The sequence below is a fragment of the Camellia sinensis genome, chromosome 7, assembly GCF_055761805.1.
Source record: "Camellia sinensis isolate YWXY chromosome 7, ASM5576180v1, whole genome shotgun sequence".
NCBI classification, from domain to species: Eukaryota; Viridiplantae; Streptophyta; class Magnoliopsida; order Ericales; family Theaceae; genus Camellia; species Camellia sinensis.
Genome location: NC_138967.1, coordinates 73,284,937 through 73,573,294, shown reverse-complemented (window position 1 = coordinate 73,573,294; position 288,358 = coordinate 73,284,937). Strand labels below are relative to the sequence as shown.

General features: G+C 35.7%; 6 protein-coding genes and 1 long non-coding RNA gene across 13 annotated transcripts; 4 read left to right on the top strand and 3 right to left on the bottom strand.

Annotated features, from left to right (window-relative positions):
• Positions 1-24,455: 24,455 nt before the first annotated feature.
• On the top strand, positions 24,456-30,202 carry LOC114258108 (putative aldo-keto reductase 2). Its single transcript, XM_082878211.1, has 5 exons — positions 24,456-24,724; positions 24,822-25,022; positions 28,763-28,935; positions 29,021-29,123; positions 29,663-30,202. The coding sequence occupies exons 1-5, from the start codon at positions 24,512-24,514 to the stop codon at positions 29,996-29,998; spliced, it is 1,026 nt and encodes a 341-aa protein (XP_082734337.1). The 5' UTR covers positions 24,456-24,511; the 3' UTR covers positions 29,999-30,202.
• A 3,513-nt stretch (positions 30,203-33,715) lies between these two features.
• Positions 33,716-35,598, bottom strand: LOC145794688 (uncharacterized). The gene is made up of 3 exons (XR_014334616.1): positions 35,175-35,598; positions 34,668-34,737; positions 33,716-33,988 (listed from the first exon to the last, which is right to left on the bottom strand). It is a non-coding gene; the product is annotated as an uncharacterized LOC145794688 (long non-coding RNA).
• A 3,027-nt stretch (positions 35,599-38,625) lies between these two features.
• LOC114301351 (putative aldo-keto reductase 4) lies at positions 38,626-45,687 on the top strand. Its single transcript, XM_082880822.1, has 5 exons — positions 38,626-38,838; positions 39,209-39,409; positions 44,318-44,476; positions 44,576-44,677; positions 45,209-45,687. Exons 1-5 carry the CDS (start codon positions 38,626-38,628, stop codon positions 45,530-45,532), a joined length of 999 nt encoding a protein of 332 aa, XP_082736948.1. The 3' UTR covers positions 45,533-45,687.
• Positions 45,688-82,503: 36,816 nt separating this feature from the next.
• LOC145795890 (uncharacterized) lies at positions 82,504-83,013 on the bottom strand. Its single transcript, XM_082880821.1, has one exon. The coding sequence runs from the start codon at positions 83,011-83,013 to the stop codon at positions 82,504-82,506; it is 510 nt and encodes a 169-aa protein (XP_082736947.1).
• Positions 83,014-85,116: 2,103 nt separating this feature from the next.
• On the bottom strand, positions 85,117-209,188 carry GCN2 (protein kinase family protein). 6 transcript variants are annotated; one of them, XM_082878210.1, is made up of 32 exons: positions 208,878-209,188; positions 198,285-198,353; positions 198,143-198,202; positions 197,943-198,048; positions 195,897-196,001; positions 194,884-195,309; positions 189,162-189,290; positions 189,007-189,093; positions 188,825-188,911; positions 188,615-188,729; positions 173,267-173,384; positions 169,537-169,591; positions 169,236-169,396; positions 168,495-168,679; positions 140,974-141,119; positions 140,623-140,872; positions 137,995-138,277; positions 137,789-137,882; positions 120,450-120,530; positions 120,262-120,318; positions 115,376-115,507; positions 115,196-115,279; positions 111,974-112,082; positions 111,749-111,885; positions 98,160-98,267; positions 98,014-98,064; positions 87,836-87,921; positions 87,617-87,719; positions 87,402-87,524; positions 85,819-85,958; positions 85,533-85,674; positions 85,117-85,434 (listed from the first exon to the last, which is right to left on the bottom strand). In XM_082878210.1, exons 1-26 carry the CDS (start codon positions 209,015-209,017, stop codon positions 98,020-98,022), a joined length of 3,369 nt encoding a protein of 1,122 aa, XP_082734336.1. In that variant the 5' UTR covers positions 209,018-209,188; the 3' UTR covers positions 85,117-85,434; positions 85,533-85,674; positions 85,819-85,958; positions 87,402-87,524; positions 87,617-87,719; positions 87,836-87,921; positions 98,014-98,019. The 6 variants fall into 6 exon arrangements, with proteins under 6 accessions (XP_082734336.1, XP_028102107.2, XP_028102108.2 ...); XM_028246306.2 differs by lacking the exon at positions 98,014-98,064 and having other exon boundaries at positions 85,533-85,679; XM_028246307.2 differs by lacking the exon at positions 98,014-98,064.
• An 8,938-nt stretch (positions 209,189-218,126) lies between these two features.
• On the top strand, positions 218,127-225,269 carry LOC114301345 (Transducin/WD40 repeat-like superfamily protein). 2 transcript variants are annotated; one of them, XM_028246303.2, is made up of 2 exons: positions 218,127-218,287; positions 223,974-225,269. In XM_028246303.2, exon 2 carries the CDS (start codon positions 224,027-224,029, stop codon positions 225,092-225,094), a length of 1,068 nt encoding a protein of 355 aa, XP_028102104.2. In that variant the 5' UTR covers positions 218,127-218,287; positions 223,974-224,026; the 3' UTR covers positions 225,095-225,269. The 2 variants fall into 2 exon arrangements, with proteins under 2 accessions (XP_028102104.2, XP_028102105.2); XM_028246304.2 differs by having other exon boundaries at positions 218,140-218,287; positions 224,022-225,269.
• An 18,931-nt stretch (positions 225,270-244,200) lies between these two features.
• LOC114301346 (uncharacterized) lies at positions 244,201-245,029 on the top strand. Its single transcript, XM_028246305.2, has one exon. It carries the CDS (start codon positions 244,327-244,329, stop codon positions 244,891-244,893), a length of 567 nt encoding a protein of 188 aa, XP_028102106.2. The 5' UTR covers positions 244,201-244,326; the 3' UTR covers positions 244,894-245,029.
• The last annotated feature ends 43,329 nt before the right edge of the window (positions 245,030-288,358 follow it).

The following is a 288,358-nucleotide window of genomic DNA, read 5'->3' as shown; positions in this document are numbered from 1 at the left end:
GATTACAATACACCTATTAGGACCAAGTATGGGATGACTCCACCAACAAAAATCATAGTTATATAATGGCAAAATAACCCCAAATAAGCACTGAAATGATGCTCGTAAGCAAAGGCATGAATGCATACACAATGGCTCATGTTAAGGCATAAAGGGGGAACCCTCCAACGCATTGATTGAGTGACAAATGCAAGTGCATGGCCATGAAACATGGACTGAAATAGTATAACTAATGATGTCAAATCATTGAAATGAGCCAAGCAATGCATGTTAGTGGACCCGATGCACAAGGCAAACAAGCTAGGTTAAACCAAAGCTATACAAAGCAAGTCATGGATGATCAAGACAACCAAAATCAGACCTTAAATATGGAAAAATATGAACAAAGTCTTCTTGAAGTCAAGCCAAATGCATGCTAAAAAGACATGTGCCAACATGATGCATGTTAGGCTATTTCATGGGATTGCATGGCAAGTGTATGGAGCATGTAAAGGCCAACCAAACCAAACCAAAACAGAGTCATGACATGGTAAAACATCACCAAAAACATGCTTAAATGGGAAGAAAACAAACTAGAATGACATGTCAAGGCATGAAGCATATAAAGCTAGTTTTAGGGATTTACACTACAAGCATGCATGGCAAGCATTTTTCAACCAAGAGGCCTCAAAAAAGAGCTAAGGCAGCCCAAAATATGAACAAAATCAGTTTGGATCAAGGCTAAAATATGCTAGAATGGAGGGCCAAAACATCATGCATTTCAAGTTAGTAAACATGATTTACACTACAAGCATATGAAGCATATGAGAGGCTATTAAACCAGCCAAAAAAAGAATCATGGCATGCCAAAAGATGGCCAAAAACCCACTGAGACATGACCAATACATGCAAGAATGAGGTGCTTCTTTGATAAACCATGAAAGAGATTACTCTACACATGCAAGAGGCAAACACAAGGTGACCAAACCAACCATAGAAAGAGTCTAGGCAGGTCCCAAAAGTCACCAAAAAGGGCCTGAACGAAGCCTTGGAAGTATGAAAGTATGTGCTTGAAAGGCCAAAAATGCAAACAAATAAGGCCAATTTAGGCCCTCAAAATCACATGCCAACCACTGCAAATCCGCTGGATTTCAGTGGCTAAAAGATCATGTAAAGATCAACACAAAGGCCTCATGACATGCCACAAAACAAGGCTAAATAGAGCATGCAAGAGGATAGATGACCCTCAACACCAAAAGAGCCTTAAACAAACATGAAAAACACTTAAATATAAAGCTTTTTTTAGTTGACAACAAAGCCTAAATATGTATACAAGTATGGCTAAGAGAATGATCAAGATAGATCTTAAAAAGAGAAAAAAGGAGTTGCCCTTGAAGCTCAGCAAAACCAGCAAGTTTTGGGACCAAAAATCAACTCTTCAACCTCTGAAAATACCCTCCAAGAAGCTCAGATTAATGGTGGAGGTGTATGGCTATGAGGTGTGGTGCAATAGATCAAGAACAACACACACTTTGAGCCAAAATATAGAGATATAGAGAGAGATATGTATTTTGCCTTAGGAAAATTTTCTGAACCTGTGCAAAGGAGAGGGAGGGCCTCTCTTATAGAAGAAACAAAGGGTTCAAGCTTCTTGGAAAAGCTAAACTTGGATGCAGTCCCTCCATACACGTGTATGGAGGATACAGTCTGTGCCCTCCAGCTGACATAGCTGGCATCCATTTAGTTAGACAAAACAGGAGGAAACCTGCCGACCAGAAAAAGTGGTCGGCCAACCACTTTTAGTGGTCGGCCGACCACCTAAAGTGGTCTCTTAAAAAAAAAGTGGTCTCCAAGGGTAATTGGTGGTCTCCACACTGAAAGAAAGTCAGTGGTGTGGCGGGAGACCAGTAAATGTGGCCTAAAGACCAAGAAAACTAGTTTTCCGACCAGAAAATCGATTGGCGGGGAGAAAAGTGATCTCCAAGGATAAAAACTGGTTTCCAGGGATAATTGGTGGTCTCCACACTGAAAGAAAACCAGTGGTGTGGTGGGAGACCAGTAAATGTGGCCCAAAGACCAAGAAAACCAGTTTTCCGACCAGAAAATCGGCTGGCTGGGAGAAAAGTGGTCTCCAAGGAGAAAAAGTGGTCTCCCACCCTTATACCACCTCCAAAACAAGGAAAACAAGGTTCGTGCCAAAAATGAACCCACACAGATGCAAAACGAGAGTTTGGGGGGCAAAGCGCGCTGCCGGATGCCCCGAAAACTGGTTGTTGAGCACAAAAAATGGCGTACAGCCACAAAAGTGGTCTCCTAGACCACAGTGTCCCTCTAGACAGAGGAAACAAGGTGTGTTCCAAAAATCATGCCAAAGGGAGAATGTTAAGCGGTCCCGGGCCGAGGCGCGCAGCCGACGGCTCCGAAAATAGAAATCAAGTCTCCAAACGGGAACAGTGGCCTATGACCACGAAAAGTAGCCCACGGCCACTGAGAGGTGGTCTACAAGAACTCTCCCTCCCTCTGGGAAGAGAAAACAAGACCTGGTCCGTAGACCGAGTCAAAGCACAAAAAGTTCCGAGGCTCAAAGGCAAAGCACTCAGCCAAGAACTCGGAAACCTTGAAACGAGCACAACATGCACAATCACCGAGTGCTCAATCGATGACGTATGAGTCTTAAGGTCAGTCAAAAATGGGGTGTCTACACACACGTGTTGGATTGGGCCGAGTTACAGGTAGATAAGGGTTCCTTGTACGAGGAGAGACTAGTATGGGTTTTAGATACTCGAGACCAAGTCTTGCATAGCAAGACTATTCCATTGGTTAAAGTGTTGTTGCAACACCATAGGGTTAAGGAGGCGACTTGGGAACATGAGGCAGAAGTCCGTGAGAAGTATCCAGACCTATTTTTTGATGTTTGAGACTTGTATTGGAAATCTTATTCATGTTGCAATATGTAAATATTATATATCTTTTGGAAAGCTGAACTGTAATATTATGTATTGATAGACTTGGTGTTATCATTGTTGCTTGTATAAATGGTTACAAGTTTAATCCAAATCTGATGATTGTTGGTTTAAGTTTAATTTCAGGGGCGAAAGTCTATAAAGGGGTAGATTATAACGGTTCCGGTTTAGGCCCTACCATTTCTTGCTTTTGAATCTAGGAATCCATGTCTTTAACTATTGTTCATTTCATTTTCATCTTATGCTAGTTGAGTTTGACTATTTGGGAGTTATGGTTGTGTTTGAAACAAGTTGTGAGTTAGTTTTTCAAAAGAGTTGTTACCTAAATTTTTGCTTGTTCGTTCAAGCAGTCTTTTACAGTCTACAAAACTACTAGAAGTGAGGTATCTTTGCTCGAATGGTCTTTCTTGCGCTCAAGCGGTCTTTTGCAGGTCTGAATTTCTGGGAGGGGGTCATTATGCCCTCGAGCGGTATTTTGGTTGCTCAAGCAGTGTCACTTATTGTGTCTGACACTTGAGCGGCCTGCGCGTATATTAGTCTGAGAAAAAGATTTTTTAAGTCACTTTTCACTTTCTCTCTCTCTCTAAAAACATTCCAAGCCCTAGTTCTTCACCCTCTCTCTAAAAAGTGTGTAAAATGTATTTTTATTTTCATTTTTCTCCCTTTTTAAATTCTTAGCCAAATCTATAATATGTATCCTATACACAGCCTAAAAACTAGGGACTCAAAAGAGGATATAAGTGTGGAGGAAATTTCAGTGGGTGTATTAAGGAAATGTTTGGGATGTTAGTTTTTTAACTAAAATAGTCAAAAAGTCAAAATATCCAATCACATATTTTACTTTTTTATACATTTTTTTGTAAAAAAATTAAAAACAAACTATATTTACATTCCAAATGAGTTCTAATCCGTTGTGGATAATTGTAGGCCTCTTTTAGCAACTAGGTTAAAAGTTAGTTTATTGTTTTTTTGGTTTTTTTGAATCACATCTAAGGCTGTGCAAAATACCGTCAAATCCACTAAAATTGCACTAATCAATATCAATCTGCACCGTTTTATCCGCTAACTGCAAATTGAATTTCAACTTGTCACAGAGAAATTTTAACTCGTCACAGAAAAATTTCAATTTGTCACAGAGAAATTTCACAAATATCTCTATGCCAAATTTCTCCGTGCTGAAATTTTTCTGTACCGAAATTTCTCTGTAAAAATATTGATGGACCTAAGCTACTATGAAAATGTTGTATGTCATTTATCTTATAAAATTTTAATATTAGGAACCTTAACCTCTTGTTTTTCAAAAATTAATATAGAACTTTATTTGATTTTAAAGTTGGGTTTGGTTATGGTGTGCAACTTACACCTTACACCTTATACCTTACACTTACACCTTACACTTACACCTTTTGTAAAAAATTAAACCTTACACTTACACCTTTTTTGAGGTTGCACACCATGTGCAACCCACTTACACCTTACACCTTACACTTACACCTTACACCTTACACTTACACTTTTTGTGTAAGTGGCACATGGTGTGCACTTGCACACTTAAGAAAACTCCTTTAAAGTTTTCAAAAATAATTTTCAAACTTTTAATATTTTAATTATTTTTTAATTTTTTAAATTCATTTAATCTAGATGTATTTAAAATATATGTAGTTTGTGAAAAAAATCTTTAAAATTACATTAAATACAAAATATATAGTATATGTTTAAATTTTTTTGTATTTATTAATTTTTTTTAAAGATTTCTTTACAAATATTTTATTTTTAAAATACATTTAAATTAAATATATATATACAAAAATTAATTAAAAAAATCAAAATCAAAACTGATGCAGAGCACGTTTGGGAGGTTGGCTATTTTAGTTGACTTTTTATTTTGTTTTTTTTATTTTTTTGTGTGACTATTTTAGTCTGATTAAAAAGTGTGTAAATGTATTTTTATTTTTATTTTTTTCCTTTTTAATTCTTATCCAAATCTATAATGGTGTTGTTTGGTGCAGCTGTGAGCAAGTAACTATAAATTATAACTTAACATATTATAAATTATATATTTAAATAAAGGGTTTGGTTATGGTGTGCAACTTACACCTTACACCTTATACCTTACACTTACACCTTACACTTACACTTTTTGTAAAAAATTAAACCTTACACTTACACCTTTTTTGAGGTTGCACACCATGTGCAACCCACTTACACCTTACACTTGCACCTTATACTTACACCTTACACTTACACCTTACACCTTACACTTATACTTTTTGTGTAAGTGGCACATGGTGTGCATTTGCACACTTAAGAAAACTCCTTAAATAAAAGTTGTTAATCTGTTTAGTACAACTGTGAGATTATGAATTTAAGTAACAGAGTAGTGTTTAGTTGAATAAGTTGTAAAATAGTTTATTGCTGTATAATTGTCCTTTTTGTCCTTATAAGATGTAAAAATTGTAATTTTTTTCCTTTTCTTCAATTTTACTTTTTAGAAAGTTCTTTTATTCAATTTTACTTTTTAAAAAGTTCTTTTATAAATGAAATTTAATAAATAGTACCTATATTGGTACACTTCATTACAATTCCATTTCAACAATTTTTTTTTTTTTTTTTATATAAAGAACAAAAAAAAAAGACAATAAAAGGGACTAGGTCCTAACAAAAGGTGCACCAATTATCAATAACAAGCAGTTTTCCTAATTTGCCCTACAAATTGACATAATAATATTACATTCCGCTACTTCTATCTCGTTGTCATCAGATTGAACATGATTTCTATGGTGTGGCTCTTGTGACATTGGCCCTCCTTTATCAATAGGCACATAATTACCAAACTAATCATAAGATTCAAATGGGATGTCTCGTAACTTATTTTGCCTGATAAAATTGTGAATTGCCATGGTTGCACAAATAAGTTTTACTTGAGTTGGCCATACATAGTTTGGTGGGATATCCTTCATCATCGGCTATCTTGATTTCCAAACCCTAAATGTTCTTTCTATTACACTTCTAAGTGATGAATGTGCTTAGTTGAATATCTCTTGTGTTTTTTGGGGAGGTTGACCAATTTGAAATTCAACTAAATGATATCTTTCTCCTTTGTAAGGTGCAAGATATCCCTTTGTATTAGGATATCCAGAATCCACCAAATAAAACTCATCTACATGATGCCCAAAATAAAATCAATTGAAGCAACTTATAATACATACATATATATATATATATAGATGTGAATGTCATGCATCTACTATAGCAAACAATTATAACATACATTATTACCTCCTTGCGATTTTGGAAAATTACAGCTAGGGTTCCTAATTGTATCCAAGAATATTCGAGTATCGTGTGCACTTTCTTCTCATCTTGACAATTTTACTCATTGCGTAGATGGAACTAATACCTACTTCTAACTCTACTGTCATTAATGTCATATATATATATATTAGAAATTCAATGAACAAAAAAAAGAAAACAAGAGACTGCTGAACTTGTGGAAAATTGATACCAATTTTGATACGAAGAAGATGCAACACAAATAAATTTTAAATTAAGATTTTTGTCTTCTTGCCATTGTACTCCTTTTAGCATATTAACAAAATCGTAAACAGGAAACAAAATTTTTGGTGTCTGTGTGCTTTAATGCATGACCGTACTTGACTGTATGTCTTACTACACATACGACACATAATGAACAGAGTAATTCCCAGAAACAATCCCCAGCAAACAAACAAACATCAATCCTAAACAATTAGTAAGTTTAGGTTTTTCTAAAAAATCAATCGAACAAATAAAGCTCATAAATAAAATAAACCCAAAAAATAGTGATATTTATAAATAAAATAAAAAAACAAAATCTTAAAACTCAAATGGTTTTTCCTAATTTCATAAATCATAACTTAAATTCACAAATTAATAAGTTTAGCTTTTCATTGAAAAAGATAACAAGTAAAAAATCTCTAAACAATTTTTTTTTTTTTCCATAGTGTAAACAAATATATATATATATATATATATATATATATAACTGGTTGTAAATCAAAAAAATAAAATCTTAAAACCCAAATGATTTTTCCTAATTTCATAAATCATAACTTAAATTCACAAATTAGTTCATTGAAAAAGAGAACAAGTAAAAAAACCCTAAACAATTTTTTTTCATGGTGTAAACATATATATATATATATATATATATGACTGGTTGTGCACACAAAAAAAGGGTCAAAACTAACAGTTTGTCAGAGATGGAGTGGAGTTTAGTGATTCTAGATTTTGTCGGAGTTAATGGTGCCTTCGATCGACTTTGGATATTCACAGGTTGAGGTTTGATCCAGGCAAAAACGTGAGAGTTCTTTGAGTTCTCTCTAGAGCTCTCTATTTTCTCAAATGCAAAATGAAGAGAGAGAGAGTAAGAGTAGAATAGGAGTTTATATACATGGTTTAATGGTAATAATTTTTAATAATAGAGGGCATTTAAGTATTTTGACTTCTTTAATTTCACCTACCTGCATAATCTGAATCTAAAAAGCACCCCTTGAGATGCTTTTTAAAATTAACTTTTTTTCTCACATTTAAGTTGTAATAAGTTATAAGTTGCTACCTTGTAAGTTACACCAAATACACAATTTCAACTTAAATTAAGCTAAAAGTTAAAATAAGTTGTTTTTAAGCTACACCAAACACCCACAATGTATCCTACACACAGCCTAAAAACACGGGGACTCAAAAAAGGATACGAGTGTAAAGGAAATTTCAGTGGGTGTATTAAGGAAATTTCTAGGACTGTACAAAATACCATTTAATCCGCTAAAATCGCACTGATCACCATCAATCTGCACCGTTTTATTCGCTAACCGCGGATTAAACTTTAAAATCTATAATCCGCCTTCAAAAGCGTTCCACTCCGCTATAATTAATACACACACACATATATTTTAACATCTAATGAAATATCAAAATAAAAATGAGTATGAGACAAATTTAAAATGTTAAATTTATTACAAATTAGTAGTTATATATATAAAAAATATTATATAAAATTAGTTTGCGTTATATATATAAATTTTTTTATGCAATTTAGTATTATATTATGCAAATACTTGTTAATTGGTTAATATATTTTTTAATTTATCAATCCGCTCAAAACCGTCCAAACGACGATTTGTCAATTTGTCAATTCACTAATTCACTATTTAATTTATAATTTTATAATTAAACCGTTCGAATTGCACTATGCATATCCCTAATCACACCACCTCTCTAATAAAATAAAATAAAAAATTTAATTTTTAACCTCCCCTCAAAATAGGCCCTAGGCAAACAAGATTCGCACCTGATTAATAACGACACTGACGGATCTGGAGCAATGGTTTGAAACTCGGACCGGTCGAACCGGTTGGACCGGGGAACCGGGCCTTGTTCCGGTCCGGTCAACCCCCTAAAACCGGAGTAAAAACAAAACTGGCCTAGAAATGGAAAACCAGAAGACTCGGCGGTTGAACCAGGAAAACCGGTGACCCGGACCGGGTTTTGTGGATTGGACCGTTGATTTTTTCTTTTTTTTTATTATTTTCTTTCTTTCTATTCTTTCTTTCTTTCTTATATATTTATTAAAATTTTAACTAAAAATTCTTACTTCACGAATCTCCTCTCATAAAGAAGAGTCTCGTTAGAAGTTTGAGAAGATTATGAAAGTCTATTCCTATTTATAAGAAAAAAAATTTTCAAAGAGAACCTACAAAATTTTATGTGGGATTCAATCAAATTATTTGAAATATATTGATTGAAGGGAGAGTTAAAAATTTCATTTCCCTTTAAAATTAAACATAACATTCAATCAATTTGTTTAGAGGGAATGTTTAAAAATTTTAATTTCTTTAAAAAAAGTGATTTTTTTTTATCAATTATGACTTTATTAAATATTATTAATAAATATTATACAACAATTTTTATTTTTATTTGAGTATTTATATATATTTTTATTTATTTATAATTTTTAATTATATAATATTAATTATGACGTCATAATTTAACCACTTTGACCCGACGATTGAACCAGTGATTCGCCTCCCATTTTTTTTTTAAGTTCGCTCACCAATCTGCTATTCAAAATATTGATCCGGAGCATAGCCCGAAAACTATTCGCATGCGTAGGCGCTGACATAAGCAATTTTTGTCTGTTTTTTACGCTTCTTTTTGGGTGGGTAGTCTTTTACTACACTAACCAGTCCGGCCTACAGGGGCATTAGGCAATGGAAATTACTTGGGACCCATTTTGGGGGACACGACTTTCAAATAATTGTAATTGATCATTTATATTTTTATGAGTAATGTTTAGAGGTCTCAAATAATCTATCAAATATTTTATCAAATCTTTTATATGGGTGTGGGACTCACACATATGTGGATTTGTGTAGGTCCCACACCCATGTGAGAAGTTTGGTAAAATATTTGATAAATTATTTGAAATCTCTAATATTTTTTTATTTTTATTTTTGTAATTTTTTTCACGTGTGTGTAGGATCATAGGAGTGCGTTGATTGTGGGGTCAGTATCATTCCTAATTGGACTATTGTTGAGTAAATCCACCTAGCGCCCTAATTTTTTATTTAGAAAAATATTTTACAAATAGAATTTCTCACAATTTAATGTATTTAAAATGATATAATAATAATATATTTATAATTATGAGACATAACAATAGATATTTTGGTTAAATAAAATCATAAATTGTACGGAAAAAAAATAAATTTTCTCGTATAATCCTGTTGATCAAATCTGCGCTCCTCTGTATGTCGTCGCTTTATCACCTGAAAACACAAACGTAAGCTAGCCGGCGGGTGTGTGCCGGAAACCTCTCCGATGCCTAAGTCAGTAAGTTTGAAAAATAGACAAAAGCTCTGTGTATTCAGAAAGCAAAGTTGTGTGTTATCTCTCCAAAGGTGATGTTTGTGAGCTTTTATAGGTTTCGTGTGGCACAATCCTAGTAGGACTTCTACTCCTCCATGCAGAGTCCTCCTAGGTTTTAACCTCCTGAAGGATAATCCTTATCCTCCAATACCCCCCTCACTGCTTAAACCAAGTGAGATGGTTATTTCCATGGCCGAACTCCAACATGACCGAAGTAATCATAGCTATGCTGAGCCGCAGAGTAGGCCGAACTATCCTTAGTTCGGTTCTTCCTTTTACTCCTCCTTATCTCGGTGCTCTCATGTACAAACCATGGTGTGTTTAGACCGAGCTACTGAGTAGCAAGGTTCTGACCGTTCTAAACACAATACGCCATGATCGGACTAACTCTGAGACCGGCCTAACTCCAAGTCGCTTCCGGACCGGAGTAACTTTACATTTCTCTCGGGCCGGAGTAATTTTTTACCTCTCTTGGGCCGGAGTAACTTTACGGCCTTTTTACCCAGCCCTTCGTACTTTGGGCCATAATGACCATCTCATATCTCGGACCAATTTTCACAAAAATTACCCTCTCAATTGCCCCTTAATTCCATCTGCACAGCATGATTGGGATTACCTGTCTATCAGCCAAGCTGAAGTTTTTAAGCCTTTCCAGCCGAGCTAAAAAACCCTTTAGCCTTTCCAGCCGAGCTAAAACCCTTAAGCCTTTCAGCCGAGCTAATTTTACACCGGGCTCTGCTTGTCCGGTCAAAACGTCTCTTTAATCACAGCAACTGAATCGTTCCTCCTTCCCAGGACACGTGGCACGCACTGATTGACTGAGGACGGCTGTCACGCCGTCTTCGTATTTCGTGAAATTTGAACAGTCCCGCCCTTTTCCCTTTACCTAAAACGAGCCTCTTCATTTTTGCCATATTTTGTAACTTTTCCTTATCTGAGCCTCCATTGCTTCTTCATTTTGACACTCTTTGCAATTTCTCCCTCTTTGTGCCTCCACTACTTCTTCAATCTTCTGAGCTCGTGTTCTTCATAACTGTTAGTCTCCCTCCAACTCTTGCCTCTTCGTCAGGTAAGCACTGCACTTTTACTTTGTTTTCGTATTTTGCTTTCTGTGTTTTTGCGAAACATATTTTTCCATTTTGCTTTGCTTCTGTACTTTTATGGAAAAAACTTAACCATAGAACACATGAGTATATGAAATATCCTATAGAAAATTGGTTTTTGATCCAAAATCATGATGCTACCGAACTAGGATACTGTTTAAGCCAGGTAAAAGTCTAGTCAGCTTACAACCGGGCTAACACTTCATGTTTACACCAGTAGCTTTGAATAAGTCAAACCACTTCTTGATAAACCTTACCCGAGGTAACCAACCGAACTAGGTTTGCACTTAGCATACTGAGATACCTGAACTCCAACCGATCTAGGCCTTTGGGGCAAAACCAGCTTTCTTAGTTTTTTAGATGGAACTCAGAAAACTGCCCCTAGACGATCAACCGGTCAAACAAAACCGTTTCCACAACCGAGATATCTAGACGCTTGCCAAGCCCGAACTAACAAAGCCCTGCTCAAATCGAGCTACCAATCACCTTGCAGAAACCGAGATAAGACCTGTAGCATCCACATAGCCGAAGTAGGGCTCCTATTTTTTACTTTTATTTTGTAGCACGGTCCAATGATCTGTGCTTAACCCCTTTGTTTTCTACTTTGCAGACTTAGGTTACCCAGGCACTCCTCTGCGCGCTCAACTGAGCTACTGAGCACAATTTTTGGACCGAACTAATTTATTCGTAATTTATACAATAAATGGGGAAGTATAGGTATCTAGCAAACACTCCGGGCGACCTAGCCGAATTCAGAAAAGACTACAATATACCCGATGACGTCCACCTGATTTTAGCCAAAAAAGATGTCATACCTTGGGGCAATGAAGGCTTTGTCCCCTTCACTCTTTTGTCCATAATTGAAACCGGACTACGATTTCCAGTCCAACCCTTGATTTGTGAGTTTCTTAGGCAAACCAGACTATGTCCAACCCAACTATCCATTAATTCATACTGTATAATAATGGGAATAGCCGAACTAAACCGCCAAGCCGGTCTCAACCTCGGTCTGGCCGAAATCTTCCACCAATACTCCATTGGTTCAAAAGAAGATGGGTGGGTCTACTATTTAAGAATACGTCGTCGCCGAGAGAAGATAATAAAATATACACCGGATAAAGACTTAAATGATGACGATTTTTTTTGGGTGTCTGGGAACTTTGAGGATCATCAAGCCCAGATTCCTGGCCGACGTATAAACTGGAAAAAAGGAGAACCCGGTATATTTACTTCGGTTTTCTTGCGTGCTTTACTATATTTCGATTTTTCAATCTTTCAGCCGAACTAACAGTTGTCTTCTTTCGCAGATTCTGCCCACCTCCATTCTCTATACAGCTACCCAAATCTAGCGACCTTGCGCGCCGTACTACGGTATCCAGAACGTAGTTGGGCCAAGCTACTAAAGTTCGAGCCGACCTATAGATACAGCGGCCGCCGAAAAGCGAGGGTGACCGACTTTCTGCTAGAGGAGGCCCCAGAACCGGACCCAACCTTGCCAGAAATCAGATTAATCCCACTGACCGCTGAAGAAGAAATGGCTAAAAGGAACAGAGTAAGGGCGCTTCTAACCGAAACTAACAGACCCGAGGTACCACAAATCGGTCAGACGACTGAGACCGTGGTAGCCCTTCCATCCCAGCAGCCATCCTCATCTCGGGCGAACAAGCGTGCCCGGACTAGCCAATCCGAGCAACGACTTGTTGACGAGGATGAGACCGTTCTTCCGCCCAGCCCTCAACCAAGCCCTCAACCGGAGTACTTTGACCGGGCTGACTCCTCCAAATGGGCTCCAAGTCTTACCTTTCAAAATCGAAATATTCAGGAAACTGACTCGGTTGTTGCCGGGAAGGATCACTTGATGGCTTTCAATCTAGCCAAGAGTGTTTGCCTTCCAAAAGACATGGAGCACCACAACAAACAACTAAATACCGAGCTGAAGGTCATCCGGTCATCAACAAAATCAATGATCCTGGTAAGTGGCTCTTCCTTTTCTTTGTCTAACTTTTCCGTACTATCAGTCCGGCTAAAGAGAGTCACTACTCTTTTTTGCAGGCCATTCAGAAGAACAATATTACGCATAAGAAAGTGCTGGAGCTCCGCAAGACTACCAGGCAGGCCATGGCAGATGCCGAGGCAAAGGCAGCCGAGCTTGAGCGAGCCAAGAAGCTGATAGCCGAGCTACAGTTCGAGAACGGTCGCTTGACCGGACTTGTTAGCTCGGCTGAAGCAGAAAAACAAAAAATTACAACAACGGTGAAAGACAAATACTTGCGCGAGTTGGCCAAACTTGAAGGCAAAAAAGACGCCAAAATAGCCGATCTGAAGAAAAAGGTCGGTGATGCCAACGCCAAAAGTTTCAAAGAGGCGGAGGGCCTCTACATTCCATAGTGTGAGGGGGCGAAGGACTTATTCTTTAAGTGTGGCTGGAGGAGTGCTGTGGAACAGCTCGGCTGTGGGCCCGAAACCGAGGTCTACAATGCTCCGCAGTACTTCATTCCGGCCTCACTAGCGGAATATGCTGCTTCGATCCAAGAACAATTTTTACAGGATTCAGATGATGAAGATGATGAAAATGAACAAACTGTTACTCTAGTAGTCAACGAGCAAGTCAACGATCAATCAGCTCGGTTGGGGGCAACGGTTGAAGACCTGACTGTTGAGCCATCGACTGATATCGTTCTGCCAGTTGCTACTGAGACTGATCTTTCATCTGCAACCGGTGTTCAAGTTGATATTGACACCGAAATTGAAGACCTTTTCACTTGATTTTGTATTTTTCTTTTTTGTTACTTTTTGCTCTTGTAACCGGGCTATGGCCCCTCCTTTGTATTTGCATTTTGATGAATGAAAATTTTCTTGAACTCTTACTTCGGTTGATATGTATGTTTGTACTTGTAATGACTTTTCCATGATCTTTTTACTTCCAACTGTTATCTCGATTTTAGCTGGTCAATCTAACTACGCTTACTAGCCAACCACTCTTTAGCCGACATAATTACTTCGGCTGAGGAGTACAAAAAGTTGGTTTAATCCAGCCAACCACTCTTCAGCCATACCCTTACTTCGGCTGAAGAGTACAAAGAGTTGGTTTAATCCAGCCAACCACTCTTCAGCCATATCCGTACTTCGGCTGAAGAGTGCAAAGAGTTGGTTTAATCCAGCCAACCACTCTCTTAGCTGATGTCCTTACTTCGACTAAAGAGTACTAAGAGTTGGTTTAATCCAGCCAACCACTCTTTTAGCTGATGTCCTTACTTCGGCTAAAGAGTACTTAAGAGTTGGTTTTTTCAGCCAATTTAGAAAAGAATGTTTGGTTATTTTGACCAAATATCCTGAAGCCTGGATCCTTATCCTGGGCTTAGGAAGGGTGTTGGTTTGATCCAGCCAACCTCTAAGTTAGTTTTTCCAGCCAACTTAGAATAATGTTTGGTTATTTCGACCAAACATCCTGCAGCCTGGATCTTTATCCTGGGCTTAGGAAGGGTGTTGGTTTAATCCGGCCAACCTCTAAGTTAGTTTTTTCAGCCAACTTAGAATAATGTTTGGTTATTCCGACCAAACGTCCTGCAGCCTGGATCCTTATCCTGGGCTTAGGAGGGGTGTTGGTTTAATCTAGCCAACCTCTAAGTTAGCTTTTCTAGCCAACTTAGAATAATGTTTGCAATATTCCTAACTTTACTAAAGCTAATTTTTACAGAGAACAACTTATGCTGAAAAGAATCGATTTTTTTTATTGAGGAAAGAAAAAATTACACGTGTTTGAAAGAGGAAAGCTAAAAATAAAATAACTTGAGATTGGCGGTGTTCCATGGTCTAGGGATTGCTTTGCCGTCCTTGTCTTCTAGGTGGTATGCCCCTTTGCCTGCTAACCCAACCACTTTGTAAGGACCTTCCCAATTAGGCCCTAGCTTGCCATCTCCTGGTATCAAGGTGTTTCCCATCACTTTGCATAGTACCCAATCTCCGATCTTGAATTGTCTTAGATGCACCGTTTTGTTGTATTTCCTGGATAACTCTTGTTGGTATGAGGCAATGTGAACTAGTGCTCTTTCTCTTCTTTCTTCCCCAAGGTCGAGCTCCAATGTTATGGCTTCTCCATTCATGTCGGGATCAAAATTTTCGCTTCGAATTGTGGGGAGGCCAACTTTCAGTGGGATTACTGCTTCCATTCCGTAGGCTAAGGAGAATAGTGTTTCTCCTGTTGATCATCGAGGTGTGGTGCAGTAAGCCCATAAAACATGAGGAAGTTCTTCCGCCCACTTGCCTTTTGCCTTCTCTAACCTTTTCTTCAGTCCATCCAAGACAACTTTATTTGATGCTTCTGCTTGGCCATTTGCTTGAGGATACGCTGGTGTAGAATTGTAGAACTCTATCTTGTACTCTTCACAAAAGCCTCTGAAGATTTTGCCGTCGAACTGAGTGCCGTTGTCTGAGATTAGGGCTTTTGGTATTCCAAACCGAGTGATGATATTTTGCCAGACAAACTTCTTCACATCTCTTTCTTTGATTGATGCCAATGCTTCTACTTACACCCACTTTGTGAAGTAGTCTGTTGCTGCGAGAAATAACTTCCTGTTGCCGGGTGCTATTGGAAGTGGTCCTACTATGTCCAAGCCCCACATTGCGAAAGGCCATGGGGTAGTTAATGGTAGGAGTTCTCTAGCTGGTTGATGTATTTGGTGTGCGAATTTTTGGCATTTCTCGCACTTCTTCACATATTTCTCTGAGTCTGCCTGCATGTATGGCCACCAGTATCCTTGTGAAATGGCCCTGTAAGCTAGCGATCTTCCTCCTTGATGGCTTCCGCACACCCCTTCGTGTATCTCGTACAAGAATGCTTCTACTTTGCTGGGGTGGACACACTTTAGATAGGGTCCTGAGAATGACTTTTTATATAATGCCAAAGATGGGGAGAACCAAAATCGCTGTGACTTTGCTCTAATTTTGTTGGCTTCTTTCTTTTCTTTCGGTAGGACGCCGTCTTTCAAGAATAGTATGATGGGATCCATCCATGAAGGGCCTAGTTCTGCGCAACATACCTCTTCTGCTTCGGGGTCCTCAATGCTTGGTCTAGGTAGGTAGTCGATCAGTAGTGGATGAGGGATAGAGGTGTCTGCCATTGAGGCGAAGCCTGCTAGTTCGTCTGCTCTGCTGTTTTCCTCCCTGCCTATCTGTTCTATCCTCACTACTTCAAATTTCTTGATTTCTGTTCTGACCAATTCTTGGTACTTGGCCATCCTATCATCATTTGCTTCATAGTCGCCAGAAATTTGCTTTACCACCAACTGTGAGTCGCTGTAGACCATCAATTCGGTGGCCTTCATGCGGTATGCTGATTTGAGTCCTGCAAGCAGTGCTTCGTATTCCGCTTCGTTGTTTGATGTTGGGAAGCCAAGGTTGATTGCTTGCTCTATGACCAGGCCGTCTGGTGAGAAGAGGACTATGCTAAGTCCTGCACCATGCCGGTTGGATGCTCTATCCACAAAGAGCTTCCACATCTCACCAACGAACAATTTCTAGCAAATGGAGGGGTCGAATGATGTCGTGGGGTCAAGAATGTTGCTGGTGTTTTCTTTAAGGTCTATGCTTGCTGTTTGCCCCTCGCCATCTGATTGAACCAAGTCTTTATTTGTTGGTGAGTCTTGGTTTGTTGAAGCTTGGTTTGTTTCTTCCTTGTTGTCTTTAGTCTGGTCTGCCTTGGAGTCTGATTGAGTACTTTCTGCTAGGGATTGCGTTATTCTGGCGTCATCTTCCGTCCCTAGTTCGGTTGTGTTAGTTAGGTCGACTGGGCAGATATGATGACTTCCAGGAGTAAACTCTACGACGAAGTCTGCCAAAGATTGGGCTTTTACTGCGGTTCTAGGTTGGACCTTGACGTCGAATTGTCCCAGCTCTACTGCCCACTTCAAAATTCGCCCAGAAAAGTTCGCCCTCTCAAACAAAGCTTTTAGTGGGAAAGCTGTGAGGACGACTATGGTGTGGGCGTGAAAGTAGTGTGCCAATTTCTTGGAGGCCATCATCAAGGCTAATGCCAGTTTTTCCACTGGCAAATACCTTGTTTCGGCTCCCAGCAATGTCTTGCTGACATAATAGATAGGCAGATGTTGAATTCCTTCTGCACGGACCAACACTGCGCTAATTGCGTACTGAGAGACTGCAAGGTATAGGAAGAGTTTTTCTCCTGGTATTGGGGTGACCAGCAATGGTGGAGAGGACATGTATTCTTTTAGGCTTTCCAATGCTTGGTGGCATTCTTCGTCCCATTCGAACTTGGCTTTTAAAGCTTGAAAGAATGGTCGTAGCCTGTCTGACGATCGGCTTATGAACCGATTGAGTGCAGCCGCCATGCCGGTGAGATGCTGCACTTCTTTTACTGAGTTTGGTCTCTTCAAATCCTGGATTGCTTTGATCTGGGAGGGGTCTGCTTCTATACCCCGGTTGGTCACAAGGAACCCTAGGAATTTTCCAAATCCTACTCCGAATGCACACTTGGATGCATTGAGGCGCAACTTGTGCTTTTTTAGGATTTCAAACATCTCTCCTAGGTCCTTGAGATGATTATTTTCATCCTTGCTTTTGACCACCATGTCGTCGATGTAAGCCTCCATCGTTTTTCCTAACAATGGTTCAAACATCTTGGTGACCATTCGTTGGAATGTTGCCCCTACGTTTTTCAGGCCAAAAGGCATGACCTTGTAACAGTATAGTCCTCTCGGAGTTGTAAAGGATGTGACCTCCTGGTCTGGTTCATGCATGGCGATTTGGTGGTAGCCTCTGTATGCATCCAGAAAGCTAAGTCGGTTGTGCCCCGCCGTTAGGTCTACCAGTTGATCTATCCGTGGTAGAGGAAAGCTGTCTTTTGGGCACGCCTTGTTGACTGTTTTGTAGTCGACGCAGACACGCCATTTGCCATTCTTCTTTGGCACTATGACCATGTTGGAGATCCATTTTGGGTAGTGCACCTCTCTAATTGCTCCTGCCTCCAGCAGGTTACCTACTTCTTCCGCCACTATTTCGGCATGGTGAAGTACCGATCTGCGAGTGCACTGAATGACTGGTCTGGCGGATGGGTGGACATTGAGGTGGTGACAGATGAAGTTTGGATCAATGCCTGGCATGTCGTAGGGTGTCCAGGCGAACACTTCGATGTTAGAGGTTAAGAATTCCAAGACCTCTAATCTCTCAGTGCTGGACAACGACGATCCGAGCAAAAAGAACTTATCCGAGTTCTTTTCATCTATTTTTACCTCTACCAAGTCCTCCACTGCTTTCTGATCCGCCGCTTTGCCGACATCTGGGAATAGCTCATTACTCTCAGGTTCTTCCACCGAATGAACGTATCCTTTGGCAGCACGGCTGCCATTCACCGTGACGAAGCATTGATTCGACATGATCTGATCTCCATAGACTTCTTCAATTACACCGGTGTCGTTGGGGAACCGCATTACTTGGTGGTAGGATGACGCCACTGATCGCATGGCATGCAGCCATGTTCTGCCCAAGATGATGTTATAAGTGGAGGGGACCTTCAATACCCAGAACTCCACTTGTTTCGTCATGCTTCCTGCTCTAACTAGAAGAATTATTTTGCCGACGGGCCATTCTGGCATAGAGTTGAATCCAATTAGGGGTGATACAGCAGGCGCCAAGTCTTTGTCTTGTAGCTTTAGTTGTTTAAATGTTTCGTAGTACATGATTTCACATGAACTACCCTGGTCAATCAGAATCCGCTTGACGTCAAAATCCTTGACTCGGAGAGTGACGACCAGGGCATCATTGTGAGGGCAATATATCCGTTCTAAGTCTTTATCCGAAAAAGACATGACGTTTGTTGCCTCTGTCTTCCCCTTCTTGGTGGCAGGTTGGGCACTTAGCACCTCTCTTAAGTGTTCAGCCTTTTTGATTGATCCTCTGAGCTCGCATACACGCTCAAGTTCAAAGACTCCATGTATCACATTGATAACGCCTTGAGGTGGGGCATTGACTGGCATCCCGTTGGGGTTATTGTGATCCTGGGGGGCTGGTTGCGTCCCTCCTTCAATGTACTTATCCAAGTGTCCTGCTGCCACCAACTCCTCCAGGTGTTGTCTCAATGGCGTGCAATTCTCAGTGCGGTGTCCCTTTTCTTTATGGAAAGTGCACCGTGATCTTTCGTCATAGTCCTTCTGCGCTTCCCCTAGTTTGGCTGGCCATCTGACGAAAGGCTCATCTCTTATTTCGCTTAGAATTCGGTAGATCGGTTTCTTGAATACCGTGGTTATGGCTGTGCGGACCCTCAACCATCTTTTATCTGGGTCCTCTCCGTTGTCTCGCCTGCCACGTCCGTTTCTGTTCTGTCGGTCTACTACATTGACCTTCGCTGAGGTCTTCTTTTCTGGTACTGTGGTCGCCCCAAATCTTGCTTTGGCACGTGCGCCATCCTCTTTTACCCTGATGTGCTGATGCACTCTTTCCATTAAGGCTTCCATGGTGAGGGGCGGCGTCATGGTGATTGAGTCCCTTAGTCTGTTCCCGACTGGAAGGCCTCTTTTATACTGTGCAATGGCGAGATTGGTGGGGCAGTCCCCAATCTGATTGAATGTCTCCCAGTAGCGACTATTGTAGGATCTTAGGGTTTCTTTATCGCCCATGTCGATGGAGAGCAATTGGTCAATCTCTACCGGGGTTTTAGTGTTCGTTCGGAACCTTGTTATGAAGGCCTCTGCCAATTGCGCCCAAGAGGCTATGCTGCCCTCTGGAAGTTTTTCGAACCAAGTCAAGCCTAGGTCGCCAAGGCTAGATGGGAAGAGTATGCACATTAAGGCCTCGTTTCGCCTGTATACAACCATGACCTGGAGAAAGTGGCTCAAGTGTGAGTAGGGGTCCGTCTTCCCTTCATATGTAGTGAATTTGGGCTGAAGGAAGCCTGATGATAGGGGCGCGTTTTCAATCGCCGGAACAAACGGCGAAGTCTGCAGCCTTGATAATGCTTTGTCCGTTGGTTCGTAGGCAGGGCGCGGTATTGGCATTCCAACCTTGACGCTTCCATGCGTCCGAGGAGCCAACAGCTGTAAGGTAGAAACTCTGTGTGGATCCCGTGCCCTGGCATTCTCCTTGCATTGTGTTTTTTCTTCGAGCACGGTTCGTAAGTCGGATGATCTGGGTAACTCCGTCTGTCTAGATCTAGTTTGGTGCGTATGCGAGGGCCAATACGTGCTTCCTTCAGTGTATGATCTTTCAGATCTCGTCCTCTCAGACCTGGAGTGACGAGTTCTGGAAGACCTGGATTGAGTATCGCCTGTCCTGAGGCTTCTACTCTCTCCTTGCGAGGGTGTGGTATTTCTACTACGATTTTCTGAGTGGCGAGGGGGTGTCTTATTTTTGCGCCCCTCTCCTGTCGCCACTTCTTTTCCCTTTATCTGGCGCTTCAAGGCTTCCATGTCCGCCGCCATCCTTCTTATTAATTCATCTTGCTCCTTCACGCGGTCTTCCAGAGCTTGAGGATCAATCCTCCGCCTTTGCCTGTCAGGACTTTGCGAACGAGAGTGACGGGGGCTGTTAGTCCGCTTCCCCCTTGTATCCCTCCTGGTGTTATGTCGTTGGGGCTCCAAATCTGTCATGGGAGGGATAGAAGGCAGTCCTTCACGCCTTGTGCCCCCATCTGGAGTTTTCCCGTCGATGGCGGACTGTGGCAATTCTTCAATATGTGTCATTGTTCCAAGAGGTAAAGCTTGATCAAGAGGTTTTGTCCTGTCTGTTTTTCCCACAGACGACGCCAATTAAAGCTACCAGTCCCCGTGCCTTGCACATATTGTCCGCTTTGGCATTCCGACCGCACGGTTTTGTTCTTCCCCCACTGGAGGAAAAGGCCTATGCAAGGTAAGAGGAGCCAGCTTGCTTATAAGGTGGGACAGTAGTCCCTCACAGACCGATGTGGGATTTCCCGCACATTAGCCCCCAGCCGCGCTGGCTCCGGTCATCCCGGAGGAAGTTCCCACAGACGGCGCCAATTGTATGGGAAAGAAATAAACTTTCTCGTATAATCCTGTTGATCAAATCTGCGCTCCTCTGTATGTCGTCGCTTTATCACCTGAAAACACAAACGTGAGCTAGCCAGTGGGTGTGTGCCGGAAACCTCTCCGATGCCTAAGTCAGTAAGCTTGACAAATAGACAAAAGCTCTGTGTATTCAGAAAGCAAAGTTGTGTGTTACCTCTCCAAAGGTGATGTTTGTGAGCTTTTATAGGTTTCGTGTGGCACAATCCTAGTAGGACTTCTACTCCTCCGCGCAGAGTCCTCCTAGGATTTAACCTCCTGAAGGATAATCCTTATCCTCCAATACCCCCCTCACTGCTTAAACCAAGTGAGATGGTTATTACCATGGCCGAACTCCAACATGACCGAAGTAATCATAGCTATGCTGAGCCGCAGAGTAGGCTGAACTATCCTTAGTTCGGTTCTTCCTTTTACTCCTCCTTATCTCAGTGCTCTCATGTACAAACCATGGTGTGTTTAGACCGAGCTACCGAGTAGCAAGGTTCTGACTGTTCTAAACACAATACGCCATGACCGGACTAACTCTGAGACCGGCCTAACTCCAAGTCGCTTCCGGACCGGAGTAACTTTACATTTCTCTCAGGCCGGAGTAATTTTTTACCTCTCTTGGGCCGGAGTAACTTTACGGCCTTTTTACCCAGTCCTTCGTACTTTGGGCCATAATGACCATCTCATAGCTCGGCCCAATTTTCACAAAAATTACCCTCTTATAAATAATTTTGTCATTTGGTATGAAACTTTTGTATAAAAATTATGTTTATATAACATTACCCTTTTCGTATTGATTATTTGGTATTATTGGATTGATACTCCTTGATCCACTATTTTAATGTTGGTTATTAGGCAATCTTGTAATAATACTCCACATCATTCACATTGTATTACTTAACGAGAAAATTAGTGAAATATTCCTCTCTAATTTTTTATAGTAGAAGAGGTTCAAAATATTTTTTTTCTTTTTAGTTAAGGTCCCTTAATAATATTATTAGAGAAATTTTAACTTATCACAGATAAATTTTAATTTGTCACAGAAAAATTTCACAAATTTCTCTATGCCAAATTTCTCTATGTTGAAATTTCTACGTAAAAATATTTATGGACCTAAACTATTATAAAAATGTTGCATATCTTTTATCTTATAAAATTTAAATTTTAGGAACCTTAAACTAAAACCACTTACTTAACCTCTTGTTTTTCAAAAATTAATATAGAACTTTATTTGATTTTAAAGTTTCAAAAATAATTTTCAAATTTTTAATATTTTAATTATTTTTTAATTTTTAATTTGTTTAATCTAGATATATTTAAAATATGTATAGTTTGTGAAAAAATCTTTAAAAATTACACTAAATATAAAATATATAGTATATGTTTAATTTTATTTTATTTTTTTGTATTTATTAATTTTTTAAAAAATTTCTTTACAAATATTTTATTTTTAAAATAATTTAATTAAGGATGAATTACACTAACAGTTCCTATAGTTTGGGACTCGTATCACTTTGGTTCCTGACTTTTCAATTGTGACATATTTGACCTTGCATTTTGAATCTTGTTCCAAATAAGGACAATTGAAGATAACATTGGTTAATTTCAAAGGCAAAATCGTCAATTTGATAAAAATATAAACTAATTTGATAAAAATAAATATCAAAAAAATATTTTTAAATTTTTAAAAATTATTTCTACCCACCAAAGATAAAATTATGTTAAATTGATAAATCTTTCAGACATTTATTTATTTTACCAAATTAATTTTTATTATATATTTGGATGATGATCATGTGTGGTTGTTAAGATTTTAATGTGTAATCGATATCTTTAATATATGAAATATTTTTAGTTTTAGATTTTTGATTTAATGGATTAGTATAATAATGATATCAAAATTGTCGCTGTGTTTGACTTTTAAAAAAAGTAGAATCTAATTTAATGAAAATAAAAACAACCATCCATTACATGATCACATCCAAATACATAATAAAAATTAATTTGGTAAAAAAAATTAAATGTGTAAAAGATTTATAAATTTTACATAATTTTATCTTTAGTAGGTAGAAATAATTTTTTAAAATTTAAAAATATTTTTTTGACATTTATTTTTGTCAAATTAATTTATATTTTTGTTAAATTGACGATTTTGCCCTTAAAATTAAACAATGGTATCTTCAATTGTCCTTATTTAAAACAAGATTCAAAATGTAGGGTCAAATGTGTCACAATTGAAAAGTCAGGGACTAAAGTGATACAAGCTCCAAACTATATGTAATGTTAATGTAATTTGTCCTTTAATTGAATATATATATACAAAAATTAATTAAAATATAAAAAATAACAAAATTAAAAAAACAATGTTTTTAAAAGAACAAAACCAAAATAGATAGTCCCTTTCATAAAAAAAAATAAAAATAATAATAAAAATAATAATAATAATAACAAAAAATTAAAAAATTAAAAATGTTTGGAAGGTTAACTATTTTGGCTGACTTTTGCATTATTTTTTTATGACTATTTTAATTTGATTAAAAAAAACTGTATTTGAAAAAGTTAATTTTTTATAATTGATTTTATAATTAAAAAAAATTATAATTTAAAAATTACATTTATTTTATTAATAATTTTAACCTATTTTATTTTCAACAATTCTACATACCACTAAAAGTAATATTCTAAAACACCACTAATGAATTAGCACATACTTAAAAAAATAAATAAATAAATAATGATTGAGACTCCTATTTTTTGAAAGAGAAATGTTAGGGATCGTGAAAAATTTTTCATGAAAATGATCATGAAAAATTTGTGACCTTTAGATTACCTTGATTAGTGTGTGGTGCTTTATTGTAAGTGTAATCCAAATGTCACAAATTTTTCATGATCATTTTCATGAACGACTTTTCATGATACCTAGCATTGCTGTTTTTGAAAACCCCCACAACTTTCTTTGATCTTCATCATTGATGTATGTGTAGAACCCATTCATACACTATCAATGGTGAAAATCTAAAAGGGTGTGGAGGTTTCCAAAAAACAGAATCTCAAGCATTTTTTTTTTAAAAAAAAGACATGGAAATATTGTAGCAATAAATGAGATCCACTACTACTACTAATAAGTAGTCTCAACCATTTTTCCTTTATTTTTACAAATTTTTTGCAAAGCCATAGTCTCTTTCATAAAAAAATATATATTAAAAAAAAAATACTGATTGGGACAGACATCCATGTATTTGTCCGGGAGCAGCATATCCTCCTGTCCTCTCTTTATAAGTTGAGTGCTCATCACACACCATCTCCATACTACTACACTTGTCTCGGTTCAAAAATGCTTCCTACACCCACTTGGGGTCGACCCCAGTGAGGTGTCGTCGCGGGATTGGTCTAAAAAAAAAGTTTTTTTTTTTTTTTTTTTTTTAAATTTTCAGCCAGTGGGGGCGCACCACGTCACTGGGGCGCGACCCCCACTGGGGGTATGCAGCGGGGCTGGACAAATATATCTATAGAGAGAAAACAAGCGAGAGGGAGAGAAATGGCGAAAGTAGGGAGAATGAAGCTGGGATCACAAGGTCTGGAGGTGTCGAGACAGGGACTGGGGTGCATGGGGATGTCAGCCTTCTACGGGCCTCCAAAGCCGGAAGAAGACATGATCAAACTCATCCACCACTCCATCAACTCCGGCGTCACTTTCCTTGACACCTCCGACGTCTACGGCCCTCACACCAACGAAATCCTCCTCGGCAAGGTCGCCCCTATTATTAATTCAATTTCCTACTCTTTGATTTCTATTCATAAGAAATGGTGGAATTGATCTTGATTTTGATTTTGATTTTGATGAGCAGGCACTCAAGGGAGGGATGAGAGACAAAGTTGAATTGGCTTCGAAATTCGGGATCATCTATACTGACGAAAAGGCAGAGATTCGAGGTGATCCGGGATACGTACGGGCAGCTTGTGAGTCGAGCTTGAAGAGGCTGGACATGGATTGCATCGATCTCTATTACCAGCAACGGATTGACACCCGCGTCCCCATTGAAATCACGGTTCACCCCCCCTCGCTCTCTTTGTCTTTCTCTCTTTAATTTGAACATTTTGTCCCCCCCTCGCTCTCTGTCTTTCTCTCTTTAATTTGAACATTTTGTCTGTACTTAAAAATTATTTAATGTGTTTGATTTTAATTTTTTTAAATTAATATTTTATTTTTTTATTATTTTTATTTTTAATGAATGGTTTTAAAATTTTAAGTAATTTTTTTTAATGCACCTTAGATATATTAAAAAATAAAATATTTATAAAAAAATAATAAAAATATAAAAAATGTATTGAATCTTTTTTTTTTTTTTTGTATTTTTGATATTTAGTGTATTTTTTTAAAAAAATTCTCACAAATATTATATTTTTAAATATATTTATGTTAAGTATATCTAAAAATTAAAAAACTTGCTTAGAATATTAAAAAAAAAATAGTGAAAACAAAAGAACACAAAATAAAAAATAAAAATTAATTTTTTGAAAAGTAAATTTTAAAAATCTAAACCAAACACACTAATAATTTTATATTAAGTGGGTGTTTGGAAAGTTGGTTTGTTTTAGTTTTTTCAGTTGTAGGATATTATTAGAGAAAAAATTTTGTGTTTGAAAAGATAGTTAGATTTTTTTGTAGTTGGATGTGATGTTTGTGAGAAAAAAAGTAAAATGATTATGAGATTTGATGTGATATTTTGTTTGGATTTTTTTTTTTGGTTTTATAACTACTTTGTCTTTTAGTGAAAAAAAACAAAAAAACACAAAAAAATCTTTCCCAAACACCGCCTAAGTGTCAGGGCTGAAAAAAAAAAAAAAAAAAAAAAATCAAATACAAGTCCGATGCAAACATTAGGTTTTCTCGATTCGGTCCTCATTTTTAAAATAAACAAAATTGACGGTTTTATATTTATGGATCCGATTGGAACCGAACTAAATCATTTAAATATATATATATATATATATAAATTTTGTTCAAGTAACTCATTATTATCAAATATATATATAGGTAATTTGAGAGTAAAATTATAAACCGAATGGCGGATTGGCAAATTGGGATTTTAACAGTTTTGGATGGATTGGCGGATTGAAGAATATTCTAACCAATTATTAAGCATTTGCATAATATATAACATTACTTTGCATAATTTTTTTTTTTTATATATATAACCCAAACTAATTTTACATAATATTTTTCATGTATATAACTACTAATTTGTAATAAATTACACATATTAAATTTCTTTCACACTCATTTTTACTTTGATATTTCATTATAGGTTAAAAAATATATATGTATTAATTATAACAGAGTGTAGCGGTTTCGAAGACAGTTTATAAATTTTAAAATTTAAAGATACTGATTAATGCGATGTGATTTTAGCGAATTGGACAAATTTTAAAATTTCTTTATAAATATTTTATTTTTAAAATAATTTAATTAAGGATGAATTACACTAACAGTTCCTATAGTTTGGGACTCGTATCACTTTGGTTCCTGACTTTTCAATTGTGACACATTTGACCCTGCATTTTGAATCTTGTTCCAAATAAGGACAATTGAAGATAGCATTGGTTAATTTCAAAGGCAAAATTGTCAATTTGATAAAAATATAAACTAATTTGATAAAAATAAATATCAAAAAAATATTTTTAAATTTTTAAAAATTATTTCTACCCACCAAAGATAAAATTATGTTAAATTGATAAATCTTTTAGACATTTATTTAGTTATTTATTTATTTATTTATTTTACCAAATTAATTTTTATTATATATTTGGATGATGATCATGTGTGGTTGTTAAGATTTCTCTCTCTCTCTCTCTCTCTATATATATATATATATACATAATTTGTAATCTTTTACTTTTGCAATCATGTTTTTTATAGCGGTATAACTAGTTTTATAAGTCACAAGTTATGAATAATATTTTGTGAAGGGAAACACTCCGGTACATTTGGTGTATCATATGCATAACTTTAAACTTTATGAGTCATAACTAAAAAAAATGTCATAATTAACATAATATAGAGCATAACTAAAAATATCGTGAATTATAATTATAGTAATATTATAATTAAAGAAGAAAATTGCATAACTAGTGTGCATATGATACACTTCTTTTAAAGGTGTGTATATTACAATTTTCCTTTTGTGAATGATGATAAAGTTTTTAAAAATCGTAGTTTTAAATCAAACCAAACCAAACCACGGTTTATTGCTCGGTCTCTTTTGTTTGTAAGATTTTCATAATTTAGTTTGGTTTCAAATTTCATGAAATTGGGTGTTTGGCATATGATTTTTTTTGGGCTAAAATAGCTAAGAAATCGAAATACCCAATCACATCTCTCTAAGTTTTATACGTTTTTTAAAAACAACTAAAATAGTCAATTTCTAAACAAGCTCTAAGTAATAGTTCATTTTGGTTTACTCCTAAACTGAACCAATCCAAATTATGCTCATCCCTAGTGTCTCTCATGAAGTGTGTATGTAGAGACAATCAAAAATACTTTGGACAGAAGAACCAAATTGAAACTAAATTAAATCAAAGTAAAATTTGAGTCAAACTATAGCAGTAAAAAGTGTAATTTACCCAAGTTAATAATATATATTGATACACTTTTGTTTGTGTTTGTTTCAGTATTATGTTATAGTTTACATTTCCAATTGAGAGCTAGCTATTCTCTCAGTCAATGTTGTCTAGTTTGCCTTTCTGCTGTGATATGGTATTTTGCCTGCCTTTTGGTGACGATGATGATGTTAAATTTGCAAATATATGACATTCTTCCCCATTTTTTATTGTCGGGCGTTCCTACTCCAGCTCTTCACTTTTAGTTACTAGCGTTTGTGTTTCTTCAATGAATTCTATGCCCAATTGCCATCCATAGTCATCCATGGGTATAAATTGCTTCAATTAACATGACAAGATTTGCAGTTCCACTTGCATGACAAAGCTTATATCGTACCTTCGGTTGTGCCAAATTTGCCTCATGAATTGATCCATCTTAAATTAATTAATTCCATTTTGTTTTTTCTATTTGTAAATGAGATAGTTCAAATTTGTGTAGCTGTTCAACGAAATGACATTGAATCTTTCAAACCTAGTTTACAATTATTATATATTCTAATAGAAATGACTGAATTTAAATACTCATAAAGAGAATAGGGCTTTGTCAACATGTGTTGTTACATGTTTTCAGCCAAACAAATCTAATTATCTAACTTTTGTAGATATTCAAATTATATTCTGGGGCCAAATTCACATTATTGGGATGACCAAACAGGCCCTTGCTGGTTTATCTAGTTTTGTTAAAACCCATTTGGGTTTTGTTCTATATTTTACTTGGGGAGATGACATCAAATAAAATCTATTGGAGAACTGGATTTATGTAGCTGATCCCAAGTAATTAGGACAGGCTTGAGTTGAGTTCTGGCTCAACTCACCACCGTGCTGCAATTTTTTGAAACAGTTGGAATCAATTAAGCCAATAAAAAAGTAAAAACGCCCGTGTTTGGAGATCAATTACCCATGAAGGCAAACCATACTCTTTGGATTACAATCAATGTGCACTCTTTCTTGAGTTAAGCATGCATCCAAATTGTTTGATCATATAACAACATTATGCTGTGGTAGAGTAGGACGATAATCTTGTTTCTACTTCTCTTCCACTTTACATATACATGTTTCTGCGCGTCTCCAAAATGATTTACTTGTTTTTTTCTTTGATTCTTCTTTTTGTAACCCATCTTTTCACCAGATGGGAGAACTCAAGAAACTGGTTGAAGAGGGTAAAATAAAGTACATTGGTCTATCCGAGGCCTCTCCTTCAACAATCAGAAGAGCTCATGCTGTTCATCCAATTACAGCAATACAATTGGAATGGTCTTTATGGACAAGAGATGTGGAGGAAGAAATAGTTCCTACTTGCAGGTGAGGCATCTATTCTGCTAATTGACATTTCAGGGAATAACAAGAAATCCAAATTGCTAATTTGATATCCGTTGTGATTATTCAGAGAACTTGGCATTGGGATTGTCGCATACAGTCCTTTAGGAAGAGGATTTTTATCATCAGGTCCCAAGGTTGTTGAGAATCTTGCAAATGAAGACTCCCGAAAGGTTTGTGCAATGTTAATGTCATCATAACATTGTTGTGAATAGTCTTGATTGACTTCTCTCTGTGTAAACTGTAGAAAAGTAATCGATGTTATAAGTTGATAAAATACACCATGTTTTCTAAAAATGAGGAGCGCTTGTTGGTGAGAGTTTCGTATATAAAACTTATTAAAGTCCTTTCATACTGGAATTGTAATTTTATAGCCAGTCAATTGTATGTTTTCTTCTTCTTTGGGCATAAATTACTTTTGTGCTTCTTGGATTTTGTATTAAACTACATTCCAGTGAAATTTGTCAACAAGTGTAACTATTCAATGAAAAACTTTTCTCTATTATCTTTTGGCATGAATTTTTTATTGTGAAAGTAGTTACGTTTATTTCATCCTTCAAACTCTCTTAATCCATTGGGAAAACAGGCATTGTGTTGGGGTGTGATGCAATTTCAGAGCTTGTTTTACGTGATCAATCTCTGTATGGCGGATTCACCGTTCTGATGCTGAATCATGTATTTCATTTATTTTTTATTTTTTATTTTTTTGCAGCATCTACCAAGGTTCCAGCCGGAGAATATGGAGCATAACAAAAACATGTTTGAGCGAGTAAACGAAATAGCAGAGAAGAAGGGGTGCACCCCAGGGCAGCTAGCATTGGCATGGGTTCATCACCAAGGGAGTGATGTGTGTCCTATTCCCGGCACCACCAAGATTGCAAACTTGGATCAGAACATTGGAGCTTTGTTGGTAAAACTAACACCGGAAGAAATGTCTGAGCTTGAATCCATTGCATCAGCTGATGAAGTTAAGGGAGATAGGTATATGGAGGGCCTGACTACTTGGAAGAATTCAGACACCCCACCCTTGTCCTCATGGACATCTTAAGAAATACATCTTTCACTTGTGTTGGTTGTTCCTTTGGAGTTGTAAAAGAACTTGGTTTTGTGATCCTCTGCTTTTGGAGTGTGTAATCTGTATTTGGTTTTTATGTGAGACCATGTTAAGGGTGATGTGAGCAGGGAAGGGACCTTCATTTTGTCCATCACCATTGGAGCTATAAATAAAAGGAGTTAAAATTTCTGTGGTTAATTTTATGGTTGGTTAAATTACACTAACTTCTATCAACGTTTAGAGAAAATATATGAAGTCCACAAATTTTATGCTTCATGAAAATTTCAATTAATAACACATTTGTTCTATTTATTAGTTAATTGTTAGTTGTATAGTTTGAGAAATGACCAAATGAATTATGGAAAAAATGAAATAAATTAAATGTAGATTGTTGCGTGAAAAGTCTGTAGACAATAAAATCATGTCAAAATAGTTGATGGTTTTGAATATGGAATAGAAGAACTATGTAAATTATGTAAATTCATGAGAGAAACAATTTTAAGATATCAAGATTTCCGTAGTTTAACCTTAGTCTACATTCACACATGAAGAGAAGAATTCAGTATCAAGCGAGAATAGTTGCTCATGAGAGTTACAAGGTGACAAAATAATCTCTCACAAAACTTATCATTCAAATACTTTCTTACCAAACCCAAAATCCTCTCTAGTTCGAAGACGAGTTCTCACAAGGAGACATATATAATAGATTTGGTTAAACATAATTATAGATCCCAAAGCAAAGAAGAAAGAGAGACATATAATAGATTTAGTTAAACATAATTATAGATCCCAAAGCAAAGAAGAAAGAGAGACGAGAACAAAATTTGAACTCTCTAAAACAAGATAAAATCTCACTAAATCAAGACTTCAAAAAAAGACACCAAACTAAACAAGTCATTTTTGACAAACTCCAAACAAACTATGGTGAACATATATGGATCTTCCAAGACCAACAAATATAGATTTTTCAAAACTAACGAATACAGATATATGAAGGATCACCAAAGCAAGGAGAAAACCTCCAAAAAGATACCTTAAGGAACTTCAAAAGCTCTACCAAAAACCCAGAGGCCTTCCAAAATCCCCCCAACACGGGGGGTCTTGCAAGGAACTAAAAAAATCTAATTGAACGAGTAGTCTTCACATATTTATAACCAAATAATCATTCTTAAAACTAATCCTAAACAAAATAGCTTTCCTATCAATCTAATTCACAATAATTAAGAAACTCTAAATTGAAAGTGTTAGAAAATCCAAATCAAGTCAAATAGATCTCTAACAAATTCAAACCAATATTGAGTGAAAAATAAGTCCAAATTTGACTCAATAACTCTTCGTACAATTCTTATTCCAATTACAAAATTAAATACCAAACTAAATCAAATTGAAAATACACATTAAACTATAATCCAACACATATTGGAAACTCCAAAAATACCATGTATGTAATGGAAGATTTTCATTACATATTTAAGGGATATGAAATAGGAATATAAATTTATAATTATTTTAAATTAAAAAGATCATTGATTAAATGATATAATAAAACCTCTCCATTATAAATATTAAATATGCAATGGAGAGGAATACAATTCTATAAACTAGGGAGGTTATTGTTTCCCTTCAAAATCATTACAAATTATTTTGTTTTTGCAAAATTTAGCAAAACATATAAATATGCTTTCCTGATGATAATAATAAAATAAAAAAATAAAAAAAAAAACACACCAAAACCAAAATTGATGTCGAGCTCGTTTGGGAGGTTGACTATTTTAGTTGATTTTTTTTTTTGACTATTTTAGCCCAATAAAAGGTTGTAAAATGTATTTTTATTTATTTATTTATTTATTTTTAAATTCTTATCCAAATCTTTAAAATGTATCCTACACACAGCCTAAAAACCCAGGACTCAAAAAAGGATATAGGTGTGGAGGAAATTTCAATGGGTGTATTAAGGAAATGTTTGGGATGTTGGTTTTTTAGTCAAAAAGTTCAATATATCTAATCACGCCACTTATTTTACTTTTTTATACAATACTATATCCACATTCCAAACAAGTTCTAAGCCGCTGTGGATAATTGTAGGCCTTATTAGTTCTAGGTTAAAAGTCAATTTATTAGCTTTTTAGCTTTTTTGAATCACATCTAAGGCTGTATAAAATACTATCCAATGTGTTAAAACTGCATCGATCAATATCAATCTGCACCATTCTATCCGCTAACCGCGGATTAAACTTTAAAATCTATAATTCGCCTTCGAAACCACTCCGTTCCTCTATATTTAACACACACACACACACACACACACACATATATATATATACCTCTAATAAAATATCAAAATAAAAATGAATAAAAGAGAGATTTGAGATATTAAATTTATTACAAATTAATAGTTATATATATGAAAAATATAATATAAAATTAGTTTGTGTTATATATATGAAATTTTTTATATAAATTGGTATTATATATTATGCAAATACTTGATAATTAGTTAGAATATTTTTCAATCTATCAATCCACTCAAAACCGTCCAAACGATGATTTGCCAATCCGCTAATCTACTAATCTACCATTCAGTTTATAATTTTATTTTCAAACTGTTTGAATCGCATCACGCATACCCCTAATCACATAGCCTCTCCAATGTAAAAATAAATAAATAAATAAATAATTTTGTAACCTCCCCTCAAAATAGGCCGTAGGCAGACAAGGATTCGGACCTGATTAATAGCGACACTTACAGATTTAGACCTGATTAATAGCGACACTGACAGATCCGGACCATAGCCCGGAAACTATTCACATGTAGGGATAGCAATGGATAACCTACCCTGTGAGTATTCACAGAGACCCAACACAAATACGTGGGTTTTCCCCCTTTTTTCTTGTCCGTCGGGTAGGGTAAATAATGTTCTTTAAATCTCCATTGGGAATGGGGGCAAGGATGGGTACCCACTAATTTCTCCACATGTATTTTTTTTTTTTTTGGTACATTGGAAAATAATTTCTCCATATGTTTTCACTAGAGATGGCAATGAGGGTTAATGAGGTGGATATTAATTCTCGTCCCCATTCCCTTATAATTATTTTTTTCCCATTCCCCATTGCCCATAGGTACTACCCTTCCCATCTCCTAATGGGTTTGGATTTTCCCCAACTTGACTTAACCTTTTTCAAAAAAAAAAAAAAAAAAAATCACAACCAATGCTAAATATACATTCAATCTTATTTTATTTTATTTGACTCAACAACAAAAATCAAATACACATTAATTAACATTATCACATTATTCTTGTCAAATTTTATGTATATTTTGAATTTTTTTAATTTATTTAGAAAAATTCTATTTCTAAAAAAAAAATTCATCTTCTTTTTTAATTTTTAATTTTTTTTTTAATTTTATATATCCCTTCTTCTCTCTATTAATTGATATTCGATAATCTGAAGATGAGTTGTTTCTCTTATTTCCATCTTCTTCTTTTTTTTTTTTTAATTTTTATTTGCATTTATAGAATGAATTTTCTTGTTTCAATATCTTCTGCAATTGTTTTATTGGATTTCTCTCTGATTTGATGGTAACTTTAGATTGAGTTTCCTAATTTTTATCTTAACTAGTGATCACCTTAATTGAAATTTTATATATTTTTGTCTTCAATTTCCATGTTTTGGTTATGATTAATTGCACGTTTTTGATCATGTCACGCCCCAAGCTCTGTGACAACGCCGCACACTCATATAAGTGAGCATGCAAGGCTAAGAATCCAATCACATAACCCATAAAATAAAATACTCAAATTAAATCCTTAATTGTCATAATGCCAGAATCCATAAAAATAAATAGTTCTCATATGAAAATGCCCACCAAATCCACTAATTTAATCCACTAACAAAACAATAATCCAAGTACTTAAATCATGGTCCTACTCTCGGCACTCCCACATGTAAAAAAAAATCCCGCGCAGCTCTACTCTTCAGAATCTGAAAAAAAAATAAGGGTAAGCTAGATAGCCCAGTAAATAACCAACCATCACTGCTAGCTGGATCAAGTATACAAATATAAATAAATAAATCGATAACCAATAAATATAATTTTTTTTTCTATAGTTCAATAAATGAACAATTATTTGTAAGGTGGTTTTATAGCTAAAAATAAACAATGTACAATACATTTTAAATGAAAAGCCAACAAGATAATTCAAAGTAATTCGTTGTTCAAATCAATGGTTCGATATTCAGATGGTTCGATGATTTGATTCACAAAACCCAAGTCTTATTGACTACGGTCACATAGCCCGTGACAAGGCCCAGAACCACACATAGGCCGGTGGTAAAGCCCCAAAAGAAACTAGTTTCTGTGCCAATAAATAACCCTCATTGGCTAGGGTCCAAATCATAGTCAGACTAGAGTGATGTTCAAAATTCAAACAATACACAACTTTTAAATAAAACATTCGATATTTTTAGAATAAACGTTTAGTACAATTTTCATAATAGTTTCACCAAATATTCAAATAATTTTCATAATAATATTCGATGTTGTTTTATACTTGACCCATATTTTATTTTAAGAGAACACGAAGGCTATAAATAAATATTTATAATTTTAAACGATTCGATAGGAATAAAAATGAACCAACAGTGATAGAGGGTTACTTACCTTCAAACAGCTAAAATAATATTTTCCAAGCTAATCTCAATTTACCAAGATCCACCTCAATCTCACAAACCTAATAAAATATTACACCGCATAAACAATTATTATGTGCATCCATCCATCTCTTCTTGTAACAACAATAGAATAAATTAACCCAATAGTCTATTAGGAACTCCCACAATTTAGCATCAAAACAAAGCCATTACGGTTTCGGAAATTCTCAACCCATATTATTCTATTGTTGTTTATATACACGTAACAATTTGTAATTGCTTGTAGTCAATCGTGTATCCCACAAATACACTACCATTAAACTTAACCCATCACATATCAATCTCAAAATATGAACCACCTAAATGGGATGCAAAATACACTCTAAAATTGAGCAAAATTGAGACCCCCAACATAGACTATATCAATATATCTATTTAATCATATATGCCCATAAAATCATCTATCGATATATTAACACTAAAATCATAGATAGGAATACAATAAAATAAATCTTACCTAAGTGATGAATAAAGCAAAACCACCACTCTTATGAATCCTCCCTCTTCCTTGGTTTGGGTTTCTTTTCTTTAATTTTAAACTTTTCCAAACCCTTGCTTGCTGCCTTCACCTTCAACTCTTCCAAACCCTTTCTGCAGCACAAGCCTCTCTTCTCTTTTTCTTTTCTTTTTTCTTTTACCTTCTCAAACCCTAGCCGCCTATGGAGCAATTCACAGCCTCTGTTTTGTTTGTTCTCCAAGACTTAAAGCCACAATAGGTGGGCTTATTAACCTAATTTCGCAAAGTTACAAAATTACCCATCTAAGTAATAGGAAATATAATGCCATCTCATAACTAATTCTTTGATATTAATAAATGACCCATATAAATTAATTTAATTACTAATCTATCCAATAAAATAATCATATTTAAAACTTGGGTATTACAGATCAATAGTCACAATCTTGTCGTTGCTACATTGTCGACATCGCAAATCACCGTTGTTGTAGTGAGAGGATGAGAGAGAGTGAGAATTAGAACTCCAATTGTAAATAGAGTAGTGAACCATCAAAAAAAATAAAAATGGTTGTGAACCTTTAAAAAAAAAAAAAGTTCAAGTTGGGTTGAAGAAAATCCAAACACATTAGGAGATGGAGAAAGTAATACCCATGAGGAATGGGGAAAAATAATTATAAGAGAATGATGATATAAAATTAATATCCACCCTATTAACCCATTGCTATCCCTATTCACATGCGTAGGCGCTGACATAAGCAATTTTTGTCTTTTTTACACTTCACCAACTACTAGTCCGACGTACAGGGGCAATTAGACTATTATTGGGGCAAATCCATCTAGTGCCATAGTTTTTTTATTTGGAAAAATAATTTACAAATAGAATTTCTCAGAATTATATATATATATATAAAAAATGTATTTAGAATGATGTAACAACAACATATTTATAATTATGAGACATAATAATAGATATTTGATTAAAGAAAATCATAAATAATTCTGTCATTTGATATGAAACTTTTGATAAAAATTAAGCTTATATAACGTTACCTTTTTCATATTGATTGTATGGTAGTATTGGATTGATGCTCTTTGATCCACTGTTTTAATGTTGGTTATTATACAATCTTGTAATAATACTCCACAACATTCATATTGTATTACTTAACGAAAAAGAGCAATGCTAAGTACTTCGAATTTAAACTTGCCTCGAATGGCTCAAATTTCACTTTGTTGGTTGTTCGACCGGTCGTCTGGCAAAAAGGCTGATAGCCGCAGTTGATCAGGTGACAACTACAATGATCGTCCAGAGAATAGAAATTCAATGCAGCTCCATTCGAGGCACCAAGGATTTCCCCATGAGAAAATTGGTAAAACATTTCTTTTCAATTTTTCGTAATAGAAGAGGCCCAAAATATTTTTTTTATTAGTTAAGGTCTCTTAATAATATTATTAGAAAAATTTTAACTCGTCACAGAGAAATTTCAATCGTCATATTTTATGCCGAATTTCTCCGTACTGAAATTTCTCTGTAAAAATATTGATGGATCTAAACTATTATGAAAATATTGCATGTCTTTTATTTTATAAAATTTTAGGGCTCATTTGGGAAGCTAATTAAAAGCAAGTTTTTAATTTTTAACCCATTTTAAGTCACATCAGCTCTAATATTTTTTACCCACAAAAAGATAAAAAAATTAAAAAAAGTAAAAAAAACTAACTTTTAACCAACTCTCTAAAACACCCCTAAGGGCACCTTAAACTAAAACCTCTTAACCTCTTGTTTTTCAAAAATTAATATAGAACTTTATTTGATTTTAAAGTTTTCAAAAATAATTTTTAAACTTTTAATTTTTTAATTATTTTTTATTTTTTTAAATTCGTTTAATGTAGATGTATTTAAAATATATATAGTTTGCGAAAAAATCTTTAAAAATTACACTAAATACAAAATATACAGTATATGTTTAATTTTTTTTTGTATTTATTAATTTTTTAACGATTTCTTTACAAATATTTTATTTTTAAAATACATTTAATTAAATATATATATATATACAAAAATTAATTAAAATATAAAAAATAACAAAATTTAAAAAAATGTTTTTAAAAGACCAAAACCAAAACAGATAGTCTCTTTCATCCAAAAAAAAAATAACAAGATTTAAAAAAAAAAATTAGTTATTTTAATTGACTTATTATTATTTTTATGACTATTTTAACTTAATTAAAAAATTTGTATAAAAAATAAATTAATTTTTTAATTGATTTAATAATTACAAAAAAGAAATAAAATATTATAATTTAAATATGACATTTTATTTTATTAATTATTTTAATTTATTTTATCTTTACTACTTGTTTTGCTACGCTATAGTGTGATGTTTTGGGAAGTTGATAAAAAATTAATTATTTTGGCTTTTTTATGATTTTTTTTTTATTTTTTTGTGCTCAAAAAATAAAGAAGTAATGTGATTTAAAAAAAAAAAAAAAAAATCTAGCTTTGTATTTGGTTGTCAAAGAAGCACCCCAGTCTCTTTCATAACAAAATAAAAAATAAAAAAATAAGGGAGACTTATTTATAAGTCATTTTTCAAACATTTATGTTAGGTTAAGTCCTGTGTAATTTCTTATAGAGTCTCAAATCCTATTTAGATAGGAATGTATTCCACAAGATCCTACATAAACGCAACGTGACGTGACACTTACATAAACGTAACGTAACGTGACACCTACATATATGTAACGTAACGTGACACCTACATAAACGTAATGTAACGTGTGACGTTACGTTTCGCAAACTTATTAAGTTTTTATGTTTTTAAATTGCATGTGAAAATGTTGTTGGCTTATGTTGGTGTCACGTTACGTTTCATATAAATATGATCTATTGTAATATTCAATTTCCTATATAGGAAATTGAATGTTGCCATAGATCATAAGTGTCACGTTACGTTACGTTTATGTAGATATGATCTATGGTAACATTCAATTTTCTATATAAGAAATTGAATGTTGCCATAGATCATAGGTGTCACATTACGTTACGTTTATGTAAATATGTCACGTTACGTTTATGTAGGTGTCACGTTACGTTTATGTAAGTGCCACGTTACGTTACGTTTATATAGATATGATCTATGGTAACATTCAATTTCCTATATATGATTTTACTATTATTTATGATATTAACAACTAATATTGAGGATAAATGTGTCAATAAACTTTCCACAGGACTTATGGAAACATAAGTTTTTTAATAAGACCATATGTAAAATAAGTCTCCCTAATAAGACTTATAAATAATTTTTTCAAAAAATAATTAGGACGCAGGAGCAGCATATCCTCATTTCCTCTCATTATAATAAGTTGAGTGCTCATCACACCATCTCCATACTACTACACTTGTCTTTGACTAATACATCTAGAGAGAGAAGCAAGAGGGAGAGAAATGGCGAAGGTAGGGAGAATGAAGCTAGGATCACAAGGTCTAGAGGTGTCCAAACAGGGACTGGGATGCATGGGGATGTCAGCCTTCTACGGGCCTCCAAAGCCGGAAGAAGACATGATCAAACTCATCCACCGCTCCATCAACTCCGGCGTCACTTTCCTTGACACCTCCGACGTCTACGGCCCTCACACCAACGAAATCCTCCTTGGCAAGGTCGCCCATATTATTAATTCATGTTAGAATTATAGAGAGGAAGGAAATAATATGCATTGTATTGAATGAATGTTTTATATAATAGAAGGTCTGTATATATAGGCTGAGAAAGAGTATTCTATTAAAAATCTAACTTTGAGAAATAATATCTTATAAGAGACTTAAATATAACAATACTTATATCTAGGAAATAGAGATATGATGTGACTTAAATGAGATGATGTGATTTAAATAAGATAGTGATTTTTTGACCTTTTTAAATTATGACAAACAAGACCTAACAATTCAATTTCCTACTCTTTGATTTCTATTCATAAGAAATGGTGGAATTGTTCTTGATCTTGATTTTGATTTTGATTTTGATGAGCAGGCACTCAAGGGAGGGATGAGAGACAAAGTTGAATTGGCTTTGAAATTCGGGGGCCACTTTGCTGACAGAAAGACAAAGATTCAATGTGATCCGGGATACGTACGGGCAACATGCGAGGCGAGCTTGAAGAGGCTGGACATGGATTGTATCGATCTCTATTATCAGCATCGGATTGACACCCGCGTCTCCATTGAAATCACGGTTCAACCCTGCTTCTCTCTCTCTCTCTCTCTCTCTCTCTCTTTAATTTGAACATTTTGTTTGTACTGGTTTTAATTTTTTTAAAATTAATTTTTTATGATTTTTTTATTTTTAGTAAATATTTTTAAAATTTTAAATATTTTTTTACTTTTTTATGGACTTTAGATATATTTGAAAGATAAAATATTTATAAAACATTAATAAATATATAAAAATATAAAAAATATATTGAATTTTCATATACATATATATATATTTTATATTTTAAATATTTAGTGAATTTTTTAATTTTTTATAAATATTATATTTTTAAATGTATAAATGTAAAGTGTATTTAAAAATTAAAAAAAAAATTGTATAAAATAATAAAATTACTTGCTTTGAAATGAGATGGTGGGTAAGCATGCTTCAAAATATATATGTATAGGATGGGGCTTCCCTTTAGTCCAATGAAGGACTGGAGGGTACTGTTGGACTCGTGGGGATCGATCACAGGTTCCGTTTTAATAATCTGAATTGTTAATGTGTAGAACTTGTCGAGTACTATATGCCTGTAAAAAATCACGTTGATTAGATATCAATACCTACGTGATCAAATCAGTTTGTATAACAAAAAAATGGACAGTGAAAAATAAACGGCTGACGAAAATCTAATTTGATCACATAGCTATCGATATCCGATCAATGTGATTTTTTACAGGCAAATAGTACTCGATGACTTCTACACATTGAACGGTTCAGATTATCGAAACGAAACATGTGATGGCCCCCACGGGCCCAATAGTACCTTCTAGTCCGATGAAGGACCGGAGGGAAGGCTTATCTAATTTTTACTTTTTTGTTTTTTTAACATGTTCCTGTGCACACGTCAACTTGTACTGTCACTTCAATACAAATTTGGCTTGTGTACTCTTTTTTTTTTTTGGTACTTTTTTGATGAATAGTAATAACTTTTTGACTTTTTTAGTAACTATTTGGCTTTTTGTCTTTTATAGACTATCCCAAACAAGCACTAAGTCATAGGTTGTGAATGATATTTTGTAAAGAGAAACGCTATGGTACATCCTGTGTTGTATCATATACATAACTTTAAATTTTATGAGTCATAACTAAACATAATATAAAACATAATTAAAGATCTCTTGAGTTATAATTAAAATAATATCATAACTAAAGAAGGAAATTGATCATAACTAAAGAAGAAGAAAATGACATAACTAGTGTGCATATGATACACTTTTTTCAAAGGTGTATACATGACAATTTTCCTTTTGTGAATGATGATAAAGTTTTTAAAAATCATAGTTTTAAATTGAACCAAACCAAACCACGTTTTAATTGCTCGGTCTCATTTGTTTGTAAGATTTTCATAATTTAGTTTGGTTCCAAATTTCATGAAATTGGGTGTTTGGCATATGGTTTTTTTTGGTTAAAAAAGCCAAAAAGCCAAAATACACAATCACATCTATCTAAGTTTTTATACATTTTTTCGTAAAAAGTAAAAAAACAACTAAAATAGTCAATTTCTAAACAAGCTCTAAGTAACAATTCAGTTTGGTTAACCCGTAAACTGAACCAATCCAAATTATGCTCATCCCTAGTGTCTCTCATGAAGTGTGTATGTAGAAACAATCGACGGTAATTTGGACAGAAGAACCAAATTGAAACTAAACAAAATCAAAGTAAAATTTGAGTCAGGCTATAGCAATAAGAAGTGTAATTTACCCAAGTTAATAATATATATTGATACACTTTTGTTTGTGTTTGTCTCAGTATTATGTTATAGTTTACATTTCCAATTGAGAGCTAGCTATTCTCTCAGTCAATGTTGTCTAGGTTGCCTTTTTACTGTGATATGGTATTTTACCTGCCTTTTGGTAATGATGATGATATCAAATTTGCAAATATATGACATTCATCCCCATTTTTTGTTGTCGGGTGTTCCTACTTCAGCTCTTCACTTTTAGTTACTAGCATTTGTGTTTCTTTAATGAATTCTGTGCCCAATTGCCATCCATAGTCATCTATGGCCATGTTTGTTTGGGTGGACATGAGCTTGGGATTGGACTAATAGTCCAATAAAATTATTAATCCGATGTTTGGTTAAACAATTGAAGTACGGACTAATTATTTTAAACTTGACTTTTAGTTAATCCAACGAATTCGTTGGATACATAATCCAACGAATTCGTAATCCCAGGATTATTAGTCATGGGAATACTAATCCAGTCCGCCCAAACAAACATGGCCTATGAGTATAAATTGCTTCAATTAACATGACAAGATTTGCAGTTCCACTTGCATGATAAAGCTTATATGGTACCTTTGGTTCTGCCAAATTTGCCTCATGAATTGATCCATCTTAAATCAATTAATTCCATTTTGTTTTTTCAATTTGTAAATGAGATAGTTCAAATTTGTGTAGCTGTTCAACGGAATAACATTGAATCTTTCAAATCTATTTTAAAATTATTATATATTCTAATAGAAATGACTGAATTTAAATACTCACAAAGAAAGTAGGGCTTTTTTTTCAGCCAAACAAATCTAATTATCTAACTTCTGTAGATATTCAAATTATATTCTGGGGCCAAATTTACATTATTGGGATGACCAAACAGGCCCTTGCTGATTTATCTAATTTTCTTAAAGCCGTTTGGGTTTTGTTCTATTTTTTACTTGGGGAGATGACATCAAATAAAATCCATTGGAGAACTGGATTTACATAGCTGATCCCAAGTAATTAGGACAGGCTTGAGGGGGCATTTTGCTAAATAAGTCAAAATACTAATTCAATTCCCAAACTAAGCCTAGTTTTGAAAGAATTCCCAAAATAAGCTAAAACGTGGTTCACAACCACGATTTCAACGTCTGTGTGCCTGTCTCGCGTGAAATTTGGGAAATCTTAAAATCGTGGTTACAAAACGCGCTTTTGATTAAGAAATCGCAGTTACAAACTGCGCTTTTAGTTATATATATATATATTTTCTGAAAGTGTGGTTGTGAACCACGATTTTAACTTAATTTTTTTTTTCTTTTGAAAACGAGGTTGTGAACCACGTTTTTTATCAATTTTTTTTTCCTTCTGAAAGCGTGGTTGTGAACCACGCTTTCAATACACAAATGATATTGCTGCTTGGCGTGCTATTGGACCAACTGATACATCAAGTAAGTCAACACTCATCAACAGTTGGTCTAATAAATTTATTTCATAAAATATAAAATAAATTTCTAAAAAATAAATTTCTAAAAATAAAAATAAATTTCTAAAAATTTACGTTACCTTAGTGTTTAGGGATAAAATTTATTTCTTTTATTTTACTAAAATAAAAATAAATAAATTTTAAGAATTAAACCCTAAACTCTAAAATAAAATAAAAAAATTTATCCCTAAATACTAAAGTAGCGTTTGGTAACGTTTACGTTTTTGGTTTATATTTATGAAAATTTTATAAAATGGTTTTTATTTATTTTTAGAAAAACATAAATTACAAACGCGTTTGGTTTGAACAATAAAATAATTAAAAAAATAATTGAAAAAAATTAATTTTAAAAAAAAATAATTGAAAAAATAATTATTTGAAAAAAAATTTAATTGGGAAAAAAATATTTGAAAAAAATTTAATTGAAATAAAAGATTAATTTAAAAAAAATTAATTGAAAAAAATTATTTGATCTTAATTTCAATTATTTGGTCTTATTTTTTTCAATTATTTGAAATTAAGACCAAATATTTTTTGTTTCAATTATTTTTTTTCAATTAATTTTTTTTTCTATTAATGTTTTTTCAATTAAATTTTTTTTCCCAATTAATTTTTTTTCCCCCCATTTTGTTCAAACCAAACGCGTTTGTAATTTATGTTTTTCTAAAAATAAATAAAAATCAGTTTATAAAATTTTCATAAATATAAACAAAAAACGTAAACGTTACCAAACGCTACCTTAATATTTAGGGATACATTTTATTTTTTTATTTTAGGGTTTAGGGTTTAATTCTTAAAATTTATTTATTTTTATTTTAGTAAAATAAAAAAAAAAAAATTTTATCCCTAAACACTAAGGTAGCGTAAATTTTTAGAAATTTATTTTTATTTTTAGAAATTTATTTTATTTTTTATGAAATAAATTTATTGGACCAACTGTTGATGAGTGTTGACTTACTTGATGTATCAATTGGTCCAATAGCACGCCAAGCAGCAATATCATTTGTGTATTGAAAGCGTGGTTCACAACCACGCTTTCAGAAGAAAAAAAAAATGATAAAAAACGTGGTTCACAACCACGTTTTCAAAAGAAAAAAAAATTAAGTTAAAATCGTGGTTCACAACCACGCTTTCAGAAGAAAAAAATATAATTAAAAGCGCAGTTTGTAACCACGATTTCTTAATCAAAGCGCGTTTTGTAACCACGATTTTAAGACTTCCCAAATTTTACACGAGACAGGCGCACAGACGTTGAAATCGTGGTTGTGAACCACGTTTTAGCCTATTTTGGGAATTCTTTCAAAACTAGGCTTAGTTTGGGAATTGAATTAGTATTTTGGCTTATTTAGGGAAATGCCCCCAGGCTTGAGTTGTGTTCTGGCCCAACTCACCACCGTGCTGCAATTTTTTAAAACAGTTGGAATGAATTAAGCCAATAAAAAAGTAAAAACGCCTGTGTTTGGAGATCAATTACCAATGAAGGCAAACCATACTTTTTGGATTACAATCAATGTGCACTCTTTCTTAAGTTAAGCATGCATCCAAATTGTTTGATCATATACCAATATTATGCTGTGGTAGAGTAGCATGAAAATCTTGTTTCTACTTCCCTTCCTCTTTACATATACATGTTTCTGCACGTCTCCAAAATGATTTACTTGTTTTTTTCTTTGATTCTTTTTTTTGTAACCCATCTTTTCACCAGTTGGGAGAACTCAAGAAACTGGTTGAAGAGGGTAAAATAATGTACATTGGTCTATCCGAGGCCTCTCCTTCAACAATCAGAAGAGCTCACGCAGTTCATACAATTATAGCAATACAATTGGAATGGTCTTTATGGACAATAGATGTGGAGGAAGAAATAGTTCCTACTTGCAGGTGAGGCATCTATTCTGCTAAATGACATTTTAGGGAATAACAAGAAATCCAAATTGCTAATTTGATATCCGTTGTGATTATTCAGAGAACTTGGCATTGGGATGTCACATACAGTCCTTTAGGAAGAGGATTTTTATCATCAGGTCCCAAGCTTGTTGAGAATTTTGCAAATGAAGACTTCCAAAAGGTTTGTGCAATGTTAATGTCATCATAACATTGTTGTGAATAGTCTTGACTTCTCTCTTTGTGCAAACTGTAGAAAAGTAATCGATGTTATAAGCTGATAAAATACACCATGTTTTCTAAAAATGAGGAGCGCTTGTTAGTGAAAGTTTTGTATATAAAACTTGTTAAAGTCCTTTTATACTGAAATTGTAATTTTATAGCCAGTCAGTTGTATGTTTTCTGCTTCATTGGGCATAAATTACTTTTGTGCTTCTAGGATTTTGTATTAAACCACATTCCAGTGAACTTTGTCAACAAGTGTAACTATTCAATGAAAAACTTTTTGCTTTTTATCTTTTGGCACGAATTTTTTATTGTGGATGTAGTTACGTTTGTTTCATCCTTCAAACTCTCTTATTCCATTGGGAAAACAATCATTGTGTTGGGTTGTGATGCAACTTCAGAGCTTGTTTTACGTGATCAATCTATGTATGGCGGATTCGCAATTCTGATGCTGAATCATGTATTTAATTTATTTTTATTTTTTTTGTAGCATCTACCAAGGTTCCAGCCGGAGAATATGGAGCATAACAAAAACATGTTTGAGCGAGTTAATGAAATAGCAGAGAAGAAGGGGTGCACCCCAGGGCAGCTAGCATTGGCATGGGTTCATCACCAAGGGAGTGACGTGTGTCCTATTCCCGGCACCACCAAGATTGAAAACTTGGATCAGAACATTGGAGCTTTGTCAGTAAAACTGACACCGGAAGAAATGGCTGAACTTGAATCCATTGCATCAGCTGATGTAGTTAAGGGAGATAGGTATGGGGGCCTGAGCTCTACTTGGAAGAATTCAGACACCCCACCCTTGTCCTAATGGACATCTTAAGAAATACATCCTTCACTTGTGTTGGTTGTTCCTTTGGAGTTGTAAGAGAACTTGGTTTTTTGATCATCTGTTTTTGGAGTGTGTGTAATCTGTGTTGGACAATCTTCACTGTATTTAAAAAGATTAAATTCTGTTGTGTACAAAACAATAACAAGAATATAAAGAAATAAATAAAAGGAGAGAATTTGTTTGATTACAAAAATCAAACTCGAAATAAAAATAAATAAATAAAAATAGATTTTATTTTGTTACAAAAACAAAATTTAAATCTGATTTTAATAAATAAAAACAACACTGAAAATAAATTAAATAACTTACTTGATTAATATATGTGAATAACTTTTCTGATCAAGTCCAGTGTTTAACACTGTGTCCTTAAGACAGATTCGTCCTCTCCACGGTGCTTTCAGAATTTGGACATCTATCTCCCAGGATGAAATGATCTTACCACAAACAATAGCAGCACTACAAATTGTTTGCCTTACGAACACACTAAGTGTTTACACTCTTTCTTTCAGAAATAAAATGCAGCAAGATGAAGAATATAATTAGCAGAGGTGAAATACGAAATTTCTGAATGAAATAACATCAAATGAGGGTGGTCCTATTTATAGATGTAAAGGTGGCTCTTGGTTTTAAATTGAACAGGTATGATACTTGTTGGTTTTGAATTCAAACAGATTTGAATCTGTTAACAATTCAAACAGATAGCAAAAACGGGAAGGGCCCTGTTTGGGTGTGCACTAATTCCAAACTAGTTTATTTCTGTTTGAAAATGGGAAGGGCCCTGTTTGGATGTACAGAAAATCCAAATCAGTTTAATTTGAATTATGGATTTTATTTTACCAAAAAATAAAATTAAATTCAAATGTTTTTGGCCCAAAAAGAATAGAAGCCCAACCCAACCACACACCACGCACCCAAGCCCAGCCCAGCCCAGCCCAGCCCGACCGGACGGATGACGGCGGCGCGCGCGCGCGCGTGTGTGGTGATTTTTGGGTCCAATGGGTCTAGCCCATTTTGCCCATAACCTCTCCCTTTAAAACACTTGGGTACCCCTTGGGGCACACCTCAAGTATCTCACCCAAGCCTTATAAACCCTTTCAAAACTTCCCACCAAATCAATGTGGGACAAGCCAATTTACAACCTTAAGGAATTTCCACCAAAACTCCATTTCCATGGAGCACACTTTGGCTTCAATTTCCCATTCACTCGGTAATGGTTTTGAGCAACCAAATATACCACGTGAATCACAACGCGGCATAGAACGCGTTACCACTTTGACCCGAGTAAATTGACACTTGGGGCCCACCTAAAAAATAGACTAAACTTGAGAAAAAATTCTGGTTTTACCCAGAATTTTTCTACCATTTCCAACTATCCCCCACATGAATGGAATTTGATAACAACGGAAATGCAACAATATGCAGACTTTAACGAAAGAGTATAAGTCGAAAATATCTTGCATCAGGATAGGTAATTTTCGGCCTTGAACCTTCCCTAGTGATAACCTATCGGACTTACTGGCTAACCAATGGACGTGATGCCTTGAATTGTTCAGCCGTTTGTGTAAGCCAAGACAATAGATTTCACACAAAATATCTTCTAACACATCGTGGTTCTCACTGTTGTGTTCATTTTAGCTTTGAACGCGCCTAGTTTTCATAAGTGTTTCTAGAGAATTTAGCCTTTTCATTCTCATAGAACCGGCCCCAGTTCAACACTCATATAGGTGATTCTTATTGTGAGTATCTCCTTATACTCGTCTTGATTTTATGCCTTAATCAAGATATAAGTAATCATTAAAAGCAAAGCTTATCCTTATACCCCTGCATACAACATATGTTGCAGATATCACTCTCACCATAGGAATGGGTAGGGAATTTTTAATCCCTTGGTGATTTCTGGTGAGCCATACATAACTTAGTTGTCCCTTTGAACTTAGTTCTTGGGATCTCCAGTCATATAAGTAGGGTTACCATTATGACGACTCTTATGTAATAGGCTTTAATCCCATCCCCTTCGATGAACTATACACTAGCTCTTTTGTCAAACCTTTTGTTAACGGATCCGCAATATTCTCTTTAAATTTTATATAATCTATTGAGATTATTCCGTTTGACAACAATTGCCTTACGGTATTATGTCGACGACGAATATGTCGTGACTTATAGCGATCCCGGTTTCCCTTTTCTTTACTTGTTATATACAGACTTAGGTTCCGTGGAGCTGGTTGTTGAGAGTATGTTGTTTGCGCCCTTTAATCTTTTTTTTGAGTCTTGGGTTGTGTTGGGAAGATTTGGAGCAGGTTGGTTGAGCTTAGGAACCAAGTCTAGTTGCCCAGATTTTGGCTTGTCCGCTCGAGCGGGGGTTTGGACGCTCGAGCGGGGAATACACCCATCCAGTATGTCCTGTGTATTGTTGGCCGCTCGAGCGGGGGATTGGACGCTCGAGCGGGAAGTCGTGAGTGACGCTCGAGCGGGGAGTTGGGAGCTCGAGCGGGGACCTGTCTGCAAAAACTTCTGGGAGTGTGCATTCGCCGCTCGAGCGGGAGTTTGGCCGCTCGAGCGGGAGTCTGTGCGTGGCGCTCGAGCGGGGGTTTCCACGCTCGAGCGGGGCGACTGGTATAAAAATCCGAGATCCGACTTTCTGGATCATTTTTCATCTCCTTTTTTATTTTAAAACCCTAGAACCGTCTTCTCCCTCTCCCTACACACCTTCTCTCTTAGGTTTGATCTACTTAGAGTGTATTTCTACCCTAAGTCTTTTGTTAAAAAGATAGAGTGGGTCGAGGGCTTCCGTTTAATCTGAACAATCTTGGGTTTGGAGCACTTTGGTTTTTGTCATCTTCTCTATTCGAGTTCTTCGCTTCAAGGTAGGGATTTCCTACTCCATCCTATAAGTTTTGTCCTAAGTTTTGGTATTTTGATATGTTGGGAGTACTTTGGTAATTTTGGGAAAAACCCTAGTTGTATTAATAAATTAATTTGTATAATTAATTTAAGAATATTGGGGAAATTGGTTAAATGCATGAAATTGAGGAATTCATTGATTAAATGGTGTAGTTGGATAATTTAAATCACTCACCTATTGAATTGTTGATGTATTTATTTCCAAGTCTAGAAATAACTGTTTTGGGCTATCGGTGGAGGATAGTCGTGATTGTTGTAGACACTGTATGTGGATTAGGGATAACTGAAACTAATCATTGAATAAGTCATCAATTCTGACTGTTGAATTAATACAGACATTATATGTATTGATTGTGTGTTGTATATGTTATGTGTTTACATACATTATTTTGTGTGGGAGGAGATAGGGGATGTACTCCACGGTTTAGGGGAAGATAGGGGATGGACCTCTAAACCGGATTTTGTTTGGGAGGAGATAGGGGATGGACTCCATTAGCATCACTTTTATGTGTGCTTATTTATATTGAAGTGTTTTATTGATACAGCACTAAAATGTGTATCAAACTGGAAGTATGAAGTGTTTTGATTTGAGCCTAAGTCTCAATTGTTTGTTGACATTGGAAGAATGTGAATATGATAAATGTACAGTTCACTGCTGTAAGTTTGGCCAGGTTCTGAGCCATATTGATAATGTTGGAAAGTAAAACGTATTTTAGATGTTAGTGTCATGAGACTGAATTAAGTTATAATTGATTATCTTGGTCAACCATCTATTGAATGCTGTAGCTTTATTCAATGCTTATATTTGGTTTAGTATTTTTCTACTGGGCTGTGGCTCACCCTTTATGGGAACATCATTTTCAGGTTCAGGTGATAAGCTACCTCCAAGGACTTAGCTTGGGAGGATTTGGCTTGTGGATTTTGAAGACTATCTTTAGTTAATTGTTTTTATTTGTTAGTACATGTAAACGTTCAAGCCTCGGGCTTTATTTGTATTTGAGTTAGAACTCATATTTTGTGTCCAAGTGTTGGCTTGGAAAGATGTAAGCCCATAGGGCATTTAAATTTGGTATTACATGTAATGTTTTTATTTAGTAATACTCTGATGAATGAATTAATAAATTGTTTTCTTTAATTAATGCATGTCAATGATATACATATAATGGGTTATTTTGAGGGCGTTACATGACTTACCATTATACATATGATTCTGTGCCCTGCCTATTGCAGATTGACTATCACAATGAATGCAAATAGCTGGCACAGGTTTTGGCCACATTGGAATGTCTTCTAAGAAGTGACGATGCCATTCTGCTTCTTCTCCTGCTTTGTCCAAAGCAATGAACACGGATTCCATTATGGATCGTGTGATGCAAGTTTGTTTCGTGGATTTCCAAGAAACGGCAGCGCCTCCTAGAGTAAAGATATATCCACTTGTGGATTTTGAATCTTTAGTATCCGATATCCAATTTGCATTACAATAACCTTCAAGTACTGCTGGATATCGAGTAAAGTTCAAACCATGATCACGGGTGAATCTTAGATATCTAAGAACCCGAATGATCGCTTTCCAATGGTCTTCTCCGGGGTTACTAGTGTACCTACTCAATTTACTGATAGCATAAGCTATATCAGGACGAGTACAATTCATTAGGTACATTAGGCTTCCAATGATTTGGGAGTATTTTAACTGAGACACTGCATCACCTTAATTTTTCGATAAATAAAGACTGATGTCTACAGGTGTTTTAGCTAAATTCAAATCATCTTTGATAAATTTATCAAGAATTTTCTCAATATAATGAGATTGAGATAATGCATATCCGTCAGATGTTTTAGTAATTTTCATTCCTAATATAACATCTGCGACCCCCATATCTTTCATATCAAATCTTTTGTTAAGCATTTGCTTAGTTGATTTGATCATGTTTTGACTGCTTCCAATGATAAGCATGTCATCCACATAAAGACAAACTATGACTTATCCTTGGTCAGTGTTTTTAACATAGACGCATTTGTCACATTCATTTATTTTAAACCCATTAGTAAGCATTGCATGATCAAATTTTTCATACCATTGCTTAGGTGCTTGTTTTAATCCATAAAGGGATTTTACAAGTCGACAAACTTTCTTTTCTTGCCCTGATACTACAAACCCTTCGGGTTGTTCCATATAGATCTCTTCATTTAGATCGCCGTTTAAGAAAGCTGTCTTAACATCCATTTGATGCATTTCTAAATTAAACAGCGTTGCTATAGCAATAAGCATGCGAATGGATGTTATTCTTGTCACAGCGGAATATGTGTCAAAATAATTCAGACCTTCTTTTTGTCTGTAACCTTTAACTACAAGTCTTGCTTTATACTTGTCAATTGAACCATCTGCTTTCATTTTTCTCTTGAATATCCATTTATATCCAAGAGGTTTAGAACCTGGTGGAAGATCCACCAATTCCCAAGTATGATTTTGCATAATGGATTCAATTTCATTATTAACAGTCTATTTCCACAAAGGTGCTTCAGGACCTGTCATTGCTACCTTAAAGCTTTGAGGTTCATTTTCTAACAAGTATGTCAGAAAATTTGGACCAAAGGATTTTGATGTTCTTGCTCTCTTACTTCGTCTAGGTTCATCATTAGTTAAATCCTATTGGTCGAGACTATTACTAGTCTCTTGTGTTTGATTGTCATTAGTCTCTTGACTTTGTGTACAATCATAAGTTCTTTTCTGTGAACTTAATTCCTGTCCTTTCTTGTAAGGAAAGACATGTTCAAAAAACACAGCATTCCTTGACTCTATAATAGTGTTCACATTTACATCAGGTATTTCTGATTTATAAGTCAGAAACCGATATGTACTACTATTCTGAGCATAACCAATAAACACACAATCTACTGTTTTTGGTCTAATCTTAGTCTTTTTAGGAACAGGAACTTCAACTTTTGCCAAACACCCCCACACTTTTAAGTATTTGTAGGAAGGCGGTCGACCTTTCCACAATTCATAAGGAGTGCTATTGGTTTTCTTGTGGGGTATTCTATTAAGAACATAATTAGCAGACAATATTGCTTCCCCCCACAAGTTCTGTGGTAAACCTGAACTTAGTAACATGGCATTCATCATTTCTTTGAGGGTTCTATTCTTCCTTTCAGCAATTCCATTTTGCTGTGGAGAATAAGGGGCTGTAGTTTGGTGAATAATGCCATGTTGTGCACAAAATTCATTTAATGGTGCATCATATTCACCACCCCTATCACTTCTAACCATTTTAATGGTTTTACCAAGTTGATTTTCAACTTCTGTTTTGTAGAGTTTAAACATTTCTAAGGCTTCATCTTTACTTATAAGTAAATAAACAGAACAATATCTTGTGCAATCATCGATAAATGTTATGAAATACTTTTTGCCTCCTCTAGTTTGAATAAATTTTAAATCACATACATCAGTATGAATTAATTCTAAAGGTTCGGTTTTTCTTTCAACCGATTTAAATAGAGCCTTAGTTAGTTTCGCTTCTACACAAATTTCATATTTATGATTAGGGTTAATTTCAAACTTTGGTATATGATCTAAACCAATTAATCTACGCAAAGCATCAAAATTCACATGTCCTAATCTGCCATGCCATAAATTTGACTCAAGAATATAAACAAAAGATGTGTTATTCTTATTCATAGCAACTTTCGGTATAACTGTCATTACATTCAACTTAAAGAGACCATCACTCATGTATCCCTTACCAACATACATACCACTCTTTGTTAATACAAATTTATCAGACTCAAATACAAGCCTAAAACCATTTTTACTTAACAAAGACCCAGAAACTAAATTCTTCTGGATGTCAGGTACATGCAGTACGTTGTTGAGGGTTAGTTCTTTCCCTAATGTCATCTTCAAGATCACTTTCCCTTGTCCAGCCACAGTAGAAGTAGAAGAATTTCCCATAAAAAGTTGTTCATTTGCAGCCTCATTGTAGGTAGTGAACATCTTCTTGTCCGCACAAATGTGACGAGTTGCTCCAGTGTCAACCTACCACTCTTTGGGATTTCCAACCAAGTTAGCCTCAGACACTACAGTAGAGAGGTTGATGTCATTCACTCCGTTAGAGATGTAATCCAATTCTATTACATTGGCCTGATTGGTAGTCTTCTTACTTGTACTTCCATGATCTTTCTTAGGGCGGCGGCAGTCAGAAGCTCGATGTCCAGTTTTGCCACAGTTATAGCATTTTCCTTTGAAATTCTTGCTACTATCGCCTTGTTTAGGACCATCTCCAGTAAACTTCCTCTTTTTGTTATGTGGTTTATGAACTTGTTCAACCACATTAGCCTTGGACTCAATGGGATTTTTCCCATTCCTCTTTTCAGCCTTTCGGTTATCTTCCTCAATTCTTAATCTTACAATCAATTCATCCATAGTCATCTCTTTGCGTTTGTGTTTTAAATAATTTTTGAAATCTTTCCAAGCCGGTGGTAACTTTTCCACTAAAGCAGCGACTTGGAATGACTCGCTAAGAGACATACCTTCTGAATGAATATCATGCAAAATTATTTGAAAACTTTGAACTTGAGATATTACCGTTTGGGAGTCTACCATAACAAAGTCCAGAAATTTACCGACGACAAATTTCTTCGTGCCGGCAACTTCTGTCTTGTATTTCTTCTCCAAAGAATCCCACAATTCTTTTGCTGTTTTCAGAGGACTGTATACATTATACAGCATATTGTCAAGGCCATTTAGGATGTAGTTTCTGCACAGAAAATCTGAATGTTTCCAAGCATCTACAGTGGCAACAACTTGCCGATCACTTTCACCCTCTTTAAGTGCTGGAGCCTTTTCATGGAGAAACCGGGCCAAATTAAGAGTTGTAAGATAGAACAGCATCTTCTGCTGCCATCTCTTAAACTCGGTACCGTTAAATTTTTCCGATTTTTCTCCATAATTGATTGGTACATGAACATGGTTCTAGATAGGGACCGATGTAGGTGTAACAATAGGAGTACCACTGCCAGATACAGTTTCAGTTGTAGTAGCCATAATCTCTGATTACAAAAATCAGAAAAAATTAAAACACAAATTAATTTTCTAGTTACTAAAACCAGAAAATAAATTATAACAACAAAATAATTTTATTTTCCTTGTTACTAAAACTAGAAAAATAAAATATCACAATATTTTCTGTAATACCAAATAATATTCTGCAATTGTTAATGACACCAGTATATTACTACTAGTTGTCAAAGAAAAGAGACAGTATATTACTACTATCTGTCAAATAGCATAAATCACTATTTGTTTTTCCAATCAGAATATTACTTTGAAAACACAGAAAATTAAATACAATGAAGATACCAAAAAAAGAATATGTCTTAAGATTGTTGGACAATCTTCACTGTATTTAAAAAGATTAAATTCTGTTGTGTACAAAACAACAACAAGAATATAAAGAAATAAATAAAAGGAGAGAATTTGTTTGATTACAAAAATCAAACTCGAAATAAAAAAAATAAATAAAAACAGATTTTATTTTGTTACAAAAACAAAATTTAAATCTGATTTTAATAAATAAAAACAACACTGAAAATAAATTAAATAACTTACTTGATTAATTTATTGGAATAACTTTTCTGATCAAGTCCAGTGTTTAACACTGTGTCCTTAAGACAGATTCGTCCTCTCCACGGTGCTTTCAGAATTTGGACGTCTATCTCCCAGAATGAAATGATCTTACCACAAACAATAGCAGCACTACAAATTGTTTGCCTTACGAACACACTAAGTGTTTACACTCTTTCTTTCAGAAATAAAATGCAGCAAGATGAAGAATATAATTAGCAGAGGTGAAATACGAAATTTCTGAATGAAATAACATCAAATGAGGGTGGTCCTATTTATAGATGTAAAGGTGGCTCTTGGTTTTAAATTGAACAGGTATGATACCTGTTGGTTTTGAATTCAAACAGATTTGAATCTGTTAACAATTCAAACAGATAGCAAAAATGGGAAGGGCCCTGTTTGGGTGTGCACTAATTCCAAACTAGTTTATTTCTGTTTGAAAACGGGAAGGGCCCTGTTTGGATGTACAGAAAATCCAAATCAGTTTAATTTGAATTATGGATTTTATTTTACCAAAAAATAAAATTAAATTTAAATGTTTTTGGCCCAAAAAGATTAGAGGCCCAACCGGAAGGACGGCGGCGGCGCGCGCGTGTGTGGTGATTTTTGGGTCCAATGGGTCTAGCCCATTTTGCCCATAACCTCTCCCTCTAAAACACTTGGGTACCCCTTGGTGCACACCCCAAGTATCTCACCCAAGCCTTATAAACCCTTTCAAAACTTCCCACCAAATCAATGTGGGACAAACCAATTTACAACCTTAAGGAATTTCTACCAAAACTCTATTTCCATGGAGCACACTTTGGCTTCAATTTCCCATTCACTCGGTAATGGTTTTGAGCAACCAAATATACCATGTGAATCACAACACGGCATAGAACGCATTACCACTTTGACCCGAGTAAATTGACACTCGGGGCCCACCTAAAAAAATAGACCAAACTTGAGAAAAAATTCTGGTTTTACCCAGAATTTTTCTACCATTTCCAACAATCTGTACTTGGTTTTTATGTGAGATCATGTTAAGGGTGATGTGAGCAGGGAAGGGACCTTCATTTTGTCCATCACCATTGGAGCTACAAATAAAAGGAGTTAAAATATTTTGGTTAATTTTATGGTTGGTTAAATTACACTTACTTCTATTAACATTTGAAGAAAATATATCAAGTCCACAAATTTTATGCTTCCTGAAAGTTTTAATTCAAGTAACACATTTGTTCTATTTATTAGTTATTTGTTAGTTAGTTGGATAGTTCGAGAAATGACCAAATGAATTATGGAAACAAATCAAATAAATTAAATGTAGATTGTTGTGCAAAAATTCTACCGACAATAAAATCAAATCAAAATAGTTGATTATTTTGAATATGGTATAGAAGAACTATGTAAACTATGTAAATTCACGAGAGAAACAATTGTAAGATATCAAGATTTACATGGTTTAACCTTAGTCTACATTCACACGTGGAAAGAAAAATTCACTATCGAGAAAGAATAGTTGCTCTTGAGAGTTACAAGGTGACAAAACATTCTCTCACAACACTTATGACTCAAATACTTTCTTACCATTCTGAGAGACAAGTTCTCACAAGGAGACAAATAATAGATTTAGTTGAACATAATTATAGATCCCAAAGCAAAGAACAAAGAGAGACAAGAACAAAATTTGAACCCTCTAAAACAAGATAAAATCTCACTAAACCAAGACTTCAAGAAAGACACCAAACTAAACAAGTCATTTTTGTCACCAAACTAAACAAGTCATTTTTGACAACTCCAAACAAACTATGGTGAACATATACGGATCTTCCAAGACCAACAAATGTAGATTTTTCAAAACTAACGATTACAAATTTATGAAGGATCACCAAGCAAGGAGAAAACCTCCAAAAAGAGACCTCAAGGAACTTCAAAAGCTCTACCAAAACTACTCGTTCAACTAAAAAATCTAATTGAACGAGTAGTCTTCACATATTTATAACCAAAAAATCATTCTTAAAACTAATCCTAAACAAAATAGGTTTCCTATCAATCTGATTCATAATAATTAAGAAACTCTAAATTCAAAGTTTTAGAAGATCCAAATCAAGTCAAATAGATCTCTTACAAATTCAAACCAATATTGAGTGAAAAACAAGTCCAAATTTGACTCAATAACTCTTCGCACAATTCTAATTCCAATTACAAAATTAAATACCAAACTAAATCAAATTGAAAATACACATTAAACTAATAATCCAACACAAAAATGCTATGCATGTAATGGAAGATTTTCATTACATATTTAATGGATATGAAATAGGAATATAAATTTATAATTATTTTAAATTAAAAAAGATCATTAATTAAACGATATAATAAAACCTCTCCATTACAAATACTAAATATGCAATGGAGAGGAATACAATTCCATAAACTAGAGAGGTTATTGTTTCCCTTCAAAATCATTACAAATTATTTGTTTTTGCAACTTTTAGCAAAACATATAAATATGCTTTCCTGATGATGATGATAATAATAATAATAATAATAATAATAATAATAATAATAATAATAATAATAATAATAATAATAAAAAAAATAAAAAAAATAAAAAACACACCAAAACCAAAACTGATGTAGAGCTCATTTGGGAGGTTGGCTATTTTAGTTGACTTTTTTTTTTATGACTATTTTAGCCTGATTAAAAAGGGTGTAAAATATATTTTTATTTATTTATTTATTTATTTTTTAAATTCTTATCCAAATCTATAAAATGTATGCTACTCACAGCCTAAAAACACGGGACTCAAAAAAGGATACGGGTGTGGTGGAAATTTCAGTGGGTGTATTAAGGAAATGTTTGGGATGTTGGTTTTTTAACTAAAATAGTATAAAAAGTTCAAAATATCTAATCACATCACTTATTTTACTTTTTTATACATCTTTCAGTAAAAAAATTAAAAACAAACTATATCCACATTCCAAACAAGTACTAAGCCGCTGTGAATAATTGTAGGCCTCATTAGCATCTAGGTTAAAAGTCAGTTTATTAGCTTTTTGACTTTTTTAAATCACATCTAGGGCTGTATAAAATACTATCCAATATGCTCAAACCGCACCGATCAATATCAATCTGCACCGTTCTATCCGCTAACCGCAGATTAAACTTTAAAATCAATAATTTGCCTTCGAAAGCACTCCACTCCGCTATATTTAATACACACACACACACACACTTATATATATATATATATATATAAACCTCTAATGAAATATCAAAATAAAAATGAGTATAAGAGAGATTTAAGATATTAAATTTATTACAAATTAGTGGTTATATATATGAAAAATATTATATAATATTAGTTTGTGTTATATATATGAAAATTTTTATACAAATTAGTATTATATATTATGCAAATACTTGATAATTGGTTAGAATATTTTTCAATATATCCATCCACTCAAAACCGTCCAAATGACGATTTGCCAATCCGTCAATCCACTAATCTACTGTTCAGTTTATAATTTTATTCTCAAATTGTTTGAATCGCACCATGCATACCCCTAATCACATTGCCTCTCCAATGTAAAAATAAAAAATAAAAAATTTTGTAACCTCCCCTCAAAATAGGCCGTAGGCAGACAAGGATCAGGACCTGATTAATAGCGACACTGATGGATTCAGACCTAATTAATAGGGACACTGACGGATCCGGACCATAGCCCGAAAACTATTCACATGTAGGAATGGCAATGGATAACCTACCTTGTGGGTATCCATGGAGACCCAACCCAAATATATGGGTTTTCCCCTTTTTTCTTGTCCATCGAGTAGCGTAAGTGATATTCTTTAAATCTTCACTGGAGATGGGGCGGGGATGGGTACTCACTAATTTCCCCATATGTTTTTTTTTTTAGTTACATTGGAAAATAATTTTCCATATGTTTTCATTAGGGGTGGCAATGAGGATTAATGGAGTGGATATTAATTCCCGTCCCCATTCCCTTATAATTATTTTTTCCCATTCCCTATTCCCTGTAGGTACTACCCTCCCCATCTCCTAATGGGTTTGGATTTTCCCCAACCTAACTTAACTTTTTTTTTTAATTATTATTTAAAATTCACAACCAAACCTAAATATACATTCAATCTTATTTTATTTTATTTGGCTCAACAACAAAATCAAATACACATTAATTAACATTATCACATTATTCTTGTCAAATTTTATGTATATTTAGAATTTTTTAAATTTATTTAGAAAAATTCTATTCCTAAAAAAAAATTCCATCTTCTTTTTTAATTTTTAATTTTTTTTTTTTTTTAAAAATTTTATGTATCTCATTCTTCTTTCTATTAATTGATCTTCGATAATCTGAAAGACAGTTGTTGCTCTCGTTTCTATCTTTTTTAATTAAAAAAAAATTATTTGCATTTATAGAATAAATTTTCTTGTTTCAATATCTCCTGCAATTGTTTTATTGGATTTCTCTCTGATTTGATGGTAACCTTAGATTGAATTTCCCATTTTTCATCTTAACTAGTGATCACCTTAATTGAAATTTTGTACATTTTTGTCTTCAATTTCCATGTTTTGGTTATGATTAATTGTACGTTTTTGATCGATAGTCAAAATCTTATCGTCGCTAGATTGTCGCCATCGCAAATTGACGTTGCTGTAGTGAGAGGATAAGAGAGAGTGAGAATTAAAACTCTAATTGTAAATAGAGTAGTGAAAACATATGGAGAATATTATTTTCCGATTTACCTAAAAAAAAAAAAGGGAAATTAGTGGGTACCCATCCCCGGTATAGATTTAAAGAACATCATTTACCCTACCCGACAAACAAGAAAAAAGGGGAAAATCAATGTATTTGGGTTGGGTCTCCATAAATACCCACAGGGTAGGTTATCCATTGTCATCCCTAGTTTTCACTACACTGTTTACTATTAGAGTTCTAATTCTCACTCTCTTTCATCCTCCCACTACATCAACGGTGATTTGCAATGGCGACAATCTAGCGGCAACAAGATTGTGACTATCGATAAAAAATGCGCAATTAATCATAACCAAATTATGGAAATTGAAGACAAAAATGTACAAAATCTCAATTAAGGTGATCACTAGTTAAGATGAAAATTGGGAAATTCAATCTAAAGTTACCATCAAATCAGAGAGAAATCCAATAAGATAATTGTATGAGATATTGAAATAAGAAAATTCATTCTATAAATGCAAATAAAAATTAAAAAAAAGAAGAAGAAGAAGAAGAAGAAAAAGATGGAAATGAGAGTAACAACTCACATCAGATTATCGAAGATCAATTAACAGAAAGAAGAAGGATATACATAAAATTTAAAAAATCAAAAAAGAAGATAAATTTTTTTGTAGGAATAGAATTTTTCTAAATAAATTAAAAAAATTCTAAATATATATAAAATTTGACAAGAATAATGTGACGATGTTAATTAATGTGTATTTGATTTTGTTATTGAGCCAAATAAAATAAAATAAAATAAGATTGAATGTATATTTAGCTTTGGTTGTAAATCTTAAAAAAATAAAAATAAAATAAATGTTTGGTTGTGAACCTTTAAAAAAAATAATTAAAAAAAAAGGTCATGTTGGGTTAGGGAAAATCCAAACTCGTTAGGAGATGAAGAGTGTAATACCCATGAGGAATGGGGAATGGGAAATGGGGAAAAATAATTATAGGGGTCTTTTGGGAAGAAGTTAAAAGTAGGCTGCCAGAGAGACCGCCGGTTAAAAGCCACAAAAAATAAAAAAATTAACTTTTTACCAACTTTTCAAAACACTCCATTGAGGAATGAAGATGGGAAATTAATATCAATCCTATTAACTCCCATTGCCATCCCTATTCACATGCATAGGCATTGACATAAGCAATTTTTGTCTTTTTCTACACTTCACCAACTACTACTCTGGCCTACAGGGGCAATTAGACTATTGTTCGGGCAAATCCATCTAGTGCCCTAGTTTTTTATTTGGAAAAATAATTTACAAATAGAATTTCTCAGAATTTATATATAAAAAATGTATTTAAAATGATGTAATAACAACATATTTATAATTATGAGACATAATAATAAATATTTTGATTAAAAAAATCATAAAAAATTATGTCATTTGATATGAAACTTTTGTATAAAAATTAAGCTTATTATAACATTACCTTTTTCATATTGATTGTATGGCAATATTGGATTGATGTTCCTTGATCCACTGTTTTAATGTTGGTTGTTAGATAATCTTGTGATAATACTCCACATCATTCACATTGTATTACTTAATGAGAAAGAGCAATGTTACGTATCTCGAATTTAAACTTGTCTCGAATAACTCAAATTTCACTTTACTGGTTGTCCGATCGGTTGTCCGACAGACAAGTGTTTCACTTGGTCGTCCGATCGGTCGACTGGTGAACAAAAATTCGAGCCATTCGAGGCAGCTCCGTTCGAGGCACCAAGGATTTCCCAATGAGAAAATTGGTAAAACATTTCTTTTCAATTTTTGGTGGTAGAAGGTATCCAAAATATTTTTTTTATTAGTTAAGGTCTCTTAATAATATTATTAGAGAAATTTTAACTCATCACAAAGAAATTTCAATCATCATAAAGAAATTTCATAAATTTCTCTATGCCGAATTTCTCCGTACTGAAATTTCTCTGTAAAAATATTGATGGACTAAAACTATTATGAAAATGTTGCATGTCTTTTGTTTTATAAAATTTTAGGGCTCATTTGGGAAGCTGGTTAAAAGCCAGCTTTTAGCTTTTAACTCATTTTAAATCACATCGGCTCTAACATTTTTTACTCACAAAAAGATAAAAAAACATTAAAAAAAAAAATTCAAAAAAACTAACTTTTAACCAACTCTCTAAAACACCCCTAAGGGAACCTTAAACTAAAACCTCTTACTTAACCTCTTGTTTTTCAAAAATTAATATAGAACTTTATTTTATTTTAAAGTTTTCAAAAATAATTTTCAAACTTTTAATATTTTAATTATTTTTTAATTTTTAAAATTCGTTTAATCTAGATGTATTTAAAATATATATAGTTTGCGGAAAAATCTTTAAAAATTACACTAAATACAAAATATATAGTATATGTTTAATTTTTTTTTGTATTTTTTTATTTTTTTTAAAGATTTCTTTACAAATATTTTATTTTTAAAATACATTTAATTAAATATATATAAAAAAATTAATTCAAATATAAAAAATTAAAAAAAATAAAAAAAAATGTTTTTAAAATATCAAAACCAAAATAGATATTCTCTTTCATCAAAAAATAAATTAAGAAAAAAACATAACAAAATTAAAAAATTTTAAAAAAATCAAAACCAAAATTGATGTAGAGCTCGTTTGGGAGGTTAGTTATTTTAATCGACTTATTATTATTTTTATGACTATTTTAACTTAATTAAAAAAATTATATTTAAAAAATAAATTAATTTTTTTAATTTATTTAACAATTACAAAAAAGAAACAAAATATTATAATTTAAATATGAAATTTTATTTTATTAATTATTTTAATTTATTTTATCTTTACTACTTGTTTTGCCATGCTATAGTATGATGTTTTGGAAAGTTGACAAAAAAATTAATTTTTTTTGCCTTTTTTATGTTTTTTTAAAAACTTTTTTATATTGAAAAAATAAAGAAGTAATGCGATTTTAAAAAATAAAAAAAAACTCGCTTTGTATTTGGTTGCCAAAGAAGCACCCGTCTCTTTCATAAAAAAATAAAATAAAAAAATATTTAGGACAGACACCCATGTATTTGTCTGGGAGCGGGAGCAGGAGCAGCATATCCTCTTTTCCTCTCATTATAATAAGTTGAGTGCTCATCACACCATCTCCATACTACTACACTTGTCTTTGACTAACACATCTAGAGAGAGAAGCAAGAGAGAGGGAGAGAAATGACGAAAGTATAGCGATTCCGGTTTTCCCCTTCATGTATTGAATTCCGAACCTGGGTTCCATGGTTGGTTGTTGTTGTTTATATCTTGTTTCCGTCCTTGAATTCCTCGTATATGAGTTTTAGGATGTGTTGGGTGAGTTTGGAACAGGTTGGTTGTGAGTTGGAATAAATGGTTGTTGCCCAGGATTTTGCTTCTTCGCTTGAGCGAGGCTTTTTGTACTCGAGCGAGCCTCGGGTATTTTCTTCTTCGCTCGAGCAAAGGTTCTTGCGCTCGAGTGAGAATGGAGGGTCCTCAGGTTTCTTTTTTAGACGCAGCTTCTGCTCGAGCGAGCTTGGTCTAGTGTGTCTCTTCGCTCGAGCGAGAACTCTTGCGCTCAAGTATGTGTCTGCGTTTCTTTTGGACCTAAAGGTTGGTAATCTTTGCTCGAGCGACGCTTCTTGCGCTCGAGCGACGCTTCTTGCGCTCGAGCGAGCTCGCTCTATGTTTTGTGTTTCTTCGCTCGAGCGAGGACTCCTGCGCTCGAGCATGCGTCTGGGTTGTAGACCTGAAGTTTCGCATTGTTCGCTCGAGCGATGCTTCTTGCGCTCGAGCAAGGTTCCTTTGTGTCTTGTCGCTTGAGCGACCACTTCTTCGCTCGAACGAGCCTCGAGTATATCAGATTGCAGCAGCGTGATTCTTCATCACTTTTGCATCATCTTCTTCCTCCAAACCCTAAAATCGGCACTCCCTCTCTCTAAAACACCCATTCTCTCTACAAATACTCTTGATCTATAGCTCTTCTATCTTAGTTCCTTTGTAAAAAGGGTAGAGCTTTGCGGGGACTTCACTTTGATCCAAGATTTGGAGCATTTTGGATTTCACTCTTCTTCTCCTTCGAGCTCCTAAATTTGAGGTAAGGATAATCTACTCCTTCTTATGAGTTTTAACATAAATTTTAGTCATTTTGTATAAATTGTGGGATTTGTGAAGTTTAGGTAAAGTTAGTGTTTGAAAGGGGTAATTGTGAAAGAGGGGTTTTCCATTTTTTGAGTTTAATATATATAAGACTTGAAATTGGGGTTGTGTGGAATATGAGTGAAATTTGGCCTTAGGGGCAATATTTGAGAATAAGGGAAAAATGCCTTAAGTGAACTTAAATAATTAATTTGTACAATTAATTTGGTAATTTGCGGAAATATGAAATTGGTTTGGGAATATTGAAATTTGAGAATATTGTGGTTGAATGGTGTAGTTGGATTGATTACTTATGAAAATGTTGATAATTTATTTGTTTGGTAAATTTATTATCTGTCTAGAAATAACTGTTTTGGGCTATCGGTAGAGAATAGTCTTGATTGTTGTAGACACTGCATGTTGATTAGGGAAATTGAAACTAATCAATTGGAATATGTCATTGAGTATGACGGTTGGGTGAAAACATTGTATATGTGAATGGATTAGTCATTGTACATGACAACTTGTTAAATACATTGTATATGCATATTGTTTGGGATGAGATAGGGGATGTATTCCATTGTGTGGGAGGAGATAGGGGATGGACTCCATTGATAACTAAGTTGGCCGGAGTGTCCTAGGTGAAAGTCCCGAAACCTTATTTATGTATGGGTGCCGGTTCCCTCGGACGCAGTTCCGTAAAATGACAAAGTTATGGTTGAAGTGTTGATATATGAGTTGCAGTCTCATTTTTGAATGTTTGGATAATATTGAACTATGACAATGAATTGACTTGAGTAATAAACGAATGTGAATGGATATATGGGAACCAATGTTGATTGATTATGGAAAAGGGTTGGGATAGTTTTGAATTGTTAAACATTTATCGAATGCTAATGTTTTAGTTAATTCTCATATTATGTTTAGCATATCTCTATTGGGCTTTGGCTCACCCTATATGGGACACCATTTTCAGGTATAGGTGATATGCTGCCTCCAAGGTCATAGCTTGGAAGGTTTTGGGAGTTGAAGACCCTTTTGGCTATTTTGTTTTTATTTTGATGTTAAATGTAAATTCAAGCCAAGGGCTTAATATGTTAAGAGTTAGAACTCTCTTTTGTTGTAACCAAGTGTTGACTTGGAAAGTTGTGAGCCCGTAGGGTGTTTACTTGTGTTGTCAACATGTAATATTTTTGTAAAGTCACTTTGATGAATGAAAATGTAATGTTTCTTATATGACTATGGGCATTATGAATGAATGATTTATGGTTTTATTTTGACGGCGTTACAACTTGGTATCAGAGCGTACCGGGTTTGAATACTTTGGGTGTGTGGGAAGTGGTTAGTACCACAATGGGTTTGTCTCGCTTGTTAGAGACTTATGCATGATGTTATGTGCTTATGTGATAACATGTTTACATGACTATATGGGTAATTGGAACTCTAGCAACGCCATGGGACGACCATCATCCAGGAATGAAATTTGTATATGTTTATGTGATTATGTGCTTAAATGGAGTGAATTACAATTGTCCATTGTATTAGGACGCGAGTGAAATAGCTTCAGCACATTTGTGAATGTGCTAATGTCCTTGTTACCTTTATTAGGATGTCAGGACAAAGTCGTGGTGGTAGGTGTGGTAGGCCTAGGGTGCAGGAGGTGCCTTTACATGATGAGATTCCGACGCAGGAAGAAAGGGTTAGTCAGGCCAATGTGGTCGAGCCAGTAGGTGTGACAACCCTCGCTACTGATTACTGCTAAACTGTGACTGTACATGATAAGTAACTGGTTAGACTAAAATTCTGAACTGATTGTGTGTGTATGTTGTTTTAGTGCGTTTCTATCTGTTTGCCATTGATTTATCTGTCCATGTTTTAAGTTTCGAATTGTAAATTGAAGGCCTTATCGACGGCCGAATCAGAAATTGACTGGTATTCCATGCTAATTAGAATTTATGTGATTTTATGGTAGGTTTAATTTAAATTTGATTTGGAACGATTAAATTAGATTAAATAATGTTAAACTACATTAGTTCAAGTTTATTATAATTTTGCCATTGAGTGGCCATTTCCTATACACTTGTTTGGGACTTAATTAGTACATTCCATACATCATTGCATCATCCTTCTTGAGACCAAAACCGTGAGCAAGAGAGGAAGAGTAGGAGAGCTTTGGTTTCAACAAGAATTGCTTGGAAAATTAGAAGAATTGAAGAGTAGATTGCAAAATTGAGCTTCTAGACTTGGAATTGAGGACCTAAGGTAGGATATTTATCCTTTAGTTTATGAATTCAAGTTGGTTCTTGCATGGTTCATGAGTCATTAGTGATCTAAGTCAAGAATCGGTTTAAAGAGTTGATTTGAGTAGCTAAATCATGCATGCATGTATACATTGTTGAGTTTTGGGGTTGATTTCATGGAAATCCTCACATGCATGTCTATATTCTAGCTATGGTCCATGAATTCATCATGTTTTTGAGTAAATTGACTCATTTGATCAAGTATTTGAAGCTTTGATTTCAATTGAACACTTGCATGTTACATATACATTATGTTCATGAAGTTTTGTTTGGATTTGTGTTTAATTGAACTACCTTTGGGCTTTGATTTTGCAAATTGATCTTTGAAACATGTCATATTATGAGTTTTAAAGTGTTTTCCAGAAAATTGGCCCAAAAGAATCGAATTTGATGCTTTAAATGTTGAATTTGAGCTTGGAGGTTCAATCTGGAAATTCCAGATTTTGGACCCACGCTCGAGCGTACACTCTAAGTACATGTATCCCACTCGAGCGGGGAATATAACGCTTGAGCGTGAAATGCGTGTATCCAGTACTTTTCATATGTTTATAGTCCGCTCGAGCGAGGGAATGCACGCTCGAGCGAGGACTTGTGTCTCACGCTCGAGCGGAGGTCGAGCGCCCATCGAGCGTGAATTGCATGTATCCAGTACTTTTGCTTGAGTTTACAGTCCGCTCGAGCGAAGGAAGTCACGCTTGTGCAGAGATCCCTTGTCTGCATGTCCGCTCGAGGGTAGAAAGCCACGCTCGAGCGAGACCCCTATTTTCTGAAAATTTTGAAAAGTGTTTTAAGTACATCCTTGCATCCTCTTTCCATCCTAGGCATTCCTAGGCCATGTTTAAGGCATCTTAATGAGGATATTGATGTAGAACCACACCGAGTCAAGATAGGGACTAAGTCATTGATTCCCAAGTGTGTAACTTAGTGTGTGTTCATTCTGTAACTATGTAGGATTGACATCCGAGGACGCTCATTAGCCGCTTATAGCCCAGTGCTCTGTGAGTAACAATGTTGTAAAGATATGTTCAATCATGAATATTTTCTGAATGATCTACTGTACTGCTTTCTGAAATGATATTTCTTACTGAATGAATATTTGTCCTATTTGTAAACTGAATTCGTGGCATCCATAGCAATCTACTGTTACTGCTACTGTTACTGAGATCTCTGTCGGTTCCCATGTTGGAACAACTATTGTTTACTGTTATGATGGCCATCAACTAACTGTTCGGTCTGTTAAGATCTACTGTATTGTTTGCTATTGGATGTACCACATATAACTGCTATGGTTTCTAAATGACTGATATGACTGCTTAATGACTGAAAGGACATTCATTCTTAACTTCTTTACGCAGTTGTTATTCACTGGGCTTTAGCTTACTATTTATATTTATATATAGGTGTTCAGGCACCGGATCGATGCTAGGAGCGTCGGGTTAACTCCTTTTTTGGTCAAGCCAACCATTGTGCCTCATTGCGAGGTTCTAAGTGCGGCCAAGCCAAAGCTGTTTTGGGGTGTTTTAGATTTCCCCTTTTGCCTCTGTTCTATAATAAATGTTTAGACTGGCACTGTACTATTATGGTAGGGATTTGGTCCCTAACCTGAATATCTGTATATGATGTTTGTATCTATTGTTATGGTTTTGAATGTGAATATGTGCAGAAAAGTCTTTTTGCATTCAGATTGTCACAGCTCATTGGACATCTTTTTTTTACTATTTTGGCTTCCGCCAGCCTTTGTACTTTGTATTACTGTCTTTACTGTCAAGCAGGCCTTCGGTAATCATGGATTACTGGCTGGTTACGGTGCTGAACCCATAAGGGCGGGTTTGGGTCGTGACAGTAGGACAGCAGGCCATGGGTGCCTTAGCCCGTGAAATGGCAGGAGCATTGAGGGAATCAATGGGCATTCTCAGAGTTGAGAATCAAGCCCAGGCCTGTGTAGCCAAAGCAGGGCCTTCTTTCATGAAGATGAAGTTCTTCCGATCGAATCCGGACGAGTTTTTGGGTGATCCTAAGGAGCCACTGAAGGCTGATGAGTGGTTGGAGCATATGATGAAGACGTTTGAGATGCCTGGCATCAAAGACGGAGGCTTGAAGGTGACCTTGACATCTTCCCAGTTGAAGGGAGATGCGGGTCAGTGGTGGATGTTTACGTGAGGGCGTATTAAAAGGACTTGGGAGGCATTTGTTGACGCCTTCCAGGAGAAGTTTTTGCCTCCCACTGTTAGGGAGAAGTTGCGGGATCAATTCTGTCAACTTAAGCAGCTGAATACACCAGTGGTAGAGTTTGAAGCCGCTTTTACTAGTTTATCGAGGTTTTCACCAAAGTTGGCGGCATCCGAGGAACGCCGTTGTCTCGAGTTCGAGAAGAAGTTGAGGACCGGACTCATGTTCCGAGTAGCCGAGTCCATGATTAGGGATTATGGGAGCCTTGTGGAGGTTGTAGCCCATCTTAAGACAATTATGCATGCTGAGGAAGAGAGGATGAAGGGCTCCAGGAGGAGTCAGGATGGCCAGGGGGACAGTAAGAGGCAGAGGGTTCTAACCCTCAGCAGTCCCATGGAGCACATTCTAGATCTACCTTTCCAATATCGAGCTCAAGTTCTGGGAGAGGCGGTTAGGGAGACATCACTTGCTTTAAATGTGGTCAGCTGGGCCACAAGTCTCCAGTTTGCTCGCAGAGAGGAGGAGGGTAGCGAGCAGCATCATCTTCGGCCTGTTCTCAAGGCTAGAGTCAGGACAGAGGCTAGCTGCTCACTTGTTATCAGTGTGGGCAGGCGGGGCACTTGAAGAGGTTTTGCCCACAGTTAGGTGGCACACCTGGTGCGTTTGGTTTGAGGCAGACACAGAGTCACTAGTCAGTTCAGGCCTCGAGGGCCAATCAGGGAGCCTCTTCAACTTAGTCTGTGCAGCAGTCTTTTGCTTCGAGAGGTGAGCAGGTGGATCAGAGGCCTACGGGATGCATGTATGCTGTTACAGTGCCGGATCTTGTACCGGCTCGATCTGTTGTGAGAGGTACCTTTTTGTTTTGCAACTCGGTTGCTAATGTGTTGATTGATACGGGTGCATCCCATTCTTTTATATCTTTTGCTTTTGCATCTGTTTTGGGACTGGAGTTGGCATAGTTAGCTTTTCTTATTTGTGTAGTATCACCTATTGGGGATGAGTTGGTTTTGAAATAGGGGTGTCGGGGTTGTGATATAGAGGTCGCTAATCGTCGGCTTCCTTTTTCTTTTGTATTGATGGATATGTCTGATTTTGATGTGATTTTGGGTATGGACTGGTTATCGTCATACCGGGCTGTTATTGATTGCTACCGTCAGAGGGTTACTGTATGTACCTTGAGCGGGGATTGTTTTCATTTCTTGGGAGATCGGTTGGTAGAGTCTTGCCACCATTGTATGATCCGCGAGGGCGGAGTGAGCTTAGTTGTCTTCTCGCTAGCTGTATGAGTAGTGAGTGTAGTGAGACCTGGACTGAGTTACTGATAGTGGTTTGTGAGTACTCGGACGTCTTTCCCGAGGATCTTGTTAGTTTACCACCTCACCGAGAGATCAAGTTCTCTATTGACTTAGTGCTTGGCACGACACCGATATCCATGGCACCGTATCGTTTTGCCCCAGCCGAGTTGAGTAAGTTGAAGAGTCAACTCCAAGAGTTACTGTATAAGGGTTTTATTCGCCCTAGTACATCACCTTGGGGAGCACCGGCCCTCTTTGCTAAGAAGAAAGATGGGGCCTTGAGACTTTGCATCGATTACTAGAAATTGAACCGGGTTACGGTTAAGAACAAGAACGATTTGTTTGACCAGTTGAAAGGGTCCCGTTGTTTCTCTAAGATAGACTTGAGATCGGGCTACCATCAGTTGATGGTCAGGGAGGAGGATATCCCGAGGATGACATTCTGTACGCGGTATGGCCATTACGAGTTTCTGGTGATGCCTTTTGGGCTCACCAATGCACTAGCAGTGTTTATGGACTTGATGAATCAGATCTTCCAGGAGTTCCTAGATCGCTTTGTGGTCATCTTCGTGGACGACATTTTGATTTATTCACCTTCTGAAGAGGAGCACGAGGAACACTTGCGAGTGGTGCTCGGATTACTTAGAGCCGATAAGCTGTATGCTAAGTCTGGGAAGTGTGAGTTCTGGCTAAGAGAGGTTAAGTTTTTAGGCCATGTGGTTTTTGGGAAAAGGGTGACCGTAGATGCATTCAAGATAGAGGCAGTGCAAGATTGGGCACAACCTAAGAATGTTTTCGAAATCCATAGTTTCTTGAGGTTGGCCGGGTATTACCGTCGGTTTGTAAAAGATTTCTCCAAGCTAGCTTCACATTTGACTAGATTGACGCGGAAAGGGATCAAGTTTGTGAGGAGTGAGACTTGAGAAAAGTCGTTCCACGAGCTTAAAGTTAGACTTACCACCGCTCCAGTCTTGATTATTCCGGAGAGGGGTTTGGGTTATGCAGTGTATTGTGATGCCTCACGAGAGGGTTTGGGCTATGTATTAATGCAAGAGGGAAAAGTAGTGGCCTATGGCTTGCGGCAATTGAAAACACACGAGAGGAACTACCCTACTCATGACCTAAAATTAGCAGTTGTGATTTTTGCCTTGAAGATTTGGAGGCACTATTTGTACGATGAGAGGTTCGAGGTGTTCTCGGATCATAAGAGCCTGAAGTATCTGTTTACACAGAAAGACTTTATGGATTTAACTGTAACCTCTAAAAATTATTTCAATATGATGTTATGACTATCATTACGTATAAGCCTGATTTTTATTGGTGGTTTGATGAATTACAAAAATGTGTATTTTTATGTGAAATAAGATATGAGTTGTGTTAATATTTGTTATGTCATAATACCATTCTTATAATTTAGTAATATGTCTTATGATGTGCATGATGATGAATAATTGTGAATAAATTATTATTTATTCAATAATATCTATGAAAAGGTTTTTATTTGATTTGAAATCTAAATTATAATACGATTGGTAGTTGTCAAAGTGACCCAATTGGAATGACACATTGATATCAAATCAAATATTATTGAAATTTAATATCTTTCCTAATTATTAAAAAAAATGACTTTCAAATTGCAATTCTTTAATTACAAAGATATTAGTTTGGCCCAAAGGTGCACCACTTTTAAATAATTAATATCCAATTGTTGATGGATATTCATAATTCTATTGGAATGAATATTCAAAGGTAACAGACCTACTTAATTATGAATATTTTATTAATTAGTCCTATTGGTGAAAGGAAATCACCATAATTGTTAGTATGCCATTAGATTTTTCAAAATGTAGATCACGGTAATACTATTTGTAATTGTTTAAACATGTGTTCAACTTGACTAATTATCAATTATTGATTAGTCTTAGCATTAATGTAGTGAGCATGAATTATTAATTAAAGTTTTATTTTGTTGTATTTGTATACTTTATTTGTTTCAATTTTAAATGAATTTTTTTTTTCTCAAAATAAATAGAACAAGTTCAGTTTTATCTCGATATTCTGAATTTTGACTTAGCGTTACTATTTGAGAAATTTACTGCAATTATGATTCATTTCATAAAGTATGAAGTGATCCAACAAATCAAGTTTTATTTATTTATTTATTTTATTTTATTGCAAATGATATAACAAATACTAAGTTTTAACTTCCTTAAACTAATAATGCTAAATAATGTGAAAGAACATTTCTAAATTGCTAATAAGTTTTTTGCTCGGACACTTATAGTTAAACTTACTATCATAAAATTCGATTATATGCATGAGATGTATGAGTATATAATTGAATTGTCTAACTTGACCGCTCAATTAAAGAATTTAAGAATTTTTATGTATGAATTTATTTTCGTGTAATTTATTTGGAACAATTTGTCTATTTAGTATGGGTCATTCATATTACTATAATTCTATGAATAATAAGTAAAAAGTTAATAAATTGATTAGTATGTTTATTTAAGAAGAGACAAAACTTAACTAATTGAGATATCATTTATTGATCTCATAATTCAAGGAGTCAAAAAGAAAGGGAGAAAGCTTAGAAAATGACATAAAGAAATAGCCATCTAAAGAAAATGAGTCTACTGAAGATTTTCAATCTCATAAGAAAAAAAAATGGTCACTCATATTTTTAATAAGATGCAAGATTATTTTCAAATCAATTATGTTAAAATCTCAATTGAAATTATTGGGACTTATTATTTATTTTTGGACATTGATCATTATTTAGACTTTATTTCAAAATTTTATATTCATTCTAATTTTGAAAATTATTTATTGATTTGTCCAAACTTAATTAACCTCGATGATTATTTTAAAAATTTAGAATAAAAGTTTAATTTATTGAAAATACCTCTTTTGTTAATTTTGATATTATTTATGATGGTTTGTATAAATTAAAATTTAATGTTTTCTAAAAAATTTAATTTTTTTTGCATCATTATGTTGGTCCTAAATATAACTTGATAAATAAAAACTCTTCAAACTTGTAGCATAAAAGATTGCACTACTTTTTTTTCCTGAGAAAAGTTATAAAAACTAGTAAAGATGAAATTATTTTGAATTTAAATTTTATTACTTTTAGTGGGAATATGGGTTGCATTAAAGTTGTAAAGTGCACCAAATCTGAAAATTTACTTTTCTTGATGAATTTGTGTTTTTAACTTTATAAATGTGCTTATGATCACTGGTTCATATCTTGACATGATATTTGCATGTATTATGGTTATGTTCTTTTTCATAGTCCTTTGGTGATACTTTTATGTTTTTTCTTTCTTTTCTTTTTTTTTTTTTAAAGTGAATTAGTCATAAATTAAAACAAGGAAAAATACAAAATCCAAGGGGTATTCCCAGGCCCTAACTTGCTAGCATGCTAACTAAGCAAAGCAAAAGGATATCACAAAATCCAAAGAAACCAAACAAGAAAGCAAAAAAAAAGAAAAAAAAAAGAAAGAAAAAGGATTGACCTATTTCAAATAAAACACCTGTAAAACCCATAAGGAGAAGCAACGAAATACCAAGCAACAAACAAAAGAAGGGACTACCACTAGTTGGACTAGATGGACTACCACCAGCAACCAAAGCACAGCCAGCAGCAGAATCTAAAGCCCACCAGCAGCAGCCCCATCAGCAGAAGCACCACAGCAGACCAGGCACTTGAATTTTGGAGGAATTATGGAGCGCAAGAAATTGACTGCAATGCTCTAGTGTGAATGGAAAAGAACTGGATGGAGCAATGGATAGACACTTCGTTGGCTCATGCTTGTTTTGGGACAATAATAGGGAAATATGACTTCAAGGGATCTTTGTGAAACGAATGGCTAGGTGGATAGCCATTGAGTAACATTTCTTTTTTATATGCCCAAACCATCAACAATGCTCACAAATGGCTCTCTTGGAGCGACTTTCTTTGTTAAAATCAACTCTCCCTTTCCACAGCAAAGGCTGCAACATCAGACAATGGTGGTGGAGCCACAATGGAGTGTTTGCTTTCTTCTGGCAAAATAAGGGCAAAGGCCATGTTAACATTGGGAATGGGATCCATGAGAAGGGAATGTTGGAATATTCATGAAGGTAGAATCTTACATTGAATGAAGAGAAAGAAATATGTCTTAATATACATTAGATGTACTCTTCACTTACAGCATCCACAGTGGAGCTGCTAAGGGTAGTGTTAGTGTCAATTGTTAATTTTTGGCTAACAACGTTTGTTGTTTGGTGCTGCAGAAGAGCTGTTAAGGGCAGCGTTAGTGCACTTTGTTAGTGCCAGGTGTTAAATTTTTTGTTAACTGCAGCGAGCGTTTTAGGAAGCGAAGAAGAGAGTGTGTGCTTGGGGAAAGTCCTCCCAGATATGCGGCCGGAAGTCCACCCTGGACGTCCGAACCCTTCAAGAAAAAAAAAAAGAAAGGGTCAGACCGGTTGATCAGCCGGACGTTCAACCAGTCAACCGACAGTCAACTGAATTAAATTTTTATTTTTATTTTTATTTTTTTATTTTTTAACTTGGGATTTTTTTTAGGCTTGAAATTTAATTTTGAACTTGAAATTTTTGATTAAATTAAATTATTTATTTATTTTGTTTATTATATATATACATGTACGAGCTTGAAATAATCTTCTCGTATAATTCTTTTAATCAAGTTTGCACTCCTCCAAACGTCGTCGCTTTGCCACCTGAAAACACAAACGTGGGCTAGCCGGCGGGTGTGTGCCGGAAACCTCTCCGATGCCTAGTCAGTAGATAGACCATAGACACAAAAACTCTATGTTTTTTAGAGTAAAGATTGCAATACCTGTACATAGATTCTATCATGAGCTTTTATAGATTTCACCTGACACAATCCTCATAGGACTTTAGTAGAGTCCTCCTAGGAATCACAAAGATACTGTCTATCTTTTCACACCCTTCTCACTGCTTAACAAAGTCAAATGGTCCTACCACGGCCTGGTAACAAAACAACCGAGCTAACACCACCACGATTTACAACAGATTTCACTGAGCTCACCTAGCTCAGTTCTGCCTTGTTCTCTTACAACTCGGCTCTCTTCTCTCTATACCTCGGTTCAGAACACTAAGACCATTGTATTGCAAAACAGCTTTGACCAAATTGACGGAAAAAAGGACCGGGCTGAGCAAGCCATCACCACGGCCCATAGCTCGGTCCATTTCCCATCTAGTCCCAGCTCGGCCCACGTTCAAACATAAATTACCCTCTCAATTGCCCCTTAATTCCATCTACAATGCGTGATTTGGGATTATTCTTCTCCAGCGGAGCTAAAACGTCCCAGCCGATCGAACTAAAGTAAATAATACCACCGTGATTAAAATATTCAACCTTACCTAACTGGATAAGATCGGTCTTCAGTACTGTACCTGCCACAACCCGTCGCTTCACGTACCTAACACTATGTCCTGTCTGTGACACGTGGCACATGTCTATTGACTCTTCAAACCGCGACAATCGTCCCACATTTATCAAAAAACATTTGAAAAGTCCCGCCGTTTTTATGCCTATTCAAAACCCATTTTCTGAATCTCACCCCTACTATTCATCTTCTTCCCTTCTTGTGCTTCTGAGACCTACTCCCTCTGTGCTCCAGTACCTTGTGCTCCAGCTCCTTGCGCTATACTTGCTCCATTGTTGTTTGGATTTTTCATTCACCCTTAAACTCGTAATTTCATGAAAAACCTTTTTTCTTATGCTCCTTTGTATTCATTTCTGTACTTACATCTTTAGTATTTAATCTCCATATACGTGTGTGAAAAATACTAGAACTTAAAAGCCTTACTCCCAAACATAAAGGCTCACCAACTAGTTTTCAAAAAATATGCTTTGATCCAAAATCGCTCTGAGACCGAACTAGGTACTTGTTTGTGAATCCAAAGTCGCTTTGAGACCGAACTAGGTACTTGCTTGTGACTTCTAGGTTTATTCCTGATCGTGTCACGAACCTTGGGTCAGTCCTGCATTACGACCGAACTAAAAACTGACCGTAACCCAGATGTAGCCGAGCTAGGTTTATTTTATTTGTGCCTGTTTTCTTAGCCCGATCCAATTATCTGGGCATAACACTTTATTGTCACTTTGCAGACTCAACTAGGTTGGCTAGGCACACCTTTGCACCTTGCTCCTAGACGGCTTTGCTCAACCGAGCCAACCAAAGCCTCAGATATGCCGAGCTAGGCTACTGTGAACAATTTTGACAATTAATAAGTTATCATGGGTAAATATCGATTTCTCGTGGACTCCCCTGGGGCCATAACTGAATTCCGAAGGGACTACCAAATTCCTGACGACGTTCACCTCTCCTTAGCCAAACTAGAAACAACACCTTGGGGCAAACTGGGCTTCGTCCCGTTTACCGTGATATTGATCGTTGAAGCCGGCCTTCGGTTTCCCGTTCAGCCTCTGATATGTGAATTCCATAGGCAAACAAGACTCTGCCTGACCCAACTCTCTACGAACACTTATAGGATAATAAATGGCATCGCCGAGCTAAACTGTCGGCTCAGCTTCAAACTCGGATTGGCCGAGCTATTCCACTAATACTCACTCGGCCAAAATGACGACGGTTGGGTGTATTATTTAAGGGTAAGAAGAGGCCGAGAGAAAATAATAAAAAACACACCGGACAAAGATGTAAATGACGACGACTTTTTCTGGGTTTCTGGCAATTTTGAAGATCAGGAAGCCCAGATACCGGGCTACAACATTAACTAGAATAAATGGATTGTTGGTAAGAATACCTCGGTTTAATTCTTTGTTTTTTCTTTGTTGTTTCAGGTTATAAATTTTCGATGTGCTAACTGTTGCCTTTCTCTTTGTGCTGACTTAAACCAGCTAAAATCACAATACCAATACGCCAACCAAGACACTCTTCGTGCCGCACTCCGATACCGTCAACGTGGTTGGGCCGAGCTGCTTAACTTCGAACCGACCTACTGGTTAGGAGGAAGACGAGGGTGACTGACTTTCTCCTAGAACCATCACCAGAACCGGACCCAAACTTGTCCCAAATCAACCTTATTTCCCTCACTAAAGAACAAGAAATGGCCAAGCGCAGTGCTATTCGAGCCCTGATCACCGAACAAACACCAACTCCAACTAGCGGGGTTCAAATCGAGGTACCACAAGCTGATCAAACACGCGAGGCTGTGGTGGCCCTTCGAACAACCCAAGCCTCGTCATCTCGGCCGAACAAGCGTGTGCGCACTACTTCAACCGAGCCGCAACGATTGATTAATGAGGAGGACCGCATGCTTCCTAAAACAACACCGCCGAACCCTGAGCCGATGTACTCCGACCAAGCTCGCCCTTCAGAATGGGCTCCAAAAATAACTTACAAGAACCGAGCTATAACCACCACAGACTCAGTGGTGGCTGAGAAGGACCACACGCTGGCCTTCAAACTAGCCAAAAGCGTGTTTCTGCCACAAGACATGGAGCACCACGACCATTTAACCGAGCTCAAGGCCATCCGTTCGGCTACTAAGTCAATGGTGCTGGTAAGTGGTCCCTCTATTTGTTTTCCATTTTACACAGTCTGTTTGCTTGGTTTTAGTCATAATCACTACCTCTGCCTCTGCAGGCCATGCAGAAGAACCATATTGTTCATAAGCTCGTGCTGGAGCTCTGCAAGACTGCGCGGCTGGCCGTGACAGACACTAACACTAAGACAGTCGAGTTGAACGAGGCCAAACAAAAAATGACAGAGCTCGAAACTCAAAACGCACGACTCACGAGTTGGTCAACGTGGCGGAAGCAGACAAACAGAAGGCGCTGGCCGAAAGGAAAGACCGCTATCTATGCAAACTGGCCAAGCTCAAAAAGAAAAAAGTTGCTGAGATAACGAGCTAAAAAAGAGCGTAGAAGACACTAAAGACCGTGGCTACAAAGAGGGAGAGGCCACGTATGTCTTGCAGTGTGAAGTTGCAAAAGATATCTTCTTCAAATGTAGATAAAAGGCAGCTGTCATCAAGCTCGGTCATGGGCAAGAGACCGAGGTCTTTCAAAACCCCCCCTCACTTCATCCCAAGTTACATGACAGGCTACACCAACGCCATTCAACAAAAGCTTCTCCAAGAGGGGGAGGAGGAAGAAGAATCCCTTGTCCCAAACAATGCCCCTCTTACAATTAGTGATCACGGTCTCCAGACCAGTTAGACAGCTCGGGTGGAGCCACCGGTGGCAAGTACGGTTGAGGGTGCTCCTGTGATCGACCTACCCACTGAAACCAGCCTACCGAGTGGCTCAGCTCGGGTTGACCTAGATGCCGACTTGGACAATCTCTTTGCTTGATTTTGTTTTTTCTTTTGGTATTGTAACCGGGCTCAAGCCCCTCCCTTTGTAATGAACGTATTGAAATGGAATGAAATCTGCTATTTTTCCAAGTGTTTGTTCGATTATTGTATTTCAATATTTTCAATGTTTTGTACCATTCCGACTGCATATCTAGCTAAACTAATTAGCTTGGCCTTACCTGATCCTGCCAACCTTTTTTCGCTAAGATACGCATCTCGGCTGAAGAATCCAAAAACCCTGTTGGTCAAACCTGCCAACCTACTTTGGCCGAGATAGTTATCTCGGTCCAAGAGCTTGGTATAACGTTGGTCATACCTGCCAACTGTCTTCAACCTAGATCTTTATCTCGGCTGAAAATAACTAAATGTTGGTCAAACCTGCCAACCTTCTTCAGTCTGGATCCTTATCTCGGCTGCAAAAGAGAAAATGTTGGTCATACCTGCCAACTGTTTCAGCCTAGATCTTTATCTCGGCTGGAGAGAGCTAAATATTGGCCATACCTGCCAACCTTCTTCAACCTAGATCATTATCTCGACTGAAGAAGAGAAAATGTTGGTCATACCTGCCAACATTCTTCAGCCTAGATCCTTATCTCGGCTGAAGAAGAGAAAATGTTGGTCATACCTGCCAGCCTTCTCCAGCCTAGATCCTTATCTCGGCTGAAGAGAGCTAAATGTTGGCCAATCCTGCCAAACTTCTTGATTGCCCCTTGCTAGCAATGACTAAGCACAACTTATACAGTAGAAAGAATTATGCTGAAAAAACTACTTGTTTTATTTGAAAAAGAAAAAATTACAAGTAATTTAAGGAAAAGCTAAAAATAAAATAGTTTGAGATTGACAGTGTTTCACGGCCTAGGAATAGCCTTGCTGTCTCCATCTTCCAAGTGATATGCCCATTTTCTTGCTAAACCGACCACTTTGTATGGTCTTTCCCAGTTAGGTCCTAACTTGCCATCTCCAGGTACTAAAGTATTGCCCATTACTTTGCGCAGTACCCAATCTCCAATCTTGAACTGCCTCAGATACACTATTTTGTTATATTTTCTGGATAACTCTTGCTGGTATGAGACAATGTGAACTAGTGCTCCTTTCCTTCTCTCTTCTACAAGGTTAAGTTCCAAGGTTATGGCTTCTTCATTCAGATTTGGGTCAAAATTTTCACTTCCAATAGTGGGGAGACCTACTTACAGTGGGATTACTGCCTTCATGCCATAGGCTAAGGAAAAAGGCATTTCCCCAGTTGACCGCCGAGGTGTAATACGGTAAGCCCATAAAACATGAGGAAGTTCATCTGCCCACTTGCCTTTTGCTCGTTCCAACCTTTTTTTCAAACCATGTAAGACGACTTTGTTCGAAGCTTCTGCCTGGCCATTCGCTTGAGGGTATGCTGGTGTAGAGTTGTAGAATTTTATCTTGTATTCCTCGCAAAAGCCCCTGAAAATTTTGCCATCGAACTGAGTACCATTGTCAGATATTAGAGCCTTGGATATGCCGAATCGAGTTATGATGTTCTGTCAGACGAACTTTTTAACATCTTTCTCCTTTATTGATGCAAGTGTTTCTGCCTCCACCCACTTTGTGAAGTAGTCTGTTGTTGCAAGAAAGAACTTTTTGTTGCCAGGTGCAGTTGGAAATGGTCCTACTATGTCCAGGCCCCATATTGCGAAGGGCCACGGGCTAGTTAATGGTAGAAGCTCTCTAGCTGGTTGATGTATTTGGTGTGCGAACTTTTGACATTTCTCGCACCTTTTGACATATTTTTCTGAATCTGCTTGCATGCATGACTACCAATATCCTTGTGAAATTGTTCTGTAAGCCAATGATCTTCCCCCTTGGTGGCTTCCGGATACGCTTTCGTGTATTTTGAACAAAAATGCCTCGACCTTGCTGGGATAGACACATTTCAGGTAAGGTCCTGTGAAGGATTTTTTGTACAATGCTAGTGATGGAGAGAGCCAAAATCGTTGTAATTTTGCTCTAATTTTGTTGGCCTCTTTCTTTTCTTCAGGCAAGATGCCATCTTTTAAAAATACTATAATGAGATCCATCCAGGATGGGCCTAGTTCGGTACAACATGTCTTGGCTGCTTCGGGTTCCTCAATACTTGGCCTAGGTAGGAAGTCGATCAATAATGGGTATGAGATAGATGTATCTGCCATTGAAACAAAACCTGCCAGCTCGTCTGCTCTACTATTTTCTTATCGGTCGATTTGCTCTATCCGGACTACTTTGAACTTCATGATCTCTTTTCTGACTAACTCTTGGTACCTAGCCACCCTCTCATCTTTTGCTTCGTAGTCGTCTGAAATCTGGTTTACTACCAGTTGGGAGTCACTGTAAACCATCAGCTCGGTGGCCTTCATGAAAAGTGCTGATTTTAAGCATGCTAACAGTGCTTCATACTCCGCCTCATTGTTGGATGCTAGGAAGTCAAGGTTGACTGCCTGTTCAATTGTTAGGCCATCTGGTGAGATGAGGACTATGCCTGCACCGTGCCGATTGGATGCTCTATCCACGAAGAGTTTCCACATTTCTCCGACGAATAGCTTCCAGCAAGTAGAGGGATCAGATGATGTCTTGGGATCATGGGTGTTGCTGGTGTTTTCTTCCAAGTCCATGCCTGCTGCTGGGATTTGATCTTCACTGTCTAATTGCCTCAAGTCTTTACTTAGCATGGTCTGTTCCTTCCTTATGGTCCTCAAGCCTTTACGACTTGCCATGTACCTAGGCATCCTGTATTGGGGGCTGCGCAGTTCCCGCGGCACTTTCCCCCCTCACTTCGGTTGTGTTGGTCAAATCGATCGGGCAAATGTAGTAACTCCCTGGTGTGAACTCAGCCACAGAGTGTTAAAGCTTGGGCTTTTATTGCAGTTTTGGATTGAAACTTGATATCAAACTGCCCCAACTTTACTGCCCATTTCAAGATTCGTCTAGAAAAATCCGCTCTCTTGAACAAGGCCTTTAATGGAAAAGCCATTAGGACGATCACGGTGTGGGCATGAAAATAGTGTGACAACTTTCTTGAGGCCATCATCAAAGCTAATGCCAGCTTTTCCAATGGTAGGTACCTTGTTTCGGCGCCCAGCAAGGTCTTGCTAACATAAAAGATAGGCAGGTGTTAGATTCCTTCCGCTCTGACCAACACTGCGCTGACTGCATGCTGTGAAACTGCCAAGTACAAAAAGAGCTCTTCTCTTGGCACAGGGGTTACTAACAATGGAGGAGAGGTCATGTAGTCTATCAAGCTTTCTAGAGCGCGGTCGCATTCCTCATCCCACTCAAATTTGGCCTTCAATGCTTGGAAGAATGGTCGACATCTGTCTGACGACCGACTTATGAACCGGTAAGTGCGGCTACTAGGCCAGTGAGATGCTGTACCACTTTGATTGTGTTGGGCCTCTCAAGATCTTGGATTGCTTTGATCTGAAAGGGATCAGCTTCTATACCCCAGTTAGTCACTAGAAAACCTAGGAATTTGCCTAATCCTACGCTGAATGCGCACTTAGATGCGTTTAGACGCAACTTATGGGACTTCAAAATCTGAAACATTTCATCTAGGTCTCTAAGATGGTCCTTCTCATCCTTGCTTTAGACCACCATGTCATCTATGTAAGTCTCCATTGTTCTGCTTAACAATGGTTCAAACATTTTAGTGACCATCCGTTAGAATGTAGCCCCTGCATTCTTTAGGCCAAAGGGCATGACCTTGTAGTAGTACAATCCTCTGGGCGTTGTAAATGAAGTGACCTCCTGATCTAGTTCATACATAGCGATCTGATAGTAACCTCGATACGCATCAAGGAAGCTAAGTCGTTTATGCCCTGCCGTCAGGTCCACCAGTTGGTCTATTCGTGGTAGGGGAAAACTGTCTTTTGGACATGCTTTGTTGACTGTTTTGTAGTTCACACAAACGCGACACTTGTCGTTCTTCTTTGGCACTACTATAGTGTTGGAGATCCACTTGGGATAGTATACTTCTCTGATGGCTCCAGCCTCCAACAGGTTTCCTACTTCTTCTGCCACTATCTCTACGTGGTGGAGTGCCGATCGGCGCGTTCGCTGAATAATTGGCCTGGTAATTGGGTGGACATTAAGTTGATGGCAAATGATTTTTGAGTCAATGCCAAGCATGTCGTATGGTGTTCAGGCAAACACTTTGATGTTAGAGGTTAAGAATTTCATGACCTCTACTCTCTCACTGCTGAATAACGACGAGCCGAGTAAAAAGAACTTTTCTGGATTCTTTTCATCTATCCTCACCTCAACCAAGTCTTCCACTGCTTTCTGTTATGCTGCTTTGCCGACATCTGCAAACAGTTCGTTGCTTTCTGGCTCCTCCACCATCTGAACAAACCCTTTTGCAGCACGGCTGTCGTTTACCGTAACGAAACACTGTTTCGACATGATTTGGTCTCCTAAGACTTCTTCAATCATGCCGATTTCGTTAGGGAACCGTAATGCCTGATGGTAGATTGACGCCACTAAGCGCATGGCGTGCAACCATACTCTTCCCAAGATTATGTTATAAGTGGAAGAGACCTTCAATACCCAAAATTTCACCTGTTTTGTCATTGTTCCGGCCTTGACTGGTAGGATTATCTTGCCCACTGGCCATTCTGGTATTGAGTTGAAACCGACGAGGGAAGATGTCGCAGGTGCCAAGTCCCTGTTCTCCAATTTCGACTGTTTGAAGGTCTCATAGTACATTATCTCGCATGAGCTTCCTTGGTCAATCAGAATCCGTTTGATGTCGAAATTCTTGACGCACAAAGTGACCACCAGTGCGTCATTGTGAGGGCAATGTAGCCTTGCTAGATCCCTGTCTAAAAAGGATATGACATTCGTAGTGTCCGTTCTGCCTTTTTTTACGGCAGGTTATGCACTTAATACCTCTCTCAAGTGCTCAGCCTTTTTGATCATCCCTCTAAGCTGACATACCCGCTCAGGTTCTATGATCCCATGTATAACATTGATTATACCTTGGGGTGGACCGTTGACCGGCATCCCGCTTGGTTTGTTGATGTCCTGGAGGGCTGGCTGTGTTCCCCCTTCTATATACTAGTCTAGGTGTCCATCGGCCACTAACTCTTCCAGATATTGCCTCAATGGTGTGCAATTTTTAATACGGTGCCCCTTCTCATCATGGAAGATGCAACGGCACCTCTCATCATAGTCCCTTTGTGCTTCTCCCAACTTGGCTACCCGCCGAATGAAGGGTTCATTGCATATCTCGCTAAGAATCCGGTAGATAGGTTTATTGAATACTGTGATAATGGAAGTGTGGACTCTTAACTTCCTTGTTTGGGGGTCCTCTCTGTTGACTCGCCTGCCTCGCCCATTCTTGCTTGGTTGTTCTACTGTGTTGATTTTTGCTGCAGTCTTTTTATCTAGCATCGCTGTTGTGCCAAATTTTGCTTCTGTTGGCTAGCCTGCCTCACCCATTCTTGCTTGGTTGTTCTACTGTGTTGATTTTTGCTGCAATCTTTTTATCTAGCATCGCTGTTGTGCCAGATTTTGCTTTAGCACGGGCGATATCTTCCTCTACTCGGATATGTTGATGCACTCTCTCTATTAGGGCCTCCATCGTGAGGGGTGACGTCATTGTCATTGAGTCCCTTAACTTATTACCGACTGATAAACCCCGTTTATATTGTGCGATGGCGAGATTTGTAGGGCAATCCCCAATCTGGTTGAAAATCCCCCAATATCGACTGTTGTAAGATCTCAATGTCTCATTTTCGCCCATGTCAATGGAGAGTAGCTGGTCAACCTCCACTGGCGTCTTGGTATTTGTTCTGAATCTAGTCACAAATGCTTCTGCCAACTGTGCCCATGAGGCTATGTTGCTTTCTAGCAGCCTTTTGAACCAGGTTAGACCTAGGTCGCCAAGGTTGGATAGAAACAGGATACACATTAGAGCCTCGTTTCGCCGGTATACAGTCATTAACTAGCAAAAGTGGCTAAAGTGCATGTAAGGGACATCCCTTCATAAGTGGTGAATTTGGGTTGGTGGAAGCCTAAGGGTAGCGGTGCGTTCTCAATTGTCAGAACGAACGACGAACTCTATAACCTTGCTAATACTTTATCTACTGGTTCGTAAACAAGGCGCGGTATTGGCATCCCCACCTCGACACTCCCATGTGTCCTAGGGGCCAATCGTTGTAGGACTGAAACTCTGTGAGGGTCGCGAGCCCTGGTGTCCTCCTTCCATCAGGCCCTCTCCTCGAGCACTGTTCGCAGGTTCGCTGACATAGGTAACTCCGTGTGCCTAGATGTCGTTTGGTGCGTGTGCGAGGGTCGATAACTACTTCCCTCTGTACACGACCTTTTAGTCCTCGTTCTCTCAAACCTGAAGTAATGAGTCCTCGAAGTCCTTGATTAAGTGTCGCTTGTTCTAAGGCTCCTACTTTCTGCTTGTGATGGCGTGACATGTCTGTCACAATCTTTCGAGTGGTAAGAGGGTGTGTTGTCTTTTCGGCCCTCTTCCATCGCCATCCATTTTTCCTTTATCTGACGCTTTATTGTCTCCATGTCTGCCGCCATCTTCCCTATTAACTCGTCTTGCTCTCTCACGCGATCCTCCAGAACTTGAGGATCCAACCTCCGCCTCTGTCTTTCAGGACTTTGAAAGGGACGGGGATTGGTGCCCTGTCTCTCCCGTGTGTCCCTCTGGGAGTTCCGTTGCTGGGGTTCTAATTCTGCCATGGGTGGGATAAAAGGTAAACTTTCATGCCTCCCGCCCCCCTCCGGTGTTTGCCCATCAATAGCAGATTGCGACAAATCTTCATTGTGTGCTATTGATTTCAACTAGAGAGGAAAACTTGATTAAAAGGTTTTGTTCTTTGTGCCCTTCCCACAAACAGCGCCAATTGTACGAACGCGAAATAATCTTCTCGTATAATCCTGTTAATCAAGTTTGCACTTCTCCAAACGTCGTCGCTTTGCCACCTAAAAATACAAACGTGAGCTAGTAAGCGAATGTGTCCCGGAAACCTCTCCAGTCAGCAGATAGACCATAGACACAAAAGCTCTGTGTTTTTTAGAGTAAAGATTGCAATACTTGTACATAGGTCCTATCATGAGCTTTTATAAATTCCACCCAACACAATCCTAATAGGACTTCAACTCTCTTTAGTAGAGTCCTCCTAAGAATCACAAAGATAATGCCTATCTTTTTACACCCTTCTCACTGCTTAACCAAGTGAGATGGTCCTACCATAGTCTGGTAGCAAAACAACCGAGCTAACACCACCACGCTTTACGATAGATTTCACCGAGCTCACCTAGCTCGGCTCTGCCTTGTCCTCTTACAGCTCAGCTCTCTCCTCTCTATACCTCGTTTCGGAACACTAAGGCCATTCTACTGGAAAACAGCTTTGACCAAATTGACAGGATAAAGGACCGAGCTGAGCAAGCCATCACCACGGCCCATAGCTCGGTCCATTTCCCATCTGGTCCCAGCTCCACCCACGTTCAAACATAAATTACCCTCTCAATACAAATATATATTCTTAACACACACCTTAACACACCCTTTAACACATCTATTGCACCACCACTCACTCTCTAAAATTAACACATCTTAACACAGATTTTTGGGCCCCACTTTTATTACTTTTTGTCATATAATACACCTTAACACACATTTTTAGCCATTCAATTGTGGATACTCTTATCGGCTTAAGCTTGCAAGCAGGTATGAATTCCAATAATGTCTGTTGGGCCCTAGTGTTAAGCTTGTGGACTATGAAGTTTCTACAAAAAAAGATTGGGCCGGTGATTGCTGTGTTGGTAAAGTTTCTACAAAAAAAGATTGGGCCGGTGATTGCTGTGTTGGTAGGCTCCTTGATTCCCAGCAAGTGAGCTCAATTTAACAGAGGAAAATAAATGTATGGAATGGAACAATGTCCAATCCGCACTTCGAAAAGGGACGTGGTAAAAAATTACAAGGTAATATTTCAACATCTAAAAGAGTAGTCTGAATTGTCTCAACAAATTATCCTGAAATATTTTGCCATCTCCACTTAATCTTCATATGCCCTGCTGATTACAACAAAAACGACTAACATTAAAATGCAAATTCTTACATTTTTGGTCGAACAAATTGTTATATACAAGTACAGTACTAAAATGGAAGCAAAAATAATAACCCTCCAATTGACAAAGTACTGGCCATTTTTGTACTCCACAGGAAGATTTAACTATTCTGATGCATATTTACACCGTATGAAGTAAAAAGGCAAAACTATACAGAAATTAAGGCCCAAAAATTGTTGTCCGATTTTCTTCACCTATCTAAAAAATGCATGCCCATATCTTGAGTGTTGCAGGCTTGGAAAAGAGAGCCATTTGAAGGGACCATAATCTGCAAATAGTTGTAAGTAGAACCAAAGATTGAAGATTGAGAAATATAATTGCACAAAAGCAAATGACAGAAAGCATTAACATCGACAGCAGTCATACCAGTCAACCCAATGGATCGATTATCAAAATATCAACAGAGTACATGCCGATACAGGTTTAAAGTTGACTGAAAAGGCTTTGCGAAGGCTAGGGATGTGCGTAAGGGTTGGAATGTGGTCCAAAGTGAATCAAAAGGCCTTCCCTGCACTGAAATATAAATAAATTTTGGAACCAAAGAATTATGGTTACATTATTTTTGAATCTTAAAGACCTCTCCATCAAATTCAATAAATACATGTTCATAAAGTTCTTCAAATTTATAGACCATGCAGTGGCTAGAGCAAACCTGAGAAACAATGCTTCAAAGTAACTGGCCTAGTTCCAAATCGCTGGATTTCTAAATTGTGTCTCTATCGCCTCTAATAGAAACTTAACAAGGTTTTCTGTGTCAACTTCCTTCTCCTTCTTCAGCTCAAGATGACGAACCTGCACAAAGAAACAATCAATTTTGTAATATATCTCCACAGGATCAGCTCTGAAGCACACAGGGAAATTGAACTGGAAAAGGCAAAGCAACGAAGACCAGTATTTGCTTCCAAGTGAATCCAATTTGGAAGTGGGTTTGTGGAAGCTTTTATCAGGGCTTTAAAACTTCCCTATTAAGGGTGCATCTAAAAGATTGAGTAGCAAAACCAGGATTAATTGCAGAATCTTAATAAGCTTGAAATATGGATGAAGATCTCCAGCACCTCTTTTTCTCGTCTCATATTTCAAAGCCTCACCGGCCTTGGATGCAAGAAGTTAATTGGCTTGTTGGCAAATGAAGTGGGAAGAATTTTAGTAACAGTGCTACAAAAATTGCTTGGGAAGCCATTATTTATTACTTATGGAAAGCATGAAACAATAAGACTTTTTGTAGGCTCCAAAGAACTCCAAGTTTGTTGCTTGATCAAATTAGGAATGATATGTGTTAAAACTTCTCAATTCAGATCTATAAATCCTACAAATGCTAATGTTTTTCCATTTGAAATAGTTGCTCTATCTATGCTTTCATGTTTTAGTAATGTTTAGGGTCATAGATTTATTGTGTTCGGTATTTTTTCCATGTATCAGGGTATGTCTTGTAATTTTATTTTTTTTCCCTTCATAAAATTTCTCACCATTTAGAAAAATAAATAAATAAACTTTTTAAAGCTTGTTCATCACTTCTGATGTGTGACTTTGGAGTTTACTCCCTAAAAACATAATATTTCAAAATAACAAAGTAATGCCATGAATATAACATGGCTCCAGTTAATGTTGAATGAACGAAAAGTATTCTTGCAGCCACCCAACAAACCAAACTGATAAAGGTTTGTTGTATGATATGCAATATATATATATATTTTTTTCTTTTCTAATCAATATAGTTTTCCTTCAATTTTTATGATTTTATTATTTAGGAAAGCTCAAAAACTTGTAATGTGCGAACCAAAACCCACTGAAGGATGAAATGCTACATGCTCATCTCTCATTTCATTTTCAATGACTGTGTTACAATTTTATTTTATTTTTATAATTTTAAGCACGAACGGTAGATTGTTCTTAAAATTAAAATTAGTAACGAGAATAAGAGGATGTATTCTGTATTCATTTCCTCCTCTGAATTCTTTATATCAAGGTGGATCTCCTTTGGCATGATATAAATCAGTTGGAATAAGCCAGAAAAAAGAAAAAGACAGCGTCATAAAGTAGAATTATTGAACTTTAAGTAATAAACAATGAAGTACACGGAGTTTGAAACACAATAGATAAAGATGATATTGGCATTTCCGTTCGAAACTCATAGGCACCCTGTTAGTATCATCTTAGTAAAGTTAAATAGACAATGCATTAATAACATATATCGTTTAAAAAGCAACACAAATGAACTTAGATTAGTAGTACTACCTTGACTGAACCTTTCTGAGAGACACCGGTGTCTGTTATGATGACAAGACATTTAATATCATGCTCATTTGCATATTCGTACTGTTCTGTTAGGCTTGGATCAGGCATGGGGACAAACTCAGCCTGATAGAAATATTCACTTAGCATGTAAGAAATTCACATTGTGACTCATTCGAAGATTGCAGAACAAGATAGTTAGAAATTCAACCACCAACCTTGATATTCTCCCCCCACAGCTCAGCAACTAGTTCCATGCGCTCTTTCAGTAAACCACCACCTCCCCTAGAACAAATTAGTACACTAATGCTGACATCATATCTGCACTAGTCAGTACACTAACATCAGGGAAATTGCTTATAAGGAAATATTATGGCCATAGAATTTTCAGCGTCATGAAAAAAAAAATAATGCAAAATATGCAAATAAGTTTGCACCTAAAAGGTCTGATATCTACAGAAGAATGCTGAATTATTGTCTCTAGAGCAATGCTAACCCCTACTGCACCGGGAAGATTTGAATTCTGGTAACAGCAAAGCAGAAATAGTCATCAGAAACATGGTAATGTCAGCGAAAAAGATAATGCCGAAATTCATAATGAATGCTGCAAATGATAGGAGTTCACGGATTTTTTTTATTATATAAAATACAAACCAGAACATATTGGTTTCATATAATAGTTATTAAATTCAAACAGACACAGAAGGAAAGTACCAGTAACCCCTGAAAATTATTCTTCAATCAGGACAACCCAAAAAAGAAATGTTCCATAAAACACAAGAAAAAATACAGAAAAGAAAAGTACTTTGTTTTAAGGACCTATATAGTCATCTGTTAAGCCATTGTAAGTATCAATTGGAGAAAACAAATTTCTGGACAATTAGAGTAAGCATTCTTCCTTTGTCAAAAACAAAAGAAGGTCCTGCATTCGAATATAAGCATCATGCCTCCTAGGAATAATTTTATTCATTCAAATATTGGCATCATGTATTCAAATAACAAACATGAAATGCCCATTGGAATGTGGCATCGGCTGCAGTTACAACCTCAGCTGCTGAAGTAGAGCCTCAGTGGTTGCAAAAAAGTAACATAATTAAATTCACGTGTTGATAATGAAGTAGAACCCAGTAGGAAAAGAGAGAGAAAACACACAAAGTGGCCACACAGCCTAATTCTTACCGTATCATTAAAACCAAATCCAAATAATAAATGGCAAACCCAATATTTATAGGCCAAAAAACCTAACTAAAATATGAAACTAACCTTAATATTATTTGGAAACATAATAAAAAATATCCTAACTAATAATTATTTAAATCCTAACTAAATAATAATAATAATAACAAGACATGGGTTTTACCCTGTGAAGCGAAGTCCCACATCGCCTGAGTAGTAAAGTAATAGTAAGCATATAAGTCTGAGGGCAACCTCACCTTAACAACTAACTTTTGGGGTGAGTTCTATCCAAGACCACATAACATGGAAACAGGGTGTGTGTTCCTCGCTTGCATGCCGCAGGTGTTGCCTAGTGAGCATGCTGCCTGAGTACTAAAGTGTTAAAACCTACCATCACCTACTCCACCTACTACACCTACCACCACCTACTACCACCTATTACACACCTACCACTACCACCTACTACCACCTACTCCACTACATCTCCTATATAAGGAGCCCCTCGCCATTTGTAATTAACAATCAATCAATCAATAAAACATTAATTTTTACATGGTATCAGAGTAAGATTAAGAAGCTAGTAATTCTGCTTCACCGGCGGGCGGCAGCCTCGCCTTGGCCGCCCGCTGGACCTCCACACATTCCTTCACTCCGCTGCCACAAATTCCACATCTCTCTCTCAATTTCTTTTACACTCTCCTGGCATCAAACCAAGGAGACCCACGGCTCTCTCTCCCTCTCTCTAGATTTAGTATATACAGAGAGCTATGGAGTCTAAGCCAAGCTTACTGAGGAACATTCTGGTTCGACTCTTTGTCTTCGGTGTTCTCATCATCGCCGTCCGATTCGCCTACGTCGTCACCATCAGAGGCGAATCCTGCGATCTCGGAAGCTTCTGCTTCTTTTCCTCGCCGGAAAATCTCAACCTCGTGATCGGCGTCCAAAATCGCAGGTCATCGGCGATCATTTCAAACGACGCCGCCCTGATTGCATCGTCAGCGACATGTTCCATCCCTGGACTGCCGACCTTGGTGCTCGCCTCGGCATTCCCAGGTTCTTGTTCTATGCTACAGAGACATTTGCTTTGCCGGGTCTCCCCGATGATAACATCATATTTACCAAGAGAAAAATCCCATACTGGTTTAAGGAGAAAGGAACTGGTTATGGACAAATAATTGACGAGGTCATGTTACTTTCCAACCCATGTGCACTTTTGTTTTTATTCTACTTTTTGACATACCAACTCATGTGCACCTTTTTTTTTTTTCTCTTTTATTCTACTTTTTGACCGATCATTCCACCACCTTCCTCTTTTTTTCTAAATCATATTTTTATCACCGCCCACTCCATGATACCTATTTATTTTTATTATTATTATTATTATTATTATTATTATTATTATTCTTATTAAAACATAAAAAAAAATAAAAAAATAAAAAAATACCAAACACCATTGCAAACCATTTACAAATTTGCACAACCAATCATATTTTATTTATCTCAGGGAACAACCCCGATCACACTTTTACACACACAAAAAAAAAAAAAAAAAAAAAAAACAACCAAACAAACAAAACAACCACATCCACCGACGAGATTTTTTTTTTTCTTCTCTACTCTGCCGCTGGTCTCTTTTTCTTGCCTCCGTCCTGGACGGCCCTTGACGGTGTTGCCTCCGTGCTTCCTAGACCACCAAGCAAGTTGCCTCCTCTCTGCTCCTCCACTGCAGCATATGGCGGATCTCCAAATCGGAACATCACGGTGGCCTTCCGCTTCAGCTCCTTGTTTTCCGTTTTCAGCATACATATCTCTGCTCGCGCATCCTTATACATGCGCTGGAGCAAAGCCAGTTGGGCGTTTAACTGCTGCACTTCATTTGTCCTACTCTGCAGCCGGTGCGACAAGTTTGTGACCGCCGTCATGGTCTCCACACATGACTTCAAAGTATACTGATTGGCCTCAATATCAGTTTGCACCGCCATTTTTTGCTCCACCGACCGCATCGAAAAGTTCAACGGAGCAAAACCAGAGGCGCTTGGTTGAGGTTCACTGGCCACCGCACCAGTTATCTCTCTTGTTGACTCGTTGAGGTCGGGAAAGAGAGTGAGCAGACCACGGGACGAAGAGGCCATATTCTGGGTAGCTGAACGGGAAGAAGAGGCCATTGTTCAGATGTTTCAGAATGCAAATATTCAGATATTTCAGAATGAAAATGTTCAGCGGTTTCAGACTGGTTTGCACAGCCTCCGCCTCAACCTTGGTTTAAATAGCCAGGGCCGATCCGCGCATCGCGCGCCACTTGACGCCAGACGACAAAACGGGCGCGCAAGCCAATGTGGTGACGCGCCTCGCCATCATGTCCGGCACATCTTTTTATGACTTGGGCTCGCCTTTTGATGGCACGCCTTTTTATGGATTGGGCACGCCTTTTGATGGCACGCCTTTTGATAGATTGGGCACACCTTTTGAGGGTGCGACTTTTAAGGGTCCGACAAGACTCTGTAAACTGTCCCGACATTGATTCCGGTTAGCTCCTTCATGGGTCCGACAAGACTCTGTAAACTGTCCCGACATTGATTCCGGTTAGCTTTTACATGGGTCCGGCAAGACTCTGTAAACTGTCCCGACATTGATTCCGGTTAGCTCCTTCATGGGTCCGACAAGACTTTGTAAACTGTCCCAACATTGATTCCGGTTAGTTTCTACAAGGGTCCAGCAAGACTCCGTAAACTGTCACAACAACTGTCACAACATTGTCTGCTACAACGGTCCGACATGACCCATAAACTGTCTTCTACATCAGTCCAACACGAGCCAGTGTCTTCTACATCAGTCTGCCATAAACATACAGTCTTCTACAACGGTCTGACACGACCATACAGTGTCTCCTATCCATTTTTTATTTTTCAGATTATTTTCTTGTTTTGTTACTCTCTCCAAACTCAAGTAGGTTAGTTCCTATCCCCCTTGAGTTTGCGGGGGGCTGTTAAAACCTACCATCACCTACTCCACCTACTACACCTACCACCACCTACTACCACCTATTACACACCTACCACTACCACCTACTACCACCTACTCCACTACATCTCCTATATAAGGAGCCCCTCGCCATTTGTAATTAACAATCAATCAATCAATAAAACATACCTACCACCACCTACTACCACCTATTACACACCTACCACTACCACCTACTCCACTACATCTCCTATATAAGGAGCCCCTCGCCATTTGTAATTAACAATCAATCAATCAATAAAACATTAATTTTTACATAAAGTAATATTAAGCATATAAGAATGAGGGCACCCTCACCTTGACAGCTAGCTTTTGGGGTGAGTTCTACTCAAAAATATGTGACACACCCTAGGCTTCCAAAGCGTGTAATGGGTCTCCAACCAATTAAAGGTTGCACCGTCGATTCTCCTCAGCTGAAAGAACTTGACTCTGTTGAGTTAGGAGCATGTCCAAGAATCCCATCTGATGGAGAAACACGCTGAATCAACAATGAATCCTTTTTCAATTTAAAGGCTTTCGAATCGGTGTTACGAGTAAGAGCATATTTCGTCGAGCTAATAAAAGAATAAAGGGTTAATTACACTTTTAACCCCATAACTTTCACACGTATTCTACTTTAGTCCTAAACTTTCAATTGCAACAAGTTAACCCTCAAACTTTGGGGTGAGTGTCAAGTTACATTTTTTTATAAAAGTCCTCACAAGCTCTTCATGTGAGGTTCTCTGAGGGTCATTCTTTGGAAAATAAAATCTTTGTGCCACCAAATTTTGTGGACTAAGGTATTGAGGGTGAAAACATGAAAGGAATACAAGGAAAAGTAAAACAAAAAGAGAGAACGAGACTCAAAAAGAGGTCCATCAGTGATGGAAGACATGTTGCGACTGTTGGACTCTCTCTCTCTCTCTCTCTCTCTCTCTCTCTCTCTCTCTCTCTCTCTCTCTCTCTCATTTTTCATCTTGAAAACAATGATTTTGTGTTGGGTTTTCAATTGGTTGTGACAATTATGATGATTTGGAGCAAACTTTCCCATATTTGTAAATTTCGATGGTACCTCTTGAGATTGGCCATGAGAATTACATACGTGTGTGTACCTATTTTATGTACTTGTTATAATTCTACTTTCTAGATATTGGGTCTTGCTAACAACTGTCCCTAAGGAAAACGAAAATACAAAAAACATAAAGAATAATACACTTCTTATTGAAATCTAAACACTTTCATTGAATTCAAAATATTTTTAACTTCTTCACCTATTTTACAAGATACTTTTCACCTCAATCCCGACCCTAAACATTGCCCAATAGGCACTAGTCATCAATTGTCCTAGATTTTATGGTTATTTTTAAAATTCACCACAAAGCACAAATATTGCGCATTCTTTGATTACTTACATTCAATGTTTATTTACAATTCTTTTTTGTGTATCTATTTTTAATCTTTTGGTGAATTTTTTACGGGAAGATGTGTAGAATAGGAGCTAGTCTCAAGCTGAAGCCCCACCGTCGAAGGCAAAGGTGGGTTAATAAGGCATATAAAAAATCCCATATTGGCAAAGAATGGAAGAAGACATTTGTTGGGTTCTCCCATGCAAAGGGCTTCTTGAGAAATGTGAACCACGAAATGAAATGAGAGAAGCCATTGTTCTTGAGAGATTCCCTTTAGAGCATGTGAGGGACTTCTGCCAAAAATATAACAACTTGAGGGGAAGGCTACATTCACACTTGGCACAAAGTCTGAGGATTAAATTGTTGCAATTAAAAGTTTAAGAATTAAAGTGGAATCCAGTTGAAAGTTTAGGGGTAAAAGTTTAATTAACCCAAGAATAAGTGTTGGCACATCCAACTTGTCTGACATTAGGATCCAAAATCCATGTATGGAGCTTAAAGGGAAGAACATCACACATTACTGGTTCTTTGAGCTTGCCAATATTGAATGTCACATCATGCATTTGTTGTCGACCTTAAGTTTGGTATTGGTGATCCATACCACGTGATAAGGGTCAACAAGTGGTTCAACTTTCAACATTAGTGCAACTCGCATTATCAATCACTAAAAAGCACACTTGTTCACCGCAATTCACCCTCATATGAAGAATATTATCTTTGTAGCTTTTCGGGTGCCTGTATGCCTTGTTCATTAAAAGCCCAATCAAACCATTAAAGAGATCATCATCGGACTCAGGTTCAACATGATCAACAACTTACCTCCGTAGTGCTTTCTTTCTCAACCACATCAACTGACTTAATAGTCACATTATTTTTGGTGAGAAGCAGTACTGAGAAAGACGTGTAAAATATTGACAATTAAAAACACTGGGTCTAGTATTACTCTGTATGAAGATTGAGAATGACTACAAATAGTACAAGGTGACATGTCAAGAAGTATGCCACTATTGGGATCCACAATCTTTTCACTATGTGTAAATGTGTCCTTTGGAGTGTGCACATGGGTCTTTTTCTTTATTTCTTCCTCCATTTGAAGAGGTACTAGCACCACATCTACCACAAGGTGGAGCTACACCCGCTGTTCTACATCAATTTTGGTATCAAAGTCTAATTTTGACCCACTGTTTTGTTCAATTGGATGATTACCTTCTTAATATGCCCACACCGATGCAAACCATCTTCACCATTAACGATATCATCACATTGCTTTCTTTGACATCACTGCCTTTCATCGCCAGTCCATCATCGCTACAACTTCACCCATCATCACTTTGTAGCATCATTATCAACGATAACTCATCCCTCTCTCAATCGAGTCACAACCGTCCTCTTGCAGCACCACTGGAGGCACCAAACATCTCTGTCACATTGCAACACATCTTGAAAAAAAGAAGCAAAACAGTGACATAGCCAAAATGTTCACACCTTTGTCAGTGTTGATCGTTTTGCTTGCCATCTAGTTGTACCCTCTTCATCGGTGTATGTTGACAATGTTCCCTTGTGTTTACTCTCATTGCTTGAGCCAAGGGCTTCTGTCATTGTGTCCAGCAGTAAGGACAACAATAAGGCCGTGCATCAAAAAGAAAAAAAAATGGTTATATTAACCCCAGACTTAACCCAGTTTCCTAACCAACATACCTAAACCATAACCCATCAACTTAGGCCAGTCCAGCCCACTAAAATATCCAGAGTCCGGTTACCTCACAACCTGTCCCAAAAATCTAAGCCAGAACCCATTAAGCCCCACTCAAATAGAATATTAAGTTTTTTTTTTTTTTTTTTTTAATTGGCACCGGGGTGTCTAGATCAAAGCCCCGACTAATCACAGGCCCTCGGTAAGGAGTTTCTTGCAAGTACACCATGGTTAATTAGGCCCCAAGGAATTGTTAGCACCTATGAGGTTTCAATCCCCAAACCTTGGAGGAAACACACCCCCGAGACCAAAGGTCTTGCTACCAGGCCAACCCCTTGGTGTTAGAATATAAAGTTTTCAATCAGTTAGAACTAACGTTCAACTTCAATCAAACTCAAACCTCCACAGACCAAATAGGAATATAGTTAAACCAAATAATTCAGCAGATAATTTGAACACATTCGGTAACCAAGTCTAATCCGGCAACACTTAAGCACAAGCAGTACCAAACCGGCCCAATTTGCGAACCATCCAAAAAGAAAAAAGACACAGTTTGAATTCTATTTATTCCCTTTGTTTTATATTTATTATCATCATCATGACCTATTCGGAGTTAATTCAGAGTTTGCAATCTTTTCTCAATAACAAAAAAAAAAAACACACACACACACACAAAAATATCAGGATTAAGTACTAGAACAGATGATTCAGATCAAAGCAACTTTGAACAAATTGTTAGCTTATGTTTTAGGAGATGCTTCAAAAATTCCTCAAAGAGATTATGAAGATCAAGTGAAAATTGTTGATCAAACAGTTTCGAAGTGTAAGGAAAGTGATATAATTTTGCAAAAAAACAAAAATAAAATAAAATTATAAGTTCAAGAAGCTGTTTAACGCAAGCAAATCCTCCACACAACGTGGTTCCTACTAACAAGACATCCATCAGCTGACTTTTTGATCGAGTTAGGCAAGATTGATTTATTGGTATTGAAAATTTCATTCACGTATTCAATGTCACAATATCTAAGAGAGAAAGAAATTTGTATTATACTGAATGTTGTGTTGAATAATTATGTAACAATATATACAAGGCTCTTTTATATAGAAGGAGAGAAACCTAAGTACGGAATCCTAAATATGGTAATGAATATAGTATGATATGTATAATAGACAGAATATATAGTTACTATATTTAACACACCCCTCCCCCCCCCCCCCCAAAAAAAAAAAAAAAAAAAAAAAAAAAACCTCAAGTAGGGATAACAACTTGAATTTGGAGAGAGAAATTAAAACATGGAATGAAATTAAAATAAAACAAAATAAAAGCCAAATAGATTGCAAAGTCCGAATGGGAGCGCAAAGACACTTGAGATAGATCAGAGGTCGGAGCAAATGCCAAAAGACCATTTATGGTCATGTTGGACCATTGTTAGAACTAGTCGGAATTAATGCCAGGACAACTTAAGGTCATGCCAGACCGTTGTAAGAACTGACCGGAATCAATGTCGAGACAGTTCACGGGTTCATGCCAGACCGTTGTAGAGATTGGATGTTAAACCAACAAGCGTGGCACACACAGAACTTATGACGTGGTGTTGAATGATGATGGCAACAGATAACTAAGTGCGTCAGGGGGCGACTTATTAGAAGGTGTGCCAAGGGACGATTTAGATGGTGCGCCAGAGGGGGCGGCTTGGATTGTGCATCAGAGGGGGTAGCTTAGGCAGTACGCCAAGGGGTGACTTGGATGGTGCGCTAGAGGGGGCGACTTGGGTTGTGCGCCAGACGGGGCGGGTTTGGTGGTTTACATGTTATATCACCGTGCTCACCATGATATAAGTATTATAAACCCCCCAAAACTCAAATAGGTTTGAAGATAGAAATTTATTTGAAGTTGAAACAGAGGGAAAGATAAAGTGGAGCAGAAACACAAAATATATATATATATATATATATATTACGAGTAAAAAACAAATATGATAAAGATATCTAGGATAGGAATAAACTAGCGGACAAAGGAAAAGATCACTACGAAATGATACTGATAGAAAAATATGGCAATGGAAGGGGTTAAGGTCCGGTGGGTTGCTAAGCCAAGGTTGTCGCCCGCCGATAAGGCGAAGAACACCAAGAGCTTAACCTATAGCTCTGATACCATGTTACAATATCTAAGAGAGAAAGAAATTTGTATTATATTGAATGTTGTGTTGAATAATTATGTAACAATATATAAAAGATTCCTTTATATAGAAGGAGAGAAACCTAAGTATGGTAATCCTAAATATGATAATGAATATAATATGATATGTATAATAAACAGAATATATAGTTACTATATTTAACATTCAATTCATGTTTGGTGAACCTCGTCAATTGCCTAACCATAGAGATTAGCTAGAAAGAGAAGAAGATCAAGCAACTAGAATTTTCGATGTATTTGATTCATTGGCATGGATGAGTTCTTTTTCTTAGTCACGGAGAATGAAGAGAAATATGTATGCACTAATTTTGGCATGGAGATTTTAATAACAATTTTATAAATTTATGAGTAATGTACATACAGAAATTTTGTATAAAAAATCCATATAGAATGACATGGCAGATTTGTATCCATTCATTTCAAATCAAAAAGCCCATTAAAGTGATTTACTATTTCCAAAATGCCACTATCACATCATTCTTGTGGGAATTTTTGTCTGAATTTTTTGTTTCACTTTCCTCATTTTATATCTTGAGTATTTAGTATTTTATTTATTTTAGTATTTCATTTTTAATTATAGTTTAATTAGGAGTGTATCATATTTGGTTTCTTATTTCATTAGGGACTCTAGTTTCTTTTTTAGGATTTACTGTTATATATTATTTAGGGTTCATGTTCTATAAATATTAAGATTTTTCATTGTATTATTCAGATTTTAGATTAACAAAGCCTTGTGATTAGGGTTGTGGCCCTTGTGTTTTTTCTCCTTTCACTTTCTTCCTTCTCCCTCTCCATGAAAGAGGGAGCAAAAGAGAGAGGGGATCAGAACTTGAGCTTTGATACCAAATTGATGTAGACCATAGTAGGAAAAGAGAAAGAAAAACACACAGTGGCCACAACCTAATTCTCACAATATTATCATAACCATATCTGAATAATAGGTAGCAAAACCCAACATATTTAGGCCAAAAAATCATAATTAAATAGGAAACTAACCTTAATATTAATTGGAAATGTAATAAAAAAATCTCCTAACTAGTAATCATTTAACTAAATAATAATATGCCAATTAAATTAATTGGACCAAAATGTCTTCAGTCCGCTCAATGAACCCATGGGCTTCCAAAGCAAGAAATGGACCTTCAGTTAATTAAGGGTTGTGCCATCAGATAGTGCTATGAGTTTGTACATCTACAAAAATATCACCATAAATGAACAACAGAAATTAAAGAATACACGTGCACGAAGGTTGTGTCTCTGCAACCAAGCTATGAAATTTAACTTACATAGTCACAAGCCGACATTTGATGAAGCAGATAGTCATACCGACCACCAACAGCAAGCAATGTTCCTTCCATGAGTGAGGCAGGATTGTTCTCCTTCCTTAAATATATCTGCAGCAAGAAAAAATCATCTTGATCATGAACCATTTTTAACAATTTCATTTTTATTTTGATAAATATCCGTTATGAAAATCTTATTTGATGAAAAAAGGGAAATTATTTAGCAATTTACAGGTTGTGATGTAGGATATCAAGTGCATAGGATGTGATAGTTAGTGGAGGGAAATTGTAGCCTATATCTAGAAGAGGCATTACCACTTTGTAACCAACTTTTAGATATTGAACATTGATTGATTGAGATATTTCTCTCTGTAAATTCTCTATGATGTTCTTGATTGGGCCCATCATCATTTGGTATCAGAGCTTCAACAATTAGGTCCTATTATTTGAATTATCACAGATCATCACCTTTTAAAGAAAAGAAAAAGAAACTGACCTGATCATAGATTTCCTTCATGAGTCAACATCTGGAGTCTTCAATGGAGATCGACAATTTTGAAGCCCTAATCGAAGACCTCAGTGGATATCGACAGTTTCGAAACCCTAAAATGTCAATTTTGGATGCAATTTCGAAGCACTAGAAGCCATTTTGGTTCATAATCTCATTCGAAGCAAACTCAAGCTCTAAGGTTGAAGATCTATCGCGATTTGAAGACCATTGCGAGTTCGAAGTTCATGTGACAATTGTGATTGCGATTTAAATCCTGATTCGAGTTCGCAGGATGAATCTTTGTCTGAGTATTGACCTACGACTAGGAGTTCTTCATTGTTTGAGTCCGATTGATTGACTTGTCAATTTTGGTGAGAATCAAACGTATGAAGTAATGAGACCATCACTCCCTTATTTATTAATAATACGAAATGTACAATAAAACCTCAAGGCACAAATAAGGAAACTACAACTAATGACAGCTAAACAGAATAATCAAACACAATAACAAAGATATTATTCTAACACTCCCCCTCAAGCTGCTGTAAAGATATCTCTCAGCTCAGCTTGCTAAGAATATCATGGAATGGTTTACTCGCAACTCCCTCAGTGAGAATATTTGCCAGCTATTCTCCAGACTTCAGAAGAGGAGTACATATAGTGTCACTAGTGAGTTTCTAGTGAGTTTCTCCTTGATGAAGTGACAATCAATCTCAACATGTTTTGTCAGATCATGTTGAACTGGATTGTGAGTTATGTTGATTGCAGCCTAATTGTCATAATATAGCCGCATGGAGTCTGTCTGATCAATTCCCAGATCACTCAATAGTAACTTGATCTACAATAGTTCACACACACCTTGTGCCATGGCTCTAAACTCCCTCTACACTAGATCTGACTACCATATTCTGTTTTTTACTTCTCCAAGTAACTAAATTTCCCCCAACAAAGGTACAATACCCCAACATGTACCTTTTATCAGTTATTAATCTTGCCCAATCAACATCTGTATAAGCTTCTGTATTAAGATGATCATGTTTGGAGAAATAGAGACGCTTTCTAGGTGAAGATTTTAAGTATCTAAGAATCTGCATAACTATAACCAGGTGTATCTCATGAGCAACATGCATGAACTGATTAGCCACACTAACCGCAACAACAATGTTATGACGTGAATGGGATAGGTAAGTGAGCTTACCCACTAGTCTCTAATAACTCCCCCTAGTCAACAAGAGCTTCTCCACTATCATCACTAAGTTTATGGTTTGGCTCTAGCAGTGTGTCACAAGATTTGCTTCCAAGTATCTCAGTTTCCTTTAACAAATCAAGCACATATTTCCTTTGACAGATGAAGATCCCATCCTTAGACCAGGCAACCTCAATCCCTAGGGAATACTTTAAGCTCCCCAAGCCTTTGATTTCAAACTCGCTTGCCAAATACTCCTTCAACTGAGGAATTTCTTCAACATCATCTCCTGTAAGTACTATGTCATCTACATATACAATGAGAGTTGTAGTCTTACCATGTAAGGAATGTTTAACAAACAAAGTGTGATCAGCTTGGCTTTGTTTGCATCTATATCTAAGCATTGTTTGAGTAAGCCTCTCAAACCAAGCCCTTGGGGATTGTTTGAGATCATACAATGATTCCAGAAGGCTGCACACCTTACCTTTTGTTTTAAGGTCTTCAAAGCCAGGAGGAATGTCCATATACACCTCTTCTTCTAGATCACCATGTAGGAAAACATTCTTCACATCAAATTGGTAAAGTAGCCAATCCAGATTAGCAGCAAAAGAGAAAAGTACCCTGACTAAATTCATCTTAGCAACTGGCACAAATGTCTCTTGATAGTCTATTGCATAAGTCTTAAGTAAATCCCTTTGCCACAAGTAAAGCCTTGTAATGCTTAATTGAACCATTCACTTTGTGCTTCACAGTATACACCCAATTACATCCCACATGTCGTTTGCCCTTAGATAACTCAACCAATGCCCAAGTGCCATTCTTACAAAGTGCTCTCATCTCTTCTATCATGACATGTTTCCACTCAGGAGTAACAAGGGCTTCTTGAAAATTATTGGGTATACTAACAGAAGAAACTTCGGATGCAAAGAGACTATAAAAGTTGCTAATTAGAGTAGAAGACAAAGTCAAAGACAGGATGTTAGTATAAGACCTCACACCCTTCCGTTTAGCAATAGGAATATCAAGATCAGAATACTCAGAAAGAACAAGGGTTTCAAAGTTACATGGACACTCATCAAGAGGAGATAACAGTGGAGGACTAGAAGTGGTTTCTTGTATCCAGGAATATCCAAGAGTATCTAGGATTAGAATTGGATTCTGTATTTTCAACAATAGCTGGTTCACATTCTACGTCCTCAACCACAGGTAATGATCCAAGAACTGATAAAGATCCAGGAATCTCTTCACACCAAGGCTCTCTCTGAAGGGATGACTGGGACATTGGTGAGTACAAGAAATAGGATTGGGACTCAAAGAAGGTAATATCTATAGACACAAACTACTTATGAAATGGAGGATGATAACATTTATAGCCTTTTGAGTAAGCAGTAACCTAGAACGACACATTTAATACAACGAGGATCCAATTTACCATGAGTAGGAGAATGATTATGGACAAAGCAAACACCCAAAAATTTTACGAGGAATGGAAAACACAGGCTTGGATCCTCAGAACACCTAAAGGGGAGCTTGTTTGTGCAACACTTGGGTAGGAAAGCGATTGATGAGATAAGCAGCAGTGAAAACTACTTCTCCCCAATACGACTGAGGCACCTGCACAGAAAAGATCATGCAATGAGCCATATCAAGAAGATGGTTATTCTTGCGCTCCGTAACCCCATTTTGCTGAGGGGCGTTGGTGCAAGAAGTCTGATGAATAATACCGTGGGTGGAGAAATAGCTCGCTTAACCAGAATCAATGTACTCACCCCCATTATCAAATCACAATCACTGTGTTTGGTTTGAGTTTTCTAGATTAAGTTTTTTAAAAACTGAGTTTTTTTATTTTCGTGTTTTTTTGTTTTTAGTGAATATTTTTAAAATTTTAAACATTTTTTTTTTATTTTTTTAGATGCACCTTACTTAGATGTGTCTAAAAAGTAAAAAATGTGAAAAAATATTTTAAAAAATTAAGAAATACATAAAAATACAAAAAATGTACTAAATTCTTGTATTTTTTTTTGTATTTTTGGTATTTAGTGAATTTTTAAAAGATTTTTTTTACAATTTTTTTACTTTTTAGGTGTATTTATGTTAGGTGTGTCTAAAAAGTAAAAAAATTGCATAAAATATTTAAAAAATTCAGTAAAAACAAAAAAACACGGAAAATAAGAGTGTAAAATTTTCTGAAAACTGTTTTTAAAAAATGGGAACCAAGCACTGTGAATATTTTTAACACTGCACCAAACTGAGTACAGATCATAAGGTGGAAATTGTGAAACACAAAAAAAAACTTCACTTTTGTTTTTCATAAGATACACCCAAGTAGTACGAGAAAAATCATTTATAAAGTGACAAACCATCCATGACCTTTCAAAGGCATAACACGAGATGGGCCCCAAACATCAGAATAAACTAACGAAAAAGGTACCAAACTTTTATTAAAACTTGGAGCAAAAGAAGTTCTGTGTTGTTTACCAAGTTAACAAGACTCACAATTAAACTTAAAGACATTATTGTTTGTAAAAACAGAAGGAAACAAATGCTTAAGTAATAAAAAGATGGATGTTCAAGACGCCAATGCCACAACCACAAGTTGATGGAATGATGTGCCACTTTGTCTGCCTGATCTAGGATATAGAGACCATGTTTCACAGTACCACTGCCAATCGTCCTCTTCGTGATAAGGTCTTGAAAAAGACAATGATCAGGGAAAAAGGTCACACTACAATTCAAGTCACGAGTAGACTGACTCAATGATAAAAGATTAACAGAGAAATTTGGAACATGTAAAACAAAAGATAATGGTAGAAAAGGAGTGGCATGGATTAAACCTTTCCCAGAAACAAAAAAAATAGTACCATTAGCAATCTTAACTTTGTCTTGACCTGAAGAAGGCTTATAATCCAAGAAAAGATCAGAAGACCCAAACATGTGATTAGACGCACCAGAATCAATAATCCAAGATAAAGACTTGTGAGACAGAAAAACACTTGTAGAAGAGGCTAAGTCACCTGAGTGAGCAAATGAAGAGGAGGAAGTACCGATAGAAGTAGTAGAAGAACAACGATCTAGCAAATGCTGCAAAGCCTCCTCAAACTCAGAAAATGACATACTAGAGACATCACCACTAGGCTAAACAACAGAAGAGGAATCCTGTGAATCAATTATACTAGTATGATGGTTACATAGATGAAACCCATGCCCTCGAGACCGTCATAAGCAGCCCCCATGACTACTAGAGTGATCACCACGACCACCAGAAGGAACCCCATGGAGCTTTCAACATGTCTCACGAGTATATCTTGGCTGGCGGCAATAATCACAGAATAGGTTATCCTTCTTAGAAGGATTGAAAGAACTACGAGATAGATTGTTTCCATCTTTTAGAGGATCAAAAACTAAGGCAAAGCATTCTCTAGAAGCAGGTGGAAGCATAGCAGAACGACAACTTTATTCATTCTGCACATAAGCAAAGGCCTCCTGAAGAGTGGGGTGAACATCGACGACTCTGAACCGGATCGAACTCTAAGTTGAGACCCTTAAAAAACTTAGAAACCCTTTCCTATTCAATGAATTTTCGGTGGCCAACAGAATCAGTGGTGCAAACGAGTTTATAATCCTGGAGATGATCAAGACACTTCCAGCCATTAGTGAGAAAAGTGAAATACTGAAGTACCGTCATCTCTCCCTACACTGAATGCTCAATGGAGCGGCATAACTCAAATGTCTGAGAGAAATTCCCTTAGCGGGAATTTGTAGTGGCCACTGCTTCCTACATATCTTGAGCAGTATCCATGGACACGTATCCCTCACCAATATCAAGGACTATGGAATGAATAAGCCACTCCAAAATCAGGGAATTTGAAATCTCCCATTGGTCATAACTATGGTCAGTGGTGCTAGGTGCTTGGATTCTCCCATCAGTATAACCCATCTTCCCTCGACTTTTCAAAAAAGACATCAGACACTTCAACCATGCAAGATAGTTCTGACCATTAAATAAAGAAGTAGTGATTTTTAGGCTAGGATTGAGGTTTTCTAAAGTAGTAGTCATAATGGGACTCTCCCCTTTAGGTGGCTGGAAACTAGTGGTGGATTCATTAGTGATGTTTGCCATCTTAATGTGCTACTATCTAAATAACAACCTGCAACAATCACTACTACTAGACGAGGGAAGAACAACCAAAATCAAGGCACATATAATCAACCACAAACCATTAAGGAGCAATCCTATCAGCCAAGGCTGAAAAATAGGGTCATATGTAGACCCAAGAGAAAAAAGCAAAAAACTAGAAAAATGTATCGTCAATCATAACAAAGACCAGAATATACTTAGTAATGTATGGAAAAAAACTTGCAACACGGAGAATGATGAACCAGATGGGCCAATCAGCACATACATAGGCTTGATCGAAAGGCTAAAGACTGAGAGAAGAGGTTGTCACAAACTGGTCTGAGGTTGCCAAGCCCTAGTTGATCATCAAGAGTGAGCCGAAACTGCCTCATGTTGTTTGTAAGCCCTAGGCGAGGCCGGAGGAGATTTGAAATAGCCTCTAGGGCTGTCAAACAAGCCGAAACCATCTCAATGGTTGTTGCCTGGGCTTGGGTAGCCTTCGGCTGTACCTGGGTGCCGTCGGGTTGATGATGCTGAGGAGAAACATGGTGGTCCATGGTGGTCCATGGTGGTTGGGTAAGAGTCAACTCTGATACCATGTCAATTTTGGTGAGAATCAAACGTAGGGAGCAATGAGACCATCACTCCCTTACATATTAATAATATGAAAAGTACAATAGAAGCCTCAAGGCACAAATAAGGAAACTACAACTAATGACAACTAAACAGAATAAGAAAACACAATAACAAAGATATTATTCTAACACGACTTGGGTGTCTAAGTTGAAGCCATCATTTGTGAACAACTAATTGTGGTTTCCAGTTCTGGGACTTGCGATTACGAACTAGATTTGCGATTCTTTAAGTCTTGTCCAAGAAATTATGGGTTTCAATTGACTTTTGAATCTGCTCTTCGAATCTAGACTTAGCTACTTCAATGCCCAAAAAATACTTCAAATTACCTAAGTCTTTGATTTCAAATTCCTTGGCTAAGTATTCCTTCAACCAAGGAATCTCCTCAACATCATCTCCTGTTAGAACAATATCATCAAAATAGACAATAAGAGCTGTAGTCTTACTAAGTGAGGAGTATTTTACAAATAAGGTGTGATCAGCTTGACTTTGCTTCAACCCATATCTCAGCACAGATTGAGCAAGCCTTTCAAACCAAGCCCTAGGGAATTGCTTTAGCCCATAAAGTGACTTCCAGAGCCTGCACACTTTACCTTTGGACTTAGCATCCTCAAAATCAAGGGGAATATCCATATAGACCTCTTCTTCTAGGTCTCCATGAAGGAAGGAATTCTTCACATCAAACTGATGAAGTGGCCAATCCAAATTTGTTGCAAGAGAGAGTAGTATTCTCACAGAGTTCATCTTAGCAACCGGTGCAAATGTCTCCTGGTAATCTACCCCATAAGTCTGAGTAAAACCCTTAGCAACCAGTCTTACTTTGTATCATTCTATGGAACCGTCTGCTCTAATACCATATTAGTTTAGAGAAGAGAAAAAGATGGGGAATGAATTAGACCTCATCCCCTTTTATATTGATAATCACGAGTAATTATAGGAGTGCCATAAGGCATAAATTATGGGTCAGCCCATTACATCAATCAAGGGAAAAACAAAATCAAATAAGAATTAAGTATTATTTCATATTCTAACAGTCTTTCCCCAAGAGCTTCCTCCCGATTTGCCTCCCATGTGTGACATCCAACATCATATTGATTTGGTACCCGGGTCAGCACTTCCAAATAAACCAGCATAGTGCATGTCTCTTAAGGAGAAAGAGGAGTTGCAACGGTAAGTAGAAGACCTTTTGGATAGAGGGTACATCCGGCCGAGCCTTAGTCCTTGTGTTTCGGCTCTTTTGACACCTAAGATGGATGGATTCATGGCGCATGTGTGGATAGCCGTGCAATCAACAAAATTACCATCAAGTATCGCTTTCCAATTTCAAGATTGGATGATATATTGGATTGCCTTGCCGAGTCAAAGGTGTTTTCCAAGATTGATCCTAGAAGCGGTTATCATCAAATACTCATTAAGTCAGGTGATGAGTTAAAACACCTCATGGACTATTTGAGTGACTTGTGATGCCATTTGGGCTCTCCAATGCTCCAAGCACTTTTATGAGGGTGATGACACAAATGTTGCAACCACTTTTGGGTGTTTGTGTTGTGGTTTACTTTGATGACATCTTAATCTATAGTCAAAGCTTGGAAGAGCATTTGTGCCACCTTCAGCAAGTCTTTGAGCTTTTGCGGCAAGAAAATTTCTATGGCAACACTAAGAAGTGTACCGCTGCCGTCGATCAAGTCATCTTCTTGGGTTATGTTGTGTCTTCTCGTGGAATGCTTATGGACATGGAGAAGGTCAAGGCGATTGTGGATTAGCCTACTCCTTCTAGTATCCATGAAGTGCGGAGTTTTCATGGGTTGGCTACCTCCTATAGGTGGTTTATCAAGACTTTAGTAGCCTCGTTGTTCCTTTAACTAAAATTCTCAAGCTTAAGACTTTTGAATGGAACAAAGAGGCCGCCGATAGCTTCCCACTTTTGAAGAAGGTGCTCACCGAAGCTCCAATTTTCGCACTACTGGACTTTGACAAAACCTTTGAACTTGATTGTGATGCTTCGGGATTGAGCATTGATGGTGTCCTTAGCCAAGAAGGGCGGCCCATTGCCTTCTTCAGTGAAAAGTTGAACGCGGCTAAGCTCAAGTATTCTACTTATGACTTGGAGTTTTATGCTATCATCCAAGCCATCAAACATTGGAGTTACAACCTTGCTTATAAGGAGTTCGTGCACAACACGGACCATGAGGCCCTCAAGTACAACAATATAGCCAATCCCATCTCAACAAGAGACATGCCAAATCGGTGGTTTACTTGTAACAATTTACATTCTCTTTACAACATAAATCGGGGGTTCTTAATAAAGTGGCCGACGGTTTGAGTAGACGAACGACTCTTTTGATTGAAATGAAGAATGAAGTTGTGGGTTTCGATGAGTTTTGTACATTCTATGCATGTGACCCTTCTCCAAGATTTTTGATGCTTTGCAAAAGGGGGATAGGGCTACTTAACCAAGCTTCATGATTAGGGATTGCTTTCTCTTCCATGGCTTTAAGTTGTGTGTGCCTAGTTGCTCCTTGAGGACGCATTTGTTGATTGAGCATCACAAATTGGTTGATCGTGCAGGACCAAGGATGTGGGCAACCATGTGATGCAGCGTCAAATTTGTCAAAGAAGCAAAGGGACTACAAATAATTTGGGATTATATATGCCTTTACCAGTGCTGGATGGTCCTTGGCAAAGTATTAGCATGGACTTAGTGTTGGGTTTACCTCCTACACAAAGGAGGAGTGATTACCTCGCAAGATCATGGATGCTACAAATATTGCTAACTTCTTTTTCAAGGAAGTCTATAAGTTGCATGGGGTGCCTACCTCTATTGTGACCGATAAAGATACTATCCTTGCTTACTTTTGGAGAACTTTGTGGAAGAAAATTGGCACCGACTTGAACTTTAGCACTACATTTCATACTCAAATTGATTGCCAAACGGAGGTAGTGTATCAAAGTTTTGGCAACTTGTTGAGGTGTCTTGCGGGAGATCATTCTAAGAGTTGGGATGGTATTATTCCTTTGACGGAGTTTGCTTACAATTCATTGATCAACCGCACCATAAACAATTCTCCCTTTGAAGTAGTTTATGGAATGAAACCCTCAAGTGTTATGGGCTGGGTTCCTTTGCCTATCTTAAGGAAGGGAAACATTAAAGCGGAGGACATGGCTACATTCATGAAGAATGTTCATGCCCAAGTTAGGGCCCAAATTGGAAAGTCCAATATCAAATACAAATCGGCCGTTGATGTGTATAAACGGAAAGTGTTGTTTGAGGTGAGGGATCTTGTGTGGGTTGTGTTGAGCAAAGAAAGGTATCCTCATGGTGTTTACACCATGTTAAGTGATAGGAAGGTGGGTCCTTGTGACATGTTGCACAAAGTCAATGACAATGCTTATCAAGTCAAATTGCCTCCTCATTTGGGAATCTCCAACACCTTTAATGTGCAACACCTTTTGCCTTATTTGCCGGATGATTCTTGTATCAACACCGGTTCTATCATTGTAGATTAGTCTCCTTCGTAGAATTTGTTTGTATTGTGGTTTCTGTTAGATATATGTTAGGATCATCCTATTATTTGTTTCCTCATTTAGATTATATTTTGATTCCCTAATTAGTGCCTTGGGACTTTCTTATTCTATTAGCAGTTATTTCCTTATTTGTGCCTCCAAGGTTTCCATTGTAAGCTACCTACCTATTATCAATATAAAAGGGGGTGATTGTCTAATCATTCTCTAAGTTAGTTTCATCTCAAATAAATGGTTTCTAGTTTTGATTTCAGTTGTGGTGCATTAGTTGTATCTTGTTTATCTTCACTTGAGGACAAGTTCTTTCGAGTGGGAGAGTATAATGTAGGCTATCATTTGCATAGCATGTGATAGTTAGTGGAGAGAAATTGTAGCCTATATCTAGACGAGGCATTACCACTTTGTAACTAACTTTTAGATATTGAACATTGATTGATTGAGATATTTCTCTCTCTAAATTCTCTCTCATGTTCTTGATTGGGCCCATCATTAGTATGCCAAAGAAACACAAAAAAACAAAATAAAAAAGCATCATGGAACATGTAATAAAAACCGACATAGATATCAGTATACTCTTGAATTTTCTGTGCATCTTGCTACGTCCATATAGAGAATACAACACCTTTATCTGCATCATTACCTCATAACATACTGAAAAACCTCTTCTTTGGATAAAAAAGAGTCTGATTGTGATAGTTTTTAGAACAAGACCATCAAACTTTACGCAGAATGGATCAATTATCATTACGAAGAGGAAGCTGAGGGTGCTCCCAACAAACTTCAAGCAGAATGGATGAAATAGAAGTGTGTTAATGACTGTTGTTTAATTGTAAAATTCCAGCTAAACTTAAGGGGTATATAACAGTAATAAGGCTCATTGTGTTGTACAGTACAAAATATTTACAGTTTAGAAACAAAATGCCCAAAAACAGATTGTATATTCAATGAGAATGTAGAGATGGATGAATGTTCTACAAGAAAAAAAAGAATAAGATGTAGGAAAAAGGACAGTTTTAGTCCCTAAAGTATGTGTTATTTGTCATTTTATTCCCTTAAGTTTCAATTTTGTCATTTTAGTCATCAAAATTGTCAAATTTGAGTCAATTTGGTCCTATCTCTGACGTCCATCTAAATTGATAACAGAAACGTAGATGAATGACAGTTTTAATCCTTAAAGTATGCGTTCCTTGTCATTTTGGTCCTCAAAATTGTCAATTTGAGTTAATTTCGTCTTATCTCTAACGTTCGTCTACATTACGAGTGCTACACGGGCGGGGTCAACCCGAGCAACCTGACTTTTTTTAGGGCATGGACAAAATATTTTTGAATTTAATGAGGGCTTGGACAAAAATTCAGAAGTCTGAATTAAATTTAAGCAGCTTTGGGCAAAGATATTGAACAACCCGAAACTCAAATTATATATATAAATATATCAAAATATTAAATATATCTACTCCCTCCGTCTCAAAATATTAGTCCCTTATTCCATTTTTCATTGTCCAAAAATATTAGTCCCTTTTCAAAAATCAAGTACAAAAATAATATAAATTTTCTATTTTGCCCTTCTTTTAAATTCATTAACATAAAAAGTACAATTATGAAATTGATATTCCCCAAAAAATGTACTATCAAAGGGTAATTTTGAAAAATTAATTTTTTTTAAAGTGCAATAATTATACTACCAAAAAAATTTAGATTCCCCAAAAGGGACCATTATTTTGGGACGGAGAGAATATAAATTATTAGCCATTAGTTGATGTTAAAGTAATTTAGATTGTTAGATGATATTGAATATATATATTATATACAAGTAACATAAAACAAAATCTTACATTTTTTGTTTTTGACTCCAAAATTATAAAGACTACTATAGACTGTAGTCACACTCGCACATCAGTTCTTCAATTCTTATCTCTCTCACATTATATAAATTATTTGTTTTGACATTATTAATGATTTTATATAAAAAAATGTAAATACAAATTAATTTTAACAAATTAATTAACTTAATTGCACAACATAAAAAATCAAATTTATATGCAATGCGGGCCTAGCTCGAGTCGGGTTTGGACATACACACCAATCTATTTTTTTGAAATATCATTGTCACCCCCTTTAATCCTTAAAATTACACTAACACCCCCTGTTAGCTAATTCCATTAAATGTAATGTTAAAAGACTATAATACCCTTCTAGATTATTCAAATTTTACCTATCAGCCACTCCCTCAACTTTATTTAGGGTTGGTTTGGGAAGTGATCTTTTTAGCTTTTTGGCTAAAATGTGAGGTGAAAAAAACTATAGTGTTGAGAAATTTGAATTTTTGACTTTTTTAATAAATTTTTGACATTTAACTATATTAGCCTCATCTCAAACGACCCTTTAATCTCTTACACCCTATGATGGTCGTGATTTGAGGTTTGAGTTACTACCCAGGAAGAAGAGAAAAAAAAAAAGAAATGAGAAAGATGTTAGTGTATGGTGATAAAGTACAAAAGGGTATATATTCAAGGTAAATATACATGTGGCATAATATGATTGGAGCTGCGACTAAATTGACTTAAATTGATAACTTTGAGGGCCAAAATGACAATTAAGGGACTAAAATGACAATGAATGCATACTTTAGGGGCTAAAACTGTCTTTTACCCATACGGTTCCCGTTATCAATGTAGATAGGCGTTAGAGTTAGGACCAAATTGACAACTTTGAGGACTAAAATGACAAAATTGAAACTTAAAAAAACTAAAATGAAAAAGAATACAAGCTTTAGGGACTAGAACTATCTTTTATACCAAGATGTATTAAAAGGAAGCCACTAGTGACAGTAGCAGAAGTTAATATGAGGGAAAAACAATTGAGGTGACTTGGCCATATGGAACGTAACAGTTCAAGACATCAGCACAAAGGAGTGATTTCATGCAAGTTAAAGGTGCTAAAAGGAAAAGATGGACATCAGAAATGACTTTGATTGACACTGTGAATAAGCAAAAGGTGGCTTAGACTCAACTAAGGAGATTTGTTAAGAGGATATTAAAGAAGATGGGCTCAGGTAGCCAACCCACGTAATTTGGAATTAAAGCTTGTTGAATTAATTTGATGACTTTCCCCAAATACAAGAAGTTACTAGATGGAGAGTATAAGGTCTTTGATTTAAAGTTTAAAATTTCCATGAACCTTTATTACTATTTATTATTATTATTTTTTTTTTTTAAAGCTTGAACCTTTATTATTGATATACATGAAAAACAATGTCAATTGTTCGAAAACATAATGCCAAAGTAAATTATTTCTTTTATTCACAATTGCTCATCAGTGCCATCTGTTCACTGTTGTACAGAATAATATTGATGTCAGGATATTCAATGCTACTTGATACCATGGTATGCCCCTGCGCTGCACAAGAGTCTTGAGACTCCCAACATTATGAACCTCTTTTTATGGGTAAGTACTGACATTAAGAACCATTCACAAGATCGGTATATCTTATGATTATTTAACAATATTATGGAATAAATTGTTCAGCTGGAACATGGATTCTCACTGACGTATCCGCAATGATGATTAATTGCTTTTCAGAGTGATAATATTTAGAAGTACATTATGTATCTAAGATTATATAAGAAACAGAGAAGCTGTAATACCTGAAAAAACAAATCTCTGTGGTAACTCTCAGTTGGTGGCATAAGGGCATCTATGAACACATGTTTCTCAATCCTCCAAACTCTTAAATAGCTGAAGAGCTCTGACAATTCATCAAGTGCCTTGTGTGCAAGTTTGTCTGCAGGGATAGGGAACTACCAGATATAACATCTTCATATGCATCACTTAAATGTCTTATCCAACATAAAACGTTAAAGATAGCATACCAGCAAGAAGGGCACCTCGCAATCTAGGAAGGGCCTCATCTGCAACTCCACAGAATCTCAATCCTACCGTCTGCAACCTATTTACAGCTGCTTCCGCAAGATTGATTTCCTGAAAGATAGCAAAGTTAGAGGAAGTAAAGACGTCCAACTAGAACATAATAGTGGCAAACTGATAACTGATTTACATGCCAGCACATCCACAGTGATAAATACTTAACAGCACACAATGTTTTGTACTACGGTAACTTAGACACAAAATATCAGCACGACTAGAAGCTTAATGCTTTTTTTTTTTAATATTGAATTTTGTTTTTTATTAATTTGCAGCATAAAAGAGATGTCCTTTCCTGTTCTCTAGAGACACATCTCTGTGAGCAAAATCATTTTCTTGAATCTTATCCCATGCTAGTGCAACGATCATGAACATAATTTAAACAGCATGGTGTGGTTACCAACCACCCTCAAAACATCACATCACGTGCCAGATGCAAGTGACGTTCTTGTGTTGGTCAAGATCATGTGATTTTAAAACAACATGAAGCAAAAATAATATGCAACGGAAAAACGGATTCAAGCATACTTTCGGTGCTCAAACCGAATCCATAGATTATATGGGTGAATCACATGCCTCCATGATGAACTCAAATAATTCCCAACAGTAGGGTAAAACTACTAGAAAACTACCCATACTATTCACAGTACAAAGACATGGTTGTTCTTCAATGCAGAGTTAGAGAGTTTTTGCAGAAATCTTTTCGGTTGAAACCCACACTATATAATACTTAATACATATCTGTAATATAGAGACAAGAGATATAACCACCCACAACTCTTATCTCCTCATAAGATGAGATGGTGGGTTATTCACACTTATCCCCCGAATACGGTGGTTTGAGATTCAAATTAATAGGACTTCTAAATGGATCATTGGTCATGCCACCATGGGCATCCAAATCCAAGTTTGAAGCCTGACCCGATTTCCAACATCTCCCAATCGCACATGCGTTGGCATGACAGTGCCTCATCTCTATCTCAATCTCAATTTGTCCAAAGATCGAACAAACTCATGCTTGCCAATGGACTGTGCGACTGCTAAGAACACTCGGATGAGCCACAAAAATCGGCCTTGTTTGCAACAACTGGAAAAACCGGTGGTCCAACCGATGAACCGGTCGCGGTTCTTTATCAACCCGCTAGTTGAAAATTTTTGATTTTTCTTTTCTTTTCTTTTCTTTCTTTTATATACATATATATATATATATATATCAAAATTTTGACTAAAAACTTTTACTTCAAGAGTCTCCTCTCATGGGAAAATCCTCATGGGAAAATCCTTATTGGAAGTTTGAAGAAATTATGAAAGTCTATTCCTATTTATAGGAAAAAATTGTTCAAAGAGAACCTAAAAATTCTATGTGAGATTCAATCAAATTGTTTGAATCATATTTGATTGGAGGGAGAGTTGAAAATTTCATTTCCCCTCAAAATTAAATCTAGCTTTCAATCAATTTGTTTGGAGGGAATGTTAAAATTTTTTAATTTCTTTAAAACTAGTGACTTTTTTTTTTTTTTAATCAATTATGACTTTAATAAATGTTATTAGTAAATACTAAGCAACCAATTTTATTTTTATTTCGTTACTTATATTTATTTATATTTATAATTACATATTATTAATTATGATGTCACAGTTCGACCGCTTCGACCCGACGGTTGAACTAGTAACCCATCTACCCAGTCCCTTTTCCAGTTCTCTCACCAGTCCAGAATGATTTCAATACAAAATGCTTTAAATCTGAATATAAGTGTAACAAGGCCAAGGAGCCATAAGATTCTTCAATTGAGAAAAGGAAAGATGGTATAGGACATGAGAAAAATCAAGGTACTATGGTTAACCAATGTTTCCGGGAAAATAAGCTACAGATGTTACAACTTAAATAAAATGAATATTTTGAATACCAGGGAATGAGAAAAAGAAAAATAAGCATCCACAAGAAAACCAGACAATTCACTAGGAAAAGAAAATGAACATCACTCATGGTGAAAGAAGGATCAGACATGTCAGTAAACAACAGATTCCAGAACATATCATGTGTGGCCATGATCAACCCACCCATGTGAACACCAATGAACCAAACAGTTCATTATACATATGTTATACAACTGAGTACTTCAAGCACAATGATATAAAGATATGTAACCATTTTATATGATCATAATGCCCATGCCAAAAATTCCACACATGTTAACCATTAAAAAAAGTTACGATAATAATCTTAAATCAAATTGTAAAAAAACCGATGAAACCGGTAAACTGGTCTGGACCAGTCCAATTGTACTGTTTCATTAGGTTTCTGTGGAGAAGGTTGGGTTTGGTTCAAGTAATTAATAACCGTTGTTTACAATTCAGTTCACAGATTAGGTTTAAAAGAAATGGACGAACCAAACCGAAACATTCTATATTCTTTTATTAACTTTAATATGTTTAAGGGTGTTCTACGAGGTTCTTGACACTTTCTCATTGGCTTCCTCGAACTCCAATCTCATTTCAACTTTCTAATAGAAGGAACTTTCCCAATGCATAAAGATGTGTTCATATACATAATAAAATAAAAAATTCACTATTTATCTAATTTTTTCATCTCTTATATTATTGAGATTTGCATTTTTACAATAATTGGTATATATGAAAATTTTGTGGCATCTTTACACATATAATTAAAGTTAGTTTGGATTATATTATGAAATTTGAAGTATACTTGTAGATTTTTCTTGGAATAATTCTATAGATTAAATCAATCTATGCCGTTCAAAAAAAAAAAAAAAAAAAAAAAAAAACTGGCACTCTGATATGGTGATGAATTTTTTAGCTTGGAACCAAACTGCCTATTGGAACCGTACTGGAAATTTTCTAGCTTCGCTTTTCATTCACCTTAAAACTGAACCAACCCAATTCATGAACATCACTAATTCTGGGTGAATGCTTTAGATGGTCACATTATTTCAAGAGTAATCAATTCAAATTAATATCCATGCACAATTAACTAAATGAAAAGAAGCCCAACTCCAAATGATGTTGTGAGTGATACACATGCAAAAATAAATAAAAACCAAGAAAAAAACCAGGGTGTGCAAATCATACTGTTACAGCTCAGCAAGATTGATAAGGCTAAAAATAAATTTAAACTAGTTTTCTAATTTTTTTTTTTTTTTTTTCCAAACCTGTTGAAGTTGCCGTCTTATTAGCACCCATTTGGACTTTCTTTCAGAAGACTGAGGACGCAAAGATCCCAACAGAAAAAGAAGCTTCATGTAAAACCAAATGCAATTTTCAGGTCATACATCAGGAACTAAATAATAAACACCTCAAAAGGTCATTTAATAGCTATGAAGTAGATATACCTCCGCTACTTTCTGCCTATGCTCCACCTTTATTCCTATCCAATTCCAAATTGCATCCAATAAATCTCCATGATTTAGATGTATGTCACATGATTCTGAATTAAAAAAGTGATTCATGATGTCCATCGTTGACTGCAAATTGACCAAAAAATACATTGAATATTTCACAACAGAGATTAAACTACTACATTAATTATGGCATGCACTTAAAACACATCATGCATAAATAATTAAACAGAGTATGCATACATAATATCCTGAAAAATAATAATGGGTGGGTAAATTAAGGTGGATGCGATTATGCAATGTGCTAGTTACTGAAGAAAGACTACGCGGCATATTTTGATGAAGAATTTAAATCTAATCTAAGAAGCACAAGACATCCAACAAACATAAGAATTAATTAACACGAGATATCCAACAAACGCTGAAATTTTAATATCTAGAAACAAAAAAAAAAAATGCAAAAAAATCGATTGACTGCGGAGCAAATAATTGTGTCTTCGATAGTCAGCAAAATTTCATACCCAGTAGTGGCCAAGATATCAGCTGCTTACCCAAGGTGAAGAAAAAAAGTTATTAAATTCATCAAAAGCAAAAACAAATAAATGAATAAAAAAAGATGCAGCCCCTCGTCATAAGCCACGATCTAGTGTGCATGCAACATCATATTATTATTAGAACTTAATAAATAGATGATTCAGATCAAATCATACAAAAACTAAAAAAGGTACACCTAGTTTAGTGCCCATTAAATTATAAAATAATAATAAGCCATTGCCTGAAGCACCTCCTGTTTGAGCTTGAATCGAGCACCCCACTTCACTTAAGTTGCCTTGTTTCAGGCCTCTTGCGGCGCTAATGCTTTGCCTTGCCATGCTTCTACCTTAAGCCCTCACTTAGGCATGCTTTTCAAAACACTCAATGAAAGAATGTTCACAAATAAAGAGCTATCTCTTCTTTTCTTTTCTTTTTTGAGAGAGAGAGATAACAAAAGATCTAAGAACAATTAAGGATAACAGTACAATAGTAGGAGAACCAGTGGTTCGCCAAAAAGATGCAAATAAAAAAAGAAAAAACAACATTATAAATTGCACACAACTCTCAAAGCTCTACAAATCGAAAACAATGGAAACTCCTTAACAGGAGGCAAAACTGACACCCAAAATGAAGAAAGGTAATAAACCCTAGCCCATAAACCTCCTAATTCATCAAATTTATCAACAGAGGTATGCGCTTTTATTTCCGACAAAAACATCCAAAAAAATGCACAAAGAACACAAATTCATAGAGTTATAGTGATGCAGGACAATGCCGGATTTTGAAAACAGAGGTTATTTGGCAGCTAAATAATGAGTACTTTAGGGTTTTCAAGATTAAATTAAAGGCTAATAGGTAAGAGAAATGATTAGGGTTGATTTAGGAGTGATTGGATAGGGTTTTGAGGTTGAAAAGTGCACTTTTAGAGGGCCATGAATAGTAACCCGAAAATAGTAACTAGAGCATGTGTGCCTAGAAGAAAAAAGAGAAGGAGATAGTTCGAGGAATCAGTCCTAAAATCCCTTAGCTATCACACCTAGGGTTTGATTGCATCACACAATTCATAAGAAAACTTTAAAGCTCTAGAAATTCCCTAAAATATCAACTCTATTAAATCATAATCATTATATGGCTCTTTACATAGAACTAGGAGACTTCCTAAATGAATTAGAACCAAAAAAAGAAACTACCAAAACTATTTAGACTTCCTAAATGAAATGTTTGAGGGCCCGAAATCAGGGGCTCGAAATCCAAAACGGCGTCGTTTTGGGTTTCATTTTTTTTTTTTTTTTCTTTTTCTTCCTTTTCTTTCTTTTCTTCTTCTTCTTCTTCTTCTTCTTCTTCTTCTTCTTCGTTTTGAACACAGGAGAAGAGAAACAGGGGCGAGAGAGAGAAACAGAGGCGAGAGGCGAGAGAGAGTCGTTGCAGCTCGTCGCTCGTTGGCCAATCGTCGCAACTCGTTGCTCGTCGCAGCTCGTCGGCCGATCGTCGCATCGCAGCCCCGCCTCCGCCTCTGCCTCCGCCCACCTCCACCTCCGCCTCCAGCCCGATTTTGAAGGCCCCTCCAGTTCTGCTTCTCCTTCTTCTTCTTCTTCCTCCTTCTTCCTTCTCAAATTCGAGCCAAATTCGAGCCGGGCCTTTCGGGCTCTGTAGCATGATTCAATAAAAATGACCTACAAGACAATCCATGGGTGACCTCTACAACCCATTTCCGCAAATATGAAAGTTACCAAAATACCCTTAACAAAAAAATACTAGAAAGCATAAAAATTATCCTAAAATAAGACTCTAATAATACTATAAATATGATTTTGTATGATTCCTATCGGTTTCTCTTCGAAATCGTGCAAATTTTCAAATATGGCTGCTTCTTTGAATTTGCTCATTCTTGAACTAGTTATATTCTGCATCATGTTGAGCCTTAGAGGAGCAAACCATCTAAAATCAATCTCTCGAGAGAGGGGGAACCACCCAATCCATGCCAGCAATAGAAAACAGTTAATGCCAAGGTTTTAAAAAGCGGCCACAACCATTACGTAACGCCGTTACGTAACGGTTTTGGCGGTTACCGCCACCCGTTACGGCCGCTTTTGCAGTGTGATTGAGATTCACAGATGTGTCGACCGTAGCAGTCGTAACGGCGCCATAACAGCCGTAACGGCTTGTTATGCACCGTTACGTAACGGTTTCAAACTGTTTCTTTCGAAAAAACACACAAAAAAAACTGAAAATGGGGGAAGAGGGATAGAAAGAAGAGGGAAGATAAAGAGAGAAAATGGAGGAGTAAGAGATAGAGAGAGAAAAGAGGGAAGATGAATGTTATTGATTTGTTGAAACTGTAAGGCCTATGCTATTCTATTCAGCTGCTATCACTCAACCATTTTGTTTGTGTGTGTCTATTTATATATTATTTGAAAATAAAAATAACAATAAGTGTGGTCATTATCTATTTGGCTTGGTTAAAATATGTATATATATATATACTTAGGCTCTTATTTATTCTCTTGCTTTTATCATTGTTTATCTTATATATATAATAGTTAGTGATTGATTTTTTGTATAATATAAAGTTATTAATTATTAAAATAAAATGTAAAAAACTCAGTATATAGTGATTTAAAAATATGAAATATATTGGATCATACTTAAAAATTTATAAAAATTGATCAATATTTATTTTTAACCTAATAAATATGATCATGGAGAAAAAATATGCGTATCGGTAAGTTTTTTTCAAATTGTGCGAAAAATAAAAAAATTCACGGTTCCGGTTACTGCAACCGTTACACTACGGCCTTTACACCCCGCAACCGCCACCGCCACCGCCACCGCCACCATTACGGCGACCGCAACCGCTTTTCAGAACCTTGGTTGATGCACGAACAACAAAGCCATTGAACAATGGAGAAAAAGACGATCAATCGTCTCTCCTCATCCCTCCTAGACTTGATACACCATTGCAGCAACAAGATGCACCTAGGTCTCTTTTTTTTGGATCAAATCATTGGTATGGAGATTTTTATACACTATCCAAGTTATTTTGTAAGAATCAAATGATGGAACATCTAGATTATCAATAAATTTATCAAAGAAAAATTTGCAAGAAAACACTTTTGAAGAATAAGTAGTCTAGATCCTTCTATCCCTTACACCCTTTCACAAAAACTACATAAACAATGGATAGCAAAGATGCCAAATCATTAGCCTCACGATCATTTAGACTTGTAAAGAAATTGATCCACCACAAAATTGAAGCAATAAAGGAAGAAACCATGGACGCAATAGAGATGCTATGGTTGATACAACCAAGGGAAAACATTTCTATGGAGCCCTAGAACTTTCCCTTACAATCACCCGGGAATCCCAACTGTTAGGCTGCAACCTGTACTTGCTCTTGATGACAGAGGGACTTGTGAGGAGTTATCTCATTTAAGGAGTTATCCCAATCGTCACTTGCTATCAAATGAGAAGTTATCGCTTACAAGATCAATATAAATTTTCCTTCTTTATCTCTTCATTTGGAGTTCTTCATTTTCTTTCTTAGGTTCTCATGTTTAAACCTTTTGTTTATGAGGTTTTAATTTCATAAACCTCAACATGTCCAATTCCGGTTCAAAAAATATATATATATATATTTGTCCAATTATTTAGTTATTGAGAATGCATTAAGTACTTTGTGGTAGCATTATGAAGAAAACATCAAGAAAATTGAAATACCTCCAAGTCAAATTACTTAAGTAAATAATTAATTTGGAGCAATATTTTTCCTTTAAACTTCTGAAGTCACAATAACTTCTTATAAATTAGAAAAAAATAACAAATACGGTACCCTATTGATAAGAATATAAGTACCCTAAGATATCTATGATATTGCCTATTTTTGGAAAACAAATATAAAACATTAAATGCTAAGAATGTAGATCGCTTGAGATATTAAAGCTCTTTGATGTTAATAATATACCTTATCACAGACTTCATCACATAAAGCAATATGACGAATAACTAGACAACCTTTTAATAAGGCACCACTAAAGAAATTCATGTCAAAGATGACACTATGTCATATGAAAAGGGTGGGGGAGGGGGGGGTGGGGGGGGGGGGGGGGGGGTGGGTGGGAAAGAACTAAAAAAAATAAAATAAAATTATGAGGTAGGTATGGAATTGATTGCAGATCCATTAAGCAAAAATACTAAAGTCACTATCTCACTATCAAAATGTTTGGCAGTTGGAGTAGCAAATGAAGTACAACCAATAATGTGACAAATTATGGCCTTAGTCCAGTATTACATTCAAATTACTTTGGGTCTAGTTCATTACTGTGAATATGGCTGATAAAACTGAATACCTTGATGACTTCTGCCTCTGTCAACGCTGATGCACCTCCAATAATATCAAAATCTCCCTATACACAGGAACTGTTGTCATACAGGTGACTCTTATCTAAACCAAGTATTGCCATCAAGCTCACACAACTGAGCACATTGACTCACAGATTATATAAAGAACTTTTACCAAGTAAAATGCAATGCAAACCTGAAGATAACGATTTGGTGGTGAATGACCAATTGCTCTTCGATAAACATATGATATTTCATATCGTTTGAAAGACGATTTCTGCAATACCAATGAGTAAGACATTGTCAAGGAATAGAAAAGAAAAAAGAATCCAAACAGTCCAAATATCTAACAAAGGATAACTAGCTGTGGACTTGAGGATACCAATGACAGAAATATTGCTGGATAGTTTACACCAATTTAAAGTCAATTAACTGTCAGAATTTTAAGCAAATGGTCGTCAGAAAAAACAATCTAGACACTGTACTTGTATGTGATAAGGAATATCATAATTAAATTGGCAGGTAGAATAACAAAATACTAATATTTTTCACTAAACTTAGGCAAAAGTTATGATAAATTACATCGCATAAAACTCTCCTATAGTTAAGTGACTTAAACCAGTGCTTATCCTAGTTGGCAAAATAATCAAATAAAAAGTAAGAAGCAATAAAACTAATAATGACAATTCAAGAAAATCCGTGTTAAAGAAATGAGAATTTTATTGCCATATATTAGAAAAAGGATTCATGACTTAAGGCTTGGTTTAGTTTGGTTTGGTTTGGTTTATATTAGAAGAAAAAGTCACTATCTACTTGGAAGAATGAAATTTCCCCTACTCTACCATTTCATCACCATCATTGGCTCAATCCAAATGTCAAGTCCTACCATAGCCATAAAGCTAACAATCAGTCGATACGCTTATATTTCTGTTGTTACCATCAATGACTTCGACAATCAGTAAATATTTTATATCAGCATTAATATCAATAGCTCCATTTGTATGTCCACATCATTGATCAAAATTTCATTTCGGCATGTCATTTGGTCAGCTCGAAACTGGAAATGTATTGAAAATATTTTAGTAACACAAGGAAAAGAACAAAAACATTAAAAATACAGAAATATTAAGAGAGAAAAACAAAAAACTGTTTATATTTATTAATAATCCCAATATTTTTAATTAACTCAACAAGTTTGAAGCTTTGAATTCATTCAAACTAAGGGCACAATTAAATGAGTGTACCATCTGAAAGTAAACATCAAAGTGAACCAAAAGTTGTAAAGTAGTTGTCATGTACAATCTAGAAGTAAATTTCATTGTGAACCAATGAAATTATAGTAATAAAAAATAAATCAAATGTTATCAAACACAAGTGTAGATGCATAACCGCACAAATTTAAAAGGGATTATTTCACTTTCTACCCTTGAACTATTGTCAAATTATCTACTTTCCCTAAACTATCAATTGAGTCTACTAAGTCCCTAAAGTATATAGATCATAGTGTATTTAGTCCCTAAACTAAAGATTGAATCTATTAAGTCGCTAAAATATTTAATTCAGATCCATCTAGTCTCGCAAAAAAAATTAGAAAAAAATATATATAAACTCATAATTATTATAAATTAATAAAATACACAACCTAGTTAATATCTTATTTCAAAAAAAAACATAATTCTCTTGATGTCTTTAAAAATTGGGTGCCAGTTCCTTTGGTGAAGTTCTTTTGTAAAGGTAAGGATAATTATCTATAGTATTTTGTTGCTTATCTTCTACAATAGCTTTGCTTACATTTATCTAGCATTATATGTTGAATTTCATTTATAATTTCCTTTATAATTAGGCTAAGAAATGAAACTTTGATTCTAATTACAATACAAAAAAACAATTTCTAAAGATAAAATAGAAATTGAAGGTTTTTTAAAAATAAAATCTTCACTAGGTAAGGTCTTTTATTATTATTATTTTTTTTTTAAATTTCTAAATAAAGTCTTTTACTAATTTATGATACATATAGGCTTATATTTTATTTTTGTAATCATTTCAAAGACTAAATATATTTGAATTAAATATTTTAGAGACTAAATACACTTTGATTTATATAATTTACAGACTTAGTAGACTCAATCGATAGTTTAGGGATTAAATAGACGTTTGACAATAGTTTAGGGGTAAAAAATGAAATTAACCCAAATTAAATTACAGAGCTGCTATTAGCACCTACCTTAATTCTTTGGACCCCCATTTCTTTGAACCTCCACCTTAAACCCTAAATTTCAATAAGATTTCTTTTAACACCCCAGTTAATACCAAATTTACTCCTATTCAAAATGGCCTTGTTTGGGAAGTTGGCTATTTGGCTTTTTGGCTATTTTAGCCTAGCTAAAATAGTTATATTTGGGAAGTTGGGAAGTTGTTTGGGAAGTGAAATGATTATGAGTTGGATGTGACATTTTGTCTTATTGACTATTTTAGCCCAACCCTCTTCCCAAACAAGACCAATATCATCACACCTAAGCGCACACCCTCTCCATCATGGTTGAAGACGGTCTTTCTCCTTCCCTCTCCTGTAGCAGAATGATGACGACGACAACGACGACGACGATCCCTATCTTTGATTTATTCAAAATCAGTGAACACCATCAATGAACGATGGCGTCCATTTTATACACAGCACGATTGCATCATTTCATCAACTCATCAGAAATCTCAGTGAAATCAATGCACCATTGCATTGACTCGTCAGAAATCCCTTCTCAGGTAACCTCCAACTCCCCATCTTATCAACACCATTGTATCTCTTCTTCCCATTACATTTTCTTTTTTGGTTTATTCCGGAGGTAAAACCCTCAATAAAGGGGGTTTTAGAGGGAAACACCATCACAAAACACAAAAGTTTGGGAAAAACCCTACAAAATGAAACCATTCAGCATATCAGTGTTGAACAAAATATTATTGTTCAGAACCCATCAACCTAACTAAATGTATCTGTTCAACACAGTGTTATCGAACAAAACCTTAAAAGTCAATAAACTAGTACTGAACAAGCTTAAACAAAACAGCAACCATCGAAAAAAACGAAGAATCATTAATACAAGATAATGCAACGCCAATCTCATCAAAGTTGTTGTCATCGTCCTCCATTGTTCTATAAATATCACCAAATAGTGAAATAACCTATATGTGGTATGAATAATGCAACGATTCGAAATGACTGGAACGTTGGACTTCAGCCGTTGATGTCTGGTTCAAGGTTTATGCTGGTGATGAAGAGGAACAATACAAAGCTTAGGTGATGATTATGATATTATCACCTTTTATATTAATCAATCAACTGTTACAAAAGGAAGCCCTAAGGCACTAATTAAGGAATCACAATCAATCAATCACAATCTAATTTAAGTAGGGAAATAAGAAAACATTCTAACACTCCCTTCAAACTGGTACGAAGATATCTCGCATGCTCAGCTTGCCTAGAGTGTCATAAAACGGTTTACTCCCAACTCCCTTAGTGAGGATGTCTGCAAGTTGTTCACCTAACTTCACAAAAAAAATACATATCATGCCGCTGGTGAGTTTCTCCTTGATGAAGTGGTGATCAATCTCAACATGCGTTATCCTGTCAAGTTGAACAGGATTGTGAGCTATGTTGATGGCAGCCTTATTATCACAATATAGTTGTATAGAGTTTGTCTGGCCCACATCCAGATCACTCAACAACAGTCTGATCCACAAGAGTTCACACACCTTGTATCATAGCTCTAAACTCAGCTTCTGCACTCGATCAAGCCACCACATTCTGTTTCTTACCCCTTCAAGTAACAAGATTGCCGCCCACAAAGGTACAATTTCCTGATGTAGATCTCCTATCAGTTGTTGACCTCGCCCAATCAGCATTTGTATAGGCTTCCACTCTGACGTGATCATGATTGGAAAAGTAAAGGCCCTTTCCAAGAGAAGATTTCAAGTACCTCAGAGTTCTCATAACAACCTTTAAGTGAATTTGATAAGGAGCATGCATAAACTGGCTAACCATATTGACAGCAATAGCAATATCAAGATGAGAGTGAGATAAGTAAATGAGCTTACCCACTAGTCGCTGATAACTCCCCTTATCAACAGCTACTCCCCCTTTATCATTACGAAGTTTCTGATTAGGTTCCAGTGGAGTATCACAAGCCTTACATCTAAGCATCCATGTTTCCTTCAAAAAGTCAATAACATATTTCTTTTGTGAGATGAAAATCCAATCCTTAGAGTGAGCAACTTTGATTCCCAGAAAATACTTCAAATTCCCCAAGTCTTTGATTTCAAACTCAATAGCTAAATAATTCTTCAACAGGAATATTTCCTCACTATCATCACCTGTAAGCACTATGTCGTCCATATAAACAATCAGAGTTGTAGTCTTACCACGTGAGGAATGTTTCATAAATAAAGTGTGATCTGCCTGACTCTGTTTAAAACCATATTTAAGCATATCCTGAGTAAATCTCTCAAACCAAGCCCTTGGAGACTGTTTGAGTCCATATAACGCCTTGCAAAGCCTGCATACTTTACCCTCTGTCGGATGATCCTCAAAATCAGGAGGAATGTCCATATATACTTCTTCTTCTAGATCACCATGTAAGAAAGCATTTTTTACATCAAACTGATAAAGTGGCCAATCTAAATTAGCTGCTAGAGAGAGAAATATTCTGACTGAATTCATCTTAGCCAGTGGTGCAAAAGTCTCCTGATAGTTTACTCTATAAATCTGAGTGAAGCCTTTTGCCACAAGTCGAGCCTTGTAACGCTCAATGAAACCATCTCCTTTGTGCTTCATAGTATACACCCATTTGCATCCTACCAGTCGTTTGCCCTGAGGTAACTCAATTAATTCCCAAGTGTCATTCTTACGAAGTGCTTTCATTTCCTCAACCATGGCAAGTTTTTAATCAGAGTTGGTTAGGAATACTAACAGAGCAAATGTTCGACATAAAGGCTCTATATGAGGAAGACAAATGAGAGTAGGACACAGTTTGAGACAAGATGTTGAGGACAAGATCTCACACCTTTTTGTTTGGCAATAGGAATATCAAGATCAGTAGTGTCAGGAATAGCAATATCAGTAGATTCAAGAGGAACAAGAGATTTAAAGTTACCTGGACTCCTATCAGAGGCAGGAGACGACAATGGGTGAGCAGAAGTGGTTTCTTGTATCCGAGTAACTTTCTGTCTGTCTTTATCCCTGATATAAACTTGTCCTTCCCTGTCCTTGGTGGCATTGGATTCTATAGTCTCAGTAATATGTGGTGTAGGAACAACTGGTTCCACCATAGAAGCAACAAGGACAATAGGAATCTCTTCACACCAAGGCTCTCCCTAAAGGGATGACTATGACAACGGAGAAGACAAGAAGTATGACTGGGACTCAAAGAATGTGACATTTATGGACACAAACTACTTACGAGAAGGAGGGTCATAACACTTATATCCCTTTTGAGTAGGCGAGTATCCGAGAAAAACACACTTGAGAGAGTTGGGTCCAACTTACCACGAGTAGGAGAATGATTATGGACAAAACAGACACAGCCAAATATTTTACGGAGAATGGAGAACAAAGACTCTGAACCGAGAAGGACTTGAAGTGCAGCTTGTTTTTGCAAAACCTGGGTAGGAAGGCGATTAATGAGATAAGTTGTGGTGAGAACAGCCTCGCCCCAGTAGAACCGAGGCACACTCATAGAAAAACACATGCAACGAGCCATATCAAGGAGATGACGATTCTTACACTCTACAACTCCATTTTGTTGAGGGGTATTGGTGCAAGATGTCTGATGTATAATGCCATGAGTGGAAAAATAGCTCTCTAACCCCGAATAGATGTATTCAACCCCATTATCAGAACACGAGATTTTGACAATTACCCCAAACTAAGTACAAATCATTTTACGAAAATTTTGAAACACAAAGGAAACCTCACTTTTTTCTTTTATGAGATACACCCAAGTAGTACAAGAAAAATCATCGATAAGGGTAATAAACCATCTATGGCCTTTTAAAGACACAACACGAAATAGACCCTACACGTCAGAATGTATTAAAGAAAAAGGAGCTAAACTTTTATTAAGACATGGAGCAAAGGAAGCTCGGTGTTGTTTGCCAAGTTGACAAAACTCACAAAAAAACTCAAACACATTATTGTTTGTAAAAACAGACGGAAATAAATACCTAAATAAATGAAAAGAAGGATGCCCAAGACGCCGATGCCACAGCCATGAATCTTCCTTGGTGGTTGGGAAGTGGATGTAATGATGAGCAAGCTTGTTCGGTTGATCCAAGAAATAGAGACCATTTTCTGCACTACCACTGCCAATCACCCTCCTCGTGACAAGGTCCTGAAAAAGACAATGATCAGGAAAAAAATGTCACACTACAGTTCAAATCCTTAGTAATACGACTCAAGGATAGAAGATTAATAGAAAAATTAGGAACGTGGAGCACTAAAGACAGAGGTAAGATAGGGGTGACATGAATTAAACCTTTCCCAGAGATAGAAGAAATAGTACCATCTGCAATCCTAACTTTGTCTTGACCTGAATAGGGCTTATATGCTAAGAAAAGGTCAAAAGACCAGACATATGATATGAGACACCAAAATCAATAATCTATGACAAAGACTTATGGGAAAGAAAAGCACTAGGAAAAGAGACTTAAGTTACCTGAGTAGGCAAACGACGAGGAAGATGCACTGGGAGTAGTAGAAGACTGGTGGGCCAGTAAATGACTTAGAACAGCATCAAGCTCAGGAGAAGTCATGCTAGATAAACTATCAGAAGTCGGACCAACTGAAGCGAAAGTACTAGACTGATGGGCCCGTGGATTAGAGCTACGTCCTCTAGACTGGCCTAATCGACCGCCCCTAGTATCAAACCGATCACCCCAACTCCTTGATGGAGCCCCATGAAGCTTCTAACACGTCTTACGAGTATGTCGTGGCTTGCTATAGTAATCACAAAACACAGTATCCTTCCTTGAAGGATAGGAAAGAGGTAGTGACAAACTAACTCCATCTCAAGAAGCAGAAAGTAATGCTAAGCAGTATCCAGCAACCAGTGGTAACATAGCAAAACATCAACTCTCCTCATTCTATACATATGCAAAGGCCTCTTGAAGAGATGAAAGAACATCCATGCCAAGGACACGACTCTGGAGTGGATCAAACTCCACATTGAGGTCTTCCAGAAACTTGAAGACCTTCTCCGGCGCAAGAAACTTCTGGTAACTAACCGAGTCAACTGTACAAACAGGCTTGTAATCCAAAAGATGATCTAAGTGTTTCCGACCATTAGTCAAAAAGGTGTAATACTTGAGAACTGTCTGCTCCCCCTATACTGAGCCCTTAATAGATCGGCGCAACTCAAAAGACTGAGAAAAATTTCCTTTTCGAGAATATGTAGGAGCGACTGCTTCTCAAATATCCTGGGCAGTATCCATGAATAAGTAGCTTCCACCAATCTCAGGAACCATGGAATGAATGACCCACCCCATGATTGAAGAGTTGGTAATCTCCCATTGGTCATAACTAGGATCCGTAATACCTGGTGCTTGAACTCTACCATTAACATATCTCATCTTCCCCCTACTCTTCAGAAAAAGCGTCTAACACTGAGACCATGAAAGGTAATTCTGACCATTAAACAGAGCGGTGGTAATTTTGAGGCTAGAGTTCAGGTTCTATGTAGTAGTCATAGCTAGACTGGAGCTCTCCCCTTTAGATGGGTGAGAAGTAGCGGTGGATTCACTAGTTAGGTCAGCCATAAGAACTCTACAATTTCAACCTAAAAAACCTTGCACGAATCACAAGAATGGAAAGAGGAATGGAATGGGTTAGAACAAGCAAAATCACATACAGACCACTATGGGAGCATAACAATCAGATTAATAGGTCATCTATACACCCAAAAAATAAATCAAATACGGGAAAATCAACCTCCAATCAAAACAAGTATTGAACTATGTTCAAGAAAGTAGAGGGAAAGAAACTTAGGGCAATAGAAGATGGGGAAGCCCTCAAACACTCATCCATAGGAGCCAAAATACAAAGAGAGGCTAGGATAGCCCTCACAAGGGTCGACCAAGCCAAAATGGCCTTCGGCTAAAGCCGAAACAACTCTGTGGGACCTTGGCTGGTTCCGACAGAGACTCAGGGACCAGCAGTGGAGTATGGGTGGTGATAGGTGATGGCTGGTTGGTGGCAACGTCTTTGTGGGTGACAATTTTTAGGATTTTGGCTCTGATACCTTGTAATTTAAGAAAATACAAAGCGTGGGTGATGAATATGATATCATCACCTTTTATATTAAACAATCAACTGTTACAAAAATGAAGCCTTAAGGAACTAATTAAGGAATTACCTTTTGTATTGATTGATTGATTGATTGACTGATTAAGGAATCACAATCAATCAATCACAATCTGATCTAAATAAGGAAATAAGAAAATATTCTAACAAATACATATAGGGTTTAGGACGGTGATGAAGGCGAATACATATAGGGTTTAGGTTGGTGAGGAATATGTATAGGTGGGGGTGGAGGTGGGTGTATAATATTGTAGAGTGTCATTTTCATTGTTTTTATTTGGCGGTTGTATGTTCCATTAAAGATTGTCCTTTAATATAATTTTACGTCAGGGTATAATTATAATTAAAAAAAAAAATGGAAATTGGAGGGTCCAAAGAAATTGAGTTAGTGTTAATAGCAGCCCTCTTAAATTATGAAAGTTAATGTCAAAATGAACAACAAGTGATTAAATTATCCTACGTCCCCCAAGGCTATGGCATCTAATGTAACCAACAAAAAAAAAAAAAAAAAAAAAAAAAAGGTAAATGCCAATAAGAACCAAAGTTATGATATTAATAAAAATTAAATCAATTTTACCAAACACAGGAATATATTATTCTAAAGGCATAAAAGGTGTTAAGTTGTTAAGGAAAAATGACCTAAAAATTTATCAAAAATAATCACAAAGGTCCAACATCCTAATGTGTGTAGACATCCTCGTAAAAAAATCTTAAACCAAAAATAAATAAACAAAAAATAATGACGTAGTGATAAGAAGCTCAATAAAGGTTAAATTCAATCTCTTTTGACAATCTCTTTTGAGCTCCACAAAGGCGTCAAGCGGATCTGGGTTGATTTGAGCAGGTGGGAGAACAACATCAAGATCGAGTTTCTCGATTTTCATAGGCCTCTTAATCCCAGTGAGTTCATAGATTAGCTTAGTACTATTGAGCGTATCTTTGCCTATGGAGAGGTTTCCAATGAGAAGAAAGTCAAGCTAGTTGCAATCCGACTAAAAGGAAGGGCGGCTTCCACTTGGTAGGAGCAACTTCAACTAAGTCGTCGGCATCGTGGGACAAAGGAAATCCATGATTGGGAGAATATGAAAAAGACGTTGAAAGAGCATTTCTTACCATTTAACTATCTTCCAAGCATATACCAAAACCTTAATGTCCTCAACCAAGTTGGAATGGTAAGCGAATACACGGAGTCTTTCTATCGACTCATTGCTAGGGTTGATTTAAATAAGAGTAAAGAACAACGGTTGGCTCGTTATGTGAGTGGCTTGAAGCCTTCTATTCAAGATGTTCTTATATTGCATATATTGTGGAATGTTTTTGAGGCCTATAACTGGGCCTCAGCAGTGGAGAAGCAACAAAGTTGTAGTGCTTCCTGAATGGGACAATACTCCCACAGAGAGTTTCAAGGTGGTTTTAGGACAAGTCCTCCTCTTAGCTTTGCCAAAGCTAGTCCTCCTTTCTAGTTTATGGATAAGGGTGCTTCTTCTCATGCTCCTCGTTCTAATGGTACTTTTGGAAACCAAAATCCACCTTAAGATGGAACCTTCAAATGTTTCAAGCATGGTGAACCAAGACACAGATCTTCTTATTGCCGCAAGAACATGGGCACTAATCGGAACAAGGCACTTCTCATTGAAGAAGTTGACAAACACGGTGACTATGAAGATGCTCCAATTTTTGACAATTGGGTCAATGTTGAAATTGGTGGTGATAGTGATGAGGAAGGTCTTGCTCTTATGTTGAAGAAGACGCTTCCATCACCAAAACAAGAGAACCAAGAAGATTGGATGAGCACCAATATCTTCTATACCACTTGCAATATTGGTGGACGTGTTTGTAACATAATCATTGACAGTGGAAGTTGCGAGAACGTGGTTTCCCAAGAAGTGATGACTAAGCTCAACCTTTCGGTGGAGGACCATCCACATCCTTATCCTTTATCTTGGTTCAAGAAAGGCAATGAGATTAAGGTAACCAAACGGTTTCATTTTCTATTCGGAACAAGTATTTCGATGAAGCATGGTATGATGTAGTACTTATGGGTGCTTGCCATATTCTACCTGGGCATCATTGGAAATATGACCAGCAATCTTTGCATGATGGCAAACGGACCACTTACACTGTTATCAAGAATGATAGCCACTTTACATTGCTTACTATGAAAGAGGAGGTTCCTTCCAAGCCATCTTCTAGTTCCAACACATTCATTGCTTCCAAGGAGTTTTGGTAGAGAGTCTGGATTTCAAGATTGTCTTGGTTTTGGTTCTGGTTGTGCACATAGTTGCTACTAAGGAAGAGGTTGATGTGGCTACTCTTTTGGAAAAGTATGCAAATGTCTTTCCCCAAGAACGAACTTCTGATTTGCCTCCTATGCTGGACATCCAACATCGTATTGATTTGGTACCTAGGTCGGCGCTTCCAAATAAACCGACCTATGCAAGTAGAAGAGCTTTTGGCTAAAGGGTATATTCGGCTAAGCCTTAGTTCTTGTGGTGTGCTGGCTCTTTTGACACCTAAGAAGGATGTGTCATGGACTGTGTGCAGATAGCTAGACAATCAACAAGATTACAATCAAGTATCACTTTTCAATTGCAAGATTGGGTGATATGTTGAGTTGCCTTGCTGGTTCAAAGGTGTTTTCTAAGATTGATTTTTTTTTGGGTGAATATCTAAGATTGATCTTAGATGCGGTAATTATCAAATACACATTAGGTTAGATGATTAGCAGACAACGGCTTTTAAAACACATAATGATCTCTTTGAATGACTTGTGATGCCATTGGGGCTTACCAATGCTCCGAGTACCATTATGAGAGTGATGACACAAATGTTGCAACCACCTTTGGGTTTTTGTGTAATGGTCTATTTCGATGATGTATTGATCTATAGTCAAACTTTGGAAGAGCATTTGTGCCACCTCTAGCAAGTTTTTGAGCTTTTAAGGTGAGAAGTTCTATGGCAACAATAAGAAGTGTACGGCTGTGTTTGATAAAAGTTGAAAACTAAAAATTAAGTAACGAAAATTGAACACTGAATCTTTTAAACTGAAAAGCTATTTGACAAAAATTTAAGTGTTGAACTCAAAATAATTTGTTTGATATGTATAAGATCAAATTTGAATTTTTTTATCTCCAAATTGTATATTTTAATTTTTATATTGTGATGGTGGTGATAGTGCGATGGCGATGGCGATGGCGATGGCGGAAGTGGTAGTGGTAATGTTGATGGTGACAATGGTGGCACGGTAGCTTTGATGGTGGTGGCAATAGCGATAGTGATAGCGATAGTGATGGTAGTGGTAGTAAAATGATTGTTTGATAGTGTTGATAGTGGCAGTGGCGGTGGCGGTGGCGGTGGCGGTGGCGGTGGCATGGTAGTGGTGGTAAAAGTAGCGATGTTTGTGGTGATGGGAGCAATAGTGGTGGTGGGAGCAATAGTGGTGGTCGTGGCTGGGACATGATGGTGGTTGTGGTTGTGGTTGTGGTTGTGGTTGTGGTTGTGGTTGTGGTTATGGTGGTAGTTGTGGCGATGGTGGTGGTAGTGAGTTTATATTAGTGCATCTCGATTCTTAAGTTTAATATTTATAAATTCAGTCAGAATTAAATAAGTTTCATATGATTTAAAATTTTCTTAAGTTTTAGCTTAATTTCAAGAGACATTTAAATTTTTAAGTGATATCAATTGTGGTTATCAGACGGACTTAATTAATTATCACTTAATACATTTAGTTCCAAGTGTTGAATCCAGTTATCAAACGCCCCCTACCTTTGCAGTGGATCAAGTCATTTTCATGAGTTATGTCGTCTTGTCTCGTGGGTTGCTTATGGACGTGGAGAAGGTCAAGGCGATTGTGGAATGGCATATTCCCTCCAACATCTATGAAGTGAGGAGTTTTCATGGGTTGGCTACCTTCTATAGATGGTTTATCTGTAACTTTAATAGCCTCGCTGCCCCTTTAACCAACATTCACAAGCTTAAGACTTTTGACCGGAGCAAGGAAGCCGCCAATAGGTTGCGTATAATGAAGAGGGTGCTTACCGAAGCTCCAATTCTGGCACTAACGAACTTTGACAAAACCTTTAACCTTGATTGTCACGCCTCAAGGATGGGCATTGGAGGTGTCCTTAGCCAAGAAGGGAAGCCAATCGCCTTCTGTAATGAAAAGTTAAATGGGGCTAAGATCGAGTATTCTGCTAAGGTCTTAGCCCCAAGAGAGAGGTCATTGGTTCAACTCTCCCTAAGGGGGAGTTGAATTAGGTAGCAACTAATGACTTGGAGTTTTATGCCCTCAAGCATTGGAGCTGCTACCTTGCTTACAAAAAGTTCGTGCTCAACACCAATCATGAGGCCCTCAATCACATTAATAGCCAACCTCATCTTAACAATAGGCATGCTAAATGGGTGGCTTACATGCAACAATTTAAATTTTCCTTGAGACATAAATCGGAGTCCTTAATAAGGTGGCCAACGGGTTGAGTAGGCGAATAACTCGCTTGGCTGAGATGAAGAATGAAGATGTGGGTTTTAATAAGTTTCGTACATTCTATGCGAGTGATCCTTACTTCCACAAGATTCTTGATGCTTTGCAAAGAGAGGATAGAGCTACTTATCCAAGTTACAAGTTATGGGATGGATTCCTTTTTCATGGCCTTAAGTTGTGTGTTCTAGTTGTTCTTTAAGGACACATTTGTTGATCGAACATCATAAGTTGGGCCACTTTGGTAAGGACAAGACCCTTGGGTTACTTCAAGATGCATATTATTGGCCAAGCACGACTAAGGACGTGGGCAACTACGTGAAGCGGTGTCAAATTTGCCAATAAAGCAAATAGACTGCAACTAATGGAGGATCATATATGCCTTTACCGGTGCTGGATGGTCCTTGGCAATGCATTAGCAGGGATTTCGTGTGGGGTTTACCTCCTACACAAAGGCAAAGTGATTCCATTATGGTGGGTCGACTGCTTCACCAAGATGGCACATTTTATCCCTTACAAGAAGACCATGGATGCTACCAACATCACTAACCTCTTCTTCAAGGAAATCTATAAGTTGCATGGGGTGCCTACCTCTATGTTGTCTAATTGAGATGCGGAGTTCCTTGCTCACTTTTGGAAAACCTTGTGGAAGAAAATTTGCACCGATTTGAATTTTAGCACTACCTTTCATCCTTAAACCGATGGCCAAACGGAGATGGCAAATCTAAGTCTTGGAAACTTGTTGAGGTGTCTAGTGGGTGATCATCCCAAGAGTTGGGATGGCATTCTTCCCTTAGCCAAGTTTGCTTACAACTCGTCTTTCAATTGCACTATTAACACTTCTCCCTTTGAAGTGGTTTATAGGATGAAACCTTCAAGCGTTATAGATTTGGTTCCTTTGCCCGTTTCAAGGAAATGAAGCATCAAAGCAGAGGAGATGGTTGCATTCATGAAAAATGTCCATTCAGAGGAGATGGTTGCATTCATGAAAAATGTCCATGCTAAATCAAGTCCCAAATTGAAAAGTCCAATGCCAAATACAAAGCGGCAATTGATGCACATAAAAGAAAGGTGTCATTCGAAGTAAGGGATCTTGTTTGAGTTGTGTTGAGCAAGGAAATGTATCATCAAGGTTCTTATACAAAGTTGAGTGACCGGAAAGTGGGTCCATGTGAAGTCTTGAACAAATGACCATGCTTATCAAGTCCAATTACCTCATTTGGGAATTTCCAACACATTCAATGTGCAACATCTTGTGCCTTATTTGTCGGACTCTTCTTGCACCGACACCACTTCCCTTATTGTAGACTAGTTTCTTTATGGGATTTGTTTGTATTGTGCTTGTCTACTACTGTGTTTCATTTCTTATGCATTGGTTGTTACTTTGTTTTCGTTTTCACATGAGGACAAGTTCTTTCGAGTGGGCGAGTATGATGCAGGATATGTGCCTACCAAGTGAGTTAGTAGATAGTTAATTAATAGCCTATATGTAGAGAAGTAGACATCATTTCATAACTAACTTTATATGATAATTGAATGATATTGAGATATTCACTCTCTAGAACCCTTAGGGTTCCTCTCTCTCTAACTTCTCTCTCTTATTCTTGGATCCCATCAAGAAATTCATCGAAGTGAGCTTCAAAATGAGTTTATTGATCAATTGTATTCTCAAGAGCAAGGTGATGTGTGTGATTTATCAAGTCTGAAGTGGTAGAAAGTGAACGAATGACTATTGCTCGTTTTAAAATTGATTGAGATATAGAATTAAAGAGATGTCTCATGCATATTTCAAAGATCTCAAAGATGATATTGCAACGACTATACAATTTGAATTTTTTTGTAAAATTTAAGGAGAAATCTACAATTTTGAAGACTACAAGAGGAGGATTGCTGCAACAACCACAAAATTGTGTGAGACATGCATCACAAGTAGCACTAAAACCAAAGAATGTTGTCAAAGATGCGCAAGTAAAGTCACAAGTGAAAGAAAACAATCAGATTTCGCCCAAAAGAAAAGAAGACCAAAATATTAATGATAAAAAGGCTCTCCCATTCATAAGGTAAAAGCGCTACCAGCGGATTCCCAAATTATTCAAAAAGAGGCTAGACATCAAATTGATGATTTGGATACCATACAAACTGTAGAGGCTGAAGAATTAAAGCAACCAAAGGCTAATTCTGAGCAAAATATGCCTTTAAAGGTCGCCAATGTGTCACCTAAATTTTCTGATGTGGTGCCAACGAAGTTATCTAAGGATCCTCTACCCACGAATGATGTCCAACATATGCAAGAATCACAAAAGGATTGCAAAATTGAATTGCATGATGACATTTTGGTTGAGAAAAAGGCTAAGAATAATGGAATTCATGCTTGTTTGTTGCAAGGAGCATTCAAATTGATTGTAAAATATATTGCAAAGCGAAAAGAGAATGCAATGGATGATGGGGCTGGCAACTCAACACTTAGATCAATTCAAGGGTCCATCTTCTACTTCAATTGATTTCATGATTCTAGAAAAATTCAGCTGTAGATCTAAAAATATCTTGTTGCTTCCATTGTCACCTTTGATGACGAAAAAACAATGCTGCCAACTTGAAGATTCCAATGTGAAGCCATTAATGTAATTTCAAAGTTCGTGGATTTTGATACTGTACAAAACTCGAAGTCGAATTTTTTTCAGCTAGGGGAGAATGATACCGAGTATAAGAAACTCAAGAAAAGTTAAATTCAAAGAAGCGGTGATATTTGGACATTGGAATGATTTCAAAGTGAAACCAATAGGAACCATACATAATCATGTTTCTACTATTATTAGAGTCTTACTTTATAGTTATTTTATGTTTTCTAGAGTTTTTAGGTCATGGGTATTTTGGTAATTTTCAAATTTGTTAACATGGACTATACGAGTCACCCATGGGTCATCTTGTGTTATGGGTCAAGTTATTTAATTGATTTTTATTTGTTTCTTATTTGTTATTAATTGGTTTTTGAAATCAAAATTTTAGTTGTTTCTTATTTTGGAATCCTAAATGGTAAAGAAAGTCTCTAGAATCTATATGAAGTCATGTAATGCATATAATTTAATAGACTCAATATTTTAAAGAATTTTCAGAGCTTTTGAAACTTCTTTTATAGATTGTGTGATGCAATCAAACCCTAAGTATGACGCCTGAGGCCTCCAGGAGTGATTCCTGCACTTTAACAGCCCAAACACTGTTCACAGCCTTGAAATAGCTCCAAAACAGTGCCAAGATCTCATCTTTTAATATTTAAACTTTTACCTCCTTTATTATTAATACAAACCCTTAGACCCCTATAATCTTGTTGCAGTTTCAGCCATAAAACCGAATTAAAATCAGCCTGAAAAGCACATGCTGGTTACTCTCTGTAATCATCCTCCATCACTATCACAACTCACCACTACCACCACCACCACCACCACCACCACCACACCAACACCATCACCTCCACCACAGCTATCGCAACTCCACCGCTACCTCCACCAAACCACCAGCACCAATGTGGTTTACTAATACATCACCACTACCAATGCGGTTACTAATACATCTATTCAGTTTATGTATAATTATTACATACAAAATCCAATCATGTAAATCATATCCAAACATTAATAATATTTGTTTGGTTTCATTTTCAGAATCTATTTTTTGGATTTTTTTTTAAGAATAGAAATTAGTTTAACAAAAATAAACACCAAAAAGATATTTTCAAAATTTGATTTCACCTCCAAAAATAAAATAATGTGAAAATGATGACTGGTTTTTTTTTTTTTTTTTTTTCTAATTGTTTACACCAAATGTATTTTAAATTTTTTAAAAAATTTTAAAAATTTAGAAACTGATTCAAAAACTAAATCAAACAGTTCTATCTTCACAATTTTCCTACCCAAGCCAACTAGGAAGACCACAGCTCTCAAAAATTACAAAAAGTATACTACGTTTAGAATAAATTAGGTTTCAAAAAGTAAAGTTTTTTAAATTGTGTTAAAAAAAAAATCACTTCAAATCCAGTCTAAAAAAATCTAAAGAGTAAAATTTTTCAAAAAAAAAAAACCAATAAAAATTAAAAAACAAAACAACTTTTTTTGGTTTTTTTTTTTTTCTTTAGTGGATTTTCATTCAAATTTGTGACTTAATTTTTAAATTTTTAGTGTTTTCTAGTCTTGTAGAACCCAAAAAGTAAAAAAAAAATTTAGAAAAATAGCTCAATAAACCAAACAGGTTAATCGTGTTGATTTGTCTAACACCTACCCCATCTAACACAACCAACTTAAACCCATATTAAATTGGCAGATTTCAGTTGAGCTGTGTCAATGCACCACCCATTTTGACCCACCAGAGCCCGCCCATTTTGCCACTTAATTAACCCTAGTAAACAAATAATGCAGAAAATTCAATTTGAGCATGGAAAGAGAGAAATTTTGGGAAGTGAATATCAAAACACAATCAAATTATTATCTTGAGAACATCCCACTGGCCAAATGTATGACCATGGAAATAGCAACTAACCAAAAAGAAAAGGGTAGACAAGCTGGAAAGTACAAGCCAATGGAAACAAATTTAAAAGGATTTCACTAATTTCATCACCGTAAAGCAAGACATGCACTCAGCTAGCCAAAACTGAAATAGAAATTGCCATTAAATTTGATCAACAATTTTCAAAAATGAACAGAATTCCGTGGATTGTCACCTGATTTGCAATAACCCAATTCACAAAGGGCAACCGCAGCTCATGGCAAAGCTCAATCTTGTCTCCCCCATGGGTCAAAAGTTTAACAGCTCTCCTTCACATCATAAATCAAAAAAAGCATCCAGCTCAAGCATGCATGAAGAAAATGATATTGGGTTTCACATATGTTTGCTGATGACCACAAAAAGTTTAATTTAGAGAAAAACCTATTAAGCTGCTGACAATTTCCCAATAACTTCATGGGTAGTAATTCCAAATGCTTTGCACAATGCTGCCTGAACACTTCCATTGCAATCTCAGCAACCTGGTCCCGGACTTCAGTGTCTAAATCTGTGTAAAGGATTGATGATGTATCATTTCTAGCCAAACCTAACCCTCCAACATCCTCAAGGTGGCCTTTAGTGCTTAACATTTCCTCATCAAATATAGCATTCACAACTTTATCATAAACACTAGTGTCTTCTGACGTATGCATTGTTCGTAAAATATCTGGATAGAAAGAAGCAACATAAATCAAGCTAAGGCATAAATGAACAGAATTGGAACATCGAATTTTTCTTTCTAGAAAAATAAATAAATAAACATGCCAAATAACGTAGACCACGAGAATTAAAGAAAGTGCATATATAGCATCCAACCAAAAATTCTGTACACAGTGAGCATGTGTAAAACATTCTGAAAAGTCAAATTCTAGCTTTACAAAAGCAACAAAATGAAAACTGTATATGACAAATTAGGGTCGCTGATACAAAAATAAATAAATAAATGAGGCAAACTTAATATTACAATGCCTGCCAAATGAATTAAGGGAAAAAGTTCTAAACCATCCGGCCTGACGAAAAAGACCACATCAACTAGAGTAACTTGCACTAGTAGATGAATTAAGGGAAAAAGTTCTAAACCATCCGGCCTGACGAAAAAGACCACATCAACCAGAGTAACTTGCACTAGTAGCAAAGCTTTGCACTCCTACACAAAACCAATGGTTCAGCATTGACGAAATTTGAGCCAGTAGACACACTTTATACTCCTACACAAAGCCTTCAGTCCTGCTACTTCAAACACACCCCAACTATATTATAAGATCCACTCTAAAAATTTTCCAAAAATATGTTTGTCTTGAACGAGAGCATACAAAATTGACTCGTCGGATTAACCAACTTTAGCACCGAATGAAGATCCCTTCCACTCACCACTTTCATCGAAGGATAGAACAAAGCATCTGATCTCCTATCATTTTCCCATGAGAAGGAATTGGCCAATGAGCAACCAACCTACCTTATCCAAGGGGCAAGTGGATAATCTCTCACTTCCATAACACCCAAGCATGACATACCCCTCACCTTCTCATACTCCAACTCGCATAAACTGCTGAAAATTTTCCAAAAACATTTTTGTCTAGAATGAGACCACACACAACACCACAAGGCATAAAAACACAAGGTTGTATGTATAGTGTAACAAACAACTGTTTGTGAATCACAAATGAAAACAGGAAAATCATGAAAAAGGTAGTGAAATAGAAAGATATAAAAGCAGATCAAATATTACCTCAGACTATCTAGCTACAAGCAGAAAGTGCTTGCCTATGTGCTTAATTCTTCACATGCAAAAACTAAAATATTATTCAATTATATTGGGGATGGGGAATGAGAAGGAAATGGTTGAAGATTAAGCCTTTTAAGTTAATGTTATTTTCATACTTATAGTTTTTATTTTTTATAACTTTTAATTAGTTTTCTTGGATGGGCATTAATAGGATTATATGTAATGGTTTAGAAAACGATGATATTGAGCTGAATTTTGCATATTGAGATAGAAGAATTAGGGTTTACTTTCTTTTGTGCGGCCTTTCTTTTTCTTTTTCTTTTTCTTTCACTTTTATTTTCTTTTGCCAGCCGGACGGCATTTGGCAGGCATCCAGTAATGATGGGGAACGAGAAGGAATTGGATGAAGATTGAGGGTTTATTCTAGTGTTATTTTCTTATTTATAATTTAATATGCTTTATTGTTTTGTTAGCATTAATTACTGTAGGTTCTTTTTTTTTTTTTTTGGTTAGTAACTTTAATTAGAGTTTTCTTTGATGCCTATGAATAGGCCTTTTATGTAATGATTTAGCAGACGATGAGCATGACAGCCCTGCGAATAGCAACCTAAATATCCAACTTATATGTTTAGGAATGTAAATACGCCAATTAACCAGTTTTAATTCATTACCTTTATCTTATAAATTGAACTTGACCATTTTTTTCCCTTAGAATCATAACATTTCAAGCAAGTAAATGCTGGTCAATAAAGATTGCTATAACACATGCTGAGGTGTACAACTGGACCAGGAACCATACCATTCATATCATCCCTCTTTCAAAAGGAAACACTAAGGAGTTAGAATTATAATAATGCTGAAAGAGTGATATAACTCTTCTTGTCTTCAAAAATGAACATAAAAGACGAGGGAAAACTCCCCACTATACAACAACGAGAATATTATGCAGAGGCGCATCTTATAATCAAAGTGACCACAAGTACAAATGACTAAAAGCAACTGAAAAAAAACGTTAAGTTTAAATGACATTCCCAACTGAACTAGTTATAATAAGACACTGGTAGATGCTTCCACAATTAGTGCATACACACAATGACATTTAAGACCATCTAGACAAGGATTGATACTATAAAACACCGTCCAGTATTTCCATAACCCAAAAACCTTTTTAGTATCCCTTTTACTCTTTCAACTTTTATCTTAAAAAAGTCATCATTCCAATCTTTTCACCAAGTAATAGGAAAACATATGTAGTTAGCATACATACAAACATCTTCATAACTTACTGTCTAACAACTCATATTCCATTCGTGGAGGAAAAGAATGTTGGAGTAGTTCTGTTGCCGATGGACGATCTGAAGGACTTGGGGACATCAACCGCCTTAACAAGGACGCCTGATCTGGAAATTCAGCAACCCAAGCAGCAGGAAGTTCTCCCTTCTGTTTAAGATCAGACAGAACAACATGCCTCTCCATAGCAGTTCCAAAAGGGTGCCAAAGCTCAAAGAAAACAACCCCTAAGCTGTACATGTCAGCCTGTGAACCAAGATTACAGAAAATGTAGTAGATTGGTCATAATAAATTATCTGGCATACAGAGCAACAGAAACAAGATACTCAAATTGGCCAAAGATTCACCTTTTCATCAATCTTTGGCCACCCTTGCTCAATTTCAGGTGCAGTATAAAAATATGTACCAACTAGGCCAGTACCATCCGCAGACACTCCAGTTGTTTCTGTAGGATCTGGATCCTGGTCCAGCTGCTCTCGCTTCAAAAACTTGGCTGAAACAGAATAAAAGAAACAGAATACTCAATACAAACAATGTTGTGTGTGTTTTTAATTGCTTTATTTATTCAGCCACAATTCATCTAATTCACAAGTGGTTACATTAAATGATTACAACTTACAAGCAATTCAAAAAGCCTAAAAAGAACAAATAGTTGAAGTAACTTAAAGAACATATGTAGTTTGTTTCTTAACAAACCCAAAAAAATAAATTTGAACATTACATATGTCAAATAATTTTAACTTGAAATATACGGCTATGTAAGATTGAGACTGAACACTTTTATGGCTCACCAACTAATCCTACAGAGCACTCAACTTTCTTAAAATTGAGAGTGCTTCTCAACAGAATTTAATCAACAATTAAATTCTAAGTAGACGGGTGACAAAGCTAGGGAAATTGAGGATACCGGTTTTAAACTGTATTATAGTGGTAAGGATAGACGCAGAAATGGGGTAAGAATCTTAATTGTCAAGGGTCTTGTGGAGAATGTAGTGGCAGTCATTAGGAAATGAGATAGGATTATGTTAGTTAAACTAGCTATTGGAGGAAATATAGTAAACGTTATTTGTGCATACGCCCCGCAAATAGGATTAGATGATCAGACTAAGAGGGATTTTTGGAAGCAATTGGATGAGATCTTACAGGAGATACCCGTAGGAGAGAACCTGGTTATAGGTGGAGATTTTAATGGCCATGTAGGCATAGATAAACTAGGCTATGAAAGGGTGCATGGTGGATACGATTTTGGTGACAGAAATGAGGCTGGAGAGAGTATCATAGATTTTGCGTTGGCTTCTGACCTGGTGGTGGCCAATACTATGTATAAGAAGAGGGAGAAACATTTGATAACCTTTAAGAGTGGGTCAGTTAAGATCCAAATAGATTACTTCTTAGTGAGAAAAGTGGACTGCCTAAAATGCAATGATTGTAAGGTGATTCCTGGAGAGAGCCTGACCTCTCAACATAGGATTTTGGTACTAGATTTATGTTTTAGAGGGTAATACGAAGCCAGGAAGGATGGTGGGCATCGTAGGACGACATGGCGGGACCTAAAAAGGGATAAATTAGAAATATTTAAGAATAGAATGGATAATGAAGGTACTTGGGACTTGGAAGATCATGCTAACACTATGTGGAACTCGATGGCCAATTGTATGAGGAGAATCTCAAGGGAAGTGCTTGGAGAGTCGAAAAGAACAGGACCCAGCTCTAGGAAAACTTGGTGGTGGAGGGAAGAGGTTCAAGCGGTAGTTAAGGCAAAAAAAGAGTGCTTTAAAAAGTGACAAAATGATAGAACTGAGAAAAACCTTAAGAGCTATAGATTGGCTAATAAGGAGGTCAAGAAAGTAGTGAAAGAAGCTAAGTTGAAAACTTATGATGACCTATACAGTAGACTAGATAGTAAGGAGGGAGAGAAGATGGTATACAAACTTGATAAGATACGGGAGAGGAAAATAAGAGATTTTAATCAAGTTAAGTGCATCAAGAGTGAAGATTCTAAGGTATTAGTGAGGGATGAAGAGATTAAGGAAAGATGAAAGAACTATTTTGAGAAACTATTAAATGAAGAACATGGATGTACGGCAATAGGGGAAGAAATAGCCAGTAATACGATAAACCAAGACTATAGGTTCTATCGCAGGATTAGGAACTTTGAAGTGGAGATTACACTTAAGAAGATGAAATTAAATAAGACTTTAGGACCAGATGATATCCCTATTGAAGCTTGGAAGTATTTAGGTAAAAAGGGGATTGCTTGGTTGAATAGGTTGTTTAGCAAAATTTTGTTGACTAGGAACATGTCAAATGAGTGGAGGAAGAGTATTTTAGTGTCAATCTATAAGAATAAAGGAGATGTCCAGAATTGCAACAACTATAGAAGAATCAATCTAATGTATCATATAATGAAAGTGTGGGAGAGGGTGATAGAACGCGGATTACGAGATATAACAGAGGTGTCAAAGAATCAATCTGGGTTTATGCCTAGCAGGTCAACAATGGAAGCGATCTATCTTTTGAGGAGAGTAATAGAAAAGTATAGAGAAAAGAAAAGAGACATTCATATGGTGTTTATCGACCTTGAAAAAGCATATGATAAAGTGCCCCGGGATATAATATGGTGGGTGTTAGCGAAGAAAAGGGTGACAAAATGTTACATTGATGTGATTAGGGACATGTATGAAGGGGTGGTGACCACTATTAGATCGCCTGCTGGAGAGACAAATGAATTTTCTATTACTGTAGGGTTACATCAAGGATCTACCTTAAGTCCTTATCTTTTTGCTTTAGTTATCGATGAGTTGACGAGAAATATCCATGACGACATGCCATGGTGTATGCTTTTTGCAGACGATATAGTGCTAGTGGATAAGACTAGTATAGGAGTTAATACAAAGTTAGAGATTTGGAGAAAAGCTCTTAAATCTAAAGTATTCCGGATAAGCAGAACTAAGACGGAGTACATGGAGTGTAAATTTAGTAACAGTAGTAATGAAAGCAAAGGAAAAGTGAAGATTGAGAACCAAGAACTACCTAAGAGCGAACATTTTCGTTATTTAGGGTCGATTATCACAACAGCGGGGAAGATTGATGCGGATGTGGCCCATAGGATTAAGGCGGAATGGTATAAGTGGAAAAGTGCATCTGGAATACTGTGCGATAAACGAATACCTACTAGACTTAAAGATAAGTTCTATAGAACGGCTATTAGACCAGCAATGTTATATGGAACGGAGTGTTGGGCAACCAAGAAACAACATGTAAATAAGATAAGTGTTGCTGAGATAGGAATGCTAAGGTGAATGTGTGGCAAGATTAGACAAGACAGAATTAGGAATGAGTGTATTCGGGAATGGTTAGGAGTAGCACCGATAAAAGATAAGTTGAGAGAGAATCGATTGAGATAGTTTGGTCATATTCAACGGAGACCAACAAAGGCAGTAGTAAAGAAATGTGATGCTGTAACGATAGATGGAAATATTAGGGGACAAAGTAGGCCTAGATTAACGTTGGTTAGCGTTGTAAATAGAGATATGGATCTACTTAATTTGACTAACGAAATGGCTTTTGATAGGGCCGCGTGGAGAAGAAGGATTTATGTAGCCGACCCCATTTGATGGGACTTAAGGCTTGGCTTGGTTTGGTTTGGTTTGGTTTATTATACATTCCAAATAACACCTTCACCTTAAAATCTGAAACGAAAAAATAAAATTGCCAATGGTTAATTCACATATCAACAGAGTATTTCACTCATCATTGAAATGATTAATTCCACAAGGTAGTAAAAGTTATGGCTGTATTACACATTTATGATTAACATAGCAATATATGATTACAATTTTTGAGTTCTAAGAGTACCTCTAAACTGTTAGAATTTACCATCACCTACCACACACTCACCTACTACACTCACCTACTCCTCACCTACCACCACCTAACCTACATCTATATCCTCACCTACCACCACCTAACCTACATCTATATAATCAATCAATTGTAACAGAATCAAAGATCAATCAACAATTCATCAATCAATAATACATCAGTTTTTTTACATGGTATCAGAGCAATAGGTTAAAGATCTTGGTGTTCTCGGTGTTCTCCGCCTTCCGGCGGGTGGCAACCTTGCCTTGACCGCCCGCCGGATCCTCTGCATCAGACATGATCCCTCTCCCTCATGGCCATGGCAGCTACATTTACACACAGCAGCAGCTCCTATCACACAACTCACAGTAAAAAAAAGGAAATGGCATCATCTTGCACTGCCAAAGGAATCCTTTACCCATCAGTCCGCAACCTTCTTCCGGCAAGTCGTTCGCCGGACAGACCATCGCCGCCGTACACTCCGGCCTCACCAACATCGATCAGCTGGCGGACACCCCCACCCGCTGCTCCCACCACCGTCGCGCCCAGTTAGCGCCCTTCTTCCGGTTCCCCGACGACATCCTCCTTGCCGACGGCGACTTCCACCTCGCCTCCCTCGACTTCCCTTATGTTGCCAAACACCGTTCTCTGCCTTCTCATGGCTGCTGTGAGATGGAGGGTGAGAGAGAGTACACTGCTTTTATCTTTTATCTATTTTTTTTTTTTTTTATTTTATCACCCTTCCACCACTTTTATCTTTTATCTATTTTTTATTTTATTTTATTCTTCTCCAACACAACTATACCAAACTCCCACCACCGTCCCATTTCCACACGCTGAAACCATGTGCACTTTTTTTTTATTCTCCTTTTTTTTTTTTTCTCTTTTCTTCTACTTTTTCACCCATGATTCCCCTTACTTTAAATAAACAAATAAAAACATAAAAAAAAAAAAAAAAAAACCAAAAACGGACTCTTTATCTCTCCCTTTCGGCAGAACTGCACATGGGCACACACTCAACTTTCTTTCTTTTATTTTATTTTATTTCTTTATTTCTTTTATTTAAACAAAAAAAAAAAAAAACAAAACAAAACCATTGCAGGTTTTCTTTCTTTTTTTTTTATTTCTCTTTCACTTTCTTTTTCATCTTTTTTTTCTTCTTATTTCTTTGCACAAACACACCCAAAACAAACCCCAAAACAACAACAAAAAAAAAAAAAACAACACAAAAAAAACAACACAAAAAAAAAAAAAAAAAAAACAAACAAACAAACAAACACACAGAAGACGTAGACGACGCCGATGAACTGCACACCAAACTCTTTTTATTCATATCCGGGGCTCAACCCCGATCACAATTTTACACCAAAAAAAAAAAAAAAAAAAAAACAACAACAACAAAACAGCCACATCCACAGGCAGGATTTTCTTCTCTACTCTGCTGCGGGTCTCTTTTTCTTGCCTCCGTCTTGGACAGTCCTTGACGGTGCTGCATCTGAGTTTTCCACACCGCCCAGCACGTTCACTCCCCCATACTCTTCCACTGCAGCATATGGCGGCCCTCCAAATCGGAACATCACGGTGGCCTTCCGCTTCAGCTCCTTGTTTTCCGCCTTTAGCACACTTATCTCTGCTCGCGCATCCTTATACATGCGTTGGAGCAGAGCCAGTTGGGCGTTTACATGCTGCACCTCATTTGTCCTACTCTGCAGCCGGTTCGACAAATTTGTGACCGCCGTCATGCTTTCCACACATGCCTTCAAAGTATACTGATTGGCCTCTACATCTGACTGCACTGCCATTCTTTGCTCCACCGACCGCATCGGAAAGTTCAACGGCGCAAACTCCGGGGCGCTTGGTTGAGTTTCCAGTGCCACCGCACCAGTTCTCTCTCTCGTTGACTCGTTGAGGTCGGGAAAGAGGGTGAGCAGCCCGCGGGAAGACGATGAAGCCATTTTCTAGGCACCAGAGTGTTACACAGTATCTCTCTCAGAAAACAGAGTGTTACAGAATCTCTCTCAGAACTCTCTCTCAGAATATCTCTCGCAGGTTTTTTGCCTCAGCCTCAGCCTCTGTCTTATAGCCGAGGCAGCCACGCGCATCGCGCGCCTCTTCCCACCAGCCGACAAACGGGCACGCAAGCCAAGGCGCCCACGTACCTCGCCATCATGTCCGGCACACCTTTTGATGAATTGGGCACGCCTTTTGATGGCACGCCTTTTTATGGATTGGGCACGCCTTTTGATGGCACGCCTTTTTGAAAAATTGGGCGCACCTTTTGAGGATGCGATTTTTTAAGGGGTCCGACAAGACTCTGTAAACTGTCCCGACATTGATTCCGGTTAGCTCCTTTATGGGTCCGACAAGACTCTGTAAACTGTACCGACATTGATTCCGGTTAGCTCCTTTATGGGTCCGACAAGACTCTGTAAACTGTCCCGACATAGATTCCGGTTAGTTTCTATAAGGGTCCAGCAAGACTCCGTAAACTGTCACAACAACTGTCACAACATTGTCTGCTACAACGGTCCGACATGACCCCATAAACTGTCTTCTACATCGGTCTGACACCGCCATCCAGTGTCCTCTACACCGTTATGACACCACCATACAGTGTCCTCTACATGGTTATGACACCACCATACAGTGTCCTCTACAACGTTATGACACCACCATCCAGTGTCCTCTACCACGTTATGGCACCACCTTTCAATGTCTTCACCAACGGTCTGACACGACCATACAGTGTCTCCTATCTTTATTTTATTTTTTATGTATTTTCTTGTTTTGTTCCTCTCTCCAAACTCAAGTTGGTTAGTTTCTATCCTCCTTGAGTTTGCGGGGGGCTGTTAGAATTTACCATCACCTACCACACACTCACCTACTACACTCACCTACTCCTCACCTACCACCACCTAACCTACATCTATATCCTCACCTACCACCACCTAACCTACATCTATATAATCAATCAATTGTAACAGAATCAAAGATCAATCAACAATTCATCAATCAATAATACATCAGTTTTTTTACATAAACAACATGTCGCATCCGATAAATTTTGAACAGAGCCAAATACTTCCTAAAAATGTTTCTAGTATGACACTGAATTTCATATGGAGAAAAGTATGAAACACCTTATGTAGGGTGTTACCATATGCATAGCATGCACACATCAACTATTTCCTTGCATGAACATCAATAATTATGCTTCCATTCTTATCACAAGAATGTTTAAGAATATGCCATGCAATTCATTATGAGAAACATGACCCAGTATGCCATGCTTCTTGTTTTGAGTTCCTCGTGTTTTTTAATATGAAATGTACTAGGACATATATATATACATATATATGAATTAGGGAGACTTTATTTCGTGCATAACATGGTTATACATGTCTCTAATTTCTTAATCAAGGTGCTTACATGTCTCAAGCTAATGTGTGCTACATTTTAATGCATTATTTAAGGTTAAGTGCATTTAGTGAACTTAATCACAATTAACTGAAATTAATCATAATTAACTAAGGTAAGTGTGATTAGTGACCTAAGCTCACTTAATTATTGCTAAACTTGATTCATTTATCCAAAAAAAAAATTATTCCTAAACTTGATTAGGTTATGCTAATTATGTGACTAGTAGAGTGTGTGAACCATAGACCTCACTCTTTGTCTTCACACTTACTTGGAGGATAACTTTGAGAGAGAGAGAGAGAGAGAGAGAGAGAAACACAAATCTCATAATGCAAAAATCAAACAAATATGGAGGGGGGGGGCGGAGCGAGAGAGAGAGAGAAAGAGAACTCATAATTCAGGTTCCTAAGTGTTTAGGCTTAGAGAAAACAAGGGAAACGGAAGAGGAAAGAAGAAAAAGAGGGAAGGCTTGAATCTTGTCATAGACTTGCATCTAACTAGAAATTGAGGAAATACAATCCTTAATTGGTAAATAACATGACTATAATGAACCTAGGATGACTAATTCAAGCAATTAGAGTAAGACACCATGTTTGATTTGAATCCATTTCACTCTTTTCAATTGGAGGAAATCTCTAATTTGGAGAGATTGTGATGCAGAATATAAGAAGCTCAAGGAAGGCTAAATTCAAAGAAGCGATGATATTTGAACACTGGTATGATTTCAAAGAGAAACTTATAGAAATCTTATATAATTATGTTTATAGTATTAGTAGTGTCATGACCCCATCGCGTCCCAAACAAGACAATGTAGTGATTGGCCAGTAGTCATAGACTACCAAAGGCCTAACTAAACAAAACAAGTTGGACTATTGTGATAACTGGGGCAAATTTTTCATTTTCAGTACTGGAAGCCATTAATTTCTTTAATTGAATCCATTTGAAACATCCATTCAGAGTAGTGATTGATATATGTTATGTTTACAATGATTCCTATATATAGGAGAGGGTGAGTGTGTAGTAGGTGAGGAGTAGGTGAGGAGTAGGTGTAGTGGTAGGTTTTGGTACATTTTAACAGCCCCCCGCAAACTCAAGGGGGATAGGAACTAACCAACTTGAGTTTGGAGAGACTAACAAAACAAGAAAATAGACGAATACATAAAATAAAAAAAGGATACGAGACACTGTATGGTCGTGTCAGACCGTTGTAGAAGACTGTATGGGTATGGCAGACCGATGTAGAAGACAGTTTATGGGGTCATGTCGGACCGTTGTAGCAGACAATGTTGTGACAGTGACAGTTTACGGAGTCTTGCTGGACCCTTGTAGAAACTAACCGGAATCAATGTCGGGACAGTTTACAGAGTCTTGTCGGACCCTTGGAAAATCTAACCGGAATCAATGTCGGGACAGTTTACAGAGTCTTGTCGGACCCTTGGAAAAGCTAACCGGAATCAAATGTTGGGACAGTTTACAGAGTCTTGTCGGACCCTTAAAAAGTCGCACCCTCAAAAGGTGTGCCCAATCTATCAAAAGGCGTGCCATCAAAAGGCGTGCCCAATCTATAAAAAGGCGTGCCAGATATGATGGCGAGGCACGTGAGTGCCTTGGCTGGCGCGCCCGTTTGTCGTCTGGCGTCAAGTGGCGCGCGATACGCATGGCTGCCTCGGCTATTTAACCAAGACGAAGGCTGAGGCTGAGGCAGAAGCTGAGACAGAAAAACTGAGAGAAACCTCTGAAAAATTCTTCATTTTGCTGAGAAAGATACTCTGTAACACTCTGTTGCCCAGAAAAATGGCTTCGTCTTCCCGCGGTCTGCTCACTCTCTTTCCCGACCTCAACGAGTCAACAAGAGAGATAACTGGTGCGGTGGCACTGGAACCTCAACCAAGCGCCCCGGAGTTTGCTCCGTTGAACTTTCCTATGCGGTCTGTGGAGCAAAGAATGGCAGTGCAGTCGGATGTGGAGGCCAATCAGTATACATTGAAGTCATGTGTGGAAACCATGACTGCGGTTACAAATTTGTCGAACCGGCTGCAGAGTAGAACAAATGAGGTGCAGCAGTTAAACGCCCAACTGGCTCTGCTCCAACGCATGTATAAGGATGCGCGAGCAGAGATAAGTGTGCTAAAAGCGGAAAATAAGGAGCTGAAGCGGAAGGCCACCGTGATGTTCCGATTTGGAGGTCCGCCATATGCTGCAGTGGAGGAGTATGGGGGAGTGAACGTGCTCGGTGGCGTGGGAAACACGGAGGCAACACCGTCAAGGGCCGCCCAGGACGGAGGCAAGAAGAAGAGAACGGCTGCAGAGTAGAGAAGAAAAATCCCGCCGGTGGAAATGGTTGTTTTGTTTTTTTTTTTTTTTTTTTTTTTTTTTTTTCTTGTATGTGTAAAAGTGTGATCGGGGTTGTTTCCTGAGATGAATAAAATATGGTTGGTTGTGCAAATTTGTAAATTGTTTGCAATGGTGTTTGGTATTTATTTTATTTTATTATTTATTTTATTTTTAAGAAGAATAATAGTAATAATAATAAGAATAACAAAAAATGGATATCATGGAGTGGGCGGTGGTACAAAAATATGGTTTAGAAAAAAAAAAAAGAGAGAGGTGGTGGAATGATGGGTCAAAAAGTAGAATAAAAGAAAAAAAGTGCACATGAATTGTGGATTCTGAGTGTGTGCATAATAATAATAAAATGAATGAGTGGAGAGAAGGTTTTATGTGTAAATACTGATGATGAAAAGTGAGAACCAACCCATGTGGGTGGAGGTGGTGTGTAGGGTATTTAAACACTTAATTAATATATAATGGAGAGATATGATATAGATATGTATAGATATATGTTAGTGGTGTCCAAACCCAATTCTGTGAGAGCTCCTCTTCCGATTCTGGCGGTGGCCACCGAAGAGAGAGAGCCCAAGGGCTTCGACAACAACTTGGTGGACCGTCTCCGCCTTGGGAGCTTGACCGACGACGGCCTCTCCATGAGAAAATTGCATCTTATATGGGTGCTGTGCGACGGCGGTGGTGATGCCGATCGAGGGAAAACGAGAGGCGGTGGAAGAGGATCAGTTTTCCGGCGATCTTCTTGTTCGAGATGGAATTGTTGAGCTCGAATTTGAGATTGGACTTGTGCTTGAGCTGCGATTAGGGCAAAGAGTCGTTCCGGGAGACAAGAACCGCAGACACCGATGCTGCTACTGAGATCGATCATGGTGAATTTCTTGGCTCAGTTCCAGAGTATAAAGAATTCTTGTGATCACCTCGTAATTGCTGTTGAAGATGTGAGCGACTTGTGGCCGATTGTCAAAAATGGATTTGAAGAGCGTTTGCCATTCAAAAGAGCTTGTTTAAATAACAAGACACGAAATCCGGTGTTTCTGGAGAAACTGCCCGCGGAGTTTATATTGACAACGGATGCAAGACTTCGTAGTAGGTTTCCTCAGGAGCAATCATTATTTTGGTTCCGAGAACCATATCCAGGTTCTGTTGTTCCTTCCATATTCGCCCTTCCTGTGACTATCCCTCAGCCTCAAGGCTATAACTGTAGCTTCGAGCGTCTGTCTCATCTCCCATGAACCGCAGAAACGCCATATAAACAGGAGCCATCCCAAGCTGAAAAGCTTCAAAAAATGGAGACAGAAATACTGACCAAAACAATTGAAGACCTGGTGTACAGGAGGGTTCATTGAATTGGTACAAACAGGGCATGCGAGAAGCTCCTTGACGCTCGTGGTGGGATGAATCGCAGAAGATACAACATTGTTGTGAGGCTTCGAAGAAGGAAACTGAGAGTGATGAAGATGAGGAAACAAAGAAAGAAGAGTTTCTGGTATGTGTTTGTGGTATGTGTTGAAAAACTCCAGCGGGCAGCGAAGGCAAGGTTGCCGGCCGGCTGCCCGCCGGAAAGAAAGGAGTATAGGCCTAAATCTTATTGCTCTGATACCATGTAAGAAATAGATGTATTATTGATTGATATATGTTATGTTTACAATGATTCCTATATATAGGAGAGGGTGAGTGTGTAGTAGGTGAGGAGTAGGTGAGGAGTAGGTGGAGAGTAGGTGAAGTGGGTGGAGTAGGTGTAGTGGTAGGTTTTGGTACATTTTAATAGCATAACTATATGAAATGAAACATACATCATTCTTGATTATATCAATTAGTTCTTTTACGAGGGATACAACATTTTGAAGTGATACTTCTTCTAAAGCTAAGTACAACTTTCTTTTCCCTACTATATACACATTGACTTCAAGAAGCCAAACTCTCCATGATATGTCTCTTTTACCTATATATGAGCCAAAGCCCAGTGAAAAACATTACAATAAAGTGGTAATGGATGAATATTGATGAGTTCACAAAACGTAGATCAATAAATTCCAAGTCATTTCATCATGACTATCTCATTTCAAAATATAGCATTTCAAGAGCTTGTTTCAAGAGTAATGTGTTTCGAAAACAAGATATCCAAAACATAATAGCAATGTACATCCAGTAGAACGAAACAAGGGAATATCTGGTCCGTACACCAATTAGACAAACCACTCATAGGTAGTAAGGGAGATCTCAAACATTTGACAAAGGTATGTTTATTGTCCCCCAATGGCTAGGACTTATCTAAGGATGCTATCTAATACATTGATACAAAGAATATAGGACATTCATTCATTCAGAAATAAAATAGAGTTTTCACAAAGCATGATACATCACTAAGTTTCCAAATAACCTTTTTAAACATAACTTTACAGTAACATTACTCACCAATGGCTCTTAGGAAAGGGAATGACATTACTGAGTTTCCAAATAACCTTTTCAAACATAACTTTACAACAATATTACTCTCCAATTGCTCTTAGGAAAGGGAATGACTTCCAAAGATGTAACCTACACAAGTACAATTCAAGCATTCAATGAAATACAATTCAAGACGATGTAATACTACTATTTTCAGTTCTAATTTGAATGCCTTAGTTTAGTTCCAATGTTTCTTCCTTAGATCATACACTTCTTCATCAATTTTCAAGTCTTATTGAAGTTCATTTCAAGTTTCAATTAGGAGAAACGAGGCCCGATGAGTGAAGAAGGCGAAAAAGCGACAAAATTGGGTTGGTGCTGTCAATGGGCAGCACCTGTGGATTACTGCAGTCCCCTTGGAGGTCTGGCTGCATGTGCGGGCTGCACCTGCAGAGGTCTGTGACTGGTTTTCCGATCCAACTTCAAATGGGCATATCCCCCTCATCCGAACTCGGTTTCGGGAGATTCTTGATTCTAAATTCAATCCCTTGAAGCCTAGTTTCTAATGGTGGTGGTCTCACATCCAAATTCCAAATATACAAGGAGATATGGTTGAATTAGTGACAGCTGCTCACTTTCTCTTAACCATTTCAAGTCCATTTCTTCCCTAACTAGGTCTTTTTCTGTCTTTCTTTCATTCCTTATTTTCTTCAATTCAAGGCATCTAAACATGATGTAAAACATACAAAAATATTGTTGGATACTTAGTTGAAAGATTCTACACAACCTTTTGATTTGTTCAAGCAAATGATTGAATTCTTATAATTCTTCTCTACCCTAGCTTCTATTCAACTCTTTTCCATTCATTTCCATTTGTTCTTTCAAAAACCTATCCTAAATTGTTTTCTTGTTGGTTAATATTTATATCATGTGAAAGAGGATAGAAATCCTTACCTTGTGGTGATTGTTACTCAATTTTTGGTCCAAGGATTGAAGCTAGGTTCTTCTTCCTCTTCTTTTTTTCTATCTCATCTCTCTCCTCTCAAGAATTTCCAGCAGAATTTTCTCTCTTTTCTATCAATGTCTTTGTTATTTTATTTGGGAGAGACACTTGTCTCTCAAAGACTTATGGTCATCCATTTGAGGTGTTAGCTTCACCTACTTGCTTCATCAAATCCTTAATATCCATCACTAGTTAATTAATCAATCTTAGTTCTTTTGTTTGCTTGTTTGTTTGTTTGTTTTTTTTTTTTTTTTTTTGTGATAAATAAGGACAAATGTTATAAATGAAGCATCAAGATGATGCAAAGCAACCAAAAACTACATTCGATGAAGAAATAAAGAGACTATGAAATCCAAAAAATGCAAAGACATCCAGATCCACAGTTCCTGACACCCATCGATGTAAAACAACCAACAGCTTGCTTTTCAAACAAGGAACCGAAACCGCTAAACCCTCAAATGTCCAACAATTCCGCTCCAACCACATTAAGCATAAAGGACCAACAACCAAGCCTTCCGACATCTCCTCCCAAGTCTACCCCCTCTCTAACTCATCGTCCCTTGGCTACACCCAAACCAAGCTAAACACACCAAAAACCAACCCCCATAACTAAGACTGCACAGGACAATAAAAAATAGATGTGGCACAGACTCTGCATCCTGACAACACAAATAGCACCAGTTAACCAAAACATGTCCACGACACATCAAATTATCCAAAATTAGAATCCGATCTTGCACAACCGACCGAACCAAAAAAGCCACTTTAGATGGCACCCCAGAAACCCAAACCCCCCGTCAAGGAAAAGAAATGTCCACGGCCCTTAATTGCGCCTGATGAAACAAAAATATAAAAAACACCCCTTTAGCCCCGTTACACCTCCACCTCAATCCATCCTCCCCCATCCAACACCTCTCAAATCATACAACTCAGCCAACAAGTCCACCATCAATCTTACTTCTAATTAATCAAAAGTAGTCTCTAATCATCATTAGCTTAATTAATCTCAATTAATTCTAATTAATCTTGCTTAATTATCTCTAGCCCGATTAAGTTATGGCACAGTACTTAAGAAAGCTATATTCATTAGACCTAAGTGATTAAGCACCTTGATTAAGCTCTAGGATTTCTTATGGTATATCAAATTCAAGTTCAGAACCATTTCCCTAACTCCTAGTGTTCTTCAAGTATTTCTATTCTTAAGTTCTTTATCAAAACAAATTCTTTGCTTCTAAATTCTCTATTCTTAACACAAACACTTGTTAAGTTCTCTAACTATTGTATTAATCCTCTAAGTTGGTATCCTAATAAATTATATCTCTATTTCTAATGCATTGTAAGGTAATTAAATTAGAGTAAGTATTCGATCATGTCACGTAAAAATACTTGCAGTGTGGTACATACTTGTTTTCTAAATTCAAGAAGTTACTACCTCCGAAGTCTTAACAATTGACAAGGAAATTCAAATGTTCAAAACTTTCTACCTATTTGTTTCTAAGCTTTACTATTTTATGTAATAAGTAGTTAATTTGACTTGGGTCATTCAAAGTTGGATAATAATAGAGTTATGGCACGTAGTATTATTCGGGGTGTTACAATTAAAGTCTTATTTTATGATTATTTTTATGTTTTCTACGATTTTTAGGTCCGGGGTATTTTGGTAATTTTGATATTTACTCACATGGTCTATAGGGGTCGCCCATGGGTTGTCTTGTGGATGAAGTTATTTAATTAATTTCTATTTGTGTTATTTATTTGGTCTTAAATTGATTTTAGAAGTCAAACCAGTTTTTAGCAGTTTCCTTTTTGATTCTAGTTAGTTTAGGAAGTTTTCTAGTTCTATACAAAGTCATGTAATGCATATAATTCAATAATGGATAATTTATAGAATTTCAAGAGTTTGAAGCTTTCTTATGTATTGTGTGATGTAATCAAATTCAAGAGCTTAAAGTTTTATTACGTATTGTGTGATGCAATCAAACCCTAGGTGTGATGCTAAGAGATTCTAGGAGTGATTTTTAGACCTATCTTCTTCTCCTTCTTTCCGTCTTTGACTTTCTGCAGTTTTAACAGCCATAATACTGTTCACCGGTACTGTTCACCGCACCCAAACAAGTTTGAAATTCAACCTTCATGCTTATTACATTAAACCTTAACCCTAATTCTTCCATATACTAGTAAAAGCCCTAACTTTTACTTTTCAGCTTGCAATCACAATAAAAACACACAAAATCCAGCTTTACAGGTCTCACCATTGTTACATGGACTTGAGCACGTACGGGTATGTATCTGGAAATCAAATTCATCAAACCATAAATTTAAGGATACACGACTCAACAAAAAAATGTCATATTTTTATATTTTTAATTATGTGAGATAAAATGGTGATATATGTAACTTACAGTGTCAAAAAGATATTTATAACAATTATACAACAATCTATACATATGATAATAGTGTTATATACAATTATATAAGAAGTGTCCGTTGAAAAGTATTCGACACATATCCATGTGTCGGGTGTCTGACTCAGGTATTTGATTTATTTTGAAAATTCCGTGTAACATAGGTTCTCACAACGCTATCCCTAATCGTCCTAGATGAGATTGGATGGGAACCATAGGGTTCACTTCACTCTTTAATTTACATTGCATTCCATGTTCTTGGAGACCTTGGAGGACCCCAGTATGAACTTTCAGAGCTTGAATGACGGTTTAAAGTGACTCTTGTCCAAGATTGACCAAAATCTCAAAAATTTGGACACGGTAATCAGACTCCTCTACTCTCATCTTCTATACTTGGGATTTTGATGTAAGACCACCACTATTATAAATTTAACTTTTCGGGCTTCAATTTGAGTACAAATTTTGTCCAAATCTGAACCTGGGAAAAATACACCCATTCGAAGTTTGATGCACAGACTCAGTCCTAAGACAACAAATTTACCGCCCAAGCAGTCTATACCATGGCTTGAGTGGTCCAAGGCAGATTTTTGTACTTATTGACCAACTTTGACCTCTTAAACCCACCTAAGACCTTTTGAACATGAACTAAGTCATTTAAAAATCCCTAAGCAATATTTTTGGACCTTGACTGACCTTAGATGACTTAGTTTCGAAACAAGGATTCTTTAACAAAGTGTATTTCTCTAATTTTTGTTATGTTCGAGCTATTTGTACCAAACCAAGCCAAGCCTTTAGTCCCATCAATTGGGGTCGACTACATGAATCCTTCTTCTCCACTCAACTCTATCTAAGGCCATTTCGTTAGTCAAATTAAAGAGATTCATATCTCTATTTACTACATTAGTTCACGTCAATCTAGGTCTACCCCTTCCCTTAACACTACCATCTACCGTGACTATATCGCATATCTTCACTACTGCCTCCGTTGATTTCCGTTGTATATGACCAAAACATCTCAACCTATTCTCTCTCAACTTATCTTCTATCGGTACTACTCCTACCCATTCTCAAATATGCTCATTCCTAACTCTGTCTTTTCTAGTCTTGCCATACATCCACATTAGCATCCTCATCTCAGCAACACTCGTCTTATCTACATGTTGTTTCTTAGTTGCCCAACATTTCGTCCCATACAACATCACTAGTTTGATAGCCGTTCTATAGAACTTCCCTTTTAGTCAAATGGGCACTCGTTTATCGCACAGTACTCCAGATACACTCGGCCACTTAAGTCACCCCACCCTAATTCTGTGGATCACATCTGCTCCAATATCCCCAGTCATTGTGATAATCAATCCTAAATAACGAAAATGTTCACTCTTAAGTAGTTCTTAGTTCTTAATTTTCACTTCTCCTCTGCTTCCATTACTAAATTACACTCCATATACTCTGTCTTAGTTCTACTTATCCTAAATCCTTTAGATTCAAGTGCTTTTCTCTAAATCTCCAACTTAGTGTTAACTCCTTCATTAGCCTCATCCACTAACACAATATCATCTGCAAAAAGTATACACCACGGCACATCATCCAGAATATTGCGCATCAACTCATCTATAATTAAAACAAAAAGATAAGGACTTAGGCCTAATTTGGGAACAGGCTAATTTAATAACTTTTTGACTATTTGGCTAAAATATGAGCTTAAAAAAACTAGTATATTTGGGATGACTTTTTTGGCTTTTTACGAAAACATGTGCAAAAAGTAGAGAGAAAAGAGAATCTTTGACTTTTTGATATAAGTTGTTGGCTTTTTGATTTTTTTATTAACTTGTTGGCTTTTTGGCTAAATCGGCCGCTTCCCAAACGCGGTGGTGTAACCTTACAATAATTGAAAATTCACTCGTCTCTCCAGCAGACAATCTAATAGTGGTCACCACACCTTCATACATATCCCTTTTATCACCCCTTTCTTCTCTAACACCGACCAGATTATATCCCGAAGTACTCTATCATATGTTTTCTCAAGATCGATAAAACCATATGAATGTCTCTTTTCTTTACTCTATACTTTTCTATTACTCTCCTCAAAAGATAAATCGCTTCCATTGTTAACCTACCAAGAATAAACCCAAAATGATTCTCTGACACCTCTGTTATATCTCGCAATCGACGTTCTATTACTCTCTCCCACACTTTCATCGTGTGACACATTAACTTGATTCCTATGTAGTTGTTGCAATACTGGACATCTCCTTTATTCTTATATATTGGCACTAAAATACTCTTCCTCCACTCCTCGGACATTTCTTAATCAACAAAATCTTGCTAAATAACCTAGTCTACCAAACAACCCCCTTCTTACCCAAACATTTCAACGCTTCAATAGGTATATCATCAGGTCCTAAAGCCTTATTCAATTTCATCTCCTTAAGTGCAAACTTCATTTCTACATTAACAGACTTTTCTTTCTTTTTTTCTTTTTTTTCTTTTTTTTTGCCAAAGTGGGGTTAGAAGTGAGTGGTGATATATCTTGGTTTTAATTTTAGTACAACTATTTTGGAACTTCTGTTATGTAAACACAATAACAAAATGTTCTATGACTCGTGGATATCTTATGTTCCATTATGCCTCAAACTATATAAATGTCATCCACATTTTGATGGCACAGCCCTTGGCTAGTTAGAGGCCAATTATCGTGTTTGAAAGCCTACGGTGAAGCCTATAGGCCCAAAGGCTTTTTGATATCATAAATGTAATTGGTAGTTATTATTATTATTATTTAGTTAGGCTTAATTACCTAATATTTTATATTTTATATTTTGTATTTTGTATTTTGTTTCCCAAATAATATTTGGAAAAGCATCCAAATTAGATTAGGTTTTTGGTCCTATATATATTAGGGTTTTGACATTGTAATGATCAGTTTGGAATTAAAATTATTGATTGTAAGGCCATGGCCGTGTGTGTCTTCCTCCTCTCTCTTCTTCCATAGCATTCCCCATCAATTTCGTATCAAGGCAAAAGCCCCCATAGTCAACAACATCAACAATCGCCGTTGTTCACATCTTCATCGTCGACTAGTCAAGTCAACTTCCTGTCGACCATCGTAGCTAGTAGTTGTCGTCTAAGAAACCCAAAGGCTTGTCGTTGCTTTCTCTCATGCAAGATAGGACTGAGAAGATGTAACACCTAACCCGCCGAATATCCTTATAACCCTAAACCCAAGTAATTCCAATCCGTTTGTTAACCTTAGACCCAACCTGTAACAACCGAAAATGTCATATTCCATGACCACATCCATATCCATCTCTGAATGCCCCCAAGTCAAATTAGCAATCTCATTACACAAAACAAAATACTTAAAGTAAAGCTTAGAAATGAATAATTACAAAGTTTTAAGACACCTAGATTTCATGGTTATTGTCAAGAGTAGCCCCTCCTGGACTAAGAAAACTAATGTGTGTAATGCTCAAGGCCTTCTTGCACTACAAAATCATACCTTGTCCTTGTTTAGTTGTCTTGTATTCAATGAGAAATAGCGACATGAATTGCTTAGATGCCAACTTTGAAAACACAAGGTACAATTAGAAAACTTCGAGACTGCTAATTCCTTAGATTGTGTTGAGAATTAGGGAGTAAGCTTCTTTTGAACTTAAGAGGATAAGTACATACACCACACCGGGAGCATTCTTACGTGATATGACCAAACACTTAACCTTGTTCAATTACCTTAGATTGCATTTGAGATAGGAATATGAATCGCTAGGATAACAACTTAGAAGATAAATGCAATAGTCAGAGAACTTAAGAGGTGTAAGTGATAGGAATAGAGAAAATAGAAGTGAAGGGCTGGCCTCGACAAAAAACATAGAAGTAGAAATACTTGAACACTAGGAGTTAGGGGAATGGTTTCGAAATTGAATATGAAGTACCATAAAAATCCGAAAGCCTAGTCAAGGTGCTAAATGACTTAGGTTTAATGAATAGAGCTTTCCTACACATTGTACCAAAACTTAATCAGGATTAGCGCTAATTAAGTAGGCCTAATTAGGCCTAAGCGTGATTAATTAAGTTAATGATGATTTGATACTAAACTTGATTAGCTAAGCTAATGAGAGATTATGAAAGCTAGTAGGTGAAGCTACCACCTCTTTTGGATGATGATAAGCCAAATTGAGACAAGTGTTTCTCTCTAATATAAAATACAAAAATGAGAGAGAAGAAAGAGAATTTTCTCTTGGACCAAGAGAAGAAGAGAGAAGAAAATAAGATAGAAAGAAGAAGAAGAAGCAACAACAAAAAAGAGGGCTCAAATCCTAGCTCAAAAATCAACTAAAAATCATCAAAAGGTAAGATTCTCCATCCTCTTTCACATGATAATCATCTTAACCAACAAAAAATAAAGCTAAGCTAGGTTTAATTGAAGATTTAATGAAAGGAATGAAAGAAAGACCGAAAAAGAGTAAATTAGGAAAGAAATTGACTAGAAATTATTAAGAGAAAGTGAGCAGCTATCACTAATTCAACCATGTCACCCTTTATATTTGGAATTTGGATGTAATACCACCACTATTAGAAACTAGACTTTTGGGGCTTCAGTTTAGAGATAAGATTTGCCGAAAACTGACTTCAAATGAAAAAGATATGCCCATTTGAAATTAGACCAAAAAATCTGTTGCACCTGTGGCCAAACCTCCGCACGTGCAGCCAGACCTCTAAGGGGACTGCTTGAATAATCCGCACATGTAGCACACAATTTTGCTCCTTTTTCACCCTATTGGTTCGTCGGGCCTCGTTTTGCCTAATTGGAACTTGAAATGAACTGGAATAAGACTTTAAAATTGACCTAGAAGTGTATAGCTAAAGAAAGTAATGTAAACCTAAGCTAGAACACTAGAATTGGACGCCAAAAAGAGTAGTAACGCATCAATTTGAGTCGTGTTTCACAAATGCTTGCATTTTCATTTGTGTAGGTCAAAGCCTTGCAGACTATCCCCATTCCTAAGAGTCATTTGATGTGGAACAAGTGGCTGCAGATTTCTTGAGGGAAATGATAAATTTGGATAATTTTTACTTGGCCACCAAGAATTTTTATTATAGAATCTAATTTCCTTGGTGACCAAGGAATACCCTAACTAGTTACTCTTTTATATATATATATATATATAATTATTTGGTCTCCAATTATACTTGGTGACCAAGACTAGTACTATCCAAGTTAATTAGTTTTTATTTATTTATATTACTTGGTCTCTAATTATGCTTGGTGACCAAGACTTTATCTAGTATAAATAGTTATGTAAGCCTAGAGGCAAAGGCATTCTCTATCAATATAATTTTTAAGTTACTCTGTTTTCCTTGTGGATTCAACAGTCTTCGTCTACTAGAACGATATCTAGTTTTGTGGATATTCCACTGTGTCATCATTAGTGAGTAATATTATTGTAAAGTTATGTTTAAAAATTAAAAGCTTGTTTTGAAACTCAAGAATGTATCATACTTTGAGAAAACTTAGTTTTGTTTCAGAATGAATGAATATCCTATGCTTTCATATCAATGTATTAGATGGCATCCTCGGAATGGTCCTGGTTACTAGGGGACCTTAATATGCTAGTAGCATGATTTTCGAGATCTAGTTTGCCACCTGAGGGTGGGTTCGTCTAATCGGTGTAAGGACCATTATATGCTTGTCTTGTCTTGCACCTATGGATTGTACATTGCTATTATGTTTTGATTATCTTACTTTGAAATGCATAGCTCTTGAATTCTCTCGAACTAAGATAGATAATTATGCTTTGTAAAACTTGTTGATGAGATTCACTTACCACTTTACTATAATATTATTCGCTAGGCTTTGACTCACCCCTCTCCCGTATATGTATGTAGCTGAAGAAGAAAGCCGGGATTGAAGAGATCATAGTTTGAGTAATGTAATCTATCTGCAGGTCATGCTTGTGAAAGGTCTTGTAATATGCTAGCTCAAGAAGGAGAATAGATTCTGTTGTAGTAGGTTGTACTTTGTAAGCTTTGTATACTTGTGTAACGTTGACATAAGTTAGTGAAACCATTGCGTGCTTCATTTCATATACTAATGCATTGCTCTGAATAGATGTTTCAAATGGACTAATTCAAATAAACAAATGACTTCCGCTACTTAAAACAAATTTCATCCCAATTATCACAAGAGTCCAACTTGCTATGTTTAGTTAGGCATTCGTCAGTCTATGACTACCGGCTGGTCACCACAGTATCTCATTCGGGGACAGGATGGAGTCGTGACACCAAACTCTATTACCCACTTTAAAAGCTGAAAACCCTAAAACCCAGAAATCAGCCTATTCCCCAAGACATTACAGTGCCTCACAAGCCCTATACCATTTATAAAACACGCCCCTGTTAGAATATTATGTTATGATTTGATCTAGCTGTAATTTCCTTATTATGAACTTTCCTTATTTGTGCATTAAGACTTCCATTGTAAGCTACGTGTTATCAATATAAAGAGGATGATTGTCACATCATTCCCTAAGTTTATTCTTCTCTCAAACAAACATGGTATCAAAGCCAAAACCCCTAGCCCACCCCTCCTTTCGTCTTCTCCTCCTGTCGGCATCACCCATCTGTCCAGCAACACTGCCGGCAGTCCCTTTTTCACCCAGGAGCACTCACAGCAGCCCCCTTTTACATCTAGAAGCCCTGTCGGCACTTGTAGGCTGTCCCCCAGCCATGGCACAGGCCATTCCACGCCTAGGTCTTGCCCGATAGCCATTCTCTGTCGGCTGCTTCAGGGCTTGGTCCAGCCACTGACCAGTCCATCTTGTTTGTTCGAGACTCTCTCTTAATCAGATAAGTGCATCGAATCCAGCCCATGCATTGATTGAACCCTCAGGCCTTCATTCTCTTCCTTGCTACAGTTTTTCTTTTGATTGGGATTCGTAGCCTGCTGTTTTGATTGAATTTTTTTTAATTCTCCCGTACTTCCGTTATTTTTGGGTCACTTTATGGCCCCATTGCTCAGCTTTGACTGATTGTATTGCTCCCTCCATGGTCTGTGGATGATTTTCTGTGCTTTGATTCCGTTTTTTCCTCTTCCAGTAGTAGTGATTATTGCAGGCTGTTGTTTGGATAGTAGTATATTGAGATGGCTGAAAATAGTGAATCCACCATTAGTTCTCAGGCACCTAAAGCGGAAAGTCCTATTATAACCACTACTTTTGAGAACATCAATCCTAGCCTTAAAATCACCAGCTCTCCTTTTAATGGCCAGAATTATCTTACTTGGTCACAGTTGACACTTTTTCTAAAGAGTAGGGAGAAGATGGGATATGTTGATGGGAGAGTTCAAGCACCAAATATTACTGATCCTAGCTATGATCAATGGGAGATTACCAACTCTTTGATCATGGGGTGACTCACTCATTCCATAGTCCCTGAGATTGATGAAGATTACTTATCCATAGAGACTGCCCAAGATGTTTGGGAGGCATATTTGCAACATGTTCCCAAAAGGGAAATTTTTCTCAACCATTTGAGTTGTGCCGGTCTATTGAACGCTCAATACAGGGGGAGCAGACAATTTTTCAGTACTACACCTTTCTGACTAATGGTTCGAAACGCCTAGATCATCCCCTGAATTACAAGCCCATCTGCAAAGTTGACTCAATTGGTTCGTGAAAGTTACTTGCACAAGAAAGGGTTTTCAAGTTCCTGGAAGGCCTCAATGTGAAGTTTGATCCAGTCCAAAGTCATGTCCTTAGCATGGTTGTTCTTCCATCACTTTAGGAAGCCTTTGCTTATGCCCAAAATGAGGAGAGTTATCGTTCTTCTATCTTACCACCATCTTGTACAGACCGTTCAACATTACTTTCTGCTCCTTTTCGAGATGGGGCAGATTTGTCACTTCCTTCTTCTCATCCTTCAGGGAAGGATAATTTGTTCTGTGATTACTATCACCGACCAAGGCATACTCGTGAAAATTGTTGGAAGCTTCATGGTAATCCATCAGCGGGTTGAGAGGATCGCTCTGGTCATAGAAGCGGCCGTTCTAGTCAGTCGAGAGGACATGGGTCTCACTCTCACGCTCATCAGTCTAGTGCTATAGAGAAACATGAACCAGCTCCAGTTATGCAAAATTTTAATTTGGCCAATCTGCTTGATCGCCGGTCTTTGCACCATCTGCTTGATCGCCGGTCTCCTGTTCCTCCAGGTGCTTCTTCTTCTTCTTCTTCGTATGCCCGTTCGGGTAACTCAGCCTCATCTTCTAGTATTTTTCTATCCCATAAGGCCTTGTCATGGATTACTGATTCTAGTACCTCAGATCATATATTTGGGTCTTCTGATCTCTTCTCAGACTATACACCAGCCTTTGATCAAGATAAAGTTAGGATTAGTGATGATACTATTTCTTCTATCTCTGCAAAAGGTTTAATCAGTGCCACCCCTTCTCTATCTTTGTCTTATGGTTTACATATTCCTAATTTTTCTGTTAACCTATTGTCATTGAGACGTCTTACTTGGTATTTGAGTTATAGTGTAACCTTTTCCCCTGATTCTTGTCTATTTTAGGACCATATCACAAAGAAGACGATTGGCAATAGTAGAGCAGAAAATGGTCTCTATTTACTGGATTAGACTAACAAGCTGACTCATAATTCCATCCAGTCTCCATCCACCAAGGAAGATTTATTGTTGTGACATCAAAGTCTAGGACATCCATCTTTTTTATTACTTAGACATTTATTTCCTTCTGTTTTTATCAAGAATAAAGTTTCTGAATTTCATTGTGAATCTTGCCGACTTGGCAAACAACACCAAGCTTCTTTTGCTCCTAGTAATAATAAAAGCTCAATTCCTTTTTCTTTAGTTCATTCTGATTTTGGAGTCCCTCTTGTGTGATGTCAATGAAGGGTCATTGCTGGTTTGTTACTGTTATAGATAACTGCTCTCGTGCTACTTGGGTGTACCTCATCAAAGAAAAAAGTGAGGTTTTCTCTATATTTCAAAACTTCCATAAGACGATTAGTACCCAATTTGGGGCGGTTGTTAAAGTATTGCATTCTGATAAAAGGGATGAGTACATTGATTCTAGGTTGGCGAGATATTTTTCCAATCATGACCATCATCCATCAAAGATCTTGCACTAACAACCCTCAACAGAATAGGATTGCAGAGCGCAAGAATCGTCATCTCCTTGATATGGCTCACTGTATGTGTTTCTATGGGCATACCTCAGGCCTACTGGGGCGAGGCCGTTCTCAATACTACCTATTTCATTAACCGTCTTCCTACACAAGTGTTACAAAAAAGGGTACCTCTTCAAGTTCTCTTAGGTTCTGAGTCTCAACTTTCCATTCCTCCATAAATCTTTGGTTGTGTATGTTTTGTTCATAATCATTTCCCTTCTCAAGGTAAGTTGGATCCTCGTTCTCTCAAGTGTGTGTTCTTGGGTTACTCACCTACTCAAAAGGGGTACAAGTGTTATCATCCTCCCTCTAGTAAATGGTTTGTGTCCATGGATGTCACCTTCTTTGAGTCTCAATCCTACTTTATGTCTGGTCCAGCGTCCAAGTCACCTCTTCAAGGGGAGTCTTAGTGTGAAGAGAGTCCCGTTGCTCCTATTGTTCTTGGCCCAGTACCACCACCAGCGGGTACCTATTACTAGCAATACATAATCGAATGTAGCCAAGAACCAAGAAGTACAAGTCTATGTCAGGGATAAAGAAAGGCAGAAAGTTACTTAGATATAAGAGACCATTTATGATCAATCACTGTCATCTTCTTCTCTTGATAAAGGTCCAGGTAATCCTGAAACTCCTGATATTGCTACCTTTGAGTTTGAGCCTACCGATCTTGATATACCCATTGCCAAGAGAAAGGGTGTAAGATTTTGTACTCATCATCCTATATCTAACTTTGTGCTTTATTCTCATTTGTCCTCTTCATATAAAGCTTTTGTGTCAAAAATTCTCTGAGTATACCTAATCATTTTTAGGATGCTCTTACTATTCCTAAGTAGAAATTGGCCATGGTAAAGGAAATAAAAGCACTTCATAAGAATGGCACTTAGGATTTGACTGAGTTACCTAGGGGCAAACGAACAGTGGGATACCAATGGATATACACAGTGAAACACAAGGCGGATGGTTCAATTGAATGGTATAAAGCCAGACTTATGACAAAGGGCTTTACTCAGACCTATAAAGTGGACTACTAAGAGACATTTGCTCCAATTGCAAAAATAAATTCAGTCAGAGTGCTTCTTTCTCTTGTAGCTAATCTAGATTGGTCACTTCACCAATTTGATGTGAAGAATACTTTTCTTCATGGTGATATAGAAGAAGAGGTGTATATGGATATTCCCCCTAGTTTCAAAGCTCCTCAAACAAAGGGTAAGGTGTGCCAACTGCAAGAATACTTATATGGTCTCAAACAGTCACCTAAAGCCTAGTTTGAGAGATTCACTCAAGCAACGCCGAAATATGGCTTCAAAAGAGTCAGGTTGATCATACTCTGTTTGTTAAGCATTCCCCTCATGGTAAGACCATTGCTCTTATTGTATATGTGGATGGCATAGTACTGACTGGAGATGATGAAGAGGAAATTTCTCCGCTGAAAAGGTATTTGGCAAGTGAGTTTGAAATCAAATACTTGAAGAACTTGAATTACTTTCTGGGAATCAAAATTGCTCGCTCCAATGATGGAATTTTCATCTCACAAAGAAAATATGTGCTTGACCTATTGAAGAAAACAAGAATGCTTGGATGTAAGGCCTGTGATACTGCACTGGAACGTAATCAAAAACTTGGTGATGATGAAAGGGGAGCAGTCGTTGATAGGGGGAAGTATCAGGGACTGGTAGGTAAGCTCATTTACTTATCTCACTCTCACCCCGATATTGTTATGGTTGTAAGTGTGGTTAGCCAGTTTATGCGTGCTCCTCATGAAATTCACTTGACCGCAACTGTGAAAATTCTGAAGTACTTGAAATCTTCACCTAGAAAGGGTCTTCTTTTTTTTTCAAACATGATCACCTCCGTGTAGAAGCTTATACAGAAGTTAATTGGGCAGGGTCAATAACTGATAGGAGATCTACATCACGATATTGCACCTTTATGGAAGGCAATCTTGTTACATGGAGAAGTAAGAAACAGAATGTGGTGGCTAGAACGAGTGCAGAGGCTGAGTGTAGAGCTATGACTCAAGGTGTGTGTGAACTCTTGGGGATCAAGCTATTGTTGAGTGATTTAGGGATTGGCCAGGCAGAACCCATGCGGCTATATTGTGATAATAAAGCTGCCATCAACATAGCTCACAATTCTGTTCAATGGGACCAAACAAAATATGTTGAGATTGATCGCCACTTCATCAAGGAGAAACTCCTTGACGGTATGATATGTACGCCTTTTGAAGTTCAGCGAACAACTTGCAGACATCCTCACAAAGGGGGTGGGAAGTAAAATATTTCATGATATTCTTGGCAAACTAGGCATGAGAGACATCTACACACCAGCTTGAGGAGGAGTGTTAGAATATTACTACCCCGTTTGGAAGTTGGCTATTTTAGTAGGCTATTTTAGTTTTTGACGATTTTAGTAGGCTAAAATAGTTGTGTTTGGAAAGAGAGTTAGATTTTTTTACAGTTGGATGTAATGTTTGTGAGAGAAAAAGTGAAATGATTATGGGTTTGATGTGACATTTTGTCTCATTTGTTATTTTAGTCTCTTTTGTCTCGGTGCTATTTTAGCCCAAAAGGCCAAAAAAACTAGGATTTGGTGGACAAAATATCAGCGGGAATATTATCGCACTGTGTGTAACTAGGAAGACATAAAAATTGCAATGAACCATTCCTTTGTTCCACCGAGCTATAAGCAACGATCTCACTAGCAATTCACTCAGTTAACACAAGGAAGCAAGTTTGTAGATGAATACACTCGATTATTCTACAATTTGGCTACAACATCCGAGTTTCCATGGAATGGGGGATGTGATGATTTCCATGTACCGTCATCAGGCACCAAATCAGCAAATCTCTTGTGGATTGGCTGCTAGCGGGCTTTACCATATGGCAGACACTGTCCAAGTGGCACTTAAGATGGAAGAAGAGGGAAAAGAAGAAGGCTCCTCTGCAGCCTCCATCTAGCTTTCAACCATTTCAAGATATTCTACAAGCCACTGAAAGTAACTGAAAATTAAAATGAAAGTTTATACAAGTTGTACCACATCTATCATTTTTAAAATGGTTTTGTAGGTCCCCAGCCATTTAAGTGACTTTGGTTCCTGAATGAAATTCCATGCATCTCCTCCTAAGTATCCTACAATTCAGATACAAACAGCATTCTGAAACATTGGCAAAATATGAATTTGCAACAGATGCAGCAATGAACACTACGCAGCTCAAAGACATAATTAGAAAAGCATCGTTATCAAAATAGAAAGCGCATCGTACCAAGACCAAAATCCCCAATTTTAATATCATTGCGAGCATCAAAGAAGATATTATTAGGAGTCAAGTCACGATGGATGATTCCCTGTCCATGTATGTTTGCCAGGCCTTCTACAATTTGGCGAAACAAATGCCATGCATTGTCCTTATCGAAATGATTATATGATTCAAACTTCTGCCTCAGTGTCCTGGAAACAAGTGAAAAAACCAAATTAATTAGAAAACATAAAAATAAATGCAGAGAGAAATATGAATTACTGCATGAGAAAGTATTTGAACAAAAAGGGGAACAAAGGAAATTAACTTTGGATCATTTTTGTGCCCAAGCATCAAAGGTTAGAAAGTTCATGTCATGGTTATCATTGGGACCTGTAACTGTTTTGTGTGGTTCATTGTAAACCTTTTCTACATGGATTATTAACTGACATTTGTTTATCTTATTCTAGTTGCAACAAACAAGAAAGAAAGCGAAAAAGAAGGGGAGGAATAAAAGCAATTCAAAAGGCAGCTAAAAACAAGCTGTAATCATCCAAAAATTTAGCATTTAGTCTACTACTAGAGCGCATTCACATTAAGAGTTTATCACCCCAAGAATTGTATTAAATTTTCATTAATTCAACTTATGCAGTGAACTCCAAACAGCAAAAGGAGTCTGAAAATTATAGAAGAGAGATGCCAAAGGCCATATACAGAAAGATAGTTCCAAATTAATTTAACATGGAGTAGGAAGACGAGAAAATTTACCTTGGGCAATATTCCATTTGAATATAAAGGTACTTCGATTCAAGCTTATTCTCATTATCTGCAGAACTTGCAGCCTTGTCACTAAAACTGGAGCTCAATGGAGCACTTGAGCCCCATGTGGCATCAGCATAGCAACCAGCAAATCCTGTTTCATACCATGCCTGACATTGTTTACCAAATATTGAATTTGGGTTAGCCCAAACAATAAAAATTTTCAAACAAAAACATGAAAGAAACGCTATATTGAATTTATAGAAATAGAACACGCAGAGAAGAGACAAAACTATTTACAAGTGCATACCTGATAGTAACGCACAACATGCTGATGCTGCAACCGGGAAAGCGTGGCAACCTCTCTAAGTACCTCATAATAGTACATGGGGTAAAAGAAAATAAAAATGATATCCAGAAAAAAAAAAATAGTAAGACATGGAACTAATAACAACAGCTACAGCAACCACCACCACCACCACAACAACAACAATAAGCACGTATGGCAGACATCAAGAAGTAAAGCAACAAATAGATAAACTCTCGGTAGGGATGTTCAAAAATCAAGCCAACCTGGTCAAACCAACCGAACTGAATCAACCAACACATGAACAGTCAGCTTCATGGAAAGCAGCGATCGGCATCAGGCTAAAACACTTGTAACCCAAGCAACACAAAAAAATATACACTCCACCCACACCGACTGATTATATCCACTTTTAAGATGTAAAATATACTAGCTGTGAAGAGATTCTTCAGCTTACACTCATCATTTTGTACACATGGCATTGTATAATTGAATAGGTAGGATTGCACCTTATCTTCACAAATGTCTCTACCTTATCTTTACATCAGCAATATCTTTCTCTATATTGACCATTGACTTCAACTTCTTTCTCCATTGTGTTTTGTAATGATCTCTCTCCTCTCTCTCATATCTCTGAGTCTCATACCTCATCTCTCTCTTATTCCCTCTAAACGCCTTTTACTCTCAGATTAGCTATTACTCCCCGACGTCCCCCATCTCAACCACGTTGATTACGAAGATTATTCACCCAAAAACAAAGACGAAGACGAAGACGAAGACGAAGGGAGTTTTGGTCAGAATGATGAGTTTTTTTAAGGGTGAAAATTTTTGACACGACACGATAGCACGACTTAAACCGTACATAGAGTTAGCAAGTCAGGGTTGACCATTTCCGACACGAATGCACATATGACACGACCCAATAACACGAACATCAAACAGGACGGGTTAATGTCGAACCTACATCACACGAAGTTGACATGGATAACCAGTTTAATAAAAAATTAGTTACACATTTTAATATTATTTCTACTATAGATGACATGACATTTTAATCTTTTATGCAACTCCATCCAACTTATTAAAAAGTATATAAAGTACGATTTTAAGCCTAATATACGTTTTATTTCTGTTTTTAATTTAAGATAATATATTTTGTGTGTACTATTTGAGTTAATCAAGTTAAAAGTATAATAATAGGATATAGTTTTTGTAAATTAAGAAAATAAAAGGGACACTTACCAATTAGTCCTATTAACTAGATTTATTTACCTACAGGTCTTAACTAATAAATTTATCACTGTAAATTTGTTCATAAAAACAAAAGAGACTAATAAATTTATCATTTAACAAATTTATCAATAGGACTTAATGCGTAATAAGCCCCAAAAGCAGGACCTATTGGTAATTTACTCGAAATAAAATTCAGTTGAAATCAAATATTCTTGGGAATAATTTCGTTCAATAGAGATTTTATTAAATTTAACTTGTGAAAAAAAAATTCATTTTTTTCGTACACTTGATAATTTTAGCTAATTGTGAAATTTTTTGACATGATACGTTAACACAACACGAAATGGTCATGGATCGAAATGTTATGCCCAAGACCCAAAAACAAACACCAATACACACAATAAAGACAACAACATTTGCATAGTTCAGCAACCCAACTACATCCACGTGCAGCGGATTTCACTATATGGAAAGAAATTACAAAGTGTTTCTCACTCACCTCACCCCTCGTTAGCTTACACGTACTTTGATTTCTACTACACTTTTATATTCTAAACTTTTGCTTTTGCACTTTGAACCCATCCCATATACTCCCTATTTATACATGCATGGGAAGAAGGCCAAAGTGAGCACCGCCATCAACAAAAAATAAGGACATTAACTATAGCCACTCTACAAAAATCTAGCTCAGCTGAAAACTGTGTGCAAAATCTCTAGTCACTTTTGTGTCCTTTGTTTTTCTTCATGTGCAGCCATATTTGACTTCCTTGGCTTCATAAATTAGACCAAACAAGCAACAAATCTCCACCTAAGAGATGTTGACTACGTCCAACAATTCTCCATCCAACATAGTGATCGATCAACGCTGCCATGCAACCAAAGTTGCTCAATTCTTAGAGATGTTGACCAAGTCCAAACAATGTTGGAAATTGATCCCAAATAACATTTTAGTGAGCATATCCACAGAATTATATGTCATACTAACTTCTGAAGTAGAATATCCCCTTCATTCACAATTTTTCAAACAAAATGGAAACAGAGGCAATGATGAACTTGGTTCTTTGTTAAACAAATGGCACTTTGACTATCACAGTAGACCTCAACATGCTTTGGACATTTCGGACATTTTTGCCCATAAGCCTCTTATACAATTCTTTCAATTCTCTCAAAATATCAGATCTCTCTCTTTCTACCATCTCACTGTCTGCCACCGCCACTCACCCCATCTATGGTTTGACACCGATCACTAATATCTCTCTCTCACCGGTCCACCATCTCAGATCTACCACCATCTTCACCCCATCCACCATCTCAGATTTCACCAGTGACCTCAAATCTCTCTCTCTCTCTCTCTCTCTCTCTCTCTCTCTCTCTCTCTCTCCCCCCCCCCCCCCGATTCAGTTTTGGTACCTTGTTTGTTTAAAGATCAACTTAAAAATGATTTCTATGTGGTTTGAATGCATGGAAAACCGTTCAATATTTTGGACAGTGAAATTTGACTTTGGTTCGAAACAAATTTGAAATCTTAGATTTGAGATCGATGACCATTACTCACTCTCTCTCTCTCTCTCTCTCTATTTATATCTTGTTTTTTTCATTTTTTTAATACCCTATTTGTTTTAATCTAAACTTAAAGACAACTTCTATGTGATTTGATACATGGATTTTTATTTGTTCGTTGTTTAGACAATAAAACTTTACTCAGTATGACAGTGAAATTTTACTGTATTTTCATATAGAAATTTTATAAATGACATGTAAATATTTTAAATTGAAGGACAACAATTTCAATTTTCAATGTTAAAAATCTCAAATTGAGGGGTATAAATGTATGTGTCAAACAATAAAACTTTACTGTCTTTTTAAATATAAATCTATAACTGAAATAGTGTGATGATACGAAGAGTTTCCAGAGGTAGTGGCAAGCTGAAGCAAGTTAAGAGATGAGTCATTGGAGAAGAGTCTAAAGAGTTGTAGGGAAATGGTCAACGAAGATTCTTCCCAGAAAATGGTTGTCGAAGAGTCATCGGTTGCTCCGGGTGGTCGCCGAAGACTTATCGTTGCTGGAAGTTACCGTCGGTGGGTGGTGGCCTTCAATAGCCCACAGTAGTTGTGATAGTGTGAGGAGGTGGGAGAAGAAGCTAGTGAATTTTACTTGAGGGTATTATTGTCATATTGTCATATTTTAAACTTGGTCTATCAAGAAATTATTTTGACCTATCCTTTACAATAAAGCTAGAGATTGAGGGACTACTAACCAAAAACCCCTTTAAAATATTGATAGGACCCTAAATTTTTGGACTAGCGATGCATAATTTGTCTTCCAACTTGAATTAAACTACTAATCTGCAATATAAAACTAGATAATAAATTAGTAAAACAAATAAATCAAGAGAAGCACATATTACCACAATTAGAGCATCAAAAGGATAACATATCTTTTTTCTTTCAAGGTAAGTGTATGTTTGATGTTTTGTATAATATGATGGCATATAATTACCGTAGTATGCGGTCATCCACCGGTGGGCTTTTGTCCTTCAAGAGAATCTTCTTAACAGCATATTGCCTTCCATCTAGCTTATTTTTGCACAATACAACATGACCAAATCCACCACGGCCTGCCACAATGAATTGAAGTTACATAGACTACAAGGAAAAATCTAAAAAAGCCAAACTGCCAAGTTTAATCAGCAAAACAAGTTGTTGCTCATATGCTCTAGAGTATAAGTCATAATACATAGGCAAAGCCCCTATTGGCTTCCTTTTCAATCATCTAAGACATTCATGTGGTTCACTAAACAGCACTTAACTAATAAAGAAACCTCTTACTCACCTTGTCTTTTAACTTGGTATAAGCTTTTATTAGAGAGAGTAAATACTAATCAATTCAAATGTAAAATAATTAGAAAGAGAAAGTGGCACACGAAGCCATTGGTTCAGTAGTTAAATCTCAATCGACTAATCTTGAGGTTTTGAGTTCAAATCAAAGCGTAGCCACTTTGTGCAAATTATGCCAAAGATCAAGTTTTTAACAAATTTATCCCCCCAAACCCCTTTCCAATGGGTACTAAATTAGCTTTACTTTTTAGTAAAGTACAATCATAATCGAAAATAATAAAAAAAATGCTGCAGGAAAATATATGTATATATAGTTAAGTTTAACTACCGTAGCAGCCCTTTCTCAAAGCAATTGCTTCCACAGCAATCAAGAAGCTTTTGAAAATGTTCCCTTAACAATGAGAGTAAACTACACCGAAGGTAGAACATTCTAACTCCTTTCTTATTATACATCTTCCAACATTTAGTACTCACAATTAAATTAGGCTTGAGCTCCAAATTTGTTGGTTACAAACAACCACCATAGTTGCCAAATCTTAGTAGCAAGAAACTCCCAGATGGGTGAGATTTCTTACCCTAAAATGCGATTCTGCACTCCTAAAATTAGCCAAAAAGCCAACAACCCATACCAAAAAGTCAAAGATTCTCTTTTCTCTCTCCTTTTTGCACATCTTTTCGTAAAAAGTCAAAAAGTCATCCCAAACATACTAGTTTTTTTTAGCTCATATTTTAGCCAAATAGCCAAAAAGTTACTAAATTAGCCTGTTCTCAAACGGGGCCTAAGGCCTCGTTTGGGAACAGGCTATTTTAGTAATTTTTTGGCTTTTTATGAAAAGATGTGTAGAAAAATAGAGAGGAGAGGTGATGTGACAACTTTTAGTAACTTTTTGGCTTTTTGGCTAAAATAGCCACTCCCCAAACGAGGCCTAAGTAAGAACCTATAAGAAACTCACTCTCGTGAAGGAAGAAACTTGCTCCAACTGAGATAAAACCTCTCAAATATACAAATCTCAAAGAAACCAAAGAGAAAAAGTCAAATTCATTCTAGTACTTCCTATTTACATAGTATTTATTTATACTTTAAAAAGATACTTTGTAGTTTACATCAATTTCAAATAATAAGTCATATTTTAACGCATATATTACAACTACGATGGAAAAAAAAAATTGTTAGAATATATTTATATGTTTAATATATAAAATATATACACTCTCCCATAGTGCTCCCAATTTTAGATACTTCTATATGCCCTCGCTTCCGCTCCCCCTCCACCTCCCCCACCCCCGCTTTGTGCTACTAAGTGCCAAATATTTTGTTAACTCTAGTTGACGGTGGAAAATGGCACCCATCTGCTTCAACCAAGCAAACCACCAAGACCATAGGCTTATTATCTCAAAGTCCATGCCAATAATTGCAACTGTCCTAAACCCTCAAGCCTCACAAACCTATCATTAATGGTCCAAAATACTTTGGGGCTGTTTGTTACAGATTCTAAGAGGTGATTATTATAGCTTATTTTAATTTGGGAGTCTTTGTCAAACTGTTTGGTGCAACTTCTGTTAATAGCTTATTAAGCAGAAATAGCTTAAATAAGCTGAAAAACGATGATTTTCCAAAAGCTAGGGGAGAGGTGCTTTTAGCTTCTGCTTTTTTATTATCAACTTTTAGCTTAAAATAATTTCCACCAAACACCCCTCCTTTAGCACACCAAGTTCAATGGAAGACGTAGCACTCTCATCCAAAAAGTATTATTAGATCCTAACCCTAGTTTGTAACATCCTCTAGCAAACCCCTAGGAGTCTATGTGGGTGTTTGGAAAGTGGCTATTTTAGAGGCTTTTTGGCTTTTTGGCTTTTTGGCTATTTTAGTAGGTTATTTTAATTTTTATGTTTGGGAAGATAAGATGGATTTTTATTTGAGTTGTGTATTAAAAAATGTGTTTGAAATGATGTTTGAAGTTGAAATGACAAATTTGTCCCTAACTTTATTTTTTCAAAATAGGTTTAAAGGGGCAAAATTGTCATTTACTTCTAAAAGATGGGACTATCATTACTTGTCCCCTACACTGTCACGTTGACAGTGTAGGCTGGGCTATAAATTTATTTTTTTTTTATTTTTTTTTTAAATCAATGGATTAGTGTGGCTTTTTGGCTTTTTTTGTATTTAAGGCTATTTTAGCCTCAACTTTTGCTTCCCAAACACCCCCTATATAGAATGGCTCAGCTGACAGCCCATTATTTCTCTTCCAAGACCCTTTTGGCCTCCCCAACGAAGGGAATTTCAAATAAAAGTACCCATTTAGGTCCCCTCCACTCTAATCCTTGGATAACCCAAATTTTGATTCACTCATTTATGTAATTGTCATCCTTGTTGACACCCGATATTTCATAACCCCCATACTACCTATCTAAGAATAGCACAAAAAGCTGGAAATCAACACCTAAGTCAACATCCTCCAAGACTGTACCCTACTCAAGTCTACCAACACCCTCCAAAAAATAAAAAAGGCATACGATCCAGCATCCCAGAAGCATGAATTGCTGACATTACTTCCGACTCCATCCGACCTTATGGATCAACACATAATTCATACTCCAACCACTTCAATTTTGAGAAATTCGAATCTTCCAAATGTCTCCCTTCCACAAGTAAGACCTTCACTACAAACCTCCTCTAAAACAAAGCCTACAAGGCTACAATGCAGTTTACTACAAAAGTTGTCACAAAGAAACACTAATCTTCTCAGAGCTACGTTACACGGACTAGTCACTTTTGGCGAAGTACCGTGTCGATACAACACGACATGGGTATGAGTATAGATCTGAGGATATGGATCTGAGACGAGAAAAAAGAACATGATTTTTTTTGAAATTAGATATGGGATAGAGGAAGAAGAAGAAGAGAAGGTAGTAGTAGTAGTAGTAGAAGAAGAAGAAGAAGAAAGGTGCATACCTTTCAAAAGAGGATGAAGCAAACAAACGAAGAGAGAAGAGAAAGTTGAAGCAGTCGAAGGACCAGACGAAGAGAGCAGTCGAAGGACTCAAGCCAGTCTTCAAAGAGAGAGAGAAACGTCACAACTGCCCCATTTATTTGTTGTGTTTATCTTTCTTTTCTTTATATATATATATATATTTTTTTTTTTGACCTAGCTTTAGGGTGATGGGCTTCAGTTAAAATGTTCAATGGGCTTCATTGGGCCTATAGTTGGTCTTAGTTTATAGATTCCAAAAATATTGGATACTAATTATATTACAATCAAAGCCCATTAAAAAAAGGCATATTATATAAAAATGTAAAAATAAATAAAATAAATAACTTTAATATATTTGAATAAAGCCCAAAAAAATATATGTTATATATTTCAATTATAAATAAATAAAATAAAGAACTTTCATTATTGGAGTGATGTTTAGTGGGATGCCAATTCAAGTATGGGTGATCAGTGGCTGTAGTGTGGTGAAGAGAAATTATTGGGTGTGTTACTTTTGGTTTAAGAAGAAATTATAATAGAACCACCATGTCATCAGAAAAATACATAATGAAAGAATTTATGTATTATTGATTGATTTGTATTAATTTCTATTACAATGATTCATGATTCCTATATATAGAAGAGGGTGAGTGTGTAGTAGGTAAGGAGTAGGTGAAGTGGAGGTGGTAGTGGTGTAGTGGGTTAGGTTTAGTGGAGTAGGTGAGGTGGTAGTGGTGTAGTGGGTTAGGTTTAGTGGAGTAGGTTTAAGTGGGTGAAGTAGGTGGAGAGTAGGTGGATTTTAACAGCCCCCCGCAAACTCAAGGGGGATAGGAACTAACCAACTTGAGTTTGGAGAGAGTAACAAAACAAGAAAATACATAAAAATAAAAGAGGATAAGAGACACTGTATGGTCGTGTCAGACCATTGGTGAAGACACTGGATGGTGGTGTCATAACGTTGTAGAGGACACTGTATGGGGGTGTCATAACCATGTAGAGGACACTGTATGGTGGTGTCATAACGGTGTAGAGGACACTGGATGGCTGTGTCAGACTGATGTAGAAGACAGTTTATGGGGTCATGTCGGACCGTTGTAGAAGACAGTTTATGAGGTCATGTCGGACCGATGTAGCAGACAATGTTGTGACAGTTGTTGTGACAGTTTACAGAGTCTTGCTGGAAACTTGTAGAAACTAACCGGAATCAATGTCGGGACAGTTTACAGAGTCTTGTCGGACCCTTAAAAAGTCGCACCCTCAAAAGGTGTGCCCAATCTATCAAAAGGCGTGCCATCAAAAGGCGTGCCCAATTCATAAAAAGGCATGCCATCAAAAGACGTGCCATCAAAAGGCGCGCCCAAGTTGTCGGCGAGCACCGAGAGGCGCATGATGCGCGTGTCTGCCTCTTCATCATGGTCTTTATAAACCGAAGCGGAGGCTGAGGCTTGGAAGCATAACAAACCAGTTGAAACCTCTTCGTTCTCTGAGAGCTTGTCGCTAAGAGCTGCAAATCTTGAAACACTCTGTAAACACTTAACCAACCTTTCTCTGAAACACTCAGCAACCCATAACATGGCCTCGTCTTCCCGTTCAGCTACCCAGAATATGGCCTCTTCGTCCCGTGGTCTGCTCACTCTCTTTCCCGACCTCAACGAGTCAACAAGAGAGATAACCAGTGCGGTGGCCAGTGAACCTCAACCAAACACCTCTGGTTTTGCTCCGTTGAACTTTCCGATGCGGTCTGTGGAGCAAAAAATGGCGGTGCAAACTGATATTGAGGCCAATCAGTATACTTTGAAGTCATGCGTGGAAACCATGACTGCGGTCACAAACTTGTCGCACCGGCTGCAGAGTAGGACAAATGAGGTGCAGCAGTTAAACGCCCAACTGGCTCTGCTCCAGCGCATGTATAAGGATGCGCGAGCAGAGATAAGTGTGCTAAAGGCGGAAAATAAGGAGCTGAAGCGGAAGGCCACCGTGATGTTCCGATTTGGAGGGCCGCCATATGCTGTAGTGGAGGAGCAGGGAGTAGTGATCATGCCCAGTGGAGTGGGAAACACGGAGGCAACACCGGCAAGGGCCGCCCAGGACGGAGGCAAGAAGAAAAGACCGGCGGCAGAGTAGAGAAGAAAAATCCCGCCTGTGGATGTGGGTTGTTTGTTTGTTTTTTTTTTTTTTTTTTTTGTGTTTGTGTGTAAAATTGTGATCGGGGTTGATCCCTGAGATGAATAAGGTAAGGTTTGGTGTGCCATTTTGTTTTTTTTTTTTTTTTTTACTCATACCCATGTTCTTCGGATGGAAGACTAAAAAAAAAATAAATAAATAAAAATAAAGTATAAAAGAAAAGAAAATTGAAGAGAAGTGGATGAATGTGAAAGTAATAAAAAAATAAAAAAGAAATGGGAGATTTAAAGTTTTGAAATTTCAAAGTTTTGTAATTTCAAAGTTTTGATTGAAATTTCAAAGTGTTGTAATTTCAAGTGGGTCCTGTTTGAAATTTCAAAGTTTTGTATCTGCGTGCCATGCTACAAACTGTGGTAGAAAAAAAAAGGTGGTGACGTGTACTAGTCTGTTTATAAGCTGTATGGCTGACTCTGTGTACCGTTTTTTTTTTTTTTTTTTGAGAGAGAAAAGGGAATAACAGGGTGTTTGTTAAGGGAAAAAAAAAAATTTGAGTGTGGAACATGAGTGTGTGGAAAGAATGAAAAAGAAAAAGGATGGTGCATAATAATAATAATAAAGTGAATGGGTGGAGAGAGGGTGTTATGTTTAAAGAAAAGAAGAGTGGGTGGAGAATATTAAATTAAAAAGAAACGAAAAGAGGGGGACAAAAGTTCATCATTATCAGGGGCTTTTCCCAATATAAGCCATTTTTTCATTGTATTTCCAAAACTAGGCCAACTTCTGACGGAATTCCAAAACTAAGTTAAAGCGCCATTACTATTCGCGTTTTTACTGTTAGGACCGTAAAAGTAGATGAACAGGAAAGTCGCTATTACAAATAGCGACTTTGATTAAGAAGTCGCTATTGCAAATAGCGCTTCTAGCTTTACTTTTTGTCCGGATAAAAACGCTTTTCTCAACAGCGATTTTCACACAAAATTTTCTTGCAAAAAAACGCTATTCATAATAGCGATTTTAAGAAAATTTTTTTACAAAAAAACGCTATTTAAAATAGCGATTTTACTGTGCATATAATAATTTTTTTTTTTTTTTTTTTTTTTAAAAACGCCATTTGAAATGGCGTTTCTACTTCATTCACCCAAAGCCAACCCACACAGTGACACACACACACACCAATGGGCACACCCATCAAGCATTAAAATAATATAATTTATATATATAATAATAATTTACAATAATTAATTATATAATTTTTATAATTTTCGTAAATATAAATCATTTTTAGGTTATGAATGGTTTGATTTATAATACGTATGTAAGGATAAAAATTTTTATAATCAAAAATAATTTTTATAATTTTTATAATCAAAAACAATTTATAATACGTATGTATTATAAAAAAATTTATAATAATTTATAATACGTATGTATTATTTGAATCTTTACATTTTTTATTTAAAATTTTTCACAGTAAACCCATCTTCACATTTTATAATACGTATGTATTATTCAAAAATAATTTATAAAAATTTATAATTAATACGTATGTAAATAATTTAATACGTATCTTCACATTTACATTTACAGTAAACCCATCTTCACATTTACATACGTATGGTTTAAGGGTAAATTTTTTTATAAATGACTTAAATGATAAATCAAACCATTCATAACCTAAAATTTTTTACCCTTACATACGTATGGTTTAAATAATTTATAAAAATTATTGCCATACGTATGTAAAAATTGATTATAAAAATTGCAAAAATTGATTATAAATTTTTTTATATATAATAATAATTTATAATAATCAATTATATAATTTTTATAATTTTTTAAATTTTTTTAATTTTTACAATTTTTACAATTTTTTTACACTTTATTTTATAAATAAAGGGTAAAAAAATGATTTATATTTACGAAAATTATATTTTGCAATTTTAAAAATTATAAATAATCTAAATGTGAAGATGGATTTACTGTAATAATTTTTGAATAATTTTTGCAATTTTTATAATCGATTTTTACATACGTATGACAATAATTTTTATAAATTATTTAAACCATACGTATGTAAGGGTAAAAAAATTTAGGTTATGGATGGTTTGATTTATCATTTAAGTCATTTATCAAAAAATTTACCCTTAAACCATACATATGTAAATGTGAAGATGGGTTTACTGTAAATGTAAATGTGAAGATACGTATTAAATTATTTACATACGTATTAATTATAAATTTTTATAAATTATTTTTGAATAATACATACGTATTATAAAATGTGAAGATGGGTTTACTGTGAAAAATTTTAAATAAAAAATGTAAAGATTCAAATAATACATACGTATTATAAATTATTATAAATTTTTTTATAATACATACGTATTATAATTGTTTTCGATTATAAAAATTATAAAAATTATTTTTGATTATAAAAAATTTTATCCTTACAGACGTATTATAAATCAAACCATTCATAACCTAAAAATGGTTTATATTTACGAAAATTATAAAAATTATATAATTAATTATTATAAATTATTATTATATATATAAATTATATTATTTCAATGCTTGATGGGTGTGCCCATTGGTGTGTGTGTGTGTCAGTGTGTGGGTTGGCTTTGGGTGAATGAAGTAGAAACGCCATTTCAAATGGCGTTTTTAAAAAAAAAAAAAAAAAAAATTATTATATACACAGTAAAATCGCTATTTTAAATAGCGTTTTTTTGCAAAAAAAATTTCTTAAAATCGCTATTATGAATAGCGTTTTTTTGCAAGAAAATTTTGTGTGAAAATCGCTGTTGAGAAAAGCGTTTTTATCCGGACAAAAAGTAAAGCTAGAAGCGCTATTTGCAATAGCGACTTCTTAATCAAAGTCGCTATTTGTAATAGCGACTTTCCTGTTCATCTACTTTTACGGTCCTAACAGTAAAAGCGCGAATAGTAATGGCGCTTTAACTTAGTTTTGGAATTCCGTCAGAAGTTGGCCTAGTTTTGGAAATACAATGAAAAAATGGCTTATATTGGGAAAAGCCCCTCATTATCATACCCATTTTCATTTTCAATATGCAAGGGCTCATCCTTTGTACGACTGGCTGAACTAATATTGGTTGCTGCAGCCATTTGCCAAATCGAGACACCAATTGTATCTAGCACAATCTTCTGTTTCAAATCAAAAAGATCCCATTCTGAAACCGACCCATCAATGCTAGACGAAAACAACCGACCAGAAGGCAAACCAGTCGAACCGGAGCGACACCAAACAAGAGAAGAAACCCTAGAATTGCTGTTTCCATGTATTGTCAGTTGGCAGTGCCAAGCCGACGGAGCCGGGAGAGACGAGCCAAATCTCGAGAGAGCCGTCGTCGCGAGCGGCGGCGACTTGAGAGTCGTCGGCGCTGGTGGCTAGGGCTACGACGGGAGACGGCTTCCAGTCAATGGAGCTGGTCCGGTAAACCTCGAGCATTTCTTCTACGGCTCGATCGATCAGAGGCCGTAGAAAGAGATGAGTTTCAAGAGAGATAGAGAGAGAGTTGCGTCGCTTCGCTTGGAGAAGGGTTTGAAAGCAGTGTAGCAAAGGGGAGACCGTAGTTCCGGTGGATGCTACTGCCGAGGGAGTTGCGGTGGTCGGAAGAAGAGCAGAGAGCATTTTGTGAGGTAGTGGTCGACGCTGCGGGTGGCGGCGATGTGGTGGACACCGGAGCCGGAGATGAGGACATTCTCTCTTTATATATAGATGTGTATGTATTTACAGAGAGAGAGAGAGCGAGAGAGAGAGAGGAGAGCTGAGGCTCCGACAATAACCCTTGTCTTTTGTTTCTCTGTCTAGATCTGTAGACACAGAGAGAGAGATCAGAGACAGCTTTGAACAGCTGCTGCCTCTGTGTGTGTGGTAAATGCTCTGTATCCCCCCATGCATGTGTTTGTGTGTATGTATCGAGTGATGGCAACAGTGAGGTGCCGAGAGGGAGAGGGAGGTTTGAATTGGTTGAGATCCGGCGGGCGGTCAAGGCAGGGTTGCCGCCCGCCGGAAGGCGAAGAACACCAAGATCTTTAACCTATTGCTCTGATACCATGAAAGAATTTATGTATTATTGATTGATTTGTATTAATTTCTATTACAATGATTCATGATTCCTATATATAGAAGAGGGTAAGTGTGTAGTAGGTAAGGAGTAGGTGAAGTGGAGGTGGTAGTGGTGTAGTGGGTTAGGTTTAGTGGAGTAGGTGAGGTGGTAGTGGTGTAGTGGGTTAGGTTTAGTGGAGTAGGTTTAAGTGGGTGAAGTAGGTGGAGAGTAGGTGGATTTTAACACATAATATTTTTTTGATACATCCATGTTTAGCCGTATCTGTGTACCTGTGTCTAATTTTTGGATATTTTTTAGACGTACCCGTGTATCCCTCATTTAGAGGTTTGCCAAGTCCAATCTCTAGATACATACCCGTACCTGACACTCCTAACCAAGTCCATGTAACGTCGTCTCAGAGTCCATTTTCTCCTTTCTACCAATTTGTAGTGAGAGGCCAAAAGAAAGAATCAAAAAATAATAAGGTTTCTAACTAACTAGGAAATTAACTACTACTATTGTGGTTATCTTAGCTAAAAGTTTGATTCAATGGGAGTGGGGTAGTGCTATTATACTCATTAATCCTCACACACCCTAAACTTTATAAACTAAATAAAACTAAACTAATTCTAACCAAGAACAAGACTAACAAAATCCAAAACTAAATAGAGAATCCAAGACCAAATGGAGATACACTACACAGTACGCCATTAAACTTTGTACAATTACAAATACTTCCAATAATAATAAAATATTCAACTGAAATCTTGAAATTTGTTTTTCCACTTTTTCCTCAAAACACATACTACTGGAAATAGTTATAAAATGGCTGCCAAAATTCGTAAATGTCATGGTATTGATGTCCGAACCTTGAAACACTCTTCTTTTGTTGCTTTTCAACCAACAAAGGTTGTATGTTATGAAAAGGCAAGAATTTCTCGTTGAGCTGCTTCTTTATTTTCTCCCAATCTCTATTCTTTACTTTGCCACTTCTTTCCCCACAAATTTGCACTTCTTTCCACCAAATCAGAGGCTTGACCTTTTGAGGTTTTGAGACATCAACTTCACTTTCCTTCCCTCCAGCACATCATAATACTCCAAAAGACTAGTAGTGTTCAACCATTTCACAAACACATCCAGAATATAGCTCACATGGAATTCGAAAGCTCATCATCCTTCATGTATGCTCTACATCAATGTGGAGCACAAGTAAACTATTAAATTGAATTTGATGATCCTTGGAACCATCACTACCGTTGGTTAGAAGTTACAAACATTGCACTCTTCCAATCAAGGTAGTGATTTGTTTACTCCAGTGTTGTAAAAGGCACGCCTAGGCAAAAGGCACAGCTTCTGCAACTTGTACAAGCCCAGGCGCAGCGCATTCAAAGAAGTGCAGCAAGGAACGCGCATCATGCACTTAAGGCACAAGAAAAGCGTGCTTTATTCATTTTTTTGTTTTTTGGCTTTTGTTAACCATTGATTTTACTTTCTTTTTTTTTTCATTTTTTGTCTATGACGCAAATTTGTGTGCTATCATAGTAGATTAAAGTTCTCAAATATAATTACGTGCCGCCACACTGGATTAAAACACTCTAAATATATATACATATATATATCATTGATACATCAAATAGAGAAAAACCCTAACAGAAAAGTCCTAAAGTCGACTTCTTCTCCGGTGGCAACTTCTTCTCCAGATTCTGTAGTATGTTTTCCTTTTCTTCTTGTCTTCCTCTTTTTCTTCTTTTTCTTCTCCTCCTTTTTTTTTTTCTTCTTGTCCTCTTTTTTCATCTTTCAAGTTGCTGGGTCTGATTTTTCTTTCCCCTGTTTCTTTGTTTCTCCTTCCAAGTTCAGTGCTTATGTTTATTTTTCTCCTCCTTACAGCTTCACTTTACTTCTCTTCCTCTCCTCTTCTTTTGTTTCTTCTTCTTCTTCCAGCTCATTGTTTCAGATTTTTTTTTTTTTTTGTTAGGCCATTTTTTTTGTTCATTTTCTTTTCTTCTGCTTCCAGGTTCCAGTTTTCTTCTCTTCTCCTTCATCTTCTCTGATTTTCTACTCTGTTTTGCTGGTTTCTCCTTCCTTCTTCTGGTTTGCTGCTGTCTTGCAAAGATGTTCGAAAGATAAAGTTTTGATTAATGCCTCATTCACACTGTTATGAGCATTGTTTTATATACTCACTGGTATCCACTGGTGCTTTTGAATAGTTTTTTTTTTTTTTTTTGTGCTCTTACGTGTGTTGAATGTTGGTTATTTTGTATTTGGAATGATATGTACTTTTATGGTTTTGAAAAATTCTTCTACAATTTGCTCTAGCTCTCTAGCTCTTTAATTTTTTATTTTTAAATTCTGTCTTAGTGGTTATAAGCTTTGAATTATTTATTTTGCTTATGTTGATGTCTAAATTTATTAGTCTAGGTTAATTTATCTATTTTTTACTAAAACGGTGTGCCTCGCTTCAATGAAGTGTGCCCCTCACCTTACACTTTGCGCCTAAGCCCCAAGAGACCTTTGACGCCTTGGTGAGCCTTGAGCCTTTAAAAACACTGGTTCACTCAACTGTTCAATCTAATTCCTTTGAGTTTGATTGCCATTGTTCTTCCCAATTTGATGATTCATTTCTTCTTCTTCAGCAAAAGCCCTACCGCTTCCTCCTTCACCGCGTTCAGCCCAATGTTTTTAAAGGCGTTCTTGGGGCACACCAAAACGCACCTGTGCATTGATTTTTAGGCAAAGCACCAGCTATGCGTAAGCCTCAACCTCAGAGGCGTTCGCATCAAACACAATTTTTGCGCTTTTCACGCATTTACAGTGAGGCCATGAGGCATACAACTTTGAATGAGAAGGTATAAATACCATAGATGCAGAGCTGCAAACGATTGATCTTCTTCATCCAAACAACTTCGGCTCAACTTCAGGTCTTTTTCAGCAACAAATTAGGGCTTTTAATGTTTGATCTATGCGCCGTCATTCTCTCTCTCCCTCGTTTTCTCTCTCGATCACACTCTCTCTCTCCTATCGTTTTCTTTCTCGCTCTCAATCTGGCTCTCTCTCTCTCTCTCTCTCTCTCACAATCATTCCATCTCTTTTCTATATTGGGCCTGTTTGGGAAGCACAAAATAAGGCTATTATAGCCTATTTTGACAAAGTAGCCCAAAAGCAACACTATTGCAACCTTTTTCAAAAAAAAAAAAAAAAAAATTCTGCACAGCCGGCAGTGTAGGCTGTGCCTACACTGTCAGCTACAACCTTTGTCCCATCAATAAGTAAATTACCATTTTACCCCTTGATATCAATTTAAAAAAATATATTTTTAGGGATAAATTTGTCATTTTAAATTTAAACATCATTTCAACACACTTTTCAATACAATAACTCAACTAAAAAATCATCTCATCTTCCCAAACACAAAAACTAAAATAGCCACTAAAATAGCCAAAAAGCCAAATAGCCTACTAAAATAGCCACTTCCCAAACGAGGCCATTGATTGAATGACTTTTGGGTTGGACTCTATTATTTATTGTAAAAAAAATCTTCTCCTTTTTTTTTTTTTAAAGTGTTGTGGTTGAATGACTGATGGTTGGACTCTTGTATTATTGCATAATAAATTCTTCTTTTTTTGTTCTCTTTTTCTTTTTAAGAGTATTATGGCTCAATGATTTTTAGTCGGACTCTTTGTATTTATTGCAAAATAATTGTTTTATATTTTTAAGAGTGTCATTTTCTTGCTTATTGGTTAATATATTAATTCAATTATTTTTAGGCATAAATGGTCTTTATGAATTTATTTCCTATTTCTTATTTTTATACTCTTTTATGCTATATTTATTTTATTTTATATTTTATAAAAATAAAAATAAAAATTCAAAAGGCTTACACCTTGTCTCATCAAGGATAAAATTCGCCTTGAGTTTTCGGCTTTAAAACATTGGTTCAGCCATAGCTAACAACAATTACAGTCATGAATTCAGCTATCTAGAGATAATACACAGCCAAGTAACAAATTTTCGATGTGTCAAAACAACCTAATCTGGAATGCTTTGAAGCTCCAAATTAGATTGCAAGTGATATTCAAATTGAATCTAGGAGATCGAAGATGGACTTGCAGAGTAATTTTAAGAGATCACAACTTGATCAGACTAGAAACTCAACTGCACATAGCCTGTAACTCGAATCAGAAACCATTCCAATTGAATTCTAGTATTCCGAAGGAAGCCAAACCAATCTCCAGCATTTGAAAGTAATTGTTAACTGATTCAAAACAATTGATCAACAAATTGAAGCTTCAGAAAACTCAAAATTGAGTCTGCAATGATTTTGGAACCGAGTCAAATATCAATATTGACAATCAAACCAGAAAGGGAAGCCCAAGTTGAAGCAGACTAAGAACAAACTCTAACAATCAAAAGCAGCAACAATAGATTCTGAGTCACGACAACAATGCAAGGACTAAATCAAAGCTTCGAATTAGAAACACAGTAGTCTGCAAGGCTTCAAGGCTTTTACAGCAACACTAGTGAATCAAATCACGGCACCACAGATAATTCCAAATGCGATCTAGGGATGGCAAGCACAGATTCTAATGCGATCGAGGCTAACGACCATCACAAGACATGTTGAAGTGGTTAGCAAGCAATTTCTCAACTTGATTCCAAGGTCGACGTGCGTAGGGGTCCTTGTCAAAGCATGACTATAAATCAGCCCGAAATCGAAATCTGTTGTTATTGGATATCAAAGTCACGATCTGATCTGTCAACTGAATTCCAAAGTCGCAACAAAGCTTGGATCCATGTGGGAGTCGCACAAGTTCCGAACTCAAGCTCAAATGTTACTCCAGTTCAAATCACTAGATGCAAACACAGTGACTTCCAAGGTACGAACTACTTTGCTGATTTCACGATCAGTTCACACATTCAGAATTAAATCTTGCAGCCTAGGGTTTGAATCTGTCCTGCGATTGAACACACATGGTCCATGCCATCACCAATTCCACTCCAACTGATAGAATCGAGGCACAGTAGAGAGAAGTAGGTACAGAATCTAGGTCTCTGATACCAAATGGACCTAAGATGTAAACCGAGAATGAATAAAAAAACAACGCCCAAAGAGTACGCATTAATGTGTGTTTGGGAGGGAAAAGATTGGGTACACACCTAACCTTTGGCATAACGCACAAAGTGGTTGTCCTAAGACTTGAACCCATAACCTCAAGGTTATTAGGCCAAGGTTTTACCATTAACCGAGAATGAATCTAGAAAGAAAATTCCCAATGGGAAATACAAGAGCAAAGCTCTGAAAATACAACCTCAAATGATCCAAAGTTCCCTTATTAGGCGCCCAAACACCTATTTATAGGCATAGGACAGACCACACACACAACCATCACGTATTAGCTAACTAATATTACAAAATGAACTACATCAAAAGTCTTAATAGTAATTAAAAATATAGAGATGAGTTGCTTTCTTTAATACAAACAAAGTTTTCAACCACGGTAATAATCTTTTGCTCCCATCTCAGGTAACAAAAAAGAGACAACTATCAGCTTAATATGGAGTGCAAGGGTAAAAAGAGAGGGACCAAGTGAATAGTCTTGAGTCATCAATGTAAATACAATTGAATTGCAATTAGGCATATGCGAAACAATCAAGGTTATAAGTACTCCAGGAAATTTCAAATGCATCAAAAGAAATATTGAAGGTAAACCTAATCCAATAAAAACCACAACACCAGCCTAAGACAAACTGTAAGAAACTAATTACACTGCCTTCTATATTTTTCAAGAAACAAAGGTCTACAGAGAAAAAGATACAAAGTAAACTACAGAGATCAAATCCACTAACCAAGGGACTGGAGCTCCTCAAAGTCGTTGAGATAGCGAGAAGTTGGAATAGATGAAGTATTCTGGCCTCCATAATCAGAAGTAAATTTCCAGAACAGAGAGATTTTGGATGAAATCTATTAAAGAGAATTGGTTAAAGATAGCATTGTCAAATAAAAGATGAGGCCAAATTCTAGATGATCAAAAAATATCGGGAAAAAAAGTGACCAACCATTTGCCGTTTGAAAACATGATCAAAAGTTTGGTCAAAGAGTGAAGATGGTTTAGTAGCTAAATCCTGCACCCGTTTGGAAATGATCTGAAACAAATCACCATTAAGTAGTGTAGACTTTTAGCATGCTAAAGTAAACAGAAATATGAGCTAATTTAAACAGAAAAACATTAATTACATACTCCCATATTGTATAGCTCAGTTGTTATTTCTGGCAAAGCATCAGCTATTTGTCCCTTAGAAGAGCAAGCAAGGCGAAGGAGGTGAGCCTAAAGGAAGCAAAGCCGCGTTTAGAATGGGAAAATAAAAATAAATAAATAATAGTGAGAAAAATTACCATAATCAAATCTCTCTCCTTAGTGTGAGATAACTGATCAGTAATCATAGAACCAGAAGATACAGATTCTGAAGGCTCGCTATCTGAATCACCATCATCAGTTTCTTCATAATGCTTTACAAAAAAATCCTGCAAAATCTTGTGAATGATCAATAGATGGTATAGAAAACATCCATTTTCCAGAAGTCAGAAACTAACCAACTAGATTGTGCAACAACATGACCACTAAATAACTTGAATATTTTAGGGTTGGCTCCATTTACCAGCCTTCAAAGCAAACGATCAATTTTTGTTAGTTTTTAAGTATGATCCAATACATTTCATATTTTTAAATCACCATTAAAGGAGCTTTTTACATTTTATTGCAATAGTTAATGACTTTAAGAATAATTTATTATAAATGTCTACAAAATTATTTTTGATCAATACCTGAACTAACTAAATAAAAATATTTACAATTATTAAATGAAATGATTATAAAAACAAAAATTGTGCCATAAAAAAAATTTATTTTTGAGCTAATGATTTTTTATTTTAAAAGACATTTTTTTAAACAACACTTTACAACTAACTAAATAAAATTATTTACAATTAAGTATTCAATGAAATAATTATAAAAATAAAATTGTGCCATAAGCAAAAATTATTTTTGAGCAACTGATTTTTTTTTTAAATACATTTTTTTGACAATCTATTACAGTAACAAAATAAAAAATATTTACAGTTAAATATTATATGAAATTATTATAAAAATAAATACAACCACGGTTTATATATTTTTTATTTTACATGCTAATGTAATGAAATAAAAATTAAAAAATAAATTATAAAGACAAAAAAAAAGCATGCAAAGTTTTTTCTTTGGGTTTGGATCACTTGAGGATTCGTTCTTTTTTTGTAAACTTTTTTTTTTCTTTTGAAAGAAAGCTATTTAGAATATTGTAAAGGTGCGTTACGGCTGTTACGTAACACCGAAATAGCCGTTACGCATATGAATTTTAGTCACACCGCAAAAGCAGGTGTAACGGGTTGTGCCTACCACCGCAACCGCTACGTAGCACTGCTTTTTAAAACCTTGCCTTTAGCTTAAAATAGTATTTTTCCCTTTTTTTATCAACAACAGTAAAATATTATGAAAAAAGTGGCAAAAGTACAAGGTGCAATAAGAAGAACGAGATCCACCAACAGAAGAAAAGAGGAATAAAAGGAAACAAAAGTGCACATGGAATGGAGCCTTCCAATACCTATAAATCAAAACCAAAGGCTTACGACACAGCACAACAAGGACACGTCAACACGGTAATTTCCAAAAAAGTAGGATATGGACACAATTCTGATACGACACAAATAATTAAATCTTCATATTATATTATCTAGGAATAATTAATATTTACATAATTAAATAATCACTTTATACGAAGTAAATCTTGTATCTAGGGATTGTTTGGGATGTCCTAAATAAGTGCAATTTTTGACTTTTTAGACTAAAAAGTTGAGGGGAAAAGGAGAGTTATTTGGGATAAATTTTTATCTTTTATGAAAAGATGTGTAATATAATATTATTACAAATGGTAAAATGACTGTTTTACACTTCCCAACTGACAACGTAGCAGGAAGACTGTTACGCGTTGTTGGGTACCGTGCCTGTCAATGAGTGTTCCACCTAATTGGGGAATTCAATCACTGTTCAACGGTAATATTTGTTCTATAACAATATTTTTTATTTTTTATTCATTTCCCAATTCGAAACACTGTGCAACGGCTATGCACAATGCTTGGACATTATTTATTTTATTTTTTTTCTTTTCCTTTTCTATTCATTATTTTTTGTTTTCATTCTTTTCCTTTTAACATTATTTTTTTTTTATTCTTTTCCTTGTACTCATTTTTTTTATTCTTTTCCTTTTAACATTTTTGTTTTTATTATTTTCCTTTTTGAAGTAACTTTTTTTTTCTTTTCCTTTTAACATTATTATTTTTTTTATTCTTTCCTTTTTTATTCATTTATTTTTGTTTTCATTCTTTTCCTTTTAACATTATTTTTTTATTATTATTTTCCTTTTTTAGTCATTATTTTTTTTGTTATTCTTTTCCTTTTTTATTCTTTTCTTTTAACATTATTATTTTTTTAATTCTTTTCCTTTTAACATTATTATTTTTTTATTCTTTTCCTTTTAACATTTTAATTGTTTTCATTTTTTTATTCATTTTTTTTTTTTTGTTTTCATTCTTTTTCTTTTGACATTTTTGTTTTATTCTTTTCCTTTTTTAGTCATTATTTTTTTTTTATTGTTATCCTTTGTTATTCTTTTCCTTTTAACATTTTTATTTTTTTTCTTCTCCTTTTAACATTATTATTTTTTTTTATTCTTTTCCTTTTAACAATATTTTTTTTATTGTTTTCCTTTTTTGATCATTGTTTTTTTATTCTTTTCCTCTTTTGTTCAATTTTTTTTTCAGATTGTTTTCCTTTTTTATTCTTTTCCTTTTAACAATTTTTTTTAATTATTTTCCTTTTTTGTATTGTTTTCTTTTTAACAAATCTTTTTTTTCTTTTGGTTTTCCTTTTTTTTCAGCTGGTCATGCACAGTACTGTTGTAAGTTGTTAAACAATTTTTTTTAATAAAATTCTTTTCCTTCTCTTTTGAACATTGTTTTTGGGTCATATGAACATAAAAATGGATAGGAAAGTATATAAAGTTCCTAAATTCAAACAAGCTAAACAAATTATTGCGTATGTGTTCTTTCAAATTTCTTTGAGACTGATTTTTGTTTATAAAAGGTGCATCTAAAATCTTTTTTCAAAAAGAATCACAAAATTATTGGACATACGTCCTTCATGTATTTTATATGTTAATGATTGGACATACTTCCTGTTAAAATAAAATTCGTTCACAATGTAATTTACCGAAGACATCATAATATTAAAACCAAACGTTTTTTAAGAAGATATGATAATATAAATTTGAATCTGAGTTACGCACATTACAAATTTAACCAACATTAATGTTTCAAATATTCGTGTTCAGTTGGCATCTGAGTTGGGTATGTAATGTTCGCTCGTACAGTAGCCATTGCGGGGTCGGAGTCCCCTTTCTCAATCACATCGGCAACCCGTGTGTATTCGTCGTGGTCGGGCATTTCCGGGGACACATATTCGGTGCTGTCTAGGATAGCCAGCGTGACCTCATGAATTTGACTATGTCAACGTATGAAGTTATGTAACACCATCGACGCACATACAAAGGTCACTTGATTAGAGAAACACAACTTCTGAATATTCCGCAATGCCCCCCACCTCGACTTCCACGCACCAAATGTCCGCTCGATACAACTACGCAATGACGAATGTGCCTTATTAAACAGTTCGAACTCATTCTATGGTGTTCGATTCCGATGGGCATTTTGGTGATACCTATACCCCTTGTATGGGGCTAGGTAGGGGACTCCGACCACGACAAATACACACGGGTTGCCGATGTGATTGAAGAAGGGGACTCCGACCCCGCAATGGCTACTGTACGAGTGAACATTACGTACCAACTCAAACGCCAACTGAACACGAATATTTGAAACATTAATGTTCGTTAAATTTATAATGTGTGTAACTGAGATTCAAATTTATATTATCATATCTTCTTAAAAAACGTTTGGTTTTAATATTCTGATGTCTTCGGTAAATTACATTGTGAACAAATTTTATTTTAACAGGAAGTATGTCCAATCATTAACATATAAAATACATGGACGTATGTCCAATAATTTTGTGATTCTTTTTGGAAAAAAAAATTAGATGCACCTTCTATAAACAAAAATCAGTCTCGAAGAAATTTGAAAAAACACATAAGAAAAAAATTACGCAATAATTTGTTTAGCTTATCTGAATTTTTAATACTTCTCAGCAGGAACTTTATATACTTTCCTATCCATTTTTATGTTCATATGACCCAAAAACAATGTTCAAAAGAAAAGGAAAAGAATTTTATTAAAAAAAATTGTTTAACAACTTACAATAGTACTGTGCATGACCAGCTGAAAAAAAAAGGAAAACCAAAAGAAAAAAAAAGATTTGTTAAAAAGAAAACAATACAAAAAAAGGAAAATAATTAAAAAAAAATTGTTAAAAGGAAAAGAATAAAAAAGGAAAACAATCTGAAAAAAAATTGAACAAAAAAGGAAAAGAATAAAAAAACAATGATCAAAAAAGGAAAACAATAAAAAAAAATAATGTTAAAAGGAAAAGAATAAAAAAAATAATAATGTTAAAAGGAAAAGAAAAAAACATAAAAATGTTAAAAGGAAAAGAATAACAACGGAAAACAATAAAAAAAAATAATGACTAAAAAAGGAAAAGAATAAAACAAAAATGTCAAAAGAAAAAGAATGAAAACAAAAATAAATAAATAAAAAAACGAAAACAATAAAAATGTTAAAAGGAAAAGAATAAAAACATAATAATGTTAAAAGGAAAAGAATTAAAAAAATAATAACATTAAAAGGAAAAGAATAAAAAAGGAAAAGAATAACAAAAAAAAATAATGACTAAAAAAGGAAAATAATAAAAAAAAGAATGTTAAAAGGAAAAGAATGAAAACAAAAATAAATGAAGAAAAAAGGAAAAGAATAAAAAAAATTATAATGTTAAAAGGAAAAGAAAAAAAAAATTATTTCAAAAAGGAAAATAATAAAAACAAAAATATTAAAAGGAAAAGAATAAAAAAATGAGTAAAAGGAAAAGAATAGAAAAAAATAATGTTAAAAGGAAAAGAATGAAAACAAAAAATAATGAATAGAAAAGGAAAAGAAAAAAAATAAATAAATAATAATGTCCAAGCACTGTGCATAACCGTTGCACAATGTTTCGAATTAAGAAATGAATAAAAAATCAAAAATACTGTTATAGAACAAATATTACCGTTGAACAGTGTTTGAATTCTCCAATTAGGTGGACCACTCATTGACAGGCACGGTACCCAACAACACGTCACAAGTCTTCCTACTGCGTTGTCAATTGGGAAGGGTAAAACAATCATTTTACCATTTGTAATAATATTATATTACACATCTTTTCATAAAAAGACAAAAATTTATCCCAAACAATTATCTTTTTCCCCTCAACTTTTTAGTCTAAAAAGTCAAAAAGTATACTTATTTAGAACACCCCAAACAACCCCCTAATTATCTTACATGAATTTTTTACTATAACAAACATAAATAATTGTGACATTTGCCTCATCCTTAACCATCTACAAATACATTTACGTAACTTTTTTAACCCCAAGGCGTTGGCCTAGTGGTGCCAAGGCCTTGGGTCTTGGGGGTGTGCTCCCTCCAAGATTCAGGGATCGAAACCTCTTAGTGCTAACAATTCCTTGGGACCATCAAACTGAGGGAAAACCCTTGAATTAACCGTGGTGCACTTGCGGAAAACTCCTTGCCGAGAGCCTGTGCACTCCTGGATTAGTCAAACTTTGATCCAGACATCCCGTGCCAATCAAAAATAAATAAATAAATTTACCTAACTTTTTTGTTTTTCATTTAATTTTATGTGAACTTCTATAGGGTTATTCTTAATAATTATACATTTTTTAAAGATAATTATACATTTTGTTTTTCATTTAATATAAGTTCACTTGGATAGTATAGTCTATAGACAACAATTTACTTATTAATTCATAAGCATTCAAAACTCAAGCTTGAACAAAAGAAAGTTCAACATTACCTTTGCCTCATCAATGGTAGCATTTCCAACCGATTCCCCTGATAGCGATCTACTCAAATCACTAGCAGATAAGTTCTTACAATCATCTTCACCCTCTTCATCAAGAGTATCCAATTTTACAGAGGAAGCGCGTAAAGAAATTTGTTTCGTCTCCTGAATCACAGATGGCTTCACATTCTGGTCAATTTTCTTCTCTAGCGCCTTGTATCCATGTTTAGATCGATCTAGTTTATGGGAATGTACTGAAGAATTTATCCCATGGTTCTCCTCCATTTCAAGACCCCAATGCCATGACTCACCAGAGCCACTGAAAAGATCTATGAAACCATAAACAAAAGGTCCCCTCGGAGAACAAGTCTTGTTACATGAAACTGTTGCATCCTTCACAGAAAATCGACTGCTATTATTTGTTTCCTGGCATGTAACCTTCCAAAAAGAAATGACAACAGATCATTGATCATTTACTTATCCACTAACAAGCAGAAAGGAAATTTTTGTATTCCTTGAGAGGAAAATAACAAACTTAAGATTTCTACACACTTGGCATGTGAAACAATCAAAACTAAAATGACATGTACTCAAGAAAAGCCCTAGAAACATCAAGAACAAAATGACAAATAAGCCATAATAAAATCACTAGCAGGCAGATAGATGCACTAGTACCGATTCGTTACAAAAACAATGTTATTTTTCATATAATCACATACAACCAATTCAGATCAGTATTTTTTTGGCACACACTAACATTTTACCATCCAATACCATCTTTGTGTTCTCTAGTGTTTTTTATTTTACAGCGCCAAACTTGTTCAATTACTATTAGCCTTAGAAATACACATTGACGAATTTTAGTTCATGATCCCCAATGTTTCTTTATGTTTCTAAATTCTCTTTGTTTCCATTACGTATCCATTTCCAAGCAAACCAAAATAAAATTGAAACAAAACTTTGATCCTTGTATATCTTATATTAATGGATTATTGAAACACCAATCTGATGGTTGTAGAGCTTACAGATTCATGTTGCCGTCCCACTGGAACAATTTCAGACAAGAACTCTTGAGCAGCCTCCACCAAATTGTAAATCATAACACGTCCTTCACGAGCATTAGAATTAGCCTGGAACATTTATTAGTAAATCAAAAAAAAGAAAGGGAAAAAGAAAGAAGAAGAAGCAAGGTTTGAAGTATGCATGCATAGCATAACAATTATTAAAATTATGCTCAAAACAACAAAAGAAGTGCTCCAAGCAACTTGTGTACGAAAAGTCTATAATTAAACAAAAATACTAATAAAATGTGTGCTCCAAGTGTTGCACTTTTTGCTCATAAGATGATTTGGAATGATGCATATAAGCAACAATCTTTGCATGGTTCATGGCCTATGAAGTACAAATACTTCAAAACAAGTGTCGTATCCGTGTTGGACACAAGGACACTTCAGGGACACGTATGGGACACACCACATGGCGTATCCCCTTAATTAATTTATTTTTAGGAAGTATGCTGGGGACACTTGGGAGACATACTAAGGACATGTCAAGTTGTCTTTTTTCCCATTTTATTTAATGTTTTGGATGAATGTTGAATGTTCAATCTTGAATGTTTATTATTTTTTTTCTTAGATTTAAATGCTTAATAGATCATCCATAAAAAAATATATAAACTGTAAGTGTTAATTTAAAAGTGTTTTTTTTAATTTTTAAAAAAAATAGAATTATAGTTAGTTTTTTTAATATTGATTGTTTGTGGATGTAATATTAAATAGCAAATAAAAATATATAAAAACATATTTTATTGTCGTGTCCCCTCTGTGTCCATGTCTCTATTTTTTTGAAATCATCGTGTCCGTGTCCGTGTCCGTGTCCGTGTCCGTGTTCGTGTCCGTGTTCGCATCCGTATCCGTATCCGTGCTTCTTAGTGGCTCATTTGAAGCTCAATACTAAAAACATATTTCAGAAAAGGAGATCCAATTACTATGAACTTCCACAATGGTGCATAATTGTGGATTATGCGTAAGAAGTATGAGGAGAGCATTGATCATCTATTTTTACACTGCCCTGTAATTATGGAATTATGGCATTGTTTGTTTCAAATGAAAAAAGTTGATTCGGTTGTTTAAGTTTCTTATGTACAAATACTCGTCATTGGAGGTTTTGGCACAAATGAGAAGCCCAAGTTCTTTGGAGTTGTGTTGTATGTGCAGTGCTTTGAGTTATTTGGTTGGAGAGGAACACAAAATATTTGAAGATAAATTTCATGATGTTGAAGGATTATGGTATAGAAGTTGTTATTTGTCATCTTTTTGGGCTTCAGTTTCATCCCCTTTTAAAGGATTCCTTTGTTTTTTCGTTTCTAGGGATTTGAGAGCTATATGTGAATTGTAATTTTATTTTTCTTTTATTCTCTCTTTGAAGGATCGCTTTCCCTCCTCGATCATCTTGGCATTTTTCTTTTTTCTAATTTTTAATAATATTCTCGTTGCCAATTAAATATTTTTTTAAAAAAGGCTGTGTAAAGACGGCAAGATTGGGATGTTACCGATGGACCTTCTAGAACAGCATTTCAGTTTCATACTTGAGAATACAAAAAAATAGAAAGTTGGGCTCTCAGCTTGTACCCCACAGATTCAGTACGGCTTTCTCCAATTTGTTTAAGAGTTGCATTTTATAGGTAGCTGTCAACTAAAGATGAAATCATGGATAGTTTGACATCCAACACAGGAAAAGTCCCAAACAATTCCTGATTAATTGTTCATTTTCGCCACCTCATGGAAGAGAATATTTACCAGCTTATTACAGCAGAATATGAAAACAGAATTAAAAACCAGATTGAGAGACCAAATAATAGCTGGATAGGGATAAATGTTAAAACAAGATCCAAAGCCTTTTGTTTTTTTTTTTTATCCAAAGCCATATATTTAGGACAAGGTTTTGAAGAGTTGAACCAAGTAGAGCTGGTTTCTTAATTGCGAATGTTGGAGAACATCCACAGCATGGTAATAAAATACTTACTATTGTCACACATTTAATCGTGTTAATGAATAAACAGTCACTCGTACCTGGTAATTTAGCAAAGATAGAAGGTTATCAGCATCAGCTTTTGACAAACCTTTCTCCGGAGCTATCTGCAGCTTAGGGCACTTGTATGGATAGCCAGGTAAAAACCTAACAAAGCGAGAAATGGGAAATCACAAAGAGGCATGATAACAGTGAACATATTAACCCAAAAGAAAAGTGAAACTAAGGAAGAACCACTAACCTCACAGAAAGAAGGGCAGAAACATCTAAATCCTCATAGCCTGCATCCTTTGAGTATGGCCTGTTATTCATGCATAGAGAACTCAGTTTATATAATATGGGATGCAATTCTATGATTTTAACAATTAATCAGTTTCTGAAACCTGAGCTTGATGTTAATTAGAGGTGGTGAGTCTGAAACAACTTTGCAATCATCTTGAAATATCGCACACCTAAACATCACCATCAAAATACTGTTTAAAACAGGCTTGTGATATCAAAATAGCAAAAAAAAAATTATGTTAAATTCATGGATAATTGAGAGAATCTGCAAAAAATTAGCCTAAGCAGTAACAGTAGACAACAAATTAATCTTCCATCAGAGCCTGACTAGCACTAGAGTAATAGATGCATAGCAAAAGCATAATGAGCCACTATGCTCCATTATGACTTAACAAGATTTACTCTAAAAGCTGTTACGTCCGTTATAGAAGAAGACCATAAACAATCATCCTGCTGGAACATTGTTATGCAAGAACCACTATTTAGAACCATAGAACAAACTGGTCTCTCTTTCTATCTTAAAAAACAAGACATTCCACTCCCCAACTTTCTGTTAGAAGAAAAAATCAAAGCATCTATTGTATGTTATCCTTTTTAAAAACACAGATGGGTGATAGATCCTTTCCAGGTCCACAGAATTTACTCACAAACTCAAAACAACCCATATCAGACACTAAAGAGTTGAAGCTTTCCTTTATTTGGAGGGAACCTTTTCATGGGGCAGGACATGTCAAAAAGTTTTGGATAATTTAAAAAAAGGATAACAATGACATACAACCTAAACCAATCATAAAATCAATCATGAGCAGCATTATTTTAGTTACAATGTGTAAACCAAAATCACAAATACATTATTTAGAAGCAAAATAATTTAATCTGACAATCATATCAATTAGTGTTCGTTGTTGAAGAAACCAAAACACTTATATCATCCTTTCATAGAAATGTACCATGAGATATTTCAATAGTCACCAACCACAACAACAGGCTAAATGATTACATAGAAATTATCTTGTCTTCTGGGAGTTCCATGTTGGCTGTGCCCAATAGCAAGGGGCTAAATCATTACATGGGCCGAAATTATCAAGGAACATGGCAAACAAATGATGTAGGATATCATGTGTTGGGCATGTGATAGTTATTGGTGGGAAATTGTAGCTATATCTAAAGGAGTCATAACCACTTTGTAACCAATTTTTAGATATTGAACATTGATTGATTAAGAAATTCTCTCTATAACCTCCGGTTCTCTCTCTTGTTCTTGAATGGACCCATCATTTTGGTATCAGAGCATCAGAATTGGGTCCTAATATCTCAGATTCTAACTAATTCATCACCTAATGCTATTCTATGACCTAGGCACGTGATTAGAACCATTTGTTGTGTTGAGATACAGCAAATTCGATCTAGATTCAAAGCTGCAAATTGGTTCTATTCTTGCAATTGATTTCGCGAGTTGAAATTCAACTTCGCAAGTCAAGTCCTACTCTCAGTTGCGATTTGTGTTCGGCTTTCGAGTGATGCTGGAATTCGAAGCTCTCTCTCCTTGATTCAAGTTCGCAGGACCAGTTTACATCTAGATTCTGATTTGCAACTGAAATCCTTCGCTGTCTTGGTTTCATTCATCGACTTCACATAACTTTAATCTGGCCTGTGATTTGATTTCGTAAATCGAATCAAACTTGGGGTTTGTTCTTGTGAAAAGAAGTTCTGATCTGGGTGGGATTTGAGATTCCAGTTCGTGACTCTGAAATTCCATCGTGATTGAAGACCTAGTTTTGATTCTTCACTAGTCTTGATCGAAGGAGACCTTCGTACTACTTGGGTCTTTGTTCTTCGACTCCCTTGTCCAGACTTGGGTTTGTCCATGAGAATCGAAATTAGGCTTGGCTACTCTTGGGTCGCACGATTTCCAATCCTCTAGCCGATTCTTGAAATCTGGGTTGACCAAAGCCTGGCTTCCACAGTCGACTTCAACATTTGGTATCGACTTCAACACCTTCTTCAATATTTGACTTCAAATCTGGGCTTCTTCCTGGGTTATTTGAACCATCTGGGTAAGTGCCTCCACTTCTCTGTTTCAATTCTTGACTTCAAATCAATTTCGGTAACTTGATTCTTGAATTGGACATTGGGTGGTTCTTGAATATCTAGGTTTTGATTTGCTGGATCATTTCCTATTGTTCACTATGCTATGATTGGTAACTTGTTGTGCTATTTGTTGTTGACCAATTGGGTTTGTGATTATTGTGCCTTTGAACATTCACGGATTTTAATGGCTCAATGGGGTCGAGGTCGTCAGGGTGCTCGTGGTAGGGCTTATGTCCTAGATTTGGGTGATGATGCCGAGGATAATGGGGTCCCATATCAAAGAGATGAAATGGTTGAGATGAGACGGCAAATTGCCACTTTAATCAAGACAGTGCAACGTCTCCTACCTCCTATTGAAGTGGTAGTAATGGTTCCAAGGATCGTCAATTTGATGATTCCTTCAATGCTCTACATAAGCATAAAGCACATTCACATGAGTTGATTCTAAATGGAATGACACCATAAACGATTTTAGAGTCTTCCGAATTCTGTGGAAGCTACAATCCGGATGTGTTCAAGGAATGGTTGAAGACAATTGAGAATCATTTGGAGTGTTATGATGTGCCAAAAGCAAGGAAGGTGAAATTAGTGTACCTCTGATTGGTGGAAACAATTACAAGTTGGTAGGCAAAGAAAAGGCCAAGAAAGGGTTGGAGAGTAAAGGAAGATGAAGAAGAAGCTGAAGGAGCACTTCTTGCCTTCTAATTGCATGCCACCTTTGTTGGGCATTTCAAGTTCCGGACATCAATACCAAAACGGCTTTGCAATCAAACCACCATCCTATGACTATGTCCAAGTCAGTTATTCAACTAACTTTGATTAGACTTTTGATGAGGGATGTCATCATAAGATGGTGATGAAGAACATGAGGAAGTTGATGCCTGTGAGTACAAAGAAGAAGTTGATGCTTGTGAGTACGAAGGAGTTTCAATTTTTGACAACAATGATGATGAAGATGATGACCTTCTTGTAGAAATTGAAGGCGTACATGAGGATAAAGAAATATCGCTTCCCATGAAGGAAGTGGTTTCAATCCCACCTAACCCTTTTCTATATTCTGTGAAAATTATGGTGAAAAGTCGTGACATTGAAGTTACATGATTGTTGAATGAGCTTTGCTTCCAAGAAATGCCTCTTATGCTATCTTAAAAGCCATTTGTTCCACTTTGTGTTCGTGTAGATGAGTTTATTCTTGGGCCATGCGAGAAGCATTATTTTGATGACATCTTGCTTCCAAAGCAACATGCTATATAGGTGGACGATTCACACCTCAACATGACTTCGGTTGATGTGCATAAACGAGAACTCGTTTTCATGGAAGGATATTTGCCAGGGTAATCTTGAATAAGGACTTGCAACTACTTAGTCACTTCCCTTGTTACCGGGTTCTTCTTGCACAAACACCATTTCCTTTATTGTAGATTAGTTTCCTTTGTAGAATTTGTTTGTATGGTACTTTCTAGTTTTGTGTTTCATTTCTTGCACATTAGTTGCACTTTGTTTGTCTTCACTTGAGGACAAGTTCTTTCGAGTGGGAGAGTGTGATATAGAATATCCTGTGTGTTTGGCACGGGATAGGTAGTGGTGGGTGATTGTAGTCTATATCTAGAGGACTCATAACCACTTTGTAACCAATTTTTAGATATTGAACATTGATTGATTGAGAAATTCTCTCTCTAGAACCTAGGGTTCTTCTCTTTCTTATTTCTCTCTCTTGTTCATGAAAGGGCCCATCAACAAATTACAAAATATTATTGGATAGGTATGCGACCATGTGGTGTTCCAAGAAGACTAGACAACTCCACCCCCCCCCCCTCCCCCCCCCCCCCAAACAAAAAAAAAATGCCTATTCCTAGGAGGTTGTTCCACAACAAATTGATGGACAAAAAAGGTGGCTCTTAGCATTGTTTGCTACAGCAAATAATCACACATCAAATTGTGAATGGACAGATACTACAAGATGTTGAGAACATATGCTGTAGAAATTTAATGTATAAAGAGAAATAGAGAATTGTATTATTGATTGATACATAATGTTATATTAATTACAATGATTCATGATTCCTATATATAGAAGATGGTGAGTGTGTAGTAGGTAAGGAGTAGGTGAAGTGGAGGTGGTAGTGGTGTAGTGGGTTAGGTTTAGTGGAGTAGGTGAGGTGGTAGTGGTGTAGTGGGTTAGGTTTAGTGGAGTAGGTTTAAGTGGGTGAAGTAGGTGGAGAGTAGGTGGATTTTAACAGCCCCCGCAAACTCAAGGGGGATAGGAACTAACCAACTTGAGTTTGGAGAGAGTAACAAAAACAAGAAAATACATAAAAATAAAAGAGGATAAGAGACACTGTATGGTCGTGTCAGACTATTGGTGAAGACACTGGATGGTGGTGTCATAACGTTGTAGAGGACACTGTATGGTGGTGTCATAACGTTGTAGAGGACACTGTATGGGGGTGTCATAACGGTGTAGAGGATGGTGGTGTCAGACCGATGTAGAAAACAGTTTATGGGGTCATGTCGGACCGTTGTAGCAGACAATGTTGTGACAGTTTATGGAGTCTTGCTGGACCCTTGTAGAAACTAACCGGAATCAGTGTCGGGACAGTTTACAGAGTCTTGTCGGACCTATGAAGGAGCTAACCGGAATCAATGTCGGGACAATTTACAGAGTCTTGTCGGACCCTTGTAGAAACTAACCGGAATCAATGTCGGGACAGTTTACAGAGTCTTGTCGGACCCCTAAAAAGTCGCACCCTCAAAAGGTGTGCCCAATCTTTCAAAAGGCGTGCCATCAAAAGGCGTGCCCAATCCATAAAAAGACATGCCATCAAAAGGCGAGCCCAAGTCATAAAAAGATGTGCCGGACATGATGGCGAGGCACGTGAGTGCCTTGGCTGGCGCGCCCGTTTGTCGTCTGGCGTCAAGTGGCGCGCGATACGCGTGGCTGCCCGTCTATTTAACCAAGGTTGATGCTGAGGCTGAGGCAGACAAAAAACTTCTGAAAATCCTCTGAAAAAACTCTTCCTTTACTGAGAGAGAAACTCTGTAATACTCTGTAACCAACCCGTCTCTGAAACACTCAGCAACATGGCCTCTTCTTCCCGTCCAGCTACCCAGAACATGGCCTCCTCTTCCCGTGGTCTGCTCACGCTCTTTCCAGAATTGAACGAGTCCACAAGAGAAATAACTGGTGCGGTGGCCAGTGAACCTCAACCAAACACCTCTGGTTTTGCTCCGTTGAACTTTCCGATGCGGTCGGTGGAGCAAAAAATGGCGGTGCAAACTGATATTGAGGCCAATCAGTATACTCTGAAGTCATGTGTGGAAACCATGACTGCGGTCACAAACCTGTCGCACCGGCTGCAGAGCAGGACAAATGAGGTGCAACAGTTAAACTCCCAGCTGGCTCTGCTCCAACGCATGTATAAGGATGCGCGAGCAGAGATAAGTGTGCTAAAGACAGAAAACAAGGAGCTGAAGCGGAAGGCCACCGTGATGTTCCGATTTGGAGGTCCACCATATGCTGTAGTGGAGGAGCAGGGAGGAGGCAACTTGCTTGGTGGTCTAGGAAGCACGGAGGCAACACCGGCAAGGACCACCCAGGACGGAGGCAAGAAGAAAAGACCGGCAGAATAGGCGAAGAAGTAAGGGCAGTGGGTGGCCGTCTGCAGAAAAGGAAAACAAAGCTTTTGGTGTTGTGTTTTTTTTTTTTTTTTTTTTTTTTTTTTTTGGTTGTAAAATTGTGATCGGGGTTGATCCCTGAGAGGAATAAAATATGGTGTGCAAATCTTTATCACACGGATTTGTGAAAAACAGCAATGGTGTTTGGAATTTTTTTTTTTTTTTTTTTTTTTTTTTTTGTGTGAAAAGTAAGGGAATCAAATAACAAAAAATATGATGATGGTGATGAAATGATAAGCATGGTGATGATGAATATATAATGATGAATAAAAATAATAAAGGATGGAGTGGGGAACAGGGCGAGAGCACCAATTAAGTTTTATAATAAAAAAATAAAGTATAGGCGGTGGAGACAGATTGCTTAAGATATTATCTAGAAAAGTGATAGGAGATAGGAGGAGAGAGAGTGGGAACAAGCCCTAGAACACCCCCACTATTGCAGAAGAGTTGAATAGCTCAAATTCAAGAATGCCAGACTCGCACAAGCTGGGTAAAGAACAGGAAGATAAAGGGCCGTAGCTTCCCATAAACCTGATAGGGTGTGCAGATTTTTTGCAGTGGCTGAATGCACGTTCAAGCGCTACATACTGGCACGGTGCAAGGTCTTGTTGAAAGTTTCCAGTACCAAGCTCCATCAACTGAGGAGCCCGTACAAGTAGCCTCTGTACTTGTTTCAAGTTGACATTCTTATTGACCTTCAAAACACTTAATGACTTGCACCTAGTAACAAGTCTCTCAAGGGCATCAAAACTGACATCACTCTGCAGGCTGGAGAAGTTCAGTACTTCTAATAGGTGAAAGGAGAGAGATCTGCCATGGAAGAAGCTATATGTATTGATAGAGATGACAGCGGAATAGGTTGAGGTCCGGCGGGCGGCTAAGGTGAGGTTGCCGCCCGCCGGTGAAGCGAAAATACTAGGTTCTAAACCTGCTCTGATACCATGTAGAAATTTAATGTATAAAGAGAAATAGAGAATTGTATTATTGATTGATACATAATGTTATATTAATTACAATGATTCATGATTCCTATATATAGAAGATGGTGAGTGTGTAGTAGGTAAGGAGTAGGTGAAGTGGAGGTGGTAGTGGTGTAGGTGGTTAGGTTTAGTGGAGTAGGTGAGGTGGTAGTGGTGTAGTGGGTTAGGTTTAGTGAAGTAGGTTTAAGTGGGTGAAGTAGGTGGAGAGTAGGTGGATTTTAACATATGCTATCAATGAAATACACATGCACTAGGAAAAAAGTGACAGCTAATGACTTGGCGAAATCAAGAAAAAAAAAAATGCAAAAGCATTAGTTGTATAGACATTTAAATGAAAGCAGTAGTTGTATGGACATTTAATGAAAACATTTGTTGTATGGGCATTTAAATGAGAAAATTAAATTAGACCAATTAAAAACCTAAAAATTGATCAATAAAGGCCATAGGGTAAAGGAATCTTAATCCAATCTTGTACACCTGTTTAGCACAACTGTGCCCCAACCTTCATGCATGCACAGCATCTGTTTTTTAAATGTTTTTCCTTTCTTTTTTTTCTTTTTCCCTTATTTTTTTTTTCTTTTTTGATCTGATTCATGTGGTGGTTAAAAAATGTAAATACTAGTAGTGCTATTGAAGGGGTCTTTGAAAAATAGAGCATATCTACTTGGGGATTTTCGAATGTGTGGTAGAATTCTGTAGAAAGAACACTCATTATCATTAGAGAATTCAAATTTCAATACGGTTTTCAATCATAAAATGCTTGTTCATAATCCAACTGATAAAAGATCAAGCTAGCTCACATAAACATCAACACAGTAGTAAAGCAAGTGAAAAACTTTTTGTAGAATAAGTCATATCTACCAGGATTTTTCCACAGTTCGCCTGGCCACCAACAGTGATGTAATATGGAAGTGCACACTGCGGTTAGTGAAAGAGGCAAGCAGAAGCACATAATGTGGGCCCCACAAGTCCATGGTAGCAAGGAACTAGCAAGAAATGCCGTAAAGGCGCATACTAATGTGAACAGTGCACAAGAAGCATTTGTAGGTGTTTGTACCAGAAAGTAAAATGATTATTATTGTAATTATTTTGTATTTATGCAAGACATTGCCAATGTAGAAGGAGTGAAAATGAACACGTTATATTGCCAAACACATGGCATATATTTGTTCACTTAGAAGTTAAGAGAATAGAAGAATATGGTAGAACACATGGAGAATCCAGATGAGTTGGTTTTGCATGGAAAGTGATGTAGGACAGCTTAGTGGATTTTTAAAACAGAGGCTATTTGATGGCCTAAACAATGAGTCATTTAAGATTTTAATGCATAAATTGAAGGCTAGTAGATATAGGAAAAAATTAGGGTTAATTTGGGGGCAGTTGGATAGGATTTTAGCGTTGACAATTGGACATTTAGAGGGCTGTAAAAAGTAACCAGAGAATAATAACTACAGTATGCGCGCAAAGACGAAGAAAACGAAGAAGCAGAGAGAGAGAGAGGTGTTTCACCCTCGCACAGATAAGGCCAATCACACAAAACACAATCTCAAATTCTCATAATATCAACTCTTCATTGAATCGTTGAGATAACACATATTTATATGCTAAAGACTCTCCTGGGACTATGACTCAAATTTGAAAACGAAGAATATTTGGTTACTACTACTCTAGTCCAAATAGGATTCCAAATAAAATCCATATAACATTACTTGACGCGCAAGACACCCATGGACTGTGACTACAAATCATGTCCAGCAATTATTGAACTTGCCATAATACCCCTAAGTACTGAAACCTACTGTAATAATATAAATTTGTCAAACTTAGTAAATTATAATAAATACAAATCAAGACTCAAAATTAATCCAAAACTTCAATCCTTGACGCCCTAAACATGACAAGAATGAAGATGCATAAAGCAGGCAGTTACCTGAGAAGTTCTGGTTGTAATTTTTTCTCTATAAATATAAGTAATGGCTACATTGCAAGGGATCTCTCCCAACACAAAATGACTTGATCAATCCTCTAGGATTTTTTTTCTATCATAGGAGCATACGTAACTATAGCAAAGATCTCCCCTTTTCAAAAAAAAAAAAATTTCTTCTTACTAAAGAAGAAAATAGCGAGATTAAATTCTACTTTTTTAGATTTTATCAAATTAATGTATCCACTAGAAAGAAGGAAAAAAAAAAAAAAAAAGGGCAAACTAACTATTAACTCTTAAACTAATATCCAATTTCTAAAAAATGATTTCTCACTACTGTTTGAGCTCATGTATAAATATAATACTAAAAATTACAAATAAATCAATGTATCATGATCGTACCCATATCCTATTATTTTAAATTTTATCATATCCCTGTTACAGCATCTTGTAAGGCTACAAAGTTTGCAAGGTATTTACCTTGTTTCAATCTCATTTCAATTTCTTAGGCCATCTTGAGTAAAAATAGAGTACTCCAATGGCCATACTCAAATTCTAGTATAATTTTGAGTAGAAGTTTGATAAATGGCACAATTGTAAATTGAGGCCTCGTTTGGCAAGAGGCTATTTTAGCCAATTAGCCAAAAAATTACTAAATTAGCCAAAAAGCCAACAACCCATACCAAAAAGTCAAAGATTCTCTTTTCTCTCTACTTTTTGCACTTCTTTTCGTAATTAGCCAAAAAGTCATCCCAAACATACAAGTTTTTTTTACCTACCTTTTTAGCCAAATAGCCAAAAAGTTACTAAATTAGCCTGTTCCCAAACGAGGCCTGAGAAGCTATTATATGACCCCAAATTGTCTTTAAAATTTTGGGTATAAAAAATGTCTCCCTTGATTTGCATTAAAATTTGAGAAAAAGTCATTTGGTATGAGTTTGAGTAAAAAAGAGAGACATTTTGAGCATTTTTACTCATTTAAATTTGATATGACCCTTACCTCCTCTTTCATTTTTTGTTTATTTCCTTTACACAAAGAATTTAAAAATCCTTTTGATTGAGGCAAAAAAAAAAAAAAAAAAAAAAAAAATACCTTCAACACATTCATTTAGTTTATTTATTTGGCCAATCATGTGAATTTTCATCTTTTTCGGCATGCCTTTTCTTTGGGAAAATAATTTATACCAAACATGAGTAAATTTAAAAGCTAGGATTTTAGAATTCTTGTAGAATGAAGTATGGGTACCTAGCTTCTTTGCTTTTTGTTTTTCGTTTTTCAAGTATAAATATAAATAAATGTGGCCTTCATATTCAGTAGAATTACAAGAGCACGAGACAAGTATTAGCGGTAATGTCCCCCACAACACAACTAGGATTCACAGAGCATCTACAATCAACAATCCTAAACAAACATGTGAGAGTGTAGAATCTTTGTAATATCAAAACATCTACAAATACTTTATACCTAGCAAATAACTAATCAATGTATCACCAACAAAGCGTAATACTAATCAAAAACTAATCAAGTTCTAAGGCAATGAAAGGACACCCGGAAGGCAATCCATGAGCTCTCCACCATAATTCAACTGAGACTACAACATACACAAATTTCATGTTGCATATTGTTTGGTTCCAATTTTCTAAAAATTGAGTTTTTTTTTGGTTTTTCGCGTTTTTTCTTTTTTAGTGAATTTTTTTAATATTTTAACAATCTTTTTACCCTTTAAGATACACTTAATATAAATACAAATAAAAAGGTATAATATTTGTGAATAAAAGTTTTAAAAAAATTCATTAAATACCAAAAATACGAAAATTGAGTACATCGTCATAGTCTTTGAACCAAACAAGGTGGTTTGATTTTTTTTTTTTTTTTTTTTTTTATAGGTGAATCAGAATCATAAACTGAAACCAAACAGCAAGCCAAAGACACCCTTCAAATGATGTAATTGACTGATTAGAATATGGTTTATCTGAAACCAAGTGTAGAACACCAACTAAAGAAAAGAAAAAAAAAAACTCACAATGCGGTCATTTCCTCAGACAGAATATTGTCATCGCCACCGCTGCCGCCGTAAAAACTGTGATCCTTCAACGGAGCCCTGCCCTTGTTCCGCCGCCCACTACCACCGCCTCGCTTCTTCTTCTTCGAACTGTGCCCCATTCTTTATATTAGCAAGCTCTTATTGATCAAACTAACAATTCGGATGAATCAGGACTTTTGATGAACCCTAGAAGTAGACGGATTAATTGAAGAAGAAGCGTGAAATCTAGGTTCATCTCCGATTTTTGACTTGTTGAAACACCCAAAAATGGAATAAATAAATGAATAAATAATTAAGGGAATTTAATATTTGATTTTATGGGTCAATAACTCCCTCTCTCACTTTTTAAAAATTATATTGCTTTCACAGATTACAGATTTTTTTTCAGTAGTTTAATTTTTTTAAATATTAATTTTGTCCTCCCTAGATAAATTACATTGATACTTCTTACATTTTAGAAATTACAATCTAACATTACCAATTGTTCCTCGGTTAGTTTTAGTTGAGAAAAAAATTTATTGAAAAAAAAATTTAATTAGAAATAAAATTATTTGAAAAAAAAAATAATTGAAAACAAATTTTGTCAATAAAATTTTTAAATTTCTGTTTAAAAACTAACGTAAACTCATTTTTTGAATTTACGTTTTTTCCTTAAATTTACAAACTGAGACAATAATTTATAAATCAAAAAAATTATCAAACAAGTTTTTATGACAGTTTTTTTAATTTTTGTAAATATAAATTGAAAACTGAAAACGAAATGGATACCAAAATAGGTCTCAGATGGTAAAAATATCGTAAAATTAACAAATAGCTAAATAAGTTACCAACGTAATAAATAACTTATCAAAAGATTCGTACGCTATGTATAGTTTGATTTTTAGAAAAAAAATTTAACAATTAAAAATTAATTTGGTTAAGAAATAAAAAATAAAAAATAATTATCATTTTAACTTTTGGGCAGGTTATATACATACGTATGGTTGTTTCAATTTAATTTGTAAAAATTTATTTCTAATCACTCGAAAGATAATAATTTTTTCTTTTTTATTTCTTAACCAAATTAATTTTTAATTTTTAAAAAAAAATCTAAAAATCAAACCATATATAGCCTAAGAATCTTTTGATAAGTCATTTTTTACATTGGTAACTTATTTAATTATTTATTAATTTTACAACATTTTTACCATCTGAAACATGTTTGGTAACCATTTTGTTTTCAGTTTTTAATTTATATTTACAAAAATTTTAAAAACTGTCATAAAAACTTATTTGATAATTTTTTTGGTTTATAAATGGTTGTCTTAGTTTGTAAATTTGAGGAAAAAAAGTAAATTCAAAAAATGAGTTTACGTTGGTTTTTAAACAGAAATTTAAAATTTTGACTAACAAATTTTTTTCAATGAATTTTTTTCAACTAATACTAACCGATGGAGTAATTAGTAATGCTACTTTAAACCTTGAGGAGTGGATTGTAATTTCTAAAATGTGAGGGGTGTCAATGTAATTTACTCAGTGAGGGTAATATTGGTATTTAGAAAAATTAAATTGCTGGAGGGAGTAATTTTTAATGAAACTTTAAACCTTAGGAAAGGGATGTAATTTCTAAAAGGTGATGAGGAGAACTGTAATAATGTAATTTACCCAAAAATAAATAAATAGATAAATTGATTTTATGGGTCAATAACCAAAAATTTAAAAAAAAAAAATTTACCACACGGTGAATAGGAAAAAAATTTACAAGAATATGTAGGGCAGAAGTTTTTATGGGGGCATTTCCCTAAATAAGTCAAAATAGTAAATCAATTTCCAAACTAAGCCTAGTTTTGAAAGAATTCTCAAAATAGGCTAAATCGCGGTTGTGAACCAAGATTTCAACACATATACGCCTCTCTCGCGTGGGAGTTGGGAAATATTAAAATCGTGGTTACAAAACGCGCTTTTGATTAAGAAATCGCGGTTACAAAACGCACTTTTAGTTAATTTTTTTTTTCTTTTGAACTCGCTGTTCCAAACCACGATTTTAACCAAAAAAAAAAAATTCCTAAACTCGCTATTTCTAACCACGATTTTATAAAAAAACATTTTTCTTCTGAACTCGCTTTTCCTAACCACAATTTTATCAAAAAACATTTTTCTTCTGAACTCGCTCTGTCGAACCACGTTTTTTGGGCAAAATTTTTTTCTTCTGAAATCGTGGTTATGAACCACGCTTTTAGCGTAAATTTTTTTTTTGGTTTTTTTTTTTTTGTTTCTGTTGTCATTGTTTTGGGGATAAATGTATTTCAGAATAATTTTTTTGGTTACAATTGTTTTACTAAAACCGTTCTCATGTTAATTTTTTTTTCTTTTCTTTTGTCTTTATTTTGGGTTAGAATGTGTAATTCAGCATTTTTTTTGGCTTGACTAAAGTAAATTTATTTTGTTTTTTCTTGTGTTTGTTTTGGGTTAGAAGGTAATAACGTAATTCATAAATTTTTTGAGCTTTAGTAAAGCCGTTTTGATGTATTTTTTTTTAAAATTTTTTTTTTCTTTGTTTTGGGTTAGAATGTGTTATTCAGTAATTTGTTTGGGCTTTAATAAAACCGTTTTCATTTAAATATATATATTTTTTCTTTTATCTTTGTTTTGGGTTAGAAGGTGATAAGGTAATTCATAAATTTCTTTTCGCTTTACTAAAGTCATTTTCATGTGAAGTTTTTTATTTTTTATTTTTTTCTCTTATCTTTGTTTTGGGTTAGAATGTGTTATTCAGAAATTTGTTTTGGCTTTACTAAAGTCGTTTTCATGTAAATAATTTTTTGTTTCTGTTGTCTTTGTTTTGGGTTAGAAGGTGATAATGTAATTCATAAATTTCTTTTCGCTTTACTAAAGTCGTTTTTATGTAAAGTTTTTTATTTTTTATTTTTTTCTCTTGTCTTTGTTTTGGGTTAGAATGTGTTATTCAGAAATTTGTTTTGGCTTTACTAAAGCCGTTTTCATTTAAATAAAAAAAATTTATGCTGTCTTTGTTTTGGGTTAAAAGGTGATAATGTAATTCATAAAACCTTGAGAAAAAAACACATAAGTCTCCCACAAAAATACGTAGGTAGTACAGACATAAGTCTCGAACAACAATACATTGTGGACACCATAAACTGAACACACAATATATAGATAAACATAACAGTTAGACAGATAAATATTAGCCAGACAATCTGACAAACTCATTACGGAAACACTTACTCTAACACAGACATTACATATTAATGCATGACCTAATATTGCCGAAGTGTAGACATTAACACCTAATTCGCGCTTAAATCGGTAGGTGGCTCAGAGTCTGCATAATCCGAAAGCTCAGCGTCAGAGACAAGCTCAGGATCCTCCATGATACCCTTGATAGCCGCATCATTTGGTTCTGTTTTGTTCTTTCGGGCATCCTTCTTAACTATGTATAGCTGCATATCGCGGGCTAACCTACGGCGCATTTGAGAAATCTCACGTTGTAGTCTTTCACATAGTCGATCAACATTATCAGGATCTTCCTTTTGGATCTCAACAGAACGTGCTTTTGGCACCTTTAGTCGATTTTCCCAACATAATCTTTCCATTTGCACTCGCTCTATAAATAGTGCGGGCCACTTCAGAAGTCTAGCGTTTGCTAAACCATATCCTGTTTGATTATCTGATGGTTGCTCCACCAAACCACATGGATCTCGATAGTACTTGGGCATGACAAAATGTCACTTCCCAAACCTATCATGATAAGCACAAGAGGCATCTAACAAAGGAAATGGTGTTTCATCTTCAGCATCGCCACTTCGTCTTCCCCCTCCTCGTCGTAAACTGTCACCCCTTTGCAAGTTCCTACCACCTCTGCGATTCCCACTCCCTCCCATGAACCATGTAGCCATGCTAATTTTTTAAAACAAATGAATGATAATTTCGTAGGGCGAAATGAGTTGTAAGGTTGTGTCTTCACCTTTAGTCGTTTATATAGTTGGTTATGAATGGCTTTAGAAAGATGCCTCTGCATTACAATCCCATATATACGAACGAGGTATGAGTTGTCACTAGAATGAAAAAACAGAGTAAAGCAACTACTGTGTACCAAGTCACGTGACTTAACAATCCATCTGCATATACCAACAAAGTAAGGGCATGCTCACTGTAAGGTAAATCAGTGAATTCACTGTTGCCATGTGACTTTCTGAATTGAGAATCTCACATATATCAATAAGAGATGAGTTGTCACTGTAATAAAAAAATCAAGCAAAAAATTGAGAAAACCAAAGCCTGTGCACCAAGTCACATGACTTGACAATCCATCTGCATATACGGACAAAATAAGGGCATGCTCACTGTAAGGTAAATCAGTGAATTCACTGTTGCCATGTGACTTTCTGCATTGAGAATCCCACATATATTAATAACAAATGAGTTGTCATTATAATAAAAAAATCGAGCAAAAAATCGAGAAAATCAAAGCCTATGCACCAAGTCACATGACTTGACAATCCATCTGCATATACCGACAAAATAAGGGCATGCTCACTGTAAGGTAAATCAGTGAATTCACTGTTGACATGTGACTTTCTGAATTGAGAATCCCACATATATCAAATTGGTGTTGAGGTAAATCTGTTTGTGTATAATTAATTGTAAATAGTGATTTTGAGAAACAATTCAAGTAAAACCAATTGGGTTTTAAATTTAGTTCCCCAACTGGACCAACCACTTGGCTTTGAGCTTGTTTGTCCAGCCCCCCAAGTTTAGTTATCTGTCAACCCCCCATTCCTTACCACAGTCATCATTTTGACTGGACTTCCAAGAATTGGAAGGCGACTCTTTCTTCTTTCCCGATGGAGATTGAAATTCTTTACGTACAGGATTCCTATTTCACGAGCCCCAGTTAAGGGAAGCTTTTCACCGAGCTACCTGTTCTGTTTTATGTGTTTTAGGTATTCACATAATTCAACATACATTAATCCATTCATTAATCAAGAACATTCATTAACTCATTGCAATTCAATAAAGAAAGTCATGAACTAATAAATGTGCAGTTATAAATGTAGTTATTTCATAAACTTTAGGTTCATAAAACAAATACTTGAAATACATCCGTACGTTAGATGAACAACAACATTGTCTTACACTCCAGTAACGAAGATATGAGACAACATACAAACATATATGAAAGATAAAGGTGTTTGATTTCTCATTCCTCATCTGTCATGTAATAGTTAGAGAGATATTTTTCATTGTTTAAGACATTATTTCGCTCAATCACTGCCAAATCTCTGTTGCTTGCTTCTGCCATTTCGGTGGCTAGCTGAAGCATGAAATGTCGACATCCCGGCAGGGAATCTCCCGTTTTGTTCATTTGAGCTCACTACAGTTCGGACTCAAATTGTCACAATTCTTAATCTGATCTCACAATGTGCGATGTGAGATTGATAAATCACCAAAGAGTCCAAATCTGGAAAATCGTATTGAAAAACAAATTTTTAGGAAGAAGTGCCAAACATTGACTGCTTTGCCAGATACAGAGTCGCCACCTAAATATTTTTTATGGGGGAATTTAGGAAACCCTGACTCATTTGCCTAAGGCCACGTGTCCGTCATCACCAAAGTTGTCTCGGCTCGGGAACTTGGGTACGATTGGGGAAGGTCAACTATGAGCACCCCCGCTCCCCCGATCAAAGATCGGCCTCTACTAACCATGATATCAAGTTTTGAAAACATTATGTGTTCTTATTCCGGTTATTAGCCTAGAATTACTATGTGACGCGCACAATATAAAAGTATAGACTAGATTGCCTAATTTGGAACAAAGCATCGCATATCCATTGTTTGGAAATGATTTGAGGTTTGCTACTCGCAAGTAGACTAAGATACGGATTTCGATGAATTATTCCAATTCAAACAATCCAACCTTCACCCACAGGCATTCAGGCAGTAAATCAACTAAGCGGTTAGCTTCATGGGAAGCATGCTTTCATGTTAACATTCACACTCATGCGAGATGCTAAAGCATAAACACTCACCTAGTACTCCAAGCCAAATCAAGGAACATGTTAGTAATCAAATGTAGGATCCAAGTCCATGTTAAGATGGCTAATGCATCGCAGGCAAAATGCAGCTAGAATAGGCTTGGCTAATCTATGGATGGCATGTGAAATGCAACAGATAACATGTATTCAAGTTAGATTTGAAATACTATGCAATTAGTATGATGCGCCGAGCCCGGTGCATGCAATACTGATGAATGAATGCACACATGCATAGCATAAGGACCCTGAGGAATAGCAACTTCCTTTCCCTTATGCGTTCTTTTGCCCGTATGCTTGGAGGTGCTTGCTAGATGAGCACTTTCAGTCCTTTCTTGCTTCAATCTTTCTTCCTCTTGCACACAAAATGAAATGAGCTCATTGAGAGTCCATTTCTCCTTCTGGCAGTTATAACTGACCTTAAATTGGTTAAATTGTGCAGGAAGAGAGATGAGAACTAAATGCACGAGCAAATCATCAGATAGGTCGAGCTTTAGTGCCTTAAGTTTTGAAGCAAGATGAGACATTTCCATGATGTACTCGCGAACATTACCCTTGCCTTTATACTTTATTGAAATCAAGCTTGCTAAAAGCGTGCTTGTTTCAGCCTTATCGTTTTTAGCAAAACGCTTTTGAATTTCTAAAAGAAATTCACCGGCAACGGTAACATCCTCTGTTATTGCACCCCGAAAAACTTCTGGAATCCCACGCTTCATGATCATAAGATTTAGCTTGTTAGAACGATCCCACTTTTCAAAGTACACAGTTTCCTCAGGAGTACTGTGTGTAGTGAGAGCATTCGGTTTTGGCATCCTTAATGCCAAGTCTATGTCCATGCAGCCGAGAACAATCAATATGTTCTCTTTCCAGTCCTTAAAGTTTGTTCCATTTAACATTGGAACATTGTTCATGTTGGCAGAGATTGAAGTAGTCGACATTAAAGCTGAATCGAAAAGAAAATAAAAGGAATAAACAATTATACTCACATGAAGTTACCAAACAGATAATCTCTAAATAAATTAATTTAATGACAACATCTCAAGATACCGAGCACAACATTAATACCAAGCCTTTGGGTAGTGATATTAATTGTAAGTGGTATTCTTGTTGTAATGATCAAACATTGACAATAAGTTATGTCAAATAACAAATCTATCTTTTGATGGATTTATTATTCACATTAGGTTTCCTTGACAATTGGCACATGTTTATCACCACAAAATGTGTGTGTAATTCTGCCAAGTCTTAATCATGTCTTTGGACCGATAAATACCCGCATGAGATACACAGACATGAATTTCAAAACATTCCATATAAAACAATCTAGACAAGAGATATCACTTTTGTGACATCTTGTTTGAATTGACTTATATTTAGAACATTAGAAAATTAAATTTCCGTAGACGTTGTATGAAATTACATTAAATTTAAAGATTTCTAAATTTGTTACCCCGTATATGTTATATAATCTGCAGCAATCCCAATTATATACATATATATATAAATACACGATGTTCACCATTTGAAAAATGAACCGCCCATCCGAATTATGTTCCATTTCCAGAAAACAAAACAGAATTTGCAGCAGAGGGAAAAACAGAAATACAAAAAACAGAATCTGATTCCAAGAAACTAAATATGATGAATAAAAGCATATATATTCTGATAATACACATGATATAACCGCTCTGATACCACTTGTTGACATAAATTTCAGAACATAAAACTTCATGTTTCGGATCATCTACCATGTATATCATCAAGAAATCAAGACAAAATGACATACCTGAATCCATCGATGAACAGTTAAACGGAAGCGTCTGATTGTCAATAAAACCTTGATATTGACTATGTTATTGCCTTTTAATCCTTTCCCCTTTGGTGCCTTATGTTTCTCCTTGAGAGGATTTAGAAAAACAAAACAGTGTTCTTATTTTTTTCCACCTTAGGAAGGAATAGGGACCATAACCTTTTAAAGGTTGTAATTGGTTTTCATAACTGAAAGGTAATGAAAACCAATAAATTAACCATTATTGGTTTTAAAACTGAAAGGTAATGAAAACCAATAAATTAACCATTATTGGTTTTAAAACTGAAAGGTAATGAAAACCAACTTTAACCAATATGTTTTAATTTTTATTTCTGCCCCTCATAGAAATAGAAATTATACAACTAGTATCTACACATTAGGTCCATAACACATATACCCTTAAGCCTATTAACTAAATTGAATCACTTAAATTATAGGCTTCTTATAAATGATAACACCACATTTAATTATGTGGTCCCATTGAGACATTATCTAACAGCTTGGACATATCTTGAACATTTGTTGAACACTTATTTGAAGGTGTCCGGATATTTAATTTTATTTTTCTTGTTTGGACATGGGTAAGGTTACAACTCGGACGGGTTAAGAAGTTGTCTAAGTTCAGTCTGAGTTGTGCTGAGAGCTATCTACTCCAACCTGAATTAAGCTTGAATTACCTGAATTGCCTAAATTGCACCAAAAAAAAAGTTTTTTTTTTTTTTTTTTGTACGACTAAGAGCTCTTGTAGGAAACTTTTTTAGTGATATTTTGATGTTTTTATGAGATGAAAAAAGTTAGTTAGTTTGGGATATATTTTTTTTGGAATAAATGGTTGTAATGAAAAAATAATGGATTGATGTGTAAGATATGACATTTTAAAATTTTTAGTTTTTTTTTGGTTGTGAATTTTTTATTATTTTAGCTAAAAGCTTCATCCAAAAAACCCTTAAGTTTATTAATTTGTTAAAATTAGACTCTATTAATATTTTTTTTATATTTTTGGTAAAATCTTTAATAACTTCAAACCAAATAATTTATATGATATAAGATAGATAAGAATTGAAGAACTGATATGCTGTTACAGTGATCTTTATAATTTTTGAATGAAGTTTTTATATTATGTTACTCGTGTTTATAATATATATTCATTTAATATAACCTAATGACTTATAATTTACATGTATATTTAATATTTTTATTTATTTATATCTATATAATTTAAGTTTTGGATTACCCGAATTATTTGGCGGCTTTGGCCAAGTCTACCCAAATTGCACCCATAAACACGGGTAGACAGGCTGAGGGACACCTTTGTAAAATATGGAACACGCAAGGTGAATTTTTGAAATTTAACTATTTAGTAGGGGTCAAAATGCAATATTAAACATTGAAGCAAAATGCCCAATTGTTCAAAATACAGCCCTAATCCAATCGATGGGCAGACAGATAGAAGAAAAGAGAGCGTAGCTGAAGAAAAGGTTGAGAAAGGGGAAGCCGTTGTCGACTCGCCGGAGAAGGGACATTGTCACCGTCCGAAACTTTCACAGGTCTCTCTATCTCTCTCTCCCTCTTCGTCACAGCCCTAGCTCTGTCCATTTTTGCCTTTCTTTTCTATCTTTTTCGTCTCGCTCTCTTTTCATTCTTTTTCTTCTACTATGGCTGTTGGTTAATTGTTATGGATGTTATTATTCTTGATCTCTTTAAGTTGCTGTGGCTGTTATACTTGTTGTGGTTATGAAATAGTAGAAGAACCAGAAGAAATACGTGTCGTCACATCGTCAAGGTGCTGTCCTCCCCGAAAGGGTTTGCACCTTGATCGGTTTTAGAGAGAAACCTCTACAAGAGGATATTTTTGAAGTGCACTTCATACCTCCTGGTATCTGAGTAGCTTGCTCAACCACCTTTGCGACCTCTGAGGCCCTTGATGCCTTTGAGAATTTTGGCGTCGCTACCAATAGCAGCCTTCAACTCCAAATTGTCGGGCCATGGACTCCACCTAATGTGTGACACTATACACTTACGCTGTCTTTGGTTGAGTGATTTGGAAAGAGAAAGGAAAAAGGAAAAGGTAAAGGTAAAGGTAAAGGTAAAGGTGTGTGAAATTTAGGTATATTTTATTCGCATTGCACTTACGGTTTTCATTTCTCTTTCCAAATCTATCCTCTAACCAAATAGTTTTCATTTCTCTTTCCAAATCTATCCTCTAACCAAATACAGAATTAGGTGAGCTCGCCTTTAAGGTGAAACACTTCTATAAATAGGTCTCCACCACCTCCATGCATGCAAGAACTTATCATTTCAATAGAGAATACAATTACATGTTAGGTTGTCAACTCCTTTGACCATAAGTCCTTAGATGTATTAATTTGAGTTTCAGTGAAATACTCAAGGCTTGTGTTTTTGTTTCATCTCTAAAAATATTTGAGTTCATATCAGTCTTGATTTTCTTGATATGATGATTTGGGAAGCATGGACATTCTGTTATGTATGCTTGTCCGATATGTCTTAAATTTTTAATTTATTTTCCTCGAACACGGCAGGGACACACATGCCTTGATTTTGCACATGTGCTGGACACGGAAGGGCCAAAATGGGTCAGAACCGGAATTACAAAGTTAAAGATCTAATAAATTAAATGAAGATAGGCATCTCACACATGTCGTCGGACATGGAGATGCTGGGACACATGTTGATGTGTCCTAAATTATTTATTTTATTTTTCCCCCGAACACTTGAGGGACATGTGTCTCCTGATTTCACACGAGATATTTTGGAAGTTTTTAATGGGTCCAAATTGGAAAATTACAAAGTTAAAATTCTAATAAATAAAAATGAGCTTTTAACTTGAGAAGGCATCTTTGGATTGTTGAACTTTTATACTCATAGTGAGAAAAAAGCAGATTGTGGAGAGATTCTTTATTGATCCAGTGGGAGCATCGAGAGCCAGCTCTACTAAAACACGATCAAGCTAAATTTTTAATTCTTCTTCTATATGGTCGATTATCTTTAGCAAGAAAACGTGTTCAATTGGGCTCCTAATCTAGTGAACTCTTGTTGATAAAAAAAAATAATCTAGTGAACTCTTTACAAAATAAGCGACATTTGACTTTTGCAGAATTTAATTATTCACAATCTACTATTTAATCTATCTTAGATACCCTACTATATCATGGTCTCATCTTATAATACCTCAGGAGCTAATGAAACTATTTAAGTCAAATTAAATTTCTTGCTGAGTGCATCCAGACCACTGCACTATTCCCCTGACAAACTTTCTAACTGTCTTTTGATCTCTCTTGGACTTTATTCCAGTTTGTCTCCATTTTCGTGAAACCATTCCTCAAGTAATGCACTAAGTTAGCCAATAAGTCATCGATGGGTCTGTGTGAATAATCGAATAGAGAGCATTACTCATTGACATTAATAAAATATTAATTTCATATTGATCAAGGCTTTCCTTTAGTTTGATTGCAGCTAGTGGTTTCAGAATATTTCTTCTACGAAGTGGTTGTGCTAAGTCTTCCTTGGAAAACATAGGCATACCACATTTTCAAACAAAAAAGGCCCTAGATGCATATATATATTTGTATATATATGGTAACGCCCCAATTTCTGTAATCTTGAATAACATTAATTAATTCCATATTCATCCTTTTTCAAGATATTTATTATATATATACATACTAAAGTCAATGTAATACTCAACATTCAACAGGCTTCGTCGCAAACAAAATAAACTTCTTCTCCATGACATTGCATCATTTGAAATATGAGAATTTCCCAAAAGATTCACATGCAATAATACAGTCAAAATATTCCTATCTTGAATCTATAACATGTGAATACCTAATACAACAATGTAAAGAGCAAGTAAAATGCCCTTTGGGCTTACATCTTTCAAGGTTGAAAACCTTGTTACAAAAAGAGGGTTTCGAGCCATACAATTTAGCTCAAAAGCTTTACGAAAAAAACAACAAAGCAAGAGCATTCTTACATCAAAACATCGATCATGAGCTTTCAAGGAGGTGGGAGCATTTCACCTGCACCTGAAATTGGTTTTCCACCAAGGGATGAGCACAATTGTCCAGTAGAGATAACATTACAAAAGGATATGAGCTTTACAAATGATGCCATTGCATGTCAATGTTTTTCGTTGCTCATAAACAAAGTTTTTAAAGGCAAATGCGTACCATAAGACGTTTTACCCCTTATGAGGCGAGGTGTAAGCCTTAAGGCGTTGAGGTTTAAGCATTTCAAATTTTTATATTTAGTAAATAATTTAAATATTTTAAAACACTAAATAAATATATCAAAATTAAATATAAAAGTGTAAATATTTTTTTTCATTGCAGAGAAGGATGCTTTGCTTTATTGAAAGTGAAATTGGTATTTTCAGTTTTGGTGATTGAGCTTCCCACTAAGCATTAACTTTGTGTTTTTTTCTTGATTGGTCATTTACTTAATTTTTCCTATAGAATATAGTTGCAAAATGAGTTTTTTATTTTTATTTTTATTTTTTACTTTTTTATGTTTAAAGCATCTACTAGGCTAAGTTTAACAAGAGCCTAAGGTAAACTCTTTATATGCTTATTTCTCACATGCTTATGCGTAAAAAGTGTACATGGCGCACCCAAGGTGCATGTCTCAAGACTGTCTGCACAAGCCTTTGGGGAGTAAAACCTAAAAATCAAAGCCTTGAGGCATTTTGCCATAGCCTCGCCTCAAGGCGAGCATCGAGGAGAGCCTCAGTAAAGCCTTTTAGAACTTTGCTCGTAAATGCAACAATGCGATGCTTCCAAAATAAATCAATTTTTCACATAATTCATAAACAAATTATTAAATTATAAATAACACCCTAGAAATTCCTAGGTGATGTGTTTGCAAGTAGTCTATTCAAAACTACAAAAAATCAACATTTATCGGCTATTAACTAGAAGGGCAATTGGACACCGGACTCTGTGCGGTTTTCCAGACTTTCACCGAGGACCTCAAGCCAACTTAATCAATTTACAAACGTTTTCTACACATCCCAGATTTGACCAAGTTATTTTACTTTAATGTTCCAATCATTTCCAAAAGAGTTCCAAGAACAATTCCTCAAAAGATGTGCAGCAATATACATGAAAAAACATGCAATGCCAGTGTGATGTATAAGTTGCAAAAGTTTCCATTTTCCCTAGTTTCCAATTCCTTTATACAACAATCATGCAATCCTCCACCAATTGCTTAAAAACAGTTATCTCTATCGCAGTATTTCACAAATGACAATACTAGAGCATAACTAAATCCATTCCATCAATACATATCAACGACTCCCAACATTTCATGTGTTTCAAATAATTCCAGCAACTCAACAATATTCTAATTTTCTAGATTTTCTTCCATCTTCAACACAATTTCTCATTTCTCAAACCAAATTTCAATACACAACCAAAATCCCCAATTTCCCATTTTAGGGTTTTCATAAAATTTAGGGCTTTCTCATTTTACAGCCGAATCTTTGAAATCAAGATACCGTTTGCTAACTAGAAGTATGAACTTTAATATTTTAAAAACAAGGAGAACAAGTCCTAGCTTTGATACTATATAGCTTTTACCAAAACCCCAATGAATCCCAAAATCCCCCAAAATCCATAGCTACAAAATACCACATATCCAACAAACATACTAGACTAATAGAAATCCCTACCTCAAACAAGAGGAGGGAAAAATCCCAAAAGTCGACGGTGGCGAAAAGGCGATCTGCTAAGATTAGAATGAAGCCCTTGACAAACTCTACAATCTGTCTCAAAGGAGCAAGGTGAGGGGATGATCCAAAGTGAGGAGATTTGAGGGTTTTGTGTGAAAAGCTAGAGTTTGAGAGATAAAAGAAGTGGGTTACGAAATAGAGAAAGAAAAGAGAGAGAGAAAGAGAAAGAAAAAGTGAGGAAAGAGAGTGTTTGAGGGTCTATTTATAGTACTAGGACAATAGTGCGTTATTAGGCCCAAAGTCAATTAAAATAAAGTCAAAAATCCCAAAAGAAAGGGCAGAAACGTGGCAAAAAATTCTGCATTTTTCTGTCAGGTGTCGACAACTCCAGGAGTGTCAACACCCAAAAGCCGTGGTGTTACAAGTTTGAATTAGGCTGTGTGTCGACACAACAAAGCCCCGGTACCCACGAGCAGTGTTGCATTTGTGTTACTCAGGTCCAGCGGTGTCGGCACCAGGAAGAGGTGGTGTCGACACTAGAAAGCAGAAACAACAAGAGGAATAAAAAGAAAAGTAGGTGTTGACCCCAAGAGACCCAGTGTCAACACCCAGATTAGAAATTTAAGTTCCAAGGCACTTTTCTGACAATTCTGAGCACAAATGAACAACCCCATCAAAGTCTAGATCAGATTTTTACTCAACCAATACAATGATACACCACCCAAAGGATCTCCATAGCAAAATAATAAAATTAAACACGTTCCATTGACTTAGAGAGTACTAGTGTTACAGAGAGGTACAAGCAGCAGTATATAAGAGCCAAAGCTTTCCACTCCATTGCTTTCTCTCTTGGCTTTGCCCTCCTTAAGCCTACAGCATTGGCAGGGAAAAAATAGTCCCCCCCCCCCCCCCCCCCCCCCCCCCCCTCTTTTTCATTTCCATTTCATGATCAGAAAAAAGAGCGCAGTCTTTGATTTGAACTATTGGGTTAGGGAAGGTATCTATGGGTTTTGGTTTGGTTATGCCCAGTTGCGTCAGTTCTCTCTACATTTCTTACTTTTTGTTCCCTCTCTTCCATTTGTTTTATTTGGGTTTGGGTTTGGGTTTTGGTTTTGGTTACCTTAAGCAAGCAATTAACACTTAGTTTTTTATTGTTATGTTATGGGAATTAACTGTTTTTGAATGTTTAAAAAGTTTTATATCTCTGTTATGATTACCTTAAGCAAGCAATCAACACTTGATTTTTATTGTTATATTATAGGAATTAACTGTTTTTGAATGTTTAAAAAGATTTATATACTCTGTTAATTAAAAAATTAACCTGCATATGCCCAATTCTCTGGTAATTAACTGTTTACGAATGTGTTAGTTAGGGTTGTGTTACATTTTTTTTCCTTATCTATCTATATATGTACATATATTTGTTTTTGCTGTATTCCCACCATGTTGTGTGTCCTGCATTTTTTTGGAGAATCAAAGTGTTGTCATGTCATATGTGCTTCTTAGTGATGGGACTTACAAAAAAATTGTTATTTCTGGAACAGAGTTGATAGGTATCATTAGTTGCTCATCCTTTTGTTGAACACTAGCAGAAGCCATGATGCAAACATTACCAAGAGAGGGTGAAAATGCTCTATCTGTGGTTGGTCCAAGGCCAATGGAGTGGTCTACTGTTCCTTATAGTGGTCCTCCAGCACCAGGGGCAAATGGAAAGCAGAGAACATCAAGTCTGGAGTCACCTATCATGTTGTTAACAGGTCATCAGAGTGCTATATACACGATGAAGTTCAATCCAGCCGGAACAGTCATTGCATCTGGCTCACATGACAAAGAAATTTTTCTTTGGAATGCATTTGGGGAATGCAAGAACTTCATGGTTTTGAAAGGGCATAAGAATGCTGTTTTGGATCTTCAGTGGACTACTGATGGGTCACAGATAATATCAGCCAGTCCTGACAAGACCCTTCGGGCATGGGATGTAGAAACCGGTAAACAGATAAAAAAGATGGCAGAACACTCTTCTTTTGTGAATTCATGCTGTCCTTCCCGTAGAGGCCCACCTCTTGTTATCAGTGGATCTGATGATGGCACCGCAAAGCTTTGGGATATGCGTCAAAGGGGTGCAATCCAGACATTTCCAGACAAATACCAAATCACGGCTGTCAGTTTCTCTGACGCATCGGATAAAATCTACTCTGGTGGGATAGATAACGATGTTAAGGTTTGGGATTTGCGGAGAAACGAGGTTACCATGACGCTTCAAGGACATCAGGATATGATAACTGGTATGCAATTGAGTCCAGATGGGTCCTACCTTCTTACCAATGGCATGGATTGCAAGCTCTGCATATGGGACATGAGGCCATATGCTCCTCAAAATCGTTGTGTGAAGATATTGGAAGGTCATCAACACAACTTTGAGAAGAACTTGTTGAAATGTGGATGGTCACCTGATGGAAGCAAGGTCACAGCTGGTAGTTCAGATCGGATGGTGTACATTTGGGATACAACTTCTCGACGCATCTTGTACAGACTCCCCGGCCACACAGGATCGGTAAATGAATGTGTTTTCCATCCCATTGAACCAATTATTGGATCTTGCAGCAGCGATAAACAAATTTATCTGGGGGAGATCTCTACTGCAACTGCCCCGCAATTTCATTAACCTTCATGGGTATGCAAGTCTTCTAAAGCATCACAAAGGTTGTAGGTTTTTTTGTAATTTTTAAGCTGAATTTTGACATCCTTGAGTATTGCTATACATTTTAGCTCAAATGATTGCATCATGGAACTTTGGTCATGCATTCATCAATCCCTACGTTAAGCTCTTTTAAGAACCATGGATAAATGTTCGTCGTCTGGTGTTTGTCCTTTTTCTTATTTACCTGTTGGATTGTCACTATCACACCGTTGAGGGTTTGAGCTCGACAACCCACACTGGCCTGAGTAAACTTGTGGGGAAATGGAGTTAAATTCAGATGGTGTGATGGACCAAAATTGGTTTGGGATCCCACCTTTTCATTTGTCTCACCCAGGCCCAACTTAAAAATATATATTTATTTGTTTGAAGGCCATTTTCTTCTTATGAGAAGGGAGTTAATGGAGTAAATGTGTCACTTATCTTTGCTAGTCATATAATTTCTTTGTAATCCTCCTGATATAATCATCAGCCTTTGCTTTGGGCTATTAGGTTCATGCTTTATGCTTTTTGGCTATTCGACTGGTACTGAAGAAAACGAAACCTTGTCTGGTTGATTTAGCTTGTAGACTTTTTAGCTGCTGATCATAAAGTTGAATGCATGTTTGATTTCTTTGTTTCTACTCTTGTAGTCTTCTTGATGGTGGTCTTGTGTTTATCATATTGAACAATTTAGTTGGCCCCTCCGAAAGTCCAGGACTATGTAAATACTGCTGCTGCTGCTTTTGAGTGAATTTGTGTTTTTCTTTTCGTGGTTAAATGTTTGGGTGTGTTGAATACTAAACCTTTGTTAACCCAGTGTCAATACCCCTAGGACTTGGGTTTGAAGAAAAATTGGCTTGGGTGTGAGGATGTGGTGATTCTCAGTCAATAGATTGCTTTTGTCAAATGACAAGACAAATTTTAAACTTGTGGTAGAAGAAGACAACTTGTGTTGTTCCAGTTTATTTGTTGTTGGGTTTGAAAGTTAATTCAGATTCAGCTATATTTTTCTTTTCTAGACAATACAGTATGGTGCATGCAAGAATTTAATTTAATTAATTAATTATTATTTATAATTATGAGAGTGAAGGTAGGCATTAACTATGATATGACATGATGTTTTCTTGGTGTGGTTAGTAGGTTACCAGTTTTTGATGCCTTGTTAGTTTTCATGGTAAGATGAGTTGTGGCATCGTTTGGGAAGAAGGGTTGGGTTGAGTTTGGAGCTATTTTAATTATAAAAAGATAAAATAGGTCTTTTAGCTCAATAAGATAAAACATTATATCTAACTCATAATTATTACATTCTTTCACTTACAAAATGTCAAAAAAAACTAAGAAGTCTTTTCCAAACAAGATTTTTTAGCCCCAGGTTAAAAATGTCAAAAAGTTAAAAAGTCAACTCACTTTCCAAACGAATCCTGTGTTTAATGAGGCCATTGGATTTTTTGTCTTTAATTATCATGTTTCAAAATATTCACAGTAGTTAGATTATGTATCAAATATTTATTTTTATTTTTATTTTTTGTGTTTTAAGATTTTATCAAGATTTAATGACCGCATTGCTTTAGTATAATGGGATAGAGGCCCAATTTGTTTTGGGTTATAGGGAGGGGATTGAGATTTATAGTGAGGTAGAATTCACTAACATCATGCTTGTTTTGAGAGATGGAGAGGGGATTCGTAATCATTTTCGGACTACGAATCTCCTTGGGGAGGGGATTAGGATAGGCCTGTAGGACTTGGTATTAGAAAAATAGTCTGGCGGATTATAAAATTTTTATTTTATTTTTTACAGGTCGGACATTTTTTTTTGAACATTAATGTTTAATTTTTTATATTTTTTGTTAAGTAAAAATTATTATTTTATTTATTCTATTTTTTTTGAAATTTTTTTATTTATTTTTTATTTTTTAAATTTTTTTTGTATGTTGGGCATTTTTTTAAAACATTAATGTTTAATGTTTTTGTATTTTTTTTATTTGTTTTATATTTTATATTTATTTTATATAAAAATAATTTAACAATCCTCACATTAACAACTATCATTAAAACAAATACAATTTTACTTAATCTCCTCACTATTAATCTCCTTCATTCTGTCTCTGAAAACAAACGAGGCCAGAGGGATTTGAGGGCCGAAAGGAGGGTAATTTTTTTGTCCTTCTAGACTGCCTCGGTTGTAGTTTTACGCCTCCTGGAAGGGTATGTAGTTAGGGGCTTTTCCCAAATTAAGTCAAATTAGCAACTTATTTATCAAACTAGGCTTAGTTTGGACGAAATTATCAAACTAGGCTAAAACGCTTTCACTGTTTTTGTAGCTGTCGCGTGGAAATTTTGTGAAATCGTAAAACCGTGGTTACAAATCGCGCTTTTAATTAAGAAGATGTGGTTATAAACCACGCTTTTAAGTTAATTATAAAACGTGGTTTCAAACCACGTTTTTAAGTAATTTTTTTTTGTGTTGAAAACGTGGTTGTGAACCACGTTGTAACTGTGCTTTTAAATAAATTTTTGTTTTTTTTTATAAAAATGTGGTTCGTAACGACGCTTTTACTGTTGACCAAAGAAATCGTGGTTATCATCGACGTTTTTATTTGAGAGTAATAGTGCTATTTCTAACCACGCTTTTAAAATATATTAAAATGTGATCAAAATAAAACTTGAGTTCTTTGTAGCTCAAATGGTAGTGCATTTGTTTTGCCTGGCAGAGGCGCGGGTTCACTCCACGACATCTCCAAACGGTTGTTATTTTTCAAATTAAATTCAATTCTTTTTTTTTTTTTTCCCTTCCACTCACTCTATACTTTATATATTTATTATGTAATTTTTTTATCAAAAAAAAGTAAAACATTTGTTTGGTTAATTAAAAAAATTCTTTATAAAATACAATTTTTTTCAAAATGTCAACTTAATTGTTTAAAAACTATTTAGTGTGTTTGGTTTGAGTTTTTTTTGGATTTAATTATTTGAAAACTGAATTTTTTGATTTTCGTATTTTTTTGTTTTTAGTAAATATTTTAAAAATTTTAATTATTTTTTTTACTCTTTTAGATGCACCTTAGTTAGATGTATCTAAAAAGTAAAAAATTTGTGAAAAAATATTTTAAAAAATTAGTAAATACATAAAAATATAAAAAATGTACCGAAAAAATGTATTTTGAAAAAAAAATACATTTTAAAAATATTCACTAAAAATATTTTTTCAGTACATTTTTTGTATTGGTGAATGTTTTAAAAAATTAATAAATGCATAAATACAAAAAATGTACTGAAAAAATATTTTTAGTGAATATTTTTAAAATGTTTTTTTTTCAAAATACATTTTTTCAGTACATTTTTTTGTATTTTTATGTATTTATTAATTTTTAAAAATATTTTTTTAGTACATTTTTTGTATTGGTGAATATTTTAAAAAATTAATAAATACATAAAAATATAAAAAATGTACTAAAAAAATATTTTTAGTGAATATTTTTAAAATATATTTTTAAAAAAAATATTTTTTCAGTACATTTTTTGTATTTTTATGTATTTATTAATTTTTTAAAATATTTTTTCACAATTTTTTTACTTTTTAGATACATCTAACTAAGGTGCATCTAAAAAAGTAAAAAAAAATGTTTAAAATTTTAAAAATATTCACTAAAAATAAAAAAATACGAAAATCAAAAAATTCACTTTTCAAATAACTAAATCCAAAAAAATTAAAACCAAACACATTGAATACTTTTTAAACAATTATGTTGACATTTTAAAAAAAATTGTATTTTGTAGAGAATTTTTTTAGTTAACCAAACAAACGTTTTACTTTTTTTTGATAAAAAATTACATAATAAATATATGAAGTATAGAGTGAGGGGAAGGAAAAAAAAAAAAGAGAGTTGAATTTAATTTGAAAAATAGCAACCGTTTGGAAATGCCGTGGATTGAACCCGTGCCTCTGCCAGGCAAAACAAATGCACTACCATCTGAGCTACAAAAAACTCAAGTTTTATTTTAATCACATTTTAATATTTTTTAAAAGCTTGGTCAGAAATAGCACTATTACTCTCAAATAAAAACGTTGATGATAACCACGCTTTCTTTGGTCAATAGTAAAAGCGTGGTTACGAATTACGCTCTTATGAAAAAAAAAAAAATTTATTTAAAAGCACAGTTAAAGCGTGGTTCACAACCACATTTTCAACAAAAAAATTTTTTTTACTTAAAAGCGTGTTTTGAAACCACGTTTTATGATTAACTTAAAAGCGTGATTTGTAACCACGTCTTCTTAACCACGCTTTTACGATTTCAAAAAATTTTTACGCGACAGCTACAAAAATGGTGAAAACATGGATCATAATCACGTTTTAGCCTAATTTAAAAATTTTGTCCAAACTAGACGTAATTTGAAAAATAAATTAATAATTTGACTTAATTTGAGAAAAGGCCATGTAGTTGCGGTGGGTCAGGCTCCTCCTGTTAGTTTGTCTCTCTTTTTTTGGAGGATCTTTCGGTCTGAGTTCTCATCTACTAAAAAAAATTAAAAAGAAAAAAAGTCAATCAATTAATTATAAAAATGAGAAATGCTATTGGTGGTAATGTCAGTACAGGTAAATGTAAAATTATATAAAATAAAATCAAAAAGAAAACAAGTCAATCAATTAATTATAAAAATGAGAAATGCTATTGGTGGTAATGTCAGTACAGGTAAATGTAAATTTATATAAAATTATAATGGATGCACTTAAAAAATTATTAAATACGTTCAATTTTTTAATATATTTTATTAAATTATTTAGATTTATAATTTACTTTCAATACATTTTATATAATTTTTTGTCTCTAAATTATCTTTTAAGGTATATCCTAATAACGAACAAATCCAAAATCTCAAATTATACCATTTTGAAAAACTTTTTCAAAAATCCTTAAATAAATTTCTCATTATATTTATTCTTTTTGTTCAACAAATATACAACAGTGGGAAAATAGTTTTGTGAAAAGAGTTTTGAAAATTCGAAACTTGTTTCGTTATGAGTTTTCAAATTTGTTCTGAGTTGTATATTTTGAAAATGTTTTTTAGAAATTTAAAAATTCATAACTTTTTGGTTATGAATTTAGGTCTTGTATTTTTTTGTCTTGTAGTCAATTTTTTTTTTTGCAATATTATAATTAAATTTGATTACTTCTTTCATTACCTAATCTAAATTTATTTTTTAGATGTATCTAATTTAATCTAATCACACAATGCAACTTTTTATAAAATTACTGAATAATAAGAAATATATAAAAAATAAAAATAAAAATAAAAATTAACTAGGGTCCCTCTCCCACTTTTCGTAATGGAAGAGATTCACAACATTATTTTTTGATGTCTAAGGTCCCTAAACATATATCTGAGAAATTTGTCTTCGAATAGGTCGATTTTTGACTCTTTAGTTGGTGTCTTGGGTTCAGTTGCCATTCTCAATCAATCTCTTACAAAACCTTGCCTACAAGTGATAAACAAATTGATATGGAACCTGAGATTGATTTAGAACTCAAATTTGAAGACTTTTGAACCCTAAAATTTGCAGAATCAAGGATAAATGTAACATACATACATACATACATACATACATACATACATACATCTATATATATATATATATATATATATGCTTGATTGATGATAGACACAAGAGAATCCACTTACAAGTAACAGTGTATGAACTCTGCGAACGATTTGTCTACTTGGTTCCACTCTTCACATCACAGCGCAAGAAGAGCAACAGACCCACCTCGGACGTGTATAACTTCGGCCCTGGAACAGAGATGGACTAATCTCAGCCATTGTCTAGACCTGCAATATCCTCCACACAAATACCAGCGGCACCTCATAACTGGAGTGATATGACAGCTGCTTGGAAGATACCTCCATACACAACCTAGAGCACCCTCAAAAATGGTAACACCATTACAACACCAACAAAACTCAAAGCAAGCAAAACCAAGCAGAACTCTATCTCTGTGCCTCTTAATCGGGTCCAAAACTTCAAAAGCGAGAAGATGAACCTATGAAAGAACAAACTCACATGCTCAATCTCACTCATGGATGAGGAGAAGGAGATAACAGAACACCATTGTTACCGAGGGGAGCTTTCTCTCTCTTTATTTTGAACATCTATTTCGATTATTTTTTTTTCCATTTGAACTGAATTTTCTCCAGAGAAATTCTCAACCTAGAGAAAATTCTCAACCCAAAGAAAATTCAGTTCAAATGAAAAAAAAAAATCGAAATAGACGTTCTGTGAGCTAAATTACTAGTGAAATTCTCAACCCAGAGAAAATTCAGTTCCATTGCCAAATACTCCTGGAAGCTTGTAATTCACTGTTGCGCTTTGCCAAAGCTTCTTTCAACATCTTCAGAGAATTTTGGTTAACACACATTATGAAAACACATTTGATAAACACATTTAATATCATGAGAAACAGCATCGTTAGAGAAATTTGGTTAAAACACATTATGAAAACACATTTGATAAATTCCGAAGTCAGAGAAATTTGGTTAAAACACATTCCGAAGTCAGAGAAATTCAAAATTTCTCTGGAGAGAAATTCCGAAATCTAGAGAAATTTCTCTGGACCAATTTTCTCTGGATCAACTTGAGGGACCTTAGACATTATGAAAATATTGAGTGTCCTTTATGCTGTAAAACCTTAATATCAAGGACCTTAAAAAAAATTCCCCTTTAAAAATTAATATGATTTTAATGTCTTATGTATTTATTAAATTTGTTTTTGAGTTTTTCACATTTTGTTTACTGTTTAAGTCTATTTGGATCATATACATCTAATACATAGTAAAAATATTTGGCCAATATTTAAAAACCAAACAAAATTAATTTTGTGAAAACTTAAACCAAACAGGTTTTAGGTTTTAGATTTTGAATTTTGAATAATTGATTAAAAAATGTAACCAAATGCACCAAAATTGTATTCAAAATTATTGAATTCCAAAAGGTACATTAATGTTGTGTTTGGTTCGAGAATTTGAGAAAAGATTTGAAAAAGGAAATAGAAAAGGTAGGTGAAATGTGAATAAAATATACTTATATTTTACCTAATTTTACACACCTTTCTTTTTCCAAATCCCTTTTCGAATCTTCCAATCAAATATAGTGTAAATCTCTAAATTCTTGATATATTTTGGGGCAAAATGTTTAGGGTCTTTTTATCTTTGCAGTTGAATATATCCACCCATAAACCATTGATGGAATAAAGTGATGACCCGTTGCTGAATCAACTAAAGGGTCAAAGCAATCACGGAAGATGGAATCAACTATAGGGTCACGACCAGTTGTGTATATATCTATTATTATTATAAAATGTAAAGATTCTGTCATATTTTTTTATTTTTTTTAAACTCTAATTTTATCTCTTAAATCTATTATATTTTTTAAAAATTATGAAGAGTTCTATATAAATAAATTATCTTTTTATTTTTTGAGTTGTATATACGAACTATCTCTTTATTTTTGGAGTTGACCACTCAAAAGCGATATATCTGTTTTCTAGAGTGCTATATAAATATAAACAAACTGTCTCCATTTTTATTAAAAAAAAAGGACTTACATGTAGGTTGTAATAGGTGGATTTATTATTTAATAATGACATTTTTCATCAAACACTATTAAAAAAGTCACTAATTGTTAATTTTTAGCGACAGTTTAAAAATTTTATCACAAAAATATCATTAATTATAAGTTTTAGCGATAGTTTTAAAAATTCATCACAAGAAAGCGTTATTAATTTTTAACTTTAAGGGACAATGTCAAAAATTCGTCACAGAAAAACGTTACTAATTGTAAATTTTAACGACAACTTATAAAAATCTTGACAAAAAAAGTTACTAATTGTCAATTTTTAACAATATATGCAAAAAATCATCACAAAAATTGATTTTAACGACGATTTTATTATGACTTATTTTCAATAAAACTTTATGAGAGTGAAGTTTAACTATTACAACCTATTGGTAGTTTACCAAAAAAAAAAAAAAAAGCCACCTTCCTATTTTTTAGATTAATAATGATTGAAGAATAAAAAATAATTACTCTTTCTTATTTCCTATGTCTGCTTCTACACTAATGTACATAATATTTACTATTGTCCATCATGAATCAAATCACTGTGAATAATTTTGGTTGAATCTTAAAGTTATATGCATTCAATGTATGTGTTTTTAAAACAGAGATTTATGCTCTATCCAAAAAATTCACAGGTTATCTTCATACACTTTCTTTTTGTTTAAATTATATTTTATGAACTGTAATATTTTACATTGTACTTTAATAACTAAGGTATGATGTCAGAATTCGAAACAAGAATCACTTCCGTCGGTTTTATTTTTTAAATATGTTTTCAGTTTTTGTTTTTGTTTTTTTTTATTTTTATATTTTCTTAGTTTTGGTGATTAAAGATACTGGAATTTCTTCATATTTTAGATTTGAATTACACTTTTACATGAAAATCTAATATCTAATAATCTAAATAGAATTAAAAAGTAAAATATTGGTAAAAAAATTGATAAATTCAAACATGTACCGATTTTTTAGTATTATATTTTTTTTGTTATTATTATTATTATTATTATTATTATTATTATTATTATTATTATTATTATTATTTAATATTAATAATTTTTTCTAAGAAGAATACACAATAAATTATTTTCTAAATGTATTTAGATTATGTGAATCTGAATTTAAAAGTAAAATTAAAAAGTAAAAAAGTATTAAATTAAGTGAATTAAAAAAAGGGTTATTAAAAAAAAAAACAGTATCAAAGACAAAAAACATAAAAACCAAAATATTCAAAACAAAAGTTTGAAAAAACAAACCAAAGCAAACACTATAAGCTTCTCTTTTTTAATTTTTTTTTCTTCACTAATCTCTAATTTTACACAAATTATTCACAAATTGCTTTCAATTTTTATGTGAATTTAATAATCTAATTAAAAAATGGTGCATACATACAAAAATGTAACACTAAACATGTACATTATGACTAACTATTTAATTATGAATAATTAACTTATCATTGTTTCTTGTATTATATTATTGTAAAGATTTCACATATTACTTTTGTAATATTTTATATATGTCAATGTCTACATATATAAATATATACAAAAAATATAAATGAAAATTTATATATGTTGCTGTATTCATACACTGTCAATTTGTACTGCTATATTACCATTGAATACTTTAATTTTTTAACATGTATCGTTTTAGTAATATAGTTATATTTTGTAGGAAAAAACTATGAAATTGTGTATTATTCTCCTATCAACTTATGTTTAATACATATATACATACATATTATACAAACAAGTGTCCATAACAAACACTTTCAATAATAAATTAAGACTTTGCAAAACACTTCTATCACAACATAATTGTATTTTTTTAAAAATTTCTTCATAGAAAAAATCACATTATTGAGAAAACATAAATTTTGAAATTCATAACAATATGATATCGCTTCAAACTTTTACTCATCAAAATATTTTTATTACAATGAGTTATAAGGGTGAGCAAGAAGAAAAATAAGAAGATGGTGAAACAAAAATTACAAAAAATCTATTGTAACATGCTTTCTAAGTAAAGTTAGACGAGCTGAAACAGGAATTGTCTTATCTGTTGTGAAATTAAAAAAAAAAAAACAATTATCTCATACACACAGTTTAGTCAAATTATAAGGAAAAAAAAAATCAAATGATACCCAAACATGATCACAGCAATTTAATGATTCAAAAAGTAAGTACATCAAATAAAAAGTTTCGATCAATTTTTTGTCATATACTGATTACTTACAGATGGCATAATAAATTATGTAACTTGATAGTTTCATGAAAGTAACCCTGCAAACACTTACAAGCATAGATCTATAAATATTGTGAAAATAATTATGAAATTCCCATATCGATTGAAATATTAAATTATAATATCATTCCATGTTCTTAAAAAAATTTATTTCACATTTTCTACATAAATAACAATATACTAATGACTAATATTATATTTTTCATCATGCAAGATATTCGTGGCATATGTAACAAGATTCAACAACTCTTGATGTATAAAAATATATTACATATTGATGTTAATGTATTTTTATACCAATAGTATGCAAATAATATGCAATAGTGGGTTTAATAAATTTGTATTATGAGATCAACTATTAAACAAAATTGTATAATTGTCAAACTAATTTCATACTTTTAATTGTATTATAGGTACGGATTATGAAAAATTAAAGTGGAAAGTTGATAGAAAAAGATTTGTATAATACTACATATTTAAATGACTTATTTATTGTTTATTGTTTCAGATAAGATTGTGATTTTAACAATCTAACTATAAATTAATATTTAAAGCCCCCAAATAATTGACATAAAATAACCAATGATCCCATCCATTAAACAATTCCAATTTGGTTAATCAAATCTCTAAATTCATATTTCATTCATGTAAGAGATTTACAAAAAAGATTCACAAAACAATTACGCATTCAAATTCTCCTAAGTTAAATTCATAGCATGTGCGACCCTACAATAACAAGAAATAAACAACGAAGAAATGTCTCAAGGGCTACAAGTTCCGAGGCTCAAGCCTGGTTACACAAAAGTGGTTAACTAATCCATACAATTTAAGCCCTTAGTTTGTAAAAAATAATCGCAAAAGAAAAGAGTCTCTTACTCCCAAAAGACTTTCTATGCCCTTAGTTACACGGGATCACAACATCATTTCCTACACAAATCCACTAGGGGTGAGCACAAAACCCAGTAGAGGTATCTTCGCAAAGTATAGATGTTTAAGCAGTATTATTTACATTGAATGCAATGCCCATGTTCCAAATATCATAAGTTTTATTCATTGAAAATCATATGCAATGATCTTTTAAGACAATTTATTATCTCGATAAATTTCAAAATTTTAAATATGGGGTGATAAATACGACTCAGGTAATTCCTAGGCTGATGTACTGCAATAGGCATAACAAACACTCCCAATCTCTCACTTTACCGACTCCTAACCGGAAGGCACGCGGTACCTCTTCCGCAGGGCTAGCCCTGATATTTATGGGGCCTTAGGTGGGTTTTGAAAGTGGGGTCCTCCTACATATATTTTTTTATAAAAAAAATTACAAATAAAATAAAAATTTACCTAATTTTTTTATTATTTAGTAGCTACAAAAAGTTTCCTTATACATATAGTCATTAAAATTTATTTTCATATATTACGATATAAAAAAATCATTACAAAGACTCAAAAAAGATAAAGTATGGTCTTGTTGTTTTATAGTTTAGCACCGATGTCTACTAACGGAATGATTATGTTATTGTAATATGGTATTTGATAACACAATCACAATCCACTAATTATTTGATAATGAAACACAAATTATTGGGAAAAAATTGGGAGAAAAAACCAAGGCAAAATTATTCAATTAAATAATGATAAAGAGAGAGGGCAAAAAAATTAAGGAAACGAAATTAGGGTAAAATTATTCAATTAAAATATGATAAAGAGAGACGGTAAAAAATTAAGATAAAGTTATTTATTATATTAAATTCTTGACATTAGACTCTATTTGGACTCATTATATCATATATATTTGTTTGGACCAAATATATAAATTTTTAATTGGGCCGAACAATGATTATATATATATATATATATATATATTTAATTTGGCCCACTAGATTTTTTTGAGGAGCCTTTTAGATTGGGTCTCAAACAATAAAAAAAGATTGGGCTTTGAACTTTTAATCTAATATAAAACTAATAAATTTGGGACCTTATTTTGGGCTAAAATTTGGGGGCCCTAGGCACAGGCCTTAGGGGCCTTAGCCTGGGGCCCGCGCCGCTCCTTCGAGCATATTTTTGGTCTTTCACTCTAGACACTCAAGCCAACTTAAAGATTACCATCTACATCCCCTATTCTGATTTGCCAAATGTATTTAACCAAAAACATTTCAAGATTTCTAATTATTTTTTGAAAACAATAAATCAATTGCTAAAGCATTGCCAGAATAAACAATATTCAAAACTTGTGCAAAATGAATGAAATGAATTGTAATTATAAAGTTTCATCGTGACATTCTATAATTCTCAACATTTGCCCAAATTACAACAAAATCATATCCATGCGATATATGATACCATCTCATATTCACAATCAAAATTCATTTTCATTTCATAGTCCAAACATATATATATATATATATATATATATATTCATGCTATCCAAAATTTTAAAATAACATCCATCCATCTCATGGATATTTCAAACAACATGACCACATATGATAATCTCATCATTTTCTTATAGAAATCTCCACAATTTCATTATTGCTTTAAAAAAATCTGTTTTCCTCCAATTCTTCCTAAAAAGCTAGGGTTTAATCAAAAGAGGTTTTTTTTTTTCCTCTACATTTTCAAGACATTATCCTTCCATATACATCCAAGAGGTTCATAAATTTATAAAACAACTTAATTTGAACCAAGATACATAAAAATTATCTTTGAAACACTCTCCAAAACCTATCGCTCCAAACCTCAAACCCTCCATTAAAAATCATAACAAAAAAGGTAGACATGCCAAAAACATATGTATAACTCAAAGAAACTCCTTACCTCAAGATTTGGAGAAAAAAAGAAAAGAAACCCTCAAAATTGATGGTGTTAAAATCCGAACTCTATCGCACAAAATGTAACCCTTGATGAGCTCCCTAATATTAATAAAAACACTTGGGTCAAAATCTCAAAGGATGTGGAGAGATCAAGGAAATAAATAACATGGGTGAAGGATTTTCTAGAGAGAGATGAGAGAAAGTAAAGTGTAAAGAGAGAGAGTGAAGTGAAAAGTGAAAGAGAAGTGTGTAAGGCTCAACTTTTAAGTGATTTGACAAATTTTTTAAAGTAGACTGCAGACAGACCACTCGTGCGAACAATCCTGCGCTTGAGAGATCAATTCAAATTCTAAGATTGCTCAAGCGAACAATTATGCATTCAAGCAAAAAATGCCAATTCCCAAAATCTCTTTCCTCCCTGCAAAAGACTGCACGAGTGATGAAACTTTCGCTCGAGCGAAGAATACACACTCCCAGAAGTTTAGAATGCAAAACGAGATACTGGAAGGTCGACGTTACCGCTCGAGCGATAAAAGTATTACTTGAGTGGTCCCAACTAAGAATAGAGACATTAGCTACCTTAATGCACTCCCATTAATCCCAGACTCACTCCAACACTCACAAATGAAAAATAACACCCTGGAACACACTAGGATGTACTCGAGTAACTCCAAAGAAAGAACAAACAACAACATGAGACTTATAATATTCCAAAGTAGTAAAGAGGATCAAAATAAGTGGAAATTCTAGATTGAAATACTTAATTTGTTTTAAAAAGAACTTGAGACATCACAATATATTTATATTTATAAAATTTCTCATTTATCATTTAAATTGTTAAGCCGAGTATGTATTCATTTCTTACTTAGTTGTATTTTGGATACAGATCAATTTATCCATACAAGTCTTCATACTTTGTATACATATCACATACCAATTTAAGAGACATGCATAATTATAATACTAATAGTTGATGAAAAATCTTGTGTCACGTGCAACGCACGTGCCCAACCACTAGTATATATATGTTTATGCATTATTGGTAACGACAAGAAATAAGAGAGTTGTAGAAGAAGACAGTAATGGGTGGCAGATCAAAGGGGATCTTGAAACAGCGGCCATGACTGTTGAGTTAGAAACCATTCTAAAATAATAACTATAATGACAAACAATGACGTTGATGATAATGGTGAGTTTTGGTAAGGTGGATTGGAGTTTTGGAGTGTGGAAGAAGATGAAGAGAAAATAATTAAAACTTAGGAAAGAAGATAAAGAGAGTTGAATATAAAGAACACATATAAATAGTTTGGGTATACTATGAGAAAAAAAATTATTTTAGGGTTTAATGTATATTATTGTTATTACCAAGGAGTTGTTTGGCATGTTCTACTTTAACACATCCTTTTATCTTATTTGGGTCACATCATTTCTTATTTGAGTCATGTCACCTCTCTATGACATTGTACATCTTTTCGTAAAAAGTCAAAAAATACACTTATTTACATCATCCCAAACAACTCCTAAATTTACAATAGGGTATAATAGGAACTAAATTTCGAAATTTTAACGGTAAATTATGCAAATAGTCCTTGTAGTTTACACAATGTGTCAATTTGGTCCCTGTAGTTTCAATTTGCTCGATTTTGCCCCTTAATTTAATGGATTGTGTTATTTTAGTCCAATAAATAACGATTATTAAGTAAATTTAACGGAAGGTCAAACAATATGTCAATTTGGTCCCTGTACTTTATACGATGTGTCAATTTGATCCCTATAGTTTCAATTTTCTCGATTTTGACAGGGACTAGATTGACACATTGTGAAAAATACAGGGACTAGATTGACACATTGTTTGACTTTCTGTTAAATTAACTTAACAATCGTTATTTATTGGACTAAAATGACATAATCTGTTAAATTAAGGGGCAAAATTGAGCAAATTGAAATTACAGGGACTAAATTGACACATCGTGTAAACTACAGGAACTATTTGCATAATTTTTTCAAATTTTAATTGAGTGTATTGAGTTATTATTTAGGTTCAAATAGAATCACCAGCCAAGTTTTGATCAATCTGCTTAATCAAAAGGGTGAATCTAATTGAAGGGTTACTTTTATTATAAATGATATGCTGCAATTGGGATAAGTTTCCCTTCATACTTTATCTCTCCATACTCATTCTTACTCCTCTCATGGGCCTTAATTCGGACTCACTTTGATGATCTAAACTGTCTACTTTATAGGTTTCATAGTAAAAGTTATTCATACAAAAAACTAGATTTATCGGATATCTATAAACATAGAAACAAATTAAGTTTTATTTTACAAAACGAATGGTTTAAGTTTATAATCCTATTTGCTAGTCATTTTATAAAACAAAATGTGATATGTTCTTGTGTTTATAGATGTCTGATGAAATTGATTTTTTTCATGGATGACCTTTATTAAGGAATCTATAAAATTGACGATTTAGATCATCGATGTAAGTTCGAATTTGAGCCCACAAGAGGAGTGTGAATGAGTATGAAGAGATGCAAATATGGAGGGGAAACTTATCCCGTTGCAATTAGTTAAATTTTTTGACTTTGTTTGTATATGTAAGGTTGCTAGAATGGTGATCAAACTAGCTCATGAGCTGGTAAAATCTTAATGAAATGCCAGTTTGTTTCTATTTTCTGAATAATAATAATGCGTAATGAAAGCTTAATGCATCCCAAAAAGTTTGAAAAAAATCTAATATTATACTTAATTATTAGTAGATAATCCCAATATCATAAGGTTGTGCATCCTCAAATTTATAAGTGCTAATACTCCAAATTTATAAGAAGCACTTACGGGTTGATTCTATTGACTGGACTTATTTACCTAGAAGTCCTGTTTCTTTTTTTAACTATCAATATCTCTAAAATACTCTCACCATATCTCATTCAACACATCAACCATAATACTACTATCATGACTCCTATTACTAACAATTACCTCTAGTCACCGGCAACAACCTCTGATTTTCGGTAGCCAACTTTGACCGCCGTTTCTAACTACCGTCAATTACCTCTAATCTCAGGCTACTTTCGGTGATATTTTTTTGACAAATTTTCAACAAAAACAAATGTTCATCTCTACCACATCACTACCGCTATTACCTCTTTAGTTCTAGTAGCGAGAGAGAGAGAGGATGAAAAGTAAAGTTTTATTAGAAAATAGTTCACATTAGTCTTTACCATCATAGATCAATACAAGATCAACAAAAGAATTAAACAGATATTCGGTGATTAATTTATCATTGAACATATCAGTCATAATTTTCACTAAACATATCAGTGATAAATTTATCACTGAGTGATTTGTAAAAAATTACAGACATCACATTCACACTTACACTCACTTATTCACAAGATACTCCTATCTTACATACGCATACATAACTAAGGACTGATAAATTTATCACAGAAAATTAAATTTGCAGTAGATTTGATTTGAAAATAAAGAGATAGATAGAGAGAGACAGATAAGAGGAGGGATATATTCGGAAAACACTATTTATTAGTCATTTGGAGTCGATTTTACCATTGAAACAACTAGATCAATGTAGTTTTAGAACTAGATGTTAGATAATGTCTCAATGGGACCACATAATTAAATGTGGTGTTATCATTTATAAGAAGCCTACAATTTAAGTGATTCAATTTAGTTAATAGGCTTAAGGGTATATGTGTTATGGACCTAATGTGTAGATACTAGTTGTATAATTTCTATTTCTATGAGGGACAGAAATAGAAATTAAAACATATTGGTTAAAGTTGGTTTTCAGTTTTAAAACCAATAATGGTTAATTTATTGGTTTTCATTACCTTTCAGTTTTAAAACCAATAATGGTTAATTTATTGGTTTTCATTACCTTTCAGTTTTGAAAACCAATTACAACCTTTAAAAGGTTATGGTCCCTATTCCTTCCCAAGGTGAAAGATAAGAACACTGTTTTGTTTTTCTAAATCCTCTCAAGGAGAAACATAAGGCACCAAAGGGGAAAGGATTAGAAGGCAATAACATAGTCAATATCAAGGTTTTATTGACAATCAGACGCTTCCGTTTAACCGCTCATCAATGGATTCAGGTATGTCATTTTGTCTTGATTTCTTGATAATACACATGGTAAATGATCCAAAGTGTAAGGTTTATGTTCTGAAATTTTATGTTTACACTAGATTGGTGGATCAACGACGGTAGAGTGGAGATCAGAATATAGAGTGTAGATCAGTGGTGGTGAATTGTATATTGGTGATGGTGGAGGTGGTTGGTGAACGGTGGTAGTAGATTGGCGATGGTGGAGTGTAGATTGATAGTGGTAGCAAATAGATGGTGATGGTGGCAAGTGGAAGATGACGATAGTGGTGGGCCAACGACAACTGTAGTGATGACCGGTAGATGATGATGGTGGCAGTGGTCGGCGATGGTAGCGATGGTGGTGGCAATGTGAGGCATTTGGAGAAATGTTGTATATATATATACATAGAGAAAGAGAGAGAGAGAGAGAGAGAGATGACGATGAGGGGCAAAAGAAAAATATTAGGATTTATTAGTGCATACAAAAGATAGATACTATAGGTATTTAAATACTTTAAATACGACTGGACAGTAATTATCTCAATTTATAAGGGTTAGCACCCCAAGACTATAGGGGTTTACATCCTCAAATTAACTATATTTATGAAATTCTAAAATTAGTTGTACTAATAAAGTTTTATTAACTATTTGTTCTCCGTTGTGTTTATTTTTGTTATAGAATAAATGTTTTTGGTTTAATATATGTACTATCGATTATATATATATAATGAGTTGGTAGATTTAACTCAAAAACTAATTTTTACTTCGATTAACTTGATAGTTTCATCTTTCATTAGTTCAATCTCACCTTTAAGTTTAAACCACTGAGGTTAAAAATCCAAGGAGAGACTATCGTAGACGTTTTGTATATTAAGAAGAACTATCAAGCACAATTCTAAATGTCTAACTTTAGTAATCTTTATGGATCTTTTATTTTAAAGTGATTCCATATAATTTTGTATTGATTTTATGATTTTCCAATTTGTATATAGCACTACCAAAGAAATAAAATGATGAAAATAATTGTGAAAATTTCTTCACTCCTGGTGATTAATTTGTTTATGGACGACTAATAGATTGAGATGTTCTCTATTTCACAAGGTGAACATAAATTTCCATTCATAATTAGTGATTATGAAATATTCATATCAGCGAATTTGTATTGTAAATTAAATTAGTTCGGTAAAATTTAAATTACAATGACATAGTAGTTATAAAGTTTGAATTGTGATGATACGTTGTAATTTTATAAATGAAATGAAGATTTTCATTTAATGAAATGGAGATGATTAAAATCCACAACTAATCACAAAAACATTTTTGAGACATCTTAATTTCAGATTAGATGTAACAAGGTATTATGTTTCTGTATTTGACCTATCGATTGAGGGGATTTGTAATTCAATCTTTTCAAGATGTGGCCAAAGCTATGTGTACGTAAATGGCATAGAATTTCATTAATCTTTGATCTGCCTTCTTCAAACAGAAATACATCCAAAAAATTCATCCTTAATATTGCCTCTAAAAAGGGCAAATTTTGTATGAATAAGAAATTAAAAAAAAAATAAATCAAATTGATCGGATTATATTAGGCTGAATTTGTACTAGATCTCAAATGAATCTAACCAAATGGGCCGTACAAATTGTTTGGTTATTTATGTTTTATTTTGACAATTTAGTTTTTTTACTTTTCATGTTTTTTTTTTTTGTTTTTAGTGATTTTTTTCCAATTTTTTATGCAAAATCTAATCTAGATATACTTAAAAAATACAATATTTGTGATTTTTAGTATAATTATTTTTACCAAATAACAAAAATATATAAAAATACAAAAATTCAACGCATTTGGCCAGTCGTGATATCGGCATTCTTGTGGTTATATATTTTTCGTATTTTGTTGTATGTAATGAATTTTGTAAAGATTTTTTTATATAAATTTTATACTAAGTATATCAAGATTAAGTGTATTTAAAAATTTTAAAAAAATAATTAAAATATTTCATAAGATCACTATAAATACAAAAATATGAATTAAAATTTTAAAAATTATTTATAAAATCTCTAAATCAAATGTATTGCAAATTACTTTAATTGTAGTTTTTGTAATGTAAACAGAATGCAAAATCTTTGGATTCCACAGCTGGACCCATATTTGCATTTAGTCAATAATCCAACGGTCGTATGAACCAAAGATCCAATCGTAACGGAAAAATAGCCGTTAAATAGAAAAAGAAACTAGCCGTTGGTCATTTCACTATCCTGTGCAACGGTCATATTGCTCACCCATCAAACTTCAAATACAACCCATTACCTTCACTTCATCTCTCACAATCTCCCACTTCTCTCTTCAACAAGGCCTCTCTGAACATCATTATCAAATCTCTCACCATCCTCAATTGCTCAAAATCTGAACCCCCAATTTCACGAAGTTGAGTTGAGAGACAAAATGGGTGGTCTCTATGAGAGCAACAACAACCCATCATCTGGTTCTCAGTACCACACCCACAAGATCTTCCTTCTCTGTAACTACATCCTCTTGGGTGCAGCCTCTAGTTGCATTTTCCTCACCATCTCTCTCCGTCTCGTCCCCTCCCTTTGCGGCTTCTTCCTCATCTTCCTCCACATCCTCACCATTCTCGGGGCCATTTTCGGCTGCACCGCCGTCTCTGATGGGTCAGGCTCAAACAAGTGGTATGGTGCTCACATGGTGGCCACGGTTCTCACCGCGATATTTCAGGGCTCGGTCTCCGTGCTCATCTTTACCAGGACCTCTGATTTCTTGGGACAGTTGAAATCTTATGTTAGGGAAGAGGATGGGGATGTGATTTTGAGATTGTCTGGTGGATTGTGCATTTTGATCTTTTGTTTGGAGTGGGTTGTTTTGGGACTTGCTTTTGTGTTGAAGTACTATGCCTTTGCAGAGGTGAATGGTGGTGGTGTGGCAATGAGCAAAAGTAGCAAAGTTCACCAGGAGGAGAATACCAGCTACTGGCCTTGGCAATTTCAAGTCTAGCTAGACTAGACTAAAGCTGTGTTATTGTGTCTCAATTTTTGTGTTGGATTTTTTTAATTGGTAATTAAGCACTATTCATTCATATGTATGTGATTTGATGATATATTAATACATGGTTCTTGATTGTATTCGTTCATTTCTCAGTGGCTCATATTCTCTTCTCTCATGGTGCTAGTTTGGAGAATGTTTTTCAATTGTCACCTTTAGAAAATGTTGTAACAAATTGCCTCTTTTGTGAGTCAACCGTTTGTTGACTTCAAAAAATTTGCCTAAATACCCAGCCCTTGCTAGTTTATCTCCTCTGTATGATCTCCACCATTGAGTCTCTCACCAAAATCACGAACAGGGATATGTCATTCACCGCCAATCTTCAGCACCCAATTACATGTTGAAGGATTCTTCATTTGACAAGGCTCTGATTTGGCCTCCATAACGTACTAAATATATATGTATGTAAATTTACTAGAAATTGAATTTGGATTTTATATATAAGATTCAAGGACTTGCATCAATCATGGCATGAGGTAGTATTCTTATTTCTTATTGAATTATTTAGTTCTCGCAATTGGTATCAGAGCCTTCTTCTGTTTGTTGTTTAGCATTACTGTAATTTATGAAGGCCAAATCTTATTAGATCATATTTTACAGTTTTCAGTTATACTACCACTATCACACTACTGTGGTAAGAGTCCTTGTTTTATCTTTAATTGGAAAATCAGAGAACCAAATTTTTTTTTCAATTATTATTTGTCTTTAAGTATTCATGAAACTTGTTTATTTTAATATTACTGTTTGACATTGATTTTGCAAAGTGCGTAATGGTTTGAGGCATATAAAACATATCTTGCTGCATAATTAAAAAAAATAAAAATAAAAATAAAAATTTGAAGGATTGAATCACCAAGTTTTTGGTTTTTATTCATCATGGTCTAATAATGGATTGCCAGTGGGCCCAACTTTATTAAAATCTGAATTTTATTCTTTAAAAATTAATTTTTCTTTCCATCGATTTAGTGAATTTATATATATGATAAACGTGACAAATAGCAGATGAACTAATAAGGTTTTACTTGTGGAGATCACATTGATATATAATTGTTTCCTTTATTTTTTGGACTTTTTTGATTATGGTTTTTACAATGGAACAAATACTAATATGATAATGCATTCTGATAACTTTATATGCATTAGACAATAAGTTTTGTATACGTGGTTATGAGTAGATTAATATTTAGCCTTGACTACTTAAACCTACACCAATTTAATTTACTATTAAATTTTATAATAGGAAGGACATGTTATTAAATACATTTTATTGTAGTTGCGTGTGCAAGTAATGAGCAAATTTAATTGAATTTTATATGGTCAACTATAACATGTTCTTTAAAGTTTGATTGAATTTTATACAGTGAATTATAACATGTTCTTTTAGTTTTTATAATTTTTGAGATTCATTGGCAGGTTATCCAAAACAATGTAATATTATATTACATGCATTAAGGTAATTATTTATGCCATAAAAATTTATTTATGTGAAATAAGAGCATGCATACACTATGTGTTGGACTTATAAAATTTATTTTGGTCCAACTTTTATGCAATATCTAGTATAAGGTTGAATTACATGCGTTTGGTCTTGAGATTCTTCATGTGATATTACTCTGATTGCATGTATTATGCATTATGTGTATTAAAAGATTATGTACTTGTTGTGACCATAAGAATGTGCTCATATTAATAAATTATGCCATAATTAAAATTTTTATTCTGTTTTGAGAGTAGTCATAACATCTTAAGACATAAAGATGTAGTGATCCTCAGTATTTTGATCACATAAAGTTAAAAATTAATTTGGCATTTTTATATTGGAATTATGTTTTATAAATAATTTCTCGGTTTCACAGGAAATTAGTTATTTATGAAATTTAATTGGAAAAAGATAATGGATTGGGTATTAAAGGGATTGAACACTCTAAACCCACAAGTATGAGTTTTATTTTCCTTGAATATTTTAAAATCCATTAATCTTATTATAATAAAGTAATAGCAAATCTAATATAGTTTAGTGACCTCTACCCATAGGAATGTTTAGATTTGTTACTGAATTTGACATTGGTTGATTCAGACTATAATTATTGTTTCAAATCATTAATGATGTTCTTGGTAATTGCAGTGATTTCTACCTCTGTACTGTCTAGTGAGTCTTCTCGTATTCTATTCTTGAATGGTGATAATTTTCGGACTGGAAGGACAAAATCCTTCTAACATTAGGGTGCATGGACCTCAATCTAGCACTCCGTGTGGATGAACTTCTTGAACTTATGAACGAGAGTTTCACTGTAGAAAAGAATGCTTATGACAAGTGGGAGCGATCAAATCGTTTAAGCCTAATGCTCATAAAGTCACATATCAGCCAGAGCATTAGGGGCTCAATCCCACCATCTGACGAGGTCAAGAACTACATAAGGGCTATTGAAGAGCAATTTGTTAGTTCTGACAAGGCATTGGCAAGTACCCTAATGAACAAACTATCAGGCATGAAGCATAACGATTCTAGGAGTGTGCGTGAGCACATTACGAAAATGAAGGACATTGCAGCTCGTCTTAAGTCCTCAGTGATTGATATTTCTAAGTCATTCATTGTCAATTTCATACTTAATTCTCTTCCTGTGGAATATGGAGCATTCCAAATTTCTTACAACACACAGAAGGAAAAATGGTCTCTCAATGAACTTTTGACCATGTGTGTTCAAAAGGAGGAGAGATTAAAGTATGTAAAAGTGGAAAGTGCTCATCTAGCAACACATAAAGGAGGGCAATGGAAAAAGGGTAGAGGTGATAAAAAATAGAAGAAGCTTGGTAAAGTGCCATTCAAAAATCATGGCAATGAGGATGCATGCTTCTTTTTGCAAGAAAAAAGATCACAAGAAGAAAGACCGCCTTAAGTATAATAAATGGCTTCAGAAGAAAGGTAATCTCATATCTCTTGTGTGTTATGAATCTAATTTTGTTAATACTCATCAATATGATTGGTGGATTGATTCGGGTTTTACAATTCACATTGCTAATACCATGCGCTTCCTCAACGTAAGGAAACCGACGGGAAGTGAACAAGGCATCTATGAGATGCGTTCACACGTCGAAACTGTTGGAACTTTCAAACTTGTTTTAAAGAATGGCTTTGTTTTGGACCTTGAAAACACTTTCTATATTCCATCTTTTTCCAAAAATTTAATTTATGTTTTTAGACTAGTATCGTTGGGATTAGAATTTCAGTTTGTTGGTTCAAATTTTAGTTTGTTTAAAGACTCTGTTTCTGTAGGATTTGGTACTTTAATTAATGGTTTGTACAAATTAAATTTAGATCCTATTTTTGAACAAAGTCTTTTAACCTTGCATGGTGATATTAGCATTTAGCATAAAATTATTGATGAGTCCTCCTCTATACTTTGGCATAGGAGATTGGGACATATCTCCATTGAGAGAATAAGGAGGTTGGTTAATGATGAAGTCCTCCTGACTCTTGATTTTACTAACTTTGGTATTTGTGTGGACTGCATAAAGGGAAAGCAGACCAACAAGACCAGTAAAAGTGCCAAAATGAGTGAAGAAATTTTTGGAATCATACACATTGATATTTGTAAGCCATTTACTCCACCTTGTCTGAATGGTCAGAGATATTTTATCTCATTTATTGATGACTATACACGATATATGTATCTATCTCTTGTTTGATAAGTCCGAGGTTGTTATGGCCCAAACCCGCCCCTATGGATTACAGTCATAATTGGTCAATAATCATAAAATTACCTATGTCCTTAGTCAGAAATCAAGTCATTTTTTAATAATAGGGGGCTAAATTACGGAAGCAAAACCTACAAAGATTGTCCAATGAGCTGTGCATACATGGCTGAACCAAAAACTTTCTCATATATATAATAACTCACACTATACAAAAATCCATATTCTGTATTAAATAAGTTCAGGATCATTTAAAAGTCAGCGTTAACGAAAACCAAGGTTATACACAATTTTGGTCACACGTGACTATAAAAGAACAAAAGGAAAAGAAAGACAAAAGTAAGGCCTCTTGCGTGAGGCGACCTTGGTTGACTCCTCAAAACTCGATTTCTCATTGCTTACTGGGGCTGGATATCTTGCTGCACACCTATATACATATAAATAAGGAGTGAGCTAATGCCCAGTGAATAATACCAAAGTAAAGGAGTTCATGAATGAGATTCATTTAATCATAAGTTATATTATAACTAAACTTGTTGATCGATATCAACGCAAAACGACCTTAGGTCCAACATATCTTATGTCATATCCATATTCATTTACCAAACAATCTCGGGTCCAACTTGTATTCGCAAAACGACCTTTGGTCCATTATATACAAAACGACCTTCGGTCCAATATATGTGAAACGACCTTGGGTCCATCATATGTAAAACAACCTTGGATCCAATTCATATACAAAACGACCTTGGGTCCAACCAATCCTATCACGACCCGAACCCACCCCCGTGGGTTCAGGACATAACCGGCCAGTAATCATGAGATTACCTACGGCCTCAAACCAAAACAAATGTATTCTAACAGAGTTAATGGGGGCCAAACGGAAGCAGTTCAAAACTTTGTCCATAGAGTTGTGTATACATGGCATATCCAAACAACCAAACATATATACATTAATAACTCACAACAGAAATATAGTAGCATAAGTTCTGTACAAACAGGATCATCCAAAAACTAAGTCAACCCATGAAAACTATACACAGACATATACAAAGACGTCGCCAACATGACAACATAAAATAAAATGACAAAAAGGCGAAGGCGAGTCTCGTGCGTGAGACACGTGGGCTGACTCTTCAAAAACCCGGTTGCTCCATACAGACTTCACTGGGGCTGGGTCTGGACCTCTCTTGGCTCATCTACAAACATATGAATGAGCGTGAGCGAAAGCCCAGTGAATAATATCAAATAAAGTAAATACATTGAAACATTATACATCAGATGGCCTCGGGCCCAATTCATTCATGTCAAACTGGCCTTTTCAAACTCAAACTAGCCCTTAGGCCTTTCAAACTTTCATATCAAACTGACCTTTAGGCCTTTCAACCTTTCATATCAAACTAGCTTTTAGGCCTTTCAACCTTTCATATCAAACTGGCCTTTAGGCCTTTCAAACTTTCATATCAAACTGGCATTTAAGCCTTTCAGACTTTCATTTCAAACTGGCATTTATGCCTTTCAGACTTGTCATATCAAACTGGCATTTAAGCCTTTCAGACTTTCATTTCAAACTGGCATTTAGGCCTTTCAAACTTGTCATATCAAACTGGCATTTAAGCCTTTAAGACTTTCATTTCAAACTGTGTCCACCATTCAACATTAATGAACTTTACAAAACTTACGTAGAAGTAAGTAATTGGACAATAACATATTTCAGATATTACTCATAGTGATCGGCTTGTGGATTTGCCCTGGAGCTTGACCCTACACGTCACATAACACATATGGGTCACAATTAATTTAATTCGTTCTTTAATTCACATTTTTTTCTTTAGGCTTCATTCTTATCTCTTTAATTCAATTACAATGCTCAAAGTATGCCTAAGAGTGATTAGAAGTGAAAGAGGACGAAAAACGAAACACAGAACGCGTAAACAAAATTTCAAAAAATAGGGTCCCCGCTCGAGCGTGAACTTCCCCGCTCGAGCGGACCCTTAAGGCCTGCAAAAGTACTGGTTGCATCAAAAATACGCTCGAGCGTGAATTAGGGCGCTCGAGCGGAAGGCCTGTCTGCAAAAGCTCCCCGCTCGAGCGTGAAATATCCCGCTCGAGTGAACACCAAGTCTGCAAAAAGTACTGGGAGCACATATTCCCCGCTCGAGCGGCACTTCTCCCGCTCAAGCGAACGTAAAACATTCTGGGTTTTCCAGAACACTCTCTTGAGTTCAAACTTGACATTTTAACCACTTTTCTTGCACATTATGGCTCCAATTTCACATATACTTGTACTAACATGGTACCAATACTAAAATACATTAACATGGAGCTCAATTTCATGAATCAAACACATGTATGACTCATTTTCCACCAAACTCATTATCAATATAACAATTTCATGCATTCAAAGCTTCTACTCCTATGGATTGTACATGCATGTGACACATAACCTTCATTCTCATCCCATATGATCGAAAGGTGGACAAATACATGGATTTCAACCAAATTGCAACATGAGTCATGTAGTTCAAGCTCAAATATGCAAATTCCAAACAATTACATACATGCATGCATTTATAGTCTTCCAATTCAACAAAACCAACTCAAAACATGCTCTTGACCATTAATTAACTTTGAACACACAAGATTACACATTAAACTCATGAATTCAACAATCAATGCTTACCTAGAGGTTCAATTCCTCCTATCTATGGTCAATTCTAGAGTTGGCCTCCAAAATCAAGCTTCAATGATCAAACTCTCAATTTCTTTCACTCTCTCTCTCTTAGCCGACCCTCTCTCCTTCTTTGAGTCCAAAAATCAGCCAAAATGCACTAAAGGAAGGAATTTGAGGGCGTAATGCCCTTACAACATAACCCACTAATGCCAATATAATAATAATAAAGTAATTGTGCACTAATTCATCAATTTAATTGATTTAATCTGGTCCGGATCAATTTTTCAATTAAACTTCACCGTAGGCTCTAAAAATTATGCCAATCACAATGGCGTAATCAATTCCGGGTTCTGTGGCCGATAAGGCCTTCAATTTAATTTCCAAAGCAGATAATCAAACAGATATTCCTGTGGTGAACAGATAGAAATTCAAAACCACATATTTTCACATAATAGCACACAAAATCGTTCTAAACACATAATCATACTCATATTAAGGACCAATTAGCATACTACAGAATAGGGGTATCACAAATCCATATTCACATTTGTGCGCACTCATGATCCATGATCATGTTCACATTCATCTTCGCATTCAAAACGACCTTAGGTCCAATCATTTCCTTATTCGAAACGACCTTTGGCCCATTTAGCAATTAGACAAAATGGTCTTAGGCCCATTTCATATCCTCTTCAAGTGAACCGAACGGCCTTGGGCCTATTTTATATCCTCTTCAAGTAAACCGAACGGCCTTGGGCCCATTTCATAATTATATATCAATTACTTCACGTATTTCATTACGAAGCAAGCAGATAGAATACTAATTCACATAATCAAATTAGAAGTTTAGAAACTTACCACACAGGTAACATTTAGAAAATATATATACACAAATTATCTTTATTAAGATATTACTCACAGTGTTCCATCGATGGATTTGCCCTTGCGCTTGACCCTATACAATTCATAACACATTGGGTTACAACCAATTCAATCTATTATTAATTTGTTTCTTTCTCTTAGGTCTCTTTCTTATTTTTTTAATTCATTTACAATTCTCAATGCATGCCTAAGAGTGCTTAGAAATGAATGAGAACGGAAAACGAAACACAAAATAGTTTTTCAAAAGTTTCTGAAACAGGGTGCTCTGCTCGAACGCAGCTTTGGTCACTTGAGCGGTCTGTAAAACTCTGTATAAGTACTAGTTGCATGATTTTTATGCTCGAGCGAGACTCTTGTCGCTCGAGCGACGAGCTATGTAAAACAGGTTTCGCTCGAGCGCAATGTTTGCCGCTCAAGCTACTGTGCAAATCTCTATAAAACTTCTGGGAGCTTGATTTTTACGTTCGAGTGACACTTTCCTCGCTCGAGCGGACATGTCAAATTTCGGAATTTCCAGAATTGTGTTTGAAGTTCAAACTTGATGTTCAAAGGTCCAAAGCTCGTGTTTTTGGTACAAAAACATGGACAGACGTTATATAGCATGAGAACACAGGTAATTTGAGACCAATTGTCTAAAACAATGGTCCAATTCCCAAATCCTTTCATATTCTCCTTGACAACTTCAAAACACATGCAACCAAGCTTCATAACTACATGGATTATGCATGCATGTCTAATATAGACTCTAATACCATTTCAAATGGTAGAAATGATGGTCAAAATCATGTGGCTCAACAAAATTATGCATGCATGAGTAATTTGAGCCTAGCCTCCCAATTCTTCAACATTGAAGTCAATTCTCCAAGAATTTGGTCCCTCTCTCTCTAAATCAAGTGTTTTCTCTCTCTAAAGTGTATAAACTCAGCCAAGAGGTGAGAAATGAGCTCAAAGATATGAGTTAAGCCCCTAATTAGCACATATAGGTCTCACTAATCATGTTGACTAATTATAGCGATCCCGGTTGTCCCTTTACTGTTCTGTTGTATTCCGGACTTGGTTCCGTGAAGTTGGTAGTGGTATCTATCTTGTTGTCATCCTTTAATTCCACTTGATTGAGTTTTAGAATGTTTTGAGCAGGGTTGTTATAGGCTGGTTAGGCCTTGGTTTCAATTCCTTGTTGTCCAGTTTTTAGGTGATCCGCTCGAGTGGGTCTTCTTGCGCTCGAGCGGGGATTGCACACCTCCAGTATTTCGTGTTCCTGCAAAACTTCTGCAGATGTGATTTTTACGCTCGAGCGGGTTTGTTGGCGCTCGAGCGGGTAGTACTTTCTGGGTATAAGTTCTGGAAGGGGGAAATCTACGCTCGAGCGGACTGGTTTTCGCGCTCGAGCGGAAGTGCTTTATTCTTGTGTCTTGGAGCTCGAGCGGGACTTATTGCGCTCGAGCGTGTCCAGATTTTTATTCTTGGCGCTCGAGCATTGTGTTCTCCACTCGAGCGGGTCATGCGTATATGAGTTATCCGCTGGGTGATTTTAAATCACTTTTTACTTTCCTTTCTCTCTCCTACTTTTTCTAAAACCCATTTTTTGAGAGCCCCTCTGTCTAGAAACTCCCTTCTCTCTAGGGTTTGATCTAGCTAGGGTATTTTCCTCACCTTTGGTCTTCACAAAAGTTGTGTTGATCGTCGAGGGCGTCGTTTTGATCCGAAAATCTTGGCTTTTGGAGCACTTTGATTTTGGTCTCTTCTCCATCCGAGCTCTAACTTCGAGGTAGGGATATCCTACTCCTCTTTATGAGTTTTGTCTTTAAATTTTGGCATTTCGATATGTTGGGGGTTGTTGGGTAATTTTGAGAGAGTTTGGGCCTTTGTGTAATTTTACAAAAGTTAGGGTTTTAATTATATAAAACCTAAATACATGTTTGGCATGAAGGAATGAAGTAAATGTTGAAACATTGACGAAAATGAAACCGTGAAGGGTTAAAATGTTAATTATGGAAAATGCCCTAATTATATTGATTGATTAATTTGTACAATTAGTTGTTGGAAATGAGGGATTGAATTGAGAATGTGGAAATTGGAAAGGGAAGGGATTAGAGGGTGTAGTTGGATCGTTTATCGCTCACCTAATTGAAATGTTGATTTAATATCCATTTTGTGCATTTATTTTCTGTTTAGAAATAACTGCTTTGGGCTATCGGTGGAGGATAGTCTTGATTGTTGTAGACAATGCATGATAATTAGGTAAATTAAAACTAATCGATTGAATGCGTCATGGAGCATGACGGCGGATAGAATACATTAATTTTATGTATTGATTGATTGTGTATAGAACCTTTGTGTTTATATGCATTGTGTGTAGAGGAGGAGATGGGGGATGTACTCCGCGGTTTAGGGGAAGATGGGGGATGTACCTCTAAACTGGATAGTGTTGGGAGGAGATGGGGGATGAACTCCGTAGATACAGCTCATATGCTTGTCTAGAGAAGTGAAGATACAGCTCATAGGCTTATCTTTGAGAAGTGTAGATACAGCTCATATGCTTGTCTAGTGAAGTGTGGATACAGCTAATATGCTTATCTGTTGATGTGTAATATGCTTATCTGTTGATGCGTTGGTATAGCTAATATGCTTATCTATTAAATAAAGATGGAAAATGAAAAGTGACATAGACTCGTATGTTATGAAATTGTGACGTGATATATGTGGATGTATCAGTGTTGGCCATCTATCAATTGCTAATCTTTTAGTCATTGTTCATAGTTGGTTTAGTATATTTCTGCTGGACTGTGGCTCACCCTATATGGGAACATCATTTTCAGGTACAGGTAGCATTCCACCTCCAAGGACATAGCTTGGGAGGCTAGAGGTGGACACACTTTTGTTGTCTTATTTCTTTTTGATGTATTACATGTAAATTCAAGCCAAGGGCTTAATATGTAATTGAGTTAGTACTCTCTTTTGTAACCAAGTGTTAAACTTGGAAAGCTGTAAGCCCGTAGGGCATTGCCTTTGTTGTTAACATGTAATACTTTTGTAATGAAGTACTCTGATGAATTGGAGAATGTAGATCTTTTGTATATAAATGTATGTTTATATTGATGGGTTTAATGTTATTATTTTGAGGGCGTTACACTAATCAAGGCTTAGGCCTAATCAAATGAACTTAATTAAATCAGATTAATCTAATTATTTTGATCCGAATTAATTTTTAATTAAATTTTACCATAGGCTCTAAAAATCATGCTAATCGCAATCATACAGTCAATTCAGTTTCTGTAGCCTCTACGGCCTTCAATTTCAAATCATAGTAGAAAATTAAACAGATTTATCTACGGTGGATAGATATAAGTTCGAAATCACATCTAATCACATAATTAGCATGAAAATTCACACCAATCACATAATCACAAGTATAGTTAACATTGTATATCATAGAACAGGGTTGTCACAGAGGCACTTGATGCCTTTAAAGTTTATAAAGCAGAGGTAGAGAAGCAAATAGAAAAGAAAATTAAAATTGTGAGGTCAGATAGGGGTAGAGAATATTATGGGAGGTACATAGAATTGGGACAATTGCCAGGTCCATTTGTTAAGTTCCTTAAAGAAGAAGGCATTATTGCACAATATTCAAAGCTTGGCATACCACAACAAAATGGTGTTGCTGAAAGAAGGAGCCGAATGCTTATAGACATGGTAAGAAGCATGCTTAGTTATTTTAATGTGCTTATAAATTTGTGAAGTGAAGCTTTGAAAACTGCTATGTATTTCTTAAATAGGGTTCCCTCCAAGGTTGTTCCCAAAACACCATTTGAGTTATGGAAATGATGGAAGCCAAGTTTAAGACACTTACACGTTTGGGGTTGTCCAGTTGAAGTAAGGGTGTATAACCCACATTTAAAGAAATTAGACCCTAGAACAGTTAGTGGTTTTTTCATAGGCTATGCGGAAAAATCCAAGAGCTACAGATTTGATTGTCCTTCAAATTCACTTAGAATTGTTGAAACCAGAAATGCTAAGTTTATTGAGGAAGTTGACCCTAGTGGGAGTTACCCTAGAAAGATAGAGTATGAGGAATCATGGGATCCAGATACAACACCCGTGAATATACGTGAATTGGTTGTCTTTCAGAATAATCAACCTGGTATCCTTGAAGATCAATAAATTCAAGAACTTCCACCACAAGAGAAACAAGTCAACATAGAGCCCATAGCTCAAGTCCCATTTGAGACTATAGAATTAAGGAGATCCTCATGAGCTAGAAAGTCAACAATTTATGGTGATTATTTTGTACACTTAATGGAGTCTGATCTTGACATCAGGCCTAAGGATGATCCTATTTCGTTTTCCAATGCCATGAATAGGGATGATTCTAAATTATGGTATGATGCGATGAAAGAAGAGTTGGAATCTATGGCTAAGAATTAAGTTTGGTAAATTGTCGAGTTGCCTAAGGGAGTTAAAGCTGTTGGCTGTAAATGGGTCTATAAGACCTAGAAAGGCTCAAATGGCAATGTTGAACGATATAATGCCAGACTTGTAGCCAATGGTTTTACTCAAAAATAAGGCACCAATTATCATAATACCTTCTCTTCGGTTTCTAAGAAGGATTCATTTAGAATTATCATGGCATTAGTAGCACATTTTGATTTAGAGCTACATCAAATGGATGTGAAAACGACATTTTAAATGGGGATCTTGAGGAAGAAGTATACATGAAACAACCTGAAGGTTTTTGTTCTGATAAATATAGTCACTTAGTTTGCAAGCTCAAGAAATCCATATATGGACTAAAACAAGCTTCTCGACAGTGGTATTTAAAGTTCCACAATGTTATTACTTCATATGTTTTTACGGAGAATGTTGTGGACAACTATATATACCTTAAGGTTAGTGGGAGCAAGTATATTTTTCTAGTTCTATATGTGGATGACATTTTACTTGCATCTAATGATTTGGGTTTGTTGCATGATACTAAACGATTTCTTTCCCAAAACTTTGAAATGAAGGATATGGGTGAAACTTTTTGTGCCATTGGTATAGAGATTCATAGAGATAGGTCCAAAAGGACATTAGGATTGTCTCATAAAGCCTACATTGAAAGAGTTTTGCAGAAATTCAGGATGAGGGATTGCACTCCTAATGCAACGCCCATTTTAAAGGGTGACAAATTCAGTTTAAGTCAATGTCCAAAGAATGATTTGGAAAGGAACAAATGGTTAACATTCCCTATGTGTTTGCCATAGGCAATTTAATGTATGCTCTGGTTTGTACACGACCTGACATTACATTTGCAGTTGGGATGCTTGGAAGATACCAAAGCAATCCAGGAATGTAACATTGGAAAGCTGCAAAGAAAGTCATGAGGTACTTAAAGGGAACTGAGGACTACATGTTTACTTACAAGCATGTTGACTATCTTGAAGTTGTTGGATATTCAGACTCGAATTTTGTAGGTTGTTAAGATTCCAAAAAATCCACTTTAGGATATGTTTATCTGCTAGCAGGTGGTGCTATTTCAATGAAGAGCGCCAAAGAGACAATAATTGCATTATCAACAATGGAAGTAGAGTTTATAGCATGCTTTGAAGCAACATCACAAGCTATTTGGTTAAGAAATTTTATCACAGGGCTTCAAATTGTGAGTTTACTGTGATAATTCGGTTGCAGTTTTCTTTTCCAAAAACAACAAAAATGGTAGCCAAAGCAAGCATATTGACTTAAAGTGTCTTTCTGTTTGAGACCGTGTTAAGAAGCAAGAAGTCAGCATTGAGCATATTAGTACCGATATGATGGTTGCAGATCCCATGACAAAAGAGGTCTTTCTGTAAAGGTGTTTTCAAAACACGTAGAGAGCATGGGACTGATTGGTTAGCTCAATAATTTTTCTAGTTATTGTTTTATTTTGTTATGACATTTTGATTATTATTAATGAAAAGCATCATTTTGTACACTTAAAGTATTTGTGATGCTATGCAGTCCATTGGGACTATTGATCCATAAGAATCATTGGACCTATAATAACTTATTAGAAGTTATTCATAAAGAATGACACCACATAAAGTTGAGAGAATCATACAATGGAAGGATACTCATTTGGCAGAGTATAACTGCTATGATTCGTGTATCATGTCTCTTTATAAAGTTTGGGTATTTTTATTTAATGGCCATAATCAGTTTGTTAGTTACCTAAAAATCAGCAAAATGTATCATATGTACTAAGTGGGAGAATGTAAGCATATCCATAAAGTGGCACATATGCCACATGTTATATATATATATATATATATTAATCAGTAAAGATTTGGTAACTAACATGAAACATGTCCACCACCCCATAAAGTGGTTTCATGGGAAGTTACAACTTCGCTAATGGTGGAAAGTTATGAGGAGTTTCACTTGGATAATGGGTCCAAGCCTATCTATATATGCCTATGATAGCCATCAAAGCATAGACGTTGTTTTGTGAATAGAATAGGCTTGAAACTCTATTCCTTCTACTTTTCCATATGGTTGTGTGAAAGTGTTTTGTGAGTGGTTTTGTTTATACATTCAAGACTTGATCAATCAAGAACAAGATTCAAAGGCTTGAACATCATGACAGGAGGTATTCTTCTTTCTTATTGAATTATTTTAGTTCTCACATCATCAATCCTCTGTTTCTATTTTTCAGCCAAACCCAGCTATGCAAAAATCCATATAACTATTAAAGCTATTATATAACCATTTAAAGCTATTTAGCCACCCATATAACCATTTAGCCATCCATATAACCATTAAAACCATTTAGCCACCCAATTGTGGTTCGAACTGTGATTTTCAAAACAAAACAATAATTGTTGTTGGTTTATTTTAATATTAAAAGTAATAAAAAAAATGTCATAACCAAACACAACATGAGGCATAATTAAAGAAGAAAATTGGTCATAATTAAAGAAGAAAATGACATAACTATGGGTACATATGGTACACCCTTTTAAAATGGGGTGTATATTAGAATTTCCCAATAAAACTACAAATTGAACGAGCAATAAAATACTAATCCTATCTTGTGCATGCAAATATAATAATAATCAAAGAAGATAGTAGAAATCTATAGAAAGGCAATAAGAAAATCAAAAGTAACATTTTGGTTAAGGAGATATTTTGCAATCAAAAGATAAGGAGATGTCTTCTTACAAGATAGAATTTAGAATAAAGAATTGATTTCTTCATTCTTTCACTGAACCGTCAAGTCATAAATTGGTGGCACTATTTTGAAATTATATAGTGAGTAAGTGAGAAAGTTTGCTAACTATTCTCAAGTCTCTATTTTTCCTATATCGTGATTTACCAAAATATAGAGAGTTTATCAGGCAAAGAAATAAGAGATGTTTCTATGGTGGAGCTTTAGGTTCAATCATTTGTGTAGAATTGATAAACCATATGACTTAGTCGGGTTGTTGTATCCTAGAGAAGACAAGTCGAAGCATTTTTTGGCTGCATTGGTTTGTGGGCTTTTCCAATTGCAGAGGTCTTGAATCTCCTTAAAGAGAGTAAGTTTGCCGCGCCTCAGCCTAATCCATTTAATAGTAAATATTTGTACTAATTATTGTAATTTTATTATCTTTATTTTTGGTGTTTTTTTCTGTAATATTCACTAAGAATTTTAAGGAGATTCAACAATCAAATGGAGCCATTACCGGAGAAGCCCAACGAAAATTTCAGAGATCTCAACAAGCGCTTCCGATTAAGGGAGCCCACTTCAAATGATGGAAAGGCAAAGTGCTTTTCTACTTCAGCCTTCTCAAAGTGGCCCATATTCTCATGGAGAAAAATCCAAACAAAATCCCTACTGATGCCATGACTGACGATGAATATGCAACTCATCTTGAAAAAGTGGAGAAATACAACACAGATGAGTTAACTATCGGTATTATGTATCTCTTGAACTGCCTTTTGGATCAATTTTATGATTATTATGATACACTACTTACACCATTGCCAAGACATTTGGAAAGCTTTGTAGAGTAAATATGATACTGAAGAGGCAGGTGCAAAAAATTATGCAGCATGCCAACTTTTTCGCTATCTAATGATAAATGAAAAATCAGTGGTGGAGCAAGTTCAAGATTTTCATATGCTCATGGCGGAAGTTAGATCTGAAGGTATTAAGATTGGAGACAATCATGTTGTAACAGGTATTATTGACAAGTTACTGTCATCCTAGAGAGAGTTCCAAAAGTTAATGCACCATAAGCAAAAAGAGAGGTACTTGGAAACTTTAGTTACACGTGTCTATGTAGAAGAGGAGAGAGGACAAGATGCACATTTGACACAAGAGCATAATGGACCTACCACCACTAAGGTAAACTTAATTTTTGGAAAGAACAACTTATCATTTTCATTAAAATGTTCACTTGAAGCCAATTAAGAAAAATTGAAAAAATATTGGTAGACCTCAAAATAAGGGCTACCTAAGACAAAAGAGATGGAACCAAGAACCCCCTTCACATGATCAACTATATACAATCTGTTATATTTGTGGTAAGAGTGAGCATATTGCTCGATATTGCAAGTTTCGGAAACCACAGTCTGTTCCACAGGATAATGTTACCGAAGAACCATTTGTGGCTATGATTACAGACATATTTATGGTTTAGTCTATAGAAGGGTGGTGGGTAGACTTTGGTGTCAATAGGCATGTCTGCTATGATAAAGATTGGTTCAAAGAATACACTCCTTTGTGGCTATGACTACATACATATTTATGGTTCAGTCTGTAGAAGGGTGGTGGGCAGACTCTGGTGCCAATAGGCATGTCTAAAAATTGGTTTAAAGAATACACTCCTTTCAAAGAAGAGAAGACAATTATGCTTAGTGATTCTAGTTTAACCAAGGTGCTCGGGAGTGGTGATGTTGAGCTGAAATTTACTTCTAGACGTGTGCTTGTCTTAAAAGATGTGTTGTACACTTTGTCCATAAGAAAGAATTTGAGGTCAAGCTACTTACACAACAAAGCTAGATTCAGACAGACAATGGAATTTGGCCAATATATTAAAAAAAAAAACGCCCAATTCGTACACATTAATGTGTGTTTGGGAGGAGAAAGATTAAGCATACACCTAACCTTTGGCATAATGCACAAAGTGGTGGTCCTAAGACTTAAACCCACAACCTCAAGGTTATTAGGCCAAGTCTTAACCGTTAAACCAATGGTCACCCCTAATTTGACTAATATGTTATCGCTAAAAAAGGAATATTTGTGGGTAAATGTTATGCATGTATTGGCATGTTTAAGCTGAATGCTAAAAATACAAAAGCTACTGTATCTATTTACATGTATCTTTTATGAATTTCTGGCATGCTCATTTGTGTTATATTAAAAGCCAATATGTAGATATGGGTTGATTTTTGACTTCACAACCAAACAGATCTTCTGCCGAGATCCAGGGAACTTAGTTAGAGAGCACGCGGCAGAATAGATTAAGCTATTTTGCACAAAAGAGAGAGAAATATCGCGGTGGCTCGTCCACCGGGGGACACTCCGATGATAAAGTCAGTCAACTTATCTCTCAAAAATATCAAAAAAGTAACATACCTCTCAATTAAAACGTACCTTATAGGGTGCCTTACTTTTATAGTCAGCAGTGCCCTCGTCTCATAGAAGTCTCACTTCATAGGACTCTATCCTTTACAAGGATATCACTTATCAAAGACTCCTCCTATTTAGATTAGGATCAACTCTCTTTAGAGTCCATCCTTACCTAAACAGGTAGTTCTACATCATCTAGGACTGTTGTCCTCTATATGAATATCTCAGATTTCGACATTATCGCACCATATCTTGGCAATATCACAACAATCTTGGCATCATGGCTTGCCCACGTGGCACCTCGGCCACGTAGTGCAACCCTAAAAATACATCCCTACAACTGCCCCTTAGGTTCTATTACCTCGGCAACCTGAGGTGATGAAACCTATCTCGTCTGATCTTTCAACATGTTGGCTAAACAACATGCCAGAGATATTCCTTCGATCGAGGTCATGACTCGTCAGTGTCAAGAAACAAGGACTCAAGAGTCCACTCATCAAGAATCAAGAACCAACATGTTCTTTCATCCAAGATCAACATCTTAACTAAGATCGCACTACTAGCTGAGATCGTAACTCGCTAGTTTGAGAATTCCAAGAACCCCAGACGCGTGTGAGCTGTCATGCCATAACTGTCTCAACCATATTACCTCCATGTGTCATTACCAGATTGGAGCATATCAATCACGTCCCCATCGTGTCGCATCAGTTCTGCCCCACGCCGCCTGACGTCAGCACGGACACGTCGTCCAAGGGTTCGAAATCATAACTTTTTGCCGCCCTTTTCCAAACAAAACCTTTTCACTTTCCCATTTCGTCTCTCTTTATGTCCCCAGACTCTCTTTTTTCCTCTGCAAACCATCATCGTTGTTCTTGAAGCTTTCATTGCTGTGAATACTCCATTCGTGCCTAAGTTTCAAAATCTACTAGTTGAACCAGACTAGCAGCCAAGCACTTTATCAACTGCTCCAAACATTAACCCACCATCTCAATGGAGGTGGAAATGCTGACATAACGACAATCCTAGCACTAGAACTATGAGCAAGAAACATTGAGGTCCTAAGCTCCCAGCCTACGACCTTGACAATCCTCCAATCGCCCTATCTGTTGCATACTAATGAGTAACCATCGTCGTAACTAATGACGACATGTCTCGCCGACCACTTGTCGTAGAAGACCTTCTTGCTGACATCCCGGATGTCATAGCTATGGAATTAACTCCATCTTCTTATAGTCAATCCAACATGCTCATGCCTGTTCATACAAGGCTGAAAAAATGAAAAAGGTCTTGACCAAGCAAACCGTGAACTCTAATGGATACATCTAGCAACTCAATATCTCGGAAAAGAAGCACATAAGGCAAATGGACCAAGTTATTGCTGCCAAAGCCATGGCATGGAAAGTTGAGGCCATTGCTAAGGCTGGCGAAAAGAAAACTGTCAAAGCTAAGAAGAAACTAGTAGATGCACTAACCAGTAAGGAGCAACAGATCAAGGAAACAGACGCCAAGGCCTATCAAGAAGGCTAATACTCTGTCCGAGATCAATACAAGGAGAAGGTCAACATCTCGGATAAAACCATCATCTCGAATCATGTCATCTCGGGTATAAATGTTATCTCAGATACCTTTATCTCACCAAATTTGTTTGAAAATTTCACTAAGTATCACTTTCAAATCACTGACTCAGTTTTCATTAACTCATCTCCACTCTCTGCCTCCTAATGTGAATGTAGTACAACTTAGGTTCACATTAAGGATATAACCAAACAGAAGGCGCCAAATTGTGCTCCAAATTGTGGGTGTTGATCTTTGACTTCACAACCAAACAGATCTCCTGCCAAGATCTAGGGAACTTAGGTGGAGAGCACGCGGCAGAATAGATTAAGCCGAACACCTGCACACAAGAGAATGAGAAATACTGCGGTGGCTTGTCCACCTGGGGTCATTTCGACAATCAAGTCAGTCAACTTATCTCTCGAAGATATCAAACAAGTAACATAACTCTCAATTAAAGCGTATCTTAGACCCATGGGGATGCCTTACTTTTATAGTCCGCAGTGCCTTCGCCTCCTAGAAGTTTTACTTCATAGGACTCTATACTTTACAAGGATATCACTTATCCATGACTTCTCCTATTTAGATTAGGATCAACTTTCTTTAGAGTCCATCCTTACCCAAACAGGTAGTCTTACATCATCTAGGACTCTTGTCCTCTATCTGAATATCTTGGATTCCGACATTACCACACCATATCTTGACAATATCTTCAATCTCGACATCATGGCTCGCCCATGTGGCACCTTGCCCAACACCTCGGCCACATGGTGTGACCTTAAAAATACGTCCCCATAGTAAGAATCATGAGTAATTTAGGATTACTTCCTAGACTGACAAACAATTTTGAAAAATGTGAAATTTGCAGTAAAACAAAAATAACAAAAAGGTCTCATAAAAGCGTTGAAAGAAATACTGAATTGTTAGAATTAATTTTATGAATTTGAAGAAATTTTATCATGTGGAGGAAATAGATATTTTATCAATTTTATTGATGATTTTTCAAAATATACTTATGTGTACTTGATGAAAAATAAAAGTGATGCCTTTGAAAAATTTAAAGAATTCCTTCAAGAGGTTGAAAATCAATTCAGTAAGAAAATCAAAAGATTTAGAAATGATTAAGGCCGGGAGTATGAATCCTTTGGATTCAACTCATTTGCTTAGTCATTGGGAATTATTCATGAAACTACTCCACCATACCCACTTGCTTCTAATGGTGTAGCCAAAAGAAAAAAATAGAACACCGATTGATTTAACTAATGCTATGCTAATTGAAGTAGGTGCTCCTTCACATTTGTGGGGAGAAGCAATTTGACTGCATACTATGCGTTGAATAGAGTGCCACATAAAAAGACGAAAAGATATACCTTTTGAATAATGGAAAGGGCAAAAGCCAAATTTGAGATATTTAAGAGTTTGGGGTTGTCTAGTTTATGTCAGACTTGTGAACCCTAAAACAACTAAATTAGATGTGAAAGCTACTACTTGTGCGTTTCTTGGATATGCAACAAATAATACAACCTATGGATTTTATGATTTTGAAAATAAAATAATTTTGAATAAGGTAATGAAAATTTTCAAGAATAAAAATTTCCTACTAAATCTTAAAACTGGCGGGGGTCAAGAATTTTGAGAAAATATTTTATCTAGAACTAGTTCTTCTACTCCTCTTTTACAAAATGAAGAAAATATTGATTTTGAACTTAGAAGGAGTAAAAGAGCTAGAACAGAAAATTTTTTTGACCCTGACTATCATATTTTTAACATAGAGGAAACTCCACTACCTTTACAAGAAAGCTTGGGCATCTCCGGACTCTGTTTTTTGAAATGAGGCTATAAATGATGAAATGGAATCACTAATATCCAATAAAACTTGGGATTAGTAGATTTACCACCGGGTTGTAAAACAATTGGCTGTAAATAGGTCCTCAGGAAAAAACTAAACCCACATGGAACTATTGATAAATATAAAGCAAGACTTGTTGTAAAAGGTTTTAAACGACAAACTGATCTTGACTTTTTTGATACTTTTTCTCCGGTTACTAGAGTTACATCCATTCGATTATTAATTGTAGTGGTTGCAATTAATGATTTAAAAATCCATCAAAGGATGTGAAAGTAACCTTTTTAAATGAAAACCTATATGAGGAAATTTATATGGATCAACCTGAGCGCTTTGTTGAGCTCGGTCAAGAAAGCAAAGTGTGTAAGAAAATTAAATCTCTATATGGCTTAAAGCAAGCGCCTAAATAGTAGCATGATAAATTTGATTCCTGCATGGTTGAAAATGGCTATAAAACAAATGAGTGTGATATATGCTTCTACTACAAGTCAGTAGAAAATTCACATGTTGTTATTAGCCTCTATGTAGATGATTTGCTTATTTGGCTCTAATCTGCATATTATAAATGAAACAAAAAATATGCTTAGTAGCCATTTTGATATGAAAGATCTTGGTGAGGCTAATTATATTTTGGGAGTAAAGATGACCAAAACATGTGATGGTATATTTCTTGATCAGTAATATTATATTGAAAAAACTTTGAAAAAATATAATTTTTATAATTGCAAGCATGTTCTTACTCCTTTTGATCCTAAAGTATGTTTATTTCCTACAAAAATAAAAATAAAAATAAAATGAAAGTAATATGATTAATCAAAAGGGATATGCTAGTATAATTGGTAGCTTGCGTTATGCGACTGACTATACAAGGCTTGACATTGCTTATGTAGTTGGAGTACTTAGCAGGTTTACTAGTAAGCCTAGCAATGATCACTGGCTAGCCATTGAGCGGATTTTTGTAACGCCCTCAAAATATAGTATAGATCAACTCAAGAGATTCACAAGCGTAATATGAAATGTATTACTTTCATTCATCAGAGTTTATATTACAAAATAGATTACATGCATTATACCTTCATAAATATTTATTCTGAAACTACAACATGTAACACTAATTAATAACAACAAAATAAATGCCCTACGGGCTTACATCTTTCCAAGAGATATCTTGGTTACAACAAAAGTGAGAGTCATAAGCTTTTACAATTAAAGCCCTCGGCTTAAGAAGAAAACATATAAGCATATAGTTAACAAAAAAAGAGCCATCAACCCCGTTCTCTCAAAACTATGCCCTTGGAGGTGGCATGTCACCTATACCTGAAAATGGTTTCCCAAGTAGGGTGAGCCAAAGCCCAGTAGAGATATGCTAAAACAATATATGAGAATTAATTAAGATATCAGCATCAGATAAATGTTTAATACTTGCAAACCTACTTACACCCTTTCCATGACCAATCAATATTGACATCTATATTTCAGTCCATTTCTATTCATTTATCCAAATCAATTCATTGATATAGTTCATTGTAATCTAAACAATTCAAAACGAGACTACAACTCATTTATTAACACTTTAATAATAACCATTATTCAAACACTTTCATTTTCTTGCCATTTTACGGAATCACATCTGAGGAAACCGACACCCATATATATATATATATGATTTCAGGACTTTCACCCTGGACACTCCGGCCAACTTAATTTTCAATGGAGTCCATCCCCTACCTCTTTCCAAACAATGGAATACATCCCTTATCTCCTCCCAAACAACGATACATATACAATGTTTTTAAAAGAGTGTCATATACAATGACTAACCAAATCACATATTCAATTGTTTAATCAAACCATCATATTCAATGACATAATTCAAATGATTAGTTTCAATTCACCTAATCATCATGCAGTTTCTACAACAATCATAGCTATCCTTCATCGATAGCCCAAAACAGATATTTCTACATAGATATACAATCTATTAAACGGATAATTTATCAAATTTCCATAAGTGAGTGATTTAACAAATCCAACTTCTCCATTCAATCATACACCCTTCCAATTTCATATTTCCCATGTCAATTTCATTACTTATTCAAAATAGTCATTTAACACAAATTAGGGCAAAACCTTACCCTATTCCCAATATCAATCCCAAGACCCAATCTCATCATTTATTTTCATATAACACCATAATCAAGCCCTCACCTACATATATGATGCCAAATGTAGCAAACCCCTCTTTCAAAATTTAAACCCAAACCCTAGCTTCACCAAAATCTTCCCAAATTCCACCATTTATACAAAATGACAAACACCTAGGTTAATACTCATATTAAAGAGTAGGATAGCCCTACCTCAAATGTAGAGCTCAAAGAGGAAGAAGGAGAATCTCGAAAATGCCCAAAGTCAAGCTTTACTCGAATGGATTGGAAGCCCACAAGATGCTACACCTTTTTCTCAAAGGAAGTAGAGTAGAAACTCTTAGATTCTAAAGGATTTGTAGAGAGAAGTTGGATTCTTAGAGAGAGAGAGTGAGCCTGATTAGGGTTTTGGGATGAAAAGAAATCAAAAAGTGAAGTAAAATATCTTTGTTGCGAACTGATATACGTGGTCTTCGCTCGAGTGAAGGAGTCGTCGCTCGAGCGACCAGACACAACAAGTAACCTCGCTCAAGCGCAAGAAGCCTCGCTCGAGTATAGAACACAAAGCTTCAGAAGTTTTTTAGACGCACACGCTCGCTAGAGCGCAAGAAGCCTTGCTCGAGCGTAGAATACAAACCTTCAAGTTTTACACAGACACACACCTTCGCTCGAGCACAAGAAGCCTCGCTCGAGTGAAGGAACAAATAACACAAGGCTTGCTCGAGCGCAAGAACTTTATCTTCCTAGAAATTCTGCTTCTAGGAAAGAAACCTGAGGACTCCCAATTCTCGCTTGAGTGCAAGAAACCTCGCTCGAGCGAAGAAGCAAATTACAAAAGCTCGCTTAAGCGTAAGAAGCCTCGCTCGAGCGAAGAGGCCAAAATCTGGGTAACAACAATCTAACCCAACTAATAACCAACTTGTTCCAAACTTGCACAACAAGTTCTAAAACTCAAACACCAAGGGTCAAAGGGGAAAAACAAGACATGGATACGATATTCAATCACGGAACCCGAGTCTAGAATACAATGAAGGCTGGGGCAAAATCGTAATCGCTATAATTTTGAAATATTTACCTGGTACCAAAAATTATGGCTTGCTTTATAAAAAGTATTCTGTAGTACTAGAAGGTTACAGCGATGCTGATTGGAATACTTTGTCAGATGATTCACTCTCTACCGCTGGTTATCTATTTACTTTGGGAGGTGGTTTTAGAAGTTAGAATTGAAAAAACAAACTATTATTTCTAACGCAACAATGGAAGCTGAGCTTGTAGCTTTAACTACAACAAGTGAGGAAGCAAATTGGTTGAGAGATTTATTAAATGAGAACCCTTTTTGGGAAAAATTGATTTCACCTATATTGGTTAATTGTGATAGCACCGTTGCAATTGGTAGAGCACATAACCGTTATTATAACGGTAAATCCAGACCTATGAGAAGAAAACATAGTATTGTGAGATCTTATTTGAATGATGGCATCATAAATGTGGATTATGTTAAATCTTGTGACAATCGTGCAGATCCATTAACTAAGGCCTTAGCAAGAGCTAGTGTCTGGAATACATTGAGAGGGATGGGATTGTAACCTATTGAATATAGCAAGAGCCACGTATGAGGATACTCCACCTAGGAACCAGAGATCCTGTAACTAGGTTCAATGAGAAGAATGAGCATATGGTGGTCATAAGAAATGCACTAAATTTATCTTTATCCATCCTTATGATGTATGAAAATTGGGATCTCACAAGGCCGTAACGTGCTAGCCATTAAAGCTCATGTCAACGTGTCACGACCTAATCCTACCCCTACAAGATAGGGAGGTGACCAACCAATAATTTTTGATTACCAAAGGCTTGTCATGCCAAAATCACAAAAAGGACTAAGATATAATGGGGCTCAATAGCATAAATTTTCCATTCTTTTTAATCCATTAAGTTCATAGAGCAATGCATAAGTAAATATGAAATGAAACATACAATCTTTATTGTTTAACTCTTGAATAATTTACATCATGTACATGGACAAAAATAAAAGAGCTAATATTTACATTCACAAGGTACAAAAGTTTGTTAATTACAACAAAACCAGTCAAGACTTGCCTTCCAAATTAACAAAAGTATCGAAAGAGAAAATAAAAGAAAAGGGGTCTTCAAACAAGTTCTCAAAGTTAAATCCTTATTGCTGCTCCTCATATTGGTCGCCTACATATGCCTAATGAATAATATCAAAGTAAAGTGGTAAATGAATGAATTCCAAACTTATTTATAAAATGTAACTTCATGCTGCATTTAAAATCATTCATTCATTTCATACAATTAGTTCACATTTATAATATGATACATGGTACATCCAATAAAACCTCTTAGTAGAATAACCAGCCCAAGTACCGGTTAGACAATGCCATACCTTCAAGTGGTTGATGAGATCTCACAAAGGCCATGGACCATAATACCGTCCCCTAATGGCTTGGGACTATCCAAGGATGCCATTTCTAGATTTAACAAAATATAGAACATTCATTCATTTGAAAACAAAATAAGGATTTCATGAAAGTATAACATGTCATCAACATTCTTGAAACTAGTTTTCAACATAACTTTACAGTAATATTAGTCACAGATGGCTCGTGCTCAGTGTTACTCCTTAATGGTCTCGGTGTACACAATAGGAATACAAGCATCGATAAAGCAAAGATATAATAATTGAACTATCTTAACTTAGCCTTATTTTCTAATTAAACATGTGTTAGGTCGGTTTATAATTATGTTTAATTTTTGTTTAGGCTCAAAACACACACAAGGGTATCCAAGAGTCGAAAGAATTGAAAAGAAAACGAAACGGGCATAATCCTTGTTTTTTGCATGTGCGGGACCCTAGCTGCACGTGCAATTATTTTAGTAGTGAAATGTGTTATGGGTAAAGGTTTTCCACACGTGCGGGGATCACTTCCGCTAGCCACAAGTGCAGTTCTTCATGCTGCACGTGCGGGGCTTCTGGGCAGCTTCGGGTTCTTGTTGTTCGTGGCTATTCTTGGGTTCCCTAACTCATTTTCTGCACTTCCAAATCCCAAAACATGATATATAACATCCTAATTTGTGAAAACATGATGTCAAACCAATAAAAACACATTTATATACATGAATTTGAGATTAAATCAAACAAAAGTTAAGATTTAATTCCAACTTTGAATCTCTTTCAAACTTTTCCTCATTTTTTCACTTTCAATTTTCCCAAACAAGGTTTTAAGGTTCTTAGGTATAAATAAATGGTGTAGGTTTATAGAAAAACACTTGTATGTCTCAAATCTAAGGTAAAACCAATTCAAAACATGGTTTTTCAAGCAAATCTTCAAATCCTTTCCTAAGTTCCATCTTGTCCATATTCCCTTCATTTTAATTTTCCCAAAACTTAGTTTAAATGAATTTCTAGCTAGGTTATGATAACAAAATATAGAAAAGGGTTGGATTTCTTACCTAGTGATGATTTTCTCTTGATTTCTAGGTTTGAATTCTTGAATTTCTTGGGATTTCTCCCTTTTTCTCTTATTTTCTCCTTGATTTCTCTCTTTGGCTCCAAGATCTCTTAGCTCCTCCAAATTCCTCCATCTTTCTCTAACTTTCTAGTATATGTAGGAATAGATTAGATTAACTTACTAATTGCTCCATTAACTTAGTTAATTAAGCTTGGCTCTAATTAACTATGTTTAAATCCTAATCTCAATTAGTCTAATTAACCCTACTTAGGTTTTCACAAATCTTGTCTAACCTTTGCTAATCCTGCTTAATTTTTGATTAAGTAATCAATAGGCTCTATTCAATAGACTAAAAGCATTAAACTCCTCACTTAAGGTTTTCTACGTCATCTAGACATTCAATTTTCCAATTCAAATACCTTCCCTAACTTTTCAATTCATACTAAGCTCTCTATCTTAAGGTTCCACATTCAAGTCCTCCAAAGCTAGCTAGGTTCTCTACTTATATTCAACAATTTCTAAATTTCTTCATAGCAAACATATCGTATGCATAATGCAAATGAAATGAATAAATTTCCTAACATAAATGAATGCATGAATGCTAAGCATAACTTGGTTGTCATACAATGCCTAGAATATTATGTGTGAGCAATGATTATTTATTTCCCCTACGCAGTCATAGTTCAATGCTGGGCACGCTATTGACTCTAGAGTAGATGTCGTCATTTCACTAGTAGAGGTTCAATGCAGAGCACACCTACCGTGATGCATAATATCTTTCTTTGCCTGAAAAACTCATACTTTGATATTTTAATCTTAAAATAGGTTAGGGAATATTGGTTTATTTTAATATTAAAAGCAATAAAAATAGAATTGAATTCTCTAGAGGATCCCACCGTTCTTGTATCTGATTGAATCATCACATGTGGGTAAAGTTACATAAAGTTGCAAATTGAACAAGTAATAAAATACTAGTCCTATCTTGTGCATGCAAATATAATAATCAAAGAAGATAGCTGAAGTCCATAGAACGACAATAAGAAAATCAAAAGTAACATTTTAGATAAGGAGATATTTTGCAATCAAATGCTAAAGAGATAATTGTTACCCAAAAGGCAACCCAAAAGAGGGGGTAAATTGGGTTTTTACAAATTAATAATAACAATTACCCAATAAATATAACAACTAATACAGCAGCTATAGCAAATTATTATCATAGTTATATCATATAAATATCATAGTAAATAGGGAATTAAAGAGATGAAGGAAGAGAAGGCAAACAAAATTTATAATAGTTTGGCTTCAACTAAGCCTACGTCCACTTCTCAAACTTCATTTGAGATTTTTCACTATTCGTCAACCTTCTAGCTTTATAGGATGCTAGCAACATCTTACACATGGAGCCATCATCTATAGATTTTCTAGCTTTATAGGAGAGCAAGAGCCATGTTCATACATATACATAATACATGTATATGAAAATTAAATTATACATATATGGTCACACACAACAAATGGCAGAAGAAGCAACCATCACAACAGTAGCCAATACAGTAATTTCTACATCAGAAGCAGCAGAACTAGTAGCTTATCAGGATGTGAGGGAAGCCCTTGATAAATGGACAATCCCAAAAGTGAAACCAGAAACTATTTATAAAATAGGAACCTTTGATTTTACCAGTAGAAAGATCATTAAAACTTTCGAACGTGAAGTTCCTTTACAGAATGAAGATGAAGTAATTCAATTACTACAAATACAGGATTTGTACGTTATTCGGCCACAAGACTACTCAGCCGCCCATACGTCACCGCATCGGACAATCCCGCCCTATTATCTACGTTATTCGGCTCACAGCGTTATATGTCAACTTATTCGGCAATAGAATTTATCGGCATTATGAACGCTGCTTGCATATGATCAACTCGGCTCATAACTTATTCGGCAAAAATTACACTCATAACATTTATTATTCGGCACATTATTTTGGCACTCGGTACGGACATGTTACTCGGCAATACTGAGAACTCATAGGCAATTGCTCAGCAAAGCTCCAAAGCTACTTTGGTGATTTATTCGGCTTATATATTCAACATCAACAACTACAAATTCACAACTTCTTTGGCACAAACATCTCGGAAAATCGGCTAACATTATTCGGCTTATTGATTACTCGACAAGACTACTTGTCCACACGTGGTAACATGCTCCATAGCATTAGACATCCTCGGCACAAAACTGCAATTATTAACCGTTATTAACTTGCCTACCTTTTCGACAAAAATCCCATGCTTATTATCTCGGCATAGAACTAGCATCTCGGCTTGCCGAAATCAACATTTGAATATACAAAAGGATTCGTGTCAAATCAAGGAGTCCAAACCCACCAACACAAGCAGCCAAGAAGTAACCAAAGTTCACTGAAAATTGCGATACGGCTCACATTTTCCGACAACTGAAATTTTCAAAGCTATCAAACTCAAGTTTTGCCCATACCAACGTGAAGTACTCATTGAGACGAGTCCAACGCAACAAACTGCGTCAAAATTGGAGCTCAAACGAAGCCGTACGGGCCGCTCAAAGTTTGCCCATAAAATGATTTCTTTCTCTGAGGAAGACGATCTAGCAAGATATAAAGAAATTATCATGTGCTTCGCGGTTGCATTACACCCTGTTAATTTGATTCGTTAGATCCATTTTGGCTATAATTACGCCATCAGGAGTCTGATCACAGCGATCCAATAGTCCTTTCCAGCTATCTGACGCATTCTGAGTCCATTCGTACAGTCAGAATTTGCAAATTCTGCTCAAAATAAATATGAATATATATATATATTAAATAAATAAATAAATAAATAAATAAAAATACAAATAAATTGCAGATTTGATTCCGATATCACCAAGCACCCTACTTTGTCTCGGCTTTATAATGATTTTGCCACGGTACCGAACAGGGACACGGCTTCATAATGTCTCGGCTTCTTGGCCCATGTCAATTTTATTCCTTCCAAATAACAAATCTTATTCAAAAGCAATGGGGCAAATAAAACTTGGACAAGAAGCTCAACTTCACTAAATTGGCAACCACTGCCAACCAAGTTCTTAGCAAACCTAACTCCGAAGGAATGCCGACACACCGCCGACCAAACGATACACCGATGTTTTGACACTAGTTACTCGGCAGTGCATCAACTTTACCCAGCAAGATTATTCGACCATTATTAATGCAACATTATGCATGATCATTATTCGGCCGTGCATCAACTCTATTTGGCTAAGCAACATTATTTGTCAACCTTATGCATTGTCAAACTTTATGCAGCAACATTGGCCACAGTATTCGGCAACTTTATTCGCCTAACAACATTATTTGGCAAAACATTTGCCCACTGGGACATCAGTCAATTTTCCGCTTTCCAATTGGGGCACATCAGCCGATCATCATCTCGGCACATTTGATATGCATGCATACTCGGCCAACTTGGTACAAACATTACAACGATGTTTACTTGAGTTACAAATTTCGGCTCATTTTCACACAGCTTCAAGCAAGCGCCCATTTTAGCGCAATACATCACACACTTGGCAGTTAGCAGTTTGCATATTTTTGTGCGCCATCATTTTACCAAAGCCGAATCTTCCCTGCAACATAGGGCAATGGGAATCTACATTCCTTCCGACTAACACCCGGCATTCGAAAGCAATGGGGCAAGTCTACCTTGGACTAAACGCAAACCGAGCAACTCGACAATTAAATAGTTGGCCCAATATCTACTTGGCAATTCCATACAAGCGGAGCAATATTATTGGTGATTAACACGTCCACCTTATTCTGCACAGGATACATTATTCAAAGTCCTTGCCATATTGGCACTTAGTTGCCACTTAAAATCAACAAAAGTCTCCGAGTACAGCGCAACCTTCGCACTCAGCACAAAGCGTCGTTAGCAAAGGCCTACACCCTTGACCGGGGTTATAATACCGCAGGTCTACACCCTCACTTGGGGGTAATAATACCGTGGTCCAATTTTTGACTGATATATCTACCTTATTTAATCTATCTTATTTGGTTCAGGTAATCATTTCCGTGTTCGGCTTATAGAAATATTTCTAGCTCGGCATGAAAGTCCATATTTGGAAACAATCTTTGCACTTGACAAAATACGACACCCATGCTCGGGGGTTATAATACCGTGGCCTACACCCATGCCCGGGGGTTAGAATGCTGCGGCCTACACCCATGCCCGGGGGTTAGAATACTGTGGCCTACACCCATGCCCCGGGGGTTAGAATACCGTGGCATATCGTCATGATTTATTTGTATTCCTTTCTGGGTTTTAGCTCACCCCCCCTCATCCTATGATCGACTTACATACATTTATACATACATTCAAGACATACATATATTTATACATACATTCAAGACATACGTATATTTACACATACATTTAGCATACATGCAGTCATTCATTCATACATTTTATTCATTTATCAAATGTATTCTTTGTCAAATGACCTAACATCTATTTGAACAGTATAACTCGGTAATAAAAACTCTCATTCCTTCTACCGAAGACAATGAAAGTTTTGAGGCAATTGTGAGAGCCAAAAAAATATAGGTACTAGCTTATTGGGCCTAACCCAAACAAAGCCCACAATGGGTCCAGCCCAAACAAATATCACACCCCCATCTATATAAAGGGGGGGCATCCCAAGTGAGAGGTATGTCTGTTCTCTCTACACAAAACACACACCCCTTCTAATAGATATATATACTGTTTACTGATTCAAGGACTAACTTCATCATCGGAGTACTCCCGGCCGGCAACCCCAGTTGGGTGGCACCGACTGTGTTCCTCATTGCAGATCTACAGGGGTGAAGCTCTTCTCTTCGTTGGATCTCCACACCATCCATGTGAGAGGATATTTCATGGTCTCACAGTACCATTTTTTTAAAAATATAAATATGTCCGTATAGGACTTGTCCAAATCGCTTTCAAACCCTCAACCCTGTTAGGGCAAAATACCAGCCTTACATGTACACTGAGGGATGGTAGATGCCATGATTGGAAAGCCTCTCTAATGGGAGCCATTGAAACCAATTTATCTCATGGACCAATATATTTCAATATTTATCCGAATCTGAGTATAGCACTCATAGACCCTAACCTGTCTAAAGTTCTTGAACTTAGAATCTTGACCAATGGATACCAATATTTACCAAGATCACCACCGTTATCAGCTATTTTCAGAATTCATCTTAAGGTTTAAAGTACTTTAAATCCTTATATTAGGAAACACAGAGAGTTAGGAAAAACTGTCTTAATTGATACTAATCTTTTTAGTAGTCAAGTAGCTGTTCCGAAAATGATTCCTTGGAATAATATTACTTTTCCAAAAAGATGACAAATTAAGAATGTTGTACCAGTTAGACCAACTATGAGACAAACTCTTGATGATGTTATCCAGACACAAGGAGGTAATGTATACCTTAAATTTCAATGACCTCTAAGCCGAAGTCTATCTGGCATGAATCATCACTCTAATTTACCCTATGGAGTCGATTTACCAGAATCCTCTAGACATTCTATGTCTGAACCAATTGAATCTGTTAACCAAGGAATGCCTTCTCGACCTCTTAGTCAACCCTCTAATGATCCACTTCCTGAAACCCTAATTCAGGGGATTCATATATCTGAAAACCAATTTCCTTATGGTGTTTATGAAGCCAGAAGGCTTGAGAGCCCAACCGCTAATGATATGAATTTTGAAATTTAATGGATTTTACATTAGGAAATGATATTAGAAAACAATTAAATCAGGATTTTATGCAAGAAAAATACCAGGAATTTAGGATATGGTATTTTAATAACCATACTAAAAAATAGCTTCAACAGTTAAAAATCAGTATTATTATCATTTAGAAAAGTAACAAATTCTAAGACCTTTTCCTGAATGGTATTACAAATTTAGTACAGTTATGGACCTAATTCCCGAACAGTAGGTTAATGTCTTGGAGAAAATCCAAAGGACATGGACAACAATAAGTGGTCAAACTATAGTCTTTGTTCATCCCCCACCACACTTGAATCGAGGAAACCATTGATACTTTTAAAGATCGTCAATTGGTCCAGTTACCAGCCTCCACCCTTCAATCGGTAAATATTAAACCACCTTTAGAAATAACTAATTTGAAGTTATGTTCTGTTCAAAAGGATAATGAATTTATGGATACCCTTTTGAAAAAAATGAATGAATTAAATTTAGGAAAATCAACACTAGGCAATAGTTCTAAAAATTTGTTATCTACTCAAAACACTCCAGAAATACATCCGGATGAGGATAAAGGTGTTACACCTTCATTAATTTATCAAATCTAGAATAACTTTCAAAATATGCAATCTGTTAACAGAACCACTTTCCTAAAACAAACTGGCAGAATAGCCATACAAGGCGCCAGTAGGTATTATTATCATAGACCTACACCACAAGATATTCTTTATGAATAAGATTTCTTAAATCTTGCATCTAACTAGATATTTGCCACTTGGCAAAGTATTTTATTAGTATTTGACTTTGATATTGAATATACTAAAGGTGAACAGAATTCCTTACCCGTGAATACTTACAGGGCCCTACAAACTCATGACCAGCAGAGGCCGGGGCCATAGAGGTCGTGGTCGGGGATCCAATCCCTACCAAACATAATTTCCATGGCTCCAAGCCTCTAATAGTAGGTGAATCCAGTCAAACAGTTAAGGATATTCTCCTTAAGCTTGAAGAACAGTATACCGCGAACAGCATTACTGAGGAAAAAGTCCTCTATATTGAACCAACAGATGAACAATGGATGTCTGATCCATGGTAAATTAATCGTTGGTATCTTACCATGCAACAATTTCCTCCTCATTTTGATCAGTATCGTTATGTCTATGAACAAATACTTATTGAAATTACTGCTGCTGAGATCAAGCACACTTTGCATGATCCTTCTAAAACGGCTAGCCCTATTTAGTATAGCAAAATCACTATCCGCAACATTATGCCCATTACCACATGGGGTATCCATCTGCGTACAACTCACCAACTTGACATCCGTAACCGAGAAACCCGATATAGTTATTGGGATTATATCGATGCGTTTACCCAAATGTTTTACTATCAGAATCCCATTAATAACCATTCTTGGTTTATCTACATCTGCCCTAATGTCCTTAAAAACGATATCCCTTCTTGGTTCCTTATTTGGTGAGATAAATTTGGGTTCTAGTTCAAAGTTTTACTAGTACCAATCAGGGAAGCCTATAATGAATGGCATGCTGCATATTCCCATCTACCAATAAATAAGGATATCTCTATCACAAAATCCTTAGTCCATTTTACAATCCGTTTCAGTATTCCATGGATTTGGAAACGGGACTTTCAGTGTGACTATCAAAATAAGATCCCACATCTAAAAAGGGTTTTCTTTGGGAGATGGTGGGATAAGGGTATGAACCCTACTCTACTAGAAACTGTCCAGAAAATCAAGGCACATTCTCAAGCCTGTTGGGATGTTGTTCCAAAAACCATTCCCAATCAACCAGTTACTCAAAATCCCTTTTTACAAATCCAAATAGAATTAAGACAAAAATATTCGAATCTGTCAGAAACAGAATTAATAGTCACAAGTATGGATTTTATGAAGGAACAATTTCTTCAAACACTTTCCAGTGATGATACCTCCATGAAATCTATTACCAGCAGCCAAGATCACGAAGATCCTGACTAGGATGAAAATAAGCTTGCAGTTTTAGCTAGAGAATCATAGGCACTAGAAGATGACGAACCCAACTTTGGAGATTTTTGAGATTCACTCACCAGCATGATTGCCGACAAAATCGACAAAGAAAAAGATAAAAAAGGAAAAGGCAAAGCTTGATAGGTTTTGTCCCCCTCCAGCAAAACTGTCGGCATAACCAGACAAAAACCAGTACATCAACTTTTAGAAAAGCAGACATTTTGTCTGCCAACCAGTCATCTACCATTATATTAAAGATAAGGATGCTGAATCATAACAACTCGGCTTGAGGAGAAGGATGATCGACTCCAAACATTCAGGACACGCCACCTGTCCTCAACCTTATCTTATCATTTTCTTTTTTGTATTATAAAAGAGAAGGACCTCACCCTTGTTGAGGCAGTATTATAAGCTCCTTCTCTCTTATCTTGTAAGCATTTCTCCAATATATAAATTAAGTATTGAAGAATTATTGAAGATTGTGATTGTAAGTATTTCTTTCTTTACCAATGCATGTCCTCTGTTGATATTCTTGTAGATTTATTAAATGTTTTAGAATTTTATATTACAAGTCGTAATAATTATCTAACATTTCTTCAAGATCCGTATCTTCAGCCGTGGGCTACACAACAGGTAGAATTTTATGAGCAACAAATAAATAGAATCCAACAGCAAATAAAGAAACATATCTGTGTGTGGGCGGCCGCCGTTAGGCCTCCATCTCAATAGTAAATTATGAGACCATATATGTTGTGATTTGTTTATTATATAATTGTATTATGTGTATTTATATTCCTAGATTTGTGCCAAAAAAGGGTAGAATGGAGTTAGGAAAAGTGGGACGTCACCCAAGTCACGTATAGGTAGGTCTGTTAGTAGGGATTGCTCATAGGACATTTTCACCTTGTAAGTCGTTGACAGACGTGCTTAGCCTATTCCCTTTTGAGCATTTAGTTGGTATAACTCTTGCAACCGGCAACGACCAGTACATGGTTGTCTTTCTCACCATTCTCTCTCCAACGATGATGATGATGATGATGATGATGATGGTATTGTTGATCTCTTGAAGAAGATGATGGCGAAGACTCAGATGATGACCCTTCACTATCGTAAGAGCTATCTTCTTCTGAATAAAAGTTACCTCGGAACTCCGCCGCAATCACTGCTGCTGTCATCGGATCCTCTTTTGCTTTCATCCCTGTCCTCCAGTTTATGTAATATATCTCCCTAGTTTGCAACAACAATAACAAATTGTAATCATCAATGGTGTTGAAATCCAAAACCAACATACTTGCTATGAAAGAAAGATTAAAAACCGGTATTCTAACAACCTACATAGAAACCGATTACAGAACCTAATACAATCAATCTATGGATCAACATATTAGATAGTGAGGAAATTTTATTTTATTTTAAAAAAAAATTTAAGTGATTTAAAAAGGCTCTCAAAATTGTAGCCCCCAGTCAAAATGGTCCTACCCATAAAAAGTTTTTATTTTCTGTGGTAAGGAAAATGAAAACTCATAAAAGAAAACTATTGAATGGTTCAACCCAGAAAGTTTTTTTTTTCTCTTCGCTTATTCTAGGTGAGAAAATAGATATTGAAAGGAGAAACTTTTTAGGGTTTGGCTGTGAGGGGGAAAAAGGAGATAAGAAGACTTAAATGAGGACAAGGGCAATAAAGAAAGAAGAGCAAACAAGAGAGAGAGAGAGAGAGAGAGAGAGAGAGAGAGAGAGAAAGAGAGAGAAAGAGGGAGATAGAGAGATCTAATATGGAATTTGCATTTAATGGAAGCTAAAAAAGAGAAGAACAACATATATATATATATATATATATATGCGAGAGAAGTGTACCTTTAGATCGAGACATTGTTCCTAATGGTAAGGGTGAGATAGGTGAGAATTGAGGTCTAAGATGACATCGTGGGAGTTAGAGAGATAATTTTCAAGTGAATCTGAGGATGATGATGAGAACCTAATACCACCACCTGCGCCTTTGTCGTCGGCGATGTTGATGTTTTGGTATAGAGAACAGTTTTGCAGAGATCTAACTAACGATGCTGTGATTGTTGCCATGTTTGGAGCTGTCATTATTACTACTACTGCTACTATCTTCCCTATCCAAACCTAAAATATATACTCAAATCCGAACACAAACCTCACCTCTATATGAGGAAATTGAGAGAGAGAGAGAGAGAAAAAAAAAAGGGAAAGAGAGAGGATTAAAATGAGGGTTTTTATTTTATTATGAACTTGGCCTGGATTAAAGGTATATTTGTGCTTTTGAGGATAAGAGAAAAAATGACAATTCCACACTCCTTTTTAGTGCCTTTGGGGATATTTTTATTTAGAGGAATCCTATACCAATAAAAATTTCATTTCTATATAAAATGATTGTGTTTTTATGATTTTTTTTTTCAAATTAAACATACGTTTAGTATTCTCCTTATAATTTTATAAATGTTATTGAAAATCTAAAGCTAGAAAAAAAACACTTAGAGCCATGTTTATACATATATATAATACATGTATATGAAAATTAAATTATACATATATGGTCACACACAACAAATGGCAAAAGAAGCAACCATCACAATAGTAGCCAATACAGTAGCTTCTACATCAGAAGCAGCATAACTAGTAGCTTATTAGGATGTGAGGGAAGCCCTTGATAAATGGACAATCCGAAAAGTGAAACCAGAAACTATTTATAAAATAGGAACCTTTGATTTTACTAGTAGAAAGATCATTAAAACTTTCGAACATGAAGTTCCTTTATAGAGTGAAGATGAAGTAATTAAATTACTACAAATACATGATTTAGTACAATTTTTAAGAAATATAAATATGTCCATATAGGACTTGTCCAGATAGCTTTCAAACCCTTAACCCTGTTAGGGCAAAATACCAGTCTTACATGTACATTGAGGGATGGTAGATGTCTTGATTGGAAAGCCTCTCTAATGGGAGCCATTAAAGCCAGTTTATCTCATGGACCAGTATATTTCAATATTTATCCGAATCTGAGTATAGCACTCATAGACCCTAACCTGTCTAAAGTTCTTGAACTTAGAATCTTGACCAATGGATACCAATATTTACCAGGATCACCACCGTTATCAGCTATTTTCAGAATTCATCTTAAGGTTTTAAGTACTTTAAATCCTTATATCAAAAAAACACAGTGAGTTAGGACAAACTGTCCTAATTGATACTAATCTTTTCAGTAGTTAGGTAACTGTTCCTAAAATGATTCCTTGGGACAATATTACTTTTCCAGAAAGATGGCAAATTATGAATGTTGTGCCAGTTAGACCAATTATGAGAAAAACTCTTGATGATGTTATCCAGACACAAGGAGGTAGTGTATACCTTAAATTCCAAAGACCTCTAAGCCGAAGTCTATCTAGCATGAGTCATCACTCTAATTTACCCTATAGAGTCGATTTACCAGAATCCTCCAGACATTTTATGTTTGAACCAATTGAATCTGTTAACCAAGGAATGCCTTCTCAACCTCCTAGTCAACCCTCCAGTGATCCACTTCCTGAAACCCTAATCCAGGGGATTCATATATCCGAAAACCAATTTCCTCATGGTGTTTATGAAACCAGAAGGCCTGAGAGCCCAACTGCTAGTGATATGAATTTTGAAATTAATGGATTTTACATCAGGAAGTGATATTAGAAAACAATTAAATTAGGATTATATTCAAGAGAAATATTAGGAATTTAAAATAGGGTATTTTAATAACCATACTAAACGACAACTTCAAGAGTTAAAAAATCAGTATTATTATCATTTAGAAAAGTATCAAATTCTCAAACCTTTTCCTGAATGGCATTATGAATTTAGCACAGTTATGGACCCAATTCCCGAATAGCAGGTTAATGTCTTGGAGAAAATCCAAGGGACATGGACAACGGTAAGTGGTCAAACTATAGTCTCTGTCCATCCACCACCACAGTCTTTAGAGTTAGCCCTTAGTGATGTTTCACAACAACCTTTGATCATCACTGCTTATGTGGAAAATATTTCCAAAATGGCTCAAAAAGATTCCGTACAGCTAAAAGATACAGTACCACTCATTAAACAGAATAATTATACTAATTTATGTTTTCAAACAGTAGGCAAACAATTGACTCAAATCGAGGAAACCACTGATACTTTTAAACATCGTCGATTGGTCCAGTTACCAACCTCTACTCTTCAACCGGTAAATATTAAACAACCTTTAGAAGTAAGTAATTTTAAGTTACGTTCTGTTCAAAAGGATAACAAATTTATGGATACCCTTTTGAAAAAAATGAATGAATTAAATTTAGGAAAATCAGCACCAGACAGTAATTCTATAAATATGTTATCTACTCAAAACACCCAGAAATACATTCGGATGGGGATAAAGGTGTTACACCTTCATTAATTTATGAAATCTAGAATAATTTTCAAGGTATGCAATCTGTTAACAGAACCGCTTTCCCAAAACAAACTGGCAGAACAGCCATACAAGGCGTCAGTAGGTATTATTATCATAGACCTACACCTCAGGATATTCTTTATGAAGAAGATTTCTGTCATGCCCAGAACTCTTATCATGGGAAAACCATTTATGAATGGAATATAGATGGTTATTCTGAATATCAGATATCTGAATGTATACATCAGATTTTTATGTATGCCATTATTGGTAAACAGAATAATAATTCTGACCATCAGGTAGTTAAATTCATTGTTAATGGATTTTCAGGCATTCTTAAGGGATGGTGGGATAATGTTCTCAATTCCGCTCAACAACATGAAGTTTTAAATGCTACCAAAACTGAAACAGACCCCATTAGTAATACTGTTACTCAACGAGAGGATGCAACTTATACTTTAGTCCAGACAATTCTCTATCATTTTGTTGGGAGCAGTACAATTAATGATGACCGTAGCCGTGAATTACTTCAGAACTGTAGATGCCAATCTTTAACCCATTTTCATTGGTACAAAGATGTGTTTTTATTAAAAGTATGCAGCGACCTGATGCTAACAGCAGTCAATGGAAAGCCAAATTTATTGATGGCCTTCCTAGTCTTTTTGCAGAAAAAGTTCAAAAAAAACTTAGAGAACGCCATGATTGCATAGCCATTCCTCATGACCAGTACACCTATGGCCAACTCATTGGCCTCATCATAGAAGAAGGCCTTTCTTTGTGCAATGACCTTAAACTTCAATACCAGATGAAAAAACAGAATCTTACTGGGAAAAAAGAATTAGGTGAATTTTGCGATCAATTTGCCTTTGATACCAAGATCCAATATCCATCAAAAACTAGAAAATCTTATCATAAAAAGTTTTCTAAACAGTATCATAGACATTATACAAAATCCCACAATGTTCCTTATCACCCGAAAAAGTTTTCCCCTCCAACCAGGAAACAGACGGCTAAAAGGACAACATCAAAAAAGATGTTAATTGTTATAAATGCGGCACCACCGGTCATTATGCTAATCGATGTAAATCAAAATTAGAACAGAAAATTAATTAAATGTCTTTAGATCCTATTATAGCTCAACAATTATTACAGATGTTATCAGAAGAAGAATCCGACACTAGCTCAGAGTCAGATGGACTCGCTGAGCTTTACTCTCCATCTACCTCTAATGATGAGCAAGAAACACCAAAACCTCATTGTTCTTGCTCTACAAATCTGAATCAGATTTCTAAAACAAATTATTGGAAATCTATTGTTGAACTGAATGGTTTGGACCTTGGGGGTCTTAGTATTCATGTTTTAACTGATGATCAGAAATCCATGCTAGATCTTGCCGAGCAGATTAAAGATCCAGAAATGAAACTCAAATTTTTAGAAATTTGTTATCAACAACAGAAAGCTAGTACTGAACCTCCTTTGATCCCTATTCAATCTTATAGCATGAAAGATGTTTTGAATAGATCGCAATCCTCACTTGTAATTGAAAACCCAGTTACCATTCAAGACTTAAAAATGGAAATCAATGTTTTAAAAACAAAAATTAAGCATCTTCAAACTGCTAACCTAGCTATACAAGCTGACATACAACAGCTTAAAAGTGCCAACCAAAAAGGAAAAGGTAGTGTTCCCAGTGTTCCAGAAACTTTTGACCAGAAACATGCAGATAACCAGTATTTACTGCTTATTAATCATGTTACATTTCAGAAATGGTATATTCGTATTACTTTTGTTATTAAACTTGATTTTATTATTAAAGATGCAGCTGCCCTTGTTGATAGTGGTGTTGACATGAATTTTATTCAGGAAGGATTAATTCCAACCAGATATTTTCAGAAAACTACCCAGTCACTTACTAGTGCTAGTGGTAACTCTATGCATATCAAATACAAAATACCAGAATCACTTATCTGTAACCAGGGTATTTGTCTACCCACGTCTTTTGTCCTTATCAGAAACATGTCCCAACCTATTATCCTAGGGACACCTTTTTTATGTATGGTCATGCCAATTTCTAAAATTGATTCTATAGGCATTCATACGACTATCAGTAATCAACCACTTATTTTTGAATTCATAACAGAACCATATACAAAAGAGCTAGATCAAATTCGTGATTCAGTTACTTTTAAAGAAAAACAAATTAATTTTCTCCAAATAGAAATTCATTTTATTACAACAGAACAACGGTTGCAACAACCCTCTTTATAGAATAAAATCAAGCTTATTGAAAAAGAATTTCTAACAAATTTTTGTAGTGATCTTCCAAATGCTTTTTGGGAAAGGAAAAGACATATTGTTTCTTTTCCTTAGGAACCCGATTTTGATGAAAAATTCATCCCAACCAAAGCTCACCCTAGTCAAATGAAAAAAAAAACTATCCTGAACTTTTTAAAACAGAAATTAATTCTCTTCTCTAGAAAAAAATTAATCAGAACTAGTCACTCACCTTGGAGTTGTACAACATTTATGTTAATAAAAATGTAAAAATAGAAAGGGGTGTGCCAAGATTGGTGATCAATTATAAACCTCTTAATGATGTTTTAAAATGGATCAGATATCTAATTCCAAATAAAAAAGATCTTCTAGATTGTTTACAGGATGCTGTTATATTTTCTAAATTTGATCTTAAATCAGGCTATTGGCAAGTCCAGATCGCCGAACAGGATAGGTATAAAACCTCTTTTACAGTACCTTTTGGGCATTTTGAATGGAATATTATGCCATTTGGATTAAAAACTGCTCCTTCAGAATTTCAGCATATCATGAATGACATTTTTACTCCTTATACAGAATTTGCTATATGTTATATATATGATATTTTTATTTTTTCATCTTCTATTGATCAGCATATTAAACATCTTAATATCTTTAAGAATGTTATTATCAAAAATGGTTTAGCTATTTTTGCACCAAAAACGAAATTTTTTCAGACAACAGTACAATTTTTGGGTCATAACATTCATAATGGAAGTATTATACCCATTAATCGCAGTATAGAGTTTGCATCTAAAATTCCTGATGAAATAAAAGTCAAAACCCAATTACAGAGATTTCTTGGCAGTCTAAATTATATTCGAGATTACTATCACCAGTTATCCCAGGATGCATTTATTCTACATACTAGATTACAGAAAAATCCTCTTCCTTGGTCTGTGGAACATACCCAAGCAGTATAGAAAATTAAGACGAAAGTTAAGCAACTTCCTTGCCTTCATCTTCGTAATCCATCATGGAAGAAAATTGTTGAAACAGATGCTTCTAACCAGGGTTATGGTGGTATTTTGAAACAAGTTAACCCTACCACTTCAACAGAAGAACTTTTACATTTTACGTCTGGTAGTTAGAAAGGACCTGCTTTAAATTATTCAACTATTAAACAGGAATGTTTAGCCATTGTTAAATGTGCATTAAAATTTCAAGATGATTTACTCAACCAACATTTTCTTATCCGAGTTGATTGTTCTGCAACAAAGTAGATTTTCAAAAAAGATGTTTTAAATCTTCCTTCAAAACATATATTCCCCACTTGGCAAAGTATTTTATCAGTATTTGACTTTGATATTGAGTATATTAAAGGTGAACGGAATTCCTAACCCGATTTTCTTCCCCGTGAATACTTACAGGGGGCCCTACAAACTTATGACCAGCAGATGCCGGGGCCGCGGAGGCCGTGGTCAGTGATCCAATCCTTACCAAACAGAATTTCCATGGCTCCAAGCCTCTAACAGTATAGGTGAATCTAGCTAAATGGTTAAAGATATTCTCCTTAAGCCTGAAGAACAGTATACCGCTAATTGTATTACTGAGGAAACAGTCCTTTATGTTGAACTAGCAGATGAACAATGGCTGTCCGATCCATGGGAAATTAAGCGTCGGTATCTTACCACGCAATAATTTCCTCCTCATTTTGGCCAGTATCGTTATGTCTATGAACAGATACTTATTGAAACTGCTACTGCTGAGATCAAGTACACTTTGCATGATCCTTCTAAAAAGGCTAGCCCTATTCAGTATAGCAAAATCACTATCCGCAACATTATGCCCACTACCACATGGGGTATCGATCCGCGTACAAATCGCCAACTTGATATCCGTAACCGAGAAACCCGATATAGTTATTGGGATTATATCGATGCGTTTATCCAAATGTTTCACTACCAGAATCCCATTAATAACCATTCTTGGTTTATCCGCATCTACCTTGATGTCCTTAAAAACGATGTCCCTTCTTGGTTCCTCATTTGGTGGGATAAATTTGGGTTATAGTTAGAAGTTTTTCCAGCACAAATCAGGGAAGCCTATAATGAACGACATGCTACATATTCCCATCTACCAGTAAATAAGGATATCTCAATCACAAAATTCTTAGTCCATTTTACAATCTGTTTTGTTATTCCATGGATTTGGAAACGGGACTTTCAGTGTAATTATCAGAATAAGATCCTACGTCTCAAAAGGGTTTTTTTTGGGAGATGGTGGGATAAGGGTATGAACCCTACTCTACCAGAAACTGTCCAGAAAATCAAGGCACATTCTTAAGCCTGTTGGGATGCTGTTCCAAAAACCATTCCCAATCAACCAGTTACTCAAAATTCATTTTTACAAATCCAAACAGAATTAAGACAAAAATATCCAAATTTGTCAAAAATAGAATTAATAGTCAGAAGTATAGATTTTATGAAGGAACAATTTCTTCAAACACTGTAGTGATGATATCTCCATGAAATCTGTTACCAGCAGTTAAGATCACGAAGTTCCTGACCAGGATGAAAATTAGTTTGCAGTTCTAGCTGGAGAATCATAGGCACCAGAAGATGACGAACCCAACTTTGGAGATTTTTGGGATTCACTCACCAGCATGATTGCCGAAAAAATTGACAAAGAAAAAGATAAAAAAGGAAAAAGGCAAAGCTTGATAGGCTTTGTCCCCCTCCAGCAAAACCGTCGGCATAACCAAACAAAAACCAGTACATCAACTTTTAGAAATTAGACATTTTGTGTACCAACAAGTCATCTACCGACAGATTAAAGATAAGGATACTGAATCATAATAACTCAGCTTGAGGATAAGGATGATCGACTCCAACTATTCAGGACATGCCACCTGTCCTCAACCTTATCTTATCATTTTCTTTTTTATATTATAAAAGGGAAGGACCTCACCTTTGTTGAGGCAGAGCGTTTTCAGAGTGTGTCTGTAAGAATAAGTTCTCTAAATTTTGAGGATTATAGGCTCTCCTTCTCTCATCTTGCAAACATTTCTCCGATGTATAAATTAAGTATTAAAGAATTATTGAAGATTGTGATTGTAAGTATTTCTTTCTT

Excerpts from the sequence above, each read along its gene's own strand:
- LOC114301351 (XM_082880822.1), top strand. The coding sequence starts at position 38,626 with ATGGCGAAGGTAGGGAGAATGAAGCTAGGATCACAAGGTCTAGAGGTG. Across the intron at positions 39,410-44,317 it reads GCGTCTCCATTGAAATCACG|TTGGGAGAACTCAAGAAACT; the intron begins GTTCAACCCTGC and ends TCTTTTCACCAG. Across the intron at positions 44,477-44,575 it reads TAGATGTGGAGGAAGAAATA|AGAACTTGGCATTGGGATGT; the intron begins GTTCCTACTTGC and ends GTGATTATTCAG.
- LOC114258108 (XM_082878211.1), top strand. The coding sequence starts at position 24,512 with ATGGCGAAAGTAGGGAGAATGAAGCTGGGATCACAAGGTCTGGAGGTG. Across the intron at positions 28,936-29,020 it reads GAAATAGTTCCTACTTGCAG|AGAACTTGGCATTGGGATTG; the intron begins GTGAGGCATCTA and ends GTGATTATTCAG. Across the intron at positions 29,124-29,662 it reads CAAATGAAGACTCCCGAAAG|CATCTACCAAGGTTCCAGCC; the intron begins GTTTGTGCAATG and ends ATTTTTTTGCAG.
- LOC145795890 (XM_082880821.1), bottom strand. The coding sequence starts at position 83,013 with ATGACTGTATACCGGCGAAACGAGGCTCTAATGTGTATCCTGTTTCTA.
- LOC114301345 (XM_028246303.2), top strand. The coding sequence starts at position 224,027 with ATGATGCAAACATTACCAAGAGAGGGTGAAAATGCTCTATCTGTGGTT.
- GCN2 (XM_028246306.2), bottom strand. The coding sequence starts at position 209,017 with ATGGGGCACAGTTCGAAGAAGAAGAAGCGAGGCGGTGGTAGTGGGCGG. Across the intron at positions 120,319-120,449 it reads CACCAAATCGTTATCTTCAG|GGAGATTTTGATATTATTGG; the intron begins GTTTGCATTGCA and ends TCCTGTGTATAG. Across the intron at positions 112,083-115,195 it reads TAAGACGGCAACTTCAACAG|GAAATCAATCTTGCGGAAGC; the intron begins GTTTGGAAAAAA and ends GCTATCTTTCAG.
- LOC114301346 (XM_028246305.2), top strand. The coding sequence starts at position 244,327 with ATGGGTGGTCTCTATGAGAGCAACAACAACCCATCATCTGGTTCTCAG.